This window comes from Dendrobates tinctorius, unplaced genomic scaffold (genome assembly GCF_039654945.1).
Source record: "Dendrobates tinctorius isolate UK_male_01 unplaced genomic scaffold, ASM3965494v1 ptg000037l, whole genome shotgun sequence".
Lineage (NCBI taxonomy): Eukaryota > Metazoa > Chordata > Amphibia > Anura > Dendrobatidae > Dendrobates > Dendrobates tinctorius.
This window is the reverse complement of record NW_027361705.1, coordinates 15,215,174-15,503,531: the sequence shown is the minus strand read 5'-3', so window position 1 is coordinate 15,503,531 and position 288,358 is coordinate 15,215,174.

Genomic DNA, 288,358 nt, shown 5'->3' with positions numbered 1-288,358 from the left:
ATTTACCCCCCAGGATGAAGCTAACGCAAAACGCGCATTGGGGATCTACAACGCCACTCAGGTCATATGCTGCACTTATTTACTCATTTTGGTTGGTTTTTAGGGAAAATGGGAGTAGCGGCATCAGTAGTAAAAAGATATAAAGTTAAAAACAATAAAAAAAATAAAAAATCGTATTTTTCTCACCTTCCGGCGTCCCACGCAGCGTCTCCAATCCTCGCGATGCTCCCGGCAAGTCTCATTCCCAGCAATGCCTTGCGACAATGACCTTTGATGACGTAGCGGTCTCGCGATACCGTAGTGGTCTTGTGAGACCGCTACGTCATCAAAGGTGTCATTGTTGCAAGGCATCGCTGAGAATGGGAGCATCGCTGAGGCCTGGGGACGCGGCGAGGGACGCCGGAAGGTGAGAATAACACCATTTTTTATTTTAATTTTTACAGGGATATGGTACCCAAAGCCTGGAGTAGAATCTCCTCTCCTCCAGACCTTGGGTAACATCCGCACATTTTCCGCTTACTTTGCACATGGTGGGCATAGCCACATGCGGAAAGTAAGCGAAACAATGCATTCCTATGTGTGCGGAATTCCCGCGATTCCATACACAGAATGAGCATGCTGCGTATTTTTTCGCGATGCGATTTTGCCACGGAAAAATACACAGCATTAGCACAGTATGTGCGGAATGCCATTGAATACAATGGCTTGCTTATTTTATGCATTTTCGCAGTGCTTACGCCGCGTTTTCACAGTGAAAAAACGTGGCAAAAACGCATGAAATACGTGGGAATTCCGGATGCACATAGCCTTAATGTAGAATCTAAACAGTTACAAACAAAAGTAACAAAAATGTCCATATACTGTATTATTATTATTATTTGTTATTATACAGTAATTTATTATATGGCGTTTTACATGTGAAAAGGGGTATGCATAATGAAAACAAATACAATAACTGTAACCCCTTCACGACCTGTGACACTGCATGTGTCATGAAAGTTGGTGCCAATTTGACCTGTGACGCATATGCTGTGTCACAGAATGATCGCCCTCCTGCGGGCCGGGTGACCTTCCATTGACCCTGGTCACCCGACCCGCAGGTACAGGGAGACCTATACTTGACCCCGGGGGGGTGGCTTAGCCCCCCGTGTCTACGATCACTACTGGTGACCTTCTTGTCACCCTCCTCAGATCTGATTGGAGCTAGCGTCCATGTGACGCTAGCCCTCCAATCAGATGTGGAGGGGGCAGCGTAAAACAATGTCTGCCACGCTCCTCAGCTTCATCCCATCCGTGGAAGCGAAGGAGCGAGGTGCCTGACCGCTGACCTGCCCTACAGAGACCGCGATCACAGCCGCCGCCTGCCGCCACTGCCACTGCCAGCACCTCTGCTGCTGCTGAGGACAGGTACTCCCCCCTCCTGTCCTCCACTCCCCCCAACCTCTGCTCCCTTCCCCCTGCCCCCCCGATCACCACCTGCTCCGGTGATCACCCCCTGCCCCCCTAATCACCTGCTGCTGCATTTGCTCCCCTCCTCCTGCTGGTTCTATTTGCTCCCCTCCTGCCCCCCCTGCGCCTGACAGCTCCATTTGCTCTCCTCCTCCCCAGGTGATCACCCCCCCAGTGATCACCCCCTGATCACCCCCTGCCCCCCTAATCACCTGCTGCTTCTGTCTGCATCTGCTGCTGGTCCTCTGCTCCCCTCCTGCCCCCAACCATGCCTGACAGCCCCATCCTCCCCTGGTGATCACCCCCTAGTGATCATCCCAATCATCCCCAGCCCCCATGATCACCCCCTGTCCCGCTGATCACCCCCTGATCACCCCCGATCACCTGCTGCTGCTGCCGGCTCCATCTACAGCTTGTCCTCTGCTCCCCTCCTGCCCTCCCATGCCTGAAAGCCCCATCCTCCCCTTGTGATCACACCCACAGTGATCACCCCAATCACCCTGTGCCTCACTGATCACCCCATGCCCCCCTGATCACCCCGTGCCCCCCTGATCACCTGCTGCTGAAGGCTCCATCTGTAGCTGGTCCTCTGCTCCCCTTCTGCCCCCCCACGACTGACAGCCCCATCCTCCCCTAGTGATCACCACCCAGTGATCACCCCATGCCCCCCTGATCACCCCGTGCCCCCCTGATCACCCCCTGATCACCTGCTGCTGCTGGCTCCATCTGTAGCTGGTCCTTTGCTCCCCTTCTGCTCCCCCCACGACAAGCCCTATCCTCTCCTGGTGATCACCCCCCCAGTGATCACCCCAATCACCCCATGCCCCCTGATCACCTGCTGCTGCCAGCTCCATCTGTAGCTGGTCCTCTCCCCCCTTTCTCCCCCCCGTGCCTTACAGCCCCATCCTCCTCTGGTGATCACCCCCCTAGTGATCACCCCAATCACCCCATGCCCCCTTTATCACCCCATGCCTCCTGATCACCCCCTGATCACCTGCTGCTGCCAGCTCTATCTGTAGCTGGTCCTCTGCTCCCCTACTGCCCCTATGTGCCTGACAGTCCCATCCTCCTCTGGTGATTGCCCCCTAGTGCCCCCTAGTGATCACCCCAATCACCCCCTGCCCCCCTTATCACCCCCTGCCATGCTGATCATCCCCTGATCACCTGTTGCTGCTGTCGGCTCCATCTCCACCTGCTGCTACATCTCCTCAGCCCCTTCCTGCCCACCATGCCTGACAGCTCCCCTCGTGCCTGACAGCCCCCCATGCCTGACAGCCTCCTCCTGCAGTAGAAAGTTTCACCAAACACTCGCACATACACTCGCACATGATTTTTTTACACGCACACACCACACGCCCAATTTCTCGCCCATCCCAGTCATCCCAATCACAAAGGGTCTACTCAGTTGAGGAGGCTTATGACATTATTGTCTCTGAAACTGATAGTGAAGGAGAGGACCCCACCTTTCTCTATTCCTCCCACTCTTCCAGCGACACAGACTTGCCGCCACCGAGATGTCGCAGGACGAGAAATCATCCGGAGCCCAGGGAAGAAGGGTCTGAAGCCTTAGAGGAAAAGTCGGAGGCCTTGGAGGAAGTTCCACAGTCAAGTGTGAGTTTCCCCCAACCTAGTGCTAGTCACGTCCAACCTAGCACTAGTGCCCCCTCCTGGACCACCGTCCCTGAAAATTTTGCTCCACGAATTCCTTTTTTCATTCCCCAATCAGGAATCCAGTTTGAGACTGCCAATTTCAAGGAAATAGACTTTTTCAAAGTCTATTTCTCTGAGTCAATCGTCAGTCTCATGGTAGAACAAACAAACTTGTACGCCCTGCAATTTTTTGCCCAAAACCCAAATTCATGATTTTCTGCTCGGTGTCCCATTGACTCTGTAGAAATTATGAAATATTGGGGACTGGTTCTTCATATGGGGATTGTGAAGAAACTGGAAATTCACCAATACTGGAGTACTGATATTTTATATCAAACTCCAGTATTTGGCATGGTTATGATGCAGAAACCTTTTGAGGCGAATCATAAATTTCTCCATTTCAGGGACAACAATAACAGCATTCCCCGCAATGACCCGAATTTTGATAGACTGTTCAAAATTCGGCCGGTCATTGAACACTTCAGCAACAAGTTTGCTGAAGTGTACATTCCCGAAAGGGAAATTTGTGTGGATGAATCCCTCATCCACTTCAAAGGGAGGCTTCAGTTCCATTAGTACCTGCCCAGCAAAAGGGCGAGGTACGGGATAAAACTCTACAAGCTGTGTGAGAGTACCTCAGGGTACACTCACAGCTTTAGGGTTTACCAAGGAAAGGACAGTAGGATCCAGCCCCCAGAATGTTCACCTGCTCTGGTGGTGAGTGGGAAAATAGTGTGTGATTTGGTCCACCCTCTGCTTGATAAAGGTTACCATCTATACGTTGATAACTTTTATACAAGCATCACACTATTGCAATCCCTCTTTGCCAGAGCTACTGTCACTTGCGGTACCGTGCACAGAAGCCAGAGGAGTCTCCCTTTGTCGCTAATTGAGCTTGGCTCTCCCAAAGGGTGAGAGCCGAGCCCAATGTTGCGGCAACATGCTTGTGGTCAAGCTCAAAGACAAAAGAGGTGTCTTTTTCTTTACAACAATCCATGGTCACAGCACCACAGCCACCACCATTCGAGGTACTGGAGCGCCCTGGGCGCGCGCGGCGGCATGAGGGCGCAAGAGTGCACGCGCGGTGCAGGGCCGTGGAGTACTCTGTAACGGGCCCATCGACTTCAACGGGGGACAGTGTCACGGCGGCGGTGACCCGGTCCGTGGCCCTGGGGCGTCCATTAAATAAAATGATGAAAGGGGAATGGGAAAAGTTGTCGGTGATGTTGTAAAAATGAAGGTAAAGTTTATAGATGGTTAAATACGTGATGCCACCTGTGGTTTTCTGGTCAGAGGCGACCAGTGCTGTTCCCCTGAGACTGTTGATGTGGCGCAGCTGAGGTTAAAATAGCTCACCACAGGTAGAGCAATAGTCCCAGGGCAAAGATGTTAGATTCTTAGTCAAAATGGCTGTGAACGTTGGGGTGCAGAGAAATGAGAGGAGGACACAGAGAGGTGCAGTTTCTTTACCTTTTACTGGTAATTGGCTGCAATCCGGAGTACCACATACAGGTGATGGAATGAGTCTTGCTCGCCTGGAGGCATTCATGGGATCAACCTTGCCAGGTGGTGATTTTGGATCTTCCTTCTGTGCTTTGTGTTTATAACTAAGCTGCGACCCTCAATTTTGTGATGATTTCACTAAACTGTACGGCTGTCAGCATGAGCCTATTCCACGGGTACCATCCTCTTCACCGTCGGCCCGGGCTCCTTATCCACTGCCGTGCCCTCAGGTGTTCAATGTCGCACAGGAATTAACAATCCCCTGTACTTTCAGATTCAGCAGTCAGGACATACAGCTCCTGACCACCAAGGACTCTGACGTCCCTTTTCTCTCCAATAGCGCTTCGCTCTAGGATCTGCTATAAGCAGTTTTTAGCCTCCCCATCTCTGCTCATGTCTGTTCCCTCTTCACAGATCAGCTTCCCCTCACCAGCTCCTCACTGATCAGCTCCCTGTCTTGAACTGACTGGATCTTCCAGAAAGATCTTCTTACCTCACGTTCAACTGACTTGTCATTTCCTCACAGCTCACAGCTGCTCTCGTTTCCATGACAACCCCCTCAGCTCATTTCTAGCTGACTCACCAACCCCCTCTGCTGGCCAGAATTTATAAGGCTGCTACCTTTTCTGACCTGCAGCAGGAATTGTGATTTAATCTATGTTACCTGGCATGGGGGTCCCCTTCTGCCTCCAAGCATTACTTCACCTCATAGAGGGAGGCAATGCCACTGTGACAACTGGACTCTGGGGTGTCACATTCCCCCCCAGTTAAGTTCAATACTCCTGGACTGAAGAAACATAACAAGAATTGTTAACAACAACAATTAATGAAACTCTACAAAGTCTTAAAAATGTAAAAATTATCAAAAACCAGACAAGAAAAAGAAACAAATAAAAAACAAATCTGAACTGAGAAAAGTAAGTTAATGTGTATGCACAATGTAAGTGCATATTAACACATGACCATTAACCAGAGAAAACAAAAAGCAAAAAACACAAATATCCTGAACTAAAAGTAAAAAATATACTGCAAATAATGCATAAAGGTAATAATAATAATAATAAGGGTATTTAGTAAACATAATTTTGATCAAAATAATGAACAAGCCATCCCGCCACGTCACGGCAACCCTTGTGGGACAGTCCCTACTCTAGTATTTAAAACCTTTTCACTTGCCAAGTGGCGTGAATGTGAATAAGGGTCGAGCGGCTGAACCACTTGTAACAGCTTAGGCCAGACTGGATGGCTTTCCCAGCTCAGAAAGAGGGCGGTCACACCCATATATGCACTGAATGCACAATGAAATGAATAAAAAACAAATCTGAACTGAGAAAAGTAAGTTAATGTGTATGCACAATGTAAGTGCATATTAACACATGACCATTAACCAGAGAAAACAAAAAGCAAAAAACACAAATATCCTGAACTAAAAGTAAAAAATATACTGCAAATAATGCATAAAGGTAATAATAATAATAATAAGGGTATTTAGTAAACATAATTTTGATCAAAATAATGAACAAGCCATCCCGCCACGTCACGGCAACCCTTGTGGGACAGTCCCTACTCTAGTATTTAAAACCTTTTCACTTGCCAAGTGGCGTGAATGTGAATAAGGGTCGAGCGGCTGAACCACTTGTAACAGCTTAGGCCAGACTGGATGGCTTTCCCAGCTCAGAAAGAGGGCGGTCACACCCATATATGCACTGAATGCACAATGAAATGAATAAAAAACAAATCTGAACTGAGAAAAGTAAGTTAATGTGTATGCACAATGTAAGTGCATATTAACACATGACCATTAACCAGAGAAAACAAAAAGCAAAAAACACAAATATCCTGAACTAAAAGTAAAAAATATACTGCAAATAATGCATAAAGGTAATAATAATAATAATAAGGGTATTTAGTAAACATAATTTTGATCAAAATAATGAACAAGCCATCCCGCCACGTCACGGCAACCCTTGTGGGACAGTCCCTACTCTAGTATTTAAAACCTTTTCACTTGCCAAGTGGCGTGAATGTGAATAAGGGTCGAGCGGCTGAACCACTTGTAACAGCTTAGGCCAGACTGGATGGCTTTCCCAGCTCAGAAAGAGGGCGGTCACACCCATATATGCACTGAATGCACAATGAAATGAATAAAAAACAAATCTGAACTGAGAAAAGTAAGTTAATGTGTATGCACAATGTAAGTGCATATTAACACATGACCATTAACCAGAGAAAACAAAAAGCAAAAAACACAAATATCCTGAACTAAAAGTAAAAAATATACTGCAAATAATGCATAAAGGTAATAATAATAATAATAAGGGTATTTAGTAAACATAATTTTGATCAAAATAATGAACAAGCCATCCCGCCACGTCACGGCAACCCTTGTGGGACAGTCCCTACTCTAGTATTTAAAACCTTTTCACTTGCCAAGTGGCGTGAATGTGAATAAGGGTCGAGCGGCTGAACCACTTGTAACAGCTTAGGCCAGACTGGATGGCTTTCCCAGCTCAGAAAGAGGGCGGTCACACCCATATATGCACTGAATGCACAATGAAATGAATAAAAAACAAATCTGAACTGAGAAAAGTAAGTTAATGTGTATGCACAATGTAAGTGCATATTAACACATGACCATTAACCAGAGAAAACAAAAAGCAAAAAACACAAATATCCTGAACTAAAAGTAAAAAATATACTGCAAATAATGCATAAAGGTAATAATAATAATAATAAGGGTATTTAGTAAACATAATTTTGATCAAAATAATGAACAAGCCATCCCGCCACGTCACGGCAACCCTTGTGGGACAGTCCCTACTCTAGTATTTAAAACCTTTTCACTTGCCAAGTGGCGTGAATGTGAATAAGGGTCGAGCGGCTGAACCACTTGTAACAGCTTAGGCCAGACTGGATGGCTTTCCCAGCTCAGAAAGAGGGCGGTCACACCCATATATGCACTGAATGCACAATGAAATGAATAAAAAACAAATCTGAACTGAGAAAAGTAAGTTAATGTGTATGCACAATGTAAGTGCATATTAACACATGACCATTAACCAGAGAAAACAAAAAGCAAAAAACACAAATATCCTGAACTAAAAGTAAAAAATATACTGCAAATAATGCATAAAGGTAATAATAATAATAATAATAAGGGTATTTAGTAAACATAATTTTGATCAAAATAATGAACAAGCCATCCCGCCACGTCACGGCAACCCTTGTGGGACAGTCCCTACTCTAGTATTTAAAACCTTTTCACTTGCCAAGTGGCGTGAATGTGAATAAGGGTCGAGCGGCTGAACCACTTGTAACAGCTTAGGCCAGACTGGATGGCTTTCCCAGCTCAGAAAGAGGGCGGTCACACCCATATATGCACTGAATGCACAATGAAATGAATAAAAAACAAATCTGAACTGAGAAAAGTAAGTTAATGTGTATGCACAATGTAAGTGCATATTAACACATGACCATTAACCAGAGAAAACAAAAAGCAAAAAACACAAATATCCTGAACTAAAAGTAAAAAATATACTGCAAATAATGCATAAAGGTAATAATAATAATAATAAGGGTATTTAGTAAACATAATTTTGATCAAAATAATGAACAAGCCATCCCGCCACGTCACGGCAACCCTTGTGGGACAGTCCCTACTCTAGTATTTAAAACCTTTTCACTTGCCAAGTGGCGTGAATGTGAATAAGGGTCGAGCGGCTGAACCACTTGTAACAGCTTAGGCCAGACTGGATGGCTTTCCCAGCTCAGAAAGAGGGCGGTCACACCCATATATGCACTGAATGCACAATGAAATGAATAAAAAACAAATCTGAACTGAGAAAAGTAAGTTAATGTGTATGCACAATGTAAGTGCATATTAACACATGACCATTAACCAGAGAAAACAAAAAGCAAAAAACACAAATATCCTGAACTAAAAGTAAAAAATATACTGCAAATAATGCATAAAGGTAATAATAATAATAATAAGGGTATTTAGTAAACATAATTTTGATCAAAATAATGAACAAGCCATCCCGCCACGTCACGGCAACCCTTGTGGGACAGTCCCTACTCTAGTATTTAAAACCTTTTCACTTGCCAAGTGGCGTGAATGTGAATAAGGGTCGAGCGGCTGAACCACTTGTAACAGCTTAGGCCAGACTGGATGGCTTTCCCAGCTCAGAAAGAGGGCGGTCACACCCATATATGCACTGAATGCACAATGAAATGAATAAAAAACAAATCTGAACTGAGAAAAGTAAGTTAATGTGTATGCACAATGTAAGTGCATATTAACACATGACCATTAACCAGAGAAAACAAAAAGCAAAAAACACAAATATCCTGAACTAAAAGTAAAAAATATACTGCAAATAATGCATAAAGGTAATAATAATAATAATAAGGGTATTTAGTAAACATAATTTTGATCAAAATAATGAACAAGCCATCCCGCCACGTCACGGCAACCCTTGTGGGACAGTCCCTACTCTAGTATTTAAAACCTTTTCACTTGCCAAGTGGCGTGAATGTGAATAAGGGTCGAGCGGCTGAACCACTTGTAACAGCTTAGGCCAGACTGGATGGCTTTCCCAGCTCAGAAAGAGGGCGGTCACACCCATATATGCACTGAATGCACAATGAAATGAATAAAAAACAAATCTGAACTGAGAAAAGTAAGTTAATGTGTATGCACAATGTAAGTGCATATTAACACATGACCATTAACCAGAGAAAACAAAAAGCAAAAAACACAAATATCCTGAACTAAAAGTAAAAAATATACTGCAAATAATGCATAAAGGTAATAATAATAATAATAAGGGTATTTAGTAAACATAATTTTGATCAAAATAATGAACAAGCCATCCCGCCACGTCACGGCAACCCTTGTGGGACAGTCCCTACTCTAGTATTTAAAACCTTTTCACTTGCCAAGTGGCGTGAATGTGAATAAGGGTCGAGCGGCTGAACCACTTGTAACAGCTTAGGCCAGACTGGATGGCTTTCCCAGCTCAGAAAGAGGGCGGTCACACCCATATATGCACTGAATGCACAATGAAATGAATAAAAAACAAATCTGAACTGAGAAAAGTAAGTTAATGTGTATGCACAATGTAAGTGCATATTAACACATGACCATTAACCAGAGAAAACAAAAAGCAAAAAACACAAATATCCTGAACTAAAAGTAAAAAATATACTGCAAATAATGCATAAAGGTAATAATAATAATAATAAGGGTATTTAGTAAACATAATTTTGATCAAAATAATGAACAAGCCATCCCGCCACGTCACGGCAACCCTTGTGGGACAGTCCCTACTCTAGTATTTAAAACCTTTTCACTTGCCAAGTGGCGTGAATGTGAATAAGGGTCGAGCGGCTGAACCACTTGTAACAGCTTAGGCCAGACTGGATGGCTTTCCCAGCTCAGAAAGAGGGCGGTCACACCCATATATGCACTGAATGCACAATGAAATGAATAAAAAACAAATCTGAACTGAGAAAAGTAAGTTAATGTGTATGCACAATGTAAGTGCATATTAACACATGACCATTAACCAGAGAAAACAAAAAGCAAAAAACACAAATATCCTGAACTAAAAGTAAAAAATATACTGCAAATAATGCATAAAGGTAATAATAATAATAATAAGGGTATTTAGTAAACATAATTTTGATCAAAATAATGAACAAGCCATCCCGCCACGTCACGGCAACCCTTGTGGGACAGTCCCTACTCTAGTATTTAAAACCTTTTCACTTGCCAAGTGGCGTGAATGTGAATAAGGGTCGAGCGGCTGAACCACTTGTAACAGCTTAGGCCAGACTGGATGGCTTTCCCAGCTCAGAAAGAGGGCGGTCACACCCATATATGCACTGAATGCACAATGAAATGAATAAAAAACAAATCTGAACTGAGAAAAGTAAGTTAATGTGTATGCACAATGTAAGTGCATATTAACACATGACCATTAACCAGAGAAAACAAAAAGCAAAAAACACAAATATCCTGAACTAAAAGTAAAAAATATACTGCAAATAATGCATAAAGGTAATAATAATAATAATAAGGGTATTTAGTAAACATAATTTTGATCAAAATAATGAACAAGCCATCCCGCCACGTCACGGCAACCCTTGTGGGACAGTATATTTTTTACTTTTAGTTCAGGATATTTGTGTTTTTTGCTTTTTGTTTTCTCTGGTTAATGGTCATGTGTTAATATGCACTTACATTGTGCATACACATTAACTTACTTTTCTCAGTTCAGATTTGTTTTTTATTCATTTCATTGTGCATTCAGTGCATATATGGGTGTGACCGCCCTCTTTCTGAGCTGGGAAAGCCATCCAGTCTGGCCTAAGCTGTTACAAGTGGTTCAGCCGCTCGACCCTTATTCACATTCACGCCACTTGGCAAGTGAAAAGGTTTTAAATACTAGAGTAGGGACTGTCCCACAAGGGTTGCCGTGACGTGGCGGGATGGCTTGTTCATTATTTTGATCAAAATTATGTTTACTAAATACCCTTATTATTATTATTATTACCTTTATGCATTATTTGCAGTATATTTTTTACTTTTAGTTCAGGATATTTGTGTTTTTTGCTTTTTGTTTTCTCTGGTTAATGGTCATGTGTTAATATGCACTTACATTGTGCATACACATTAACTTACTTTTCTCAGTTCAGATTTGTTTTTTATTCATTTCATTGTGCATTCAGTGCATATATGGGTGTGACCGCCCTCTTTCTGAGCTGGGAAAGCCATCCAGTCTGGCCTAAGCTGTTACAAGTGGTTCAGCCGCTCGACCCTTATTCACATTCACGCCACTTGGCAAGTGAAAAGGTTTTAAATACTAGAGTAGGGACTGTCCCACAAGGGTTGCCGTGACGTGGCGGGATGGCTTGTTCATTATTTTGATCAAAATTATGTTTACTAAATACCCTTATTATTATTATTATTACCTTTATGCATTATTTGCAGTATATTTTTTACTTTTAGTTCAGGATATTTGTGTTTTTTGCTTTTTGTTTTCTCTGGTTAATGGTCATGTGTTAATATGCACTTACATTGTGCATACACATTAACTTACTTTTCTCAGTTCAGATTTGTTTTTTATTCATTTCATTGTGCATTCAGTGCATATATGGGTGTGACCGCCCTCTTTCTGAGCTGGGAAAGCCATCCAGTCTGGCCTAAGCTGTTACAAGTGGTTCAGCCGCTCGACCCTTATTCACATTCACGCCACTTGGCAAGTGAAAAGGTTTTAAATACTAGAGTAGGGACTGTCCCACAAGGGTTGCCGTGACGTGGCGGGATGGCTTGTTCATTATTTTGATCAAAATTATGTTTACTAAATACCCTTATTATTATTATTATTACCTTTATGCATTATTTGCAGTATATTTTTTACTTTTAGTTCAGGATATTTGTGTTTTTTGCTTTTTGTTTTCTCTGGTTAATGGTCATGTGTTAATATGCACTTACATTGTGCATACACATTAACTTACTTTTCTCAGTTCAGATTTGTTTTTTATTCATTTCATTGTGCATTCAGTGCATATATGGGTGTGACCGCCCTCTTTCTGAGCTGGGAAAGCCATCCAGTCTGGCCTAAGCTGTTACAAGTGGTTCAGCCGCTCGACCCTTATTCACATTCACGCCACTTGGCAAGTGAAAAGGTTTTAAATACTAGAGTAGGGACTGTCCCACAAGGGTTGCCGTGACGTGGCGGGATGGCTTGTTCATTATTTTGATCAAAATTATGTTTACTAAATACCCTTATTATTATTATTATTACCTTTATGCATTATTTGCAGTATATTTTTTACTTTTAGTTCAGGATATTTGTGTTTTTTGCTTTTTGTTTTCTCTGGTTAATGGTCATGTGTTAATATGCACTTACATTGTGCATACACATTAACTTACTTTTCTCAGTTCAGATTTGTTTTTTATTCATTTCATTGTGCATTCAGTGCATATATGGGTGTGACCGCCCTCTTTCTGAGCTGGGAAAGCCATCCAGTCTGGCCTAAGCTGTTACAAGTGGTTCAGCCGCTCGACCCTTATTCACATTCACGCCACTTGGCAAGTGAAAAGGTTTTAAATACTAGAGTAGGGACTGTCCCACAAGGGTTGCCGTGACGTGGCGGGATGGCTTGTTCATTATTTTGATCAAAATTATGTTTACTAAATACCCTTATTATTATTATTATTACCTTTATGCATTATTTGCAGTATATTTTTTACTTTTAGTTCAGGATATTTGTGTTTTTTGCTTTTTGTTTTCTCTGGTTAATGGTCATGTGTTAATATGCACTTACATTGTGCATACACATTAACTTACTTTTCTCAGTTCAGATTTGTTTTTTATTCATTTCATTGTGCATTCAGTGCATATATGGGTGTGACCGCCCTCTTTCTGAGCTGGGAAAGCCATCCAGTCTGGCCTAAGCTGTTACAAGTGGTTCAGCCGCTCGACCCTTATTCACATTCACGCCACTTGGCAAGTGAAAAGGTTTTAAATACTAGAGTAGGGACTGTCCCACAAGGGTTGCCGTGACGTGGCGGGATGGCTTGTTCATTATTTTGATCAAAATTATGTTTACTAAATACCCTTATTATTATTATTATTACCTTTATGCATTATTTGCAGTATATTTTTTACTTTTAGTTCAGGATATTTGTGTTTTTTGCTTTTTGTTTTCTCTGGTTAATGGTCATGTGTTAATATGCACTTACATTGTGCATACACATTAACTTACTTTTCTCAGTTCAGATTTGTTTTTTATTCATTTCATTGTGCATTCAGTGCATATATGGGTGTGACCGCCCTCTTTCTGAGCTGGGAAAGCCATCCAGTCTGGCCTAAGCTGTTACAAGTGGTTCAGCCGCTCGACCCTTATTCACATTCACGCCACTTGGCAAGTGAAAAGGTTTTAAATACTAGAGTAGGGACTGTCCCACAAGGGTTGCCGTGACGTGGCGGGATGGCTTGTTCATTATTTTGATCAAAATTATGTTTACTAAATACCCTTATTATTATTATTATTACCTTTATGCATTATTTGCAGTATATTTTTTACTTTTAGTTCAGGATATTTGTGTTTTTTGCTTTTTGTTTTCTCTGGTTAATGGTCATGTGTTAATATGCACTTACATTGTGCATACACATTAACTTACTTTTCTCAGTTCAGATTTGTTTTTTATTCATTTCATTGTGCATTCAGTGCATATATGGGTGTGACCGCCCTCTTTCTGAGCTGGGAAAGCCATCCAGTCTGGCCTAAGCTGTTACAAGTGGTTCAGCCGCTCGACCCTTATTCACATTCACGCCACTTGGCAAGTGAAAAGGTTTTAAATACTAGAGTAGGGACTGTCCCACAAGGGTTGCCGTGACGTGGCGGGATGGCTTGTTCATTATTTTGATCAAAATTATGTTTACTAAATACCCTTATTATTATTATTATTACCTTTATGCATTATTTGCAGTATATTTTTTACTTTTAGTTCAGGATATTTGTGTTTTTTGCTTTTTGTTTTCTCTGGTTAATGGTCATGTGTTAATATGCACTTACATTGTGCATACACATTAACTTACTTTTCTCAGTTCAGATTTGTTTTTTATTCATTTCATTGTGCATTCAGTGCATATATGGGTGTGACCGCCCTCTTTCTGAGCTGGGAAAGCCATCCAGTCTGGCCTAAGCTGTTACAAGTGGTTCAGCCGCTCGACCCTTATTCACATTCACGCCACTTGGCAAGTGAAAAGGTTTTAAATACTAGAGTAGGGACTGTCCCACAAGGGTTGCCGTGACGTGGCGGGATGGCTTGTTCATTATTTTGATCAAAATTATGTTTACTAAATACCCTTATTATTATTATTATTACCTTTATGCATTATTTGCAGTATATTTTTTACTTTTAGTTCAGGATATTTGTGTTTTTTGCTTTTTGTTTTCTCTGGTTAATGGTCATGTGTTAATATGCACTTACATTGTGCATACACATTAACTTACTTTTCTCAGTTCAGATTTGTTTTTTATTCATTTCATTGTGCATTCAGTGCATATATGGGTGTGACCGCCCTCTTTCTGAGCTGGGAAAGCCATCCAGTCTGGCCTAAGCTGTTACAAGTGGTTCAGCCGCTCGACCCTTATTCACATTCACGCCACTTGGCAAGTGAAAAGGTTTTAAATACTAGAGTAGGGACTGTCCCACAAGGGTTGCCGTGACGTGGCGGGATGGCTTGTTCATTATTTTGATCAAAATTATGTTTACTAAATACCCTTATTATTATTATTATTACCTTTATGCATTATTTGCAGTATATTTTTTACTTTTAGTTCAGGATATTTGTGTTTTTTGCTTTTTGTTTTCTCTGGTTAATGGTCATGTGTTAATATGCACTTACATTGTGCATACACATTAACTTACTTTTCTCAGTTCAGATTTGTTTTTTATTCATTTCATTGTGCATTCAGTGCATATATGGGTGTGACCGCCCTCTTTCTGAGCTGGGAAAGCCATCCAGTCTGGCCTAAGCTGTTACAAGTGGTTCAGCCGCTCGACCCTTATTCACATTCACGCCACTTGGCAAGTGAAAAGGTTTTAAATACTAGAGTAGGGACTGTCCCACAAGGGTTGCCGTGACGTGGCGGGATGGCTTGTTCATTATTTTGATCAAAATTATGTTTACTAAATACCCTTATTATTATTATTATTACCTTTATGCATTATTTGCAGTATATTTTTTACTTTTAGTTCAGGATATTTGTGTTTTTTGCTTTTTGTTTTCTCTGGTTAATGGTCATGTGTTAATATGCACTTACATTGTGCATACACATTAACTTACTTTTCTCAGTTCAGATTTGTTTTTTATTCATTTCATTGTGCATTCAGTGCATATATGGGTGTGACCGCCCTCTTTCTGAGCTGGGAAAGCCATCCAGTCTGGCCTAAGCTGTTACAAGTGGTTCAGCCGCTCGACCCTTATTCACATTCACGCCACTTGGCAAGTGAAAAGGTTTTAAATACTAGAGTAGGGACTGTCCCACAAGGGTTGCCGTGACGTGGCGGGATGGCTTGTTCATTATTTTGATCAAAATTATGTTTACTAAATACCCTTATTATTATTATTATTACCTTTATGCATTATTTGCAGTATATTTTTTACTTTTAGTTCAGGATATTTGTGTTTTTTGCTTTTTGTTTTCTCTGGTTAATGGTCATGTGTTAATATGCACTTACATTGTGCATACACATTAACTTACTTTTCTCAGTTCAGATTTGTTTTTTATTCATTTCATTGTGCATTCAGTGCATATATGGGTGTGACCGCCCTCTTTCTGAGCTGGGAAAGCCATCCAGTCTGGCCTAAGCTGTTACAAGTGGTTCAGCCGCTCGACCCTTATTCACATTCACGCCACTTGGCAAGTGAAAAGGTTTTAAATACTAGAGTAGGGACTGTCCCACAAGGGTTGCCGTGACGTGGCGGGATGGCTTGTTCATTATTTTGATCAAAATTATGTTTACTAAATACCCTTATTATTATTATTATTACCTTTATGCATTATTTGCAGTATATTTTTTACTTTTAGTTCAGGATATTTGTGTTTTTTGCTTTTTGTTTTCTCTGGTTAATGGTCATGTGTTAATATGCACTTACATTGTGCATACACATTAACTTACTTTTCTCAGTTCAGATTTGTTTTTTATTCATTTCATTGTGCATTCAGTGCATATATGGGTGTGACCGCCCTCTTTCTGAGCTGGGAAAGCCATCCAGTCTGGCCTAAGCTGTTACAAGTGGTTCAGCCGCTCGACCCTTATTCACATTCACGCCACTTGGCAAGTGAAAAGGTTTTAAATACTAGAGTAGGGACTGTCCCACAAGGGTTGCCGTGACGTGGCGGGATGGCTTGTTCATTATTTTGATCAAAATTATGTTTACTAAATACCCTTATTATTATTATTATTACCTTTATGCATTATTTGCAGTATATTTTTTACTTTTAGTTCAGGATATTTGTGTTTTTTGCTTTTTGTTTTCTCTGGTTAATGGTCATGTGTTAATATGCACTTACATTGTGCATACACATTAACTTACTTTTCTCAGTTCAGATTTGTTTTTTATTCATTTCATTGTGCATTCAGTGCATATATGGGTGTGACCGCCCTCTTTCTGAGCTGGGAAAGCCATCCAGTCTGGCCTAAGCTGTTACAAGTGGTTCAGCCGCTCGACCCTTATTCACATTCACGCCACTTGGCAAGTGAAAAGGTTTTAAATACTAGAGTAGGGACTGTCCCACAAGGGTTGCCGTGACGTGGCGGGATGGCTTGTTCATTATTTTGATCAAAATTATGTTTACTAAATACCCTTATTATTATTATTATTACCTTTATGCATTATTTGCAGTATATTTTTTACTTTTAGTTCAGGATATTTGTGTTTTTTGCTTTTTGTTTTCTCTGGTTAATGGTCATGTGTTAATATGCACTTACATTGTGCATACACATTAACTTACTTTTCTCAGTTCAGATTTGTTTTTTATTCATTTCATTGTGCATTCAGTGCATATATGGGTGTGACCGCCCTCTTTCTGAGCTGGGAAAGCCATCCAGTCTGGCCTAAGCTGTTACAAGTGGTTCAGCCGCTCGACCCTTATTCACATTCACGCCACTTGGCAAGTGAAAAGGTTTTAAATACTAGAGTAGGGACTGTCCCACAAGGGTTGCCGTGACGTGGCGGGATGGCTTGTTCATTATTTTGATCAAAATTATGTTTACTAAATACCCTTATTATTATTATTATTACCTTTATGCATTATTTGCAGTATATTTTTTACTTTTAGTTCAGGATATTTGTGTTTTTTGCTTTTTGTTTTCTCTGGTTAATGGTCATGTGTTAATATGCACTTACATTGTGCATACACATTAACTTACTTTTCTCAGTTCAGATTTGTTTTTTATTCATTTCATTGTGCATTCAGTGCATATATGGGTGTGACCGCCCTCTTTCTGAGCTGGGAAAGCCATCCAGTCTGGCCTAAGCTGTTACAAGTGGTTCAGCCGCTCGACCCTTATTCACATTCACGCCACTTGGCAAGTGAAAAGGTTTTAAATACTAGAGTAGGGACTGTCCCACAAGGGTTGCCGTGACGTGGCGGGATGGCTTGTTCATTATTTTGATCAAAATTATGTTTACTAAATACCCTTATTATTATTATTATTACCTTTATGCATTATTTGCAGTATATTTTTTACTTTTAGTTCAGGATATTTGTGTTTTTTGCTTTTTGTTTTCTCTGGTTAATGGTCATGTGTTAATATGCACTTACATTGTGCATACACATTAACTTACTTTTCTCAGTTCAGATTTGTTTTTTATTCATTTCATTGTGCATTCAGTGCATATATGGGTGTGACCGCCCTCTTTCTGAGCTGGGAAAGCCATCCAGTCTGGCCTAAGCTGTTACAAGTGGTTCAGCCGCTCGACCCTTATTCACATTCACGCCACTTGGCAAGTGAAAAGGTTTTAAATACTAGAGTAGGGACTGTCCCACAAGGGTTGCCGTGACGTGGCGGGATGGCTTGTTCATTATTTTGATCAAAATTATGTTTACTAAATACCCTTATTATTATTATTATTACCTTTATGCATTATTTGCAGTATATTTTTTACTTTTAGTTCAGGATATTTGTGTTTTTTGCTTTTTGTTTTCTCTGGTTAATGGTCATGTGTTAATATGCACTTACATTGTGCATACACATTAACTTACTTTTCTCAGTTCAGATTTGTTTTTTATTCATTTCATTGTGCATTCAGTGCATATATGGGTGTGACCGCCCTCTTTCTGAGCTGGGAAAGCCATCCAGTCTGGCCTAAGCTGTTACAAGTGGTTCAGCCGCTCGACCCTTATTCACATTCACGCCACTTGGCAAGTGAAAAGGTTTTAAATACTAGAGTAGGGACTGTCCCACAAGGGTTGCCGTGACGTGGCGGGATGGCTTGTTCATTATTTTGATCAAAATTATGTTTACTAAATACCCTTATTATTATTATTATTACCTTTATGCATTATTTGCAGTATATTTTTTACTTTTAGTTCAGGATATTTGTGTTTTTTGCTTTTTGTTTTCTCTGGTTAATGGTCATGTGTTAATATGCACTTACATTGTGCATACACATTAACTTACTTTTCTCAGTTCAGATTTGTTTTTTATTCATTTCATTGTGCATTCAGTGCATATATGGGTGTGACCGCCCTCTTTCTGAGCTGGGAAAGCCATCCAGTCTGGCCTAAGCTGTTACAAGTGGTTCAGCCGCTCGACCCTTATTCACATTCACGCCACTTGGCAAGTGAAAAGGTTTTAAATACTAGAGTAGGGACTGTCCCACAAGGGTTGCCGTGACGTGGCGGGATGGCTTGTTCATTATTTTGATCAAAATTATGTTTACTAAATACCCTTATTATTATTATTATTACCTTTATGCATTATTTGCAGTATATTTTTTACTTTTAGTTCAGGATATTTGTGTTTTTTGCTTTTTGTTTTCTCTGGTTAATGGTCATGTGTTAATATGCACTTACATTGTGCATACACATTAACTTACTTTTCTCAGTTCAGATTTGTTTTTTATTCATTTCATTGTGCATTCAGTGCATATATGGGTGTGACCGCCCTCTTTCTGAGCTGGGAAAGCCATCCAGTCTGGCCTAAGCTGTTACAAGTGGTTCAGCCGCTCGACCCTTATTCACATTCACGCCACTTGGCAAGTGAAAAGGTTTTAAATACTAGAGTAGGGACTGTCCCACAAGGGTTGCCGTGACGTGGCGGGATGGCTTGTTCATTATTTTGATCAAAATTATGTTTACTAAATACCCTTATTATTATTATTATTACCTTTATGCATTATTTGCAGTATATTTTTTACTTTTAGTTCAGGATATTTGTGTTTTTTGCTTTTTGTTTTCTCTGGTTAATGGTCATGTGTTAATATGCACTTACATTGTGCATACACATTAACTTACTTTTCTCAGTTCAGATTTGTTTTTTATTCATTTCATTGTGCATTCAGTGCATATATGGGTGTGACCGCCCTCTTTCTGAGCTGGGAAAGCCATCCAGTCTGGCCTAAGCTGTTACAAGTGGTTCAGCCGCTCGACCCTTATTCACATTCACGCCACTTGGCAAGTGAAAAGGTTTTAAATACTAGAGTAGGGACTGTCCCACAAGGGTTGCCGTGACGTGGCGGGATGGCTTGTTCATTATTTTGATCAAAATTATGTTTACTAAATACCCTTATTATTATTATTATTACCTTTATGCATTATTTGCAGTATATTTTTTACTTTTAGTTCAGGATATTTGTGTTTTTTGCTTTTTGTTTTCTCTGGTTAATGGTCATGTGTTAATATGCACTTACATTGTGCATACACATTAACTTACTTTTCTCAGTTCAGATTTGTTTTTTATTCATTTCATTGTGCATTCAGTGCATATATGGGTGTGACCGCCCTCTTTCTGAGCTGGGAAAGCCATCCAGTCTGGCCTAAGCTGTTACAAGTGGTTCAGCCGCTCGACCCTTATTCACATTCACGCCACTTGGCAAGTGAAAAGGTTTTAAATACTAGAGTAGGGACTGTCCCACAAGGGTTGCCGTGACGTGGCGGGATGGCTTGTTCATTATTTTGATCAAAATTATGTTTACTAAATACCCTTATTATTATTATTATTACCTTTATGCATTATTTGCAGTATATTTTTTACTTTTAGTTCAGGATATTTGTGTTTTTTGCTTTTTGTTTTCTCTGGTTAATGGTCATGTGTTAATATGCACTTACATTGTGCATACACATTAACTTACTTTTCTCAGTTCAGATTTGTTTTTTATTCATTTCATTGTGCATTCAGTGCATATATGGGTGTGACCGCCCTCTTTCTGAGCTGGGAAAGCCATCCAGTCTGGCCTAAGCTGTTACAAGTGGTTCAGCCGCTCGACCCTTATTCACATTCACGCCACTTGGCAAGTGAAAAGGTTTTAAATACTAGAGTAGGGACTGTCCCACAAGGGTTGCCGTGACGTGGCGGGATGGCTTGTTCATTATTTTGATCAAAATTATGTTTACTAAATACCCTTATTATTATTATTATTACCTTTATGCATTATTTGCAGTATATTTTTTACTTTTAGTTCAGGATATTTGTGTTTTTTGCTTTTTGTTTTCTCAAGAAAAAGAAACAGTAGCACAGTTACTGCAGCGACCAGTCCTTACGCTGCTGTCCAGGAATTGTCTTTGTGCTTGTACCTGGAGTTTAGTTGGTGGGAACCGCCTTAACCCTCTTTGTGTCATCCCTGGGCGTGACTACAGGGCATTCTGTAGATGGGCCTGTTTTTCAGACACGCCGGCGGCTTATTTTCAAGGCCTATTTGGAGTAACCATTTACAAATACAGGTCTGACCACACTAAAGGGGGTTTTACACATAGTGATATCGCTAACAATATCGCTAAAGCATCACCAATTTGGTGACGCTGCAGTGATATCGCTAGCGATATCGCTATGTGTGATACTTACCTCCGACCGGCTCCCCCGCTGTCCATCGCTGATCGCGCGAGATCACGCAGCTCCATTTCTCATCGGGCGCTTCCTGATGGGCCTCCTGCTGGCGCTGACGAGCGACGCGTGGACACGGACGGGAGGACGTCAGGATCGCCGCGTCTGACAAGGTAAGTATCATCCGCTGTATCGCTGCTGCATCGCTGTGAGATCTTCCTGAGTGGAAGCTCACTAGCGATCATTTAGCGATGAACCAGCGATCCTGACCGGGTCATATCGCTGGTCGGGATCACTGGTGCATCGCTAAATGTAAGGGGGCCTATAGTCCTGTGGCCCAATTGTCCTTTAACTGGTTATTGCGAATACTTAAAAAGGTTCATACAGTGAGTCTCTGTAGGCTCTCATGCTTAACAATTACAACTATATATTCTTATTACTTTATTTACATTATGTAATCTCTGTAACGGGCAGGGATCTGACCTCTTGTACTACGAGTGGATCTACGCAGTATAGGTATTTCTGATGACCTGACCTGTTCTCTGATGTCTACTGTTGGTGCATTATTCACTACGCTATAAGTAGACTTGTGTAAGATAGGTATTTTAGAATGCCTTCTCTCTACTCCTAGACTCACCATGAGATTGTCAGATTCGCTGTTAGCAGGGGACAGATTTCCACATTCCACTGCAGATGTGGTATCTGTTACTGGAGCCATTTCACTTAGAGTCTCTACTTCATCTGGTGCAGTAGGTTGATGAAAAGTTAGAACTGGTACTACTATTGCCTGATTTACTTGTGTCCACGTCCGAGGAAATTCTCCAAGTATAGTTTGAATCTTTTATTCCACCTCTACTATGGGTTGTGGAGCATCTTGGACTTCTTTCTTGTCCTTCAATTGAACAGGGCACATCTTTAGATGATCTCTTGAGACAGCTTCTAAGGTTTCTCCTCCATCTTTGCTGATGATACATACTTTGGTGTTATTAAAGTCTGAAGGTATTACGGTGTATGGCTCTGCCTCCCATTGGTCATCTAGTTTGTGAACACGTCTCTTTCTTTTGAGTACTTGTTCTGGTGCCAAGGGAACTGCAGGCGAGTGTTGATTGTAATTTCTTTCCTGCCTCTGTCTTGCTTGGGACAAACTTTTCTCCACCCATTCTTGCACTTTGCGGTATTGTTGCTGCCGCTCTGTATCCCGGTCTGCATCTGGTGATGTTGTCTCTGCTGTTAAGACTCCCATGTCTAAATCAATGGGTAACTTGCCAGGTCTTGCTCTCATCAAGTAGGCCGGAGTGCAATTTGTAGAGTTTACCGGTATGATTATATAGATCTATCAGATCTGGCAACTTCTCTGGCCACTGGTTTCGTTCTTCCAGAGGTAAGGTCTTCAATAAGTCAATTACCACCTGGTTCATCTTTTGACACGTGCCATTTGTCTGTGGATGGTATGGCATTGTTCTGATTTTCTTGCAACCGTACATGTTACAGAACTCCTGGAACACTTTTGCATCAAAGGCTGGACCTTGATCAGTGAGCACTTTTCCAGGGTATCCGTGTGGTCAACAAAAGTGCTGCTGAAATGCCTTGGCTGCTGTCTTCGCTGTTTGGTCTTTAAAAGGCACAACTACCAAGAACCTTGAGTAATGGTCTACGATGGTTAAAGCATTGGTGTAGCCATTCCTACTTGGAGTTAACTTCACATAATCCAAGGCTACCAGTTCAAGCGGCTGTTTTGTGATGATCGGCTGTAATGGGGCTCGCTGGCTGTTACAGTCTTTTCTGTGCAGGTTGCATGGGCCACATTCTCGGCACCACTTCTCAATGGAACTCCTCATGCCAAACGAGTAGAATCTTTCACGAAGTAGGACCTCCAACTTCTTCCAACCGAAGTGTCCTGCTCCATTGTGGTATGCCTCCAAGACCATTGGCACATCCCTCTTCGGGACTACCACCTGCCATACCAGTTCATGTGTGCACGAGTTGATGTTACCCCGACAAAGTTTACCCTCGTAGATGAACAGCTTGCCTCTTTCCTTCCATAGCTGCTGTGCTTCCTGTGGGTCATCTGGACCAGGGTGTGCATCAGCTTGTGCCAGCCACTCCTTTTCTAGGCGAACAGCTGGGTAACTATCATGTGTCTCTGCCCACTCATGATGGGGTAATGAATTCAATGTTACCTCTTGTACGACAAAGCGCTTATTCCTCACTCCTTAAGAGCTCAGGGCTGCAATTGGGCGGTGGAAGGCTGGTAACTCGATTTCTTCGAGTTCTTTTGGATCTTCTCCCCTGTCTGGTGAATTGGGCATCGTGGACAATGCATCCACGTTAGCGTTCTTATGTCCTGCTCTGTACTTGATGGTGAACTCGTAGTTGGACAGCCGGGCCATCCATCGCTGCTCAAGTGCCCCGAGCTTTGCCATTTCAAGGTGGGTTAACAAATTATTGTCCGTGTAGATGGTGAACTTGGCTGAAGCCAAGTAGTGCTTGAAGCGCTCTGTTACCACCCAGACTATGGCGAGGAACTCCAGCTTAAAGGAACTGTAGTTGTCGGGGTTCCTCTCAGTGGGATGAAGCTTCCTGCTGGCGTAGGCACTCTCTCTCTGCCTTTCTGCACTTGTGACAGCACTGCTCCCAATCCCATGTTGCTGGCGTCAGTGTAAAGTACAAATGGTTGGTCATAGTCAGGGTAGGCCAGGACCTCATCTCCCATGAGGGCTAATTTCAACTTGATGAAGGACTCTTCTATCCTTTTGTCCCACTCAAATGGAAGATTTTTGTTCTTGGTATTCTTGGATTGGCCCACTAGAAGATCTTGCAGCGGTGCTGCTATCTTGATAAATCTTCGGTAGTAGCCTACTAACCGAAGAACTTGCCTCACTTCATGGATAGTGCTGGGTCTTTGCCAGTCCCGGATAATGGTGACTTTGTCAGGATAGGGTGCCACACCTTCTGCGCTCACCACATGGCCTAGGTACTGCACCTTAGGTTTCAAAAGTTGACACTTGAACGGTTTTATTTTCAGGCCACAGCTTGACAGGGCTTCGAATACCTCGGCCAGGTGCTTCAAATGGTCTTCGTAGGTTTTGGAGAAGACGATGATGTCGTCAAGGTACAGCAGAACGGTTTCAAAGTTTTTATGTCCAAGGCAGCATTCCATTAACTGCTGAAATGTTCCTGGCACATTACTGAGCCCGAACGGCATGTAGTTAAACTCGCAGACACCCATTGGTGTTGTAAATGCTGTCTTCTCTTTGTCTGCCTCTGCCACAGGAACCTGCCAATACCCACTGGTGAGATCTAAGGTAGAGAAATAATTAGCAGTTCTCAGTGCGGCTAGTGATTCCTCAATTCTAGGCAATGGGTAAGCGTCTTTATGTGTAATGCTGTTAATCCGCCTGTAGTCTACACACATCCTCATAGTACCATCTTTCTTCTTAACAAGGACTAATGGAGCTGCCCAGGGGCTACAACTATCTCCGCTTACCCCTGCCTCCTTCATGTCCTGTAACATACTCTTGGCACATTGGTAGTGTGCTGGGGGTACTGTTATGATTGGGTCACCGAGGAAGAGAGCAAGACCAAGATAAGCCACAGAAAATCAGAGAGGTTGGTAACTAAGCGGAGGGCAGACCCCTGATCCTATCCACACAACTAGCAGTAGCCGTGGAGTGTACATACTGTACAATGATCCTAGATGCCTCGACACAGCCGGAGAACTAAATAAGCCTAAATCAAGAAAGGGGAAATCTAAACTGCCCCAGAGCAGACCCCAAGGGAATAGATGGCCCCCAAACATATATTGTCGGTGAGACAAGATGAAAACACAAACGCAGGTAGGGAAATAGGCTGAGCAAGAGAAGGGGCCCACACTAACTAGACAGGACAGGAAAGGAAAGACACTGTCTGCAATCACGCAAAAAACCCTTGCAAAAAATGTCCAACACGTCTGATAAAAAAATTCTGAAGTCACTCGACTTTGCCCACTATATCAGCACTCTGGCATATTCTGAAAACAGAGCAAAAAGAGGCCAATCTAATAAGGGACAAAAACAATCTGGTACAAGTAGTAACATAGGGATGGAAAATCAGCACAGCCCCAGTCGGAGCTGGCTGACCACACAAAACTGAAATAGACAAAACCAGATCAAATGTGAACAATAGCAAAAGAACACTTAGCTGAGCATGCAGGGACTAAGACCTCAGGAGGCAGGAAAAATCACCAGCAGGGATAGAGGGAGTTGGCTGTCTTAAATCCAGTCAGAGACTCCAGATCTTCAATCGTCCTCCTCATTATCAGGTGGCAGGCCTCTGTTAATTAGATCAGCTCCATTACCTCCTGTAACCACCAGAGGGAGCCCGGAAAGAGAACTCGCGACCCCTCTGTCAATATAACCAGCTCCACTACCTTCACTAGTAACGAGAAGTAGGCCAGAAAGCAAATTCACAAAAGTACCCCCCCTTGAGGAGGGGTCACGGAACGCTCATCCATGCCACCAGGCCGATCAGGATGGGCCCGGTGAAAAGCACGAACCAATCTATCGGCATGAATGTCAGAAGCAAAGACCCAAGAATTATCCTCCTGGCCATAACCCTTCCATTTGACCCAGTACTGGAGTCTCTGTCTAGCCAAACGAGAATCCAATATTTTCTCTACCTCATATTCCACATTGCCTTTAACCAATACAGGGTCAGGAGGCGCCGCCATAGGAACTACTGGCTCCACAAACCTCTTCAACAGAGATTTAAGAAACACGTTATGGATCTTAAACGTAACTGAAAGCCAATCGAAAAGAAACAGGATTAAGAATCTCCAAAATCTTATAAGGTCCAATGAATCTTGGCTTGAACTTTGGAGACGCAACCTTCATGGGAATATTCTTTGACGACAACCAAACCATATCACCCACTTTAAACCGGGAACCAATGGTCCTATGCCAGTTGGAAAACCGTTGGGCTTTTTCCTGAGAGAGGAACAACTTATCCACCACTTGGTCCCAAATCTGCTGCATTCTCTCTACCACAGTGTCCACACTTGGGCAGGTCGAAGATTCCACTTGCCCTGAAGAAAATCGAGGATGAAAAATCGAGGATGAGTTACAGAAAAAGGGCGACATCAAAGTGGCAGAACTAGCTCTATTGTTTAGCGCAAATTCGGCCAAGGGCAAAAATGAGACCCAGTCATCCTGATCAGCAGATATAAAACATCTCAAATAGGATTCAAGCGTTTGGCTGATTCAAGATAAATCAAATTCTTGTGGTCGGTGAGGATCACAACTTGATGTCTAGCTCCCTCCAACCAATGTCTCCACTCTACAAATGCCCATTTCATGGCCAACAATTCCCGATTCCCAACATCATAGTTACGTTCAGATGGGGAAAATTTTCGAGAAAAGAAGGCACAATGATTCATTTTAGAAGTCACCGGATCTTTTTGGGACAAAACGGCTCCTGCACCAATCTCAGAAGCATCTACCTCCACCTGAAATGGGAGTGAGACATCAGGTTGCTGTAGGACCGGAGCAGAAATGAATCTCCGCTTAAGCTCCTGAAATGCCGAGACTGCCTCACCACATCAGCGCCCTTTTTGGTCAGATCAGTCTGTGGTTTGACAATACCAGCAAAATTACTTATAAATTTATGATAGAAATAAGCAAAACCCAAAAACTTCAGGAGAGCCTTCAAAGAAGTGGGCTGAACCCAATCATAAATGGCCTGTACCTTGGCCGGGTCCTTTTCAATAGCCGACGGGGACAAAATAAATCCCAAAAATGAAATCATCTGTACACCAAAGAGGCGCTTTGATCCCTTAACATACAGGGAATTTTCCTCAAAATCCAGAACACAGTCCGGACATGCTCCACAGGAGAATCCCAATCACTGGAAAAGATCAAAATATCATCCAGATAAATGATCAAAAACGTATCCACAAAGTCCCGGAAAATATCGTTCATAAAAGATTGGAAGACAGAAGGGGCATTAGTGAGCCCAAAAGGCATCACCAGGTACTCAAAATGTCCCTCCGGAGTATTAAACGCCGTCTTCCATTCATCCCCGTGCTTGATGCGAATAAGATTATACGCCCCCCTGTGGTCAAGCTTGGTAAACCAGCAGGCACTTTTAACTCTGGAAAATAAATCAGAAATCAGGGGTAACGGGTACTGATATTTAACAGTGATTTTGTTAAGAGAACGATAGTCAATACAAGGCCTTAATGAACCATCTTTCTTGGTCACAAAAAAAAACAGCACCTAAGGGTGAAAAGGATGGTCTAATTTGACTCTTCTCCAACGACTCCTTGATATAAGATCGCATAGCATCATGTTCGGGTACCGAAAAGTTGAAAAGTCGACCCTTGGGAAATTTACACCCGGGCATAAACTCAATTGCACAGTCATAACTCCTATGAGGAGGCAAAGACGCAGACTTACTCTCACTAAATACATCAGAAAAATCAGCCAAATAATCAGGAATATCATGAAACTGGGGAGAGGTGGAGAAAACAGGAGTGTCACTAAGAACACACTGACAACCCCAACTCACCACAGACACAGATTTCCAATCCAAAACAGGATTATGAGTTTGCAACCAGGGAAAACCCAGAACAATAGTATCATGCAAATTGTGCAACATCAAAACTTTACAATTTTCTTGGTGGTCCGGGGCGACCCGCATTATCACCTGGGTCCAAAACTGGGGTTTATTCTCCAGCAAAGGAGTAGCATCAATATCCCTCAAAGGGATAGGAGTCCGCAGGGATATCATGGGAAAACCACAACGTTTAGCAAAGTCTAAATCCATCAGATTTAAAGCTGCTCCTGAATCTACAAAAGCCTTAGCAGAAAATGTAGACAAGGAGCACATCAGAGTAATTGCCAAAAGGAACTTAGGTTGTACACTGCCCAAAGCAAATGTGTGCGCAAAACGTTTTCCCGTTTAGGGCAGACAGAAATAGTATGAGAGGCATCTGCACAGAAAAAACACAGCTTAGTACTCCTTCTAAACTCCTGATGTTGCGCCCTAGACAAAACTCTATCACATTGCATCACGTCAGGTTGGTGTGTGGTGTGGTATAGTGTACGTCAGGTTGGTGTGTGTGTGTTGTAGTGTATGTCAGGTTGTTGTGTGTGATGTGTACTACACCACACACACCAAACTGACGTACACTACACCACACCACACACCAACCTGACATTCACTACACCACACACACCAACCTGACGTAGTGTATGTCAGGTTGGTGTGTGGTGTAGTGTACATCAGGTTGTATACTACACCATGCACACCAACCTGACGTACACTACACCACACGCCAACCTGACGTACACTACACCACACACACACCAACCTGACGTAGTGTGTCAGGTTGGTGTGTGGGGCGTAGTGTATGTCAGGTTGGCGTGTGTGTGTGGTGTATACTACACCACACACAGCAACCTAACGTACACTACACTACACCATATGCCAACCTGACATACACTACACCAAACACACCAACCTGAGGTAGTGTCAGGTTGGTGTGTGTGGCCTAGTGTACATCAGGTTGGTGAGTGAGTGTGTGGTGTATACTACACCACAAAAACCAACCTGACGTACACTACACTACAAAACACACCAACCTGACATACACTACACCACACACACCAACCTGGCGTAGTGCGTCAGGTTGGTGTGTGTGGCGTAGTGAACGTCAGGTTGGTGTGTGTGTGTGCGTGGTGTATACTACACCATACACACCAACCTGACGTACACTACACTACACCACATGCCAACCTGACATACACTATGCCACACACACCAACCTGACATAGTGTGTCAGGTTGGTGTGTGTGGCATAGTATACATCAGGTTGGTGTGTGTGGCGTAGTGTAATCAGGTTGGTGTGTGTGGTGTAGTGTACGTCAGGTTGGTGTGTGTGGTGTAGTGTACGTCAGGTCTGTGTGTGTATGGTGTATACTACACCACACACACGAAATTGATGTACACTACACCACACACCAACCTGACATACACTACACCACACACATGAACCTGACGTAGTGTCAGGTTCGTGTGTGTGGCGTAGTGTGCGTCAGGTTGGTGTGTGGTGTAATATAGTGTATATCAGGTTATTGTCGTGTCTGTGTGGTGTATACTACACCACACACCAACCTGACATAAACTACATACTTTGCATAAGCAACAAGGCCAGTGTCAGACTGGAACACCTTGGGCCCACCAGAGAAAGTCATTCTTGGGGCACACTATGTAGCTACATAGAAATAAATACTAGACCACCAATTGTGCGGTAAAACACGCTAATATCCGGGTATAATATAAGGTAGTACAAATCTTAATTATGTAGCAGGGGTTGGGGTAGCCTCCCTCATAGAATATAAAGCAGCCCCCTCATATAGTATAATGCAGCCTCCTCATAGAATATAATGTAGCCCCCTCATAGAATATAATGCAGCCATCTCATAGAATATACTGTAGCCCTCCATACAATATAATGCTGCCCCCTCATAGGGTACAATGCTTCCCCCCTCATAAGGTATAATGCACCCCCTCATAGGGTATAATGCTGCCCCCCTCAAAGGGTATAATGCACCCCCTCATAGGGTACAATGCTGCCCACCTCATAAGGTATAATGCACCCCCTCATAGGGTATAATGCTGCCCCCCTCAAAGGGTATAATGCACCCCCTCATAGGGTATAATGCTGCCCCCCTCAAAGGGTATAATGCACCCCCTCATAGGGTATAATGCACCCCCTCATAGGGTATAATGCACCCCTCATAGGGTATGATGCTGCCCCCCCTCAAAGGGTATAATGCACCCCCTCATAGGGTAAAATGCACCCCCTCAGGATATAATGCTGCCCCCCTCAAAGGGTATAATGCACCTCCTCATAGGGTATAATGCACCCCTCATAGGGTATAACACTGCCCCCTCATAGGGTATAATGCTGTCCCCCCTCAAAGGGTACAATGCTGCCCCCCCTCATAGGGTATAATGCTATATATATAGGTAGATATAGAGATAGAGAGATAGATATACAGTACAGACCAAAAGTTTGGACACACCTTCTCATTCAAAGAGTTTGGGGTGAGCTGTACCGCAGAGTGAAGGCCAAGGGGCAAACAAGTGCTAAGCATCTCTGGGAACTCCTTCAAGACTGTTGGAAAACCATTTACGGTGACTACCTCTTGAATCTCATCAAGAGAATGCCAAGAGTGTGCAAAGCAGTAATCAAAGCAAAAGGTGGCTACTTTGAAGAACCTAGAATATAAGACATATTTTCAGTTGTTTCACACTTTTTTTCTTAATAATATAATTCCACATGTGTTAATTCATAGTTTTGATGCCTTCAGAGTGAATCTACAATTTTCATAGTCATGAAAATAAAGAATACTCTTTGAATGAGAAGGTGTGTCCAAACTTTTGGTCTGTACTGTAGATAGATAGATAGATATAGATAGGTATAGAGATAGATAGATATGGGATAGATAGATAAATAGATAGATACGGGGTAGATACTAGATAGATAGATAGATAGATAGATAGATAGACAGATAGATAGATAGATATGGGATAGATTGATAGATAGATATAGAGATAGATAGATATAGATAGATAGACAGACAGATAGAGAGATAGATACGGGATAGATAGATAGATAGATAGATAGATATGGGATAGGTTGATAGATATAGAGATAGATAGATAGATAGATATAGATAGACAGACAGATGGACAGATAGATAGATAGAGAGATAGATAGATAGATAGAGATGATTTGTACATTTTAGTGCCAATCTTTTACATTCTTGGGGTAACACCAAAAAGCGGCTTAAAATGATGCCTAAATGTGGCCCCTGAGTCCCGTATTCTACTTATGGCTGGATCATGCACTTGCTAACAATGGTGCGGATCAGTCTGGGCCGTAAGTGACTCACGCGTCAGCATGGGGTGGTGAGTCACATAGGGACCCCACATCCCGACCACCTCAGCAAGAAGAGAACGCGGCCGCCGTCACCTAGCAACGGCTCAAGTCGGCATTCGGGCCCCGGACCCTCCCACGTGACGCCAGCGGGTGAGCAGCACTCCGGGCAGAAGGCACTGAGAGGTGAGCAGGCAGGTCCGGGGCACAAGACCATGGCACACACTGTCCCTCTCAATGGCCCCTCTCCCCGGGGGTTCAGGCTGGTGGGAGGCAAGGACTTCAGCACTCTGCTCACCATCTACCGGGTAAGTGCGCAGCTGTAGGAGCTGGAAACGTACACGTAGAGGCTGTAGATGCCCAGCTGGCAGGGATCATTGTGCCATCATGCCTTGCTCATCATCCTCCCTGGCATGGGCTCTTGGTCAGTTGAGGGCGGCAATGAATATTCATTTCTCTTTATAGCAGTGGGGACAGGGGCTCCTGCCTCCTGTCAACTGCTGCTGCTCCACTGGCACAGGGCCCCCATAGCAGCTGCGCGGGGTGCCGCTACTAGTGACACATCACTGGCTGGGGACCCCTGGAACAGTGGGGGCCCTAGGCAACTGCTGGCCCTTTATGCCAGCAGGTGCCATGGCCCACCGGATGCCATTGTAAAAACTGCACGCCTGTATGCGCTCAAAACCACATTCAAGAAGGTTATTAACCCTTCAGGCGCTTCACAGGAATTTTTGAAATGTTTAAAAAAAGAACATTTAACTTTTTTTCACAAAAAAATTATTTCAGATCCAATTTGTTTTATTTTACCTTGGTAAATTAAAATTTCCTTGTGTAACAGGGGAAATTGGATCCCAAAAGTTGTTGTACAATTTGTCCTGAGTATACTGATACCTCATATGTACATAAACCACTGTTTGGGCGCATGGCAGAGCTCGGAAGGGAAAGAGCGCCGTTTGACTTTTCAATACAAAATTGGCTGGAATTAAGATCAGAAAGCAGGTTGTATTTGGAGAGTCCCTGATGTGCCTAAACAGTGGAAACCCCCCAATTCTAACTCCAACCCTAACCCCAACACACTCCTAATCCCAATCCTAACCATAACTCTAACCACAAACCTAACCCTAACACATCCCTAAACCTTATCCCAACCCTAACCCTAATCCCAACCCTAACCATAATCATAACTTTAGCCCCAACCCTTACCCTAACCTCACCCTTGGAAAATGGAAATAAATAAATTTTTTTAATTTATTATTTTTCTCTAACTAATGGGGTGATAAAGGGGGGTTTGATTTACTATTTATAGTGTGCTTTTATAGCAGGTTTTTATGTTTGGCAGCTGTCACACAATAAAAGCCGCTTTTTATTGCAAAAAATAGTTTTTGCATCACCATATTTTGGGAGCTAAAATTTTTCATATTTTGGCCCACAGAGTCATGTAAGGTCTTGTTTTTTGTGGGATGAGTTGACGTTTTGATTGGTACCATTTTCAGTCACATGACATTTTTTCATCACTTTGTATTCCGATTTTTTGGGGGGGCATTTATACCATTCTGTGTGTGGTCAATACTCAAGGAGGAGATCCCAAAAGGGAAACAAACACCAGATTCCCGCGCTGCTATATTTCAACCATCAAATAGAGGAAATCCAGTAGATTGTAGAAATTGGTTCCAATATCAGTGCTTTATTTATGGCACATACAGAGACTCTTCAGCCCTGCTCTACGAGTATGTAGCATAAGCGATCAAATGATCACAGCTTCTAGCCTCCCATGGAGACTATTGAAGCAAGAAAAAAGAAAAAAAGAAATGTTTTTAAAAATATTTAAAAAAATTAAAAATATATAAAAGTTTAAATCACCCCCCCACTTGCCCCATTCAACATAAAGCAATTAAAAGAAAAAATATACAAATTTATTATCGTTGAGTTCAAAATCACTCAATCAATGTATAAAAAGAATTAATCTGTTCAGTAAACGGCATAGTGAGAAAAAAATCAAAACGCCAGAATTACATTTTTGCAAATGCAATAACAGGTGATCAAAAGATCATATCTATACCAAAATGGTATCGATAAAAACGTCAGCTCTGCGCAAAAAAATAAGCCCTAACTGGCCCCAGATCCCGAAAAATGGAGATGCTACGGGTCTCGGAAAATGGCAACTTTTCTATTTTTTTTATAAACTTTAGATTTTTTTTCCACTACTTAAAAAAGAACATAGACATGTTTGGTATCTGAGAACTTGTAATGACCTGGAGAATCATAATAGCATGTCAGTTTCAGCATTTTGTGAACATGGTAAAAAAAAATTCAAAAAACCAATTGTGGAATTGCACTTATTTTGCAATTTCAACATACTTTGATTTTTTTTCCCCATTTTCCAGTACACAATATGGTAAAATCAATGGTGCCTTTCGAAGTACAACTCATCCCTAACATGGCCATACTGATAGAAAAATAACAAAGTTATGGCTCTGGGAAGACGGGGAGAAAAAATGGAAACGCAAAACCGGAAATACCCTTGTCTTTAGGGGGTTAATAAAAGTTTAAATTTTGGTTTACTTAAATTAATATTATTTTGTTTTTTAACGCCTTTTAAAATTTTTCCTTATGTACAAGTACACTGCTTATGCATTATAAATCAGGATAATGTCATTTTGCTTTGTTGCTCAGGCTTCGCCATTTTTCATGGCAGCTATGTCATATCTCATACTTATACATCATACCATGTACAGTGGAGTTTTCCATCTCCAGAGTCACTGGGTAAATTTCTCTGTTCTGTAGAGAGTACGCTCTTATGGTCAACAACGTGCGCTCTCTCCTGTAGAATATAAACTAATATGATCTGCAGGCTCATCTCTCTTTTTCCCTCGACTGTAAAATGTAATCTCTTATGGTCGGTGGGGTTCTTTCTTTCACTCACTCTCTCTAAACTCTCTCTTCTCTCACCATGTGAAGTTTTCAAGCAATTACAAGCTTTTCAATATTAAGATTCATGCAAATTTATTTGTCGCACATAAAAATTTTGGGGGGAAGTTCAGCAAAATCAGTGAATTTGAATTTCTAAAGATCCATTCATCCCTAGTCAAGATCCCCTGCTGTCAGCTCCCTTTTTCAATGGCCAATCAATGACATCCAAGGCTTGCTAAATCGAGAGAAGTCTGGAGATGCTGCCAGTCATATTAGCACATTTTGTCTGTCCAAAGAGGCTTCGTAAAGTAGCAAGAGCAAAATGCAACTTTGACACTTTCATGTTGAAAATCAGCTTCTGGGACCCTTAGCACCAATAACCATACCACTAGTTCCACCACCAAATCAATGTAATGTTGAGTATAAGGAAGTAAGACTAGAGGGGTCAATGTATCATACATTATGCCACTAATCATCATAAACTTGAGATCAGGATTTGTGTCACGTTCCCTCACATCTTCATGGTGTTAACTAAGTGGTCTACAAACAAATCACTGGCTATCATTGCCTCCAAGTCTAAAGGTACTGTCACACTTAGCGATGCACCAGCGATCCCGACCAGCGATATGACGCGGTCAGGATCGCTGGTGCATTGCTAAGTGGTCGCTAGTGAGCTGCCACACAGGCAGATCTCACTAGCGACATCGTTGGGGATGGGGGTCGCTACTTACCTGTCACACCAGGCGATCCTGCGTCCTCCCGCCCGGCTCCACGCGTCGCTCGTCGTCAGACTCGTCACAGCAGGAAGCGCCGCAGGAAGCTGACGACGAGAAGCAGTCCTGGACGTTCTCACGCGATCAGCGATAACCAGCGGGGGAGTGGGTTGTAGGTAAGTATCACACACAGCGATATCGCTAGCAATATCGCTATAAAGTCACAAGTTATAGCGATATTGCTAGCGATATCTCTTAGTGTGACATGCCCTTAAAGAGTAACTCATTGTTGGTAGGATAGACTTCCATTGGCATTTTGCTTTGCACTATGATAGCCTTCGAGAGCAGTGTCATGAGGTCAATGAAAAAGCTTTCATGTTGGAAAGTCACACTGGTTCTAGTAGGAGAATTTAATTGGAATAAAGTAAGACATATGGAAAAGATACTGATGCATTTCAGACATTTATGACTAAGAACCTAAATTAGACTAGAAATGTGCATTGGACTTTTTATTAGATTTTTATCATGCTCCATTACTTAAATATTCCATATCTTTGTGACACCTATGTGATATATGACTCAACACTAACCTGTTGGCTTCAAATAATCTGACCATTCTTGTATTGTATAATGTATCCACTATTTTATATATTCATTTTCTTTTATTTGTGAATTTTATTTGTGTAGCCTTCAGCACACTATTCCTTCCTATAATACTTTAAATAGACACAATACTAGATTTTTCATTTGTGCACTTTACTAGATTAACTACCTGCCTGTCCGGATGAAACAGAACTAATGACAGTCGATTGGAAGTCTAATTCTGTTTTAAGTGTGCTATATGAGCTGTTCACTTCTCCATGCCAAAGTCCACATTTTCCACTGAGCGATCACAAGCCATAAAGCCCCAGGCTGCCCATAACAAACTGTTCTACAGAACTGAAGAAGCATCTGCCCCCATTGAGCGCTGAAAAGCATCAGCACCATTTGTTCTTCCGAGAGACTGTGACTGCTCTGTTGTCCTCATTACAGGTTGTGCTTAATGAAGGAGTACAAAGGTATGTGTAGTTATACATTTGTTTTCTGGAGTGCCTTGACTTTGAGAAGAAATAAGTCCTTCTATTGCGTTCTTGCCACCTGCTGTCTACAGCAGTTTAAATGCCTTTTTATTATAACTAATTCTATGAGTACGGATGGCTGCATTTAATTGGCTTATACAGGGTCAGCGTGCCTCCTGCACAGCTGCTTCAGAGGGCAAAGCCCAACCAGAGTGCAGTAAAGAGAAAACAATAGCTTGGGCAGTAGAGTTAAACTAGGGGAAATGGGACAGTAGAAAGTAGTTTACACACATTTTTTCCTCACTGAGGGAGTGTGAGGGACATAACTATACAGAAAGCATAGGCAATCCTCTGTGTATTAATCCTGATGTCATCCTTATGTGTCAATATTCTCTATCCTTTTGGAACAAACCATGAGCTAGGTTGCATAGAAAGAAAAGTTTTTGATAACGTGCATATAGAGATGGGGGAACCCGAACAGTAAAGTTTGGGGTACGTACCGAACGCCTAGTGTTTGGGCACGGACGTCGAACATCATGTTACTGTTCGGTTTCGGCAGTCTGAACATCAGATATTTCCCACATTGTCATCTGCATGACAGCGTGAGAAACATCTGCGCCTCTGATCGGCGGTAAGACCAGTCAGATCTCTGCGGTTCCCACATTGTCAGATGACAGCATGAGCCAGCAGCTGTAACCAAAGGTAAAAAGTTTACCTCCAGTCACAGGCATCGTCTGATGGGACTACTACTCCCATCAGCCTATACCTGCTGTTACTAATAACAGTGAGAGCAAGTGCCCGCTGATGGGAATATTCATCAGCCGGTGCCTGTGCTATAAATAAATAAATTAAAAAAAAATGACTTGGGATCTATTCTATTTTTGATAGTGAGTGCAAGCAAAACTGACAGCTACAGGCGGCAACCCTCATCTGTCAGTTTTATCATGGCCGGTTATCAAGAATAAAGAGGTTTACGATGTTTATTTTTAATAATTAAAATAAAGAATTAGAAAAACTGCTGGGGTTCCCCCTATTTTTGACAACCAGCCAAGAGCTAAAGGTGAGGGTATTCTCAGACTGGTAAGGAGCTAAGGATATTACACCCCCCAGCCTAAAAATAGCAGCCTGAAGCCACCCTAGAAAAGATGGCACTTTGCCCAGCTCTTTCAACTTGCCCTGGTTGTGGGGTTGATTTCAGGTGTTTTATGGCCGCTGAGATGAAGAGCACAGGTTACTAATGCAGAGGCATCTATAAGACGCCTGCATTACTAGCCCCATAGTTAGATTGTAAAAAAGGCAAAGCCAGAATAAAATCCTTTAATCTAAATAACGACACAAACACCTTTATTTGAAGTAAAAATGAAAAGTACAGTTCAAACCAAAATAGCGTGTGACCCCTCTATTCTTGATAGCCAGTCATGATAAAGCTGACAGCTGGGGGTTGCAGCCCACAGCTGTCATTTATGTTTACAATGTTAATCAAAAATAAAGGAGACCCCCAAGTCATTTTTTTTGTATTTATTTATAGCACAGGCATCGGATGATGAATACTCCCATCAGCGGTGCCTGCTCTCCCTGTTATCAGCAGCAGCAGACGTAGGAGCATGGGAGTATTATTCTCTCATCAGCTGATATCTGTGATATTCACTAATACAGCAAAAGGCTAATGGGGATAACTTAAGGAACAGGGACAAGTAAAGCCTACAATACAATAAAATATAACTTATCACTCAGGCAGTTACGGTTGAACTTCTGTCTGTGACTGGTGCTGCCTAGATTGCGTCGCAGTGGGGGTCTGTCACTATCCTGAGGTAAATGATGTAGTATCTTTTGACGCTGGTGGTGTCTTCTCGTGGTCCTGATGATGGCGGTGAATCCTCGGGATCCTGATACGGGTCTTGGATCCAGCAGATGAGGTATTGAAGAGGGATACGTCCTTATCCTCAGCGGTGAGTGTCTCAACACTATGGAGATTTGCAGCACTGCCCAAATACAGCTTACAATGGGCAGCCCGGTTCCCTGTGCCGAATCAACACATGCCTAAGTCCCGTTTACACACCTTGTCTCTCAAAGTCAGTACTGTCAGCAAGGGTGGCTGTGGCAGCATTGTCGGCTTTGTCAGCGGTCTCAGTGAGCGCAGTAATGTCGGCTGAGACAGTGGTGTCTGAGCGGTACTCAGTCGACGGTCTCCTGTCAAAGCAATCTGCCGTCCCAGGCTCTGCTCTGCCCAGATGCCTCTCAGCTGATTTTACCTCACAGTTGTCCTGTGCCCCCGAAGTTCCCGCCCAAACTGTAGGGTCACTTGCGCGCTGCAGCTCTGTCCGCTTAGCCACGGTCTGGAGTCTCAAGCTTTCTACCCCGCAATATAGGTGTCAGCCCCGACGGTTCCAGACCCTTCACGGAGGACACATGCCTAGTTAGTTCCTTCCCCTTACAACCTGATGATGTATGCATTTAAAAGGGGCTTTCTAGATTTAATTTTTTCCACTCTTACTCCAGCCAATAAGAGAAAATCCATGCTATACATGTGTTTATGTGATCACACAATGGTTGTGAGGTGACTTTAGCCTGTTTACTGTTTTACTAATATGCTGCAGTAATGCATTTAATGTGAATCATAAGAAATTGTAGTTCTTGAAAATTGATAAATGGTAAAAGTAGGCACATCTCTAATAAACTGAAGTCCGATAACCCCTGGCCCATGTTTTTTTCCAGAGCCTTTCTTAATTCTATTTGCTTTACAAAGCCGACACAAGTGGTCAAAATTGTTGGTACAATTGCAGTGATTGCCTCAAAAGGTTGTGCAACAAAATATTAAATTAAGGGTACCATCATTTCTGTCCAGGCCTATTTCATGAGTTTTATTTTTTAGAAAATTCTGTGGAAGCATGGTTGAAAATCAGTGTCTGACTTTCATTTGTTCATTTTCATCAATTTTTTATTCATTATTACTTTTGTCAGATTCAAGTTATTTCTGTCACCATTGTGGGTTTTTCTGTCATTAAACGAGCGGTACCAACAATTTTCACCACGTTTGTATGCTTGTAGGTATTTCTATTATGCAATGCAATTGAGGTTTCCAGTTCAGTTATAAAAAAAAGTGTTATAAAATGTTTGTGTACAGCGGGGATTATCCATGAAAAAGACTGAGTACTAATTGATTATGGCTAGAGTTGAGCGAAACGGGTCGAAAAAATTCAAAAGTCGCCGACTTTCGCCAAAGTTGGTTTTCATGAAACGAAAACCGACTTTAGTGTGAGGTCGGCTACGAGGTCGGCGATCATCGCACCAAAGTCGCGTTTCAAAAGATGCTTTTGCGCCCTTTTCCAGCCAATCAGGAAGAACGGACACTGTGGGCAATGTGATGACATAGGCAGCGGTTACCACCATGTTTGTGAAGGGCATGCAAGTGATTAGCTTACTTTGTGGGGCGTCACAGGGGGTATAAAAAGGCGTGCACGCCGACCGCCATGTTACTTATCCTGATCTCAGAATAGACAGAGCTGCTGCTGATTCTGTAGGGAGAGCGTTAGGCAGGGAAGAAGATACCAAAAACTACTTCTGCTGCTAGCGATTTTGCCTGTACAACACACCAGTTACTGTGCAGTGCAAGGGGAGGCTATATTTCGGTGCATCAGCTCTGTTGGTTATTAGGCTGCCTTTTAAGGCTCCCTGATAGCTGCATTGCTGTTTTCACACTGCTGAGCAAACTGCTTTTTTCAAAGCAATCCAAATTTTATTGTTTTGTCCTGGTGAGTTACTGAGCGTTCATTTATTTCACACACCTTACAGCGGTGTACGCTCCTCACACAGTACCATGTACCGGCTGTTATCATGGCCAAATTGAAGCTATCTACGTGTGTGACTCTGTAAGGAACAGTCGAGGAGTTTGTCCGTTTTTACAGACCTACACCTTATAGTTTTGTCCATTTTTCAAACAGTTTAGTATATTTGCTGTTTGATTACATTCAAAACTAGAGAGAGATAGCGTGTGTCAGTCCGTATACAAAAACACGGAGCTTGACAATTTTACATACACCGTACAGCGGTGTATGCGGACGCTCCTCTCTCAGTACCGTGTAAAGGCTGTTATCACGGCCAAATTGAAGCTATCTACGTGTGTGACTCTGTAAGGAAAAGTTGAGGAGTTTGTCCGTTCTTACAGACCTACACTCTAGGGAGATTCCAATTCTGCCCAATTCTATATACACCTTACAGTTAGTCATACATTAGGCAATTTCTGCCTGTCACATTGCGGTGTAATCTGTCCTGGGCCTGAGACAATAGTTCAGCGGCCAAATTGAAGCTATCTGTATGTGACTCTGTAAGAAAAAGCCGAGGAGTTTGTCTGTTCTTAGAGACCTGCACTCTAGGGAGATTCCAATTCTGCCCAATTCTATATACACCTTGTAGTTAGTCATACACTAGGCAATTTCTGCCTGTCACATTGCGGTGTAATCTGTCCTGGGCCAGAGACAATAGTTCAGCATCCTCCAATCTACATTGAGATTCAAATTCTCACCAATACTATATACAGCTTTTGCCTTCTCATACACCAGACAATTTCTGCCTGTCACATTGCGGTGTAATCTATACTGGGCCTGAGACAATAGTTCAGCGTCCTCCAATCTACATTGAGATTCAAATTCTCACCAATACTATATACAGCTTTTGCCTTCTCATACACCAGCCAATTTCTGCCTGTCACATTGTGGTGTAATCTATACTGGGCCTGAGACAAGAGTTCAGTGTCCTCCACTCTACAGTGAGATTAAAAAATTCTCACCAATACTCTATACACTTCTGCCTTCTCATACACCATCCAATTTCTGCTTGTCACATAGCGGTGTAATCTATACTGGGCCTGAGACAATAATTCAGCATCCTCCAATCTACATTGAGATTCAAATTCTCACCAGTACTCTATACAGCTTTTGCCTTCTCATACACCAGCCAATTTCTGCCTGTCACATTGCGGTGTAATCTATACTGGGCCTGAGACAGTAGTTCAGCGTCCTCCAATCTACATTGAGATTCAAATTCTCACCAATACTCTATACAGCTTTTGCCTTCTCATACACCAGCCAATTTCTGCCTGTCACATAGCGGTGTAATCTATACTGGGCCTGAGACAATAGTTCAGCGTCCTCCAATTTACATTGAGATTCAAATTCTCACCAATACTCTATACAGCTTTTGCCTTCTCATACACCAGACAATTTCTGCCTGTCACATTGCGGTGTAATCTATACTGGGCCTGAGACAATAGTTCAGCATCCTCCAATCTACAGTGAGATTCAAATTCTCACCAATACTCTATACAGCTTCTGCCTTCTCATACACCATCCAATTTCCGCCTGTCACATAGTGGTGTAATCTATACTGGGCCTGAGACAATAGTTCAGCGTCCTCCAATCTACATTGAGATTCAAATTCTCACCAATACTCTATACAGCTTTTGCCTTCTCATACACCAGCCAATTTCTGTCTGTCACATAGCGGTGTAATCTATACTGGGCCTGAGACAATAGTTCAGCATCCTCCAATCTACAGTGAGATTCAAATTCTCACCAATACTCTATAGACACTTTACCTTGTTTTACAGTACCATATAGATGTTGTTATTTTGGGTAGCTTTTTCAAAAAAATGAAGAAGTATGGTGGAAGAGGCCGTGGAAGTGGGCGGGGGTTGCCAGCTGGTCCTGATGGTGGTGTTGGTGGTGGTGCTTCTGCTGGTTGTGGCAAAAGCACAATAGCACCTAAGGCAGGAGGTGGTGAGCCGCCGTCATTGTCTGGCTCCACAAGGCCTCGTAGGCTCCCTTCTCTGGGAGTAGGTAAGCCGGTTTTAAAGCCGGAGCTTCAGGAACAAGTTTTGGCTTACATTGCTGACACAGCCTCCAGCTCTATCGCCTCCTCTTCTGAAGTTTCAAAAAATAAAAGCACTGCGTCGTCAGTGGAGGCTCCTGGTTAGGAATAACACCTTTCCTTGTGTCCTTCACCACTACCAAAAGTGAAGGATGCGGCAGGCCACACTACAGATTACTCCATGGAGCTCTTTTCTCATACCACGCCTGGGTTATCAAGTCAAATCGTGAATTCCCCAGTCCAAGATGAATCTGACATGGAGTGCACTGATGCACAGCCACTGCTAGATTTATCTGCTGGTACATTCACTCAGAGCACTGCATTGTCCTCGCAGTGTACTGAGCCAGAATCTGACCCTGATGAAACTCAGCTGACCCTTCCCGCATACTATACCACCATACACGGTGACACAGAGGAAGGTGCACATGACATTGAAGAGGAGGTGATAGATGACCCAGTTGTTGACCCAGATTAGCATCCATTGGGGGAAGAGGGTGCCACTGCCAATAGCTCAGAAGAGGAGGAGGAGCATCCGCAACAGGCATCGACATTGCAACAACTGTTATCTGGCAGGTGCAGAGCAGTCCAAAAACGGGTTACAAAAAGCAAAAGAGTTGCAGGACAGCTTGGCCAGACGGTCAAAATAGCACAGCGTGCAAGGCCTCAAAATGTCTTTCATAGTAGGAAGAGTGCAGTGTGGCACTTTTTTGAACAAAATCCTAATGATCAGGCAAAGGTTAAGAAGTGCGCAAAGACCTTTAGCCGAGGGAAAAATCAAAGAAATTTGAAAACAAGTTGCATGCTTAGACATTTAAACACCATGCACTTGCAAGCATGGACGGACTACCAAACCTCATGTACCACATCTGCAACTGCTCCCAAAGAAGGTAGTCAGCAACGCTACATTGTTTCCCCCACTCTAAACCCACCGTTTAGCACATCGCCAGCAGCAAATGTTGAATGCGCCATTTGTTTACATAGAGACGGTGTCTCTCAGTGATTTACCCGGAAGTATTTAGTCATGTGATGTTTCTTACCTTGTGGCTTCCGGGTTACATTGACGGCGCATGTGCTATTGAGCTCCCTTCTTACAATTGATTTTGCTATAAATACACTTTGCGCACACACTGATTAATTAACCCCCCTGACGAAGGAGATCTATTTTCCGAAACGCGCGTCAGGGCGCGTTCTAGGACACTCCACATAGCGCATACAGGCTTACAGGTATTATTCATCACATGGCACGTTGTTTTTTTGTGTGATTAGTTTACACTATTTTAGTGTGTATTAATGCTTGCACAGTTGCACTACAGCACTTTGAGCACATGTTTTACACATAGTCATGGTTAATTAATTATGTACACATTATGATTAATTACCTGGTTTATTAATTAAGCCTCATGTTATGGATTGGTATTTTCTGTTTCCATACATATATTGCTAATATGGTTGCGTATTTCTTTTTATGCACTTTTATGTTGTGCCACAATTTTAATAAAGGCATTTTTTATTGAGTATTGTGTTCCTGGAACTTTTTCATTATAAACATAAATAATTTCATTTTGTATGGACACAGACACATTTTTTAAATTTAAATTTTATTGGTTTTCCCTGCGGGATTTTTTCTATCCATCTTGGAGTTAATTTGGTTCTACATTTCTCACCTTTGTCCAATCACGTCTAATCCATACTGGGCCTGAGACCGTCTGAGCCTGCCTCCTGATCTATAGACATAGGTTTTTAATGTGTAAACTATGCTACATATATACGTGTTATCTGGTGAAACTGTACCCTTTATCAACTTTCTACAATGCTGTCGAATCCATACTGGGCCTGAGAACGGCTGCCGAGCTGCTAAGCAAGCTGCAGCACCTGTGGTTTGGACACGTAATTTTTTCATTTTGTCAGGAATGCCGGTTAGGCCTAATTCCCTAATTGCGGTTGACCTGCACTTACTGGGAAATCATCGTTCTCGGGGAATAATTGGAATCCCAGATCCCCATCACTAACGGTGTTCAGCGGGTTATCAGCATCTGTAAGTGACAAAAGCTGGTCCTTTCAGTGTAGCGTGCATGCAGCCCCGGACATGTAAGGGCATGATATACCTGTTATTGCTCGATCTCGCGTGCCAGAGCCTCGTGTATCCCTCTAGTAAGCTTGACGCGTACTGCGGGGGCATGCCGGAGTCTCAGTCATTAACGGAATATAGCTGAGAAATCGCTAGCACAACTACAAACTGACATACCACACCATACACAGAAACGACAAAGCTTGCAATCTGTCCATCTTTTCTGTAGCTTGTATGGTTGTGGTTTCCCAGGTGGAGTCCAATTAAGCCGCAGGCTCCACTCCTGGTGGTGCCCTTTTGGACATTCCTTTAAGGTTCAGCTTTGCAATCATACAGCCCCCGGAAACCAAACACTTTGCCTTCATGGACGCAGTTTGGAGGTTCATGGGAATAACGTCGCCCCATCGCCAGTTGCCATAATTTATTGGTGGGCAGTCCGACGGTATATGATCGTGTTCGATTTCAGAATTTTTCTTTTTGGTTTGTATTTTACATTTTTATTCCAGCCTTTCTTGACTTCATAAGGGCATGACAAGCCTATATCTGTGTCTCCTCCACCTCCTCCTTTTACTCCTCCACCTCTTTTCTAAATGTAGTTGCCCTTTTTCATATGTTATTTTTGTCTTCTGAGCATTTTGTCTGCTTTGGGACATCTTTAAAGGTGTTTTGTAATTGTTTTCTATGTATTTGTATGTGTTTGTGTTTGCCTGCCATTGTTTTGAATAGGGATCGACGGTGTTCTTCGAACGTTCGACGAACATTCAACGAACTTGCCTCCTGTGTGACGAACCAAAACACTAGCGGGGTGGCTCAACACTACTCCTGATATATTGAAGTACATTGTTAATGTTTAAACTATGCTATATATACCTGGTATCTGGTGATCCTGTACCCTTTCTGCCAGGAAGTCCTCCTCCAACCAACACTCTAAGTGTATCATTGACACCAGGAACATTGTCCCACATGTGTGATTATTTCTTGTGGATCTTCTTGTTATATTGTGGTGTGATCCATCCTGAGCGTGTGAGTGTCTATGGGTTACTCCTGCAATTTAAATGTACATTTAAAAATTACCCCAACACTGTATATAGCTCTGCGCTTGGGATACATTACCCATTTACTGCTTGTTATATTCTGGTCTAATTCAAACTGACCAAGTGAGAGTTATTTTCTGACTGTGGAAATAAATACTGAAATTGACAACAATGACACCTACACGGTGTACAGCTGTACTCTTGAGATCCATTACCGTTTTACAGCTTTTTAGATTGTGTTGTAATCCAATACTGAGCCTGAGAGTGTCTGTGTGTGCCTCCTCAAATATCTACGGAGATTTAGAATGTTTAAACTATACTATACATACCTGCTATCTGATGATACTGTACACTTTGTCTAATTTTTATATTCTTGTCTAATCCATACTGAGCATGTGAGCGTCTCTGTGTGACTGATGGAATATATAGGGAGATTGACAATTATCCTTTGAGTGAATAGAGCTGTACGCTTCTGATACAGTGCCATATATCTGATGTTATTTTGGGTCTATTTTCTGCAAAATTTTGAAGTTTGGTGGAAGAGGCCGCAGACATGGGCGTGGGGGGGCCAGCTGGTGCTGATGGTGGTGGTGCATCTGCTGGTAGTGGCAAAAGCACAATAGCAGCTAAGGCAGGAGGTTTTGAGCCTGCGTCATGGTCTGGCTTTGGAACGCCTGGAAAGCTACCTTTTCTGGGAGTAGGTTAACCGCTTTTAAAGCCGGAGCATGAGGAACTGGTTTTGGCTTACATTGCCGAAACAGACTCCAGCAAATACGCCCTCCTCTTCTGAAGTTTCAAAAAATGCAAGCACTGAGTCGTCAAGTGCTGGCTCCTGGTCAGGAAGAACCCCTTTCCTTGTGTCCTTCACCCCCACCAAAAATGAATGATGCAGCAGGCCACACTTCACATTAGTCCATGTAGCTCTTTCTATCATACCATGCCTGGGTTATCAAGTCAAATCGTGAATTCCCCAGTCCAAGATGAATCAGACATGGAGTGTGGGTGGCCAGCCAGGGCAGTGGGGTTAGTTGGTACCAGGCCGGTGTCTCACAGGGAAGTGTCACGGTGGTGGTGACCCGTTCCGTGGCCCTGGGCGTACATGCAAAGGGGTGAATTACGTTTATAGGTGAATGATACGTGACGCCACCTGTCGTTTCTGATTAGATTGACCAGCGTTGCAGTGTCGCTTCTCTGGGACAGATATTGTAGTGCAGCTAAGATGTAAAATCCCTGCACAGGTAGGGCCATAGTCACAGGGCAGATGAAAGAGTTGGTAGATGGTGTGCAGTGCAGGATGTAGCAGAGCCGTGCGCCAGGCGCAGGAGAAAGATGACAGACACAGTCATGCAGTTCCTTTACCTGTACTTGGTAAGTGCCGTCCAGGACCCAGAATACAGATGGAGAAGGAGTTGGTCAGCCTGGAAGCCAATTTGGAATTCTCTCTCTGCAGATAGGTAGTGTGGCCTCCGTTCTAGCGCTTATCTGAGGTATTCGCAGTGCTGAGTTCAATGAAGTTCTCCCTGTTGACTCTCTTTTGGAACTTTCTCGTATGGCAGGCAGCCGTAGCCTTTTCCTTCTGGCTCCCACACGTCAATGCTGGGGCCTCCGAGCCTTAGTTGGGTAAAGAGCATTTACAACTGCTACTTCCTCCGGTTTCGGCTGCAGGAACGTCAGTGTCCCTACAAACTCGGAGACCAGAATCCGGACCATGCGCTCCAGCTAGGAGTGAGCCTTAACTCTGCTCATCCTCCAGCTCCCCTTCTAACATCCACACACTTCCCCTTCCCTGCACAGAGTGCCCTAACTTACCACCTCCCGACCACAGAGAGCAGCTCCTCAGCAGTCAGGTTCAGAGGTCTCCCTGCTGGCCTGGAGTGGGAAATGTGTTGTGTGTTGGTTGAACTGCTAGAGAGATCCTTCGTTGCTCCCAAGCATGACATCACACTCCCTTGGGGGAAGGTAATGCCACTGTGGCGACCGTACTCTTGGGGACGCCACAAGTGCACTGATGCCCAGCCACTGCTAGATGATTCTGCTGGTACATTGACCCAGACCACTACATTCCCCTCACACTCTACACAGCCAGAATGTGACCCTGAGGAAACTCAGGTTCCCCTTCCCGCATACTATACCACCTTACAAGGTGACAAAGCGGAAGGTGCAGATGAAAGTGCAGGTGCCTTGAGCAGGTGGGGGGCATATTCATGGGCGATGGCACTGGCACAGGGCCCCTCATAGTACGCAAAAGTGTCTCTGCCGGTGGGAGGGCCCACCTGCCGTCAGACACACCGCCACACACCGCCGTACTTAGAGGGGCCCTGTGCCAGAGCCGTCGCCAACGAGTGGGCCCCCCCTGCTTGCTCCAGATCACAGCACTTGCAATGATGAAATACTTACCTCTCCCTGCTCCACCGCCATGATGTCTTCCACATGTCCTGATAGTGATATTCTGATCAGAGAGCGCAATGACATCACATCTGTACGCCCTATGCCTAAACAGCCAAGTGCAGTGAGATGGAAGATGGGGACGACGAGGAGTCCAGACTAGTACAGGGATTCCCTAGTGAGGAGACTTATTTAATTGTTTTCAATGTTGGGACAGCAATTTTTGGGGAGCACTATACTCTGGAGAATGATATATGGGGCCCACCATGCACTTGAGCATTCCAAAGGTGGACATCAGACACTGGAGCAGCATTTACAGGGCCCATTATACACAGGAGCATTAGAAATGGGGCCCATTATATATGTAGCATTATTTGGGCCCATAAGACAGTGGAGCTTCATCCATTGGGACCAACATATACTGTAGCATTATGTGGAGCTCATCATATACTGTTTCAAACATTATATAGGACCAATAATTCTGTATGGAGAAATATATGGGCCTCATTACTCTGTATGGCGCACTATGCGGTGCCCATAATACTGTATGGAGTTATATACTGTTCGTTTTTGGAGCTACTGGAGAATTTAAATTCGATATCAGTCATGAGATGTAAAAAGTGAAGTATTTTTCATTGTACTTTACCGCTATTTCTCTACCGTATCGAAGCATCATGAGTTGTGGTATGTGTTAAAGGGGCGCTCTTTGGCCCAGGGCACATGAAAACCTGGAGCCAGCCCTACCCCTCCACAACTTTAGCCAAATAACCCCCAGTTTTCAGTGCGTAACTATTATTATGAAGTAAATTAAGGTTGACAAGCTTCAGTAATAAAAATTGATGTTTTTGCCATTCAAATGGGCACTGTAGGTGTGTTTAATGTCCTCCACTCCCTGACGACTTTGCTTCCCCATTGACTTGCATTGGGTTTCATGTTTCAGTTGGCCTTCGACTTTTCACGATAATCGGCCGATTTCGTTCGACCCGACTTTTGAGAAAGTCGGGTTTCATGAAACCCGACTCGACCCGAAAAAAGGCAAAGTCGCTCATCTCTAATTATGGCATTTAAACAGTTATGGCTGTTCATTTTTTGTGACCTTCACTATTTGAACTGCCTTACTGTTATCCTCGTTGATTTTCCTGTAACATTGTGGACAAGTTATCTTAACTAGTGTTGAGCATTCCGATACTGCAAATATCGGGTATCGGCCGATATTCGCTGTATCGGAATTCTGATACCGAGTACCGATATTCTTTCAATATCAGATACCGGAATCGGAAGTTCCCATAATGCAATGAGCCACTGTTGTTGTGATTGGCTGCTGAAATGATGTCATCATGATGCACGGTCTGTGCGCATCATGATGCGTGGTCAGTGCGGGCCTGCTGGAGGTCTGTGCCAGCTGTCGGGGGTCTGTACGGGCCTGCCGGGGGTCTGTGCTGACTGCCGGCGGTCTGTACGGACCTGCCGGGGGTCTGTGTGTGTGTGCAGGCATCGTCCGATGGGACTACAAGTCCCATCGGGCGATGCCTACTACAATGACAGTGATTGACACAATAGCCAATGATGGGACAGTAATAGCCCCATCATCCGGCTAATGTGTTGAATATAAAAAAAAATAAATAAAAAAACATACATTCTACATACATACTACATACATACAACAACAAACTGCATACATACTTCATATATACTACATTCACACAACATGCATACTACATACATACTACATATATACTGCATTCATACAGCATACTACATACATGCTACACACATACTACATACAGTCATATGTAAAAGTTTGGGCACCCCTATTAATGTTAACCTTTTTTCTTTATAACAATTTTGGTTTTTGCAACAGCTATTTCAGTTTCATATATCTAATAACTGATGGACTCAGTTATATTTCTGGATTCAAATGAGGTTTATTGTACTAACAGAAAATGTGCAATCTGCATTTAAACAAAATTTGACCGGTGCAAAAGTATTGGCACCCTTATCATTTTCTTGATTTGAACACTCCTAACTACTTTTTACTGACTTCCTGAAGCACTAAATTGGTTTTGTAACCTCATTGAGCTTTGAACTTCATAGCCAGGTGTATCAAATCATGAGAAAAGGTATTTAAAGTGGCCATTTGCAAGTAGTTCTCCTATTTGATTCTCCTATGAAGAGTGGCATCATGGGCTCCTCAAAACAACTCTCAAATGATCTGAAAACAAAGATTATTCAACATAGCTTTTCAGGGGAAGGATACAAAAAATTGTCTCAGAGATTTAACCTGTCAGTTTCCACTGTGAGGAACATAGTAAGGAAATGGAAGAACACAGGTACAGTTCTTGTTAAGCCCAGAAGTTGCAGGCCAAGAAAAATATCAGAAAGGCAGAGAAGAATGGTGAGAACAGTCAAGGACAATCCACAGACCACCTCCAAAGACCTGCAGCATCATCTTGCTGCAGATGGTGTCACTGTGCATCGGTCAACAATACAGCGCATGCATAATGCTTTTTTGTATGACCAAACAACTCAATCTTTGTTTCATCAGTCCACAGGACATTCTTCCAAAATGTAACTGGCTTGTCCAAATGTGCTTTTGCAGACCTCAGGCGACTCTGTTTGTGGCGTGCTTGCAGAAACGGCTTCTTTCGCATCACTCTCCCATACAGCTTCTCCTTGTGCAAAGTGCACTGTATTGTTGACCGATGCACAGTGACACCATCTGCAGCAAGATGATGCTGCAGGTCTTTGGAGATGGTCTGTGGATTGTCCTTGACTGTTCTCACCATTCTTCTTCTCTGCCTTTCTGATATTTTTCTTGGCCTGCCACTTCTGGGCTTAACAAGAACTGTACCTGTGTTCTTCCATTTCCTTACTATGTTCCTCACAGTGGAAACTGACAGGTTAAATCTCTGAGACAACTTTTTGTATCATTCCCGTGAAAAGCTATGTTGAATAATCTTTGTTTTCAGATCATTTGAGAGTTGTTTTGAGGAGCCCATGATGCCACTCTTCATAGGAGAATCAAATAGGAGAACTACTTGCAAGTGGCCACTTTAAATACCTTTTCTCATGATTTGATACACCTGGCTATGAAGTTCAAAGCTCAATGAGGTTACAAAACCAATTTAGTGCTTCAGGAAGTCAGTAAAAAGTAGTTAGAAGTGTTCAAATCAAGAAAATGATAAGGGTGCCCATACTTTTGCACCGGTCAAATTTTGTTTAAATGCAGATTGCACATTTTCTGTTTGTACAATAAACCTCATTTGAATCCAGAAATATAACTGAGTCCATCAGTTATTAGATATATGAAACTGAAATACCTGTTGCAAAAACCAAAATTGTTATAAAGAAAAAAGGTTAACATTAATAGGGGTGCCCAAACTTTTACATATGACTGTATATACTACATTCATACAGTATACATACATACTACATACATACTACATTCATACAACATACATACATACTACAAACATACTACATATAAACTACATTCATACAACATACATACATACTACATACATACTACATATATACTACATTCATACAACATACATGCATACTACATACATACTACATATATACTACATTCATACAACATACATGCATACTACATACATACTACATATATACAACATTCATACAACATACATACATGCTACATACTACATACATACTTCATATATACTACATTCATACAACATACATACATACTACATATATACTACATTCATACAACATATACACTCACTGGCCACTTTATTAGGTACACCATGCTAGTAAGGGGTTGGACCCCCTTTTGCCTTCAGAACTGCCTCAATTCTTCATGGCAGAGATTCAACAAGGTGCTGGAAGCATTCCTCAGAGATTTTGGACCATATTGACATGATGGCATCACACAGTTGGCGCAGATTTGTCGGCTGCACATCCCTGATGCGAATCTCCCGTTCCACCACATCCCAAAGATGCTCTATTGGATTGAGATCTGGTGACTGAGGAGGCCATTTGAGTACAGTAAACTCATTGTCATGTTCAAGAAACCAATCTGAGATGATTCGAGCTTTATGACATGGCGCATTATCCTGCTGAAAGTAGCCATCAGATGTTGGGTACATTGTGGTCATAAAGGGATGGACATGGTCAGCAACAATACTCAGGTAGGCTGTGGCGTTGCAACGATGCTCAATTGGTACCAAGGGGCCCAAAGAGTGCCCAGAAAAAATTCCCCACACCATGACACCACCACCACCAGCCTGAACCGTTGATACAAGGCAGGATGGATCCATGCTTTCATGTTGTTTACGCCAAATTCTGACCCTACCATCCGAATGTCGCAGCAGAAATCGAGACTCATCAGACCAGGCAACGTTTTTCCAATCTTCTACTGTCCAATTTCGATGAGCTTGTGCAAATTGTAGCCTCAGTTTCCTGTTCTTAGCTGAGAGGAGTGGTACCCAGTGTGGTCTTCTGCTGCTGTAGCCCATCTGCCTCAAAGTTCGACGCACTGTGCGTTCAGAGATGCTCTTCTGCCTACCTTGGTTGTAACGGGTGGCAATTTGAGTCACTGTTGCCTTTCTATCAGCTCGAACCAGTCTGCCCATTCTCCTCTGACCTCTGGCATCAACATGGCATTTCCGGCCACAGAACTGCCGCTCACTGGTTTTTTTTTCTTTTTCGGACCATTCTCTGTAAACCCTAGAGATGGTTGTGCGTGAAAATCCCAGTAGATCAGCAGTTTCTGAAATTCTCAGACCAGCCCTTCTGGCACCAACAATCATGCCACGTTCAAAGGCACTCAAATCACCTTTCTTCCCCATACTGATGCTCGGTTTGAACTGCAGGAGATTGTCTTGACCATGTCTACATGCCTAAATGCACTGAGTTGCCGCCATGTGATTGGCTGATTAGAAATTAAGTCTTAACACACAGTTGGACAGGTGTACCTAATAAACTAGCCAGTGAGTGTATACATACTACATACATACTACATATATACAACATTCTTACAACATACATGCATACTACATACATACTACATACATACTACATTCATACAGCATACATACATACTACATACATACTACATATACTGTATACAACATTCATACAATATACATACATACTACATACATACTTAATATATACTACATACATACTCCATACATACTACATATATATACTACAGTCATACAACATACATACATACTACATTCATACTACATATATACTACATTCATACTACATACATACAACATACATAAAACATGCTACAGATATACTACATACATACTACATACATACTACATACAATATATTCATACATTCATACAATACATACATATAGACATACAATACATATAACATAGAGTACATACTCACCATTACTTGTCACTTTGATCCCCGAAGCCAGTGTCATCTATGAAAAATATGAAAAAAACAAACCACCAAATACTCCATGTTCCGCAGAAATCCACGAGTGAGTGTCCCACGAAGATCTCCCGTGGAGAACAGCAGCATCAGCTGATGCGACCGTTCTCTAGGGGCTCCAGGAATCCAATGACGGGAGGTAGGTATTCTTCCACACGGTATTCCTCCGCCACTGTAAAAAAAAATAGTCACTAGTCTCACTTTATGGCAAAAGCTGCGTGGGAACTTTCTCACACAGCAATGCCAAAAGTGAGACTAGGGGCTATTTTTTTTTACAGTGGCGGAGGAATACAGTGCAGAAGGATACCTACCTCCCGTCATTAGATTCCAGGAGCCCCTAGAGAACGGTCACATCAGCTGATGCTGCTGTTCTCCACAGGAGATCGTCATGGGACACTCACTCGAGGATTTCTGCGGAACAGGGAGTATTTGGTGGTTTGTTTTTTTCATATTTTTCATAGATGACACTGGCTTTGGGGATCAAAGTGACAAGTAATGATGAGTATGTACTCTATGTTATATGTACTGTATGTCTATATGTATGTATTGTATGAATGTATGAATGTATTGTATGTAGTATGTAGTATGTATGTAGTATGTATGTAGTATATCTGTAGCATGTTTTATGTATGTTGTATGTGTTTATGTATGTATGTTGTATGAATGTAGTATATATGTAGTATGTATGTTGTATAAATGTAGTATATATGTAATATGTATGTAGTATATATTAAGTATGTATGTAGTATGTAGTATATATGTATGTTGTATGAATGTTGTATATATGTAGTATGTATGTCTGTTATATGAATGTTGTATATATGTAGTATGTATGTAGTATGTATGCTGTATGAATGTAGTATATATGTAGTATGTATGTAGTATGTATGTATGTTGTATGAATGTTGTATATATGTAGTATGTATGTAGTATGTATGTATGCTGTATGAATGTAGTATGTAGTTATGTATGTTGTATGAATGTTGTATATATGTATGTATGCAGTAAGTAGTATGTATGTATGCTGTATGAATGTAGTATGTATGTAGTATGTATGTATGTTGTATGAATGTAGTATGTAGTTATGTATGTTGTATGAATGTTGTATATATGTATGTATGCAGTAAGTAGTATGTACTGTATGTATGCTGTATGAATGTAGTATGTATGTAGTATGTATGTATGCTGTATGAATGTTGTATATATGTAGTATGTATGTACGCTGTATGAATGTAGTATGTATGCTGTATGTAGTATGTATGTATGTTGTATGAATCTTGTATGTATGTAGTATGTATGTATGTAGTATGAATGTTGTATATATGTAGTATGTATGTAGTATGTATGTATGCTGTATGTATGTAGTATGTATGTAGTATGTATGTATGTTGTATGAATGTTGTATGTATGTATATGTATGTAGTATATAGTATGTATGTATATATGTTGTATGTATGTAGTATGTATGTAGTATGTATGTAGTACGTAGTATGTATGCTATATGAATGTAGTATATATGAAGTATGTATGTAGTATGTATGTTGCATGAATGTTGTATGTAATTTTTTTTGTTTTTTTTTTACATTCAACACATTAGCCGGATGATGGGACTACTACTGTGCCATCATTGCCTAATGTGTCAATCACTGTCATTGTAGCAGGCATCGCCCGATGGGACTTGTAGTCCCATCGGATGATGCCTGCACACACACACAGACCCCCGGCAGCCGACACAGACCCCTGGCAGGCTCGTACAGACCCCCGGCAGCCGGCACAGACCCCGTTAGGCCCTTACAGACCGCCGGCAGCCGGCACAGACCCCGTTAGGCCCGTACAGACCCCTGAGAGGCCCGCACAGAGCCCGCCCGCACACACAGACACGCGCAGTGTCCGCCCACGCACCGCACACACTATTCCCCCCTCCCGAACTGGATGTACAAGGAAAGAAAGGGGTCTTTTTAAATCCGATATTTCTGTCCCATTGATTTGAATGGGACTTCCGGTATCGGAATCGGCGATACCCGATACTTTTTGTGTATCGGGCCGATCCAATCCGATCCAATATTTCTGGATATCGGATGGTATCGCTCAACACTAATCTTAACATATTTTTCTCACACAGTGTTGATATTGTTGTATTCTAGTTCTTGAAAGTTTTAATAGAAAAGTAAATGGGTAGTATAAAATACAAAACTTTCATAGGGAGCAGAAAAGTACATAAAATAGTATTGTTCATAGTGATTAATCAATTCAGACTCTACTTTTTGCAAAGCCATAATAGTCTTAGTGTTATGGAGGCAGGACACCCAAAATGCATGTATTGGATTGACATTGTCTGATGGCTACCTACAGCTGTCACTGAGGCATGTTCTGTCACGTTAAATGTAATTGGGAAAATCATCAAGATCCGCATCTGGCAGCTAAATTTTTACCGTTGCCAACCAATGATGTGCCAAATGTGCTCAAAAAGAGACAAGTACGGAAGCACTGTAGGCCATGGTATCATGCTTAGGTCACTCACAATAGCATGAGCAACAAGAGTTATTTCAGATGATAAATCCATCTGTTCAGATTATTTATATATACAAAATATATTTCTCTGGACCAATTCCATGTTCTAACACTGCAAACCATGAGAATGTCTGAAACCATGTTGTTACATGAATTGTGCAATTTAAATTAATGATACCAGTTGATCGGAGAAATAATTTAGGGTCTCAGACAAAATCTATGATAAAAAAGACCATAGTACATTACTAAATTGACCTCTTGCTTACATATTTGGGCAAAGTTACATACATGATACAACTGCATTAAAGTAGTTTTCCTACTTTACTTTAACGAGAATGAGACAAGGACCTCTCCTATACCTCCAATATGCTCCAATTGGCATAATTGTGGGTATATGGTGAGTGTGGCAGCTGGAAATCAGTCAGCAATACTTTTCTTTTGATCTGAGGCTTTGCTTGTACTTACCTAAGAACTATAGTAGCGCAGATCTTTAGAAATTTGAATTTGCCTGCTTTGCTGAATTTTGCACCAAAATTTAATTTGCAGTAAAAAAATTTGTGCAAATCTCAATTGGAAAGCTTGTGAAAGCTGACTATAATAGCTTACATTCTATAGGAAAAAGAAAGAGAGAGATGATCCAACTAACAAGAGCTTACATAGGGAGGAGAAAGAGAGAGAGAAGACTCTAATGATCATAAGAGCTTATGTGACACCCCAGAGTCTGGTTGTCACAGTGACATTGCCTCCCTCTAAGGCTAGTTTCACACTAGCGTATTTTCCATGCAGCACACGGCGCCACAAAGCCCCGCCCCCTGCCGGCTCCCTGCCCGCCCCATCCGGTCATCGCCACCTACTATCGCACACAGTCGCATGCGATCTGCGCACCCTATCTTTAGCATAGGGTGCGCAGACCGTGCGCTAGTAGGATTTTAGTGTGCGCTGTACACTTTTGAAGGTGTGCCCGTGTGCGCCGAACGCACCATGTTGCATTTTGGCATGCTCGGCGCACCTTGAAAAGTGCGCAGTGCACGCTAAAATCCTACTAGCGCACGGCCAGCGCATGGTCTGCGCACCCTATGCTGAAGATAGGGTGCGTAGATCGCATGCGACCGTGTGCGATAGTAGGTGGCGATGACCGGATGGGGCGGGCAGGGAGCCGGCAGGGGGCCGGCAGGGGGCGGGGCTTAGCGGCGCCTTGCGCTGCATGGAAAATACGCTAGTGTGAAACTAGCCTAAGAGGTGAAGTCATGCTTGGAGGCAGAAAAGGGACCCCCATGCCAGGTAACATAGATTAAATCACAATTCCTGCTGCAGATCAGAAAAGGGAGCTGCCTTATATATTCTGGCCAGCAGAGCAGGTTGGTGAGTCAGCTAGAGATGAGCTGAGGGGGTTGTCATGGAAACGAGAGCAGCTATGAGCTGTGAGGAAAATGACAAGACAGTAAAATGTGAGGTAAAAAGATCTTTCTGGAATATCCAGTCGGTTCAAGACAGATAGGCTCTGGGGAAGCTAAAAACTGTGTATAGCAACCCCCAGAACGAAGCGCTATTAGAGAGAAAGGGACGCCAGAGTCCTTGGTGGTCAGGAGCTGTATGTCCTGATCGCTGAATCTGAAAGTACAGGGGATTGTTAATTCCTGTGCGACATTGAACACCTGAGGGCACGGCAGCGGATAAGAAGCCCGGGGCTGACGGTGAAAAGGACGGTACCCGTGGAATAGGCTCAAGCTGAAAGCCGTACAGGTTAGTGAAATCATCACGCAATTGAGCGTCGCAGCATAGTTATAAACAACGGAGACCCACACACAAAGCGCAGAAGGAAGGTCCTAAACCTCGACCTGGCAAGGTGGATCCCCTGAATGCCTCCAGGCGAGCCGGACTCATCCCATCATCTGTATGTGGTACTCCGGATTGCAACCAATTGCCAGTAAAAGGTAAAGAAACTGCACCTCTCTGTGTCCTCTCATTTCTCTGCACCCCAACGATCACAGCCATTTTGACTATTAATCTAACATCTTTGCTCTGGGACTATTGCTCTACCTGTGGACAGCTATTTTCACCTCTGCTGTGACACACCAACAGTCTCAGGGGAACAACACCGCAGCGCTGGTCACCTCTGACCAGAATACCACAGGTGGCATCACGTATTTAATCATCTACAAACTTTATCTTCATTTTTACCAGATCACCAACAACTTTTTCCCTTCCCCTTTCATCATTTTTATTTAATGGACACCCCAGGGCCACGGACCGGGTTGCCGCCGTGACACAGTCCCCCGTTGAAGTCGACGGGTTCAGTGCCAAGTACTCCACGGTCCTGCACACAGCACGCGCACTCTCTCACGCCCTCACGCTGCGTGCACTCGGGCGCTCTAACTGGCATCACGAACAGGATTTAGCGAGCCAAGCAAAGCTGGGTAAAGGAGCCTGGCAAAGCTGGGTACTGTGCGCCATAGACATTAAATTGAGGGCTAAAGACTTTACTGAGCTTTCAAATAACCGCCAAAACTGCATCACACAGTGCATGCGAGCAGAGAGGGACGTGCCAGTGAAGCTGAAACTGCGCTCTATTGTGAGCAAGTGAAAAACAGGAAGAAAAATGCCCAACTCGGGTAAAGATTCAGCGGCGGTCGCAGCCGCAGCCTCCATAATGCCGCTTTCAATGCCATATATACCAGGAGCAGCCTTGTTACCTCAGTACTCAGAGGTAGAGTTGAGCGAAACGGGTCGAAAAATTTCAAAAGTTGCCGACTTTTGGCAAAGTCGGGTTTCATGAAACGAAACCCGACCCTAGGATGAGGTCGGCCATGAGGTCGGCGACTTAAGCGCCAAAGTCACGTTTCAAAAGTTTGTTTTGCGCTCTTTTTCAGCCAATCAGGATCCACGGACACTGTGGGCAACGTGATGACATAGGCAGGGGTCACCACCATCTTTCAGAAGGGCATGCAAGTGATTGGCTTGCTTTGGTGGGCGTCACAGGGGGTATAAAAGGGCGTGCACGCTGACCGCCATGTTACTCATGCTGATCTCAGAATAGGGAGAGCTGCTGCTGCTGCTGATTCTGTAGGGAGAGCATTAGGCAGGGAAGAAGACACCAAAAACTGCTTCTGCTGCTAGCGATTTTGCCTGTACAACACACCAGTCACTGTGTGTGCAGTGCAAGTGGAGGCTATATTTTGCTGGATCAGCGGTGTTGGTTGTTAGGCTGCCTTCTAAGGCTTCCTGACGGCTGCATTGCTGTTTACCCACTGCTCTGCAAACTGCTTTTTTAAAAGCAATCCCAATTTTTTTTTTTTGTCCTGGTGAGGTACTGAGCGTGCATTTTTTCACACCATACAGCGGTGCACACTCCTCACACAGTACCGTGTAACGGCTGTTATCACAGCCACAGTGAAGCTATCTGTGTGTCACTCTGTAAGAATAAGTCGAGGACATGTTCCGTTCTTACAGACCTGCACCTTCTAGTTTTGTCTAGTTTTCAAACAGTTAAATATATTTGCTGTTTGATCACATTCAAAACTATAGAGAGACAGCGTGTGTCAGACCGTATACTTAAAAAACACAGAGCTTGACAATTTTACGTACACCGTACAGCCGTGTACGTGCACGCTCCTCTTTCAGTACCGTGTAACGGCTGTTATCACGGCCACAGTGAAGCTATCTGTGTGTCACTCTGTAAGAATAAGTCGAGGACATGTTCCGTTCTTACAGATCTGCACCTTCTAGTTTTGTCTAGTTTTCAAACAGTTAAATATATTTGCTGTTTGATCACATTCAAAACAATAGAGAGACAGCGTGTGTCAGTCCGTATCCTTAAAAAACACGGAGATTGACAATTTTACGTACACCGGACAGCCGTGTACGTGCACGCTCCTCTCTCAGTACCGTGTAACGGCTGTTATCACGGCCACAGTGAAGCTATCTGTGTGTCGCTCTGTAAGGATAAGTCGAGGACTTGTTCCGTTCTTACAGACCTACACTCTAGGGAGATTCCTATTCTGCCCAATTCTATATACACCTTGTAGTTTAACATACACTAGCCAATTTCTGCCTTTGACATAGTGCTGTGATATTCAGTGGGTGGGCCTCACACAATCCAAAAGTGTCCAGTGTCCACAAGTGTGTGCAGAAATTCAAAATCTCCATTATCCTCTAGTGACATTTTTCACACCTGCGACATCGAGCCTGTCACATAGCGCTGTGATATTCAGTGGGCCTCACACAATCCAAAAGTGTCCAGTGTCCACAAGTGTGTGCAGAAATTCAAAATGTCCGTTATCCTCTAGTGACATTTTTCACACCTGCGACATCGAGCCTGTCACATAGCGCTGTGATATTCAGTGGGCCTCACACAATCCAAAAGTGTCCAGTGTCCATAAGTGTGTGCAGAAATTCAAAATCTCCGTTATCCTCTAGTGACATTTTTCACACCTGCGACATCGAGCCTGTCACACAGCGCTGTGATATTCAGTGGGCCTCACACAATCCAAAAGTGTCCAGTGTCCACAAGTGTGTGCAGAAATTCAAAATCTCCGTTATCCTCTAGTGACATTTTTCACACCTGCGACATCGAGCCTGTCACATAGCGCTGTGATATTCAGTGGGCCTCACACAATCCAAAAGTGTCCAGTGTCCACAATTGTGTGCAGAAATTCAAAATCTCCGTTATCCTCTAGTGACATTTTTCACACCTGCGACATTGAGCCTGTCACATAGCGCTGTGATATTCAGTGGGCCTCACACAATCCAAAAGTGTCCAGTGTCCACAAGTGTGTGCAGAAATTCAAAATCTCCGTTATCCTCTAGTGACATTTTTCACAACTGCGACATCGAGCCTGTCACATAGCGCTGTGATATTCAGTGGGCCTCACACAATCCAAAAGTGTCCAGTGTCCACAAGTGTGTGCAGAAATTCAAAATGTCCGTTATCCTCTAGTGACATTTTTCACACCTGCGACATCGAGCCTGTCACATAGCGCTGTGATATTCAGTGGGCCTCACACAATCCAAAAGTGTCCAGTGTCCATAAGTGTGTGCAGAAATTCAAAATCTCCGTTATCCTCTAGTGACATTTTTCACACCTGCGACATCGAGCCTGTCACACAGCGCTGTGATATTCAGTGGGCCTCACACAATCCAAAAGTGTCCAGTGTCCACAAGTGTGTGCAGAAATTCAAAATCTCCGTTATCCTCTAGTGACATTTTTCACAACTGCGACATCGAGCCTGTCACATAGCGCTGTGATATTCAGTGGGCCTCACACAATCCAAAAGTGTCCAGTGTCCACAATTGTGTGCAGAAATTCAAAATCTCCGTTATCCTCTAGTGACATTTTTCACACCTGCGACATTGAGCCTGTCACATAGCGCTGTGATATTCAGTGGGCCTCACACAATCCAAAAGTGTCCAGTGTCCACAAGTGTGTGCAGAAATTCAAAATCTCCGTTATCCTCTAGTGACATTTTTCACAACTGCGACATCGAGCCTGTCACATAGCGCTGTGATATTCAGTGGGCCTCACACAATCCAAAAGTGTCCAGTGTCCACAAGTGTGTGCAGAAATTCAAAATCTCCGTTATCCTCTAGTGACATTTTTCACACCTGCGACATCCAGCCTGTCACATAGCGCTGTGATATTCAGTGGGCCTCACACAATCCAAAAGTGTCCAGTGTCCACAAGTGTGTGCAGAAATTCAAAATCTCCCCTGTCCTATAGACACCTTGTACCTTGTTTTACATTACTATATAGTTTGTTGGATTTTGTCTACATTTCTACCAAAAATGAGGAAGGCTGGTGGAAGAGGCCGTGGAATTGGGCGGGGGTTGGCAGCTGGTAATGATGGTTTTGGTGGTGGATCTGATGGTAGTGGCAAAAGCAAAATAGGACCGAATGCAGGAGGTGTTGAGCCTGCGTCATCGTCTGGCTCCACAAGGCCTCGAAGGCTTAGTTTTCTAGGAGTTGGCAAACCGCTTTTAAAGCCAGAGCTTCAGGAAAAAGTTTTGTCTTACATTGCTGACTCAGCCTCCAGCTCTATCGCCTCCTCTTCTGAAGTTGTAAAAAATAAAAGCACTGAGTCGTCATTGGAGGCTCATGTTCATGAACCACACCTTTCCTTGTGTCCTTCACCCCAACCAAGATTGAAGGATGACGCAGGCCATACTACTGATTACTCCATGGAGCTGTTTTCACATACCATGCCTGGATTATCAAGTGAAATGGTGAATTACCCAGGCCAAGATGAATCTGAAATGGAGTGCACTGATGCACAGCCACTGATAGATGATTCTGTTGGTACATTCACTCAGAGCACTACATTGTCCTCGCAGTGTACAGAGCCAGATTCTGACCCTGATAAGACTCAGGTGCCCCTTCCCGCACACTATACCACCATACACGGTGACACAGAGGAAGGTGCACATGACATTGAAGAGGAGGTGATGGATAACCCAGTTGTTGACCCAGATTGGCATCCATTGGGGAAGAGGGTGCTGCTTCTAATAGCACAGATGAGGAGGAGGAGCAACCACAGCAGACATCGACATCGCAACAGCTGTTATCTGGCAGGCCCGGAGCACTCCAAAGACAGGTTCCAAAAATCAAAAGAGTTGCTGGACAGCTTGTCCAGAGGGTCAAAATATCATAGCGTGCTAGGCCGCAAAATGTCTGCCAAAGTAGGAAGAGTGCAGTGTGGCACTTTTTTGAACAAAATCCTCATGATCAGGCCAAGGTTATCTGTAAGAAGTGCGCAAAGACCTTTAGCCGAGGGAAAAATCTGAAAAATTTGAATACCAGTTGCATGCTTAGACATTTAACCAGCATGCACTTGCAAGCGTGGACACAACACCAAACCTCAAGTACCACATGTGCAACTGATCACAAAGAAGGTAGTCAGCAACGCTACATTGTTTCCCCCACTGTAAGCCCACCGGTTAGCACAGCAGCAAATGTTGAGGTGTCGTTGCAAGGCCACAGCAGTCAGGGAATCCCACTGTTATATCAACGAAAGACTGAATCTAGGCCATCAGAAAGAACACCAACTCCATCACCATCATCAACCCTCTCTCAGTCCGCCCTGTCCACCGCTACTTCCACCATATGCAGCTCTCAAGTCCAGCTCACCCTCCCAGACACTATGAGTAGGTCAAGAAAGTACTCAGTCTCTCATCCGCGTACACTGGGTTTGAACGCCCACATTGCCGACCTAATCTCGTTTGAGATGATGCCCTATCGGTTGGTGGAAAGCAAAGCTTTCCGCGAACTCATGGCCTATGCAGTACCACGCTATGACCTACCCAGTCGCCACTTCTTCTCTCGCAAAGCCATCCCAGCCCTCCACCATCATGTGAAAGATCGCATTGTCCAAGCACTCAAGCAGTCAGTGAGTGGAAAGGTGCACCTCACAACTGATGCATGGTCCAGTCGGCATGGCCAGGGCCGTTACGTGTCCATCACTGCGCACTGGGTTAATGTGGTGGATGCAGGGTCCACAGGGGACAGCGGTGGTGGGACAGTGCTGCCTAGCCCACTGTATAGGAAACAGTTGGCTGTAGGCGTTCGACCCTCCTCCTCCTCCTCCAGAAGCGAAAGCTCGTCCACAGAGCGCAGTCGTACGAGCACTCCATCTGCAGCTGCCACTGTTGCAGACGAGGTGTCCCCCTACCGAGCAGCTAATGGAAAGCGTCAGCAGGCTGTGTTGCAGATGATGTGTTTGGGCGACAGACACACTGCTGAGGTGCTGGCCGAGTACTTTCAGCGACAAACTGAGTCATGGCTGGGCAGTGTTCATCTTGAGGCAGGCAAGGTAGTTAGTGATAACGGCCATAATTTTGTGGCAACCATTGCCCTTTCAAAACTCAGACACATACCTTGCTTGGCTCACACCTTGAACCTGGTGGTGCAGTGCTTCCTCAACAATTATCCGGAGTTAACAGCCCTGCTCCAGAAGGTGCGAAGACTGTGTACGCACATCCGTCGGTCGCCTGTACACTCCATTCGTATGGAGAAGCTGCAGCGATTGCTCCACCTTCCCAACCACCGCCTCATTATCGACATTGCAACAAGGTGGAACGCCACCCTGCACATGGTTGAGCGGCTGTGCGAGCAGAGGCAGGCCATAATGCATTTGTGGGAGGATACACGGTCAGGCACTTTGAGAGCAGACATGGAGTTGACAGGTGTGCAGTGGTCGAAGCTGAAAGACCTCTGTAAAGTCCTTCATTGTTTTGAGGAATGCACACGGCTGGCAAGCGCAGACGACGCCATCCTAAGCATGAGCATCCCACTTATGCGTCTGCTCATGCAAACTTTGACGCACCTTAAGGAGCTGGCGTCTGCAGCCAATGTTGACGAGGAGGAAGAGGTGGAGGGAATCCTTGATGACATTCAGCCATTGTCTGCTCAGGGACCTCTCCTGGACGAGGTGGAGGAAGAAGAGGAGGAGGAGGATGATGATGGGGATGATTACTTAGGGTAGGAGGATGCATCTCGTGGGGCAAGTGAAAATGTTGGTGTGGCAATGTCTGGTACAGGGTTTGTGCGTGACTGGAGGGATGTGGATTTGCCAGAAAGTGCTTCTCCACCCAGCACTCGCAGGGCATCATTGACACCGGGAACATTGGCCCACATATCAGATTATGCCTTGCAGATCCTAAAAAGGGACCCACGCATTGCCAAAATGATGAACGATGACGACTACTGGTTGGCCAGCATCCTGGATCCACGCTATAAAGGCAAATTACAAAACATCATGCCACAGGAGAACCTTGACCTAATATTGGCTACTAAACAAGCAACTCTGGTTAACCGGTTGGTTGAGGCATTCCCAGCACACAGCAGCGGTGATGGTTCTCACACGAGCCGTACGGGCCAGGGGCAGCTTGGCAGAGGTGTTCGTGGTGCACACAGCAGAAGTGGCGTTGGAGACAGGGGTTTCATGACAATGTTGTGGACTGATTTTTCACGGACCGCTCACACAACTGTTAATACAGCATCGATGGAAAGAGACAGGAGACAGCAGTTGTCAACTATGGTTAACAACTACTTTTCCTCCCATATCGATGTTCTCCCGCACAGGTCATTCCCCTTTGACTATTGGGCCGCTAAACTGGACACCTGGCCTGAATTGGCACAATATGCCTTACAGGAGCTCGCTTGCCCAGCTGCAAGTGTGCTATCGGAAAGAGTCTTCAGTGCAGCTGGATCAATCCTGATAGAAAAAAGGACCCGTCTGTCAACCCAAAATGTGGATGATCTAACCTTCATTAAAATGAACCATGCATGGGTTTCCAAGGATTTTGTCCCACCTTCCCTTGATGACACATAGGTTGCCAGAAAAATGGCTTGCTTTGGTCCTCCTCCTATTCCGCGAACTTGACCTATTTCGCCTTTTGCAGCAGCTGAATGACCCACATCTGCATATGCCACTTTGTAAACCTCCCTAAGTGGGCGGACCCCCCCATGGCCGGAGTCATCACCTTGCGCACAAAACCGTGCGAGTGCCATTGCCCTGGACAGGTGGGTAGGCCGACTCTTGGGCGCGGGCACTGGCATAGGGTCCCTCATAGTGCAATCAAGTGTCTCTGACAGTGGTGGTGCACACCCGCCGTCAGACACACCGCCGTACTATGAGGGGCCCAGTGCAAGTACCGACACCCACGAGTGTGCCCCCCTAGCTTGGGCAGGGCCCCAGCATTTGCAATGTTTACCTCTCCCTGCTCCTCCGCTGTGTAGTCTGGGCTGTCAAATCCTTCACTGGGACTGCCACTACAAATTGATTGAACTGAAAGATGATGGTTAAGATGTAGCTATGCCCTGTCCTGCTGGCCGGGCTCTAGCTCCAGATGATCAGTGGCTTCCATTTCTTATGGACGTCGACTCACAATTACATGCAGTGGTGGTTTATCATCAGCTTTCACAGTTTTCCTACTCACAAACGTGTGACATTCCGGCGCACATTTCAAAATGTGCCCTCTCATGCCAATCAAAAAGAATCGCCTACGGCCTGTGGCTTCTGTCTTTTGCACTCCAAAGTTACGTGACAGATCATGATAGCCAGTGAGCACCATGTTTACATCGCTCCCTGTGATAAAAATTTGATTGAGATGAGTAACAGTGATGGAATCAACGGAAGTGCGATACAGCAAGACTTTATTCACAAAAAAATGTTTTCACTGTCTCAACACACAAATGAATTGAGGGTCAGCATCGCCTATGAGAATTGTGATGGAAGTTTTTCCCGTGAATAATAATTCCTAGATTTCTGCAATCAATAGCCTTTATGTCACTAATTGTATGCATCTCATTTCCTATTGCGGAGAGGCTGGACTGTATTACTGAGACAGAAATATATATGAAGATTTAAAAATAACACCAAAAGTATATAGTTGTGTACGCCTCAAATGCATTTCCTTTTTTCCACTTTTTAGATTGCTGTGTAATCCATACTGCGAACACGGAGATTTTACATGTTTAAACTATGCTATATATACCTGCTATCCAGTGATAAAGTACCCTTTCTCAACTTTGTACAATCTGGTCAAATCCATACTGGACCTGAGAACATCTGAGTCTGCCTCCTGATCTATAGACATATATTTTTAATGTGTAAACTAGGCTACATATATACATGTTATCCGGTGAAACTGTACCCTTTATCAACTTTCTACAATGTTGTTGAATCCATACTGGGCCTGAGAACGGCTGCCGAGCTGTTAAGCAAGCTACAGCACCTGTGGTTTGGACACGTAATTTTTTCAGGAATGACGGTTAAGCCTAACTCCGGAATTGCGGTTGACCTGAACTTACTGGGAAATCATCGTTCACGGGGAATAATCTGAATCCCAGATCCCCATCACTAACGGAGTTCAGCAGGTTACCTGCACCTGTAAGCGACAAAAGCTGGTCCTTTCAGTGTAGCGTGCATGCAGCCCCGGACATGTACTGGAATGCTCGACCTGTTATTGCTAGATCCCACGTGCCACAGCCTCACGTATCCCTCTAGTAAGCTTGACGCGTACCGTGGGGCCATGCCGGAGTCTCGGTCGTTAACGGAATAAAGCTGAGAAATCGCTAGCACAACTACAAACGGACATACCACACCACACACAGAATCGACAAAGCTTGCAATCTGTCCATCTTTTCTGTAGCTTGTATGGTAGTGGTTTCCCAGGTGCAGTCCAATTAAGCCACAGGCTCCACTCCTGGTGGTGCCCTTTTGGACATTCCTTTAAGGTTCAGCTTTGCAATCATACTGCCCTCGCAAACCAAACACTTTGCCTTCAGGGACGCTGTTTGGAGGTTCGTGGGAATAACGCCGCCCGATCAGCAGTCGGCATATGGGTCGCCCTCCCAGGGCTGTGGGGTATTCGGTACCTGGCCGGTGTCAGTGATATGTGTCACAGCAGCGGTGACCCAGACGGTGGCCCTGGGCGCCCATGTAAATGGCGTGGTATAATGGTAAAGAGTTTATATAGTTTGACGCCACCTGTGGGGAATCCCTAGCAAGGAGACTTATGTAATTGTTTTCAATGTTGGGACAGCAATTTTTGGGAAGCACTATACTCTGGTGAATGATATATGGGGCCAACCATACACTGGAGCATTCCAAAGGTGGACATCAGACACTGGAGCAGCATTTACAGGGCCCATTTTACACTAGAGCATTAGAAATGGGGCCCATTATACTGTATATGGAGCATTATTTGGGACCATAAGACAGTGGAGCTTCATCCATTGGGACCAACATATACTGTAGCATTATGTGGAGCTCATCAGATACGGTTTGAAACATTATATGGGAATAATGATTCCGTATGGAGAAATATATGGGCCTCATTACTCTGTATAGCGCACTAAGCGCTGGCCATAATACTGTATGGAGTTATATACTGTCCGTTTTTGGAGGTATTGGAAAATTTAAAATGGATATCAGTCATGAGATGTAAGAAGTGAAGTATTTTTCATTGTACTATACTGCTATTTCTCTGCCGTATCGGAGCATCATGAGTTGTGGTATGTGTTAAAGGGGCGCTCTTTGGCCCTGGGCCCACGAAAACCTGGAGCCAGCCCCCCCCCCACAACTGTAGCCAAATAACCCCCATTTTTCAGTGTGTAACTAGTATTATGAAGTTAATTAAGGTTGACAAGTTTCAGTAACAAGAATTTATGCTTTTGGCATTCAAATGGGCACTGTTGGTGTGTTTCCTGTCCTCTTCTCACTGCCGACTTTAATTCTCCATTCACTTACATTGGGTTTCGTGTTTCGGGACGACCCCGACTTTTCCCTATAGTCGGCCGATTTTGCTCGACCCGACTTTTGGAAAAGTCGGGTTTCATGAAACGAAACTCGACCCTAAAAAAACAAAAGTCGCTCAACACTACTCAGAGGAGTTGCACACCCTGAGCAATTTTAAAGAAAGACTATGTAGTTTGTTCAAAGTGTACCCCCTGTCTGAAAGCCAAAAAGTCAGTATCCTCATTGGCCAGTTAACTGGTACGGCCCAGAGGGAAGTAAAGCCCTGGCCGGACGCTGATAAAGGGACTGTCCAACAAATCTTGGCCAGACTGAAGAACACTTTTGATACCCGCACTGCAACAGAGATAAAAATGAGATTCTTTGGGTGCAAACAGAGAGTGCAGGACAGTATACGGGACTATGCCCTTAATCTTCAGGAGGCACTACGGACCGCAAAGCAGGTTGACCCTGAGAGCGTGCAAGATGAAGATAGATTACTAACAGAGCAGTTCACAGACGGACTCCAGTCTAACAAACAAAGGACACAGCTGCGCATCATGGCCCTACAAATCCTGAATTGGACTTTGCACACTTTAAGGATAGAGCCATATGGGTGCTACGTGAACTGAATCCTAGCAGCACAGAGCCCTCTAAGCATCCTGCAATTACATACCAGCAGGAGACAGCATCCTTTCCAAAGACCTCTATTGAGACTGACAAGCTGGCCCGAGATGATGATTCTACTGCAGACTTATGTCTCCAAGTCAAGGAACTAACCAAAAGTGTGACTACACTCACAAAAACTGTGCAGTCCCTGCAAGTGACTCCAAAGAAGAAGATCCAGCTGGCCTCCAGTCCAGAAGACATCCTGTGGCGATAGCAGAAGAAGATCCCACCGACCAGAGGGACAGACAGTGATCGTTGCGACAAGGACGGAGAGACCATCTGTCGCCGCTGCAACAAGGCGGGACACCTAGCAAGATTCTGTCATTTAAACAAGCAACCCCTGGGGTAAAGGGCAAACCTTCAGTAATAAGATGACCAGGCCCACCAAATTGGCGAGACAAGTACGTAGGAGGACGACCGGTCTTGCCTGTCGTGATTGACGGTTTCCCGATGAACGCTTTACTGGACACCGGCTCCGAGGTGACAACAATGCCATATGTTCTTTTTAAGCAGTACTAGGCAGATTCAGACATTACTCATAGCCCAGATAAAGACCTTGCCATTTTTGCCAGCAGTGGACAGCCCTTGCCTCAGATGGGATATAAAGAGGTGACCATCAAGATTGGCCGAGTAGAATTACAATCGCAAGGTTTGATTATAGTTGATATTGACAAACTAGAATGCCATCCTATGATCACTTTAGGCACTAATGTAATTGAAAATTGTCTTGGAGATATTATTGCTTTGTTACATCAGGTAGCCGAGACCGCCAGCTCCAGTCAGCAACGGGTCCTGCAAAAGGAGATCAGAGCCCTGATGCAGAGACATGCAATAATCCTAAGGGGTCAAGATTACCAAGCCCGGGTAGAACTCATGTACTCTGATAGTAGGCCCACTATCTTGTCAGCCAGAGGGGTAGTTGATGTCCGCAAGGGGAGAGTACCGATACGCATCTTAAATTGTGGGGAGAGAGAGGTCCGGTTACCCAGGTATGCCACCCTTGCTAAATTGTTCACCGTCAGTAACAATGCAATGGAGATACTAGAACCCTTGCTTCTGTCTGACAAGGTGGAAGAGAATGGCTCTGAAGGGCAGCAGGAGGATTGGTGTCAGCAGCTACACATAGGCACTGACTCCACCCCTTCGCACCAAAAGCATGGGGCTTACCAGGTGGCTAAAGAATTTGAATGGGTTTTCAGCAAGCATCCTCTAGACTTTAGGCAGGCAAAAGGGGTCCAACCTCATACCTCCACCGGAGATCATCCACCCATTAAAGAGAGGCACCGGCCTGTACCCCCAGCACACTATCAATGTGTCAAGAGTATGTTACGGGAGATGAAGGAGGCTGGAGTAATCAGAGATAGTTGTCTTAGAGGCATACCATAATGGAGCAGGACACTTCAGTTGGAAGAAGTTGGAGGTCCTACTTCGTGAAAGATTCTACTGGGTTGGCATGAGGAGTTCCATTGAGAAGTGGTGCCGAGAATGTGGCCCATGCAACCTGCACAGAAAAGACCAAAGCAGCCAGCGAGCCCCATTACAGCCGATCATCACAAAACAGCCGCTTGAATTGGTAGCCTTGGATTACGTGAAGTTAACTTCGAGTAGGAATGGCTAGACCTATGCTTTGACCATCGTGGACCATTACTCAAGGTTCTTGGTAGTTGTGCCTGTTAAAGACCAAACAGCGAAGACAGCAGCCAAGGCATTTCAGCAACACTTTTGTCGACCGCACGGATACCCTGAACAAGTGCTCACCGACCAAGGTCCAGCCTTTGAGGCAGAAGTGTTCCAGGAGTCCTGTAACATGTACGGTTGCAAGAAAATCAGAACGAAGCCGTACCATCCACAGACAAATGGCATGTGTGAGAAGTAGAGTTGAGCGATACCTTCCGATATCGGGAAATATCGGATCGGATTGGATCGGACCGATACCCCAAAAAAGTATCGGTATCGCCGATTCCGATACCGGAAGCCCCATGCAAGTCAATGGGACAGAAATATCGGAATTAAAAAAAACCCTGTCTTTCCTTGTAGGTTAATTCTACATGAAGAAACACAACTAAGAATAATGTAGAATGTATTGGGGGAGGTGGAGGAAACATTAAAGGCATAGAGGTTCATCATCCTCAGCAGCATCTTTTTCATCAACTTCTGCTTCACCTTATTCATCTTCTTCTTCTTCTTCGCCTTCTTCCTATTATTCTTTTTTTTTACATTCTTCATCTTCTTCCTATTATTCTTTTTTTGTACATTCTTCATATTCTTCTTATTCATCTTCTTCATCATATTTTTATTTGTGACAAGCATTCCTGTAGTTGTTATCTATAAAAGTTTGAAGATTACACCTTCCGTTCTGTCTGTCACAAAAGATTTACAACAGGATTTGTCCGCGTTCAGTTTGGCCTGCAGTAGCAGGCATTTTCAAGGGGCACCACGAGGAGGAACGGACTCACCCCCATACACTGCTTAGTCTTCTTCTGCTCAGAATTTAGATAATATCTTTTGCTCTGATTTTTAGTCTTATGCTTAATGTTCTTCTGTTTTTGGTCCTTCTGCTTTTTGTTCTTCTGCTTCTTGGTCTTCTCTTCTGTCTCTTGTTGTTCTGCATCTTGGTGGTTGTCTTCATGTTCTTTGTCCTCTTGGTCATCTTCTTCAGGGTCATCTTTTTGGTCTTCTGCGGTGTAGTCTTCAGGGTCGTAGTCTTCAGGTTCGTCGTCAGGGAGATCCATAGTGAGAACCAAAAACCATTTCCACAGGCTGGAACTTGGAAAAGTAGCAGAGGGTACAAGAAGCCTGAGGAACTGCCGAGAACCAGCAGATGGTACTGGAACCCGGATGGGCAGCAGAAGGAACAAGAGCCAATGGCACAACCGTGGACCAGCTGACGGTGCTGGAACATGGTTACTAAGCAAGAGGTACCTGTGCTACAAAGCACTACCAAGGACCAGCAGATGATGCTGGAACTCGGATAACAAGAAGGAGGCACCTAGGCCAAAGGCACTGCCGAGAACCAGCTGACGGTGCTGGAACCCAGATGGGTAGCAGAATCTACCCATCAAAAACAAAGTTGCAAGGCCGCGAGCCAGCCGCAGTTACCGAAACCCACAGTCCTACAGTGGGTGCTTGTCCTATTGGCACTATGGAACCAGCCTTTATTACCAGAACCCGCAGCCAACATAGAAAGCACCGAGATTGCAGGCACCATAGACTCGGCTAACCCAACCGCAACACGACAGGACAACGTATTGTTGGAAAAGTGACGTTGACACTACCCGGAGACAGCAGGCGTGCTGGAACCAGGCTGGGCAGGAGGGAGTACCCGTGCCAAAGACACTGACGAGAACCTGCTGACGGTGCTGGAACCCGGATGGGTAGCAGAAGCTACAAGAGTCAATGGAACTACCGAGAACCAGCTGACGGTGCTGGAACCCAGATGAGTAGCAGAAGCTACAAGAGTCAATGGAACTACCAAGAACCAGCTGACGGTGCTGAAACCCGGAGTGGCAGCAGAAGGAACAAGAGCCAATGGCACAACCGTGGACCAGCTGACAGTGCTGGAACACGGTTTCTAAGCAGGAGGTACCTGTGCTACAAAGCACTACCAAGGACCAGCAGACGTTGCTGGAACTCGGATACCGAGAAGGAGGCACCTAGGCCAAAGGCACTGCCGAGAACCAGCTGACGGTGTTGGAACCCGGATGGGTAGCAGAAGGTACCCATGAAAAGCAAAGTTGCCATGCCACAAGCTGGCTGCAGTTACCGAATCCCACAGTCCTACAGGGGGGCTTGTCCTATTGGCACTACGGATTCAGCCTTTATTTTCAGATCCCGTAGCCCACATAGTAAGCACCTAAACAGCAGGCACCATAGCCTCGGCTAACCCGACCGCAACACGACAGGACAACGGATTATTGGCAAAGTGACATTGACATTACCCGGAAACAGCAGGCGTGCTGGAACCAGGCTGGGCAGGAGGGAGTACCCGTGCCAAAGACACTTCAGAGCAGCAACTGGCGATGTTGGAGCCCAGGGTCAAGCATGGAGCAGGCTGAGGCCTAATTGCAGCAAATGTTATATCGGTTGTAGACTACTACTGATTTTAACAGTGCCCCAATTAGGCCTCTGGCTCCACTGCCTCTAGTATTTCCCCAGGCCTCCAACACCGCCAGTTGATGCTCAGAAGTGGCGTCTGCACAATCAAAACTTGTTCATGTGTAACTGGCGCTCAGTAACATCAGTTGATCCCCTGATGTGTGTCCGGCAATGTCTCCTGCTCTGTGCACATTCCCACAACTAGTAATGGGAATGTGGACAGAGCAGGAGACATTGCCGGACACACATCAGGGGATCAACTGACGTTACTGAGCCCCAGTAACACAGGAACAAGTGTTGATTGTGCAGACGCCACATCTGAGCAGCAACTGGCTGTGTTGGACGCCTGGGGAAATACTAGAGACAGTGGAGCCAGAGGCCTAATTGGAGCACGGTTAAAAATCAGTAGTAGTGTGATTTTGGAGGGAGCATGAGATATTGCCGTCCACACAGCAGGGGAACAGCTGACGTTACTGAACCCCACTAACACAGGAGCTAGTGTTTTTCTCTGTGAAGACGGCACTTCTGAACACCAACTGGCATTGTTGGAGCCCTGGATCAAGCATGGAGCAGGCTGAGGATTGATGTTTTTTGAATGTGGAGGCAGCAGGAGACATTGCCGTCCACACAGCAGGGGAACAGCTGACGTTAATGAACCCCACTAATACAGGAGCTAGTGTTTTTCTCTGTGAAGATGACACTTCTGAACAGCAACTGGCATTGTTGGAGCCCAGGATCAAGCATGGAGCAGGCTGAGGCCTGATGTTTTTTGAATGTGGAGGCAGCAGGAGACATTGCCGTCCACACAGCAGGGGAACAGCTGACGTTACTGAACCCCACTAACACAGGAGCTAGTGTTTTTCACTGTGAAGACGGCACTTCTGAACACCAACTGGCATTGTTGGAGCCCTGGATCAAGCATGGAGCAGGCTGAGGATTGATGTTTTTTGAATGTGGAGGCAGCAGGAGACATTGCCGTCCACACAGCAGGGGAACAGCTGACGTTAATGAACCCCACTAATACAGGAGCTAGTGTTTTTCTCTGTGAAGATGACACTTCTGAACAGCAACTGGCATTGTTGGAGCCCAGGATCAAGCATGGAGCAGGCTGAGGCCTGATGTTTTTTGAATGTGGAGGCAGCAGGAGACATTGCCGTCCACACAGCAGGGGAACAGCTGACGTTACTGAACCCCACTAACACAGGAGCTAGTGTTTTTCTCTGTGAAGACGGCACTTCTGAACAGCAACTGGCGTTGTTGGAGCCCAGGATCAAGCATCGAGCAGGCTGAGGCCTGATGTTTTTGGAATGTGGAGGCAGCAGGAGACATTGCCGTCCACACAGCAGGGGAACAGCTGACGTTACTGAACCCCACTAACACAGGAGCTAGTGTTTTTCTCTGTGAAGACAGCACTTCTGAACACCAACTGGCGTTGGAGCCCAGGATAAAGCATGGAGCAGGCTGAGGCCTGATGTTTTTTGAATGTGGAGGCAGCAGGAGACATTGCCGTCCACACAGCAGGGGAACAGCTGACATTACTGAACCCCACTAACACAGGAGCTAGTGTTTTTCTCTGTGAAGACGGCACTTCTGAAAACCAATTGGCGTTGTTGGAGCCCAGGATCAAGCATGGAGCAGGCTGAGGCCTGATGTTTTTTGAATGTGGAGGCATCAGGAGACATTGCCGTCCACACAGCAGGGGAACTGCTGACGTTATTGAACCCCACTAACACAGGAGCTAGTGTTTTTCTCTGTGAAGACGGCACTTCGGAACACCAACTGGCGATGTTGGAACCCTTGAACAATCAGGGTGTAGGCTGAGGCCTACTAGGAGCAAGTTTAATATCTGAGGGAGTGTGATTTTGGAGGCAGCAAGAGATATTGCCGTACACACAGCAGGGGATAAGCTGATGTTACTGAACCCCACTTACACAGGAACGATTGTGTTTTTCTGTGCATACAGCACTTCTGAGCAACAACTGGCTGTCTTGGATGCCAGGAACAATCATGCAGTAGTCTGAGGCCTATTTGCATCAAGTTTAATATCGGTTGTAGACTACTACTGATTGTCAATGTGTTCCAATTAGGCCTCTGTCTCCACTTTGTTTCTAGTATTTACCATGGCCTCCAACACCGCCAGTTGATGCACAGAGTTGCCGTCTGCACAATCAACACTTGTTCCTGTGTTACTGAGATTCGGTAATGTCAGCTGATCCCCTGATGAGTGTCCGGCAATGTCTCCTGCTCTGTCCACATTCCCTCTACTAGTTATGGGAATGTGGACAGAGCAGGAGACATTGCCGGACACACATCGGGGGATCAGCTGACGTTACTGAACACCTGTAACACAGGAACAAGTGTTGATTGTGCAGACAGCACTTCTGAGCAGCAACTGGCGGTGTTGGAGGCCAGGGGAAATACTAGAGACAGAGTGGAGCCTGATGTCAAATTGGAGAATGCTGACATTACTGAACCCCATTTACACAGGAACGATTGTGTTTTTCTGTGCATACTGCACTTCTGAGCAACAACTGGCGGTGTTGGAGCCCAGAAACAATCAGGGTGTAGGCTGAGGCCTACACCAAGCAAGTTTAATATCTGTGGGAGTGTGATTTTGGAGGCAGCAGGAGATATTGCCGTGTACACAGCAGGGGATCAGCTGACGTTACTGAACCCCACTTACACAGGAACGATTGTGTTTTTCTGTGCATACAGCACTTCTGAGCAACAACTGGCGGTGTTGGAGCCCAGAAACAATCAGGGTGTAGGCTGAGGCCTACACCAAGCAAGTTTAATATCTGTGGGAGTGTGATTTTGGAGGCAGCAGGAGATATTGCCGTGTACACAGCAGGGGATCAGCTGACGTTACTGAACCCCACTTACACAGGAACGATTGTGTTTTTCTGTGTATACAGCACTTTTGAGCATCAACTGGCGGTGTTGGAGGCCAGGGGAAATACTAGAGACAGAGTGGAGCCTGATGTCAAATCGGAGAATGTTTTAAATCAGTAGTAGTGTGATTTTGGAGGCAGCATGAGACTTTGCCGTACACACAGCAGGGGATCAGCTGATGTTACTGAACCCCACTTACACAGGAACGATTGTGTTTTTCTGTGCATACAGCACTTCTGAGCAACAACTGGCGGTGTTGGAGCCCAGGAACAATCAGGGTGTAGGCTGAGGCCTACTAGGAGCAAGTTTAATATCTGAGGGAGTGTGATTTTGGAGGCAGCAGGAGATATTGCCGTATACACAGCAGGGGATCAGCTGACATTACTGAACCCCATTTACACAGGAACGATTGTGTTTTTCTGTGCATACTGCACTTCTGAGCAACAACTGGCGGTGTTGGAGCCCAGAAACAATCAGGGTGTAGGCTGAGGCCTACACCAAGCAAGTTTAATATCTGTGGGAGTGTGATTTTGGAGGCAGCAGGAGATATTGCCGTGTACACAGCAGGGGATCAGCTGACGTTACTGAACCCCACTTACACAGGAACGATTGTGTTTTTCTGTGCATACAGCACTTTTGAGCATCAACTGGCGGTGTTGGAGCCCAGGAACAATCAGGGTGTAGGCTGAGGCCTAGTAGGAGCAAGTTTAAAATTGAGTGAGTGTGATTTTGGAGGCAGCAGGAGATATTGCCGTGCACACAGCAGGGGAACAGCTGACGTTACTGAACCCCACTTACACAGGAACGAGTGTTTTGTTCTGTGCATAAAGCACTGCTGAGCAACAACTGGCAGTGTTGGAGCCCAGGGATTACAGTTCAGGTGGTAGAAACATGAACACAACAGGAGACCTGGATACTTTTGCCAGCAAATTATTTATTCTGGAAGAGGACTGGCAAATTCCAGGGAGATCCAGGCCTTGTTCATTTTCAGAAAAGTAAGCCGGTCAACATTATCAGAGGATAGTCGCGTGTGACGGTCTGTTAGTACACCACCTGCGGAACTAAAGACGCGTTCCGATAATACACTGGCAGCAGGGCAAGCCAGCACCTCCAATGCCTAATGGCTAAGCTCTGGCCATGTATCCAGCTTAGAGACACAAAACTTGAAGGGGGAAGACCCATCTGGGAGTACACTGACAGGGCAAGACATGTAGTCTGTCACTATCTGACAGAAACGTTGCCTCCTGCTGACTGGAGCCGTCAGTGATGGTGTAGCCATTTTTGGCGGGCACACAAAACTTTGCCACATTTGGGCCATACTGGTCTTGCCTTGTGCTGCAGCGCTGCCTCAGCTCCCTCTTTGTGCAGACCTTCCTCCACTGCCTCAACGCACAGAGCTGCTTTGAAAAGCACTAGCAGCACTGCTCTCGGGTGGAATGGAGAACATGATGGACTGCACCAGTGTGTCTTGGTACTCCCGCATTTTACGCTCCCGGTTCAACGGTGTTATGAGACTTTGTAAGTTGTCCCGGTAGCGAGGATCTATGAGGGTGTACACCCTAATCAGCTGTGTGGAGAATGTGGCCAATGCGGCGGTCGTTTCTCAGGCACTGCAGCATGAAATCAACCATGTGCTGAAGACTCCCAACTGGCCAAGAAACGCTGTCCCCTGCTAGAGGCGTCATCTCTGCCTGCTCTGTTTCACCCCACCCTCGCTGTACATACTGACTACTAGAGCCTTGTGTACCTCCCTCCTCTGGAGAGATGTCTTCCTCCTCCATTGACTCCTCCTCATCCTCCTCACAAAGTGTCCCCTGCCTAGGCCTTTGTGAGGAACCACGTTGCGCAGACTGTCCAGAAGCGGATTGCATTTGTGACTCCATCCTCCACCTCTTCCAAAACCTCATCCCTTAGTGCTTCCAGTGATTTTTGAAGCAGGCAGATAAGGGGGACAGTCATGCTGACTAGTGCATCATCTGCACTCGCCATCCAAGTGGAATCATCGAAGGCACGCAAAACTTGGCAGATGTCTTTCATAGTGGCCCACTCTGTGGTACTGAAGTGTGACCGGCGCACTGTGCGACTTGTTTGCGCCTGATGCAGCTGGTACTCCATTACTGCTGCCTGCTGCTCACACAACCGCTCCAACATATGTAACGTTGAATTCCACCTGGTGGGGAGGTCACATATGATGCGATGTTCCGGAAGGCGGAATCGGCGTTGCAGAGCTGCAATGCGCGATCTTGCCATGCTGGAATGCCGCAAGTGAGCGCACTCTATGCGGACCTTGTGCAGCAGTGCATGAAGATCCGGATAGTCCCTCAGAAAGCTCTGCACGACCAAGTTGAGCACATGTGCCAGACAAGGTATGTGAGTGACGTTGCCTAGGCCCAGAGCTGCCACCAGATTTCGGCCATTGTCACACACTACCAAGTCTGGCTGGAGATTCGCTGGCACAAACCACACGTCACTCTTCTGCTTGATGGCATTCCAGAGCTCCTGCACTGTGTGGCTTCGATTCCCCAAAGAAAATAATTTCAGTACGGCCTGTTGAAGTTTGTCCACAGCTGTGCTCATATTGGTCGTAACAGGCTCCTGCTGCGCTGATTCTGAGGAACTTGAGTATGAGGAGGAGTCAATGTGTACAGACTGGCTTCCTGCAATCCTTGGAGTTGGCAGAACATGTGCAGCGCCACTCTCCAGATCTGTACCCGGCTCCACAACATTGACCCAATGGGCAGTGAGAGAAACGTATCGTCCCTGTCCATGGTTACTGGTCCACGCATCGGTGGTCAGGTGAACCTTGCTACTGACGGCATTTAGTAGCGCATGTTTTATTTTTCCCTCCACATGCTTTTGCAGGGCAGGGTCGGCTTGCCTGCTGAAATAAAAGCGGCTGGGCACATTGTATTGTGGGACTGCCAATGCCATGAAGTGTCGGAAATAGAGTTGAGCGATACCAGCCGATACTTGAAAATATCGGATCGGAATGGATCGGCCGATCTTAAAAAAAAGTATCGGTATCGCCGATTCCGATACCGGGAACCAATGCAAGTCAATGGGGCCAAAATATTGGAATGAAAAAAAACCCTTTCTTTCCTTGTAGGTTAATTCTACATGAAGAAAAACAACTAAGAATAATGTAGAATGTATTGTGGGAGGTGGAGGAGACATTAAAGCCATAGAGGTTTAGCCCAATCAAATGGAATAGCAGGAATTAAACTTTTTTTTTTAAGACGTTGCAGAAATGACGTGGAAGTGCAATAAGGACTGCGCTTGCTTCTGGTAGAGTAAAGGGTTCTTTATTCAGCCAACGCGTTTACTGAGCCTGCTGGCTCACTTCATCAGGGCAGGCTCAGGAAACGCGTTGGCTGAATAAAGAACCCTTTACTCTACCAGAAGCAAGCGCAGTCCTTATTGCACTTCCACGTCATTTCTGCAATTCTGTCCTAGGACCCTGTGCAGACTTGCTGCTGCTTCTTAACCGTTCATGGGTGTTGTGACTTCCTCACAACCCCAATAGGTGAGCACCTTCCTTACTGTTCCACAATTTTAATTGTTTTATACGGATTTCACACAGTGGATGCGCCCTGTATCTCTCCTTTTATTTTTAAAGACGTTAGGAGTTACAAAGATATTGACTATGTTAGCCTCATTTATATTTTGCCAGACATGTATGTCTTCTTCTTCTTTCTTCTTTCTTCTTCTTTCTTATTCTTCTTCCTTTTTTTACCTTCTTCTTCTTCTTCTTATTCCTTTTTTTACATTCTTCTTCTTCCTTTTTTTACATTCTTCTACTTCCTTTTTTTACATTCTTCTTCTTATTCCTTTTTTTACATTCTTCTTCTTCTTCCTTTTTTTAAATTCTTCTACTTCCTTTTTTTACATTCTTCTTCTTCTTCCTTTTCTTACATTCTTCATATTCTTCTTATTCAACAATTATTATTCTACATATTCAACTTCTTCATCTTCTTCCTATTCTTCTTCATCATATTCTTGTTTGTGTCAGGCATTCCTGTAGTTGTTATCTAGAAAAGTTAGAAGTTTACACCTTCCATTCTGCCTGTCACAAAAGATTTACAACAGGATTTGTCCGCGTTCAGTTTGGCCTGCAGCAGCAGGCCTTTTCCAGGGGCACCACGAGGAGGAACGGACTCACCCCCATACACTGCTTAGTCTTCTTTTGCTTATAAATAAGATAATATCATTTGCTCAGGGTATTAGTCTTATGCTTAATGTTCTTCTGCTTTGTTTTTTTATGCTTCTTTGTCTTCTCTCTCTTGTTGTTCTGCATCTTGGTGGTTGTATTCCTGTTCTTTGTCCTCTTGAACCAGCTGACGGTACTGGCACCCGGAGGGGCAGCAGAAGGAACAAGAGCCAATGGCACTACCGAGGACCAGCTGACGGTGCTGGAACCCGGTTACTAAGCAGGAGGTACCTGTGCTACAAAGCACTACCAAGGACCAGCAGACGTTGCCGGAACTCGGATACCGAGATGGAGGCACCTAGGCCAAAGGCTCTGATGAGAACCAGCTGACGGTGCTGGAACCCGGAGGGGTAGCAGAAGCTACAAGAGCAAATGGAAATAGCGAGGACCAGCTGACAGTGCTGGCACCCGGAGGGGCAGCAGAAGGAATAAGAGCCAATGGCACAACCGAGGACCAGCTGACGGTGCTGGAACCCGGTTACTAAGCAGGAGGTACCTGTGCTACAAAGCACTACCAAGGACCAGCAGACGTTGCCGGAACTCGGATACCGAGATGGAGGCACCTAGGCCAAAGGCTCTGACGAGAACCAGCTGACGGTGCTGGAACCCGGAGGGGTAGCAGAAGCTGCAAGAGCAAATGGAAATAGCGAGGACCAGCTGACAGTGCTGGCACCCGGAGGGGCAGCAGAAGGAATAAGAGGCAATGGCACAACCGAGGACCAGCTGACGGTGCTGGAACCCGGTTACTAAGCAGGAGGTACCTGTGCTACAAAGCAGTACCAAGGACCAACAGACGTTGCCGGAACTCGGATACCGAGATGGAGGCACCTAGGCCAAAGGCTCTGACGAGATCCAGCTGACGGTGCTGGAACTCGGAGGGGTAGCAGAAGCTGCAAGAGCAAATGGAAATAGCGAGGACCAGCTGACAGTGCTGGCACCCGGAGGGGCAGCAGAAGGAATAAGAGCCAATGGCACAACCGAGGACCAGCTGACGATGCTGGAACCCGGTTACTAAGCAGGAGGTACCTGTGCTACAAAGCACTACCAAGGACCAGCAGACGTTGCCGGAACTCGGATACCGAGATGGAGGCACCTAGGCCAAAGGCTCTGACGAGAACCAGCTGACGGTGTTGGAACCCGGAGGGGTAGCAGAAGCTGCAAGAGCAAAAGGAAATAGCGAGGACCAGCTGACAGTGCTGGCACCCGGAGGGGCAGCAGAAGGAATAAGAGCCAATGGCACAACTGAGGACCAGCTGACGGTGCTGGAACCCGGTTACTAAGCAGGAGGTACCTGTGCTACAAAGCACTACCAAGGACCAGCAGACGTTGCCGGAACTCGGATACCGAGATGGAGGCACCTAGGCCAAAGGCTCTGACGAGAACCAGCTGACGGTGCTGGAACCCGGAGGGGTAGCAGAAGTTACCCCTGAAAAGCAAAGTTGGCATGCCGCAAGCTGGCCGCAGTTACCGAATCACACAGTCCTACAGGGGGTGCTTGTCCTACTGGCACTACGCAACAAGCCTTTCTTACCAGAACCCGCAGTCCACATAGGAAGCACCTAAACTGCTGGCACCCTAGCCTCGGCTAACCCAACCGCAACACGACATGGCAACTTGGGGTGGCAAACTGACATTGACACTTCCCGTAAACAGCAGGCAGGGCTGGAACCAAGCTGGGCAGGAGGGAGTACCCATGCCAAAGTCAGTTATGAGCAGCAACTGGCGATGTTGGAGCCCAGGGACAAGCACTTAGCAGGCTGAGACCTGATGTGCTGTCAATTGGGAGGCAGCAGGGCAGGACAGATTGCCATCAAAACAGCAGGGGAACAGCTGACGTTACTGAACCCCACAAACACAGGAGCTAGTGTTTTACTCTGTGAAGACGGCACTTCCGAGCAACAACTGGCTGTGTTGAAGCCCAAGGACAAGCACGGAGCAGGCTGAGGCTGCATTGAAGAAATTTTAAGATCGGTTGTAGACTTCTACTAATTTTAACCAAGCTCCACTTAGGCCTGTGGCTTCACTGATTTTCGTATTTCCCCTGTCCTCCAACCCCGCCAGTTACAGCTCCGAAGTGGCGTCTGCACAATCCACACTTGTTCCTGTGTTCCAGGTGTTCAGTCCGGTCAGTTAATCCCCTGATGTGTGTCCGGCAATGTCGCCTGCTCTGTCCACATTATGGGAATGTGGACAGAGCAGGCGACATTGCCGGACACACATCAGGGGATTAACTGACCGGACTGAACACCTGGAACACAGGAACAAGTGTGGATTGTGCAGACGCCACTTCGGAGCTGTAACTGGCAGGGTTGGAGGACAGAGGAATACGAGAGACAGTGGAGCCACAGGCCTAATTGGAGCACGGTTAAAAATCAGTAGTGGTACGACTGTGTAGGCAGCAGGAGACTTTGCCATCCACACAGCAGGGGATCAGCTGACGTTACTGAACCCCACTGAGACACGGGAGCAAGTGTCTCTTTCCGTGTTTACGGCACTTCCGAGCTACAGCTGGCTGTGTTGAAGCCCAGGAAATAGGAGGGTGTAGGCAGAGGCCTACTGTCTTTGGAATGTGGTGACAGCAGGAGAGACTGCCATCCACACAGCAGGGGATCAGCTGATGTTACTGAACCCCACTGAGACACGGGAGCAAGTATCTCTTTCCGTGTGGACGGCACTTCCGAGCTACAACTGGCTGTGTTGAAGCCCAGGAAATAGGAGGGTGTAGGCAGAGGCCTACTGTCTTTGGAATGTGGAGACAGCAGGAGAGACTGCCATCCACACAGCAGGGGATCAGCTGACGTTACTGAACCCCACTGAGACACGGGAGCAAGTGTCTCTTTCCGTGTGGACGGCACTTCCGAGCTACAACTGGCTGTGTTGAAGCCCAGGAAATAGGAGGGTGTAGGCAGAGGCCTACTGTCTTTGGAATGCGGAGACAGCAGGAGAGACTGCCATCCACACAGCAGGGGAACAGCTGATGTTACTGAACCCCACTGAGACACGGGAGCAAGTGTCTCTTTCCGTGTGGACAGCACTTCCGAGCTACAACTGGCTGTGTTGAAGCCCAGGGACAAGCACGGAGCAGGCTGAGGCTGCATTGAAGAAATTTTAAGATCGGTTGTAGACTTCTACTAATTTTAACCGTGCTCCACTTAGGCCTGTGGCTTCACTGATTTTCGTATTTCCCCTGTCCTCCAACCCCGCCAGTTACAGCTCCGAAGTGGCGTCTGCACAATCCACACTTGTTCCTGTGTTCCAGGTGTTCAGTCCGGTCAGTTATGGGAATGTGGACAGAGCAGGCGACATTGCCGGACACACATCAGGGGATTAACTGACCGGACTGAACACCTGGAACACAGGAACAAGTGTGGATTGTGCAGACGCCACTTCGGAGCTGTAACTGGCGGGGTTGGAGGACAGGGGAAATACGAAAATCAGTGAAGCCACAGGCCTAAGTGGAGCACGTTTAAAAATCAGTAGTAGTAGGACTGTGTAGGCAGCAGGAGACTTGCCATCTCCACAGCAGGGGAACAGCTGGCAGTGCTGAACCCCACTAACACTCGAACAAATGTGTTTGGCTCTGTGGAGACGACACTTCTGAACACCAACTGACGCTGTTGGAGCCCAGGATTAGGCGTGGAGCAGGCTGGGGCCTACTGGATTTTGGCAGGTGAAGGCAGCAGGAGACTTGCCATCTCCACAGCAGGGGAACAGCTGGCAGTGCTGAACCCCACTAACACTTGAACGAATGTGTTTGGCTCTGTGGAGATGACACTTCTGAACACCAACTGACGCTGTTGGAGCCCAGGATCAGGCGTGGAGCAGGCTGGGGCCTACTGGATTTGGGCTGGTGTAGGCAGCAGGAGACTTGCCATCTCCACAGCAGGGGAACAGCTGGCAGTGCTGAACCCCACTAACACTTGAACGAATGTGTTTGGCTCTGTGGAGACGACACTTCTGAACACCAACTGACGCTGTTGGAGCCCAGGATTACGCATGCCGCATGCAGAGGCCAATGGGCAGCGGTTTTTATGGAGGTTGTTGACTACTACTGATTCTAACCATGCTCCACTTAGGCCTCTGGCTCCACTGTCTCTACTATTTACCCTGGCCTCCAACCCCGCCAGCTACATCTCTGAAGTGGCGTCAGCACAATCTACACTTGTTCCTGTGTTACTGGTGCTCAGTCCCGTCAGTTGATCCCCTGATGTTTGTCCGGCAAGTTCGCCAGCTCTGTCCTCATTCCCACTACTGGTTATGGGAATGTGGACAGAGCAGGAGACCTTGCCGGACACACATCAGGGGATAAACTGATGGGACTGAGCCACAGGAACACAGGAACAAGTGTAGATTGTGCTGACGCCACTTCAGAGTTGTAGATGGCGGGGTTGGAGGCCAGGGGAAATAGTAGAGACAGTGGAGCCAGAGACCTAAGTTGGGCACGGTTAAAAATCAGTAGTGGTTTGAATGTTGATGGAGCTGGTGACTTTGCCGTCCACACAGCAGGGGATCAGCTGGCGTTACTGAACCCCACTAACACAGGAGCTAGTGTGTTTCTCTGTGCAGACGACACATCTGAGCGACAACTGGCTGTGTTGAAGCACAGGGATTATAGTTCAGGTGGTAGAAAAATGAATACACCAGCAGACCTGGATACAGTTGCCAACCACTAATTTAGTCTGTAAGAGGAATGGCAAAGTCTTTGGAGATCCAGGCCTTGTTCATTTTCAGAAAAGTCAGCCGGTCAACATTATCGGAAGATAGTCGCGTGCGACGGTCTGTTAGTACACCACCTGCGGCACTAAAGACGCGTTCCGATAATACACTGGCAGCAGGGCAAGCCAGCACCTCCAATGCATAATGGCTAAGCTCTGGCCATGTATCCAGCTTAGAGACCCAAAACTTGAAGGGGGAAGAGCCATCTGGGAGTACAGCGACAGGGCAAGACATGTAGTCTGACACCATCTGACGGAAGCGTTGCCTCCTGCTGACTCGAGGCGTCGCTGATGGTGTAGACAATTGTGGTGGACACACAAAACTTTGCCAGATTTGGGCCATAGTGGTCTTGCCTTGTGCTGCGGCGCTGCCTCTGCTCCCTCTTTGTGCAGAGTTTCCTCCACTGCCTCGACGCACAGAGCTGCTTTGTAAAGCACTAGCAACAATGCTGTCGGGTGGAATGGAAAACATTATGGACTGCACCAGTGACTCTTCGTACTCCCGCAGTTTACGCTCCCGGTTCAACGTTGGTATGAGCCTTTGTACGCTGTCCCGGTAGCGAGGATCTATGGGGGTGTACACCCAATAATCAGCCGAGACGAGAATGTGGGCGATGCGGCGGTCGTTTCTCAGGCACTGCAGCATGAAATCAACCATGTGCTGCAGACTCCCAACTGCCAAAGAACCGCTGTCCCCTGTTTGAGGCGTGACCTCGGCCTGCTCTGCATCACCCCACCCTCGCTGTACATACTGAGTAGAGGTTTGTGTACCTCCCTCCTCTGGAGAGATGTCTTCCTCCTCCATCGACTCCTCCTCATCCTCCTCACAAAGTGTCCCCTGCCTAGGCCTTTGTGAGGAAACACGTAGCGCAGACTGTCCAGAAGCAGATGGCATTTGGGACTCCTCATCCTTCACCTCTTCCGAAACCTCATCCCTTAGTGCTTGCAGTGTTTGTTGAAGCAGGCAGATAAGGGGGACAGTCATGCTGACTAGTGCATCATCTGCACTCGCCATCCGCGTGGATTCATCGAAGGCATGCAAAACGAGGCAGATGTCCTTCATAGAGGCCCACTCAATGGTGCTGAAGTGTGAACGGCGCACAGTGCGACTTGTTTGCGCCTGATGCAGCTGGTACTCCATGACTGCTGCCTGCTGCTCACACAACCGCTCCAACATATGTAACGTTGAATTCCACCGGGTGGGTAGGTCACATATGATGCGATGTTCCGGAAGGCCAAATCGTCGCTGCAGAGCAGCGAGGCGCGATCTTGCCGTGCTGGAACGCCGCAAGTGAGCGCACTCTATGCGGACCTTGTGCAACAGTGCATCAAGATCCGGATAGTCCCTCAGAAAGCTCTGCACGACCAAGTTAAGCACATGTGCCAGACATGGGATGTGTGTGAGGTTGCCTAGGCCAAGAGCTGCCACCAGATTTCGGCCATTGACACACACTACCAAGCCCGGCTGGAGATTCGCTGGCCCAAACCACACATCGCTCTCCAGCTTGATAGCATTCCAGAGCTCCTGCGCTGTGTGGCTTCGATTCCCCAAAGAAATTAATTTGAGTACAGCCTGTTGACGTTTGGCCACGGCTGTGCTCATATCGGTCGTAACAGGCTCTTGCTCTGCTGTTTCTGAGGAACTTGAGTAGGAGGAGGAGTCTATGTGTACAGACTGGAGTCCTGCAATCCGTGGCGAGGGAAGAACACGTACAGCGCCACTCTCCAGATCTGTACCCGGCTCCACAACATTGACCCAGTGGGCAGTGAGGGAAAGGTATCGTCCCTGTCCATGGTTACTGGTCCACGCATCGGTGGTCAGGTGGACCTTGCTACTAACGGCGTTTAGTAGCGCATGTTTTATTTTGCCCTCAACATGTTTCTGCAGGGCAGGGACGGCTCGCCTGCTGAAATAAAAGCGGCTGGGCACGTTGTATTGGGGGACTGCCAATGCCATTAAGTCCCGGAAGGTGTCAGTGTCCACCAGCCTGAATGACAGCATTTCAACTGCCAGAAGTTTGGCAATGCCAGCATTCAGAGACTGTGCTCGGGGATGGTTTGCCGAGTAAGGGCGCCTTTTATCCCATGCCTGTGCTACCGATGGCTGTGATGGATGGGAACGTGCTGCTATGGGTGGAATCTGACAGGGTCTCCGGACAACAGTGGCAGAGGTTCTTCCTTGGCGATCCTGTGAGGAAGCCGAACCAGCAGTGTGTGAGCTGGAGGAAGAGGCCCCAACACGAACTGAAGAGGTGGTAGGTGGTGCTGTACGTTGGCCTACGTCTTCAGGGTGTCTCTGCAACTCCAACTCGTGCTTGGTGCGCACATGTTTCCACATATTTGTGGTATTGAGGTTGCTGACATTTCTCCCTCTTTTGACTATCTGATGACACAGCTTGCATTTGACAAAGCAAATGTCATCTGCAACTGTGTCAAAAAAGGACCACGCACTGCAACTCTTGGGAGCGCCTGTTTTGCCTTTGGAATGAGGAATGCTCCTAACAGGTGCCGAAGTGGAGGGTACAGGCAACCAAGTCTTCCCCCTCCCTCTGCCTCCTGTTTTGGCCGGTAGGGGAATCTCTTCCTCCGAGCTGCTCCCACCACCTTCCTGTTCCTCACGCCATGATGGGTCAAGGACCTCATCATCTTCCCTCCCCTCTTCAAACAGCTGCTTCTCCGGGGTTGTCTCGCCAGCACCGTACGCACCAGCAAGTGGCAACTGAGTCTCGTCATCATCTGATGCGTACTGAGGTGTGCTGACCATAGGCACTGGCCCACTCGCCTCTTCAGATTCAGAGGGACAAAGAAGTTGCGCATCACTGCATACTCCCTCTTCTTCACATTCAGGAATGCTGCTTGGCTGGACCCCTCTTTCCAAGCCAACAGATTCCGAGAACAGAAGTAGAGACTGTGATGGCTCCTGTCCATGTCTTTCTGACGGCCTGGGCACTTTGGCAGGTGGTGAAGAGACAGATGGTTGCTCTTCGGTGCTCTGGCCCTGAGAGGATGTGGAAGTAATTGAAGTCGATGCGTTAGCTGCCATCCATCCGACAACGGCTTCAATTTGTTCCTCCCGCAGCAGTGGGGTACGTTGAGGTCCTACAAAGCTGCGCATAAAGGACTGTTGCCTGCTAAAACTGGGGGATGCTGATCCACTGGTGCCCGCAGCAGGACCAGAATCCCCACGTCCTACCTGCAGAATCCCCACGTCCTCTCCCTGCAGAATGCCCACGTCCTCTCCCTGCTGAAACTCCACGCCCACGCCCACGCCCACGCGCCTTACTCCCTGCCTTCTTCATCTTGCCAGACTGCTTAAGATAGGCAGAAAAGTACAAAGGGGGGCCTTAGTGTGCTTATTCCTGAACAGCTGGTTACAGGTACAAGAAACACTAATTTTATGAAGTGTGTGTGTGTGGACTACACTTTAATAGGAGCTGATGTGGCCTACACAAGTTCCAAATGTAGTTTTTGGTGAACTTTTTTTGTGGTTTCTTTGTTGGAAACAAACTCAAAGTATGTGAACAAAGAATTGAAACTGATAGTATCACCAACTTTTTGGAGCTATTACAATGCAGGCAGGCAACCTACAATGCAAAAGATGAGGCTCCAAAAAAATTGGGTAATACTAATCTGGCTGCGCCGGCAGGGCACAAGCCAGAAAAAAAGGCTCCTCTATCTACTCCTATATAGTGTTTGCAACCAACCAATGTTGATGGATACGGATGGATGCACACTAATAGGAGAAGAAAAAATGAGCTGCACTCAAAGACAAATATGTGTGAGGCAGTGACGCACGTTGAGCGTCCTACAACCAGACGTAGCTGCAGGACACTCTACTCTGCGTGAGCTGCACTCACACACAGTCAGAGACCTCTCAGACAGCCGTGAACAGTGCAGCTAAGTGGGCACTGGCACTGACAGGCTGCAGAAAGGCTCCGCTGTGTACTCCTATATAGTGTTTGCAACCACCGTAGATGGAGACGGATGGATGCACACTAATAGAAGAAAAAATGAGCTGCAATAAAAGAAAAATGTGTGAGGCAGTGACACGCTGAGCGTCCTACAACCAGACGTAGCTGCAGGACACACTACTCAGCGTGAGCTGCACTCACACACAGTCAGAGACCTCTCAGACAGCCGTGAACAGTGCAGCAAAGTGGACACTAGCACTGAAAGGCTGCAGAAAGGCTCCGCTGTCTACTACTAGTGTTTGCAACCAACGTATATGGATACGGATGGAAGCACACTAGATTGAAATTATGTAAAAAATGCAGCTCAAAAATTAAAAGATGTATGAGGCAGCAGTGATCACATTGGGTGGCCTACAGCCTGACGTGGCTGCAGGACCCACTCCACAGCGTGAGCTGCACTCACACAGCCCTTGCAGACAGCTGTGAACACTGCTGCTAGGGCAAAGAAGGCTACAGTGGTGGTTTATGTAGCCTGGGTAAAGCACTAGAAGTTTGGTGGAATCGCTTTTTCTAACTGTCCCTCACAGTCTTCTACAGCAGCCTGTCCCTAACTGAATTCACAGCAGAGTGAACCAGAAATGGCGGCTGCGGTGGCTTTTATAGTGCATCATGACATCATTTCGGCAGCCAATCACAGCCATGCCAATAGTTAACATGCCTACATGCCTAACAGGATGTGCCCACACTTCGGAGGATTCCCATTGGCTTAATCAAAGCAAGCAGGCTCATAGCATGATGGGAACTTCCGATTCCGATTCCGGAATCCGATATGACAAAAGTATCGGAAGTCAGTATCGGAATTCCGATACCGCTAATATTGGCCGATACCCGATACTTGCGGTATCGGAATGCTCAACACTAGTCGGAAAGTGTCAGTCTCCACCAGCCTGAATGACAGCATTTCAAGTGTCAGTAGTTTGGCAATGCCAGCATTCAGAGCCTGTGCTCGGGGATGGTTTGCCGAGTATGGCCGCCTTTTCTCCCATGCCTGTGCTACCGTTGGCTGTAGAGTGGCCTGGGAGTGTGAGGATGACTGGGAATGTGGTGCTGTGGGTGGAATGGCACTGGGTCTCTGGACAACAGTGTTAGAGGTTCTTCCATGGCGATCCTGTGAGGAAGCCGCACCAGCTGTGGGTGAGCTGGAGGAAGAGGCACCAATATGAGCTGAAGAGGTGGTAGGTGGTGCTGTAGGTTGGCCTATGTCTTCAGTGTGTCTCTGTAACTCCAACACGTGCTTGGCCCGCATATGTTTCCACATATTTGTGGTATTGAGGTTGCTGGCACTTTTCCCTCTTTTGACTTTCTGATGACTCAGCTTGCATTTGACTAAGCAAATGTCATCTGCAACTGTGTCAAAAAAGGACCACGCACTGCAAGTCCTGGGAGCGCCTGTTTTGTGTTTTGGAAGAGGAGTGCTCCTAATGAGTGCCGAAGTGGAGGCTACAGGCAACCAAGTCTGCCCCCTCCCTCTTTCTCCACTTTTGGCCGTTCGGGGAATCTTTTCCTCAGAGCTGCTCCCACCACCTTCCTGTTCCTCACGCCATGATGGGTCAAGGACCTCATCATCTACACTCCCCTCTGCAAACACCTGCTTCTCCTGGGTAGTCTCGCCAGCACCGTACGCACTAGAAAGTGGCACCTGAGTCTCATCATCTGATGCGTACTGAAGTGTACTGCTCATAGGCACTGGCCCACCCGCCTTTTCAGATTCAGAGGGACAAACCAGTTGCACATCACTGCATACTCCCTCTTCTTCACATTCTAGAATGCTGCTTGGCTGGCCCCCTCTTCCAAGCCAACAGATTCAGAGAACAGAAGTAGAGAATGAGATGGCTCCTGTCCAGGGCTCTCTGACTGCCTGGCAATTTGGCAGGTGGTAAAGAGACAGATGGTTGCTCTTCAGTGCTCTGGCCCTGAGAGGATGTGGAAGTCATTGACGTGGATGCGTTCGCTGCCATCCATCTGACAACGGCTTCAATTTGTTCATCCCGCAGCAGTGGGGTACGGCGAGGTCCTACAAAGCTGCGCATAAAGGACTGTTGCCTGGTAAAACTGGGGGATGCTGGGTCACTTATGCCCGCAGCAGGCACAGAATCCTCACGTCCTCTCCCTGCTGCAACTCCACACCCACGACCACGTGCCTTACTCCCTGCCTTCTTCATCTTGGTAGACTGATAAAGATAGGCAGAAAAGTAAAAGGGGGGCTTAGTGTGCTTATTCCTGAACAGCTGCTAACAGGTATAAGATACACTAATTTTATAAAGCGTGTGGACTACACTTTAATATAAGCTACTGTGGCCTACAAAACTGTAAAGTGGAGTGTTTGGTGAACTTTTTTCCAAAAAAAAAATTAGGATGTGACAGATGTCAAAGGGATAGTATCACAAACTTTTTGGAGCTATTGCAATGCAGGAAGCAAACCTACAATGCAATAGATGAGGCTCCAAAAAATAGGGTAATACTAATCTGGCATGCAGGGCACAAGCCAGCAAAAAGGCTCCTCTATCTACTCCTATATAGTGTTTGTAACCAACCAATGTAGATGGATACGGATGGAAGCACACTAATATAGGAGAAAAATATCAGGAAAAATGAGCTGCAAAAAATCAAAAAAAGACAACCTATGAGGCATTGATGCACGCTGAGAGTACTACAACCAGACGTGGCTGCAGAACACACTACAACGTGAGCTGCACTCACACACAGAGACCTCTCAGACAGCCAAGAACAGTGCAGATAACTTGGCACTAGCACTGAAAGGCTGCAGAGAGGCTCCGCTGTCTACTAATAGTGTTTGCAACCAACGTATATGGATACAAATGGAAGCACACTATATAGAATTTCTGAAAAATAAGCAGCAATAAAAGAAAAATATGTATGAGGCAGTGACGCACGCTGGGCGGCCTACAACCAGACGTGGCTGAAGGACACACTCCACAGCCCTTGCAGACAGCTGTGAACAGCGCTGCTAGGCAAAAGAAAGCTACAGTGGTGGATTATGTAGCCTGGGTAAAGCACAAGATTATTTTGACAATCCCTATCTCTAACTGTCCCTCACAGTCTTCAACAGCAGCCTGTCCCTAACTGAATTCACAGCAGAGTGAACCAGAAATGGCGGCTGCAGCAGCTTTTATAGTGCATCATGACATCATTTCAGCAGCCAATCACAGCCATGCCATTAGTTAACATGCCTACATGCCTAACAGGATGTGCCCACACTTCTGAAGGTTCCCATTGGCTGAATCAAAGAAAACTGGCTCATAGAATTATGGGAACTTCCGATTCTGGTATCCGATATGCTAAAAGTATCGGAACTCAGTATCGGAATTCCGATACCGCTAATATCGGCCGATACCCGATATTTGCGGTATCGGAATGCTCAACTCTAGTGAGAAGATGAACCAGGTGGTAATTGACTTACTGAAGACCTTAACTCTGGAAGAACGAAACCAGTGGCCAGAGAAGTTGCCAGATCTGGTAGATCTATATAATCATATACCGGTAAATTCTACAAATTGCACTCCGACCTACTTGATGAGAGCAAGACCTGGCAAGTTACCCATTGATTTAGACATGGGAGTCTTAACACCTGAGACAATATCACCAGATGCAGACTGGGATACAGAGCGGCAGCAACAATACCGCAAAGTGCAAGAATGTGTGGAGAAAAGTTTGTCCCAAGTAAGACAGAGGCAGCAAAGAAATTACAACCAACACGCCCCTGCAGTTCCCTTGACACCAGGAGAACAAGTACTAAATAGAAAGAGATGTGTTCACAAACTAGATGACCAGTGGGAGGCAGAGCCATACACCGTAATACCTTCAGACTTTAATAACACCAAAGTATGTATCATCAGCAAAGATGGAGCAGAAACCTTAGAAGCAGTCTCAAGAGTTCATCTAAAGATGTGCCCTGATCAATTGAAGGACAAGAAAGAAGTCCAAGACACTCCACAACCCATAGTAGAGGTGGAAGAAAAGATTCAAACTATACTTGGAGAATTTCCTCGGATGTGGACACAAGTAAATCAGGCAATAGTAGTACCAGTCCTAACCTTTCATCTGCCTACTGCACCAGATGAAGAAGAGACTCTAAATAAAATGGCTCCAGTAACAGATGCCACATCTGCAGAGGAATGCGGAAATCTGTCCCTTGCTAACAGCGAATCTGACAATTTCATGTTGAGTCTAGAAGTAGAGAGAAGGCAGTCTAGAATATCTATCTTACACAAGTCTACTTATTGAGTAGTGACTACTGCACCAACAGTAGACACCAGAGAACAGGTCAGATCATCAGAAATACCTATACTGCGTAGATCCACTCGTAGTACAAGAGGTCAGATCCCTGCCCGTTACAGAGATTACGTAATGTAAATAAAGTAATAAGGATGTATAATAGTAATCGTTAAGCATGAGAGCCTACAGAGACTTACTGTATGAACCTTTTTTAAAGTATTCGCAATAACCCGTTAAAGGACAATAGGGTCACAGGACTATGTGTGGTCAGAACTGTATTTGTAAATAGTTACTCCATAAAGGCCTTGGAAATAAGCCGCCGGCATGGCCGAAAAACAGGCCCATCCACAGAGTGCCCTGTAGCCACGCCCAGGGACGACACACAAAGTGGGTTAAGGCAGTTCCCACCAACTAAACTCCAGGTACAAGCACAAAGACAATTCCTGGATAGCAGTTTAAGGACTGGTCGCTGCAGTAACTGTGCTACTGTTTCTTATTCTTGTCTGGTTTTTTTCTTATTCTTGTCTGGTTTTTGATAATTTTTACATTTTTAAGACTTTGTAGACTTGCATTAATTGTTGTTGTTAACAATTCTTGTTATATTTTCCTCAGTCCAGGAGTACTGAACTTAACTGGGGGGGAATGTGACACCCCAGAGTCCGGTTGTCACAGTGACATTACCTCCCTCTAATGGGTAAAGTCATGCTTGGAGTTAGAAAAGGGACCCCCATGCCAGGCAGCATAGATTTAATTTCCTGCTGCAGGTCAGGAAAGGGAGATGCCTTATAAATTCTGGCCAGCAGAGGGGGTTCGTGAGTCAGCTAGAAGTCAGCTGAGGGAGTTGTCATGGAAACTAAGCAGCTGTGAGGAAAAATGACAGTTAAACATGAGAACGTGAGGAAAAGAGATCTTTCTGGAAGATCCAGTCAGATGAAGACAGGGAGCTGATCTGAGAGGAGCTCGATAGGCAGAGCTAATCTGTGAAGAGGGAAAGGACAAGAGCAGAGACTAAGAGACTCTAGGGAAGCTAAAATACTGCGTATAGCAGACCCCTGAGTGAAGCGCTAATAAAGAGAAAAGGGACATCAGAGTCCTAGGCTGACAGGAACTGTACACCCTGACAGCCGAATCTGAAAGTACAGGGGATTGTAAATTCCTGTACACATTAATCACCTGAGGGCACAGCAGCGGATAAGGAGTCCGGTGCCGACGGTGAAAAGAACGGTACCCGTGGAATAAGCTCATGCTGACAGCCGTACAGGTTAGTGAAACCATCATGAATAGAGGGTCGCAGCATAGTTATATACAGCGGAGACCCACACACAAAGCGCAGAAGGATGGTCCTAAACCCCCACCTGGCAAGGTGGATCCCCTGAATGCCTCCAGGCAAGCCGGACTCATCCTGTATGTGGTACTCCGGATTGCAACCAATTGCCAGTAAAAGGTAAAGAAACTGCACCTCTCTGTGTCCTCTCATTTCTCTGCACCCCAACGTTCACAGCCATTTTGACTATTAATCTAACATCTTTGCTCTGGGACTATTGCTCTACCTGTGGACAGCTATTTTCACCTCTGCTGCGACACAACAACAGTCTCAGGGGAACAACACCGCAGCGCTGGTCACCTCTGACCAGAATACCACAGGTGGCGTCACGTATTTAATCATCTACAAACTTTATCTTCATTTTTACCACATCACCAACAACTTTTCCCCTTCCCCTTTCATCATTTTTATTTAATGGATGACCCAGGGCCATGGACCGGGTCACCGCCGCCGTGACACCGTCATCCGTTGAAGTCGACGGGCCCAGTACCGACTACCCCTCGGCCCTGCACACAGCGCACGCGCTCTCTCACGCCCTCACGCCGCGCGTACTCGGGGGCTCCACTTACACGCTATAGGAAAAAGAAAGGAACCCATTGACCATAAGAGTTTACACTCTACAGGAGAGAGAGTACCCTGCTGATCATAAGAGCCTACATTCTACAGGAAAGAGAGTGAACCCTACTGATCATAAGAGCTTACACTCTACAGAAGAGGGAGGCTCCCACTGATCATAAGAGCTTACACTCTACAGGAGAGAGATGATAGGTTTCCCCGAGCATGCTCAGGTGGCCTCTGAGTATTTTGGCGTGCTCGGGGGTTTAGTTTCTGTCAACGCAGCTGCATGATTTATGGCTGCTGGACAGGCTGAATATATGTGAGGAATGCCTGTTTGTTAGGGAATTCCCATGTGTATTCAGGCTGTCCAGCAGTCATAAATCAAACAGCTGAGGCAATGAAAACTAAATCTCCGAGCAAGCCAAAATATTCGGAGGACACCCGAGCAACGAGTATAGCTTACACTGTTCTGGAGAGAGGAGATTCAGCTGACCATAAGACCTTACATTCTATAGGAGAGAGTGGGAGGACCCCACTGACCATATGAGCTTACACTCTACAGATAAAAGAGTGTACCTTACTGACCATGAAAGCTTACATTCTACAGAAAGGAGAGTGGACCCCTCTGACGATAAGAGCTTACACTCTACAGGAGAGAGAGAATCACACTGATAATAAGAGCTTACTCTCTACAGGAAAGAGAGGAACCCACTGATCATAACACCTTTCACTCTACAGGAGAGAAGACTCCACTGATCATAAAAGCTTACCCTTTTCGGGAGAGAGAGAAGATTCCGCTGTCCATAAAACCTTACACTCTACAGGAGAGAGAGGACCCCACTGACCATAAGATCTTACATTCTACCGGAAAGAGAGTGGACCCCACTGATCATAAGAGCTTACACTGTTATGGATTGAGAGAAGATTCCGTTGACCATAAGACCTTACACACTATAGGAGAGAGTGAGTGAGAGGACCCTGCTGACCTTACTCTCTACCGAGGAGAGAAACTTAACCAGTGATTCTGGATATGAAAAGCGACTAAGCTGTACAAACTGTGCTCTGCTGGGATCCACTGATTTCTGATGGCTAGGGATGAGCGAGTACTGAAGTATTCGGACTCGCTATACTCGCACCAAGTATACCTTAATACTCGGGTATTTGGTACGAATAGAGAGTGCAATGATAGTCAATGCAAAATGTGAGTAATGCATGCTGTTGCACAGAGCTAGTATCTCTGCTAGCAGTGGTGTCTGAGGGTGTTGTTGCCATCAAATAATCGACAACGGCCTTCTTGAAAATGTTATGAGTGGCGGAAGGCACTAAAAAAAAATAAAGTGCCTTCACCACTCGGGGTCCACCGTGCGGCAGATGGCAATACCGCTGCTAAGGGAGGCAGTGCACTACAGCGGTAGTGTGCACAGGGTTCTAAATCACCCAAGTGCAAAAGAGGCAGTCTCTGTTATGGGACACAGAGCTGCACAGAAAAATAATAAAGAAAAGGTAACGCTGAGCCTGTTAAACGCACAGGAACACAGTGGCACACGTACGGTGGCTGAGCACAGGAGTAGTTAAAGTTGCACTACAACCAAACGGACTTACCGTGAATGAGCGTGTGCATGGCGTCGCAACTGCGAACGCCACAGAAGTCTGCAACCGCAATAACGAAAGCGCGATGCAGGACGCTTTGCTGCTGAGATGGCTGAAGCTTGAGCGTGCTGGCGCTAGCGCTGCTACTGGCTGACCCAATCACTCACACACTCGTAATAACCGAGGGAAGGGGTTTCATAATAAGTCATCCACCAGACCAAGCATCCATCAACAAGCCAGAAAATACTAGCGCATGGCATAACGGCCATGCGCACTTTTTATAGTGACCGGGACCTTCCGGAAATCTCCAGAGAACTGAGCTGAACCAATGGAATCAGGAGCAGGACCTGAGCACCTGACTCCTGAACTCCAATGGGAGCTCATTCCAGGAGCATGCTCACAAGCTGGCAGAAAGGACTTAGCCTCTGGAGATGAATGTGAGAATCTGGATCTCTGCATTAGTATGGCAGGACATAGATTCCTAACATTACCCCCTCTCCTAAGGCCCCCTCCTCCCCGAGCCCTGGTAGGAGTTACAGTAACCCGAGACACCTGGAAGGCATCGGAGGAACCAAGGTCACCAGGTTTCAAGAGGGACACTTGGGAGATAGTAGGAGCGGGAGTGACAGAGGCACGCTGCCGCGTGTCGGCACATGTCGCCACCCTCTGTCTAGGAGGGTTAGACTGAGCACACAAGGTGCAAGTCTGAATAAATCTCTTTATGTCCCGAGCTCTATGGGGCCACCAATACGCACCAGCCAACAGTTTTGAGACCTGCATATAGCCCCGATGGTGGTGCGTGTTAGGCGCATGTGCCCAGGCGAGCCCCTGAGCCCTAAGATGAGGAGGAACAAAGGTCTCGATAACCGGTTCAGACTCCAACCTTTGCAGGGAGCCGGCTTCCGGAGAAACCGCACAGACATGATGACAACCGCAGATGGACTCCTGGTCGGAGTCTGAATTAAGGTTGGTACGAGATATCTCCATGGGCTCAGGAGGTAGAACCTCTGGCTCCGCCAGCTCAAGGGGTTCAAAACGGATTTGCGCTTGGAGTGCGCCCGCTCCATACCGTGCTCCGAAAAACGGAGGTCAATCTGTGAGGAGACAGAGATTAGCTCCTCTAAGCTGGTGGGGATCTCTCTAGTAGAGAGAGCATCCTTCACATGCTCCGCTAGACCTCGCCAAAAAATGGGGATTAGGGCCTTGTCGGACCATTCCAACTCGGATGCCAGTGTCCGAAAACGGACGGCATACTGGCTAACCGAGAGTGACCCCTGAGTAAGGGCGAGTAGCTGCAGGGACGTATCATGCGTGACCCGAGGACCGAGAAAAACTTGCCTGATGGCAGTCAGCAAGTTAGCCGCGGACCGAATCTCGGGGTCACCACGCTCCCACAGAGGCGTAGCCCATTCCAGCGCCTTGCCCGACAGTAGGGAGATGACAAAAGCCACCTTAGCCCGCTCCGTAGGGAATTGCGCAGCCAGCAGCTCTAGGTGTATCGAGCACTGACTGATAAAACACCTACAGGAGGCGCCATCCCCAGCATATTTATCGGGCAACGGGAGGCGGGTAACTGTCGGCGCAAGGGCGGACATGGACATACGCCCTACCGCGTCCGTAAGTACCTGGATGGCAGCATCTGTAGCCTGCGCAGCTGCGAGAGACCTCTCAAGGGTAGCAAGACGAGCCTCGAGCTGACGCACAAGCTGTAACAGCTGCTGCTGATCCGCCATCTCTAGCCAGACCCAGGCACTAGTATTATGTTATGAGTGGCGGAAGGCACTAAAAAAAATAATTAAAGTGCCTTCGCCACTCGGGGTCCACCATGCGGCAGATGGCAAAACCGCTGCTAAGGGAGGCAGTGCACTACAGCGGTAGTGTGCACAGGGTTCTAAATCACCCAAGTGCAAAAGAGGCAGTCTCTGTTATGGGACACAGAGCTGCACAGAAAAATAATAAAGAAAAGGTAACGCTGAGCCTGTTAAACGCACATTAACACAGCGGCACACGTGCGGTAGCTGAGCACACGAGTAGTTAAAGTTGCACTACAACCAAACGGACGTACCGTGAATGAGCGTGTGCACGGCGTCGCAACTGCGAACGCCACAGAAGTCTGCAACCGCAATAACGCAAGCGCGATGCAGGACGCTTTGCTGCTGAGATGGCTGAAGCTTGAGCGCGCTGGCGCTAGCGCTGCTACTGGCTGACCCAATCACTCACACACTCGTAATAACCGAGGGAAGGGGTTTCATAATAAGTCATCCACCAGACCAAGCATCCATCAACAAGCCAGAAAATACTAGCGCATGGCATAACGGCCATGCACACTTTTTATAGTGACCGGGACCTTCCGGAAATCTCCAGAGAACTGAGCTGAACCAATGAAATCAGGAGCAGGACCTGAGCACCTGACTCCTGAACTCCAATGGGAGCTCATTCCAGGAGCATGCTCACAAGCTGGCAGAAAGGACTTAGCCTCTGGAGATGAATGTGAGAATCTGGATCTCTGCATTAGTATGGCAGGACACAGATTCCTAACAGAAAGATTCCATTGAGAAACCCCTTGATGACTGCAACAGTAGCGAAGAAAATTTGTCGTTGTACCGTGGGTCTAGAAAGGTGGCCAACCAGTATAGGTTGCTACTGAAAATGTGGATTACGCGAGGGTCGTGGCACAGAAAGTCAGATATGAAGTGTGCCATGTGTGCCAAGCTGCAAAGAGGCAAATGTTCTATGACCAGTGAAGGAGGAACAATACCCATTCTCTCCTCACACTGACTCTCCTCCTCCACCTCCTCCTCTTCAGCCCACCCATGCTGGACAGACATGAAGCTGGGGTTGGGATTCCCCTCTGTAGCATGAGGTGTCCCTTCGGTACTACTGAAAATGAAGTCCTCTCCCTCCTCATTTCAGCATCATCTTCATCCCCCAATGTTACCTGATGATATTGGCTGGGCTGGGTAGGATCACCCATTGTGAAATCTTGCTCCTTACCCAGCTGCTGGGCATGCAAAGATTCCGTTTTTTGATTCTGCAGCAATTTTTTTTAGCAAACATAGCATAGGGATGGTAACGCTGATATTAGCCTGATCACCGCTCACAAGCTTGGTGCAGTACTCAAAGTTATCAAGCACCTCAAAAATATCAGCGATTCACACCCACTCGACAGTTGTTATGTGTCTTGGCTGAGTCTCAGTGTGATGGGCATGTTTAAGCTGGTATTCAGAAAGTGCCCTCTGCTGCTCACTTACCCTTACCCTTGTCTGTTGTAAGATGGACCTTCCTGGTTACGGCGTTGGTGAGAGCATGGTTTAGATTGTTTAATGCTAGTTTCACACTAGCGTTCGTGGGCGCAGCACAGGGCCGCCTTTAAGCCCCGCCACTGGCCACGCCCCTCCAGTCAGTTCCTCCTCTGATCGCATGAGGCTGCATGCGATCAGCGTATCCTTTATTTAGCGTTGGATACGCTGATTGTGCGCTGACCATGCACTGGTCTGATTTTACTGGCGCTGCGCCCTTTTGGTGCTGCACCCAGAGCACAAAAATGCAACACAGCGCATTTTTGTGCTCTGGGTGCAGCACCAAAAGGGCGCAGTGCCAGCAAAATCAGACCAGCGCATGGTCAGCGCACGATCAGCGTATCCAACGCTAAATATAGGATCCGCTGATCGCATGCAGCCTCATACGATCAGAGGAGGAACTGACCAGAGGGGGCATGGCTGGGGCGGGGCTTAGCGGCGGCCCTGTGCTGCACCCACGAACGCTTGTGTGAAACTAGCCTAAGTCATGCTGGTGTAACGCGTGGGCGGCACACCGGGAAAAATAGTGTCGGCTGGAAACCAAGTATCGTGGGGCAGCCACAGCCAAAAGATCACGGAAAGACTGTGTCCCAACAAGCCTAAACGGCAACATCTCCATGGCTAGCAACTTGGCAATATGCGCGTTCAGTATTTGCGCTTGTGGGTGCGTGGCTTGGTGTTTACGCATCCTTTCATACATCTGGGGCACGGACAATTGAGCGCTACCCTGGGACAAACAAGTGGATGAGCTTGTTGTGGCCTGTGTCTGTGCAACCATAGCTTGTGAGCAAGAGGTATGATGATCACCTGCTTCCTGCCCAGCAGATTGGAAAGGACGTATCACAGGCGACATAGCAGTGGTTTGACCCACAGTCGCCGGCACTGATTTGGTACCCTGCTGTTCAGCCCACTGACTAGGATGCTTGGCTGCCATGTGTTTCCGCATACTGGTGGTGCTTTGGTTGCCTTTGCCCTGCCCTCTACTCAGCTTCCTATGGCAGAAGCTACAGATGACAACATTTGGTTCAGAAGAACTATTGGAAAAAATGTCCAGACAGCGGCTGAACGCACCCTTGCCTTGACTTGGGGCACAGAGGGATTGCTCTTGGCAACAGTTGACACACTTAGCACTCTGCTCAAACCAGTAGCCCTTGGTGCCTTTGTTGGTGCAAAGTATCCACCTTCATCCTCTGTGCTGCTGTGCTGGCTATGCGTGCCAACGGTCCAGGTCGAATCAGTGGTCTCATCATTGACCACCTCGTCGTCCATGTCATCCTCCTTCCGTATTGATATTGGCGACTTGTCAGATGGCAACTGTGTGTCATCACCATCAGCCTCCACCTCTTCACCCAGTATATCACGTGGATGAAAGTGGCTTTCTTCTGGCCGTGGGGTTTCAATTATTTGGGCATCATGAACAGACGATACCTTTTCATGTTACTCTTCAATGTCGTGCGGTGAGAGGCCAGAGGCAATGCAAGGAAATGGATCAAACAGATCCTCGGAGTGACCAAGGTTGGGGTCAAATGTTTCCTGTGACTCCTGACCGGGTGATGAACTAGGAACAGGTTGAGAATAGGATAACCCAGCGTTATCTGTATGGACAGTAGACTGTTTTGCCATGGACGATTGGGTGCTGCTAGAACATTTCGTTGAGGCCTTATCAGCCATCCAAGACAGTATCTGCTCTTGTTCTTCTGGCTTCCAGGCCCGTTCATGTTCCAGACCGGGAAATTTCGCCAGGAAGCTAGATGTATCAACCTTCTTCGATCTCCCAGACTCTGTGCCTTGTTGGGCACCAACGACCCCACGTCCACGTCCCTGTCCTTTCACAACAGCCTTTTTAGGAATTTTGGATTTTTCTGCCATAGTTGCAGATGTTCAGATGCAGATATTGGGGAAAAAGGAGCATTTAGTGCTTTGTGGAAGGTAGCACTACAGCCTAGTACTGCTTTGTGTTTTACAAAGAGCACCGCAACAGCACAAAAAAACTGCCCTGAGGTTTAAGGTGAGATTACGCACCCCAGACACCACACAAGACAGTGGTGCTGGCTGCGTGTCAGTTGTGCAGTACCGTGCGTGCATACTATTCACTGTGAGCACAGCACCGCAACAGCACAAAAAACTGTCTTAAGGTTTAAGGCAAGAATACGCACCCCAGACACCACACAAGACAGCGGTGCTGGCTGCGTGTCAGTTGTGCAGTACCATGCGTGCTATTCGCTATTCGCTGTGAACACAGCACCGCAACAGCTCAAAAAAGCTGCCCTGAGGTTTAACCCCTTTCTGACATCAGACGTACTATCCCGTCCATGGGACCCGGGACCCCATGCCCATGGACGGGATAGTACATCTAGCGCAATCAGCGGCGCCCACGTGGTGAGCGCCGCTGATCGCGGCCGGGTGTCAGCTGATTATCACGGACCGCCCCCGACACGTTAACCCCTTGCACACCACGATCAAACGTGATCGCGGTGTACCGGGGGTTAAAGGGAAGCATCGGCAGGGAGGGGGCTCCCTCCGTGCTTCCCTGAGCCCCCCACAGCAGCGCAATGTGCAGTGATGTGTGATGTGACAGATCAGCGATCTGTCACAGGACAGTGATGTCCCACCTGGGACTATGTAATAAAGTTAAAAAAAAGTGTTAAAATAATTTAAAAAAAATCGCCAAATAAATTAGAAAAAAAAAATATTCCCCCAATAAATCCATTTTTTGGAAATAAAGCAAAAAAAAACAATAAAAGTACACATATTAGGTATCGCCGCTTCCGTAACGACCTGCTCTATAAAACTGTCCCATTAGTTAACCCCTTTGGAGAACCCCTTAAAAAATAAAAATAAAAAACGAAGCAAAAAATAATGATTTATTATCATACCGCCAAACATAAAGTGCAATAACGCGCGATTAAAAAGACGCATGTAAATATTCATGGTACTGCTGAAAACGTCATCTTGTCCCGCAAAAAACGAGCTGCCATACAGCATCATCAGTGAAAAAATAAAAAAGTTACAGCTCGCAGAATAAAGCGATGCAAAAATAATTATTTTTTATATAAAATAGTTTTCATTGCATAAAACCGACAAAACATAAAAAAAGACCTAAATGAGGTATCGCTGTAACCGTACTGACCCGAAGAATAAAACCAATTTATGAATTTTACCGCACGCGGAATGGTGTAAACGCACCCCCCCAAAAGAAATTCATGAAACGCTGGTTTTCGTTCATTCTGCGTCCCAAAAATCGGAATAAAAAGCGATCAAATAATGTCATGTGCCCGAAAATGGTACAAGTAAAAACGTCAACTCGTCCCGCAAAAAATAAGACCTCACATGACTCAGTGGGTCAAAATACGGAAAAATTATAGCTCTCAATATGTTGTGATGCAAAAACTATTCTTACAATAAAAAGCGTCTTTTAGCGTATGACAGCTGCCAAACATAAAAACCCACTATAAATAGTAAATCAAACCCCCCGTTATCACCCCCTTAGTTAGGGAAAAATAATAAAATCAAAGGAAAATGTATTTATTTCCATTTTCCCATTAGGGTTAGGGTTAGAGCTAGGGTTAGGGCCAGGGCTAGGGTTAGGGTTAGGGCTAGGGCTAGGGCTAGGGTTAGGGCTAGGGCTAGTGCTAGGGTTAGGGCTAGGGTTAGGGCTGAGATTAGGGTTCGGGGTGTGTTGGGGTTCGGGTTGGAGTTAGAATTGGGGGTTTCCACTGTTTGGGCACATCAGGTGCTCTCCTAAGGCAACATGGCGTCTGATCTCAATTCCAGCCATTTCTGAGTTGAAAAAGTCAAATGGTGCTCCTTTCCTTCCAAGCTCTGCCATGCACCCAAACAGTGTTTTACCCCCACATATAGGGTATCAGCCTACTCAGGACAAATTGCAAAACAACTTTTGGGGTCCAATTTCTCCTGTTACCCTTAGGAAAATAAAAAATTGGGGGCAAAAATATAATTTTTGTGGAAAAAAATGATTTTTTTATTTTCACGCCCAGGCGTTATAAACTTCTGTGAAGCACTTGTGGGTTCAAAGTGCTCACCACACATCTAGATAAGTTCCGTGGGGGGTCTAGTGTCCAAAATGGGGACACTTGTGGGGAGTTTCAATAGTTTAGGTACATCAGGGGCTCTCCAAACGCACATGACACCCGCAGACCATTCCATCAAAGTCTGCATTCCAAACCGTCACTACTTCCCTTCCGAGCCCCGACGTGTGTCCATACACTTGTTTTCTCCCACATATGGGGTGTCAGCGTACTCAGGACAAATTGGACAGCAACTTTGGGGGTTCAATTTCTCCTGGTACCCTTGGGAAAATAAAAAAATTGGGGACTAATTGATCATGTTTGTGGAAAAAATACAATTTTTTTATTTTCATGCCCGGGCATTATAAACTTCTGTGAAGCCCTTGGGGGTTCAAAGTGCTCACCACACATCTATATAAGTTCTGTGGGGGGTCTAGTATCCAAAATGGGGTCATTTGTGGGGAGTTTCAATAGCTTAGGTACATCAGGGGCTCTCCAAACGCACATGACACCTGCAGACCATTCCATCAAAGTCTGCATTCCAAAACATCACTACTTCCCTTCCGAGCCCCGACATGTGCCCATACAATAGTTTTCTCCCACATATGGGGTATCAGCGTACTCAGAACAAATTGGACAACAACTTTTGCGGTCCAATTTCTCCTGGTACCCTTGGGAAAATAAAAAAAATTGGTGACTAAAAGATAATGATTGTGGAAAAAATGCAAATTTTTTATTTTCACGCCCGGGCGTCATAAACTTCTGTGAAGCCCTTGGGGGTTCAAAGTTCTCACCACACATCTAGATAAGTTCCTTGGGGGGTCTAGCTTCCAAAATGGTGTCATTTGTGGGGGTTTCCATTGTTTTGGTACATCAGGGGTTTTCCAATCGCGACATGGTGTCCGATCTCAATTCCAGCCAAAAACGTCAAATGGCGCTGCTTCCCTTCCGAGCTCTGCCATGCGCCCAAATAGTGGTTTACCCCCACATGTGGGTATCAGCATACTCAGGACAAATTGCACAATAACTTTTAGGGTCATGTTACCCATGGGAAAATAAAAATTGGGGGTGAAAAGATCATATTTGTGGAAAAAATATGATTTTTTAATTGTACCGCTGTACGTTATAAACTTCTGTAAAGCCCTTGTGGGTTCAAAGTTCTCAACACATATCTAGATAAGTTCCTTAGGGGGTTTAGTTTCCAAAATGGTGTCATTTGTGGGGGGTTTCCACTGTTTTGGTACATCAGGGGTTTTCCAATCGCGACATGGTGTCCAATCTCAATTCCAGCCAAAAACGTCAAATGGCGCTGCTTCCCTTCCAAGCTCTGCCATGCGCCCAAATAGTGGTTTACCCCCACATGTGGGGTATCAGCGTACTCAGGACAAATTGCACAATAACTTTTGCTGTCCAATTTCTCCTGTTACCCTTGGTAAAATAAAAAAAATTGAGCCTGAAGTATTTTTTTTGTGAAAAAAAGTTAGATGTTCATTTTTTTTAAATATTCAAAAATTTCCTGTGATGCCCCTAAAGGGTTAATAAACTTCTTGAATGTGGTTTTGAGCACCTGAAGGGGTGCAGTTTTTAGAATGGTGTCACTTTTAGGTATTTTCTATCACATAGACCCCTCAAAGTGGCTTCAAATGTGATGTTGTCCGTAAAAATAAAAAGGTGTTGCAAAAATGAGAAATCGCTGGTCAATTTTTAACCCTTATAACTTCCTAACAAAAAAAAATTATGGTTCCAAAATTGTGCTGATGTAAAGCAAACATGTGGGAAATGTTAATTGTCAAGTTTTTTGTGTGCCGTATCTCTGTGATTTAAGGGCATAAAAATTCAAAGTTGGAAAATTGCAAAATGTTCACAATTTTTGCCAAATTTTCATCTTTTTCACAAAAAAACGCAAGTTATTTGAATGAAATTTTACCACTGTCATGAAGTACAATATGTCATGAGAAAACATTGTCAGAATCACCGGGATCCATGGAAGCGTTCCAGAGTTATGACCTCATAAAGGGACAGTGGTCAGAATTGTAAAAATTGGCCCGGTCATGAACGTGCAAACCACCCTTGGGGGTGAAGGGGTTAATGCAAGAATACGCAACCCAGACACCACACAAGACAGTGGTGCTGGCTGCGTGTCAGTTGTGCAGTACCGTGCGTGCGTACTATTCACTGTGAACACAGCACCGCAACAGCACAAACTGCCCTGAGTTTTAAGGCAAAAATACGCACCCAAGACACCACACAAGACCGCGGTGCTGGCTGCCTGTCAGTTATGCAGTACCGTGCGTGCATCCTATTCGCTGTGAACACAGCATCGCAACAGCACAAAAAAAACTGCCCTGAGGTTTAAGGCAAGAAAACACACCCCAGACACCACACAAGACAGCGGTGCTGGTTGCATGTCAGTTGTGCAGTACCGTGCGTGCGTAGTATTCGCTGTGAACACAGCACCGCAACAGCACAAAAAATGGCCCTGCAGGGGTAAAACTGACCCCAAAAAAAGCTAGGAAAATGGTCACTACTCAGTCCCTGACCTTATACTTTCAGCTCTGAAAAGAGCTTTTGGGTTTCACAGAGGATTTCTGGATGATTTGCACCAAAAAACACAACTCTCCCAAGCAGCTGCTCACACTTTTACTTCACTAGCTGTGTTCTGCAATGCAATGTGCAGAAAATGGTGGCGGCAGGGCTTAGTGCCAGGCTATGATGAGTCATATCCTAAGATGACGCTGGGCGGCCAGCCAATTACAGTAATGGTGCCCACAACCAAGACGGGTGCGACATTACTGTGTTTGGCAACTGCTGGGTGGGAGAACCGAATAGTGCGAGGCGAGTAGTGAAATGCTCGCTATGTACCGATTACCGTGAGTACCGCATTACTCGCCAAGTACCGAATACCCACGAATATGCTCGCTCATCCCTACTGATGGCCCAATTGCTGACCACTAGTAATGGGCGGGCACCAGGATGTTCGAGATCCGGCAGGTTCGGCCAAACAGTGACAAAAAGTTTGGGTTCGGGTACCAGAACAGTACACGGACTGTTATGAATGGGTCACCGAGGAGAAAAAAGCAAAGCAAGCTAAGTCACAGAAAACCAGAGAGGTTGGTAACTAGAAAGATTGCTGATCCCTGATCTTACCACACAAACATTCCAACTCGAATGCCAGTGTCCGAAAACGGACGGCATACTGGCTAACCGAGAGTGACCCCTGAGTAAGGGCGAGTAGCTGCAGGGACGTATCATGCGTGACCCGAGGACCGAGAAAAACTTGCCTGATGGCAGTCAGCAAGTTAGCCGCGGACCGAATCTCGGGGTCACCACGCTCCCACAGAGGCGTAGCCCATTCCAGCGCCTTGCCCGACAGTAGGGAGATGACAAAAGCCACCTTAGCCCGCTCCGTAGGGAATTGCGCAGCCAGCAGCTCTAGGTGTATCGAGCACTGACTGATAAAACACCTACAGGAGGCGCCATCCCCAGCATATTTATCGGGCAACGGGAGGCGGGTAACTGTCGGCGCAAGGGCGGACATGGACATACGCCCTACCGCGTCCGTAAGTACCTGGATGGCAGCATCTGTAGCCTGCGCAGCTGCGAGAGACCTCTCAAGGGTAGCAAGACGAGCCTCGAGCTGACGCACAAGCTGTAACAGCTGCTGCTGATCCGCCATCTCTAGCCAGACCCAGGCACTAGTATTATGTTATCAGTGGCGGAAGGCACTAAAAAAAATAATTAAAGTGCCTTCGCCACTCGGGGTCCACCATGCGGCAGATGGCAAAACCGCTGCTAAGGGAGGCAGTGCACTACAGCGGTAGTGTGCACAGGGTTCTAAATCACCCAAGTGCAAAAGAGGCAGTCTCTGTTATGGGACACAGAGCTGCACAGAAAAATAATAAAGAAAAGGTAACGCTGAGCCTGTTAAACGCACATTAACACAGCGGCACACGTACGGTAGCTGAGCACACGAGTAGTTAAAGTTGCACTACAACCAAACGGACGTACCGTGAATGAGCGTGTGCACGGCGTCGCAACTGCGAACGCCACAGAAGTCTGCAACCGCAACAACGCAAGCGCGATGCAGGACGCTTTGCTGCTGAGATGGCTGAAGCTTGAGCGTGCTGGCGCTAGCGCTGCTACTGGCTGACCCAATCACTCACACACTCGTAATAACCGAGGGAAGGGGTTTCATAATAAGTCATCCACCAGACCAAGCATCCATCAACAAGCCAGAAAATACTAGCGCATGGCATAACGGCCATGCACACTTTTTATAGTGACCGGGACCTTCCGGAAATCTCCAGAGAACTGAGCTGAACCAATGAAATCAGGAGCAGGACCTGAGCACCTGACTCCTGAACTCCAATGGGAGCTCATTCCAGGAGCATGCTCACAAGCTGGCAGAAAGGACTTAGCCTCTGGAGATGAATGTGAGAATCTGGATCTCTGCATTAGTATGGCAGGACACAGATTCCTAACAGAAAGATTCCATTGAGAAACCCCTTGATGACTGCAACAGTAGCGAAGAAAATTTGTCGTTGTACCGTGGGTCTAGAAAGGTGGCCAACCAGTATAGGTTGCTACTGAAAATGTGGATTACGCGAGGGTCGTGGCACAGAAAGTCAGATATGAAGTGTGCCATGTGTGCCAAGCTGCAAAGAGGCAAATGTTCTATGACCAGTGAAGGAGGAACAATACCCATTCTCTCCTCACACTGACTCTCCTCCTCCACCTCCTCCTCTTCAGCCCACCCATGCTGGACAGACATGAAGCTGGGGTTGGGATTCCCCTCTGTAGCATGAGGTGTCCCTTCGGTACTACTGAAAATGAAGTCCTCTCCCTCCTCATTTCAGCATCATCTTCATCCCCCAATGTTACCTGATGATATTGGCTGGGCTGGGTAGGATCACCCATTGTGAAATCTTGCTCCTTACCCAGCTGCTGGGCATGCAAAGATTCCGTTTTTTGATTCTGCAGCAATTTTTTTTAGCAAACATAGCATAGGGATGGTAACGCTGATATTAGCCTGATCACCGCTCACAAGCTTGGTGCAGTACTCAAAGTTATCAAGCACCTCAAAAATATCAGCGATTCACACCCACTCGACAGTTGTTATGTGTCTTGGCTGAGTCTCAGTGTGATGGGCATGTTTAAGCTGGTATTCAGAAAGTGCCCTCTGCTGCTCACTTACCCTTACCCTTGTCTGTTGTAAGATGGACCTTCCTGGTTACGGCGTTGGTGAGAGCATGGTTTAGATTGTTTAATGCTAGTTTCACACTAGCGTTCGTGGGCGCAGCACAGGGCCGCCTTTAAGCCCCGCCACTGGCCACGCCCCTCCAGTCAGTTCCTCCTCTGATCGCATGAGGCTGCATGCGATCAGCGTATCCTTTATTTAGCGTTGGATACGCTGATTGTGCGCTGACCATGCACTGGTCTGATTTTACTGGCGCTGCGCCCTTTTGGTGCTGCACCCAGAGCACAAAAATGCAACACAGCGCGTTTTTGTGCTCTGGGTGCAGCACCAAAAGGGCGCAGTGCCAGCAAAATCAGACCAGCGCATGGTCAGCGCACGATCAGCGTATCCAACGCTAAATATAGGATCCGCTGATCGCATGCAGCCTCATGCGATCAGAGGAGGAACTGACCAGAGGGGGCATGGCTGGGGCGGGGCTTAGCGGCGGCCCTGTGCTGCACCCACGAACGCTTGTGTGAAACTAGCCTAAGTCATGCTGGTGTAACGCGTGGGCGGCACACCGGGAAAAATAGTGTCGGCTGGAAACCAAGTATCGTGGGGCAGCCACAGCCAAAAGATCACGGAAAGACTGTGTCCCAACAAGCCTAAATGGCAACATCTCCATGGCTAGCAACTTGGCAATATGCGCGTTCAGTATTTGCGCTTGTGGGTGCGTGGCTTGGTGTTTACGCATCCTTTCATACATCTGGGGCACGGACAATTGAGCGCTACCCTGGGACAAACAAGTGGATGAGCTTGTTGTGGCCTGTGTCTGTGCAACCATAGCTTGTGAGCAAGAGGTATGATGATCACCTGCTTCCTGCCCAGCAGATTGGAAAGGACGTATCACAGGCGACATAGCAGTGGTTTGACCCACAGTCGCCGGCACTGATTTGGTACCCTGCTGTTCAGCCCACTGACTAGGATGCTTGGCTGCCATGTGTTTCCGCATACTGGTGGTGCTTTGGTTGCCTTTGCCCTGCCCTCTACTCAGCTTCCTATGGCAGAAGCTACAGATGACAACATTTGGTTCAGAAGAACTATTGGAAAAAATGTCCAGACAGCGGCTGAACGCACCCTTGCCTTGACTTGGGGCACAGAGGGATTGCTCTTGGCAACAGTTGACACACTTAGCACTCTGCTCAAACCAGTAGCCCTTGGTGCCTTTGTTGGTGCAAAGTATCCACCTTCATCCTCTGTGCTGCTGTGCTGGCTATGCGTGCCAACGGTCCAGGTCGGATCAGTGGTCTCATCATTGACCACCTCGTCGTCCATGTCATCCTCCTTCCGTATTGATATTGGCGACTTGTCAGATGGCAACTGTGTGTCATCACCATCAGCCTCCACCTCTTCACCCAGTATATCACGTGGATGAAAGTGGCTTTCTTCTGGCCGTGGGGTTTCAATTATTTGGGCATCATGAACAGACGATACCTTTTCATGTTACTCTTCAATGTCGTGCGGTGAGAGGCCAGAGGCAATGCAAGGAAATGGATCAAACAGATCCTCGGAGTGACCAAGGTTGGGGTCAAATGTTTCCTGTGACTCCTGACCGGGTGATGAACTAGGAACAGGTTGAGAATAGGATAACCCAGCGTTATCTGTATGGACAGTAGACTGTTTTGCCATGGACGATTGGGTGCTGCTAGAACATTTCGTTGAGGCCTTATCAGCCATCCAAGACAGTATCTGCTCTTGTTCTTCTGGCTTCCAGGCAAGTTCATGTTCCAGACCGGGAAATTTCGCCAGGAAGCTAGATGTATCAACCTTCTTCGATCTCCCAGACTCTGTGCCTTGTTGGGCACCAACGACCCCACGTCCACGTCCCTGTCCTTTCACAACAGCCTTTTTAGGAATTTTGGATTTTTCTGCCATAGTTGCAGATGTTCAGATGCAGATATTGGGGAAAAAGGAGCATTTAGTGCTTTGTGGAAGGTAGCACTACAGCCTAGTACTGCTTTGTGTTTTACAAAGAGCACCGCAACAGCACAAAAAAACTGCCCTGAGGTTTAAGGTGAGATTACGCACCCCAGACACCACACAAGACAGTGGTGCTGGCTGCGTGTCAGTTGTGCAGTACCGTGCGTGCATACTATTCACTGTGAGCACAGCACCGCAACAGCACAAAAAACTGTCTTAAGGTTTAAGGCAAGAATACGCACCCCAGACACCACACAAGACAGCGGTGCTGGCTGCGTGTCAGTTGTGCAGTACCATGCGTGCTATTCGCTATTCGCTGTGAACACAGCACCGCAACAGCTCAAAAAAGCTGCCCTGAGGTTTAACCCCTTTCTGACATCAGACGTACTATCCCGTCCATGGGACCCGGGACCCCATGCCCATGGACGGGATAGTACATCTAGCGCAATCAGCGGCGCCCACGTGGTGAGCGCCGCTGATCGCGGCCGGGTGTCAGCTGATTATCACGGACCGCCCCCGACACGTTAACCCCTTGCACACCACGATCAAACGTGATCGCGGTGTACCGGGGGTTAAAGGGAAGCATCGGCAGGGAGGGGGCTCCCTCCGTGCTTCCCTGAGCCCCCCACAGCAGCGCAATGTGCAGTGATGTGTGATGTGACAGATCAGCGATCTGTCACAGGACAGTGATGTCCCACCTGGGACTATGTAATAAAGTTAAAAAAAAGTGTTAAAATAATTTAAAAAAAATCGCCAAATAAATTAGAAAAAAAAAATATTCCCCCAATAAATCCATTTTTTGGAAATAAAGCAAAAAAAAACAATAAAAGTACACATATTAGGTATCGCCGCTTCCGTAACGACCTGCTCTATAAAACTGTCCCATTAGTTAACCCCTTTGGAGAACCCCTTAAAAAATAAAAATAAAAAACGAAGCAAAAAATAATGATTTATTATCATACCGCCAAACATAAAGTGCAATAACGCGCGATTAAAAAGACGCATGTAAATATTCATGGTACTGCTGAAAACGTCATCTTGTCCCGCAAAAAACGAGCTGCAATACAGCATCATCAGTGAAAAAATAAAAAAGTTACAGCTCGCAGAATAAAGCGATGCAAAAATAATTATTTTTTATATAAAATAGTTTTCATTGCATAAAACCGACAAAACATAAAAAAAGACCTAAATGAGGTATCGCTGTAACCGTACTGACCCGAAGAATAAAACCAATTTATGAATTTTACCGCACGCGGAATGGTGTAAACGCACCCCCCCAAAAGAAATTCATGAAACGCTGGTTTTCGTTCATTCTGCGTCCCAAAAATCGGAATAAAAAGCGATCAAATAATGTCATGTGCCCGAAAATGGTACGAGTAAAAACGTCAACTCGTCCCACAAAAAATAAGACCTCAGATGACTCAGTGGGTCAAAATACGGAAAAATTATAGCTCTCAATATGTTGTGATGCAAAAACTATTCTTACAATAAAAAGCGTCTTTTAGCGTATGACAGCTGCCAAACATAAAAACCCACTATAAATAGTAAATCAAACCCCCCGTTATCACCCCCTTAGTTAGGGAAAAATATTAAAATCAAAGGAAAATGTATTTATTTCCATTTTCCCATTAGGGTTAGGGTTAGAGCTAGGGTTAGGGCCAGGGCTAGGGTTAGGGTTAGGGCTAGGGCTAGGGTTAGGGCTAGGGCTAGTGCTAGGGTTAGGGCTAGGGTTAGGGCTGAGATTAGGGTTCGGGGTGTGTTGGGGTTCGGGTTGGAGTTAGAATTGGGGGTTTCCACTGTTTGGGCACATCAGGTGCTCTCCCAAGGCAACATGGCGTCTGATCTCAATTCCAGCCATTTCTGAGTTGAAAAAGTCAAATGGTGCTCCTTTCCTTCCAAGCTCTGTCATGCACCCAAACAGTGTTTTACCCCCACATATAGGGTATCAGCCTACTCAGGACAAATTGCAAAACAACTTTTGGGGTCCAATTTCTCCTGTTACCCTTAGGAAAATAAAAAATTGGGGGCAAAAATATAATTTTTGTGGAAAAAAATGATTTTTTTATTTTCACGCCCGGGCGTTATAAACTTCTGTGAAGCACTTGTGGGTTCAAAGTGCTCACCACACATCTAGATAAGTTCCGTGGGGGGTCTAGTGTCCAAAATGGGGACACTTGTGGGGAGTTTCAATAGTTTAGGTACATCAGGGGCTCTCCAAATGCACATGACACCCGCAGACCATTCCATCAAAGTCTGCATTCCAAACCGTCACTACTTCCCTTCCGAGCCCCGACGTGTGTCCATACACTTGTTTTCTCCCACATATGGGGTGTCAGCGTACTCAGGACAAATTGGACAGCAACTTTGGGGGTTCAATTTCTCCTGGTACCCTTGGGAAAATAAAAAAATTGGGGACTAATTGATCATGTTTGTGGAAAAAATACAATTTTTTTATTTTCATGCCCGGGCATTATAAACTTCTGTGAAGCCCTTGGGGGTTCAAAGTGCTCACCACACATCTATATAAGTTCTGTGGGGGGTCTAGTGTCCAAAATGGGGTCATTTGTGGGGAGTTTCAATAGCTTAGGTACATCAGGGGCTCTCCAAACGCACATGACACCTGCAGACCATTCCATCAAAGTCTGCATTCCAAAACATCACTACTTCCCTTCCGAGCCCCGACATGTGCCCATACAATAGTTTTCTCCCACATATGGGGTATCAGCGTACTCAGAACAAATTGGACAACAACTTTTGCGGTCCAATTTCTCCTGGTACCCTTGGGAAAATAAAAAAAATTGGTGACTAAAAGATAATGATTGTGGAAAAAATGCAAATTTTTTATTTTCACGCCCGGGCGTCATAAACTTCTGTGAAGCCCTTGGGGGTTCAAAGTTCTCACCACACATCTAGATAAGTTCCTTGGGGGGTCTAGCTTCCAAAATGGTGTCATTTGTGGGGGTTTCCATTGTTTTGGTACATCAGGGGTTTTCCAATCGCGACATGGTGTCCGATCTCAATTCCAGCCAAAAACGTCAAATGGCGCTGCTTCCCTTCCGAGCTCTGCCATGCGCCCAAATAGTGGTTTACCCCCACATGTTGGTATCAGCATACTCAGGACAAATTGCACAATAACTTTTAGGGTCATGATACCCATGAGAAAATAAAAATTGGGGGTGAAAAGATCATATTTGTGGAAAAAATATGATTTTTTAATTGTACCGCTGTACGTTATAAACTTCTGTAAAGCCCTTGTGAGTTCAAAGTTCTCAACACATATCTAGATAAGTTCCTTAGGGGGTTTAGTTTCCAAAATGGTGTCATTTGTGGGGGGTTTCCACTGTTTTGGTACATCAGGGGTTTTCCAATCGCGACATGGTGTCCAATCTCAATTCCAGCCAAAAACGTCAAATGGCGTTGCTTCCCTTCCGAGCTCTGCCATGCGCCCAAATAGTGGTTTACCCCCACATGTGGGGTATCAGCGTACTCAGGACAAATTGCACAATAACTTTTGCTGTCCAATTTCTCCTGTTACCCTTGGTAAAATAAAAAAAATTGAGCCTGAAGTATTTTTTTTGTGAAAAAAAGTTAGATGTTCATTTTTTTAAAATATTCAAAAATTTCCTGTGATGCCCCTAAAGGGTTAATAAACTTCTTGAATGTGGTTTTGAGCACCTGAAGGGGTGCAGTTTTTAGAATGGTGTCACTTTTGGGTATTTTCTATCACATAGACCCCTCAAAGTGGCTTCAAATGTGATGTTGTCCGTAAAAATAAAAAGGTGTTGCAAAAATGAGAAATCGCTGGTCAATTTTTAACCCTTATAACTTCCTAACAAAAAAAAATTATGGTTCCAAAATTGTGCTGATGTAAAGTAAACATGTGGGAAATGTTAATTGTCAAGTTTTTTGTGTGCCGTATCTCTGTGATTTAAGGGCATAAAAATTCAAAGTTGGAAAATTGCAAAATGTTCACAATTTTTGCCAAATTTTCATCTTTTTCACAAAAAAACGCAAGTTATTTGAATGAAATTTTACCACTGTCATGAAGTACAATATGTCATGAGAAAACATTGTCAGAATCACCGGGATCCATGGAAGCGTTCCAGAGTTATGACCTCATAAAGGGACAGTGGTCAGAATTGTAAAAATTGTCCCGGTCATGAACGTGCAAACCACCCTTGGGGGTGAAGGGGTTAATGCAAGAATACGCAACCCAGACACCACACAAGACAGTGGTGCTGGCTGCGTGTCAGTTGTGCAGTACCGTGCGTGCGTACTATTCACTGTGAACACAGCACCGCAACAGCACAAACTGCCCTGAGTTTTAAGGCAAAAATACGCACCCAAGACACCACACAAGACCGCGGTGCTGGCTGCCTGTCAGTTATGCAGTACCGTGCGTGCATCCTATTCGCTGTGAACACAGCATCGCAACAGCACAAAAAAAACTGCCCTGAGGTTTAAGGCAAGAAAACACACCCCAGACACCACACAAGACAGCGGTGCTGGTTGCATGTCAGTTGTGCAGTACCGTGCGTGCGTAGTATTCGCTGTGAACACAGCACCGCAACAGCACAAAAAATGGCCCTGCAGGGGTAAAACTGACCCCAAAAAAAGCTAGGAAAATGGTCACTACTCAGTCCCTGACCTTATACTTTCAGCTCTGAAAAGAGCTTTTGGGTTTCACAGAGGATTTCTGGATGATTTGCACCAAAAAACACAACTCTCCCAAGCAGCTGCTCACACTTTTACTTCACTAGCTGTGTTCTGCAATGCAATGTGCAGAAAATGGTGGCGGCAGGGCTTAGTGCCAGGCTATGATGAGTCATATCCTAAGATGACGCTGGGCGGCCAGCCAATTACAGTAATGGTGCCCACAACCAAGACGGGTGCGACATTACTGTGTTTGGCAACTGCTGGGTGGGAGAACCGAATAGTGCGAGGCGAGTAGTGAAATGCTCGCTATGTACCGATTACCGTGAGTACCGCATTACTCGCCAAGTACCGAATACCCACGAATATGCTCGCTCATCCCTACTGATGGCCCAATTGCTGACCACTAGTAATGGGCGGGCACCAGGATGTTCGAGATCCGGCAGGTTCGGCCAAACAGTGACAAAAAGTTTGGGTTCGGGTACCAGAACAGTACACGGACTGTTATGAATGGGTCACCGAGGAGAAAAAAGCAAAGCAAGCTAAGTCACAGAAAACCAGAGAGGTTGGTAACTAGAAAGATTGCTGATCCCTGATCTTACCACACAACATTCCAACTCGGATGCCAGTGTCCGAAAACGGACGGCATACTGGCTAACCGAGAGTGACCCCTGAGTAAGGGCGAGTAGCTGCAGGGACGTATCATGCGTGACCCGAGGACCGAGAAAAACTTGCCTGATGGCAGTCAGCAAGTTAGCCGCGGACCGAATCTCGGGGTCACCACGCTCCCACAGAGGCGTAGCCCATTCCAGCGCCTTGCCCGACAGTAGGGAGATGACAAAAGCCACCTTAGCCCGCTCCGTAGGGAATTGCGCAGCCAGCAGCTCTAGGTGTATCGAGCACTGACTGATAAAACACCTACAGGAGGCGCCATCCCCAGCATATTTATCGGGCAACGGGAGGCGGGTAACTGTCGGCGCAAGGGCGGACATGGACATACGCCCTACCGCGTCCGTAAGTACCTGGATGGCAGCATCTGTAGCCTGCGCAGCTGCGAGAGACCTCTCAAGGGTAGCAAGACGAGCCTCGAGCTGACGCACAAGCTGTAACAGCTGCTGCTGATCCGCCATCTCTAGCCAGACCCAGGCACTAGTATTATGTTATCAGTGGCGGAAGGCACTAAAAAAAATAATTAAAGTGCCTTCGCCACTCGGGGTCCACCATGCGGCAGATGGCAAAACCGCTGCTAAGGGAGGCAGTGCACTACAGCGGTAGTGTGCACAGGGTTCTAAATCACCCAAGTGCAAAAGAGGCAGTCTCTGTTATGGGACACAGAGCTGCACAGAAAAATAATAAAGAAAAGGTAACGCTGAGCCTGTTAAACGCACATTAACACAGCGGCACACGTACGGTAGCTGAGCACACGAGTAGTTAAAGTTGCACTACAACCAAACGGACGTACCGTGAATGAGCGTGTGCACGGCGTCGCAACTGCGAACGCCACAGAAGTCTGCAACCGCAATAACGCAAGCGCGATGCAGGACGCTTTGCTGCTGAGATGGCTGAAGCTTGAGCGCGCTGGCGCTAGCGCTGCTACTGGCTGACCCAATCACTCACACACTCGTAATAACCGAGGGAAGGGGTTTCATAATAAGTCATCCACCAGACCAAGCATCCATCAACAAGCCAGAAAATACTAGCGCATGGCATAACGGCCATGCACACTTTTTATAGTGACCGGGACCTTCCGGAAATCTCCAGAGAACTGAGCTGAACCAATGAAATCAGGAGCAGGACCTGAGCACCTGACTCCTGAACTCCAATGGGAGCTCATTCCAGGAGCATGCTCACAAGCTGGCAGAAAGGACTTAGCCTCTGGAGATGAATGTGAGAATCTGGATCTCTGCATTAGTATGGCAGGACACAGATTCCTAACAGAAAGATTCCATTGAGAAACCCCTTGATGACTGCAACAGTAGCGAAGAAAATTTGTCGTTGTACCGTGGGTCTAGAAAGGTGGCCAACCAGTATAGGTTGCTACTGAAAATGTGGATTACGCGAGGGTCGTGGCACAGAAAGTCAGATATGAAGTGTGCCATGTGTGCCAAGCTGCAAAGAGGCAAATGTTCTATGACCAGTGAAGGAGGAACAATACCCATTCTCTCCTCACACTGACTCTCCTCCTCCACCTCCTCCTCTTCAGCCCACCCATGCTGGACAGACATGAAGCTGGGGTTGGGATTCCCCTCTGTAGCATGAGGTGTCCCTTCGGTACTACTGAAAATGAAGTCCTCTCCCTCCTCATTTCAGCATCATCTTCATCCCCCAATGTTACCTGATGATATTGGCTGGGCTGGGTAGGATCACCCATTGTGAAATCTTGCTCCTTACCCAGCTGCTGGGCATGCAAAGATTCCGTTTTTTGATTCTGCAGCAATTTTTTTTAGCAAACATAGCATAGGGATGGTAACGCTGATATTAGCCTGATCACCGCTCACAAGCTTGGTGCAGTACTCAAAGTTATCAAGCACCTCAAAAATATCAGCGATTCACACCCACTCGACAGTTGTTATGTGTCTTGGCTGAGTCTCAGTGTGATGGGCATGTTTAAGCTGGTATTCAGAAAGTGCCCTCTGCTGCTCACTTACCCTTACCCTTGTCTGTTGTAAGATGGACCTTCCTGGTTACGGCATTGGTGAGAGCATGGTTTAGATTGTTTAATGCTAGTTTCACACTAGCGTTCGTGGGCGCAGCACAGGGCCGCCTTTAAGCCCCGCCACTGGCCACGCCCCTCCAGTCAGTTCCTCCTCTGATCGCATGAGGCTGCATGCGATCAGCGTATCCTTTATTTAGCGTTGGATACGCTGATTGTGCGCTGACCATGCACTGGTCTGATTTTACTGGCGCTGCGCCCTTTTGGCGCTGCACCCAGAGCACAAAAATGCAACACAGCGCGTTTTTGTGCTCTGGGTGCAGCACCAAAAGGGCGCAGTGCCAGCAAAATCAGACCAGCGCATGGTCAGCGCACGATCAGCGTATCCAACGCTAAATATAGGATCCGCTGATCGCATGCAGCCTCATGCGATCAGAGGAGGAACTGACCAGAGGGGGCATGGCTGGGGCGGGGCTTAGCGGCGGCCCTGTGCTGCACCCATGAACGCTTGTGTGAAACTAGCCTAAGTCATGCTGGTGTAACGCGTGGGCGGCACACTGGGAAAAATAGTGTCGGCTGGAAACCAAGTATCGTGGGGCAGCCACAGCCAAAAGATCACGGAAAGACTGTGTCCCAACAAGCCTAAACGGCAACATCTCCATGGCTAGCAACTTGGCAATATGCGCGTTCAGTATTTGCGCTTGTGGGTGCGTGGCTTGGTGTTTACGCATCCTTTCATACATCTGGGGCACGGACAATTGAGCGCTACCCTGGGACAAACAAGTGGATGAGCTTGTTGTGGCCTGTGTCTGTGCAACCATAGCTTGTGAGCAAGAGGTATGATGATCACCTGCTTCCTGCCCAGCAGATTGGAAAGGACGTATCACAGGCGACATAGCAGTGGTTTGACCCACAGTCGCCGGCACTGATTTGGTACCCTGCTGTTCAGCCCACTGACTAGGATGCTTGGCTGCCATGTGTTTCCGCATACTGGTGGTGCTTTGGTTGCCTTTGCCCTGCCCTCTACTCAGCTTCCTATGGCAGAAGCTACAGATGACAACATTTGGTTCAGAAGAACTATTGGAAAAAATGTCCAGACAGCGGCTGAACGCACCCTTGCCTTGACTTGGGGCACAGAGGGATTGCTCTTGGCAACAGTTGACACACTTAGCACTCTGCTCAAACCAGTAGCCCTTGGTGCCTTTGTTGGTGCAAAGTATCCACCTTCATCCTCTGTGCTGCTGTGCTGGCTATGCGTGCCAACGGTCCAGGTCGGATCAGTGGTCTCATCATTGACCACCTCGTCGTCCATGTCATCCTCCTTCCGTATTGATATTGGCGACTTGTCAGATGGCAACTGTGTGTCATCACCATCAGCCTCCACCTCTTCACCCAGTATATCACGTGGATGAAAGTGGCTTTCTTCTGGCCGTGGGGTTTCAATTATTTGGGCATCATGAACAGACGATACCTTTTCATGTTACTCTTCAATGTCGTGCGGTGAGAGGCCAGAGGCAATGCAAGGAAATGGATCAAACAGATCCTCGGAGTGACCAAGGTTGGGGTCAAATGTTTCCTGTGACTCCTGACCGGGTGATGAACTAGGAACAGGTTGAGAATAGGATAACCCAGCGTTATCTGTATGGACAGTAGACTGTTTTGCCATGGACGATTGGGTGCTGCTAGAACATTTCGTTGAGGCCTTATCAGCCATCCAAGACAGTATCTGCTCTTGTTCTTCTGGCTTCCAGGCCCGTTCATGTTCCAGACCGGGAAATTTCGCCAGGAAGCTAGATGTATCAACCTTCTTCGATCTCCCAGACTCTGTGCCTTGTTGGGCACCAACGACCCCACGTCCACGTCCCTGTCCTTTCACAACAGCCTTTTTAGGAATTTTGGATTTTTCTGCCATAGTTGCAGATGTTCAGATGCAGATATTGGGGAAAAAGGAGCATTTAGTGCTTTGTGGAAGGTAGCACTACAGCCTAGTACTGCTTTGTGTTTTACAAACAGCACCGCAACAGCACAAAAAAACTGCCCTGAGGTTTAAGGTGAGATTACGCACCCCAGACACCACACAAGACAGTGGTGCTGGCTGCGTGTCAGTTGTGCAGTACCGTGCGTGCATACTATTCACTGTGAGCACAGCACCGCAACAGCACAAAAAACTGTCTTAAGGTTTAAGGCAAGAATACGCACCCCAGACACCACACAAGACAGCGGTGCTGGCTGCGTGTCAGTTGTGCAGTACCATGCGTGCTATTCGCTATTCGCTGTGAACACAGCACCGCAACAGCTCAAAAAAGCTGCCCTGAGGTTTAACCCCTTTCTGACATCAGACATACTATCCCATCCATGGGACCCGGGACCCCATGCCCATGGACGGGATAGTACATCTAGCGCAATCAGCGGCGCCCACGTGGTGAGCGCCGCTGATCGCGGCCGGGTGTCAGCTGATTATCACGGACCGCCCCCGACACGTTAACCCCTTGCACACCACGATCAAACGTGATCGCGGTGTACCGGGGGTTAAAGGGAAGCATCGGCAGGGAGGGGGCTCCCTCCGTGCTTCCCTGAGCCCCCCACAGCAGCGCAATGTGCAGTGATGTGTGATGTGACAGATCAGCGATCTGTCACAGGACAGTGATATCCCACCTGGGACTATGTAATAAAGTTAAAAAAAAGTGTTAAAATAATTTAAAAAAAATCGCCAAATAAATTAGAAAAAAAAAAATATTCCCCCAATAAATCCATTTTTTGGAAATAAAGCAAAAAAAAACAATAAAAGTACACATATTAGGTATCGCCGCTTCCGTAACGACCTGCTCTATAAAACTGTCCCATTAGTTAACCCCTTTGGAGAACCCCTTAAAAAATAAAAATAAAAAACGAAGCAAAAAATAATGATTTATTATCATACTGCCAAACATAAAGTGCAATAACGCGCGATTAAAAAGACGCATGTAAATATTCATGGTACTGCTGAAAACGTCACCTTGTCCCGCAAAAAACGAGCTGCCATACAGCATCATCAGTGAAAAAATAAAAAAGTTACAGCTCGCAGAATAAAGCGATGCAAAAATAATTATTTTTTATATAAAATAGTTTTCATTGCATAAAAACGACAAAACATAAAAAAAGACCTAAATGAGGTATCGCTGTAACCGTACTGACCCGAAGAATAAAACCAATTTATGAATTTTACCGCACGCGGAATGGTGTAAACGCACCCCCCCAAAAGAAATTCATGAAACGCTGGTTTTCGTTCATTCTGCGTCCCAAAAATCGGAATAAAAAGCGATCAAATAATGTCATGTGCCCGAAAATGGGACGAGTAAAAACGTCAACTCGTCCCGCAAAAAATAAGACCTCACATGACTCAGTGGGTCAAAATACGGAAAAATTATAGCTCTCAATATGTTGTGATGCAAAAACTATTCTTACAATAAAAAGCGTCTTTTAGCGTATGACAGCTGCCAAACATAAAAACCCACTATAAATAGTAAATCAAACCCCCCGTTATCACCCCCTTAGTTAGGGAAAAATAATAAAATCAAAGGAAAATGTATTTATTTCCATTTTCCCATTAGGGTTAGGGTTAGAGCTAGGGTTAGGGCCAGGGCTAGGGTTAGGGTTAGGGCTAGGGCTAGGGCTAGGGTTAGGGCTAGGGCTAGTGCTAGGGTTAGGGCTAGGGTTAGGGCTGAGATTAGGGTTCGGGGTGTGTTGGGGTTCGGGTTGGAGTTAGAATTGGGGGTTTCCACTGTTTGGGCACATCAGGTGCTCTCCCAAGGCAACATGGCGTCTGATCTCAATTCCAGCCATTTCTGAGTTGAAAAAGTCAAATGGTGCTCCTTTCCTTCCAAGCTCTGCCATGCACCCAAACAGTGTTTTACCCCCACATATAGGGTATCAGCCTACTCAGGACAAATTGCAAAACAACTTTTGGGGTCCAATTTCTCCTGTTACCCTTAGGAAAATAAAAAATTGGGGGCAAAAATATAATGTTTGTGGAAAAAAATGATTTTTTTATTTTCACGCCCGGGCGTTATAAACTTCTGTGAAGCACTTGTGGGTTCAAAGTGCTCACCACACATCTAGATAAGTTCCGTGGGGGGTCTAGTGTCCAAAATGGGGACACTTGTGGGGAGTTTCAATAGTTTAGGTACATCAGGGGCTCTCCAAACGCACATGACACCCGCAGACCATTCCATCAAAGTCTGCATTCCAAACCGTCACTACTTCCCTTCCGAGCCCCGACGTGTGTCCATACACTTGTTTTCTCCCACATATGGGGTGTCAGCGTACTCAGGACAAATTGGACAGCAACTTTGGGGGTTCAATTTCTCCTGGTACCCTTGGGAAAATAAAAAAAATGGGGACTAATTGATCATGTTTGTGGAAAAAATACAATTTTTTTATTTTCATGCCCGGGCATTATAAACTTCTGTGAAGCCCTTGGGGGTTCAAAGTGCTCACCACACATCTATATAAGTTCTGTGGGGGGTCTAGTGTCCAAAATGGGGTCATTTGTGGGGAGTTTCAATAGCTTAGGTACATCAGGGGCTCTCCAAACGCACATGACACCTGCAGACCATTCCATCAAAGTCTGCATTCCAAAACATCACTACTTCCCTTCCGAGCCCCGACATGTGCCCATACAATAGTTTTCTCCCACATATGGGGTATCAGCGTACTCAGAACAAATTGGACAACAACTTTTGCGGTCCAATTTCTCCTGGTACCCTTGGGAAAATAAAAAAAATTGGTGACTAAAAGATAATGATTGTGGAAAAAATGCAAATTTTTTATTTTCACGCCCGGGCGTCATAAACTTCTGTGAAGCCCTTGGGGGTTCAAAGTTCTCACCACACATCTAGATAAGTTCCTTGGGGGGTCTAGCTTCCAAAATGGTGTCATTTGTGGGGGTTTCCATTGTTTTGGTACATCAGGGGTTTTCCAATCGCGACATGGTGTCCGATCTCAATTCCAGCCAAAAACGTCAAATGGCGCTGCTTCCCTTCCGAGCTCTGCCATGCGCCCAAATAGTGGTTTACCCCCACATGTGGGTATCAGCATACTCAGGACAAATTGCACAATAACTTTTAGGGTCATGTTACCCATGGGAAAATAAAAATTGGGGGTGAAAAGATCATATTTGTGGAAAAAATATGATTTTTTAATTGTACCGCTGTACGTTATAAACTTCTGTAAAGCCCTTGTGGGTTCAAAGTTCTCAACACATATCTAGATAAGTTCCTTAGGGGGTTTAGTTTCCAAAATGGTGTCATTTGTGGGGGGTTTCCACTGTTTTGGTACATCAGGGGTTTTCCAATCGCGACATGGTGTCCAATCTCAATTCCAGCCAAAAACGTCAAATGGCGCTGCTTCCCTTCCGAGCTCTGCCATGCGCCCAAATAGTGGTTTACCCCCACATGTGGGGTATCAGCGTACTCAGGACAAATTGCACAATAACTTTTGCTGTCCAATTTCTCCTGTTACCCTTGGTAAAATAAAAAAAATTGAGCCTGAAGTATTTTTTTTGTGAAAAAAAGTTAGATGTTCATTTTTTTTAAATATTCAAAAATTTCCTGTGATGCCCCTAAAGGGTTAATAAACTTCTTGAATGTGGTTTTGAGCACCTGAAGGGGTGCAGTTTTTAGAATGGTGTCACTTTTGGGTATTTTCTATCACATAGACCCCTCAAAGTGGCTTCAAATGTGATGTTGTCCGTAAAAATAAAAAGGTGTTGCAAAAATGAGAAATCGCTGGTCAATTTTTAACCCTTATAACTTCCTAACAAAAAAAAATTATGGTTCCAAAATTGTGCTGATTTAAAGTAAACATGTGGGAAATGTTAATTGTCAAGTTTTTTGTGTGCCGTATCTCTGTGATTTAAGGGCATAAAAATTCAAAGTTGGAAAATTGCAAAATGTTCACAATTTTTGCCAAATTTTCATCTTTTTCACAAAAAAACGCAAGTTATTTGAATGAAATTTTACCACTGTCATGAAGTACAATATGTCATGAGAAAACATTGTCAGAATCACCGGGATCCATGGAAGCGTTCCAGAGTTATGACCTCATAATGGGACAGTGGTCAGAATTGTAAAAATTGGCCCGGTCATGAACGTGCAAACCACCCTTGGGGGTGAAGGGGTTAATGCAAGAATACGCAACCCAGACACCACACAAGACAGTGGTGCTGGCTGCGTGTCAGTTGTGCAGTACCGTGCGTGCGTACTATTCACTGTGAACACAGCACCGCAACAGCACAAACTGCCCTGAGTTTTAAGGCAAAAATACGCACCCAAGACACCACACAAGACCGCGGTGCTGGCTGCCTGTCAGTTGTGCAGTACCATGCGTGCATCCTATTCGCTGTGAACACAGCATCGCAACACCACAAAAAAAACTGCCCTGAGGTTTAAGGCAAGAAAACATACCCCAGACACCACACAAGACAGCGGTGCTGGTTGCATGTCAGTTGTGCAGTACCGTGCGTGCGTAGTATTCGCTGTGAACACAGCACCGCAACAGCACAAAAAAATGGCCCTGCAGGGGTAAAACTGACCCCAAAAAAAGCTAGGAAAATGGTCACTACTCAGTCCCTGACCTTATACTTTCAGCTCTGAAAAGAGCTTTTGGGTTTCACAGAGGATTTCTGGATGATTTGCACCAAAAAACACAACTCTCCCAAGCAGCTGCTCACACTTTTACTTCACTAGCTGTGTTCTGCAATGCAATGTGCAGAAAATGGTGGCGGCATGGCTTAGTGCCAGGCTATGATGAGTCATATCCTAAGATGACGCTGGGCGGCCAGCCAATTACAGTAATGGTGCCCACAACCAAGACGGGTGCGACATTACTGTGTTTTGCAACTGCTGGGTGGGAGAACCGAATAGTGCGAGGCGAGTAGTGAAATGCTCGCTATGTACCGATTACCGTGAGTACCGCATTACTCGCCAAGTACCGAATACCCACGAATATGCTCGCTCATCCCTACTGATGGCCCAATTGCTGACCACTAGTAATGGGCGGGCACCAGGATGTTCGAGATCCGGCAGGTTCGGCCAAACAGTGACAAAAAGTTTGGGTTCGGGTACCAGAACAGTACACGGACTGTTATGAATGGGTCACCGAGGAGAAAAAAGCAAAGCAAGCTAAGTCACAGAAAACCAGAGAGGTTGGTAACTAGAAAGATTGCTGATCCCTGATCTTACCACACAACATTCCAACTCGGATGCCAGTGTCCGAAAACGGACGGCATACTGGCTAACCGAGAGTGACCCCTGAGTAAGGGCGAGTAGCTGCAGGGACGTATCATGCGTGACCCGAGGACCGAGAAAAACTTGCCTGATGGCAGTCAGCAAGTTAGCCGCGGACCGAATCTCGGGGTCACCACGCTCCCACAGAGGCGTAGCCCATTCCAGCGCCTTGCCCGACAGTAGGGAGATGACAAAAGCCACCTTAGCCCGCTCCGTAGGGAATTGCGCAGCCAGCAGCTCTAGGTGTATCGAGCACTGACTGATAAAACACCTACAGGAGGCGCCATCCCCAGCATATTTATCGGGCAACGGGAGGCGGGTAACTGTCGGCGCAAGGGCGGACATGGACATACGCCCTACCGCGTCCGTAAGTACCTGGATGGCAGCATCTGTAGCCTGCGCAGCTGCGAGAGACCTCTCAAGGGTAGCAAGACAAGCCTCGAGCTGATGCACAAGCTGTAACAGCTGCTGCTGATCCGCCATCTCTAGCCAGACCCAGGCACTAGTATTATGTTATGAGTGGCGGAAGGCACTAAAAAAAATAATTAAAGTGCCTTCGCCACTCGGGGTCCACCATGCGGCAGATGGCAAAACCGCTGCTAAAGGAGGCAGTGCACTACAGCGGTAGTGTGCACAGGGTTCTAAATCACCCAAGTGCAAAAGAGGCAGTCTCTGTTATGGGACACAGAGCTGCACAGAAAAATAATAAAGAAAAGGTAACACTGAGCCTGTTAAACGCACATTAACACAGCGGCACACGTACGGTAGCTGAGCACACGAGTAGTTAAAGTTGCACTACAACCAAACGGACGTACCGTGAATGAGCGTGTGCACGGCGTCGCAACTGCGAACGCCACAGAAGTCTGCAACCGCAATAACGCAAGCGCGATGCAGGACGCTTTGCTGCTGAGATGGCTGAAGCTTGAGCGCGCTGGCGCTAGCGCTGCTACTGGCTGACCCAATCACTCACACACTCGTAATAACCGAGGGAAGGGGTTTCATAATAAGTCATCCACCAGACCAAGCATCCATCAACAAGCCAGAAAATACTAGCGCATGGCATAACGGCCATGCACACTTTTTATAGTGACCGGGACCTTCCGGAAATCTCCAGAGAACTGAGCTGAACCAATGAAGTCAGGAGCAGGACCTGAGCACCTGACTCCTGAACTCCAATGGGAGCTCATTCCAGGAGCATGCTCACAAGCTGGCAGAAAGGACTTAGCCTCTGGAGATGAATGTGAGAATCTGGATCTCTGCATTAGTATGGCAGGACACAGATTCCTAACAGAAAGATTCCATTGAGAAACCCCTTGATGACTGCAACAGTAGCGAAGAAAATTTGTCGTTGTACCGTGGGTCTAGAAAGGTGGCCAACCAGTATAGGTTGCTACTGAAAATGTGGATTACGCGAGGGTCGTGGCACAGAAAGTCAGATATGAAGTGTGCCATGTGTGCCAAGCTGCAAAGAGGCAAATGTTCTATGACCAGTGAAGGAGGAACAATACCCATTCTCTCCTCACACTGACTCTCCTCCTCCACCTCCTCCTCTTCAGCCCACCCATGCTGGACAGACATGAAGCTGGGGTTGGGATTCCCCTCTGTAGCATGAGGTGTCCCTTCGGTACTACTGAAAATGAAGTCCTCTCCCTCCTCATTTCAGCATCATCTTCATCCCCCAATGTTACCTGATGATATTGGCTGGGCTGGGTAGGATCACCCATTGTGAAATCTTGCTCCTTACCCAGCTGCTGGGCATGCAAAGATTCCGTTTTTTGATTCTGCAGCAATTTTTTTTAGCAAACATAGCATAGGGATGGTAACGCTGATATTAGCCTGATCACCGCTCACAAGCTTGGTGCAGTACTCAAAGTTATCAAGCACCTCAAAAATATCAGCGATTCACACCCACTCGACAGTTGTTATGTGTCTTGGCTGAGTCTCAGTGTGATGGGCATGTTTAAGCTGGTATTCAGAAAGTGCCCTCTGCTGCTCACTTACCCTTACCCTTGTCTGTTGTAAGATGGACCTTCCTGGTTACGGCGTTGGTGAGAGCATGGTTTAGATTGTTTAATGCTAGTTTCACACTAGCGTTCGTGGGCGCAGCACAGGGCCGCCTTTAAGCCCCGCCACTGGCCACGCCCCTCCAGTCAGTTCCTCCTCTGATCGCATGAGGCTGCATGCGATCAGCGTATCCTTTATTTAGCGTTGGATACGCTGATTGTGCGCTGACCATGCACTGGTCTGATTTTACTGGCGCTGCGCCCTTTTGGCGCTGCACCCAGAGCACAAAAATGCAACACAGCGCGTTTTTGTGCTCTGGGTGCAGCACCAAAAGGGCGCAGTGCCAGCAAAATCAGACCAGCGCATGGTCAGCGCACGATCAGTGTATCCATCGCTAAATATAGGATCCGCTGATCGCATGCAGCCTCATGCAATCAGAGGAGGAACTGACCAGAGGGGGCATGGCTGGGGCGGGGCTTAGCGGCGGCCCTGTGCTGCACCCACGAACGCTTGTGTGAAACTAGCCTAAGTCATGCTGGTGTAACGCGTGGGCGGCACACCGGGAAAAATAGTGTCGGCTGGAAACCAAGTATCGTGGGGCAGCCACAGCCAAAAGATCACGGAAAGACTGTGTCCCAACAAGCCTAAACGGCAACATCTCCATGGCTAGCAACTTGGCAATATGCGCGTTCAGTATTTGCGCTTGTGGGTGCGTGGCTTGGTGTTTACGTATCCTTTCATACATCTGGGGCACGGACAATTGAGCGCTACCCTGGGACAAACAAGTGGATGAGCTTGTTGTGGCCTGTGTCTGTGCAACCATAGCTTGTGAGCAAGAGGTATGATGATCACCTGCTTCCTGCCCAGCAAATTGGAAAGGACGTATCACAGGCGACATAGCAGTGGTTTGACCCAAAGTCGCCGGCACTGATTTGGTACCCTGCTGTTCAGCCCACTGACTAGGATGCTTGGCTGCCATGTGTTTCCGCATACTGGTGGTGCTTTGGTTGCCTTTGCCCTGCCCTCTACTCAGCTTCCTATGGCAGAAGCTACAGATGACAACATTTGGTTCAGAAGAACTATTGGAAAAAATGTCCAGACAGCGGCTGAACGCACCCTTGCCTTGACTTGGGGCACAGAGGGATTGCTCTTGGCAACAGTTGACACACTTAGCACTCTGCTCAAACCAGTAGCCCTTGGTGCCTTTGTTGGTGCAAAGTATCCACCTTCATCCTCTGTGCTGCTGTGCTGGCTATGCGTGCCAACGGTCCAGGTCGGATCAGTGGTCTCATCATTGACCACCTCGTCGTCCATGTCATCCTCCTTCCGTATTGATATTGGCGACTTGTCAGATGGCAACTGTGTGTCATCACCATCAGCCTCCACCTCTTCACCCAGTATATCACGTGGATGAAAGTGGCTTTCTTCTGGCCGTGGGGTTTCAATTATTTGGGCATCATGAACAGACGATACCTTTTCATGTTACTCTTCAATGTCGTGCGGTGAGAGGCCAGAGGCAATGCAAGGAAATGGATCAAACAGATCCTCGGAGTGACCAAGGTTGGGGTCAAATGTTTCCTGTGACTCCTGACCGGGTGATGAACTAGGAACAGGTTGAGAATACGATAACCCAGCGTTATCTGTATGGACAGTAGACTGTTTTGCCATGGACGATTGGGTGCTGCTAGAACATTTCGTTGAGGCCTTATCAGCCATCCAAGACAGTATCTGCTCTTGTTCTTCTGGCTTCCAGGCCCATTCATGTTCCAGACCGGGAAATTTCGCCAGGAAGCTAGATGTATCGACCTTCTTCGATCTCCCAGACTCTGTGCCTTGTTGGGCACCAACGACCCCACGTCCACGTCCCTGTCCTTTCACAACAGCCTTTTTAGGAATTTTGGATTTTTCTGCCATAGTTGCAGATGTTCAGATGCAGATATTGGGGAAAAAGGAGCATTTAGTGCTTTGTGGAAGGTAGCACTACAGCCTAGTACTGCTTTGTGTTTTACAAACAGCACCGCAACAGCACAAAAAAACTGCCCTGAGGTTTAAGGTGAGATTACGCACCCCAGACACCACACAAGACAGTGGTGCTGGCTGCGTGTCAGTTGTGCAGTACCGTGCGTGCATACTATTCACTGTGAGCACAGCACCGCAACAGCACAAAAAACTGTCTTAAGGTTTAAGGCAAGAATACGCACCCCAGACACCACACAAGACAGCGGTGCTGGCTGCGTGTCAGTTGTGCAGTACCATGCGTGCTATTCGCTATTCGCTGTGAACACAGCACCGCAACAGCTCAAAAAAGCTGCCCTGAGGTTTAACCCCTTTCTGACATCAGACGTACTATCCCGTCCATGGGACCCGGGACCCCATGCCCATGGACGGGATAGTACATCTAGCGCAATCAGCGGCGCCCACGTGGTGAGCGCCGCTGATCGCGGCCGGGTGTCAGCTGATTATCACGGACCGCCCCCGACACGTTAACCCCTTGCACACCACGATCAAACGTGATCGCGGTGTACCGGGGGTTAAAGGGAAGCATCGGCAGGGAGGGGGCTCCCTCCGTGCTTCCCTGAGCCCCCCACAGCAGCGCAATGTGCAGTGATGTGTGATGTGACAGATCAGCGATCTGTCACAGGACAGTGATGTCCCACCTGGGACTATGTAATAAAGTTAAAAAAAAAGTGTTAAAATAATTTTAAAAAAATCGCCAAATAAATTAGAAAAAAAAAATATTCCCCCAATAAATCAATTTTTTGGAAATAAAGCAAAAAAAAACAATAAAAGTACACATATTAGGTATCGCCGCTTCCGTAACGACCTGCTCTATAAAACTGTCCCATTAGTTAACCCCTTTGGAGAACCCCTTAAAAAATAAAAATAAAAAACGAAGCAAAAAATAATGATTTATTATCATACCGCCAAACATAAAGTGCAATAACGCGCGATTAAAAAGACGCATGTAAATATTCATGGTAATGCTGAAAACGTCATCTTGTCCCGCAAAAAACGAGCTGCCATACAGCATCATCAGTGAAAAAATAAAAAAGTTACAGCTCGCAGAATAAAGCGATGCAAAAATAATTATTTTTTATATAAAATAGTTTTCATTGCATAAAACCGACAAAACATAAAAAAAGACCTAAGTGAGGTATCGCTGTAACCGTACTGACCCGAAGAATAAAACCAATTTATGAATTTTACCGCACGCGGAATGGTGTAAACGCACCCCCCCCAAAAGAAATTCATGAAACGCTGGTTTTCGTTCATTCTGCGTCCCAAAAATCGGAATAAAAAGCTATCAAATAATGTCATGTGCCCGAAAATGGTACGAGTAAAAACGTCAACTCGTCCCGCAAAAAATAAGACCTCACATGACTCAGTGAGTCAAAATACGGAAAAATTATAGCTCTCAATATGTTGTGATGCAAAAACTATTCTTACAATAAAAAGCGTCTTTTAGCGTATGACAGCTGCCAAACATAAAAACCCACTATAAATAGTAAATCAAACCCCCCGTTATCACCCCCTTAGTTAGGGAAAAATAATAAAATCAAAGGAAAATGTATTTATTTCCATTTTCCCATTAGGGTTAGGGTTAGAGCTAGGGTTAGGGCCAGGGCTAGGGTTAGGGTTAGGGCTAGGGCTAGGGCTAGGGTTAGGGCTAGGGCTAGTGCTAGGGTTAGGGCTAGGGTTAGGGCTGAGATTAGGGTTCGGGGTGTGTTGGGGTTCGGGTTGGAGTTAGAATTGGGGGTTTCCACTGTTTGGGCACATCAGGTGCTCTCCAAAGGCAACATGGCGTCTGATCTCAATTCCAGCCATTTCTGAGTTGAAAAAGTCAAATGGTGCTCCTTTCCTTCCAAGCTCTGCCATGCACCCAAACAGTGTTTTACCCCCACATATAGGGTATCAGCCTACTCAGGACAAATTGCAAAACAACTTTTGGGGTCCAATTTCTCCTGTTACCCTTAGGAAAATAAAAAATTGGGGGCAAAAATATAATTTTTGTGGAAAAAAATGATTTTTTTATTTTCACGCCCGGGCGTTATAAACTTCTGTGAAGCACTTGTGGGTTCAAAGTGCTCACCACACATCTAGATAAGTTCCGTGGGGGGTCTAGTGTCCAAAATGGGGACACTTGTGGGGAGTTTCAATAGTTTAGGTACATCAGGGGCTCTCCAAACGCACATGACACCCGCAGACCATTCCATCAAAGTCTGCATTCCAAACCGTCACTACTTCCCTTCCGAGCCCCGATGTGTGTCCATACACTTGTTTTCTCCCACATATGGGGTGTCAGCGTACTCAGGACAAATTGGACAGCAACTTTGGGGGTTCAATTTCTCCTGGTACCCTTGGGAAAATAAAAAAATTGGGGACTAATTGATCATGTTTGTGGAAAAAATACAATTTTTTTATTTTCATGCCCGGGCATTATAAACTTCTGTGAAGCCCTTGGGGGTTCAAAGTGCTCACCACACATCTATATAAGTTCTGTGGGGGGTCTAGTGTCCAAAATGGGGTCATTTGTGGGGAGTTTCAATAGCTTAGGTACATCAGGGGCTCTCCAAACGCACATGACACCTGCAGACCATTCCATCAAAGTCTGAATTCCAAAACATCACTACTTCCCTTCCGAGCCCCGACATGTGCCCATACAATAGTTTTCTCCCACATATGGGGTATCAGCGTACTCAGAACAAATTGGACAACAACTTTTGCGGTCGAATTTCTCCTGGTACCCTTGGGAAAATAAAAAAAATTGGTGACTAAAAGATAATGATTGTGGAAAAAATGCAAATTTTTTATTTTCACGCCCGGGCGTCATAAACTTCTGTGAAGCCCTTGGGGGTTCAAAGTTCTCACCACACATCTAGATAAGTTCCTTGGGGGGTCTAGCTTCCAAAATGGTGTCATTTGTGGGGGTTTCCATTGTTTTGGTACATCAGGGGTTTTCCAATCGCGACATGGTGTCCGATCTCAATTCCAGCCAAAAACGTCAAATGGCGCTGCTTCCCTTCCGAGCTCTGCCATGCGCCCAAATAGTGGTTTACCCCCACATGTGGGTATCAGCATACTCAGGACAAATTGTACAATAACTTTTAGGGTCATGTTACCCATGGGAAAATAAAAATTGGGGGTGAAAAGATCATATTTGTGGAAAAAATATGATTTTTTAATTGTACCGCTGTACGTTATAAACTTCTGTAAAGCCCTTGTGGGTTCAAAGTTCTCAACACATATCTAGATAAGTTCCTTAGGGGGTTTAGTTTCCAAAATGGTGTCATTTGTGGGGGGTTTCCACTGTTTTGGTACATCAGGGGTTTTCCAATCGCGACATGGTGTCCAATCTCAATTCCAGCCAAAAACGTCAAATGGCGCTGCTTCCCTTCCGAGCTCTGCCATGCTCCCAAATAGTGGTTTACCCCCACATGTGGGGTATCAGCGTACTCAGGACAAATTGCACAATAACTTTTGCCATCCAATTTCTCCTGTTACCCTTGGTAAAATAAAAAAAATTGAGCCTGAAGTATTTTTTTTGTGAAAAAAAGTTAGATGTTCATTTTTTTTAAATATTCAAAAATTTCCTGTGATGCCCCTAAAGGGTTAATAAACTTCTTGAATGTGGTTTTGAGCACCTGAAGGGGTGCAGTTTTTAGAATGGTGTCACTTTTGGGTATTTTCTATCACATAGACCCCTCAAAGTGGCTTCAAATGTGATGTTGTCCGTAAAAATAAAAAGGTGTTGCAAAAATGAGAAATCGCTGGTCAATTTTTAACCCTTATAACTTCCTAACAAAAAAAAATTATGGTTCCAAAATTGTGCTGATGTAAAGTAAACATGTGGGAAATGTTAATTGTCAAGTTTTTTGTGTGCCGTATCTCTGTGATTTAAGGGCATAAAAATTCAAAGTTGGAAAATTGCAAAATGTTCACAATTTTTGCCAAATTTTCATCTTTTTCACAAAAAAACGCAAGTTATTTGAAAGAAATTTTACCACTGTCATGAAGTACAATATGTCATGAGAAAACATTGTCAGAATCACCGGGATCCATGGAAGCGTTCCAGAGTTATGACCTCATAAAGGGACAGTGGTCAGAATTGTAAAAATTGGCCCGGTCATGAACGTGCAAACCACCCTTGGGGGTGAAGGGGTTAAGGCAAGAATACGCAACCCAGACACCACACAAGACCGGGAAATTTCGCCAGGAAGCTAGATGTATCAACCTTCTTCGATCTCCCAGACTCTGTGCCTTGTTGGGCACCAACGACCCCACGTCCACGTCCCTGTCCTTTCACAACAGCCTTTTTAGGAATTTTGGATTTTTCTGCCATAGTTGCAGATGTTCAGATGCAGATATTGGGGAAAAAGGAGCATTTAGTGCTTTGTGGAAGGTAGCACTACAGCCTAGTACTGCTTTGTGTTTTACAAACAGCACCGCAACAGCACAAAAAAACTGCCCTGAGGTTTAAGGTGAGATTACGCACCCCAGACACCACACAAGACAGTGGTGCTGGCTGCGTGTCAGTTGTGCAGTACCGTGCGTGAGTACTATTCACTGTGAACACAGCACCGCAACAGCACAAACTGCCCTGAGTTTTAAGGCAAAAATACGCACCCAAGACACCACACAAGACCGCGGTGCTGGCTGCCTGTCAGTTATGCAGTACCGTGCGTGCATCCTATTCGCTGTGAACACAGCATCGCAACAGCACAAAAAAAACTGCCCTGAGGTTTAAGGCAAGAAAACACACCCCAGACACCACACAAGACAGCGGTGCTGGTTGCATGTCAGTTGTGCAGTACCGTGCGTGCGTAGTATTCGCTGTGAACACAGCACCGCAACAGCACAAAAAATGGCCCTGCAGGGGTAAAACTGACCCCAAAAAAAGCTAGGAAAATGGTCACTACTCAGTCCCTGACCTTATACTTTCAGCTCTGAAAAGAGCTTTTGGGTTTCACAGAGGATTTCTGGATGATTTGCACCAAAAAACACAACTCTCCCAAGCAGCTGCTCACACTTTTACTTCACTAGCTGTGTTCTGCAATGCAATGTGCAGAAAATGGTGGCGGCATGGCTTAGTGCCAGGCTATGATGAGTCATATCCTAAGATGACGCTGGGCGGCCAGCCAATTACAGTAATGGTGCCCACAACCAAGACGGGTGCGACATTACTGTGTTTGGCAACTGCTGAGTGGGAGAACCGAATAGTGCGAGGCGAGTAGTGAAATGCTCGCTATGTACCGATTACCGTGAGTATCGCATTACTCGCCAAGTACCGAATACCCACGAATATGCTCGCTCATCCCTACTGATGGCCCAATTGCTGACCACTAGTAATGGGCGGGCACCAGGATGTTCGAGATCCGGCAGGTTCGGCCAAACAGTGACAAAAAGTTTGGGTTTGGGTACCAGAACAGTACACGGACTGTTATGAATGGGTCACCGAGGAGAAAAAAGCAAAGCAAGCTAAGTCACAGAAAACCAGAGAGGTTGGTAACTAGAAAGATTGCTGATCCCTGATCTTACCACACAACTAGCAGTAGCCGTGGAGCGTGCCTACGATGTTCCTAGACGCCTCGTCACGGCCGGAGGACTAAATAAGCCTAAAGCAAGAAAAGGGAAAACTAACTGCCCCAGAGCAGACCCCAAAGGAATAGATAACCCCCACACATGTATTGACAGTGAAACAAGATGAAGGCACAAACACAGGCAGGAAAATAGGCTGAGCAAATGATGGGGCCCAAACTAACTAGACAGGAAAGGAAAGGAGAGACACTGTCTGCAACCTGCAAAAAACCCTACAAAAATCATGTCCAACACTTCTGATAGCAAAATTAACCCTGAAGTCACTAGACTTCTCCCACTATATCAGCACTCTGAAATATTCTGAGACAGAGCAAAAAGAGACCGAACTAGTAAGGGACAAAAAGCCAATTGGCAAAATACTGATAAATAAGAGTGGAAATTCAGCACAGCCCCCAGCAGGGGCTGGCTGACCACACCAAAAAACTGAATAGACCAACAAAATCAAGTGTGAACATTAGCAGAAAAACTTAGCTTTAGATGACTGGAACAGAGCTGAAAACCAAGAGCTGACAAGCCAGAAGGAATCACCAGAAACTGAATAGGGCGTTGGCTGTCTTAAATCCATTCTGAGACTCCTGAGATCCTATCGTCATCATCATTCTCAGGTGGCAGATCTCCACAGATTAAATCAGCCTCTCTACCTCCTGTTACCACCAGAGGGAGTCTGGAAGGAGAACTCACAACTGGTGAACCAAAGAATGAACTCACAACAGTACCCCTCCTTGACGAGGGGTCACCGAACCCTCATCCACGCCACCAGGCCGATCAGGATGGGCCCGGTGAAAAGCACGAACCAATCTATTGGCATGAATATTGGAGACAGAGACCCAAGAATTATCCTCCTGGCCATAACCCTTCCATTTGACTGGAGTCTCCGTCTAACCAAACGAGAATCCAATATTTTCTCTACCTCATATTCCACATTGCCTTCAACCAACACAGGGTCAGGAGGTGCTGCCATAGGAACCACTGGCTCAACAAACCTCTTCAACAGAGATTTGTGAAATACGTTATGGATCTTGAACGTAACTGGAGGAGCTAATCGAAACAAAACAGGATTAAGAATTTTCAAAATCTTATAAGGACCGATAAATCTTGGCTTAAATTTAGGAGATGCGACCTTCATAGGAATATTCTTAGACGACAACCAAACCATATCACCCACTTTAAACCGGGGACCAATGGTCCTATGCCGGTTGGAAAATCGCTGGGCCTTTTCCTGAGAGAGTGACAACTTATTCACCACTTGGTCCCATATCTCCTGCATTCTCTTAACCACAGTGTCCACACCTGGGCAGGACGAAGATTCCACTTGCCCTGAAGAGAATTGAGGATGAAACCCAAAATTACAGAAAAAGGGTGACATCAAAGTGGCAGAACTAGCTCTGTTGTTCAGTGCGAATTCGGCCAAGGTCAAAAATGAGACCCAATCATCCTGATCAGCAGATATAAAACATCTCAAATAAGACTCCAAGGTCTGGTTTGTTCTCTCAGTCTGTCCATTGGTCTGGGGACGAAGCGCGGAGGAGAAGGATAACTGAATTCCCAGATTGGAACAAAAGGCTTTCCAGAATCTGGAAACAAACTGGACTCCTCTGTCGGACACAATGTTCTCAGGAATCCCATGTAACCGAACCACCTGTTGTAAAAACAAGGGCACCAAGTCAGCGGAAGATGGCAACTTTGGGAGTGGTACAAGATGGACCATCTTCGAAAATCTATCACAAATCACCCAGATAACAGTCATTCTCTGAGAGACAGGAAGATCAGAAATAAAATCCATCGAGATATGGGTCCATGGCCTCTTGTGCACCAGCAAGGGCATCAGCAACCCACTAGAACGAGAACAGGGTTTTTGACCGAGAACAAGTCCCACAGGACTGTACAAAATTCCTGACGTCGCGAGATAAGGCAGGCCACCAAAAGGACCGACTCACCAAATCTCTAGTACCAAAAATACCTGGATGACCAGCCAATGCGGAGCAATGAATTTCAGACATCACTCTCTTTCTCCACTAGTCAGGAACATACAATTTTCCCATAGGGCAACGCTCAGGTTTATCCTCCTGAAATTTCTCCAGGGCGGTCTCAAATCAGGCGAAATGGCAGAAATAACTACCCCCTCATCTAGGATAGTAGTAGGCTTGGTCACATTAAGAGAATCAGCAAAGAAACTCTTAGAAAGGGCGTCTGCCTTAACATTCTTAGTGCCCGGAAGAAAAGAGACCACAAAATTAAAACGCATGAAAAACAAGGCCCATCTAGCCTGTCTAGGATTCAAGCGTTTGGCCGACTCCAGATAAATCAAATTCTTGTGATCGGGGAGGACCACAACTTGATGTCTAGCTCCCTCCAACCAATGTCTCCACTCCTCAAATGCCCACTTCATGGCCAACAATTCCCGATTCCCCATGTCATAGTTGCGTTCAGATGGGGAGAACTTTCGAGAAAAGAAGGCACAGGGATTCATCTTAGAAGTCACAGGGTCTTTTTGGGACAAAACAGCTCCTGCACTAATCTCAGAAGCATCTACCTCCACCTGAAATGGACGTGAGACATCAGGTTGCCATAAAACTGGAGCTGAAGTAAATCTCTGCTTAAGCTCCTTAAATGCTGAGACAGCCTCAGGAGACCAATTCAGCACATCAGCGCCCTTCTTGGTCAGATCAGTCAGTGGTTTGACAATACCAGAAAAATTACCTATAAATTTGGCAGATCTCCAAAGATCAAATCAGCCTCTCTACCTCCTGTTACCACCAGAGGGAGTCTGGAAGGAGAACTCACAACTGGTGAACCAGAGAATGAACTCACAACAACGGACCTAAACCCGAACCCGGACCCCATTCACTTGAAGGAGGGGCCCGAACATCCAGTATTTGCTGCACTGTGATGTGCATGACAGTGCAGCAAACACCACTTCTTATCAGCTGGGAAATCCTCCCCGCTGGTCAGAGAGCCACGGTTCCCACGCTGTCAAAAGACAGCGGGAACGCTCAGCTGTGATCGGAGGTATAAACTTTACCCTCGGTCACTGGTGTCAGCTGATGGGACAACAGCTCCCATCATCTGACACCTGCTACTGCTTATTATGCCGGGGTCAGACTTGCGAGAAACTCGGACGAGTCTCGCACGTCAAAACCCGGCACTGCTGCAGGCTCTCGGATGGGAGCGTTCAGCTGCATAGAAATACATGCAGCTAAGCGCTCTGATCTGAGTGCCCACAGCAGTGCCAGATATTGACCTGCGAGACTCCTCACAGTTTTTCGCAAGTCTGACTCCGGCTATGCAGTGAGAGCAGGAGTGGCAGATGGGAGTTTTCATTAGCCGCTCCTGTGCTGTAAACTAATAAATTTAAAAAAGCGTGGCTTCCCCTGTATTTTTGTTAACCAGACAGACAAAACTCACAGCTGGGGGCTGCAACCCTCAGCCGTCAGCTTCAGCAATGCTAGTTAGCACGATTAGAGGGGTCCCCATGCTGTTTTTTTAATTATTTAAATAAATAATTTAAAAATTTGCTTAGGCTCCCCCCATTTTTGACAACCAACCTTGCTAAAGCAGACAGCTGGGGGTTGGTATTCTCAGGCTGGTAAGCGGCCATGGATATTGGCCCACCCAGCAAAAATATAGCAGCCTGCAGCTGCCCAGAAAAGGCACAACTATTAGATGCGCCAATTCTGGTGCTTTACCCGGCTCTTCCCAATTGTTCTGTAACGGTGGCAAGTGGGGTAATATTTGTGGGGTTGATGTCAAGTGCATCTCACTAAATTAGAATATCATCAAAAAGTTAATTTAAAGGGAATCTGTCTCCCCAATTTTGGCCTATAAGCCGCGGCCACAGTCATCAGGGGCTTATCTACAGCATTCTGTAATGCTGTAGATAAGTCCCCGATGTAACCTGAAAGAGAAGAAAAACAAGTTAGATTATACTCACCGGGGGGGGGGGCGGGGGCGGGTGCGGTGGGTGTCACGGTCCAGTCCGGCGCCTCCCATCTTCTAGAGATGACGTCCTCCTTCTTACTTCTGCCGCGGCTCCTGCACAGGCATACTTTCTCTGCCCTGTTGAGGGCAGAGTAAAGTACTGCAGTGGGCAGGCGCCCGGACCTCTCTGACCTTTCCTGGCACCTGCGCACTGCAGTACTTTACTCTGCCCTCAACAGGGCAGAGAAAGTATGCCTGTGCAGGAGCCGCGGCAGAAGTAAGAAGGAGGACGTCATCGCATGAAGATGGGAAAACCTGGACTGGACCGTGACACCCACCGCACCCGCCCCCGCCCCCCCCCCGGTGAGTATAATCTAACTTGTTTTTCTTATCTTTCTGGTTATATCGGGGGCTTATCTACAGCATTACAGCTCATAGGCCGAAAATGGGGTGACAGATTCCCTTTAACTCAGTTATTCAATACAAAAAGTGAAACTCATATATTATATAGAGTCACTAGCTGAAGAGCCCGGTGTTGCCTGGGCATAGTAACCAACTGTGGTTAGTTATAACAAATTATAATGATTATATTGCACATAAAAACATTTCACATCATATATTCAACACTACAGATTTGCAACACAAATTAACTAAACAATTACCCAAGTATTGATAGTATTTTATTTTCAACTCATTCAAGAGCCTTTTGATAAACAACATGTGTATCTGTGTATCTAACCCTATCCTGTGTGATACTGACTGCTGAGCTGTGTATCTAAACCTATTGTGTGTTACTGACTGCTCAGCCGTTTATCTAATCCTATCCTGTGTGATACCGTCTGCTGAGCTGTGTATCTAATCCTATCCTGTGTGATACTGTCTGCTGAGCTGTGTATCTAATCATATCCTGTGTGATACTGACTGCTGAGCCGTGTATCTAATCCTATCCTGTGTGATACTGTGTGCTGAGCCGTGTATCTAATCCTATCCTGTGTGATACTTTCTGAAGAGCTGTGTATCTAATCCTATTGTGTGTTACTGACTGCTCAGCCATGTATCTAATCCTCTCCTGTGTGATACTGACCGCTGAGCCATGTATCTAACCCTATCCTGTGTGATACTGACTGCTGAGCTGTGTATCTAATCCTATCCTGTGTGATACTGACTGCTGAGCAGTGTATCTAATCCTATCCTGTGTGATACCGCCTGCTGAGCCATGTATCTAACCCTATCCTGTGTGATACTGACTGCTGAGCCATGTATCTAATCTTATCCTGTGTGATACTGCCTGCTGAGCAGTGTATCTAATCCTATCCTGTGTGATACTGTCTGCTGAGCCGTGTATCTAATCCTATCATGTGTGTTACTGACTGCTGAGATGTGTATCTAATCCTATCCTGTGTGATACCGCCTGCTGAGCCATGTATCTAACCCTATCGTGTGATACTGACTGCTGAGCCGTGTACCTAATTCTATCATGTTTGTTACTGACTGCTCAGCCGTGTATCTAATCCTATCCTGTGTGTTACTGACTGCTCAGCCGTGTATCTTATCCTATCCTGTGTGATACTGACTGCTGAGCTGTGCACCTAATCCTCTCCTGTGTGATACTTTATAAAGAGCTGTGTATCTAATCCTATCGTGTGTTACTGACTGCTCAGCAGTATATCTAATCCTCTCCTGTGTGATACTGACCGCTGAGCCATGTATCTAATCCTATCCTGTGTGATAATGTCTGCTGAGCTGTGTATCTAACCCTATCCTGTGTGATACTGTCTGCTGAACTGTATATCTAACCCTATCCTGTGTGATACTGAGTGCTGAGCAGTGTATCTAATCCTATCCTGTGTGATACCACCTGCTGAGCCATGTATCTAACCCTATCCTGTGTGATACTGACTGCTGAGCCATGTATCTAATCCTATCCTGTGTGATACTGACTGCTGAGCAGTGTATCTAATCCTATCCTGTGTGATACCGCCTGCTGAGCCATGTATCTAACCCTATCCTGTGTGATACTGACTGCTGAGCCGTGTATCTAATCCTATCCTGTGTGATACTGACTGCTGAGCTGTGCACCTAATCCTCTCCTGTGTGATACTTTCTGAAGAGCTGTGTATCTAATCCTATTGTGTGCTACTGACTGCTCAGCCGTGTATCTAATCCTCTCCTGTGTGATACTGACCGCTGAGCCATGTATCTAACCCTATCCTATGTGATACTGACTGCTGAGCCATGTATCTAATCCTATCCTGTGTAATACTGACTGCTGAGCCATGTATCTAATCCTATCCTGTGTGATACTGACTGCTGAGCAGTGTATCTAATCCTATCCTTTGTGATGCCGCCTGCTCAGCCATGTATCTAACCCTATCCTGTGTGATACTGACTGCTGAGCCATGTATCTAATCCTATCCTGTGTGATACTGACTGCTGAGCCGTGTACCTAATTCTATCATGTGTGTTACTGACTGCTCAGCCGTGTATCTAATCCTATCCTGTGTGATACTGACTGCTGAGCCGTGTATCTAACCCTATCCTGTGTGATACTGACTGCTGAGCCATGTACCTAATCCTATCCTGTGTGATACTGACTGCTGAGCTGTGTATCTAATCCTATCCTGTGTGATACTGACTGCTGAACCGTGTACCTAATCCTATCCTGTGTGATACTGACTGCTGAGCCGTGTATCTATTTCTATCCTGTGTGATAATGACTGCTGATCTGTGTATCTAATACTATCCTGTGTGATACTGACTGCTCAGCCGTGTATCTAATCCTATCCTGTGTGATACTGACTGCTGAGCCATGTACCTTATCCTGGGGCCATGTCATTATTTTTCCTTCTTTTAGACCTTTACTGGGCAGCCACGCTGTGGAGTACTTGGATGCATGTGATGGAGCATTGTCCTGCATGAAAATCATGTTTTTCTTGAATGATACCGACTTCTTCCTGTACCACTGCTTGAAGAAGGTGTCTTCCAGAAACTGGCAGTAGGTCTGGAAGTTGAGCTTCACTCCATCCTCCACCCGAAAAGGTCCCACAAGTTCATCTTTGATGATACCAGCCCATACCAGTATAGAATGTGTATGGGCTGGTATCATCAATATAGAATGTAAAAAAAAAAAAAAAAAAACGGTGTTATTCTCACCCTCCGACGTCCCGCGCATCCGTTCCCAGTAATCCTTTGCGAAAATGCCCGCGATGACGTCAGTTCTCGCGGGATCGCGACGTCTCGCGGTCATTCGCGATGACGTCGCGCGAATGACCGCGAGATTTCGCGATCCCGCGAGAACGGACGTCATCGCGAGCATTTTCGCAAAGGACTACTGGGACCGGAGCGTGAAGAGAGGCGGGAAGGCTGCGCGGGACGTCGGAGGGTGAGAATAGCAATATTTTTTATTTTAAATTCTATTTTTTACAGGGATATGGTACCCAAAGCCCGGAGGACAGTCTCCTCTCCTCCGGACCGTGGGTACCATCCGCAAATGTTCTGCTTACTTTCCGCATGTTGTGCACAGCCACTTGTGGGAAGTAAGCGGAACAATGCATTCCTATGGGTGCAGGATCGCCGCGATTCCGCAAATTAATGAGCATGCTGCGGTTTTTACCGCAAAGCGATTCCGCCGCGGTAAAAACCGCAGCATTAGCACAGCATTGCGGAATCCCATAGGAATGCATGGGATGCTTATTTTTCGCGTTTTCGCAGCAAAATCGCGCGGTTAAAACCGCCGCGGAAACGCGAAAAAAATGCAACGTGTGAACTCAGCCTAAGGCTTGTCAGGAGACCTTAGACCCACACTTATGCAAAACCCTACAATTAGCAAAGCTAAGCGTATTGCTCTGAGATTGGCGCCTATCATTCCTTCCCTTATTAACCCAAACCAGGCTGGTTTTGTGCAAGGGCGGACTGCAGCTGACAGCAATAGCAAAGTAATTGATTTGATAGATGTAATAAATAGAAGGGGAACACCAGCGGTAGTAGTGGCCTTAGACGCTGAGAAGGCATTCAACCGAGTGAGATGGTCGTTTGTCTTCTTGGTTCTGGAGCGTATGGGGTTTGGGGGTTGGGTGCTGACTGCTATTAAAGCTCTGTATTTTGCTCCGTCGGCCAGGATTTTTTTGAATGATACCATGTCAGAGACATTCCCCATTACAAATGGCACTAGGCAGGGGTGTCCTCTCTCCTCCCTAAAGTCCATTTTAGCTTTAGAACCACTTGCCCAAGCAATCAGACAAAGTCCAGATATCTGGGGCATAGAGGTGGGGAAACAATCTCATTGCATCACGTTGTATGCTGATGATGTGATATTGACGTTAGCACGCCCCCTGGAGTCTTTGCCGGCAGCTCTAGATATTATTGAAAAATTTGGCCTCCTATCTTACTACAAAATTAATGAGAATAAATCTCAAATTCTACCCCTTAACATACCATTACCGCAATTGAAACGCCTTAAGGCCATTATGAGGATGGACTGGCAGATGGAGCAAATTTCATACCTGGGAACGTTGGTCTCATCCTCCACTAATTTGTACAAAGCCAATTACCTCCCCCTACTAGCAGATATTGAGAATGAGATGAGCAGACTCCAGAAATTTGAAGTCTCCTGGATGGGTCGTATTGCACTGTTTAAGATGTTATTACTGCCCAAAATGTTATATTTATTTTGCACGGTGCCGATATCACCTTCGAAGGTGTTTTTTCAATGTTCTCATAAGCTTCTGAACGTCTTCATCTGGGGAGGAAAGGAGCCTCGGTTGTCGAGACATTTGTTGCAATGCGCAAAGCCAGTGGGGGGGGTGGGACTCCCTAATGTGAACGATTACTATATAGCAACTCAACTCAGCCGGTTGAAGAACTGGTGGAATCGCGAACCCCAAGTAGGTGGTCCCAAATAGAGGCACATTTTGCACCCTCACATGATCTCAGGGCGGTGCTATGGGCAGCTCTGGTTGACCCACGGAACCTGGGGGCCCTCCTTCCACTGACTACTCACTCCACCACTCCCATGCCCATATACCCATAGTCCCGTGCCCATATACATATCCGCCATCCCATAGTCCCGTGCCCATATACCCATCAAAGATATCCTCTATCCCATAGTCCAGTGCCCATATGCCCATCACACATCCTCCATCCCATAGTCCCGTGCCCATATACATATCCGCCATCCCATAGTCCCGTGCCCATATACCCGTCATACATATCCTCTATCCCATAGTCCTGTGCCCATATACCCGTCATACATATCCTCCATCCCATAGTCCCATTCCCATATACCCATCATACATATCCTCCATCCCACAGTCCGGTGCCCATATACTCATCACACATCCTCCATTCCGTAGTCAACCATTATGACATCATAATGAGCGGCGGCAGGGCTTGCGACCTTTGATGACACCAGCTTCGCCATGGCAACCATTGTGACATCAAAATGAGGGGTGGGGCTTGATACGCACACACTGCTTCCCCAGTATGCAAATAGGGGCATTGTGACATCATAATGAGGGGCGGGGCTTGACGCGCACACACTTTTTCCCCCAGTATGTAGATAGGGGCAAAATTGTTTGGTGAATTGGAACGCGCAGGGTTAAAATTTCGCCTCACAACATAGCTTAGGACGCTCTCGGGGTCCAGACGTGTGACTGTGCCAAATTTTGTGGCTGTAGCTGCGACGGTGCGGATGCCTATCCCGGACATACAAACATACACACACACACATACATACACACATACATACACACTTTGAGCTATATATATTAGATAGTGATATTATTAGGACCCTCTCATCTTCCTCATCCCTAGATATGGGCTTGAGACCCCTTTATGATTCCTTGGGACATAAGAGCAGATTTGTAAAATCTTTACCCTTCATATCTTGGGAAAAAGACCTCGGTAAAGCCATACCTGACAAGGACTGGTTAAGAGCTATTAAATTGGCAGGACGGATGCTTAGATGTGCGTCCCACTTTGAATCACACTTGAAGCTGATACTCCGCTGGTATTTTACTCCCGTGAAGCTCCATTCCATGTTTCCCAACACCTCACACCTATGTTGGCGAAACTGTAATCAGGTGGGGTCCTTATATCATATATTTTGGAATTCTCAACTTACAACTTCTTTGCGGGGTCACGCCTTTAGACTTATTTCACTTGTAGTGGGACAGATCATCCAGCCGTCTCCCGAGGTTTCACTCCTCCTCTTAAACATACATGCATTCCCCCGGTGCTCTAGAGTGGTAACGGCTCATATTGTGTTAGCGACAAGACTCCTATTAGCTAAACAGTGGAAAAAAGATGTTTTTCCTAAGAAAGAGGCCATAGCTCAAGCAGTTAATACCTCGTTTATTTTTGAAAAAATGCTAGCCCACAAAAATAACGCCTTACAGAAGTTCACCAGGGATTGGCAGGCTTGGGAAGCCACACAGTTAGTGAGTCACAGTTGAACCAGTCAAATAAAGGTTGGGGGAGGGCCCTGGGTGGGAGAGGGTTAAGACCGTAGCTCTTTGTTTATACTGCAATGGTTGCATAATTACACATTTATGTTACTGTGTTGTACATTTGTGATAATGTTGTATTATAGTATTTTCAATAAAAACAAATTAAAAAAAAAAAAGTGCCAACTTAGAAAACCTGTCCACCACAACCCAAATTACAGTATTACCATGGGAAGATGGAAGATTGGTGATGAAGTCCATGGACAAGTATGTCCATGGCCTTCCTGGGACTGGCAAAGGCACCAATTCCCTGTCCGGCCTTTAACTAGAGCTTTTAGAACGGGCACAAATCCCACATGCTGCGACATATTTTTTGGTATCTGAAGCCATTAAATGCCACCAAAAGACCCTTGCCACTGCTTTTCTTGTGGCGGTTATACCAGGATGTGCACTCAACTTTGAATCATGGAACTCCTGCAGGAGTTTGTTGCACAAATGCTGCGGGACAAACAACTTGTCTACAGGTTTGGAGCTTGGAGCCACAGATTGAGCCCAGACAATCTCTCGCTCCAATTCCGACAACACCTCGGAAACCACGAGACTGGGTTGAAGAATGGGGGATGGCGGATTGGGGGTGGATAACGGCTCAAAACTACGTGATAAGGCGTAGGCCTTTACATTCTTAGACCCTGGCCGAAAGGTAATCAAAAACTGAAATCTGGAAAAAAAAAGTGACCAGCGGGCTTGCCTGGGAGTCAGTCTTTTAGCCGATTTGATGTGCTCTAAATTTTTATGGTCAGTGATGACCGTGATAGGGTGAGCTGCCCCCTCCAAAAAGTGCCTCCATTCTTCGAACGCCAATTTAACAGCCAGAAGCTCTCTGTTGCCTACGTCATAATTTTTCTCCGCCGGAGAAAATTTTTTAGAAAAATAGGCACAATAGGCTTGAGATTCGTCAGAGAAGCTGGTCCTTGTGACAAAACTGCCCCCACCCCCACCTCAGAAGCATCCACCTCGACCACAAATGGTTTGGAAGGATCTGGTTGGACCAGGATAGGAGCAGATGAGAAACAGTTTTTTTAGCGTTAAAAAGGATTGTTTAGCTAATGAGGACCAGTTTCTGACATCCGCTCCTTTACAAGTGAGGTCTGTGAGCGGCTTAGTTACCTGTGAAAAACCCTTAATAAACTTGCGGTAATACATTAATTCGCGAATCCCAAGAAGCGCTGGAGTCCCCTAAGGTCCCGGGGCTGGACCCACTTCACAATAGCTTGAACTTTCTTGGGATCCATGCGAAACCCCAGAGGTGAAATTATCAGACCAAGAAATGACAATTCCTGAACAAAAAAGGAACATTTCTCGGGTTTGACAAACAATTGGTTTTCTCTGAGCCGCTGCAGCACTGTTTTAACATGCAACAAATGGGAAACTCTGTCAACAGAATACATCATTCTGGATATCATCTAGGTATACCACTACAAAATGACCAATGAGATCAGAAAACACCACATTGATAAAATTTTGAAACACTGCAGGTGCCTTGGTGAGCCCAAGCGGCATTACTAAATTCTCAAACAACCCCTCAGAAGTAAGGAAAGCCGCTTTCCACTTGTCCCCCTCTCGTATTCTTATTAGGTTGTAAGCCCCCTCAGATCCAGTTTAGAAAACCATTTGGAGCCAGAGAGCTGGTAACAGAGGTCAGGAATCAACGGTAGGAGATATGTGTTCCTGACAGTAATTTTATTTAGTTCTCGAAAGTTAAGGAAGGGACGTAGGCCGCCATCTTTTTTCTTAACAAAGAAAAATCCCGCTGCTACCGGGGAAACTGAGGGTCTTACGTGCCCCTTACGGAGACTTTCAGAAATGTACTGTTTCATAGCTAGTCGCTCTGGGCCTGACAGATTGAACAGGCGAGCTTTGGGCAATTTGGCACCAGGAATCAGATGGATGGCACAATCAAATGGCCTATGAGGGGGTAACGCCTCAGCCTTGCTCTCAGAAAACACGTCCTCAAAGTCTCTCAGGTACTCCGGAATACCCTCCAGACTAGTAGAAGACACAGAGACAGGTTTAGCGATTTTCACACAACAAATTGATTTATGGTAACAGTCAGTACACTTGGACCCCACTTAATAATCTCCACAGAGTTCCAGTCAATCACTGGGTTATGGCGCTGAAGCCATGGCATGCCCAGCACCAGCTCTGAAGGCAATTTGTCCATGACAAAACATTCAATTTCCTCCACGTGGGAAGAGCCAATTTTCAACGTAAATTTTTCAGAAATAGAAATTATCCCAGTTCGGGTAAGAGGAGATGAATCAATAGCCACGACTTTAAGTGGTATAGGAAGCCTGACTGTCCCTATCTGGAATTGGGAAACAACATCAGAGTTGACCAGGTTGAGAGATGAGCCACTGTCCACCAGTGCTGTAGAAAAAAAATGGACATTGTCTACCAATGGTTCAACCCTTAGAAACACTTTAGAACATGAGGAAGAAAGTACCTGATGGTCTGAGTAGCCTCTTCGACTACAACCCAGACCTAGCCGTTTCCCATCGCTTTGGAGGATGATGGGCACGAGGGGCAGTCCTTTATCCAGTGACCAGATTACCCACAGTAAAAACAGAGCCGCTTCTCCCGACGGCGTTTCCTCTCCTTCTTCATGACCGAAGTGGTGCCAATCTCCATGCATTCAGGAGCGACACCGGTCTCTTTGCTGCCGGAGAATAGGGATGTCTCGGAATGCATGACACCCCTAGCCTGCAGCCTGCGGTCCATACGCACGGCCTGAGTAATGGCATCCTCCAAGGTGTCAGGTGGAGAATGGAGGGCCAGTGCATCTTGGAGGCGTTCAGACAGGCCTCTGCGGAATAAGCCCCGAAGGGCGGCATCATCCCATGAGACCTCCGCAGCCCAGCATTGGAACTCCGCACAAAACCACTCAGCTGAGCGTTTGCCCTGACTCACACTCATGACCATATCTTCAGCCACACGTACTCTGTCAGGCTCATCATATATGTGTCCCAGGGCATCAAAGAAGGCATCCACTGTCATTCTCTCAGGGGCACTGGGAGGCAGAGAGTGCCCAAGCTTGGGGGGCACCCCACAGCAGAGAGATAACAACCACCACCCTTTGGAAATCATTCCCAGAGGAACAGGGCCTAAAAGAAAAAAAAAGCTTACATCCCTCCATGAAGGACCTAAACTCCTTTTTATCCCCTGAAAAGGGGTCAGGCAATTTGACCGGAGACTCAGGGGATACCACGGATATGTCCCTATTCCTGGGATCAGGAGACCCTGCCGCCATGGACCCCTGCACGATGTCCACCAACTGCTGTTGTGTACGGGCCATAGTGCATTGTTCCACATTGAGTTTTTGGAATATTTGGGTTAACTGTTTGACCTGATCAGTCAAAGCCTGCAGGGGATCCATAGTGCTAATTTGCCCAGAAAATATGCACAACTTTCCCCAATCCTAATAAAAGTGCGGTCACTTATAATATCAGGATCCTGTCAGCGCCGGCGGACTGCCGTGGCTGAACAGGGTAACTCACCCAGACTACGGGAGGACCCGGGGTCTGATACTGCAGGGAAAGTTCAGACAACAGGACCTGTGACACTGAAAGTAGTTAGCAGTACAAGGACCTATGATCATGTGACCACAGGGGGCGTGGCTTAGCGTCCTGCTGCAGGAGAGGGCTGTAGGTTTCTATTACAGGAATCCTGGAGTAAAGGCTAGGGAAACTCAGGTCAGACAAACGGGGGTCATACACGGAGAGGGCGGTACGGTACCAGAGGGACAAGCAGAGAATAGTCAAAGTGTAAGCAATGAATCATACACAGAGATAGCAACGCAGTACAAGGGGGTAGTCAGAGAGTAGTCAGGTCCAAGGCAAAAGAGTCATACACGGAGATAGCAGAGCAGTACAAAAGGGACAGGCAGAACTCGTAACAGGGACAGAGCTGGATCAAAACCAAGCAAGCATAAAGTATCACAGTCACAAAGCACACTAGGGTCACACACTCGGCCAAGGGTCTGAGTATAAGCGACAAGGAGAGCGCCCACAATGTGGCTAAAAAAAGCCTCCCAGAATCTCAGAGTGAGGCTGTCCAAAGTGTTCTATTTCTGTTAATGTTGATGATTATGGCTTACAGCCAATGAAAACTCAAAAGTCATTATCTCAGTAAAATAGAATAATTAACAAACACCTGCAAAGACTTCCTAAGCATTTATAAAAGTCCCTTAGTCTGTTTCAGCAGGCTCCACCATCATGGGGAAGACTGCTGACTTGACGGATGTCCAGATGGCAGTCATTGACACACTCCACAAGAAGGGGTAAGTCACAAAAGGTCATTGCTAAAGAAGCTGGCTGTTTACAGAGTGCTGTATCTAAGCATATTAATGGAAAGTTGAGTGGAAGGGAAATGTGAGTAGAAAAAGGTGCACAAGCAACCGGAATAACCGCAGCCTTGAAAGGATTGTTAAGAAAAGGTCATTCAAAAATTTGGAGGAGATTCACAATTAGTGGACTGCTGCTGGAGTCATTGCTTCAAGAGCCACCACACACAGACATATCCAGGACATGGGCTACAAGTGTCACATTCCTTGTTTCAAGCCACTCATGACCAATAGACAATGCCAGAAGCATCTTACCTGGGCCAAGGAGAAAAAGAACTGTACTGTTGCTCAGTGGTCCAAGGTGTTGTTTTCAGATGAAAGGAAATGTTACATTTTATTTGGAAATCAAGGTCCGAGAGTCTGGAGGAAGAGTGGAGAGGCCACAATCCAAGTTGCTTGAGGTCTAGTGTGAAGTTTCCACAATCAGTGATGGTTTGGGGAGCCATTTCAAAAAGAGACACGGTACTCAGTGAGCGAGAGGGAGGTGCGCAAGTCGGGTATCCAACCAACTGTACAAAATATCAAAAAACTTGTCACTCAAAAACGAAGGCAATGTCACAGTTTCTTTATTGTTATCGCATCCAATTCAACACATTCCTTTTGAACCTTTTAGATGCGATAACAATAAAGGGAACTGTGAAATTGCCTTCATTTTTGAGTGCCAAGTTTTTCGATATTTTGTACAGTTGGTTTGGGGAGCCATGTCATCTGCTATTGTAGGTCCACTCTGTTTTATCAAGACCAAAGTCAGCACAGCTGTCTACCAGGAAATTTTAGAGCACTTCATGCTTCCCTCTGCCGACAAGCTTCTTGGAGATGGAAATTTCATTATCCAGCAGGACATGGCATTTGTCCACACTGCCAAAAGTACCAATACCTGGTTTTGTCATGATCTGCTGAGTTTGTGTGATCAGGTAGTTCAGAGGTTAATCTGTGTGTAATGACTTTACATAGTATATGAGTTTCACGTTTTGCATTGAAGAACTGAAATAAATTCACTTTTTGATAATATTCTAATTTTGTCAGAAGCACCTGTATATATGTATCATATTGTGATATTTTTGTTATAATTTTATTTTTATTCATTCATTAGTATATTAAGCTAAAATTAAACTTATTTTCCTTTTTTGTTTCTGAAGACCAGTAATATGTGAACCCTTTTTATATAGAGTCTATAAAACATTTTCTTCATGAAGTCACTTTCCCTCCATGACACACTCTTATAATAAATCTTCTTTGTGCTAATGTAGGTGGAAGTAGTTTAAATAAATGTAGCTGTTTTGAACGTGTAGCTTCATTCGCAAGATAAATTGCTGGCTGTTATTTTGCTACAGTGTATAAACTCACCTTGCGAGTCTTCTTCACATCAACTAGTGAAATTGCTACATAGTTTCTCATACAAAATAACTTCTACCAGTCTACCAGTTTTACTAACTGTCTTTTATTTCCATGTTAAAAAAGTATGTGTTTTTTCATTAGCATTTTTGACCTTATAATATCTTATTATATTGTCTATGATTAAATTCTTACTGTACTTACATTTTTTGCAGCCTTATTAACCCCTTTCCGACATGTGGCAGGACAGTACGCCTATGTCAGACTCTGACAACTGCATTTAACTCACGCTTACAAGAAGCACGTCACTAATCCTGCCCATCAGTGACATAATCGCGTGTCACCGGGGGATCAGTGTGAGGAGACTGCAGGCACGTAGGATGCAGTAACGGACCGCACACCGACCAATGGTGATAGGGGTTTATTTTATAACAGAAAACTCCACGCAGGGAGAAAATGGAGGGATGATATTCTCTAATACAGGGAATGACTATTGGGTAGAGATGAGTGACTTTTCCTTTTTACGGGTCGAGTCGGGTTTCATGAAACCCGACTTTCTAAAAAGTCGGGTCGAACGAAATCGGCCGACTATAGGGAAAAGTCGTGGTCCGACTGAAACACGAAACCCAATGCAAGTCAATGGGGAAGCAAAGTCGGCAGGGAGTGGAGGACAGTAAACACACCTACAGTGCCCATTTCAATGCCAACTACATCAATTCTTATTACTTAAGCTTGGCAACCTTAATTTACTTTATAATAATAATTACGCATTGAAAACTGGGGGTTATTTGGCTAAAGTTGTGGAGGTGTAGGGCTGGCACCAGGATTTCGTGTGCCCTGGGCCAAAGAGTGTCAGTGCACCCTTTTAACACATACCACAATTCATAATGCTCCAATACGGCACAGAAATATAGGTATAATACAATGAAAAATACTTCACTGCTTACATGACATGACTGATATCTATTTTAAATTCTACAATAGCTCAAAAAACTGACAGTATATTACTCCATACAGTATTATGGCCACCACCTAGTGTGCCATACAGAATAATGAGCCCCATATATTTCTCCATACAGAATAATTGGTCCATATAATGTTCCATACAGTATATGATGAGCTCCACATAATGCTCCAGTATATGTTGGTCCCCATGGACGATGCTCCAGTGTGTTATGGGCCCAAATAATGCTCCATATATAATGGGCCCCATTTCTAATGCTGCAGTGTATAATGGGCCCCATAAATGCTGCTCCAGTGTCTGATGTCCCCCATTTGGAATGCTCCAGTATATGATGGGCCAAATGGATGATGCTCCAGTGTGTGATGGGCCCCATATATCATTCTCCAGTGAATATTGCTCCCCAAAAAATGCTCCCAACATTTAAAAAAATTAAATACCTCTCCTCGCTGGGCACTGCTCTACTCTGTACTCCTCAGCATTGCCATTTTAAATCTCTCTGCACTCGTACTGTTTCCGTAGAGGGCATACAGACGTGATGTCAATGCGCTCTGTAACCTGAATGTCACTGTCAGGAAAGGCGGAAGACGTCATGGCAGTGGAGCAGGGAGAGGTAAGTATTGCAAGTGCTGTGGCCCTGAGCAAGCATGTTGGGCCCACTCGTGGGTGACGGCACTGGCACAGGGCCCCTCATAGTTCAATGGTATGTCTGACTGCGAGTGGGCCCTCCCACCGGCAGAGACACTTTTGCATACTATGAGGGGCCCTGTGCCACTGCCATCGTCCACGGGTAGGACCCCCCACCTGCTCAGGGAACCGACACTTTCATCTGCACCTTCCTCTGTGTCACCGTGTATGGTGGAATAGTATGCGGGAAGGGGCACCTGAGTTTCATCACTGTCACATTCTGGCTCTGTAGAGTGCGAGGGGAATGTAGTGCTGTGGGTCAATGTACCAGCAGAATCATCTAGCAGTGGCTGTGCCTCAGTGCACTCCATCTCCAATTCATGTTGGACTGGGGAATTCAGATTTTCACTTGATAACACAGGCATAGCCTGTGAAAAGAGCTCCATGGAGTAATCTGAAGTGTAGGCTGCCGCATCCTTCACTTTTAGTGGGGGTGAAGGAGACAAGGAAAGGGGTGGTTCCTGACCAGAAGACTGCACTGAAGACTCAGTGCTTGCATTTTTTTAAAACTTCAGAAGAGGAGGCGATAGAGCTGGAGACTTTCGGCAATGTAAGGCAAAACCAGTTCCTGATGCTCCGGCTTTAAAAGCAGTTTACCTACTCCCAGAAATGGGAGCCTTAAAGGCCTTCTTGTGCCAGCTGATGACGCAGGCTCAACACCTCCTGCCTTAGCTGCTATTGTGCTTTTGGCAGTACCAGCAGATGCACCACCACCACTATCAGTACCAGCTGGCCCCCCCACACCACATCCGCAGCCTCTTCCACCATACGTAATAATTTTTGTGAAAATGAACTAAAAATACCTGCAGATATATGGTACTGTTTCAGAAGCGGACAGCTCTATACAGTCTAGGGATAATTGTAAATCTCTGTATATATTTCAGGAGTCAGACACAGAAGGTCACAGGCTCAGTATGGATTAGACAATAGTATAAAAATTTGCAAAAGGGTACAGTATCACTAGATGCAAGGTATATGTAGTATAGTTTAAACATACTGAATCTCTGTATATATTTCAGGAGGCAAACACAGACGCTCTCAGGCCCACTATGGATCCGACAACACTATTGAAAGTTGAGAAAGGGTACTATGGTGCCCCTGAGGGTACGGTCGCCACAGAGGTACTGCACCTCATCCAAAGGTGTGTTGTCCCACCCTCAGGTAAGGAGGGATCACCACTCAGGACTCCTAACCCTGCACTCAACACACACACGTTAGACAGTGATTTCTGGGTGTACCCATCGGTAGGATGGCCTCATCCCAGACTGACTAGGAAAGGGTGTTGGGGGTTAGTGTGGAAGGTAGGTACAGTGGGAGGAGCTTAGGTGGTGGAGTGATTGTGGGCATCCAATCAAAGAGAGCAAGCTGACAGTTGATGGGTGAAGCTAGTCTGAGGTAAATGGATCTTTCTAGAGAGTTGTCAGTCAGTGACAGGACAGAGTAAGAGTAGGATTGCTGTGAGAGGGCTGAGGGTCAGAGAAGCTCCTAGACTGGAAGGAAGGGGTCCTTGGGGCACAGGAAGTGCAATAAGCCACCTGTGAAGCCCATTTCTAGAGAAGGAAGGACCAGGCCTCGTTGGGGAAGGTGGCTCATGAAGGTAGTGGAGAAATACAGGGCACAGCTAGAAAGACGGAGGCTGAGGTAACTTTAAGTGCCTCAGTCGCAGCCGCATTCAATACTCAAAAAGGCAGCAGTTGGAATAAAGGACCCCAGAGCATGACCCACGTCGCCCGGTGTGATCTGTGGCTGCCGGCTTGGGACACTGTTTGCGAAGCCCCACAGCAGGAAGGAAGGGAGAGATCAGCGCAGAGACACGGCCTAGAAAGGATACACAAGGTGTTCCTGATCTACCTTTGAGTTTGCCGGGCCCCTCCCTCAGATGACACAGTACCAATCGGGTCATCTTGTGCACAAAACTTTTGAGGAAAAACTCAGAAACTGCACCCAACTGTGTCCTTGGTGGCTTTTACAACTCGCCTGCTACACACGCTACACTCACCATCAACGGCTCACAAACACCATCTCAACTGCCCTGGGATATAGCTCTGCCTGGGGAGAGCTTCATCACCTTGTCTGCTTTAACACCGGCACAGAGGATTTGCATTGCAGCGTCGGCTACCATAGCCGAGTACCACGGGTGGCGTCACGTCCCCCTTTTCCAAATTAATTATCATACCATCTTCCCCCTCATCAGAACTGTCATCTTCTTTATTGGACACCCAGGGCCATAGACTGGGTCCCAATCACCACCGTGACATACTTCCCCCTTAAAAGAGCCTGAAAGGCCCGGTATTGAGTAACCCCCGGCCCTGTGTGGCATTTCATTTTAACACCAGATAACAGGGTTATATTGTATAGTTTCAACATTATAGATCTATGTATATATTTGAGGAGGCAGACACAGACGCTGTCATGGCCAGTATGAATTCGACAACAAACTAAAAAGTAGAAAAAGGGTACAGTATAACCAGATCCAAGGTATATATAGTATAGTTTCAACTTTCAAAATCTCTGTATTTATTTTAGGAGGCAGACAGAGACGCTCTGATGCCCAGTATGGATAACACAACAATATAAAAAGCAGTAAAAGGGGAATGGATCCCAAGCGTACTGCTGTATACAGTGTTGGGGTCATTTGGCGATCTATATATATATATATATATATTTCAAGAGTAACACACAGCCTCTCACAGTCTCGGTATGGATCGCACCTTAATATTAAAAGAAGATCCGCAAGAAATAATCACACATGTGTGCCAATGTTCCAGGTGTCAATGATGCACTTTCAGTGGAGGGTGGAGGATGAATTTCGGGCACAAAGGGTACTGGATCAACAGATACAAGGTATATATAGTCTACTTAAAATACAAAAACATTTCCGTATGTATTTCAGGAGGAAGACACATATGCTCACACGCTCAGTATGGATTTGACAATAATGTGACTAGTTGAAAAAGGGTACAGTATGACCAGATACAAGGTATATATAGTATAGTTTAAACATTCTAAATCTCCATAAACATTTCATGAGGCAGACACAGACACTCTCAGTCCCAGTATGCATTAGCTGAGAATATAAAAAGTATAAAAAGGTTACTGTATCACCAGATACAAGGTACATATAGTATTGTTTAAACTTTATAAATCTCCTTATTTTTTTCAGGAGGCAGACACAGACGCTCTCAGGGTCAGTATGGATTACACAATATAAAAAGCAGTAAAAGGGTAATGGATCAGAAGCGTACAGCTGCATACAGTGTTGGGGTAATTGTAAATCTCAGTAGATATTTCCAGAGTCAGAAACAGACTCTCACTGGCCCAGTATGGATTAGACCACTATATAAAAAGCAGTAAATTGGTAAGGTATCACAAACGTACAGCTGTATACAGTGTTGGGTTAATCTTAAATCTACAAATATATTTCTGGAGTTACAGACACACATTCACAGGCTCAGTATGGATTACACAAGAATATAAAAACTTGAAAAAGGGTAATGTTTTACAATCGGTCAGCTGCATACAGCGTTGGTGTCATTTTAAATCTCCTTATATCTTACCAGAGTAAGACACAAACTCTCACAGGCTCAGTATGGGTTACACCCGAATATAAAAATGAGAAAAAGGGAAATGTATTCGAAATGTACACCAGTATACAGTGTTGGAGTACTTTGAAATCTTCATTTATATTTCAGTGTCCGTCTGCCAGTCCAGACTCTCCGCTAGAGGAAGGTAGATGGATAAAAGTACAGACATAAAGTCGAGTGATTTTAGATGTTTTTGAATTTGTAATCACGGGAAAACCTCCTGGGAGAATTCGCAGAGGCGATGCTGACCCTCAATAACTTTAACTGTGGATACAGCTAAAACGCAAATTAGTGAAGAAAGGATTGCTGTGTCGCAGTTGCGTCGATCCCATCACCGCAACTTGTCTCCATCAAATTGTGATCACAGGGAGAGCTGTAGACATGGTCCTTACTGCCTATCATGATCTGTCTGGTCACTTTGGAGTGCAAAACACACAAGCCACAGGCCATAGGGGATTCTATTGGATTGCCATGACAGGACACATTGAAAAATGGTGGCAGGAATGTCACACGTCTGTGACTATGAAAAATGTGAAAGGTGATCATAAAGCACCATTGCATCCGATTGGGAGTTGACGTCCATTACAAATGGTAGCCATTGGTAATCTGAAGGTAGAGGCCAGCAGGACAGGACATAGCTACATCTTAACCATCATCGATCAGTACACCAAATTTGTAGTGGCCATCCCTGTGACGGATTTAACTGGCCAGACTACACAGCAGTGGAGCAGGGAGAGGTAAGTATTGCAAGCGCTGTGTCCCTGAGCAAGAAGGGGGGACCCACTCATGGGCACCGGTACTAGCACAGGGCCCCTCATAGTACGCCAGTGTGTCTGATGGCGAGTTGGCCCCTCCACCGCTAGAGACACTTTATTGTACTATGAGAGGCCCTGAGCCAGTGCTGTCGCCCAAGGGTTGGTCCACACACCTGTTCAGGGCAACAGCACTTGCCCGGGTGCAGCAGGTGTTGATCCCGGGCCTGGGGTGGGGGGGCAGCCAATTTGGGGTGGTTTAAAAAATAACATGTTGATGTGTAGGCTGGACTTTCAGCTGCTGCAAATGGAGGAATTGGAGAAGTCAGAGGAAGAGGAGGACAAAAGCGAGCCTAATTTGTGGCAACCTATGTGTTGTCAGGGGAGGGTGGGACAAAATCTTTTGAAACCCATACATGGTTCATTTTAATGAAGGTTAGATCATCAACATTTTGGGTCGACAGACGGGACCTTTTCTCTGTCAGGATTGATCCAGCAGCACTGAATACTCTTTCAGATAGCACACTACCAGCAGGGCAAGCAAGCTCCTGTAAGGCATATTGTGCCAATTCAGGTCATGTGTCCAGTTTTGAGGCCCAATAATCAAAGGGGAATGACCTGTGAGGGAGAACCTCGATATGGGAGGAGAAGAAGTTTGTAACCATAGTTGACAACTGCTGTCTCCTGTCACTTGCAATCGATTCTGTATTAGCTGTCGTGTGCGCGGGACTTGAGAAATCAGACCACAACATGGTCAGGAAACCCCTGTCTCCAATGCTACTTCGGCTGTGTGCACCACGAACACCTCTTCCATGTTGCCCCCTACGGCTCGTGGGAGAACCAGCTCCGCTGCTGTGTGCTGGGAATGCCTCAAACAACCTGTTTACCAGAGTTGCTTGTTTGTTAGCCAATATTAGCTCTATGTTCTCCTGTGGCATGATGTTGTGTAATTTGCCTTTATAGCGTGGATCGAGGATGCTGGCCAACCAGTAGTCATCATTCCTCATCATTTTGGCAATGCGGGGGTCCCTTTTTAGGATCCGCAAGGCATAATCAGACATGTGGACCAATGTTCCAGGTGTCAATGCTGCACTGCCAGTAGTGGTGGGTGGAGGAGCACTTTCTGGCAAATCCACATCCCTCCCGTCACGCACAAACCCTGTACCTGACCTTGGCATGCCCACATGTTCTCTTGCCCCCTGAAAAGCATCCTCCTCCCCAAAATAATCATCCACCTCATCCTCCTCCTCATCTTCCTCTTCTTCCTCCACCTCATCCACACCAGTTCCCTGACCAGACAATGGCTGACTGTCATCAAGGCTTCCCTCCTCCTCCTCCTGTTGCTCCTCAGCTGCAGACGCTTGATCCTTGATGTGCCTCAAAGTTTGCATAAGCAGACGCATAAATGATATGCTCATGCTTATGATGGCGTCGTCTGCACTTACCAGTTGTGTGCATTCCTCAAAACACAGAAGAACTTTACAGAGGTCTTTCAGCTTTGACCACTGTATACCCAACAATTCCATGTCTGCCCTCAAACTGCCTGCCTGTGTATCCTCCCACAAATGCATTACAGCCTGCCTCTGTTTGCACAGCCTCTCAACCATGTGCATAGTGGAGTTCCATCTTGTAGCAACATCTATGATTAGAGGGTGCTTGGGGAGGTTGAGTGATCACTGCGGCTTCTGCATATGACTGGAGTGGACGTTTGAGCGATGGATGTGTGAGCGCAGTCTTCGCACCTTATGGAGCAGGGCTGTTAACTCTGGGTAATAATTTAGGAAGCACTGCATCGCCAGGTTCAAGGTGTGAGCCAGGCAAGGCATGTGTGTGAGTTTTGAAAGGGCTATGGCTGCCACAAAATTCCGCCCATTATCACTGACTACCTTGCCTGGCTCAAGATGTAGACTGCCCAGCCATGACTCAGTTTGTCGATGCAAGTACTCGGCCAGTACCTCCGCGGTGTGTCTACTGTCGCCCAAACACATAATTTTTAAAACAGCCTGCTGCCGCTTACCACTAGCTGTTTGATAGTGGGACACCTCGTGTGCAACACTGACAGATGTGGATGGAGTGCTCGTGTGACTGCTCTCTGTCGTCGAGCTTTCGCTTCTGGAGGAGGAGGGTCGAACGCCTACAGCCAACTGTTTCCTATACCGTGGGCTAAGCAGCACTGTTCCACTGTCGCTGTCCCCTGTGGAGCCTGCATCCACCACATTAACCCAGTGCGCAGTGATGGACACGTAACCGTCCTGGCCATGCCTACTGGTCCATGCATCTGTTGTGAGGTGCACCTTTCCACCCACTGATTGTTTTAGTGCATGGACAATGCGGTCTTTCACATGCTGGTGGAGGGCAGGGATGACTTTTCGAGAAAAGAAGTGCCGACTGGGAAGGTCACAGCGTGGGACAGCGTAGGCCATGAGCTCGCGGAAAGCTTCGCTTTCTACCAAACGGAATGGCATCATCTCTGAGATCAGTTTAGCAATGTAGGTGTTCGAAGCCAGTGTACACGGATGAGAGGATGAGTACTTTCTTGTCCTACTCAGAGTGTCCTACCAGCAGATTCGTCTAGCAGTGGCTGTGCATCAGTGCATTCCATGTCAGATTCATCTTGGACTGGGGAATTCACGATTTGACTTGATAACCCAGGAATGGTATGTGAAAAGAGCTCCATGGAGTAATCTAAAGTGTGTGCTGCAGCATCCTTCACTTTCGGTGGGGGTGAAGTACACAACGAAAGGTGTTGTTCCTGACCAGAGGCCTGCATGGATGACTCTGTGCTTGCAGTTTTTGTAACTTCAGAAGAGGAGGCAATAGAGCTGGAGGCTGTTTCAGCAATGTAAGCCAAAACGTGTTTCTGATGCTCCGGCTTTAAAAGCGGTTTACCTACTCCCAGAAAAGGGAACCTTAAAGGCCTTCTTGTGCCAGACGGTGACGCAGGCTCAACACCTCCTGCCTTAGCTGCTATTGTGCTTTTGCCAGAACCAGCCGATGCACCACCACCACCACCTTCAGTACCAGCTGCGCCACCCCGCCCACATCCGTGGCCTCTTCCACCAGACTTCCTCATGTTTGGGAAAATGTACCAAAAATACCAGCAGAGAAATGGTACAGTATGAGTAGCGTTCAGCTGTGTAAGGTGTATGTAACAAGTGAAATCTCCATATATATTTTGTGAGTCACAGACACTCACCCAGTATGTATTTCACCATAATCCAACAAGCAGATATACGGTACTGTATCAGAGGTGTACAGCTGCATACATTGTTGGTGAAACTGTCAATCTCCGTATATGTATTTACGGAATGTCGCACACACACGCTGACTCTGTGTAGATGTGACCGTATTAAGAACACCAGATATCCAATACTGTTTAACAATCGGACTGCTCAATACGGTGTATAAAGAAATGGAAATGCCCGTATATGTATTTATGGAGTGTCACACACACACGCTGACTCTGTGTAGATGTGACATTAATAAGAACACCAGATATCCGATACTGTTTGACAATCGAACTGCTAAATATGGTGTATAAAGAAATGGAAATGTCCGTATATGTATTTATGGAGTGTCACACACACACGCTGACTATGTGTAGATGTGACAGTAAAAAGAACACCAGATGTCCGATACTGTTTGACAATCGGACTGCTCAATACGGTGTATAAAGAAATGGAAATGTCTGTATATGTATTTATGGAGTGTCACACACACACGCTGACTCTGTGTAGATGTGACAGTAATAAGAACACCAGATATCCGATACTGTTTGGCAATCGGACTGCTCAATATGGTGTATAAAGAAATGGAAATGTCCGTACAGTATATGTGTTTATGGAGTGTCACACACACGCTGACTCTGTGTAGATGTGAAAGTAATAAGAACATCAGATATCCGATACTGTTTGACAATTGGACTGCTCAATACGGTGTATAAAGAAATTGAAATGTCCGTATATGTATTTACAGAGTCTCACAGACACACACGCTGACTCTGTGTAGATGTGACAGTAATACGAACACCAGATATCTGATACTGTTTGACAATTGGACTGCTCAATACGGTGTATAAAGAAATGATAATGTCCGTATATGTATTTATGGAGTGTCACTCACACACACGCTGACTGTGTAGATGTGACAGTAATAAGAACACCAGATATCCAATACTGTTTGACAATCGGACTGCTCAATATGGTGTATAAAGAAATGGAAATGGCCGTATATGTATTTATGGAGTGTCACACACACACGCTGACTCTGTGTAGATGTGACAGTAATAAGAACACCAGATATCCGATACTGTTTGATAAGCGGACAGCTCTATACGGTGTATGTATGGAAAAATGTTAATCTCCGTGTATTTTTTGACGGAGTCACACACATATAGCATGTATTTGTCCGTGATACCAGCCGGTACACGGTAGTGTGTGAGGAGCGTACACCTCTATACGGTGTGTGAAAAAATGTACGCTCAGCATCTACTGTGCACAAAAAGAGGAATAAAACGATTTTTGCTTTTAAAAAAGCAGTCTGCACAGCAGTGTGCAAACAGCAATGCAGCTATCAGGTACCCTTATAAGGCCGCCTAATAACCAACAGAGCTGCTGCACAAAAAAGTGTGAAAAATGAAGGATTGATAACTGTGCAGAAAAAAGGAATAAAAATATTTTTGCTTTTTAAAAAAACACTCTGCACAGCAGTGTGCAAACAGCAATGTAACTATCAGGGAGCCTTATAAGGCAGCCTAATAACCAACAGAGCTGCTGCACACAAATATATCCTCCCCTGTCACTGCACACTACACAGTTGTGTTTTAGAGTGACATTCGCTATCAGCACAAGCAATTTTTTTTTCTTTTTCCCTGCCTAAACACTCTCCCTATTGAGAACGATCAGCAGCAACCTCTCCCTATGCTAAGATGGGCAGAAGTAAGATGGCGGTCGGTGGTCACGGCCTTCTATAGGTACTGTGACGCCACACAAAGCCAGCCAATCACTTGCATGCCCTTCTCTAACATGGTGGGGGCCGCTGCCAATGTAATCGCGTTACCCACAGTGTGCGTCCTTCATGATTGGCTGAAAATAGGCGCTGGAAGGATTGTGGGAAACACGACTTTGGCGCTCAAGTTGGTGACCTCATGGCCGACCTCACACTATGGTCGGGTTTCGATCGGCGAAAACTGACTTTAGCAAAAGTCGGCGGATTCTGAATTTGGCCGACCCGTTTTGCTCAACTCCACTATTGGGGATAACTTAATGCACAAGAATAAGTAAGGCAGACAGTTCAATTAAATACTACTTATCCCTCAGGTGTCAGTCACGGTTAAACTCCTGACCGTGACTGGAGCCGCCTAGGATGCGTCGCAGTGGAGGTCTGACAGTCCTGAGGAAGTTGGCATAATATAGCCTGATGTTGGCGGTGTCCTCTCATGATCCTGATGATGGAGGCGACTTCTCGGAATCCTGATGCAGGTCTTGGGTCCAGAAGATGAAGAGATGAAGAAGGAAATGTCTCTTTCCTCAGCGGTGAGTGTCCCAACACTATGGAGATTTGCAGCACTGCCCAAACACAGTTTACAACATGCAGCCCGGTTCACTGTGTAGACTCAACATACACCTAAGTCTAGTTCATAGACCTTGTCTCTCACGGTCAGTGCTGTTGGCGGGGGCGGCTGTGGCAGAGTTGTCAGCCGTGTCAGCGGTCTCAGTGAGGGCAGAGATGTCAGCGGGGACAGCATTGTCTCAGCAGCACTCAGTCGGTAGTCTCCTGTCAATGTGCTGTGCCGTCCCAGGCTCTTCTCTACTCTGCCCAGTCTCTTCTCAGCTGATTATACCTCACAGGTCTCTAACGCACTCGACGTTTCCGCCAAACTGTTAGAATCTTCACACGTGAACCTTCTCTCAGCTTGGCCATGCCCCCTTTGCTCGAGTACAGGGAGCCATCTCACGCTTGAAGCTTTTCCCCCTGTGACTTATGTGACTGCCCCAATGGTTCAGGACTCATCATGGAGGAGACATGCCTAAATATTTCCCTCCCTTAACATCTGCATGATATCCAGAGGTCTCCAGCACACCTCTTATGGTTGTCTTTGCCAGATTGCTATGAGCCCCACCCCGTGGTCGGAACTCATAGCAAGTGAGCATTTCTGCTACACACAGATGATCTGATCATCGCCTGTGTGTAGCAGAGGCGATCAAAGTATTGCAGCATCTAGTCTCCCATGGAGACTATTGAAACAAGTGAAAAATAAAAAAATATTTTTAAAAATATAAAAAAATAAAAGTTCTAATTCACCTTCCCCCTTTCAAAATAAAACAACAAAAAAAATCTAACATACACATATTTGGTATTGCCACATTCAGAATCGCCCGATCTATCAATATAAAAAAAGTAACCTGATTACTAAATGGTGTAACTAGAAAAAAGGATCGAAAGGCCGGAATTACATTTTATTGGCCGCCACTACATTGCAATAAAATGTAGGATGATCAAAAGATTGTAGCTACAACAAAATGGCATCAATAAAAATGTCAACTTGGTACACAAAAAATAAGCCTTCACTCAGTCCCAGATCATGAAAAATGGAGACGCTACAGGTCTCGAAAAATTGTGACTTTTTTTAAAGAAATTTTGGATTTTTTTTACCACTTAAATAAAAAAGAACATAGACATGTTTGGTGTCTGTGAACCTCTAATGACCTGGAGAATCATAATGGCAGGTCCGTTTTATCATTTAGCGAACATGATAAAAAAAAGACAAAACAAAACAAAAACCTGTGAATTGCACTTTTATTGGTAATTTCACCGCATTTGGAATTTTTTTTACCTTTTTCCAACACACGATATGTTTAAACCAATGGTGTCCTTCAAAAGTACAACTTGTCCCACAAAAAGCAAGCCCTCACATGGCCATATTGACAGAAAAATAAAAAAAGTATCGCTCTGGGAAGAAGGGGAGCAAAAAGACAGAAATTCAATAACTGAAACACCCCTGGTTGTTAGAGGTTAAATTTTACATTCATGTACTAGATACCTTTGTTCCAACTATATAGTCATCTCCCATCAGTTCCTGGATCATTTTGCCACTTGGCTTCCACATTTTCTCTCCTGTGACATCCCTACCCTCATCATGGGAGATTTCAACATCCCCATTGCTCTTCCCCTCTCACCATCTGCTACTCACCTTTTATCTCTAACCTCCTCATTTGGCCTTTCGCAGCTTACTAATTCTCCAACGCATGAAGACGGAAACTCCCTCGACTTGGTCTTCTCTCGGCTTTGTGCAGTGGATGATTTTGCAAACTCCACTCTCCCGCTCTCTGACCACAATCTTCTTTCATTCTCTATAAAGAACTGCCAGGTTGCTCAGGTCACCCCCACTGTCCAGACTTATAGAAACATACAGGCCATTAACACCCAGAAACTTATGAAGAACTTGCAGTCTTCATTGGCCCCTATCTCCTCCCTCTCATGTCCTGATTCTGCATTGAAGCATTACAATGAAACACTTCAAAGTGCCCTGGATGAATTTGCACCCCCTATAAATAGAACACCACAACGCAGGTGGCGACAACCCTGGCACACGGCGCAAACACGTTTCCTGCAGCGGTGCTCCAGGTGCGCCGAACGTCTGTGGAGAAAATCCAATCTACATGAAGATTTCATCCATTTTAAGTTTATGCTTAGAACATACAACACTGCCCTTCACCTCTCCAAACAAACCTATTTCAACACCCTCATCACCTCACTGTCAAATAACCCGAAACGTCTCTTTGACACTTTTCATTCTCTACTCAATCCAAGAGTACAGGCCCCAACCACAGAGCTCAGAGCTGACGATCTGGCCAATTACTTCAAAGAAAAAATTGACCAGATTCGACAGGAAATTATCTCCCAATCACCTCATACCACGCACTGTCCTCCCTCCCCCACTGCATCTAGCTCACTCTCTGAGTTTGAACCAGTCACAGAAGAAGAAGTAAGCAGGCTCCTTGCATCTTCTCGCCCAACTACTTGCACCAGTGACCCATTTCCGTCACATCTCCTCCAGTCCCTTTCCCCTGCTCTCACCCCTCACCTAACTAAAATATTTAACCTCTCTCTCTCTTCTGGTATTTTTCCCTCCTCATTTAAGCATGCCATCATACATCCACTACTTAAAAAACCATCCCTCGACCAAAACTGTGCCGCTAACTATAGACCTGTCTCTAATCTTCCCTTCATCTCTAAACTCCTGGAACGCCTGGTCCACTCCCGTCTTATCCGCTATCTCTCAGAAAACTCTGTTCTCGACCCTCTCCAATCCGGTTTCCGCTCTTTACACTCCACTGAAACTGCCCTCACTAAAGTCTCTAATGATCTGCTAACAGCTAAATCTAATGGTCACTACTCCATGCTAATTCTCTTGGATCTCTCTGCAGCATTCGACACTGTGGATCATCAGCTCCTCCTCACTATGCTCCGTTCCATTGGCCTCAAGGACACCGTTCTCTCCTGGTTCTCCTCCTATCTCTCTGACCGTTCCTTTACTGTATCTTTTGCCGGTTCCTCCTCCTCTCACCTTCCCCTTACTGTTGGGGTCCCCCAAGGATCGGTTTTAGGCCCCCTCCTCTTCTCCTTGTACACTGCCCCTATTGGTCAAACAATCAGTAGATTTGGTTTCCAGTACCATCTCTATGCTGATGACACCCAATTATACGCTTCTTCTCCTGACATCACGCCAGCCTTTCTAGAAAACACCGGCGATTGTCTAAATGCTGTGTCTAATATCATGTCCTCACTATATCTGAAACTGAACCTGTCAAAGACTGAACTCCTTGTGTTTCCTCCCTCTACTAATGTACCTATACCCAACATTGCTATTTCTGTGGGTGGCTCCACTATTATTCCCCAGCAACAGGCCCACTGTCTTAGGGTCATACTTGATTCCGAGCTTTCCTTTGCCCCCCACATTCGATCACTGGCTCGCTCTTGTCATCTGCACCTCAAAAACATTTCTAGAATTCGACCTTTTCTTACTTTTGACTCTGCAAAAACTCTTACTGTTTCTCTTATTCATTCTCGTCTCGACTATTGTAACTCTCTTCTAATCGGTCTCCCTCTTACCAAACTCTCCCCTCTCCAATCTGTCTTGAATGCTGCAGCCAGGATCATATTCCTCACCAATCGTTACACCGATGCCTCTACCTTGTGCCAGTCATTACACTGGCTACCCATCCACTCCAGAATTCAGTATAAACTTATTACCCTCACCCACAAAGCCCTCCATGGCTCAGCACCACCCTACATCTCCTCCCTTGTTTCAGTATACCACCCTACCCGTGCCCTCCATTCTGCTGATGACCTGAGGTTAGTATCCTCAATAGTCAGAACCTCCCACTCCCGTCTCCAAGACTTTACACGTGCCGCGCCAATTCTTTGGAATGCACTTCCCAGGTTAATACGATTAGTCCCCAATCCCCACAATTTTAAGCGTGCCCTGAAAACACATTTATTCAGACTAGCCTATCGCCTCAACACATTAACCTAATCTATCCCTGTGTGGCACAGCCAAAAGTTTTACCATAACCAGATTTCCCGCATCATGTTCCCACATGCTTTATGCATCCATTAGCCCTCTGTGTCCGTACTGTCACACACCTAATATTATGGCTGGTCCATACAATCAGGGCAACTGTTAACACCCACCTTTCTACCTCTTTCCTCATAGACTGTAAGCTTGCGAGCAGGGCCCTCATTCCTCTTGGTATTTGTTATTATCTACTGTATGTGATTATTGTTATGCTGTAATGTCTATTGTCTGTACAAATCCCCTCTGAAATGTAAAGTGCTGCGGAATATGTCGGCGCTATAAAAATAAAATTTATTATTATTATTTATTTTTACCTGTACTTACGTTAGGCTCCTGCCGCTGCATAGCAGGAATCCTGAGCTTTGCCTTGGCAGTCTCCCATTCCTCTCTGGCTGTAGTGGAGCCTGCTCAGCAGACTCATCGATCCCAGTGCTCTGCTCACATCAGCATTGTGGGTTTGGTTGCTGCTGCCACCTCTGGTCCAGCTATAGCAATTCATGCTGGTCAGCAGCGTACGACTCCAGGGACTAAGTCCCCCTTTGGTCCACTGAGCATGCCCGTGGGACGATCTCTCATTGGAGATCGGAAGTCACATGTTCAGGTCCTTCTCCAGCTTGGATTGGACCATCAGTAAGGTCCCGGAAGGACGCTGCTATAAAAGGTTTGCATGGCCGCCCCGCCATGCGCTATGATAGACATTAGTTCTTATGTTTATAGTGGTGTGTGTGATGATGGATGTATAAGACAGGTGAATGACATTAAGAAACCCCTTCCCTATGATACGCGTGGTAGTAGGGTTTAGAGGTTAGAGTCAGCACCTAGTACTGGCACTGCCTAGCACTGCAGTGCATTCAGCTCTCTCATCCGTCAGCGCCAGTGGGCGCTAGTCAGCACAGGCATCACAGTACACGCTCAGAGCGGTAAGCTAATGCTTGCTGCACCCTGTGACGCTTAGCAGGGCACAGCGCTCGTGAGGGAAATTTCCCTGGCTTCGCAGTAGCGGTTCCAGGCACTAGCGGGTCTAGAGGGGCACGCTTCTCGTGTCTCAGAAGCAATTGACCTCATGCTAGCGCTCCTCTAGCTGTAGCCTGTGAGGTTTAACAGGCTTCGGCATAGGTTTCTGTGGACTCTGTGCAGTAACAGAGCCTATTTCCCATCACACCGGCTCAGTGGTTACCCGCCGGTGTCAAGCGAGCACTTTACTACTCGCCGTCCGTTATTGTATAGCAGCAGTATACCATCTCTGCACGGTGGACCCCGGATTGTGATCGCACCTTTTCATAATTTATATTTGGTGCGATCCACAAGCCCTAACAACTTATTAGTGAATAAGGATGATTTAAAAAATATGCACTGCAACATTTTGGTTCATTTAGACAGATGTTTGGCTGTGGGTAGAGATGAGCGACTTTGCCTTTTTTTCGGGTCGAGTTGGGTTTCATAAAACCCGACTTTCGCAAAAGTCGGGTCGAACAAAATCGGCCGATTATCGTGAAAAGTCGAAGGCCGACTGAAACACGAAGCCCAATGCAAGTCAATGGGGAAGAAAAGTCGGCAGTGATTGGAGGACAGGAAACACACCTACAGTGCCCATTTTAATGCCAAAAGCATCAATTCTTATTACTTAAGCTTGTCAACCTTAATTTACTTTATAATAATAGTTAGGCATTGAAAACTGGGGGTTATTTGGCTAAAGTTGTGGGGGGAGGGCTGGCTCCAGATTTTCGTGGGCCCAGGGCCAAAGAGTGTCAATGGGCTCCTTTAACACATGCCACAACTCATGATCCTCTGATACAGCAGAGAAATAGCAGTATAGTACAATGAAAAATACTTCACTTCTTACATCACATGACTGATATCCATTTTAAATTCTCCAATAGCTCCAAAAATGGACAGTATATTACTCCATACAGTATTATGGCCACCGCATAGTGCGCTATACAGAGTAGTGAGGCCCATATATTTCTCCATACAGAATCATTGGTCCCATATAATGTTCAATACAGTATATGATGAGCTCCACATAATGCTACATTATATGTTGGTCCCCATGGATGAAGCTCCACTGTCTTATGGGCCCAAATAATGCTCCATATATAATGGGTCCCATTTCTAATGTTCCAGTGTATAATGGGCCCTGTAAATGCTGCTCCAGTGTCTAATGTCCACCTTTGGAATGCTCCAGTGTATGGTGTGCCCCATATATAATTCTCCAGAGTATAGTGCTCTCCAAAAATAGCTGTCCCAACATTGAAAACAATTGTCTCCTCGCTAGGGAATCCCTGTACTAGTCTGGACTCCTCGTCGTCCCCATCTTCCATCTCTGTGCACTTGGACTGTTTAGGCAGAGGGTGTACAGACGTAATGTCATCACGCTCTGTAACCTGAATGTCACTGTCAGACACTGTCGGAAGACGTCACGGCGGTGGAGCAGGGAGAGGTAAGTATTTCAAGTTTGCTAGTGCTGTGATCCTGAGCAAGCAGGGGGGCCCCACTCGTTGGCGACGGCACTGGCACAGGGCCGCTCATAGTACGGCGGTGTATCTGACGGCGGGTGGGCCCGGGCCCTCCCTCCCACCGGCAGGGCCCTCCCTCCCACCGGCAGAGACACTTTTGTGTACTATGAGTGGCCCTGTGCCTGTGCCGTCACCCATGAGTATGCCCCCCCACCTGCTCAAGAAACCTGCACTTTCATCTGCATCTTCCTATTTGTCACCGTGTTAGGGTGTATAGTATGTGGGAAGGGGAACTTGAGTTTCATCAGGGTCAGATTCTGGCTGTGTAGAGTGCGAGGGGAATGTAGTGGTCTGGGTCAATGTACCAGCAGAATCATCTAGCAGTGGCTGGGCATCAGTGCACTTGTGGCGCCCCCAGGAGTACAGTCGCCACAGTGGCATTACCTTCCTCCTAGGGAGTGTGATGTCATGCTTGGGAGCAATGAAGGATCTCTCCAGCAGTTAAACCAACACACAACACAGTTCCCACTCCAGGCCAGCAGGGAGAGCTCTGAACCTGACAGAAATGGAGCTGCTATCTGTGGTCGGGAGGAGGGAAGTTAGGGCAGTCTGTGAAGGGAAGGGGAAGTGTGTGGATGTGAGAAGGGAAGCTGGAGGATGAGCAGAGTTAAGGCTCACTCCTAGCTGAAGCGCATGGTCCGGATTCCGGTCTCCGAGTTTGTAGGGACACTGACGGTCCTGCAGCCGAAACCGGAGGAAGTAGCAGCTGTAAATGCTCTGTACCCAACTAAGGCTCGGAGGCCCCAGCAGTGACTTATGTGAGCCAGAAGGAAAAGGCTACAGCTGCCTGCCATACGAGAAAGTTTCAAAAGAGAGTCAACAGGGGGAACTTCAGTGAACTCAGTACTGCGAGTACCTCAGATAAGCGCTAGAACGGAGGCCACACTACCTATCTGCAGAGACAGAATTCCTAATTTGCTTTCAGACTGACCAACTCCTTCTCCATCTGTACTCTGGATCCTGTACGGCACTTACCAAGTACAGGTAAAGGAACTGCATGACTGTGTCTGTCATCTTTCTCCTGCGCCTGGCGCACGGCTCTGCTGCATCCTGCACTGCACACTATCTACCAACTCTTTCATCTGCCCTGCGACTACGGCCCTACCTGTGCACGGCTTCTACATCTTAGCTGCACCACAACATCTGTCCCAGAGAAGCGACACTGCAGCGCTGGTCCATCTGATCAGAAACCACAGGTGGCGTCACGTATCATTCACCTACAAACGTTATTCACCCCTTTGCATGGACGCCAAGGCCCACGGACCAGGTCACCACCACCGTGACACATCCCTGTGAGACACCGGCCCAGTACCGATTAACCCCACTGCCCTGGCTGGCCACCCACACTCGATGTCAGATTCTTCTTGGACTCGGGAATTCACGATTTTACTTGATAACCCAGGCATTGTTTGTGGGAAAGAGCTACATGGACTAATGTGAAGTGTGGCCTGCTGCATCATTCACTTTTGGTGGGGGTGAAGGACACAAGGCAAGGGGTTCTTCCTGACCAGGAGCCAGCACTTAACGACTCAGTGCTTGCATTTTTTGAAAGTTCAGAAGAGGAGGGCATATTTGCTGGAGTCTGTTTCGGCAATGTAAGCCAAAATCAGTTCCTGATGCTCCGGCTTTTAAAGCGGTTAACCTACTCCCAGAAAAGGTAGCCTTCTAGGCGTTCCGGAGCCAGACCATGATGCAGGCTCAACACCTCCTGCCTTAGCTGCTATTGTGCTTTTGCCACTACCAGCAGATGCACCACAACCATCAGTACCAGCTGCCCCCCCCCACGCCCACGTCTGCGTCCTCTTCCACCATACTTCCAAATTTTGGAGAAAATGTACCGAAAATAACATCAGATATATGGTTCTGTATCAGAAGCGTACAGCTCTATACAGTCAAAGGTTAATTGTCAATCTCCCTATATATTTCATGAGTCACACAGAGACGCTCACAGGCTCAGTATGGATTAGACAAGAATATAAAAAGTAGAAAAAGGGTACAGTATCATCAGATACCAGGTATATATAGTATAGTTTAAACATTCTAAATCTCCATGTATATATATCAGGAGGCAGACCCAGACGGTCTCAGACCCAGTATGGATTCGACAAAATTGTAGAAAGTTGATAAAGGATACAGTATCACCGGATAACAGGTATATATAGCATAGTTTACACATTAAAAATATATGTCTATATATCAAGAGTCAGACTCAGATGGTCTCAGGCCCACTATGGATTCGACAAGAATGAAGAAAGTTGAGAAAGGGTACAGTATCACCGGATAACAGGTATATATGTAGCATAGTTTACATATTAAAAATCTATGTCCATATATCAGGATGCAGACTCAGACGGTCTCAGGCCCAGTATGGATTTGACAAGATTGTAGAAAGTTGAGAAAGGGTATAGTATCACTGGATACCAGGTATACATAGCATTGTTTAAACATTAAACATCTCCGTGTATATTTCCGGAGTCCGACAAAGACACTCACAGCCTCAGTATGGATTAGACAAGAATATAAAAAGTAGAAAAAGGGTAATGCATTCGAAGCGTACACCAGTATACACTGTTGGGGTATTTTTTAATCTTCATATATATTTCAGTCTCAGTAAGACAGTCCAGACTCTCCGCAAGAGGAAACGAGATGGATACAAGTACAGACGGAAAGTCGAGTGGTTGCAGAAATTTTGGTATTACTAATCACGGGAAAAAGTCCCAGGAGAATTCTCAGAGGTGATGCTGACCCTCAATTACTTTGTCTGTGGAGACAGCAAAAACAGTTCTTTGTGAAGAAAGGGTTGCTGTTTCACAGTGCCATGGATCCCATCACCGTTACTCATCTACATCAAATTGTGATCACAGGGAGAGATGTAGAAATTGTCCTCACTGCCTATCATGATCTGTCAGGTAACTTTGAAGTGCAAAAGACAGAAGCCACAGGCCGTAGGCAATTCTATTGGATTGGCATGAGAGGACACATTTAAAAATGTGGGCAGGAATGTCACACGTCTGTGAGAAGGAAAACCGTGAAAGCTGATGATAAACCACCACTGCATCTCATTGTGAGTTGACGTCCATAACAAATGGAAGCCATTGATCATCTGCAGATAGAGCCCAGCAGGACAGGGCATAGGTACGTCTTAACCATCATCTATCAGTTCACCAAATTAGTAGTGGCAGTCCCAGTGAAGGATTTAACAGCCCAGACGACACAGTGGTGGAGCAGGGAGAGGTAAGTATTGCAAGTGCTGGGGCCCTGAGCAAGCAGGGGGGGCCCACTCGTGGGCGGCGATACTGTCACAGAGCCCCTCATAGTACGTCGGTGTGTTTGATGGTGGGGGTGCACCCCCGCCGTCAGAGACACTTGATTGTACTATGAGGGACCCTGTGCCAGTGCCGTCACCCAAGAGTGGGCCCACCCAACTGTTCAGGGCAATGGCACTCGCACGGGTGCGTGCGCCAGGTGGTGTCCCCGGCCCTGAGGGGAGGCAGCCCAGTTAGGGAGGTTGAAAAAATGGCATATGCTGATGTTGGACATTCAGCAGCTGCAAATGGAGGAATTGGAGAAGTCCGAGGAAGAGGAGGACAAACGCGAGCCATTTTTCTGGCAACCTACGTGTCGGCAGATGAAGGTGGGACAAAATCCTTTGAAACCAATGCTTGGTTCATTTTAATTAAGGTTAGATCATCAACATTTTGGGTCGACAGACGGGTCCTTTTTACTGTCAGGATTGATCCAGCAGCACTGAAGACTCTTTCGGAGAGCACACTAGCAGCAGGGCAAGCGAGCTCCGGTAAAGCCCAAAAGTCAAAGGGGAATGACGTGTGAGGGAGAACAATGATATGGGAGGAGAAGTAGTTGGTAACCATAGTTGACAACTGCTGTCTCCTGTCACTTTCAATCGATGCAGTATTACCAGTCGTGTGAGCGGTACTTGAAAAATCAGTCCACAACATGGTCATGAAGCCCCTGTGTCCAAAGCCACTTCGGCTGTGTGCACCACGAACACCTCTTCCATGTTGCCCCCTACAGCTCGTGGGAGAACCATCACTGCCGCTGTGTGCTGGGAATGCCTCAATCAAACGGTTTACCAGAGTTGCTTGTTTGTTAGCCAATATTAGCTCTAGGTTCTCCTGTGGCATGATGTTTTGGAATTTGCCTTTATAGCGTGGATCCAGGATGCTGGCCAACCAGTAGTCATCATCGTTCATCATTTTGGCAATGCGGGGGGGTCCCTTTTTAGGATCTGCAAGGCATAATCACTCATGTGGGCCAATGTTCCAGGTGTAAATGATGCACTGCGAGTGCTGGGTGGAGGAGCACTTTCTGGCAAATCAACATCCCTCCAGTCGCGCACAAATCCTGTACCTGACCTTGCCACGCCAACATTTTCTCTTGCCCCCTGTGAAGCATCCTCTTCCCTTAAATAATTATCCCCATCATCCTCCTTCTCCTCTTCCTCCACCTCAACCAGGAGAGTTCCCTGAGCAGACAATGGCTGACTGTCATCAAGGCTTCCTTCCTCCTCTTCCTCCTTGGCTGCAGACGCCTGCTCCTTAATGTGCGTCAAAGTTTGCATGAGCAGACGCATAAGTGGGATGCTCATGCTTATGATGGCGTCGTCTGCGCTTACCAGCCGTGTGCATTCCTCAAAACACTGAAGGACTTTACGGAGGTCTTTCAGCTTCGACCACTGCACACCAGAATACTCCATGTCTGCCCTTAACTGCCTGCCCGTGTATCGTCCCACAAATGCATTGCAGCCTGCCTCTGTTCGCACAGCCTCTGAACCATGTGCAGGGTGGAGTTCCACCTTGTTGCAACGTCGATAATTAGGCGGTGTTTGGGAAGGTGGAGCAATCGCTGCAGCTTCTTCATACGACTGGAGTGTACGGGCGACCGGCGGATGTGCGAGCACAGTCTTCGCACCTTATGGAGCAGGGCTGTTAACTCCGGATAATGATTGAGGAAGAACTGCACCACCAGGTTCAAGGTGTGAGCCAGGCAAGGTATGTGTCTGAGTTTTGAAAGGGCTATGGCTGCCACAAAATTCCAGCTGTTATCACTAACTACCTTGCCTGCCTCAAGATGTAGACTGCCCAGCCATGACTCAGTTTGTCGCTGCAAGTACTCGGCCAGTACCTCCGCGGTGTGTCTGTTGTCGCCCAAACACATCATCTTCAACACAGCCTGCTGACACTTACCACTAGCTGTTCGATAGTGGGACACCTCGTGTGTAACACTTGCAGCTGCGGATGGAGTGCTCGTGCGACTGCGCTCTGTGGACGAGCTTTCACTTCTGGAGGAGGAGGAGGGTCGAATGCCTACAGCCAACTGTTTCCTATACCGTGGGTTAGGCAGCACTGTTCCACCGCCGCTGTCCCCTGTGGACCCTGCATCCACCACATTAACCCAGTGCGCAGTGATGGACACGAAATGGCCCTGGCCATGCCTACTGGACCATGCATCTGTTGAGAGGTGCACCTTTCCACTCACTGATTGCTTGAGTGCATGGACAATGCGGTCTTTCACATGCAGGTGGAGGGCTGGGATGGCTTTTCGAGAAAAGAAGTGCCGACTGGGTAGGTCACAGCGTGGTACTGCGTAGGCCATGAGCCGGCGGAAAGCTTCACTTTCAACCAACCGGTAAGGCACTATCTCTAACGAGATTAGTTTGGCAATGTGGGCGTTCAAACACTGTGTACGCGGATGAGAGGATGAGTACTTTCTTGTCCTACTGAGAGTCTCTGGTAGGGTGAGCTGGACTTGAGAGCTGCATATGGTGGAATTAGCGGTGGACATGGCGGACTGAGAGAGGGTTGGTGATGGTGATGGTGTTGGTGGTCTTGCTGATGGCCTAGATTCAGTCTTTCGTAGCAATAACATTGTGATTCCCTGACTGCTTTGGCCTTGCGATGACACCTCAACATTTGCTGCTGGTGGTGTGCTAACCGGTGGGCTTACAGTGGGGGAAGCGATGTTGCGTTGAGGACTACCTTCATTCGGAGCAGGTGCACATGTGGTACGTCAGGTTTGGTAGTCAATCCACGCTTGCAAGTGCATGGTGGTTAAATGTCTAAGCATGCAACTGGTATTCATATTTCTCAGATTTTTCCCTCGGCTAAAGGTCTTTGCGCACTTCTTACAGATAACCTTTGCCTGATCATTAGGATTTTGTTCAAAAAAGTGCCACACTGCACTCTTCCTACTATGGAAGACATTTTGAGGCCTTGCATGCTGTGCTAATTTGACCGTCTGGCCCAGCTGTCCTGCAACTCTTTGGGTTTTTGCAAACCATTTTTGGACTGCTACGGACCTGCCAAATAACAGCTGTTGCAATGTCGATGCCTGCTGCGGATCCTCCTCCTCCTCTTCTGAGCAATTGGCAGCAGCACCCTCTTCCCGCAATGGATGCTAATCTTGGTCAACAACTGAGTCATCCATCACCTCTTCTTCAATTTCAATTACTCTGTGTAACCGTGTAAGGTGGTATAGTATGCGGGAAGGAGCACCTGAGTTTCATCAGGGTCAGATTCTGGCTCAGTACACTGCGAAGACAATGTAGTGCTCAGAGTGAATGTACCAGCAGAAAAATCTAGCAGTGGCTGTGCATCAGTGCACTCCATGTTCGATTCATCTTGGACTGAGGAATTCACGATTTGACTTGATAACCCAGGCATGGTATGTGAAAAGAGCTCCATGGAGTAATCTGTAGTGTGGCCTGCCGCATCCTTCACTTTTGGTAGGGGTGAAGGACACAAGGAAAGGTGTTGTTCCTGACCAGGAGCCTCCACTGATGACTCAGTGCTTTTATTTTTTGAAACATCAGAAGAGGAGACGATAGAGCTGGAGGCTGTGTCAGCAATGTAAGCCAAAACTTGTTCCTGAAGTTCCGGCTTTAAAATCGGTTTACCTACTCCCAGAAAAGGGAGCCTTCGAGGCCTTGTGGAGCCAGACGATGACGCAGGCTCAACACCTCCTGCCTTAGGTGCTATTGTGCTTTGCCACTACCAGCAGATGCACCAACACCCCCACCACCATCAGTACCAGCTGGCAACCCCCGCCCACTTCCACGGCCTCTTCCACTATACATCCTCTTTTTTGGAAAAATGTACCCAAAATACCACCACCTATATGGTACTGTAAAACAAGGTACAAGGTGTATATAGTATTGGGGAGAATTTGAATCTCCTTAGAGATTTTAGAAGACTACACTATTATCTCAGGCCCACTATAGATTACACCTCAATTGAACAGGCTGAAATAGGCAGGTGTATGACCATGCAAAATGTGTGTGTATATAGTATTGGGGAGAATTGGAGGCTCCCTAGAGATTTTAGGAGGCTGAACTATTATCTCAGGCCCACTATAGATTACACCTCAATTGAACAGGCTGAAATAGGCAGGTGTATGACCATGCAAAATGTGTGTGTATATAGTATTGTGGAGAATTTGAGGCTCCCTAGAGATTTTAGGAGGCTGAACTATTATCTCAGGCCCACTATAGATTACACCTCAATTGAACTGGCTGAAATAGGCAGGTGTATGACCATGCACAAGGTGTGTATATAGTATTGGGGAGAATTGGAGGCTCCCTAGAGATTTTAGGAGGCTGAACTAATATCTCAGGCCCACTATAGATTACACTTCAATTGAACAGGCTGAAATAGGCAGGTGTATGATCATGCACAAGGTGTGTATATAGTATTGGGGAGAATTGGAAGCTCCCTAGAGATTTTAGGAGGCTGACAATGATGCTCTCAGTCCAAGTATGGACGCAGGCAACCTAATAAGCAGGACTGCTGCACACAAAAGTGTGGAAAAATGCACATTTGGAAACTGTGCAGAAAAGAGGAAGAAAAGTATTTTTGCTTTTAAAAAAGCAGTTTGCACAGCAGTGTGCAAACAGCAATGCAGCTATCAGGGAGCCTTATAAGGCAGCCTAATAACCAACAGAGCTGATGCACAAAAATAGAGCTTCCCCTGTCACTGCACACAAACTGTTGTGTTGTACAGTGGAAATCGCTACCAGCAGAAGCAGTTTTTTTGTTCTTCTTCACTGCCTAACGCTCTCCCTTATTCAGAATCAGCAGTTGCAACCTGTCCCTAATGCTAATATCATGAATCCAAAGGGTGTTTGTAGCTATATTCCGCGCTGCCGCTTTAGACAAATTCCAGGAGAGTGCTGTATGATTGCAGTGGTTTTATTCTACGCGTTTCAGGGGTCTCATGCCCCCTTCATCAGGAAATACCACAAATACATACAGGTATCACAGACATAAATAGGTTTGAAAGGATGCTGGATTTCAAAAAAATGAGTGCCAACAAGTCAGATGATGCAGTGTCAAAGTTCAATGACACCACATGATTAACATTTAACCTAAGATATATTACAAAAGAATACGTATTTTAAAAGATTTTTTGATTAAATTTTCGTTTACAAAACAGATAATAAAGTCAAATTTACGATTTAAACAAAAAAAAAAAAAAAAGGGGAAGGGGAAAGTTTATTCCTGTTTAGAGGTGGATACCTTACAAGTGGACTATCGTATGGAAACAGCAAACCGCTTTTTTTTCATTGAAAGCATTGCAATCTTTATACAAAAAGGGGAAAAAAATAAAAACATAATTTTAATTCTTTACCAATAAAAAATATATAATTTTAGTTAAATTCTAAAAAATTAAATATAAAGTTATTTTTTAGTATAGAGGAAATGGGTTTAAAAAATAATAAAGGATGCTAAAAGCAGCAACACACGAGAAGCTGCACAGCAGTCAGCGCTGCTCAGAATGAGAACGCAGACAGCATGGATTCATTACTTCACTAATACAAAGATCATGGGCAAATTTTAGATTTAACATGAAGCACTTAAAAAAGGGGGTTAATATCAGATGCAGCAACACACAGGACGCTGTGCAGGAGCCAACTACTGCTCAAAGTAAAAATGCAGGATAAAGCTGCAGAGTGAATGGGTGGCTTCATTAATAGATAAGATCGCAGGCAGCTTTTGTGTTCAACATGTGACACATAAGTCTTTTCATTGTGAAGGAGTGGCAGTAACATTCTTGCACTGTTCACTAATCTCTATGGCTAGGCAATTTATGCATGGGAGCTGGGTTAAAGGAGAAATGAGATACTATTATCAGCTGGGGTCATTCTTTCATGTCAGACTAGTAGAATTAGTAGCGCTTACCCGGGCTTAATTAAAGAAGAAAAAAAAAAAAAAAAAAAAAACTCTTCAAAAAAATTTCTTTTTTTTTTTTTTTTTTTTTTCCTTTTCCTCAAAAAATGCATCTAACAGAGATAATGTTTAAGACAGAGGTATGAAAGTGATTGCTCCCAAGGGCAAAAGGAGCTAAACCTGATAGGAAGCTATACAGGATTTTCATATATATAACACTCTTTTAGAGTTAACGCACAAGTAATATTTAAATAAATACATAAATAATTTTTTTCATTAGACCAAGGAGGCACAGTATTGTAAAATTAATTATAAATATAAATATAAAATTGCAATTAGGTATTGCATTAAGAACAAACAAATCTGTAAAAAATATATAAAAACCACAAGGCGGGGACTGCATAACTAGGTTAACATTATCAACAAGGGAAACTGACACAAATAGTGCATATCAAATTTTAAATTTAAATAGAACAAAGAGAAATTATCGCAAAGAACTCAGAAGCCATCTATACACATGAAAGGTTTTTTTTTTTTTTTTCTTTTTTTCCTTTTTCTCTGATTACAGAGCATGTGAATATGGGTGTGAACAAAAATTCCACTGTCTAGGTAAAAACGTCAGTTATTTCATTTAAACCCTGTGGTTTCAGACTCCCTAATTTGTAGATCCAATAGGCTTCCTTTCTATTTAATTTTGTAGATCTGTTCGGTGCACATTTAGGTATATGATCGATAGGGCTAATTTTTAATAATTTCGAATTCTTATCATGTACCAAAGCGTAATGTCTGGACAGCCCATGAGTAAGCAGGCCTTTTTTAATATTATGCCGATGGGAGTTCAATCTGAGGTGTAGGGGTTGTGTGGTCCTCCCTACATATTGTTTACCACAGGGACATTCAATGACATAAATAACAAAGTCAGAGTTACAATTTAGAACAAAAGGGATCATAAATTTCTCTTTAGTAGAAAATGAAATTATATAATTAGCTTTATGATTTATATTAGAACAGCATAAGCAGTTCCTCGTGCCACATTTAAAGATTCCTTTAGTTGAATTCAGGGTGTAATTAATGGGGCTAGCATGAGCTCTCAGGCGGCTAGGGGATATTAGATCCTTGATTGTGGGGGCTCTACGGAATGTAACCCCGGGATTCCTAGGAAGGATATTGTTCAGAATGGGATCGTTCAGTAATATATGCCAATTCTTATGAAAAATTCTACGGATTTCATTATGTTCAATGGAGAATTGCGTTATAAAATTCATTGAAAAGTTCTTATCAGTAATGACTTGCTCTTTAAGGGGGTTTTACACTAAGCAATATCGCTAGCAATATCGCTAAAACGTCACTGGTTTTGTGACGTTATAGCGATATTGCTAGCGATATCGCTATGTGTGATACTTACCAGCGACCGGCTCCCCCGCTGTCCATCGCTGATCGCGCGAGAATGTCCGGCTCCATTTCTCGTCGGGCGCTTCCTGCTGGGCTTCCTGCTGTGATGACGAGCGACGCGTGGAGGCGGGCGGGAGGACGCAGGATCGCTGTGTGTGAATGGTAAGTATCGTGCGCTGCGTCGCTGCTGCATCGCTGTGAGATCTTTCTGTATGAAAGCTCACTAGCGATCGTTTAGCGATGCACCAGCGATCCTGACCGGGTCGGATCGCTGGTTGGATCGCTGGTGCATCGCTAAATGTAAAAGGGCCTTTAGGCTCCAGCAATGCTCTCTGATTTACTTTGAGAGAGTTTTTAAAGGCATTCTTAATTAAGTGTGAAGGGTATTTTTGGGCAAAAAATCTTTTCTTTAAAATATTGGACTGATCTTTAAAGTCAGTATCCAATGAGCAGTTTTTTCTAATCCGGTGAAATTGATTGTTAGGAATGTTATTCAACCATTTGTTGTAGTGCCCACTATTAAAATGAATGTAGCCATTGGTGTCTACTTTTTTAAAAACGTTTTGCTACATATTCTGTCTTCTTTAATAAAAAGGTTAATATCTAAAAAATTAATTAAAAGACTGCTGTAAGCTGCTGTAAAAGAAAGATCCCAGTCATTACAATTTATTGTCTGAATAAAAGTTTCAACATTGTTAGTGGAGTTGTCCCAGATAAAAAATAAATCATCAATGAATCTTTTATAAAAAATAATATTTTTGCTCCAGTTTTCATTCAAAATAAAAGAATTTTCAAAAATCCCCATGAAAAGGTTAGCGAAAGTAGGTGCTACCTTTGAGCCCATTGCGGTCCCCTTAACTTGTTGATAAAATATTTTTTCAAAGGTAAAAAAATTATTTTTCAATATAAAATCAATACCTTTTAAAATAAAATCCTTTTGAGCCAAAGAAAGTCTAATGTCAGATTTTAAAAAATGATGGAAACAATTCACACCTACATCATGTGGAATATTAGAATAAAGTGCAGTCACATCCATAGTAATGAAAACATATTGTGGTTTCCAAGTGATTTCTTGGAGTAGATACAATAAATGAGTTGAGTCTCTGAGGTGACTTTTTAATTCAAATACATGCGGTAACATAATCCTATCAATGTAATGAGCTAGATTAGAGGTTAGAGAGTTAATACCCGCAATTATCGGTCTGCCAGGAGGATTGCAAAGACCTTTATGTACTTTAGGTAAGTGATAAAAAAAAGGAATGCTTGGGTTTTTAATGCTTAAAAACTTTTTTTCTTTATAATTGAAAATATTCTGGGAAAGACCCTTGATGATTAAAGCATTATAGGCTGTAATAGATTTAGAATAATCGCTAAATGAGCTTTTAATATAGTAGCTAGTATCAGATAAAATTAAATAAAATAAAAATAAAAAGAAATCACTTGGAAACCACAATATGTTTTCATTACTATGGATGTGACTGCACTTTATTCTAATATTCCACATGATGTAGGTGTGAATTGTTTTCATCATTTTTTAAAATCTGACATTAGACTTTCTTTGGCTCAAAAGGATTTTATTTTAAAAGGTATTGATTTTATATTGAAAAATAATTTTTTTACCTTTGAAAAAATATTTTATCAACAAGTTAAGGGGACCGCAATGGGCTCAAAGGTAGCACCTACTTTCGCTAACCTTTTCATGGGGATTTTTGAAAATTCTTTTATTTTGAATGAAAACTGGAGCAAAAATATTATTTTTTATAAAAGATTCATTGATGATTTATTTTTTATCTGGGACAACTCCACTAACAATGTTGAAACTTTTATTCAGACAATAAATTGTAATGACTGGGATCTTTCTTTTACAGCAGCTTACAGCAGTCTTTTAATTAATTTTTTAGATATTAACCTTTTTATTAAAGAAGACAGAATATGTAGCAAAACGTTTTTTAAAAAAGTAGACACCAATGGCTACATTCATTTTAATAGTGGGCACTGCAACAAATGGTTGAATAACATTCCTAACAATCAATTTCACCGGATTAGAAAAAACTGCTCATTGGATACGGACTTTAAAGATCAGTCCAATATTTTAAAGAAAATATTTTTTGCCCAAAAATACCCTTCACACTTAATTAAGAATGCCTTTAAAAACTCTCTCAAAGTAAATCAGAGAGCATTGCTGGAGCCTAAAGAGCAAGTAATTACTGATAAGAACTTTTCAATGAATTTTATAACGCAATTCTCCATTGAACATAATGAAATCCGTAGAATTTTTCATAAGAATTGGTATATATTACTGAACGATCCCATTCTGAACAATATCCTTCCTAGGAATCCCGGGGTTACATTCCGTAGAGCCCCCACAATCAAGGATCTAATAGCCCCTAGCCGCCTGAGAGCTCATGCTAGCCCCATTAACGGTTACACCCTGAATTCAACTAAAGGAATCTTTAAATGTGGCACGAGGAACTGCTTATGCTGTTCTAATATAAATCATAAAGCTAATTATATAATTTCATTTTCTACTAAAGAGAAATTTATGATCCCTTTTGTTCTAAATTGTAACTCTGACTTTGTTATTTATGTCATTGAATGTCCCTGTGGTAAGCAATATGTAGGGAGGACCACACAACCCCTACACCTCAGATTGAACTCCCATCGGCATAATATTAAAAAAGGCCTGCTTACTCATGGGCTGTCCAGACATTACGCTTTGGTACATGATAAGAATTCGAAATTATTAAAAATTAGCCCTATCGATCATATACCTAAATGTGCACCGAACAGATCTATGAAACTAAATAGAAAGGAAGCCTATTGGATCTACAAATTAGGGAGTCTGAAACCACAGGGTTTAAATGAAATAACTGAGGTTTTTACCTAGACAGTGGAATTTTTGTTCACACCCATATTCACATGCTCTGTAATCAGAGAAAAAGGAAAAAAAAAAAAAAAAACTTTCATGTGTATAGATGGCTTCTGAGTTCTTTGCGATAATTTCTCTTTGTTCTATTTAAATTTAACATTTTATATGCACTATTTGTGTCAGTTTCCCTTGTTGATAATGTTAACCTAGTTATGCAGTCCCCGCCTTGTGGTTTTTATATAATTTTTATAGATTTGTTTGTTCTTAATGCAATACCTAATTGCAATTTTATATTTATATTTATAATTAATTTTACAATACTGTGCCTCCTTGGTCTAATGAAAAAAATTATTTATGTATTTATTTAAATATTACTTGTGCGTTAACTCTAAAAGAGTGTTATATATATGAAAATCCTGTATAGCTTCCTATCAGGTTTAGCTCCTTTTGCCCTTGGGAGCAATCACTTTCATACCTCTGTCTTAAACATTATCTCTGTTAGATGCATTTTTTGAGGAAAAGGAAAAAAAAAAAAAAAAGAAATTTTTTTGAAGAGTTTTTTTTTTTTTTTTTTTCTTCTTTAATTAAGCCCGGGTAAGCGCTACTAATTCTACTAGTCTGACATGAAAGAATGACCCCAGCTGATAATAGTATCTCATTTCTCCTTTAACCCAGCTCCCATGCATAAATTGCCTAGCCATAGAGATTAGTGAACAGTGCAAGAATGTTACTGCCACTCCTTCACAATGAAAAGACTTATGTGTCACATGTTGAACACAAAAGCTGCCTGTGATCTTATCTATTAATGAAGCCACCCATTCACTCTGCCACTTTATCCTGCGTTTTTTCTTTGAGCAGTAGTTGGCTCCTGCACAGCATCCTGTGTGTTGCTGCATCTGATATTAGCCCCCTTTTTTTATGTGCTTCATGTTAAATCTAAAATTTGACCATGATCTTTGTATTAGTGAAGTAATGAATCCATGCTGTCTGCGTTCTCATTCTGAGCAGCGCTGACTGCTGTGCAGCTTCTCGTGTGTTGCTGCTTTTAGCATCCTTTATTATTTTTTAAACCCATTTCCTCTATACTAAAAAATAACTTTATATTTAATTTTTTAGAATTTAACTAAAATTATATATTTTTTATTGGTAAAGAATTAAAATTATGTTTTTATTTTTTTTCCCCTTTTTGTATAAAGATTGCAATGCTTTCAATGAAAAAAAGCGGTTTGCTGTTTCCATACGATAGTCCACTTGTAAGGTATCCACCTCTAAACAGGAATAAACTTTCCCCTTCCCCTTTTTTTTTTTTTTTTTGTTTAAATCGTAAATTTGACTTTATTATCTGTTTTGTAAACGAAAATTTAATCAAAAAATCTTTTAAAATACGTATTCTTTTGTAATATATCTTAGGTTAAATGTTAATCATGTGGTGTCATTGAACTTTGACACTGCATCATCTGACTTGTTGGCACTCATTTTTTTGAAATCCAGCATCCTTTCAAACCTATTTATGTCTGTGATACCTGTATGTATTTGTGGTAGTTCCTGATGAAGGGGGCATGAGACCCCTGAAATGCGTAGAATAAAACCACTGCAATCATACAGCACTCTCCTGGAATTTGTCTAAAGCGGCAGCGCGGAATATAGCTACAAACTCCCTTTGGATTCATGATTTCTTTGGTCGCTGAAGACCTGTGGATCTGCAGCAGCCGCTACCTACACGCTCTTATCTCATCCTAACCAGGTGAGCATATTTCATGATATACTGTCTCTTGTAACGTGGATAAGACCCTATTGCGCTTTTTTGTCTCCCCCTTTTTTAATGCTAATATCGGCAGAAGTAAGATGGCCGTCGGCGTGCACGCCCTTTTATAGCCTCTGTGACACCACACAAAGCCAGCCAATCACTTGCATGCCTTTCCCAAAGATGGTGGTGACCGATGCCCATGTCATCGCGTTGCCCACAGTGTGCGTCCTCCATCATTGGCCGAAAAAGGGCGCTGGAAGCATCATTTGAAACGTGACTTTTTCGCTCTGGTCGTCGACCTCGTGGCCGACCTCACGCTATGGTCGGGTTTTGTTTCATGAAACCCGACTTCAGTGAAAGTCGGCGACTTATGAATTTGACCGACCCGTTTCGCTCAACTCTAGCTGCGGGTATAAAGAAAAAAATCCATGGTTATCAAAAAGACATCCACGAATGCTGAATTAAACATTTAACCCTTTTTATTTAAGAAATCCAGTTCATGTATCCAACTTAAGTCCTTCCTTTTCAGCAATCCTAATCTATCACTCTCCCTCCCACTCCTGAATATCGGCACATTATCAATAACCCTGATCCATATTAATGTGCCAGGTGCAAGCATAGTACAGCTCTACTCTTATTGGATGACATATCTAGCCTTCCAGGGCTATGTTCCAATTGGCTCTCAGTCAATCAGACAATGTGAATGCCTGGATATGATTGAATGAGGTTAATATGCCCCCTTCCTTCCCCACTCTGTGTTGTGGATTCTTTCATTTAACCTTTTAAGCCCCAAGGGTGGTTTGCACGTTAATGACCGGGCCATTTTTTACAATTCTGACCACTGTCCCTTTATGAGGTCATAACTCTGGAACGCTTCAACGGATCTAGGCGATTCTGAGATTGTTTTCTCGTGACATATTGTACTTCATGTTAGTGGTAAAATTTCATTCATATAACTTGCGTTTAATTGTGAAAAAAACAGAAATATGGAAAAAATTTTGAAAATATTGCAATTTTCAAACTTTGAATTTTTATGCCCTTAAAATAGAGAAATATGTGACACAAAGTAATTACTAAATAACATTTCCCATATGTCTACTTTACATCAGCACAATTTTGGAAACAAAATTTTTTTTTATTAGGAAGTTATAAGGGTTAAAAGTTGACCAGCGATTTCTCATTATTAAAACAAAATTTACAAAACCATTTTTTTAGGGACCACCTCACATTCAAAGTCAGTTTGAGGGGTCTATATGGCAGAAAATACCCAAAAGTGACACCATTCTAAAAACTGCACCCCTCAATCTACTCAAAACTACATTCAAGAAGATTATTAACCCTTCAGGTGTTTCACAGGAGCAGAAGCAACGTGGAAGGAAAAAATTAGCATTTAACTTTTTAGTCACAAAAATGATATTTTAGCAACATTTTTTTTATTTTCCCAAGGGTAACAGGAGAAATTGGACCTCAAAAGTTGTTGTACAATTTGTCCTGAGTACGCTGGTACCCCATATGTGGGGAGGAATCACTGTTTTAGCGCATGGCATGGCTCAGAAGGGAAGGAGTGTCGTTTGACTTTTTCAACCTAAAATTGGCTGAAATTGAGATTGGACGCCATGTTGGTTTGCAGAGCCTATGATGTGCCTAAACAGTGGAAACCCCCCACAAGTGATCACATTTTGGAAACTAGACCCCCTAAGGATCTCATCTAGATGTGTGGTGAGCACTTTGAACCCCCAAGGGCCTCACAGAAGTTTATAACGCCCGGGTGTAAAAATATAAAATCATATTTTTTCCACAAACAAGATCGTTTAGTCCCCAATTTGGTATTTTCCCAAGGGTATCAGGAGAAATTGGACCCCAAACGGAGTTGTCCAATTTGTCCTGAGTGCGCTAATACCCCATATGTGGGGGAGAAACACTGTTTGGGCACACAGCAGGGCTCGGAAGGGAAAGAGCGCCGTTTGACGTTTTCAACCTAAAATTGGCTGAAATTGAAATCAGACGCCATGTTCAATTTGGAGAGCCCATGATACGCCTAAACAGTGGAAACCCCCACAAGTGACCCCATTTTGGAAACTAGACCCCCTAAGGAACTCATCTAGATGTGTGGTGAGCACTTTGAACCCCCAAGGGCTTCACAGAAGTTTATAACGCCCGGGCATAAAAATAAAAAATCATATTTTTTCCACAAACATGATGGTTTAGTCACCAATTTGTTATTTTCCCAAGGGTATCAGGAGAAATTGAACCCCAAAAGTTGTTGTCCAATTTGTCCTGAGTGCGCTGATACCCCATATGTGGGGGAAAAACACTGTTTGGGCACACGGCAGGGCTCGGAAGGGAAAGAGCGCCGTTTGACATTTTCAACCTAAGATTGGCTGAAATTGAAATCGGACGCCATGTTCCGTTTGGAGAGCCCATGATATGCCTAAACAGTGGAAACCCCCCACAAGTGACCCCATTTTGGAAACTAGACCCCCTAAGGAACTTATCTAGATGTGTGGTGAGCACTTTGAACCCCCAAGTGTTTCGCTAAAGCTTATAATGCCCAGGCGTGAAAAAAAAATATTAAATTTTTTTTCCACAAAAATGATCTCTTAGTCCCCAATTTGTCACTTTCCCAAGAGTATCAGGAGAAATTGGACCCAAAAGTTGTTGTCCAATTTGTCCTGAGTGCGCTATTACCCCATATGTGGGGGAGAAACACTGTTTGGGCATACGGCAAGGCTCGAAAGGGAAGTAATGACGTTTTGGAATGCAGACTTTGATGGAATTGTCTGCAGGCGTCATGTTCCGTTTGCAGAGCCCCTGATGTACCTAAACAGTGGAAACCCCCACAAGTGACCCCATTTTGGAAACTAGACCCCCTAAGGAACTTATCTAGATGTGTGGTGAGAACTTTAAACCCCCCAAGTGTTTCGCTAAAGCTTATAATGCCCGGGCGTGAAAAAAAAATATTATTATTATTATTATTATTTATTGTTATAGCGCCATTTATTCCATGGCGCTTTACATGTGAGGGGGGTATACATAAAAACAAGTACAATAATCTTAAACAATACAAGTCATAACTGGTACAGGAGGAGAGAGGACCCTGCCCGCGAGGGCTCACAATCTTCAAGGGATGGGTGATAATACAGTAGGCGAGGGTAGAGCTGGTCGTGCAGCGGTTTGGTCGATCGGTGGTTACTGCAGGTTATAGGCTTGTCGGAAGAGGTGGGTCTTCAGGCTCTTTTTGAAGGTTTCGATGGTAGGTGAGAGTCTGATATGTTGTGGTAGAGAGTTCCAGAGTAGGGGTGATGCACGAGAGAAATCTTGTATGCGATTGTGGGAAGAGGAGATAAGAGGGGAGTAGAGAAGGAGATCTTGTGAGGATCGGAGGTTGCGTGCAGGAAAGTACCGGGAGACGAGGTCACAGATGTATGAAGGAGACAAGTTGTGGATGGCTTTGTATGTCATGGTTAGGGTTTTGTAATGGAGTCTCTGGGCAATTGGGAGCCAGTGAAGGGATTGACAGAGGGGAGAAGCTGGGGAATAGCGGGGGGACAGGTGGATTAGTCGGGCAGCAGAGTTTAGAATAGATTGGAGGGGTGCGAGAGTGTTTGAGGGGAGGCCGCAGAGCATGAGGTTGCAGTAGTCAAGGCGAGAGATGATGAGGGCATGGACTAGGGTTTTTGCAGATTCTTGGGTGAGGAATGAACGGATGCGTGAAATATTTTTGAGTTGAAGTCGGCAGGAAGTGGAAAGGGTTTGAATATGTGGTTTGAAGGAGAGATCAGCATCAAGGATTACTCCGAGGCAGCGAGCTTGTGGGACTGGGGAGAGTGGGCAGTCATTTACTGTAATTGATAGGTTCGTAGGGGGGGTCACGTGAGATGGGGGAAAGATGATGAATTCTGTTTTGTCCATGTTGAGTTTCAGATATCTAGTGGAGAAGAAGGATGAAATAGTGGACAGACATTGAGGGATTCTGGTTAGTAGGGAGGTGATATCTGGTCCAGAGATGTAGATCTGTGTGTCATCAGCATAAAGATGATACTGAAAGCCATGAGATTCTATGAGCTGTCCCAGGCCAAAGGTGTAAATAGAGAACAGCAGGGGCCCTAGGACTGAACCTTGTGGGACTCCGACAGATAGGGGGCGAGGTGAGGAGGTGGTGTGTGAGTGGGAGACGCTGAATGTCCGGTCTGTTAGGTATGATGAGATCCAGGAGAGGGCCAAGTCTGTGATGCCGAGGGATGAGAGGGTCTGTAATAATAGGGAATGGTCCACTGTGTCAAAGGCAGCCGACAGGTCCAGGAGGAGGAGGACAGAGTAGTGTCGCTTGCTCTTGGCAGTTGGCAGTTGGCATATTATTTTTTTTTCCACAAAAATGATCTCTTAGTCCCCAATTTGTTATTTTCCCAAGAGTATCAGGAGAAATTGGACCCCAAAAGTTGTTGTCCAATTTGTCCTGAGTGCGCTATTACCCCATATGTGGGGGAGAAACACTGTTTGGGCACACGGCAGGGCTCGAAAGGGAAGTAATGACGTTTTGGAATGCAGACTTTGATGGAATGGTCTGCGGGCGTCATGTTCCGTTTGCAGAGCCCCTGATGTACCTAAACAGTGGAAACCCCCCACAAGTGGCCCCATTTTGGAAACTAGACCCCCGAAGGAACTTATCTAGATGTGTGGTGAGAACTTTAAACCCCCCAAGTGTTTCGCTAAAGCTTATAATGCCCGGGCGTGAAAAAAATATATAATTTTTTTTTCCACAAAAATGATCTCTTAGTCCCCAATTTGTTATTTTCCCAAGGGTATCAGGAGAAATTGGACCCCAAAAGTTGTTGTCCAATTTGTCCTGAGTGCGCTAATACCCCATATGTGGGGGAGAAACACTGTTTGGGCACACGGCAGGGCTCGAAAGGGAAGTAATGACGTTTTGGAATGCAGACTTTGATGGAATGGTCTGCGGGCGTCATGTTCCGTTTGCAGAGCCCCTGATGTACCTAAACAGTGGAAACCCCCTACAAGTGACCCCATTTTGGAAACTATCGGAGAGATCAACGCCCCCCATGTTTTTGTTGTACCCCACTACACAGGTCGGTTTTCTGACCTGTGTGGAGGTACCCCGAACAGTGCAGAGGGTGCTGCCATCACCGTGTATGGTGGTCAAGAGATGGACATAACTCTTGTCCTTGTACTTGACCACCAGCAGGTGGTCGCTACATTGGGCTCTGCTCTCACCTTTTCTGAGCATCTGCCCAAGTAGCGTCTTCGGAAGGCCTCTCTGATTTTTGCGGACAGTACGGCAGGCTGCGGTACCTCGCACAGAGAGGGATTTGTAGAGTGGGATGCTGGTATAAAAGTTATCAGTGTAGAGGTGATAACCTTTATCCAGCAGTGGGTGAATCAAATCCCACACTATTTTCCCACTCACTCCCAGGACAGGGGGACTCTCAGGGGGTTCAATCCTGGTGTCCTTTCCTTCATAGACTCTAAACCTGTGAGTGTACCCTGAGGTACTCTCACAAAGTTTGTAGAGTTTGATTCCATACCTGGCCCTCTTACTGGGCATGTATTGATGGAATCCGAGCCTTCCCTTGAAATGGACCAAGGACTCATCCACGCTGATGTTCCTTTGAGGCACGTACACTTCAGCAAACTTTTTGTTGAAGTGTTCGATGACCGGCTGAACTTTGAACAGACGGTCAAAGTTGGGGTCATCTCGTGCGGGACACAGTGCATTATCGGTATAATGAAGAAACTTGTGGATGGCCTCAAAACGCGTCCGGACCATGACCATTCGGAACAATGGAGTGTTGTATAAAATATCAACACTCCAATATTGCCAAATTTCCGGCTTCTTCAGTATCCCCATGTGGAGGACCAGGCCCCAAAACTGCCTCATTTCAACTGCGTCCACAGGAGACCAGTTGGAATATGTTGAAATCGAGTTTTCCGCCAAAAATTGACGAGCGTACAAATTAGTTTGCTCCACCATGAAGTTAACAAAATCCTCAGAGAAAAAGACTTTGAAAAAGTCTATTTTTGTGGGGCCGGTGGTGTCAAACTTGATTTCTGATTCTGCCACAAAATCAGGAATCAGTGGCTCGTACTTTTCAGGGGGCGAAGTCCATACAGGGTCTACTGAATCAGCTTCGGGCATGGTGGCGCTGCCTCATCTTCTGTCCTGGAGCGTCTGCGTGGCAGTTCCGCAGGACCCGAGGAGGAAGATGAGGCGGGGGAAGAGGAAGAGGATGAAGAATCCGAAAAATAAAGAAAAGTCGGATCGTCATCCTCGCTATCAGTGTCGGAGGCAAGGTAAGAATATGCCTCCTCCATTGAATAGTGCTGTTGGGACGAACGCGATGGGCGGGACATTTTTTGTGAAAGTGGTGCTTGGGTATACTTTATTTACAACTATGTGTAGGTGTGGGGGAGCTAGTGATTGGCGCACACTATCCTGTAAAGAAAAAGCTAAAAGAAAAAAGGAAATGGGGAGAAAAATACCTGTGAAAAGAAAAGTCTAAAACAACAGGCCCTAGCTCTGATAAGTGAACGGTGTCACTTATCAAAGTTCAGTGGCGGCTGCTGGGTGTGCGTACAGGTGTGGTGCAAGGGGGGGGTGAAAAAAAGGAAATCAGCAGGCACAAGCTCTGATAAGTGAACTATGTCACTTATCACAGTTTGGCGGCTGTGCGATTCGAATAAGGAGTTGGCGCTAAGGGGGCTGCTAAATGTGCGCACAGAGGCGGCGCAAAGGGGGATGGAGGGGGTAAAAAGTGGGGGAAGGGGGGATGAAGAGAGATCGGACAGGGATCAGGGATTAGCACTTACATTTGTAGTTAGGTGGCGCAAAGAGGGGGTGAAAAAAAGGAAATCAGCAGGCACAAGCTATGATAAGTGAACTATGTCACTTATCACAGTTTGGCGGCTGTGGGATGCGAATACGGAGTGGCGCAAAGGGGGCTGCTAAATGTTGGCACAGAGACGACGCAAAGGGGGATTGAGGAGGTAAAAAGAGGGGGAAGGGGGAAGGGGGAAGGGTGGGGATGAAGAGAGATCAGACAGGGATTAGCACTTATGCTTGTAGTCAGGTGGCGCAAAGAGGGGGTGAAAAAAAAAGGAAATCAGCAAGCACAAGCTATGATAAGTGAACTATGTCAACTTATCAAAGTTTGGCGGCTGTAGGATGCGAATATGGAGCTGGCGCAAAGGTGGCTTAGAGACAAAAAGCAAGCACGAGTGTTGATTGGTGAACTACGTCACCAATCAACGCTCGGCGGCTGCTAAATGTGCGCACGGAGGTGGCGCAATGGGGGGGTGGAGGGGGGTAAAAAGAGGGGGTAGGGGGAAGGGGGATTGGGGGGATGAAGCTAGATTGGGGGGATGAAGCTAGATTGGGGGGTGAAGCTAGATTGGGCAGGGATCGGGGATCAGGCAATACTTACAGTTGTAGGGTTTTCTTTCTTCTTTCTTTAGCAGGTATTGTGATGCTACAAGCTGCTGTGGCACCACAATACTCAGCACACCAGGAGATCCAGACATATGACCGCTCTCTAGGGAATCCTCAGCTAGTGTGAGGACCCCCTGCAGAGCTGTCATACAGGTTTAACCCCATCTCTTGTCTGAATCTCTCTCCTGCGCTCCTAAGACCGTTTTCCATTTCCTCATTGCTCCCATCCTCCATAGGAGGTTCTTGACTGGAGCTGCGGTGGCGATCCGACATACTGTCCACCCCTCGGTTGCTTCCTAAGCGTTCCTTTATGACCGCTTATCACTGACTCTTCAATAGCATAATCGGCCTTATTTGCTCTACTAAGAGAAAGTATGGTGGTGTGACCCTTACCTAAGAGTTAAACAATTTTAAAAAAGTTATACAAGTATAAATATCATATAGAACTTATAAAAAAATCCATTTCAAAACTCTTCTTGCAGTTGAAACCGGCAATGATAATTTCCTTTTGTTGGTCAAGAACGCATGGTTCATTATATTTACAGTACAGATATCAGAGCTATGTCTCTTCTGTGTGCCCATCATCTGATAGCGATTAGAATTTGCTGGAATATTAGGGATTCCAGTTACGTAACAGTAAGCAAAAAAAGGAAGAGATACAAATGAATGACCATAATACAGTTTTATTCACGAGAGCATATATAATTAAGGCTTTGGTCTGCGCTCATACATATGGTCATGGGCGAAAGTGTTGGCACCCTTTTTGACAGGGTGATCAATAAGTGAAATAGGCTGCCACGAAAGGTGGTGAGTAGAGTTGAGCGAAACGGGTCGAAAAAATTCAAAAGTCACCGACTTTTGGCAAAGTCGGGTTTCATGAAACGAAACCCGACCCTAGGATGAGGTCGGCCACGAGGTCGGCGACTTACGCGCCAAAGTCGCGTTTCAAAAGTTTGTTTTGCGCTCTTTTTCAGCCAATCAGGATCCACGGACACTGAGGGCAACGTGATGACCTAGGCACGGGTCACCACCATCTTTCAGAAGGGCATGCAAGTGATTGGCTTGCTTTGGTGGGCATCACAGGGGGTATAAAAGGGCGTGCACGCCGACCGCCATCTTACTTCTGCCGATCTTAGTATAGGGAGAGGTTGCTGCTGATTCTGTAGGGAGAGCGTTAGGCAGGGAAGAAGACAAAAAAACTGCTTCTGCTGCTAGCGATTTGGCCTGCACAACACACAAGTCACTGTGTGTGCAGTGCAAGGGGAGGCTATATTGTGGTGTATCAGTGGTGTTGGTTGTTGGGCTGCCTTTTAAGGCTTCCTGACACGCTGGCATTGCTGTTTACCCACTGCTCCGCAAACTGCTTTTTTAAAAGCAATCCAATCTCCCTTATCCTCTAGTCACTTTTGTCACAGCTGTGCCATCGAGCGTGTCACATAGCGCTCAGATATCAGTGGGCCTCACACAATCCACAAGTGTCCAGTGTCCAAAAGTGTATGCAGAGATTCAAAATCTCCATTATCCTCTCGTCACTTTGGTCACAGGCAGCTGTGCCATCGAGCGTGTCACATAGCGCTCAGATATCAGTGGGCCTCACACAATCCACAAGTGTCCAGTGTCCAAAAGTGTACGCAGAGATTCAAAATCTCCATTATCCTCTCGTCACTTTGGTCACAGGCAGCTGTGCCATCGAGCGTGTCACATAGCGCTCAGATATCAGTGGGCCTCACACAATCCACAAGTGTCCAGTGTCCAAAAGTGTACGCAGAGATTCAAAATCTCCATTATCCTCTCGTCACTTTGGTCACAGGCAGCTGTGCCATCGAGCGTGTCACATAGCGCTCAGATATCAGTGGGCCTCACACAATCTACAAGTGTCCAGTGTCCAAAAGTGTACGCAGAGATTCAAAATCTCCATTATCCTCTCGTCACTTTGGTCACAGGCAGCTGTGCCATCGAGCGTGTCACATAGCGCTCAGATATCAGTGGGCCTCACACAATCCACAAGTGTCCAGTGTCCAAAAGTGTACGCAGAGATTCAAAATCTCCATTATCCTCTCGTCACTTTGGTCACAGGCAGCTGTGCCATCGAGCGTGTCACATAGCGCTCAGATATCAGTGGGCCTCACACAATCCACAAGTGTCCAGTGTCCAAAAGTGTACGCAGAGATTCAAAATCTCCATTATCCTCTCGTCACTTTGGTCACAGGCAGCTGTGCCATCGAGCGTGTCACATAGCGCTCAGTGGGCCTCACACAATCCACAAGTGTCCAGTGTCCAAAAGTGTACGCAGAGATTCAAAATCTCCATTATCCTCTCGTCACTTTGGTCACAGGCAGCTGTGCCATCGAGCGTGTCACATAGCGCTCAGATATCAGTGGGCCTCACACAATCCACAAGTGTCCAGTGTCCAAAAGTGTACGCAGAGATTCAAAATCTCCATTATCCTCTCGTCACTTTGGTCACAGGCAGCTGTGCCATCGAGCGTGTCACATAGCGCTCAGATATCAGTGGGCCTCACACAATCTACAAGTGTCCAGTGTCCAAAAGTGTACGCAGAGATTCAAAATCTCCATTATCCTCTCGTCACTTTGGTCACAGGCAGCTGTGCCATCGAGCGTGTCACATAGCGCTCAGATATCAGTGGGCCTCACACAATCCACAAGTGTCCAGTGTCCAAAAGTGTACGCAGAGATTCAAAATCTCCATTATCCTCTCGTCACTTTGGTCACAGGCAGCTGTGCCATCGAGCGTGTCACATAGCGCTCAGATATCAGTGGGCCTCACACAATCCACAAGTGTCCAGTGTCCAAAAGTGTACGCAGAGATTCAAAATCTCCATTATCCTCTCGTCACTTTGGTCACAGGCAGCTGTGCCATCGAGCGTGTCACATAGCGCTCAGTGGGCCTCACACAATCCACAAGTGTCCAGTGTCCAAAAGTGTACGCAGAGATTCAAAATCTCCATTATCCTCTCGTCACTTTGGTCACAGGCAGCTGTGCCATCGAGCGTGTCACATAGCGCTCAGATATCAGTGGGCCTCACACAATCTACAAGTGTCCAGTGTCCAAAAGTGTACGCAGAGATTCAAAATCTCCATTATCCTCTCGTCACTTTGGTCACAGGCAGCTGTGCCATCGAGCGTGTCACATAGCGCTCAGATATCAGTGGGCCTCACACAATCTACAAGTGTCCAGTGTCCAAAAGTGTACGCAGAGATTCAAAATCTCCATTATCCTCTCGTCACTTTGGTCACAGGCAGCTGTGCCATCGAGCGTGTCACATAGCGCTCAGATATCAGTGGGCCTCACACAATCCAAAAGTGTCCACTGTCCACAAGTGTGTGCAGAAATTCTAAATCTCCCCTGTCCTATAGACACCTTGTACCTTGTTTTACATTACTATATAGTTTGTTGGATTTTGTCTACATTTCTACCAAAAATGAGGAAGGCTGGTGGAAGAGGCCGTGGAATTGGGCGGGGGTTGGCAGCTGGTAATGATGGTGTTGGTGGTGGATCTGATGGTAGTGGCAAGAGCAAAATAGGACCGAATGCAGGAGGTGCTGACCCTGCATCATCGTCTGGCTACATAAGGCCTCGAACGCTTAGTTTTCTAGGAGTTGGCAAACCGCTTTTAAAGGCAGAGCATCAGGAAAAAGTTTTGTCTTACATAGCTGACTCAGCCTCCAGCTCTATCGCCTCCTCTTCTTCAGTTGTAAAAAGTAAAAGCACTGAGTCGTCATTGGAGGCTCATGTTCATGAACCACACCTTTCCTTGTGTCCTTCACCCCAACCAAGATTGAAGGATGACGCAGGCCATACTACTGATTACTCCATGGAGCTGTTTTCACATACCATGCCTGGATTATCAAGTCAAATGGTGAATTACCCAGGCCAAGATGAATCTGACATGGAGTGCACTGATGCACAGCCGCTGATGGATGATTCTGCTGGTACATTCACTCAGAGCACTACATTGTCCTCGCAGTGTACAGAGCCAGATTTTGACCCTGATGAGACTCAGGTGCCCCTTCCCGCACACTATACCACCATACACAGTGACACAGAGAAAGGTGCACATGACATAGAAGAGGAGGTGATGGATGACCCAGTTGTTGACCCAGATTGGCATCCATTGGGGGAAGAGGGTGTTGCTTCCAATAGCTCAGATGAGGAGCATCCACAGCAGACATCGACATCGCAACAGCTGTTATCTGGCAGGCCCGGAGCACTCCAAAGACAGGTTCCAAACATCAAAAGAGTTGCTGGACAGCTTGTCCAGAGGGTCAAAAGATCACAGCGTGCTAGGCCGCAAAATGTCTGCCAAAGTAGGAAGAGTGCAGTGTGGCACTTTTTTGAACAAAATCCTCATGATCAGGCCAAGGTTATCTGTAAGAAGTGCGCAAAGACCTTTAGCCGAGGGAAAAATCTGAAAAATTTGAATACCAGTTGCATGCTTAGACATTTAACCATCATGCACTTGCAAGCGTGGACACAACACTAAACCTCAAGTGCCACATGTGCAACTGATCACAACGAAGGTAGTCAGCAACGCTACATTGTTTCCCCCACTGTAAGCCCACCGGTTAGCACAGCAGCAAATGTTGAGGTGTCGTTGCAAGGCCACAGCAGTCAGGGAATCCCACTGTTATATCAACGAAAGACTGATTCTAGGCCATCAGAAAGAACACCAACTCCATCACCATCATCAACCCTCTCTCAGTCCGCCCTGTCCACCGCTACTTCCACCATAAGCAGCTCTCAAGTCCAGCTCACCCTCCCAGACACTATGAGTAGGTCAAGAAAGTACTCAGTCTCTCATCCGCGTACACTGGGTTTGAACGCCCACATTGCCAAACTAATCTCGTTTGAGATGATGCCCTTTCGGTTGGTGGAAAGCACAGCTTTCCGCGAACTCATGGCCTATGCAGTACCACGCTATGACCTACCCAGTCGCCACTTCTTCTCTCGCAAAGCCATCTCAGCCCTCCACCATCATGTGAAAGACCGCATTGTCCATGCACTCAAGCAGTCAGTGAGTGGAAAGGTGCACCTCACAACTGATGCATGGTCCAGTCGGCATGGCCAGGGCCGTTACGTGTCCATCACTGCGCACTGGGTTAATGTGGTGGATGCAGGGTCCACAGGGGACAGCGGTGGTGGGACAGTGCTGCCTAGCCCATGGTATAGGAAACAGTTGGCTGTAGGCGTTCGACCCTCCTCCTCCTCCTCCTCCAGAAGCGAAAGCTCGTCCACAGAGCGCAGTCGTACGAGCACTCCATCTGCAGCTGCCACTGTTGCACACGATGTGTCCCCCTATCGAGCAGCTAGTGGAAAGCGTCAGCAGGCTGTGTTGCAGATGATGTGTTTGGGCGACAGACACACCGCCGAGGTGCTGGCCGAGTACTTGAAGCGACAAACTGAGTCATGGCTGGGCAGTGTACATCTTGAGGCAGGCAAGGTAGTTAGTGATAACGGCCGTAATTTTGTGGCAGCCATAGCCCTTTCAAAACTCAGCCACATACCTTGCTTGGCTCACACCTTGAACCTGGTGGTGCAGTGCTTCCTCAAAAATTATCCGGAGTTAACAGCCCTGCTCCAGAAGGTGCGAAGACTGTGCGCGCACATCCGCCGGTCGCCTGTACACTCCGTTCGTATGCAGAAGCTGCAGTGATTGCTCCACCTTCCCAACCACCGCCTCATGATCGACATTGCAACAAGGTGGAACTCCACCCTGCACATGGTGGAGCGGCTGTGCGAGCAGAGGCAGGCCATAATGCATTTGTGGGAGGATACACGGCCAGGCACTTTGAGAGCAGACATGGAGTTGACAGGCGTGCAGTGGTCGAAGCTGAAAGACCTTTGTAAAGTCCTTCAGTGTTTTGAGGAATGCACACGGCTGGTAAGCGCAGACGACGCCATCCTAAGCATGAGCATCCCACTTATGCGTCTGCTCATGCAAACTTTGACGCACCTTAAGGAGCAGGCGTCTGCAGCCAATGTTGATGAGGAGGAAGAGGAGGAGGGAATCCTTGATGACATTCAGCCATTGTCTGCTCAGGGACCTCTCCTGGACGAGGTGGAGGAAGAAGAGGAGGAGGAGGAGGAGGATGATGGGGATGATTACTTAGGGGAGGAGGATGCATCTCGCGGGGCAAGTGAAAATGTTGGCGTGGCAAGGTCTGGTACAGGGTTTGTGCGTGACTGGAGGGTTGTGGATTTGCCAGAAAGTGCTCCTCCACCCAGCACTCGCAGTGCATCATTGACACCGGGAACATTGGCCCACATGTCAGACTATGCCTTGCGGATCCTAAAAAGGGACCCCCGCATTGCCAAAATGATGAACGATGACGACTACTGGTTGGCCAGCATCCTGGATCCACACTATAAAGGCAAATTACAAAACATCATGCCACAGGAGAACCTTGACCTAATATTGGCTAATAAACAAGCAACTCTGGTAAATCGGTTGCTTGAGGCATTCCCAGCACACAGCAGCGGTGATGGTTCTCACACGAGCCGTACGGGCCGGGGGCAGCTTGGCAGAGGTGTTCGTGGTGCACACAGCAGAAGTGGCGTTGGAGACAGGGGTTTCATGACAATGTTGTGGACTGATTTTTCAAATACCGCTCACACAATTGGTAATACTGCATCAATGGAAACTGACAGGAGACAGCAGTTGTCAACTATGGTTACAAACTACTTTTCCTCCCATATCGATGTTCTCCCACACAGGTCATTCCCCTTTGACTATTGGGCCGCTAAACTGGACACCTATCCTGAATTGGCCCAATATGCCTTACAGGAGCTCGCTTGCCCAGCTGCAAGTGTGCTATCGGAAAGAGTCTTCAGTGCAGCTGGATCAATCCTGACAGAAAAAAGGACCCGTCTGTCAACCCAAAATGTGGATGATCTAACCTTCATTAAAATGAACCACGCATGGGTTTCCAAGGATTTTGTCCCACCTTCCCCTGATGACACATAGGGTGACAGAAAAATGGCTTGCTTTGGTCCACCTCTTCCTGGTACTTCACCTATTTCGCCTTTTGCATCAGCTGAATGTCCAACATCAACATATGCCACTTTCTAAAACTCCCTAACTGTGCTGCCTCCCCCCCCATGGCCGGGGTAACCACCTAGCGCACGACACCGTGCGAGTGCCGTTGCCCTGGACAGGTGGGTAGGCCGACTCTTGGGCGCGGGCACTGGCACAGGGTCCCTCATAGTGCAATCAAGTGTCTCTGACGGTGGTGGTGCACACCCGCCGTCAGACACACCGCTGTACTATGAGGGGCCCAGTGCCAGTACCGACGCCCACGAGTGGGCCCCCCTTGCTTGGGCAGGGCCCCAGCATTTGCAATCTTTACCTCTCCCTGCTCCTCCGCTGTGTAATCTGGGCCGTCAAATCCATACTGTGCCTGACACCGCCTGAGCCTGCCTCCTGAGACATATATTTTGAATGTGTACGCTATCCATACATGTTATCCAGGGATACGGTACCCTTTCTAACCTTTGTGCAATGACGTGCAATCCATACTGGGCCTAACACCGTCTGAGCCTGCCTCATGCTGTATAGACATATATTTTGAATGTGTACGCTATCCATACATGTTATCCAGGGATACGGTACCCTTTCTAACCTTTGTGCAATGACGTGCAATCCATACTGGGCCTAACACCGTCTGAGCCTGCCTCATGCTGTATAGACATATATTTTGAATGTGTACGCTATCCATACATGTTATCCAGGGATACGGTACCCTTTCTAACCTTTGTGCAATCACGTGCAATCCATACTGGGCCTAACACCGTCTGAGCCTGCCTCATGCTGTATAGACATATATTTTGAATGTGTACGCTATCCATACATGTTATCCGGGGATACGGTACCCTTTCTAACCTTTGTGCAATCACGTGCAATCCATACTGGGCCTAACACCGTCTGAGCCTGCCTCATGCTGTATAGACATATATTTTGAATGTGTACGCTATCCATACATGTTATCCAGGGGTACGGTACCCTTTCTAACCTTTGTGCAATGACGTGCAATCCATACTGGGCCTAACACCGTCTGAGCCTGCCTCATGCTGTATAGACATATATTTTGAATGTGTACGCTATCCATACATGTTATCCGGGGATACGGTACCCTTTCTAACCTTTGAGCAATCACGTGCAATTCATACTGGGCCTAACACCGTCTGAGCCTGCCTCATGCTGTATAGACATATATTTTGAATGTGTACGCTATCCATACATGTTATCCGGGGATACGGTACCCTTTCTAACCTTTGTGCAATGACGTGCAATCCATACTGGGCCTAACACCGTCTGAGCCTGCCTCATGCTGTATAGACATATATTTTGAATGTGTACGCTATCCATACATGTTATCCAGGGATACGGTACCCTTTCTAACCTTTGTGCAATGACGTGCAATCCATACTGGGCCTAACACCGTCTGAGCCTGCCTCATGCTGTATAGACATATATTTTGAATGTGTACGCTATCCATACATGTTATCCGGGGATACGGTACCCTTTCTAACCTTTGTGCAATCACGTGCAATCCATACTGGGCCTAACACAGTCTGAGCCTGCCTCATGCTGTATAGACATATATTTTGAATGTGTACGCTATCCATACATGTTATCCGGGGATACGGTACCCTTTCTAACCTTTGTGCAATGACGTGCAATCCATACTGGGCGTAACACCGTCTGAGCCTGCCTCATGCTGTATAGACATATATTTTGAATGTGTACGCTATCCATACATGTTATCCAGGGATACGGTACCCTTTCTAACCTTTGTGCAATCACGTGCAATCCATACTGGGCGTGAGAACGGCTGGCGAGCTGTTAAGCAAGCTACAGCACCTGTCCAGACAAGTACAGGGATTCCCTAGCGAGGAGACTTATTTGTTTTCAATGTTGGGACAGCAATTTTTGGGGAGCACTATACTCTGGAGAATGATAGATGGGGCCCACCATACACTGGAACATTCCAAAGGTGGACATCAGACACTGGAGCAGCATTTACAGGGCCCATTATACACTAGAGCATTAGAAATGGGGCCCATTATGTTTGGAGCATTATTTGGGCCCATAAGACAGTGGAGCTTCATCCATGGGGACCAACATATACTGTAGCATTATGTGGAGCTCCTCATATACTGTTTCAAACATTATATGGGACCAATGATTCTGTATGGAGAAATAGATGGGCCTCGTCATGAGATGTAAAAAGTGAGGTATTTTTCATTGTACTATACCGCTATTTATCTGCCGTATCGGAGCATGATGAGTTGTGGTATGTGTTAAAGGGGCGCTCTTTCGCCCAGGGCACATGAAAACCTGCAGCCAGCCCTCCCCCCCCACAACTTTAGCCAAATAACACCCATTTTTCAGTGCGTAACTTATATTATGAAGTTAATTAAGGTTGACAAGCTTAAGTAAGAAGAATTGATGCTTTTGGCATTCAAATGGGCACTGTTGGTGTGTTTCCTGTCCTCCTCTCACTGCCGACTTTTATTCCCCATTGACTTACATTGGGTTTCGTGTTTCGGGACGACCCCGACTTTTCCCTATAATCGGACGATCTTGCTCGACCCGACTTTTGGAAAAGTCGGGTTTCACGAAACGAAACGCGACCCTAAAAAACCAAAAGTCGCTCAACTCTAGTGGTGAGTTCTCCTTCGATGGAAGTCTTCAAACAGAGGCTGGACAGACATCTGTCTGAGATGGTTTAGTGCAGGGTTCCCCAACACCAATCCTCAAGGCCCGCCAACAGGTCATGTTTTCAGGATTTCCTTAGTATTGCCCAGGTGATAATTGTATCACCTGTACAATACAAGGGAAATCCTGAAAACATGACCTGTTGGTGGGCCTTGAGGACTGGAGTTGGGGAACCCTGGTTTAGTGAATCCTGCTTTTAGCAGGGGTGGGACCAGATGGCCCAGGAGGTCCCTTCCAACTCTACCATTCAATGATGCCTTTAAATTGTTCCAGAAAATGAAGTATTTCTCCCAGAAAATGATTGCAAGCACACATGAAATAAACATGTGTACAACAAAACGTGTAATTGCGATAATTTTCTGGAAGAAATACTTAATTTTCTGGAACAATTTCAAGGGTGCCAACATTTTTGGCCATGACTGTATCTAAGTGATGAATTCTATAGTACAACAACAAATACTACAGCTATGAATGGCAAAAGCATTGACAATATAGATCATATTCAAGCTATATCCATAAAATGGTGATATTATGTATTGAAAATACTGCAGGATATATTATATAACGATTAATAACCTTATGTAAATGATGAATTCCCCTCTATTAGAGACGTTTGTGCTTCGTACGGGGACCGATGAATTAGAATCGAGACAGAGTAATGACATTGTATTCCTTTGACTTTTGCCAGAGTTGTTGAGAGGAGAGAGATCTGCATGAAATTCCCCAATGTCACACTTCACAGCTAAATTTAGTGATGCCAGCTGGAAACAGCTTCTTAAAGTGCAGTCATTTTAATATCTTAGCGCTCACTTTGATCGGGTAAGTGAAATCTCCTCCATGTATGTATTTATAAGCTCATCCTCTCAAACCGCCATAAAAAACACCTTAAATAAACATTTTAGAACCCAACGTGTTTACTGGAATTTTCTTATTATAAACTGATGTCGGATTACTGATATTATATTTCATATTTCTTAACAACCTGCCAGTTTTATCAGCTGCTTCCAAATTGTAAGCTTTACATACCTGAGGTTATCAGCAGAACATTTCCTTTTCCTTTTTTTTCACCTGCCATGAATAATTCATTAGATTTACTTTCTTACTTTAGACATGGAAAGTGTGTGTCTTACAGAAAGCTTGGCATTATTAAGAATGGCAACATTTTCACTGGATCAGAAGCCACAGCTTAACAAGGCTGCTAGAAGCTGATAATATAGAAGGGGCACAATAGAGACTGGATTAAAGATGGATCACATTAGAAGAAGGGTCAGATGGAAGCGGAAAGAACTTCCGCCACTAGTTTGCCGGTAGACCTCCGGAAAAATGTCACTTGATCTTATTTTTATTTTTTTTTATATTTTGAAAAGTTTCATAATTTCAAGAAAGTTCAAAAGGCATTTAAAATAACAAAAAATATATATGTTTTTATAAAAATATAAAAGCTATTCAGTATTCATAATGACATGAAATACATAAAAAGAAAGCATCATTGACAATATTACATGAACGAAGAGAGTATTTGAGTACACTAGTTTGAAAAAACACTATGGTTGATTTAATTAAAGGGAACTCCTCCTTCAATTACCCAGAGCTTTCATCTAGATCTGTGCTTGGCATGTCTTGATCAAGGATGTGGTGGAGTAAAGCTGGAGTCACACATAGCGACTTACCAGCGATCCCGACAACGATATCAACGTGTCAGGATCACTGGTAAGTCGCTATGTGATCGCTGGTGAGCTGTCACACAGACAGCTTCACCAGCGATCAGCACGCCGACGCCGAGGTGAGGAGCCAGCCCGGGAGCAGAGGACAAGTGTGTCTGCTGTTCCAGTCCTCCACCAGCAGAGGGCGCGCTTGCATCTCCGACCTCTCCTGGCGGCGTCCTGCTGCCTCCTGGTCTCCAGTGTGCGGCGGCGGCAGGTACACACTCCGCAGGCTCCTGGTCCCCAGCGTGAGGCGGCGGCACCTGTAACTCTCTGGTAACTAAAGTACACGTCGAGTATCCAAGGGACGCGCATCCCTTGGATACCCGATGTGTACGTTAGTTACCAGCTGATCGCTGGTCTCCCGCCTGTCACACGCAGCGATGCGTGAGGGCCAGCGGGAGATCAACAACGAAAAAAATGTCCAGAGGTTTCTTGCTGGTGAGATCGTTGTTGTGTCACAAAACTTGTGACTCAGCAGCGATCTTGCTAGCGAGATCGCTATGTGTGATGGGGCCCTAAGATGCATCAAAGATGCTTGTTGTGAAAGTCTGCAGTCACTCTGTGTGACTGCAGACTTGAAAGTCCTTTTTGCTTGCACATTGCATGCTGTCAAGATTATCCAGTGCCAATGCCAAGACTGTATCACATTCGTGGCCTCACTCGATTCACTTGTATTCAGGCCAAGCACTTCTATTTGGCATGAGACCACATATGCAGATTGCGTGCTTGTGGTCATTTGATCGAGTGGTCTTGGTAGCGACACCACAGAATCTTGACAGGTTACAGTGTGTGTGCTATAATGAATCAAAAGTCTGTAATCATACAGATTGCCTGCAGATTTTCATCTCGAGACGAGATATGAATTTAGTGTATCTTTCAGCTTCTGTTCACCACAAGAAAAAAGGGACTGAAGGACAAATCTGTCATAATTTACACATCTTTGTGCTGAAAATAATAATAGTTGAAGGAGGAGGATTTTTGCCTGCACACCAACCGGGTAAAATATGAAAATGTTTATTTAGCCATGTTTAAGCCATTTTAAAAGAAGGAATTTAAAAACACCTGATGCGTTTCTGGCGCGATTGTTGTGCCCTAAACCTTAATGACTAAGGGAGCAACAATCGTGCCAGAAAGGCGCCAGGTGTTTTTAAATTCCTTCTTTTAAAATTGCTTAAACTTGACTAAATAAAGGGTTTTTTATTGTACCTCCTTGGTGCGCCAGCAAAAATCTTCTTCCTTCATCTATCACGGCTGCGCTCACCAGTGGGCACAGTACTCACCTGTGGATTCATTGATTCCAGCGTCAGTCGGACATGATCACTACTACGTGGAAGCTCCCTGATCCTCTCTCTTAATAAAAATAATCACTTTTATTTATATAGCACTAACACATTCTACAGCATTTTACAATTAAAGGGAACCTGTCACCCCCCAGGCATTTTTAAGTAAAAGAGCAACCTTGTGCAGCACTAATGCTGCAATCAGTCAAAGTGGCTCTGTTACTTAGCTTCCGTTCCACCGCAGAAATAATGTTTTATAAAATTGTTCCAAAATACCTGAAATTTGACAGGGGGGCAGGTCTTTCCCCCTCTGACAGACGCCTCACATCCATCACTCATTTCGTATTTGGCGCCACCTCCTCAGTTTTCTTATGAAATGCAGCGCCTGCGCTGTACTATATCTTCTTGGGCATGCGCAGTCAGCTAAGTAACAGAGCCACCTTGACAGAATGCAGCATTAGTGCTGCACAAGGTGGCTCTTTTACTTAAAAACACCTGGGGGGGTGATAGGTTCCCTTTAAGCGGCGGCATGTACAAACAATAAAAATACAATACAATGTAACATATTTCAACAGTTATAGGAGGAGTTAGCGCTCTGCTGACAAGCTTACAATCTATTAGGAAATAGGGGGACAAAAAAGGTAGAAAATGCTGCTATGTACGGGCCAGCAAACATTTTTGTAATAAGGGTTTTCATATTTAGCTGCATGATCAGGACCTTAACCAGTTTATGTCTAAGGCTGGATTCGCATTTGTGGTTGTGTCCGCAGCGTTTATGCAGCATTCATTCGCATGTGTCGTGTTTTACTATCTTTAACGTTGTGGACGCAGGTATATGCATTCGTATGCTTTCAGCCGCGTTTCACTATGCATGCGTCAATTTGTGTTTTGCACCGGGGCGCAGCGAATGCAACATGTTGCAATTTTGAAGGCGGCAATTTGCCCCCGCCATGCGCATGCGGCCACTTGTGGAAGGAATGCGTCGATACAATGTATTACTGTCTATGAGGGCCCTCTTTCCTCTTGGTATTTGTTATAATCTACTGTATGTGATTATTGTTATGCTGTAATGTCTATTGTCTGTATAAATCCCCTCTGAAATGTAAAGTGCTGCGGAATATGTCGGCGCTATAGAAATAAAATTTATTATTATTATTATTATTATTATGAGAATGTATGCTAACGCTAGTACATGCATTCGCTAGTGTTTCCATACGCATGTGTTTTTCCTGATTAAACCTGTCTAGACACTGGTTAGCCACCCCCAGGCCTGGATTGGTAGTATGCCCAACCGGGCATTTTCCCGCTGGGCCGCTGTCATGTGGGCCACGGGCAGCAGCGCCCACTCATCTGGCCGCTTGCCAGCTGATGCGGCCACTGGCCTGGCTGTTGTTCCTGCCGCCGGCCCTCTGCGCTCACTGCAGGGAGATAAGCAGCCATGCATCCCATCCTCGCTCTAGCTTGAGACCCCCCCCGCAGCCACTCACAGCATTGCTTCCCTGCTCTCTTCTCTGTACACAGGACCTGTGATGAACGTACCAGACCCCAGATGTCCAGACCCCTGATCATGCGACCCCTGACTCCGCCCCGCCTGTGACCTCATTACAGGTCCTGTGCACACAGCCCTGCCTCTTGGTGTCTGCTGGACTCTGCTGTGCTGGTTGTCATGGTGCTGGATGAGGTAAGTATGTGTGGGGTCAGGAGGGGTTTACAGGGTAGATGTAGCGAAGCTGTGTGTACGAGGTTTATGGAGCAGAGCCGTGTGTGTACGAGGTGTACGGAGCGGAGCCGTGTGTGTACGAGGTGTACGGAGCGGAGCCGTGTGTGTACGAGGTGTACGGAGCGAAGCCGTGTGTGTACGAGGTGTACGGAGCGGAGCTGTGTGTGTACGAGGTGTACGGAGCGGAGCCGCATGTGTACGAGGTGTACAGAGCAGAGCTGGATGTGTACGAGGTGTACGGCGAGGAGCCGTGTGTGTACAAGGTGTACGGAGAGGAGCCGTGTGTGTATAAAGTGTACAGAATGGAGCCGCGTGTACGAGGTGTACGGAGTGGAGCCGTGTGAGTACGGGGTGTACGGAGAGGAGCCACGTGTGTACGGGGTGTACGGAGAGGAGCCGCTTGTGTGCGAGGTGTACAGAGCAGAGCTGGATGTGTATGAGGTGTACGGAGAAGAGCCGTGTGTATACGAGGTGTACAGAATGGAGCCGCGTGTACGAGGTGTACGGAGAGGAGCCGCGTGTGTACGAGGTGTACGGAGAGGAGCTGCATGTGTACGAGGTGTACGGAGCGGAGCCTTCTGTGTATGGAGAGGAGCCGCGCGTGTATGAGGTGTACGGAGAGGAGCCGTGTGTGTATGAGGTGTACAGAACGGAGCCGCTTGTACGAGGTGTACGGAGAAGAGCAGTGTGTGTACGAGGTGTTCAGACCAGAGCCGCGTGTACGAGGTGTACGGAGAGGAGCCGTGTGTGTACGAGGTGAACAGAACGGAGCCGCGTGTACGAGGTGTACGGAGAGGAGCCGCGCGTGTACGAGGTGTATGGAGAGGAGCCGCGCGTGTACGGGGTGTACGTTGAGGAGCCGCGCACGTACGAGGTGTACGGACCGGAGCCGTGTGTGTACTTGGTGTACGGGGCGGAGCTACGTGTGTATGGGGTATACGGAGCGGAACCGTGGGTGTACGGAGTGGAGCCATATGTGTACGGGATGTATGGAGCGGAGCCAAGTGTGTACAGAGCATACAAAGCGAGCTTTTCCCACAGACACAGGAGTACACAGCAGAGCCCCGAGGAGCATTTTAAAACTCACACATGATGTTCCACTGGAAGTGATGTACTGGAAGCTGACCGGAAATTAGATAATTTCATGAGGAGATTGTGACGGAACCTGGAATGCTTCAGTTCCATCACCATGTCCTCCTCCGACAGCGCAGACAGCAGGATCGCCTTGGAATCGGGGATGCCGGTCATGTGAGCGGATCATGATATGACCTGCATCGGGAGGATCAGGTGGGCACTACAATGGGAGCCGGGCTGCTATAGTAGCTTTATAGAATCTTTCTTTATTTCTTTCTCTCTTTTTCTTTCTTTCTCTGTTCTTTCTTTCTCTTTCTCTGTTCTGTCTTTCCCTCATTTTCTTTCTCTCTCTCTGTTCTTTCTTTCTCTCTCTAATCTTTATTTTTTCTATCTCTCTCTGTTCTTTCTTTCTTTCCTTTACTTATTTCTCTCTCTGTTCTTTCTCTGTCTCTCTCTGTTCTTTCTTTCCCCTTTCTTCTCTCTCTGTTTTTTCTTTCTCTCTCGCTCTACTTTTTTTCTCTCTCTGTTCTTTTTTCTCTCTCTGTTCTTTTTTCTCTCTCTCTCTGCTTTCTCTCTTCCTTAGTGCCAGTCAGTGTGCCCATAATGCCAGCCACTGTGCCCTCAGTACCAGTCAGTGTGATCAGCAGTGCTAAATGGGTGCGGTTGGGAGTGGACATGGGTGTGACTAGTTGCGAAATGGATGTGGCCGGGGCGTGGCCTAAAATTTGCAGCTGTGTGCGCAACATGCCGCTGTCTTTCTCCCTCTTTCCCTTCTTCAAAAGTTGGGAGGTATGATAGGGGCGGCTGTGACCAGGGGTTCTGGTTGCCCAATGGATAGTAGTTCTGCCAGGAATTCTGTCACTGTGCGTACAAAAGAGGACAGAGCTTTGGGAGGAGTACTGTACCTAAAAGCAATAAATAGGACTGAGCTGAAAAACTGGGCATAGCTGTGACTATATGTTATAAAGTTGTGTTAATCTCCTCTCACTTCTTGTAACCTACAAGTGTACAAAGATGTTATATAGTCACCATGTGACTAGTGGGCCTGTGTAACTTCAAATGCCAGGGCTGAATTTTAGTCCCAGTCTGGCCCTGGCCACCCCCCATGCCTAGATAGATAAAAAGAGGAGCAGGGAAGTCATTGTCTATTACTCTCAAGACACTGGAGACAGCAAGACTAAAGATTAGAGACAACAAGACTTTAATTCCAGGCAAATGTTAGTATACAACCTAATGTCTGTGTGTCGTTTGTAACTTTACTCCCTGCAGTCTGTAATGTTCTGTCTCTTTCTTGCAGCATTCTTCAGCTTGGCCTCTAGCCCTGAGCAAACAGGAGAGGATTCTGAAGTACCTTTGCAACTATCATTGGTAAGTATCACTGTACATATATGCCAAAATCATGTTTTTTCTTTTACACTTCATCAAGTGGCCAGGAACCGGAGCAGGAGCAAAGGGAGGCACAAGGACCAGTGGGCAGACGGCGAGTAAGTTTTTTTTTTTTTTCTTGGAGTGTTGCTAGTTTTTCTGTCTTTTTTTTTTTTTGGGGGGGGGTTCCTTGTTTTATCTTGACAACAGTAATGTTTTCATTTCATTTCTAGGTTCCACAACGGGAGGAGGACTACATTGATAATGACATCCTCATCTCCCTCGTTGAGGAGAGAGTCACCCTGTGGGACACCTGGCATCGAGACCACTCGGACATGGTGGTGCTTTGGCGGCAGTGGAATGAGGTGGCCAAAGAGCTGATGGATGACTGAGACAACGCTAAGCCAAGAGCCAGAAAGGACTTTCGTAAGTACTGCAATGTTGTCTGATGCGGCAGTGAACCTGTAAAGGCCGGGATCACACAACCGTGTGTGATGCGATAAACTCCTGTGAGTTTCCTGCATCACACACATGGCTGTGTGATCACGGCATAAAGTGCATTGTTTAACCCTTTGTTATCCCCCTTCACAGTGACCAAAGTCAGAACCAGGTGGCGTTCAATGAAGGATCGCTTCAATAAGGATATCAGACAGAAGAACCAGGCTCCCAGTGGCTGTGGTGGTGGTGCAGCAAGGCTCAGGAAGTACAAGTATCACCGTATGCTGGTTTTCCTGAGGCCCGTCCTTGCTCAGAGAAGTAAGTATTTTTGTGTTGTATTCCATTGTGTTGTGTTCCCTAATCTGATTTTTTCTATTCAACATTAGATGGAGCTTGTACAATTTATTTTTTTGTGGTACTAATGTTTGGCTTTTCTTTACACAGCACCTGGAGCAGCACCCTGGAACCTGGTTTGTCCTCTGGAGTGGTCCTTCAATGAACAGCCTCGGAGCAGTCCCAGCCATCCACCAGCGAAGCAGCAAGTAGGCCGGGATCACAAGCTGAAGAACAGGCAGCTGGCCCATCAGGTCTTTCCCTGTCCCAGGCCTCCTCTGCCTCTTTTTTTTAATGTTGGGTCTTCCCGACAGTGGCAGGAGGCCTTGGACAGGAAAGTCAGTTTCTACACTTGAGCTCGGTTTTCAAGAATGGCATGAAGTCGATGGTAGATAGACTGGAAAGTGTTTGGAGCCATGTTGACACACTTTTCTAGTCTGCCAAACAGCGACTTGACCGTCTGGAATCTGACATACAGAGACCAGCACATCATTTTTTTACGGTCATTGAATGGAGCATGGCGGAAAACCTTACGCCTGAACTTCAGCTGAATGTGATGCAGGCCTGCAATGCTGCATACGTTCAGGCTATGCAGCATACTCGGTTGTACCCGCTGGCACCGCTATTTTACCACTGTGCCACCAGTTACCCGCTTCACAGCTCTACTGAGTTCTGCAGCATACCCCTGTATGGCCACCACCATGCCCAGTCCTGCTGCAATCCACTACAGCACCTCCACCATGCCTAGTGCAGCTGAGAGCCACTCCACCATCACGCCTAGTCATGCTCCTGCGTGGATTCCTACCGCCACCATCACCCAGAGTCCTGATCCTGCCCAGCCATCCACTGCCACAAGCATGCAGGTTCCAGCTACATCTAGGCCGTCCACCAGCTCACACATACCGTGTCCTGCTTCCTGCACCGCCACCACGCCTTCTCTTCCCACCACTCCAAGGAGAAGAAGGACAAGCAGCCACCGAACACATTGGAAACAGAAAAAAAGAAAAGGGAACAGAGGCAGGAAAGGACAGTGGCGCTCCCTCCACCACCCTCACCTCCCAATGTGCCTGTTATGTCCAATTTGTCCCTCCCTTCTAATATGTCTCTTCCGTCTCATGTTTCAACTCCTAATGTGTCCATCTCCATCCTTGATCACCCAGACCCCACACATCTATTAGCCCCTTCCCCTGGAACCCCTTCAGCATCCACCCCAAGCCAATCCTCCCATCTGCACACCCTCCTGGTCCGCAACATTTCCCCCTCAGAATGTAAAAAAAATATTTTTGTAAATAAAAATTTTTCTTGTTTGCCCCATACCACTGTTTGTTCTTTGTCTCTTGCGTCGCCGGCAAGATACACAATGCGCCATTAACACACAAATCGCCGTATATACACTCTGGTTTTTTTCCACCTCATAGCTCCATGAAAGACATTTTTTTGGGTATTGTCTCTGTCATGGAAAAGCTATGAGGTGGAAAAAAACAAACAGACCTTATACTCCTCACCTCAAAAAAAGGTAGGGAAAAGAAATGGTCAGGGTTCTGCAATACTCACTGTCCAGATGTTAGTACTATTACAGTCAGGATGCCGTATTTTTTGGCATCCTGATTGCAGTAGTTCGGACACATGGGCTGGTGAGTAAAGATATTATGTACATTTCCTCCATCTTCTCTTCAGTGTGCATTAATCTATTGAACTATAGATTAATGAAAACTGAAGAGCTGATAGAGGTAATGAGAACCAACCAAAGCACTGAAACATACAACAGGTGAAGTGTAAAGCATGGGAACAGAACAGGTGAAGTGTAAAGCATGGGAACAGAACAGGTGAAGTGTAAAGCATGGGAATAGAACAGGTGAAGTGTAAAGCAAGGGAACATAAACAAAGTAAATAGCTGTTGGACAATTTTTTTTAATGTAACATAAAACATTTAAAATACAGGTAAACATTCAAAAGTTCATAACATTACATACAAAATAAACATGAAACCATTGCATCTTGCCAAGCCACATGTGCAACCTCAGAAACAAAGTAGTCCGCGAATGTATCCCTCATTTCGGCAACTTCCCTTGTCCTCAGAGGGTGATGCTGGCAATCTGGCAATGGGTTGGCAACTGGTTCGTCTAGTTCAAATGATGGTTGCTCTTTAGCAATTATGTAATTGTGGAGAACCACACACGCCGTAACCACCTTATCGACTGTTTTAATTTTAAGATTAATAGCTGTGCCTAGAATGCGCCATTTTGAGACAAAAATACCAAAGGCACACTCTACAGTGCTGCGGGCCCTGGTCAGTCGGTAATTAAAAATCCTTTTTGTGTGGTTCAAGTCCCGACTGGAAAGTGGCTTGAGTAGGTTTCCACAGATCTGAAAGGCCTCATCCCCAACCACAACAAATGGCATTGGCGGGCCTTGATTGTTGGGAAGAGGTCGTGGGAGGAGGAAATTAAAAGAATTGGTATACAAGCGTTGGCCCATGTCCGAGTTTTTAAAGGTTTGGGAGTTATTTCCATGGCCAAAAAAAACAATGTTGACGGCAATGAAACTACAGTCTGCAGCTGCTATGGCCATGAGCACTATAGAGAAGTATTTTTTGTAGTTAAAGTACTCTGATCCACTTCGAGCCGGTTTTGTTATCCTAATATGTTTCCCATCCACTGCTCCCACACAGTTGGGGAAACTACAAATTTCCAGAATTTTTCAGCATTTTCCAACCAGATTTCCGTGTTGGGTAGGGGGATAAATTAATGATGAAGCATGTCCCACAAAGCCCAGCAAGTGTCCGCAACAATCCCAGAAAGGGTGGAAAGGCCTATCTGAAACTGGAAATGGAGCAATGATAGACTCTCTCCGGTAGCCAGGAATCTGCCAAACAGAGAAATAATTTTTTTTTATGAATAATAATATTAATGACAAGGGTTTTTGCCCCCCCAAAAAAGAGACATTGCAGAACAATACTAATTATGACAGGCGTGCATTTATTTTTAAATATTACATACCTTAGCTTCACCAGCAGACATTCCTCAGCTGGAATACGTCAACGGAGCTGGGTGTCCTGTCTGCTGATGGCTCCTTGTACATGAACCAGCAATTCCTGGAAGCTCTCTTGAGACATCCTCGTGTAGTCAAAATATGTGTCCGGGTTTTCACGGAGTTCCATGAATAAGTAGTGGTAGGCTCCAAGGCTTTCTCGGACTACATGAACGGGGTGTTGCCAAAAGCGCAGACGCCGTCTTCTTCTCCTTCTTTCTCTTTCCCTTTCTTGCAAACAAGCAAAGGCAAGAGCCAATTCGATATCCAAATCCTGTTTAAACAAGAAACTCTCCTTGGAAACATCCATCTTGATGCAGGGATACAGCCTCAAAATCTGCTGTTTTCAGCTCTACAAGTGTCTATATAACAAAATCACATGACACACGGCAATTGGGCGAGGCTTTTGTCGCAGAATATCTCCTGGAAAAAATTTTCCAAATGGGAAGCATGCGCATAAAATGCAAAAGCATGCAAAAACGCATACAAGCGCATAAAAATGCTGCGTTTATTTGATGTCTTGTGGAAGATGATGCGGCTAAAAACCGCTACATTTTTAAGGCATTTGCATGTGTTTTTGCATGCGTTCATGGTTGCGGACAATACGCTGCGGACTCAACCGCAAATGTGAACCTAGCCTAAGAGAAGCTTCTGTGTGCTGTTGGGTGCATGGAGGATATGGAGACAGATGAATCGGAAGAAGGAGGGAAGAGGGGGGAGTTAGGTTAGTGAATTGAGGTGATGTTCTTGTCTGAAACGTGTTTTTAAAGCACATATAAAAACATGGATGCTAGATATCAGTCGGATTGTTTGAGGTAATGCATTCCATTAGACTGGCGCAGCGCGAGAGAAGTATTCGAGATGTAAGTATGAGGTTCAGATTATAGAGGATGTTAGTCTTAGATCAGTTGCATAACATAGTGCATTGTTTGGTTGACAGACAGAAATGAGGGAGGAGATAATGTATATGGCTCTAAGCTCCATCTGGTTTTTGAAAAGTTGAAAAAGTGACAAAAATAGCATCATTTTTGTGCAGCTACAAGTTGAAAAAAATGTTATACTGTTCAACATTTTTATGCCATAAATCTAAAGAAAACTGAACTGTTGAATTTGGGTCAGAGTGTCTCTTGGGAACCTAGCTTATCTGATCACTAGAATGACAAGCTAATAGGGGAACCATGCAATGATTTATTTTCCTCATGGTATTGTTGCAGGGAAGTTTGAGAACTGTTTATCTCACAGATTGTGACTGATTATTTGGGGGCTCCAGCAGTGGAGATATTTTTCATCAGTTCCTTTGGCATTCCTATTGGCTCCATGTGATATCTAATTTCCCCTTTGCTCAATGTAAAAGGAAACACAGCATCATAAGATAGTTTAAAATATTCAGGATGTCTATTCACCAGAAACACATTAGGCTTTGATCATTAATGATTTTTGCCATGCATAAAATCTCGAAATTTGCATGGTAACTCCTTCTTAGCATGTGATGTACCATTACATCTTTTGTAGGTCCCAATCTTTGATACAAACTGAGAAACTTAGTTTGCATCTTTCATGGCAGGTAATGGCTGTATTTGTTTTTATGGCAGCTAGGGGACTGATGAAGGCTCATGTAACTGCCATGATGGAACTCCTATTAAGATCATCCTGAAATTAGCATTCTTTATTAATTGACACTAATTGATTCTAGTGGGAAACTTTTTAAGCAACAAAGATAATGCCATCTAACCTGGGATAATTGTAGAGCCAGAACTATAAATTAAGCTTTATCAGTTGAATGAAAAAGACTTCAATGTGACTGGGCACAATGCGATAGTGTCACGACTTCCGGCTCTGCCTTCTCCCCTGCGCGCTCTGGCAGGCGCGCTCCTGCTTCTCGGCGCGCTCCCGCACCTGGTCTCTGGCTCCCTCGGCATCTGGCACTCAGCGCGCAGCCTCCTGGGTAGTCTGAAGCGCTGGCACCGCCCCCAAGATGGCGGCGCCCACCGCTATTTATGTTCAGCGTCTCCTCAGGTAAGACGCCTGGTTATTGCATGCGGTGACGCCTGTCTTGTGCGGCATTCACTGTGTTCTCAGGTCCCTTCTCTTCTCCTCTGTCTGCGCTGCCCGTACTACCCCTGTGCTCTCCATCCTGTCCTCTGTTCTCCGCCGCTACACTTTGCTCCCCGTGCTTCCTGGGTCTTCCTGCCTCGCTACTCTATCTGTGCCGCCTGCTCCCCCTCTCCTCACCCACCTGCCGTGTGTCTTCCCTTTAAATCTGTGTACTTCATTATACCTCTTTCATTTGCAGTTCCCAGTCCTGGTCTTCCCTCCTGGCTCTCCAGTCCTGTGTATCGTTAGGCCTCCGTGTGTCTCAGTGCTCTAGCCATCCGGTACCCCTGTGCCGCCTCTCCGGTATACTACCCCTGTCGCCCCTTTGGTTCCGGCTGTCGCGGTCCTACCTCCTGGGGGCCTGGCCCTAACGCTCCCTGTATAGGGGGTGGTCTTCACCTGGGCACTCGCCCTCGGGGGCTCTGGAGCCGTGACCCAGAGGGTCCACTCTCGGGTACGTCTGTCTTTCCCCTTTGTGCGCTAGTAACATTGCAACAGATAGGAGATAAAAAAAATGCTTGCCCTTTGCTACTCCCACTCATGTATCAAATGTGGTGCAGACACTAGAAAGCATGTATAACCCTACTTACGAACAATACCAAGAGATACAGAAACCACAAAGTAACATGCCAACAACTATGAAATATACCCTTATGTACTACATAATTGTTTTATTAAGGCAAAACTTCATTCCAAATTAATTATTTATTTATTTTTTTTAAACAGAAGGCCATGTGTACAGATTTATATTTTTAAAATGTTTTGAAAACCATGTATTATTTCCTTTACACTTCGCAAAAACTTGCTACTATATGTTGGTGTAAAAAGTTCCAATAAAATATTTTTACATTTGTGAGTGTAACATGACAAAATGGATCATTAGGAATCAATTCATACATCAAGCATTTCTAGAATCCGAGCTTTTCTTACCTTTGACTTGGCAAAAAACATTACTAACGCTCTTATTCATTTTCGCCTGGACTACTACAACTCTACTAACCGGTCTTCCTCTTACTAAACTCTCCCCTCTCCAATCCATCCGGAATGCAGCACCCAGGATCATATTCTTTTCCAACTGCTACACTGATGCCTCTACCCTGTACTGGCGTCTCTGAACTGGTTACCCATCTGGTCCAGAGTTCAATATAAAAGCCCAAAAGAAATAGGAAGATTATGCAGCTAGGTAATTAAAATAGTGAGTTTTATTAAGTCTTCATTATGAACAATGAAAAATTAGGGAGGATAATGATAGAGACCCCACAAATCCAGGGAACAGAGAAAAATGTGGTAAAGAGTATGTGCATAAAGGGTCTAGTGCAGGGTTCCCCAACTCCAGTCCTCAAGGCCCACCAACAGATCATGTTTTCAGGATTTCCTTTGTATTGCACAGGTGATGTAATTATCACCTGAGCAATACTAAGGAAATCCAGAAAACATGATCTGTTGGTGGGCCTTGAGGACTGGAGTTGGTGAACCCTGGTCTAGTGGATATACATGTAAGTCATAAAATACAAACCGGGTGTGAAGGATGAGGGAGACTCCATTTTGGATTACAGGTTCAGGAGTCAGGACATCTCACTCCACTCCGGAAATATGCCCCCCACCCTTGGGATTTCACAAGATCATTGCTTTTCTTTAAATAACTCCAAGAACAAGCCCTTTGAAGCTCGGTGACTAGCAATTAGTACAAGGGTGTGAGTTCTAGTGCAGCTACAGCCAAACTGGATTCCTTTGTCTTACTCAAACACATGAAGACATCGTAGCACTACAGGTCACCGCAAGGCTCTCAGGTATTAAATCTGGAAAATGACCTATAATAACAGGATGCAATATCTCTGAGCATAGCCAAGCACATTCTTGGAACCGGAATTCCTTTCACCAGAAGCCCGTGCCTGACAGCCACCTGTAGCACTCTGCGTTACGGAGTTATGAAGTGTAGCTACCAGGGATTACATACGGTAGGCATATATGGTCTTCCTGCACAGATAAAATCCAGCGGAACCCAGTGGCGGTGCAGCCGACCCATTTGGAGCTATGGCCGTAAAGTTATGGGCCATTCACGATTCTGCCTGGAAAATCATACTCTTAGAGATGGGAGGAGAAAGGCTGCACAAGCCCAGAGGTGGGCATAGAGTGTGGGAGGGAACAGCGTAGGAAATAAGAGAAAGCTCCTCATTTTGAGGTTAGTTTTCTACTGGCAGGAGTATCCGCTATCTGACGTGGCCAAGGGGCCTCCCTGTGGTTGCATGCTACATAACAAGGTAATTGCAACGTATCTATACCCTATCCTTGTACTACACTCTTGACTGTATACCTGTATATATTTATTCTTGTATATATATATATATCTGTATTTTCTAGTGCGTTTTTAGGCGATTAAATATAAAATTTATCTTGGGCTGCTCTTTTATCTCGATACACGAATACCCACGTCCACACGCTTCGTTGGTTATTAAAAGCTACCCTAGTAGGTTTCTGACCTGATATAAGTCTGCTGTTAGATGGGGCTTTTTTTGAACAAGGGACTGGTGGCAGCAAATGGTACTGTGCTAGTGAGGAGCCCTGACAGTGATGGCTGGGAGCTTTATATATATATATATATATATATATATATATATATATATATCCCCAGCCTGGACTCGTGATGTATATCCCCTCTCATTGGGAGCACCTCAATAACTCATACCTATAAGGGAAGCCTTTCCGGTGACTATTTGCCCTTGGTGCAGTTCCCTGACTGACCTGGGGCAAGTGGTGGTGCCAGAGAGCCGATCCCTGTTGGGTCCTTGTCTTATAGGAAGGTCAGAACCAAATGTGATTGGATAGAATTAAAATCACAGCATGGTGAAGGGCGGAGTGCTCAGCCAGAAAGCTAGCATACAAATTACAGAAAACTGACGGAACATCTAGAACTAGTCTGAACAGGTGCATTACGCTATTCACACTTCTTGTATTTCACATTGATATGCCTTAAAGCAATTGAGTGCAACCATTTCCTCATTTTGATATGTAAGCTGTTGTTTGGTATGCACCTATTCAGACTAGTTCTTGATGTGCTGTCAGATTTTCGGTTATTTGTATTCTAGCTTTCTGACTGAGCACTCCGCCCTTCACCATGCTGTGATTTTAATTCCATCCAATCACATTTGGTTCGACCTTCCTATAAATATAGGCTTTACCATGTTATTAGCCAGAGATAAGTGTTAACATTAGGCAGTTGGGTCAGGGACCCATTCAATGAGATCACCTTGATGTTGGGAAATGGGCTCACATTTTTTTGACCAAATTTTGTGCTAAGTATCTCATGTCTTTTTCCTAAATTTCAAAATCCATTACGCTATTCACACTTCATGTGTTTCACATTGACGTGCCTTAATGCAGTTGAAAGCAACCATTTCCTCATTTCGATGTGTAAGCTGTTTTTGGTATGCACCTGTTCAGACTGGTTCTAGATGTGCCGACAGTTTTCTGTAATTTATATTCTTATGTGCTATTCCTTTTTTGAAGGTCAGATCTATAAAGGGTGAAAGATAAGATTTTGAAGGCCAGGAGAAAGGTGCAGCACTCTTGGTCAGTTTCTGGATCATCACACATAAAATGAGGACACCTGAGGAAGACTGAGTACATCCGAAACGCCTTGTATTTTTGATACATTTGCATCATTCTTGGTGAATGATCTATTTTTTGCCTTTGGGTGCTGGTCACCTAGATTCTCTCCTCCTGATTACATGTTAGCATTAGTTAAAGTATTATCATCTTATGTGGCATTCCCTTTCCAAGGTCAGATGTGTAAAGTGTAGGAGATAACATAAAAAGAAATAGATGTAGGCTTTCCAATGAGCTGATTTTGGAAAATATTGAGAGATGGTTTGTTCCCTTAGGTGGGCAGTCAATAATGTTCTTGGAGAAAGATGACCGGCTAATTGTGAGAAGAGATAATTCAAACATGGAGGTGAAATTAAATGTTACTGTTATGACTTTGTGCAATTTTTAAAATTAATCTGTACTTTTTTAATATCTTAAATGCAAAATGTCTGTAGATAGGCAGAACATGGATTCACAATTCATGTAGCCCTAAATCATTTCTAAACAAATACATGCCCCCTTCTTAGGGGAGGTGAAGGGGTAATAGTTCCATTTAGTGTTTAGAAAATTCTGTAATATCATTTTGCAGATCATTGCTTCTTTCAAAACTTTATATTATTATCGAAACTCTTTCAAAACAGAAATGAAGGATCTCTTCCTCGATAAAACCCATTTTGTATAAGCATGACAGCTTTTCTCATAAAATATTAAATACTTATACAAATAATGAAACAATATATGTTATGCATTCTGCTTATCCAATAGATTTACCCTTAATAGAAAGCTACATCCCATTTTGGATTTAATTCTCGAAAGCAAATACATTGTGAAATATTGCCGAGCGTGCGTGGTAGACACAAAGTGATTTGTACTACACGGTACACTTATGAATTGTCTCAGTGGAAATGACTGGGCATGCTTTGTAATCTCCATGCAGAGAATTTGGCTCCAATAAAATGAAAACAGGAAAGCCAAAACCATTCAGTTAATTAGAAAATAAGGTCAAGAGGTTAATTTGACACACTCCAAAAGAGCTAGTAGATGCAACTGACTGGCCAAAAATTCACTATGACTTAAATATGACCAGAGGATATTATATTAACTACTAGGAAATGTTTCACCGATAATATTTTTTCCCAACTCTGATTTAATTTCCTGGATAGATGTCTAGTTCTTTATTCTGCAGAAAAAATGTATTGTTTGAAAGGGATGTACAAGATTAGAAAATGATGGCTGCTTTCTTACAGGAATATCAGTCTCTGGAAGTAAATGGAATATGATACGAAAAAATTCACAACTTTTAGACTGGTGTGGCACTGTTTTTGGAGGTTAGTTAGCCATGTTTTTAAAAAATTGAACAATTCCTGTAGGTGTCATGGCAAGAAAAAAATGGGGTGTATTCCTGTTGTTACTTAGTTTTATTGTAAAATTTCAGTATGTTACTAATAAGTAGAGATGATGGGATCTGACGAGATTTCAATTCTCCAAATCATGTAGATTTTGCCGGGAAATTCAATTTACAGTAAAATTATTCTCCAAGAATTGAATATCCCTTATTATGCGCTGGGATCAGGAGAGACCCCAAAGCATAATAAACACAAGATGTGTCACATAAGAGGTGGGGGAATACAGGGCAGCATCAACATGGTGACAGCTTATTAAGTGGGATCAACTCCAAATGTCCAGGGCAAAATGGACAGGGAACTCCAGAAGCTAATTAGATTGACCAGACAGAGCGCTGTGGTACCGGAGGCAATCGTACGACCCTGCGATATTCCTGGAGGCATAAGGGACAGCACAGGGAAAGGAAGGGTTCAGACAGCCCCCTCATACCCTCTCCTGCTCCAACCTGCTAACACTCTCTCTGCTCCTCCTCACTGCCGGCAATATCTCTCCAAATTCTGGTCCTCCTCACCACATTTCCACAGTAATTTCTACCTCCCATCCACACTCTATCACAACTTTCCATAGCCTCTCCAACCTTAAACCCATTCGCCCGGCACCAGCTTCCCCAGTCCCACTAACAGGAGCTCTGTGGAATGCTTGCTCTGTCTGAAACAAGCTTTCCTTCATCAATGATCTTTTTATTACTAACAAACTTTCCTTTCTCACCATCACCGAATCCTGGCTCACCCCCTCTGACACAGCCTCTCCTGCTGCACTCTCATATGGTGGATTCCACCTTTCCCACACCCCCTGCCCCAGCAGCAAGCCTGGTGGAGGATTTTGCTTTCGCCTGTCAGATAACTGCTCCTTCACCCCAATCCCACTGCCACACTCTGTTACCCTCCCTTAATTTGAGGTGCACTCTGTGCGCATCTACTCCCCCTCCAACCTCCAACTAGCTGTCATTTACCACCCCCCAGGGCCTGCCACCACCTTCTTTGACCACTTCACCACCTGGCTACTTCATTTTCTTTCCACTGACATCCCCACTATCACTTTGGGCGACTACAACATCCCCATTGACACTTAGCTCTCAGCTGCCACTAAACTTCTATCCCTCACTTCCTCCTTTGGCCTCACTCAATGGTCTTCAGCAGCCACTCACAAAGATGGCCACACACTAGACCTCATTTTCACCTGCTTGTGCTCCCTGTCTAGCTTCTCTAACTCACCTCTTCCTCTTTCTGACCACAACCTACTTACATTCCCTTTCTTTTCCTCCCCAGGTCTACAATCCCCACCCCACAAACTTGCACACCCTTGCAGAAATCTTCACACCTCGATCTACACTCACTGTCTGAATCCCTCCTCCCTCTTACAGACATAAGTTCCTTACACAATGCAGATGCCGATGCCGCTCTATATAACACCACAATAGCTGTAGCTTTGGAATCAGTTGCCCCTCTCACACATTCCAAAGCTCGCAAAATCAATAGACAGCCCTGGCACACCAGCCTGACAAAAGAATTGAAGCGAGCTTCCAGGGCTGCTGAGCGGAGATGGAAAAGATCCCACTCCAATGAGGACTTCATTGCATTCAAACAGTCTCTCACTACTTTCAAGGCCACACTCGCTGCAGCAAAACAAACCTACTTCTCATCTCTCATATCCTCCCTGTCTCACAACCCTAAACAGTTATTCAACACCTTCAATTTCTCTCCTCCGCCCCCCAGTACTTACTCCCTCCCCACTCATCTCATCTCAGCTGAAGACTTTGCCTCATTTTTCAAGGAGAAGATTGATAACATCAGACACAGTTTTGGTCGACAACCCCCAGAGCCCTTCCTCCTAACTGCCCTGCCCTCCTCCTACAAAACCAACTTGTCCACCATTACAGAAGATCGACTCTCCACTCTACTCTTAAGATCACATCTCACTACCTGTGCGCTTGACCCTATCCCATCCCACTTCATCCCAAACCTCACCACAGTCTTCATCCCAACCCTAACCCATCTCTTCAACCTATTACTGTCACGTCGGGGTCCGCCGCCGCCTCTACTCAGAAGCCCATGTCTCGCCGCTCGGTGCCGGCCTCCTCCTCCTTGCTCCCATCCTCCCGGTGCGTGGCTGTCCTGCGCAGGCACCCTAGGCCGCGGGCGTGCGCTCTGCAGGTTTCTTAACCCTGCAGCACCCGCCCAGAGGCTCTGGCCGCCCAATCAGCCAGCTGCGTATGGTAAATCAGGTGTCTCCAAGATGGTGGAGACACCAGATTATCGTGTGCCGTTCCTTGCAGTATTCTGGCCGAGTTGTAGGGGGCTTCTCTACAACTTCCTTTTGCTCCCCGTACTCCTCACTCAGTTCTGTATTCCGTACTCCATCCTGTTCTCTGTTCTCCGTCCTGTACTCCGTGCTTAGTCCTGCACTCCGTACTCCATCCTGTACTCCTCACGCAGTCCTGTACTCTGTACTCCATACTCCGTCCTGTACTCCTCCCTCAGTCCTTTACTCCGTACTCCATCCTGTACTCCTCACGCAGTCCTGTAATCCGTCCTGTACTCATCACTTAGTCCTGTAATCCGTACTCTGTCCTGTACTCCTCACGCAGTCCTGTATTCCATACTCCGTCCTGTGCTCCTCACCCAGTCCTGTACTCCGTACTCCGTCCTGTACTCCGTTCTCCGTCCTGTACTTCGTGCTCAGTCCTGTACTCTGTGCTCAGTCCTGTACTCCGTGCTCAGTCCTGTACTCCGTACTCTGTCCTGTACTCTGTCCTCAGTCCTGTACTCTGCCCTGTGTTCCTGACCCGTCCTGTATCTCCAGTTCATCTTGTGCTCTGGTTCCGTCAGTTGCTCTCTGGACCCTTGAGCTGCCCCTCTTGGTTCTAGCTGTCGCGGTATCTGTCTTCCGAGGGTCTTCCCCTAACGGTCCCTGTATAGGGGTCAGCTCCACCTGGCGAGCTCGTCCTCGGGAGCTCCAGTTCCGCGATCCAGAGGGTACACTCTCGGACGTTGCCTCCCTTGGTCATCACAGTATAATCAGGCCATAGACCCCAGCCACGCAGAAAGAATTGCTCATTTTACGGGAGAACCATACTAGAGTAATGTCCTTCATGAAATCCATGGACACCCGGCTTTCCACCTTACAAACTGCTGACCCAGGGAACGCCCCGTTGCTAGCTGGGCTCCAGAAGGAGCTCGCACAGCAGCGCGATGCCCAGTCCCACATTCTGAGTTACATGGCTTCCGTAGATGACCGACTTCTGTCTCTTCAGTTCTCCGCTGCCGCATTGGCTCTACCTCGGGACCCCGTATCTCACCCGCCTCCACGCTTAGGGAAGCCTCCCAGGTATAGCGGCGATCCCAAGTTATGTCGGGGGTTTTTAAATCAGTGCCGGTTGCACTTTGAGCTCCTGCCTCAGCAATACCCCTCTGATCGAGCCAAAGTAGCATTTATTGTGCCCCATCTTGAGGGGGAGGCCTTAGCTTGGGTAAATCCCCTGTGGGAGAGAGATGACCCGGTGGTATCTAGCATACAGAACTTTCTGGATACTTTCCGCAGGGTATTTGATGACCCTGGCCGCGTGGCTTCTCCCACTAAGGCTCTTTTCAACCTCCGTCAGGGATCTCTCACCATAGGACAGTATGCCATCCGCTTCCAGACACTACCCTCTGAGCTAGGGTGGAATAATGAGGCTTTGGTTACGGCCTTTTGGAGGGGACTCTCGGGAAAAATAAAAGATGAGCTTGCCGGTCGAGACACTCCAACCACCCTGGAGGATCTCATATCTCTAGCCACCCTTATAGATTTACGGTTTCAAGAATGCTTCCAAGAGTCAGTTAGGTAGAGGAGACCCTTTAGGCTTTATCAAGCGCCCATTCCCCACTCCCCGGCGTCTCCTAGTAATTCCGCTCCTGAGGCCATGCAGGTGGACCGAGTAAAGTTGTCCGAGCAACGTCGCAGGGAGAGAAGGACGCAGGGGCTATGCCTTTACTGCGGCGGGGCAATCATTTTGTGCGTAATTGCCCATAGAGCCCGGGAAACGCCTCCACCTAGGCCAGGTAAGAGAGGCCTCCCTAGGTGATAATGATTCTTCTCTGGCCCTTACCATTTCGGCTCTAATTGTTTTAGGTCGGGAGCGTAGATCTGTGGACATGGGTGCGGCTAGTAACTTCATCCGGCTCAAGGAAGTGGACCAGTTCTGGATTCTGGTGGTTACTCTAGAAAATCCACGCACAATCGCCTCTGTGAATGGCAAACCGCTACCTGAACCCATCACCATGGTCACTGTCGAGGTGGAGTTACAAGTTGGAGCTCTTCACCGGGAAAAGATAGCCTTTAACGTCCTGCCTAAATTGTCCCACGCTGTGCTCCTCGGCCTACCATGGCTACGCTTACATGAGCCCATTCTGGACTGGCACTCTGGGGAGATCCTACGCTGGGGACACTCCTGCCACGAACATTGTTTGTTGTCGGTACCTCGTCCTGGATCACTGCACACTCTTACCGATCTTCCTGGGCTTCCCACGGCTTATCATTTGTATGCCGATGTCTTCAGCAAGAAAGAGGCAGAGATCCTGCCACTGCATTGGTCCTATGATTGCCCAATCGAGTTGATTCCGGGAGCTACGCCGCCCAGGAGGAGAACATCCACTGTCTCCAGCAGAGACCTCGGCCATGTCTGAGTACATCCGGGTAAACTTGGCCCGGGGTTTTATTCGGAAGTCATCTTCTCCTGCTGGAGCAGGGTTTTTCTTTGTCTGGAAGAAAGATGGATCCCTTCGGCCATGTATTGACTACTGAGGCTTGAACAGTATCACTGTCAAAAATAGGTATCCTCTCCTGCTAATCACTGAACTCTTTGACCATTTGAGAGGGGTCCGGATCTTTACCAAGTTGGATCTGCGGGGAGCCTATAACTTGATCTGAATCCGTGCCAGGGATGAGTGGAAGACAGCCTTCAATACTCGAGACGGCCATTACGAGTATTTGGTCATGCCTTTTGGTCTCTGCAATGCCCCGACGGTATTCCAGGAGTTCGTTAATGAGATCCTCAGAGACCTGCTGTACTCATGTGTCGTCGTATATCTAGATGACATCCTCGTCTTTTCATCTGGCTTATCCTCCCATAGGAAGAGTGTTCGGCTGGTCCTGCAACGCCTACGGGAAAACCAACTCTATGCTAAATTAGAGAAATGCCTGTTTGAGCAAACTTCATTGGACTTCTTAAGGTATATTATCACAGACTCCGGGGTGAAGATGGACCCCGAGAAATTATCTGCGGTACTCAAATGGCCATGTCCGGTCGGAGTAAAAGCCATCCAACGGTTCCTGGGTTTTGCAAATTATTACAGGCAGTTTGTCCCTCACTTCTCTTCGGTGACCAAGCCCCTCTCCGCTATGACACGAAAAGGGACAAAAGCAAATGTCTGGCCTTCAGAGGCTGAAGAGGCCTTTCTTGCCTTGAAACGGTCCTTTGCTACAGCCCTGATTTTACACCGGTCCATAGTTAGTAGGCCCTTCATCCTAGAGGTGGATGCGTCATCCACTGGAGCAGGGGTGGTCCTTTCCCAGCGGACATCTTCTGGCCACTTGGTGCCTTGTGGGTTCTTCTCTAAATCAAGAATAGTGAATAGTCAGAATGCAACTATTCAATTGGAGATCGGGAATTACTGGCCATTAAGATGGCTCGGAGAGTGGCGGTATCTTCTGGAGGGGGCGGGTCATCCATTCATAATCTTCACGGACCACAAGAATTTGGCGTATCTTCAGTCTGCACAAAGGCTCAACTCCAGGCAAGCCAGGTGGTCGCTGTATTTTTCCCGCTTTGACTTCAAACTCCATTTTCGGCCTGGGGATAGGAATACCAAGGCTGACACCCTATCCAGGTCCTTGCAATCACCTGAGACTGAGGAGGTTCCTTCATATATCATTGAGCCTGCCAAAGTTATCACCGTGGCACCCGTGACGCTCTCCCCCATTCCGCCAGGCAAGATCATCGTCCCACAGAATAAGAGGTCGGAAGTGCTAGACTGGGGGCACTCCTCCAAGATTGCGGGTCACGTCGGGGTAAAGAAAACCCTCAGCCTCATCTCACGCTACTATTGGTGGCCTTCTCTTCATCAAGACGTGACAGATTTCATAACCTCCTGCACGACTTGTGCTCAGAACAAAGTACCAAGGAGTCTGCCGCTTGGCCTGCTTCACCATCTGCCTCCCCCTGAGGCCCCTTGGCGACAGAATGGTATGGACTTCATTACTGATTTACCTCACTCTTCCGGGTGTACTACTATCCTAGTAGTGGTCGATCGCTTCTCCAAGATGGCCCATTTTATCCCGTTGCCCGGATTACCTATGGCACCTGAGTTGGCCAAGGTCTTCATCCACCAGATCTTCAGACTTCATGGACTCCCTCAATGAATTGTCTCTGATCGAGGGGTCCAGTTTACCTCCCGATTCTGGAGAGCACTCAACAAACTCATGGGTATATCTCTGGATTTCTCCTCCGCCTATCATCCTCAGTCCAATGGGCAAGTGGAATAGAACAATCAGGTATTGGCAGCCAACCCGCATCACTTTTCTAATGCCCATCAAGACAACTGGGTGTCCCTCCTGCCATGGGCAGAGTTCGCCCATAACAATCACCCTAATGAGTCCACCACTAAAACGCCATTCTTTGTGGTTTCCGGCCAGAACCCTGGTGTTCCGCTACCTCTCTCCACGCCTTCTGGTGTTCCCACAGCAGATGCCCTCTCTTCTGAGTTTTCTCAGGTCTGGAGGGAGACCAGAGAGGCACTTGAAAAATCCAGTATCCGAACTAAGAGACATGCAGACAAGGGACACAGGGACCTTGCGCCATACCAACCTGGCGACAAAGTCTGGCTTTCAACCAAGCATATCCGCCTGAAGATGCCTTCATACAAACTGGGTTCCCGGTACATCGGTCCGTTTGAGGTTCTTGGATGCATTAACAACGTGCCTTATAAATTGAGGTGGCCGGCTTAACTCCGAGTCCCTAATGCCTTCCATGTCTCGCTCCTTAAACTTGTTGTTCTTAATCGGTATTGCCCTGTACCACCTCCTTCCCCTCAGCCAGTAGGGGCCGATAACATCTTTGAAGTAAGAGATATTCTAGCCATGAAAAGAGTTCAGGGGCGAACCTTCTTCCTTATCGATTGGAAGGGTTTTGGTCCTGAGGAGAGGTTCTGGGTACCTAGAGAGAATGTTAATGCTCCACTTATTTTAAGGAGGTTTTTGCCCAATCTCAGGAGGGGGAGACGCAAAGGAGGGGGCACTGTCACGTCGGCGGCAGTGACCGCCGCCGTTCCAGCAGTGACTGGGTCCACCTCCGCCTCTACTCACCAGCCCATGTCTCGCCGCGCGGTGCCCGCCTCCTCCTCCTTGCTCTTGTCCTCCCGGCGCGTGGCTGTCCTGTGCAAGCGCCCTAGGCCGCGGGTGCGTGCTCTGCAGGTTTCTCAACCCTGCAGCACCCGCCCAGAGGCCCTGGCCGCCGAATCAGCCAGCTGTGTATGGTATATCAGGCTTCTCCAAGATGGTGGAGACGTCTGATTATCGTGTGCCATTCCTTGCGGTATTCTGGCCGAGTTGTAGGGGGCTTCTCTACAACTTCCTTTTGTTCCCTGTACTCCTCACTCAGTTCTGAATTCCGTACTCCGTCCTGTACTCCGTTCTCCGTCCTGTACTCCGTGCTCAGTCCTGCACTCCGTGCTCCGTCCTGTACTCTCGCAGTCCTGTACTCCTCACTCAGTCCTGTACTCCATACTCCGTCCTGTACTCCTCACTCAGTCCTGTACTCCTCACGCAGTCCTGTACTCCTCACGCAGTCCTGTATTCTGTACTCCATCCTGCACTCCTCACCCAGCCCTGTACTCCGTACTCCGTCCTGTACTCCGTTCTCCGTCCAGTATGCCGTGCTCAGTCCTGTACTCCGTGCTCAGTCCTGTACTCCGTACTCTGTCCTGTACTCCGTCCTCAGTCCTGTACTCTGCCCTGTGTTCCTGACCCATCCTGTATCTCCGGTTCATCTTGTGCTCTGGTTCCGCCAGTTGCTCTCTGGTCCCTTGACCCGCCCCTCTTGGTTCTAGCTGTCGCAGTATCTGTCTTCCGAGGGTCTGCCCCTAACGGTCCCTGTATAGGGGTCAGCTCCACCTGGCACGCTCGCCCTCGGGAGCTCCAGTTCCGCGATCCAGAGGGTCCAATCTCGGAAGTTGCCTCCCTTGGTCGTCACAATTACTAACAACTGGTGTTTTCCCCTCAAGCTTTAAACATGCCTCAATCACACCTATCCTCAAAAAGACCTCTCTAGACCCATCCTCTGCAGCTAGTTAATGCCCTATATCACTATATCCCTATGCCTCAAAACTACTGGAACAACACGTCCATCTTGAACTGTCCTCCCACCTATCTTCTTGCTCCTTCCTTGACCACTTACAATCTGGATTCCGGCCACGCCACTGCACTGAAACTGCCCTAACTAAGGTCACCAATGACCTATTAACCGCCAAGGCCAAGCGACACTACTCTGTCCTCCTCCTCCTGGACCTCTCCTCTGCCTTTGACACAGTGGACCTTTACCTATTACTACAGACCCTCTCATCTCTTGGTATCACAGACTTGGCCCTAACTTGGATAGCATCATACCTAACAGACCGGACATTCAATGTCTCCCACTCACACCCCACCTCCTCACCGCGCCCCCTATCCATTGAAGTCCTGCATGGTTCAGTCCTAGCGCCCCTGCTCTTCTCCATTTACACCTTCAGCCTCGGACAGCACACAGAATATCACGGCTTTCAGTATCACCTCTATGCTGATGACACACAGATCTACATCTCTGGACCAGATATCACCTTCCTACTAAACAGAATCCCTCAATGTCTGTCTGCTATTTCATCCTTCTTCTCCGCTAGATTTCTAAAACTTAATATGGACAAAACAGAATTAATCATCTTTCCCCCATCTCGTGCGACCCCACCAACGGACCTACACATTAAAGTAAACGGCTGCCCACTCTCTCCAGTCCCAAAAGCTCGCTGCCTCAGGGTTTTCCTTGACACTGATCTCTTTTTTAAATCACATATCCAAGCCCTTTCCACTTCCTGCCATCTTCAGCTGCAAAAACCCTAGTCCATGCCCTCATCATCTTCCCCCTTGACTACTGCAACCTCCTGCTCTGTGGCCTCCTCTCTAACACTCTTGCACCCCTCCAATCAATTCTAAACTCTGCTGCCCAACTAATCCACCTGTCCCCCCGCTATTCCCCGGCCTCTCGCCTCTGTCAATCCCTGCACTGGCTTCCCATTACCCAAAGACTCCAGTTCAAAACCCTAACCATGACATATAAAGCCATCCACAACCTGAGTCCTCCATACATCTGTGACCTTGCCTCCTGGCACTTACCTGCACGCAACTTCCGATCCTCACAAGATCTCCTTCTCTACTTGCCTCTTATCTCCTCTTTCCACAATCACATACAAGATGTCTCCTGCGCATCCCCCTACTCTGGAACGCTCTACCACAACATATCAGACTCTCGCCTACCATGGAAACCTTCAAAACGAACTTGAAGACCTACCTCTTACAAAAGCCTACAACCTGCAGTAAACATCGATCCACTAAACCGCTGCACGATCAGCTCTACCCTCGCCTACTGTATCCTCACCCATCCCTTGTAGATTGTGAGCCCTCGTGGGCAGGGTCCTCTCTCATCTTGTACCAGTCGTGACTTGTATTGTTTAAGATTACTGTACTTGTATTTATTAGGTATACCCCTTCTCACATGTAAAGCACCATGGAATAAATGGCGCTATAATAATAATAATAATAATAATGTGTGAAGGATCCTGTGTTGTACCTGTGACTAATTTGGACGAGCTGAGAAAAGAACTGAGTAAAGTTGTTTGTTTAAAACTGGATCTGGTCTATGCCTGTCTTTGCATGGTATTTGGGAGAGGAGATCCCCAACAGACCGGAGAGGAGTCTGCTGTGCAAGTAAGTGAACCATCAAGTGCACAATAGGGACAATGTATTTATGTGACGGAGGGCCAGGGTGTGCCAGGACTGCCACCCTCAGCCACGACTACCCCCCTGATCCATGTTACACTAGCACATGTTCTGACATCATAATGTTGTTGTTACCTTACCACGTGCATGCACAGAGACTTCTTGGTTCTAGTCACTGCTAGAAGTCGTGGCCTGGTGTAAAAATTGCCAAGGTTTCAGAAGAGAATGGAATTAAGAAAAATCAATAAGGACCATACATGAGAGAATGAGCAGCTGACTGGTGAGGTGAGTATTGTTCTTTTTTTGTCTGTATGATTTAGAACCTGCTTGCACTTGCCTCTGAAGCAGGTCAGATCGTTGGATCTAGACAGCCTGAGTTATCCTGAGCTTTTCAGAAACAGGAGAGGCAAAGCTGTCTCTACTAGCAACAAGGAAACAGGGAGGCAGAAGAGCCATCAATCCTGGATATTAATCATAAGAAAGCCACTTTTATAGACACAGTTGCACATGGTATTAGTTTAAACAGAAGATATTTACCTTTCTTTCCTTCACAGAGGCACAAGATTGATGGTTACAAATCTCATATAGAGCACAAAAGCATGGTGACTGTGCTTTACTATAGGTGGCGCTATTGCTTGCATGTTCCAGAGCACAATGTAAACAATCTTTAGAATACAACAATAGTTTCCTTTCTCACATCACATGGTTTCGCAAGTACCTCAGGGCAATGTTGATGTCTCAAAGACCTACAGATTTTTAACATCCATCCCTTATAACTCATTATAGTTACAGGGAATCTATCACAATATTTTTTTCCACCTAATCTGAGAAAAGCATAATATAGAGAAAGAAATTCATATTCCAGTGACGTGTCAATAACTGGGCTAGTCAGTATTGCTTGCTTTTGCTTTTTTTTTAGATCACTGATTTATCAGAAGAAGAATATCAATAGATGACTAGTAAATAGTGATGAGAGAGTATACTCATTGCTCGGGTTTTCCCGAGCATGCTCGGGTGTCCTCCCAGTATTTTAGTGTGCTCAGAGATTTAGTTTGTGTCGAAGCATCTGCATGATTTGCGGCTGCTAGACAGTCTGAATACATGTTGGGATTTCCTAACAAACAGGCATTCCTCACGTATTCAGCCTGTCCAGCAGCCTCAAATCATAGAGCTGCATTGACACAAACTAAAATGTGGCACCCCTGAAGGTCCAGTCGCCCTCATCCAGAGGTAGGGTATCCCACTCTCAGGGAAGGAGGGAGCAATACCCAGGACTCTAACACTCGCACCCAACACACACCAGTTCAGTCAGGGCATCTGGGTGTACCCTTAGGGAGGATGGCCTCATCCCAGGCTGGCTAGGAAAGGGTGTTGGAAAATGAGTGGAGAAGATAGAGAAGGGGTGGAGCTCAAGGGAGTGACAGTTGGTTGGAGGAGTTAGTGCTGAGGTAAGATGATTGTTCTAGAAAGAGTCAGTCAGTCAAAGGGGAGTGAAAGAAGAATCATAGAATCATAGAATCATAGAATCGTAGAGTTGGAAGGGACCTCCTGGGCCATCTGGTCCAACCCCCTGCTCAAAGCAGGATTCGCTAAATCATCCCAGTCAGATGTCTGTCCAGCCTCTGTTTGAAGACTTCCATTGAAGGAGAACTCACCACTTCTCGTGGCAGCCTGTTCCACTCATTGATCACTCTAACTGTCAAAAAGTTTTTTCTAATATCTAATCTGTGTCTCCTCCCATTCAGTTTCATCCCATTGCTTCTAGTCTTTCCTTGTGCAAATGAGAATAAAGTTGATCCTTCTACAATGTGACAGCCCTTTAGATATTTGTAGACAGCTATTAAGTCTCCTCTCAGTCTTCTCTTTTGCAAACTAAACATTCCCAAATCCTGCAACCTTTCCTCATAAGACAGGGTTTGCAGACCGGTCACCATTCTGGTCGCTCTTTTCTGAACTTGCTCCAGTTTGTTGATGTCTTTTTTAAAATGTGGTGCCCAAAACTGGACACAATATTCCAGATGAGGTCTGACCAAAGAGGAGTAGAGGGAAATAATGACTTCACGTGATCTAGACTGTATGCTTCTGTTAATACATCCTAGAATTGCATTTGCCTTTTTTGCTGCTGCATCACACTGTTGACTCATATTCAGTCTGTGATCTATTAGTATACCCAAGTCTTTTTCACATGTGCTGTCACTTAGCCCTATTCCTCCCATTCTATATATGTTTTTTCCATTTTTATTGCCCAGATGTAGTACTTTGCATTTCTCCCTGTTAAAAACCATTCTGTTAGTTGCTGCCCACTTCTCCAGTTTATTTAAATCTTTTTGAATCCTCTCTCTCTCTTCTCTAGTATTAGCTATCCCTCCTAGCTTTGTGTCATCAGCAAATTTAATCAGTTTACCCTCAATTCCTTCATCTAAATCGTTGATAAAGATGTTGAACAATACAGGGCCCAGGACAGAGCCCTGTGGTACCCCACTTGCGACATTCTTCCAACTGGATGTGCAGCCATTTACGACCACTCTTTGGGTCCGATCACTAAGCCAGTTATGAATCCACCTAACAGTTGCCTTGTCCATTCCATACTTAATCATTTTTTCAATAAGGATTGTATGAGAGACTTTGTCAAATGCTTTGCTGAAGTCAAGATATACTATATCTACAGCATTTCCTTGATCCACCCAATCAGTGATACCGTCATAGAAGGAAATTAAGTTAGTCTGACATGACTTATTAGTTACAGTTAGGAGTGAGGGCTGACAGTGTCTGAGGAGACGGAAAAGGAGAAGGACTGCAGTAGGAAGAGCTAGAGAGAGAGTTGTGAGGGGAGCCTGAAGGAAGCTCCTGGGAGGACAGAAGGGGTCCTTGGGGCACGGGAAGTGCAGAAGCCACCCGCATCCAGAAGTGGAGGGACCAGGTTGCAGTGGGGGAACCGGCCCCTAAGACTAGTGAAGGACTACAAGACTCAGCTAGCAAGCCAGAGGCTGGGGTAACTGTATGTACCTCAGCCACAACCACATTCATTCACCAAAAAGGCAGCCATATAGAAGCAAGAGGATGTCGCCCGACAAGGTCCGTGGCTGCCGGCTTGGGGACATTGTTTGTGAAGGTGTCAAGCAGAAGAATTGGAAACCAGTGTAGTGAGATGGCTAGGAGGGAAACACACAGAAAGGAGTCCTGGAAAGGTGTATCCCAGCCTAACTGGGAGTTTGCTGGACCCCTCTCCTGGAGGACACGGCACTAAGCAGGCATCTGTGCACAGGAGAACTGTGAGTAAAATATTGGAAACTGCACTCTGCTGTGTCATCTGAGACAATCACATCTCACCTGCCCTGCACCGCACTCACCACCATAGCCACCACCATTACTTATAACTTCCTAACTGCCCTAGGACATAGCTCTACCGGTGGAGAGCTTAACCATCTTTGCTGCTCTAACACCATCCCTGTGGATCTGAATTGCAGCTTCGTCAACCCTTGCCGAATACCACGGGTGGCGTCACGACTGGCACACAACTGAACTTTATTAGTAGAGCAAATAATCTTGCAACCGACAGGAAAAGGGCATCACACAATCTTCTGAACAACTATCCTGTCAGTCTGTGATTGGTCCATATTAGGTCCACTCCATATATTGGCTCTTGGTGTATCCACTTCACATTCCAATGATTCCTTCCAGGGCGTTTTTCCAAGATATAGGCGCCATCTTGTCATATCACATCTGAACTACCTTATGTAAGGTTAATAATTGATTTCATTAGCTATTCTCTCACTCACATGTGTAGAGTGGCTATTGCTACATATTGCATTAAAATAGCGAAGTAATGACAATGTTTGAAGAACAAAGTTAAGTACCAATTTTGGTTGCAATATTTCAACACATTCTTGCGAGTGTACATAATCATCTTAAGCAGATATTTTCTATGTGTTTACAAAACCAAGTTTAATTAAGTGTCTAACTGTCTAAGAATAAAGGAAGTACGAAGCAAGTGAGCCATGTGCAATAATTTCATTTTTTTCTCTTTTTTTTCTGTCGCCTTGGAAACAGACTTCCTAAAAAACAAGTGCTGTAATATGATCACAATGTCCAGAGCATTGCTATGTCTTAAAACAATATGAGCACAAGTAAACCACAAAATATAAATAGAGAAATACAAATTATTCTCCAGGGCACTCATTTCCCACCAATGAATACATTCCTTCCAGTGTTAACCACCACGCTGTATAAAACAAATAAAACTTACAGACAGATGTGCTTGGTAACCACGTAGGCAGTTTTGCTTCCAGCTATGTAGAGAATATGTGCTAAACATCATGTCATTAGTTTACATTGACAACTTAAATATTATGAATATGGAGACAGAATAAAAAAGAAGCGGGAAGTAAGATATAATATGTATCATTGCAAAAGATATTGTGAGTCTTATGTCATAAGTGTAGCTATCGTTAACTGCTACTAATTTTTACTATAATGCACAATGCCTATATTTTGGCCTTATCACCAGTGTTGGACTGAGGTGCCAAGGGTCCACCAGTAGCCAACTCCAGGGTACCTCTGTTCAGCTTCATGCAGTGTCACATTATCTTCAATAACAATGAACTCCCGCCTCGACTACTGCAACCTCCTACTCTCTGGCCTCCCCTCTAGCACTCTGGCTCCGCTCCAGTCCATCCTACACTCTGCTGCCCGACTAATCCACCTGTCTCCCCGCTATTCCCCAGCCTCCCCCCTATGCCAGGCCCTTCACTGGCTTCCTATTGCCCAGAGTCTCCAATTCAAAACCCTAACCATGACATACAAAGCCATCCAAAACCTGTCTCCTCCATACATCTGTGACATGGTCTCTAGGTACCTAACTGCACGCAACCTTCGATCATCTCAAGATCTCCTTCTCTACTCCCCCCTTATCTCTTATTCCCCCAACCGCATACAAGACTTCTCCCGTGCTTCCCCCATACTCTGGAACTCTCTGCCGCAACACATCAGACTCTCACCATCAACGGAAACCTTCAAGAAGAACCTGAAGACCCACCTGTTACGACAAGCCTACAGTCTGCAATGATCCTCGGTCTACTGAACCACCGCATGACCTGCTCTACCCTCTCCTACTGTATCCTCACCCATCCCTGTAGACTGTGAGCCCTCGCGGGTGGGTTCCTCTCTCCTTCCGTACTTGTGTATCCCTTGTCTTACACATGTTTATTATACTTGTCTATATTTCCCCTTTTCACATGTAACGCGCCATGGAATAAATGGCGCTATATAATTGCATAATAATAATAATAATAATAATAAACTGAGTAGATTGTTAAATTAATAAGATGTTGCCTTTGTCTGTTCGCAGTGGTTCATGTATATTGTGCCAAGTACTGCTCATATAAGAGGGTGGTGGCCCACCAGAGGATTCTCCTGTTCTCCTGTGGGCCAGTCTGAGCCTGCTTACCATATCCGTGATTTCATATCTAAAGAGTAGTGATTGGTTGTATATAGTTGGTCCGGAGAGAGATAGCTGGAGTGCTACTTCTGTTGTGTGCCTTAGTCAAGAAAAAGAATTATTACATGGAATTCACAATGTGTGGACAAAAACATTTTATTACTATACTAGTGGTAATATATATCAATATAAACATTGTTTTTGTCAGCACATTCTGAATTCCATGTAATAATTGCACTGGGTTACCAAGGTTTTGTCCCTCGGACAATTTTGTGTATTCCTGATAGATTTTTTCATGCTGATTTCAGAAATGACTTTAGATATTTCCTATCACGTAAGGTTTTTCAGAAATTATACGAAACATTATAAAATTCTGTCATAATTATAAAATCTCATATATGAACTTTTTCTGAAACAGTAGATACTGAATTTTCCACTGAAATAACATAAATCGCTGATCTACACATGCGCAAGTGGAACGCCCCGCAGGGCCTTAGGCTACTCGGTACCGGGCCTTTCAGGCTCTTTTAAGGGGGGAAAGTGTCACGATGGTGATGGTGACCCGGTCCGTGGCCCTGGGTGTCCAATAAAGAAGATGGAAGTTTAAATGAGGGGAAAGATGGTGCGATAATTAATTGGGAAAAGGGGAATCGTGACGCCACCCGTGGTACTCGGCTAGGGTAGCTGACGCTGCTATGCAGATCCTTTGGGACGGTGTTAAAGCAGCCAAGATGGTGAAGCTCTCCACGGGCAGAGTTGTGTCCCAGGGCAGTTGAGCTGGTACTTGTGAGCCGGTGTCGGTGGTGGTGTATGCAGTGTATGGCAGGCGAGTTGTAAATGACTCCAAGGACACACTTAGGTGCAGTTTCTGGATTTTTACTCACAAGTCTTATGCACAAGATGACCCGCTTGTTACTGTGTCCTCCGAGGGAGGGGTCCAGCAAACTCCCAGGTAGATCAGGAACACCTGTTCAAGACTCCTCCTTGTGTCTCCTCTCTAGGCCGTGTCTCTGCGCTGATCTCTCCTGTTGTGAGTTCATTTTCCGGTCCACCAGTTGTGAGTTTTCCTTCCAGGCTCCCTCTGGTGGTAACTGGAGGTAGTGAGGCTGATTTAATCAGTAGTGATCTGCTACCTGATAATGAGGATGATGATGATTGGACCTCAGGAATCTCAGACTGGATTTAAGACAGCGGGCGCCCTAGTCTGGTGCTGGTGATTCCTTCTGGCTTGTCAGGTCTTTGTTTTAAGCTCTGTTCCAGTCATCTAAAGCTAAGTTTTTCTGCTAATGTTCACACTTGATTTTGTTGGTCTATTCAGTTTTTTGTGTGGTCAGCCATTTCCACTCTTATCTATCTGTATTTGCCAATTTGCTTTTTGTCCCTTATTAGATTGGCCTCTTTTTGCTCTGTCTCAGAATATTTCAGAGTGCTGATATAGTGGGAGAAGTCTAGTGACTTCAGGGTTAATTTTGCTATCAGAAGTGTTGGACTTTATTTTTGTAGGGTTTTTTGCAGATTGCAGACAGTGTCTTTCCTTTCCTATCCTTTCTAGTTAGTTTGGGCCCCATTGTTTGCTCAGCCTATTTTCCTGCCTGTGTTTGTGCTTTCATCTTGTTCCACCGTCAATACATGTGTGGGGGCTGTCTTTCCTTTGGGGTCTGCTCTGGGGCAGTTAGTTTTCCCCTTTTCTTGCTTCAGGCTTATTTAGTCCTCCGGCTGTGATGAAGCATCTAGGACCATCGTAGGTACGCTCCACGGCTGCTGCTAGTTGTGTGGTTAGGATCAGGGATCTGCAATCTGCATAGTTACCAACCTCTCTGGCTTTCTGTGACTTAGGTTGTTTTGTTTTTTTCTCCTCGGTGACCCATTCATTACAGAATCACCAGCCATACCGCAGATTCTAGGGTACTCTCTCTATTCCAACCAATTCTGCATTGAAAAAGTCAAACGGTACTCCTTCCCTTCTGAGCTCTGCCGTGCGCCCAAACAGTGGTTTACCCCCACATATGGGGTATCAACGTACTCTGGACAAATCGCACAACAACTGTGGGGGTATGATTTCTCCTGTTACCCTTGTAAAAATATAAATTTGGGGGCAAAAATATCATTTTTGTGGAAAAAAATGATTTTTTATTTTCACGACTCTACGTTATAAACTTCTGTGAAGCACTTGAAGGTTCAAAGTGCTCACCACACATCTAGAAAAGTTTGTTAATGGGTCTAGTTTCCAAAATGGGATCACTTGTTGGGGTTTTCCACTGTTTAGGAACATCAGGGGCCCTCCGAACTCAATATGGCATCCGATCTCAATTCCAGCCAATTCTGCATTGAAAAAGTCAAACGGCGCTCCCTCCCTTGCGAGCTCTGCTGTGCACTGAAAAAGTGGTTTACCCCCACATTTTGGGTATCAGCGTATTCAGGAGAAATTGCACAACAAATGTTGTGGTTTATTTTCTCTTTTAACACTTGTGTAAATAAAAAAAAATTGGTTCTGAACTAAATTTTTTGCAAAAAAAAGTTAAATGTTAATTTTTTCCTTCCACATTGCTTTAGTTCCTGTGAAGCACGTAAAAGGTTAATAAACTTCTTGAATGTGGTTTTGAGCACCTTGAGGGGTCTAGTTCTAATCACTTTTGGTTATTTTCTGTCATGTGCCCCCCTCAAAATGACTTTAAATATGATGTGGTCCCTAAAAAAAATGGTTTTGTAAATTTTGTTGTGAAAATGAGAAATCACGTCAAATTTTAACCCTTATAACTTCCTAACAAAAAAAATTTGTTTCCAAAATTGTGCTCATGTAAAGTAGACATGTGGGAAATGTTATTTATTAAGAAATTTGTGTGATACATCTCTCTGATTTAAAGGCATAAAAATTAAAAGTTTTAAAATTGCAAAATTTTCAAAATTTTCGCCATATTTCCGCTTTTTTCATAAATAAACACAAGACATATCGAAGAAATTTTACCACTACCATGAAGTACAATATGTCATAAAAAACACTCTCAGAATCAGCGAGATCCAGTAAAGCGTTCCAGAGTTATAACCTCATAAAGTGACAGTTTTACATTTAAAAGTTTTGATCACCCATAGTTCAGTGACCCAATTGTCTCTGTAAACTTTTAAGAAACATTAATAAAGACACCTAACCAAGTGAACTTTTGCAAAAAAAATCAAGAAATATTAATAAACATACCTAACTAGGTAAACTTTGCAACTATATACATTCACAGTCGTACCAGTTTTGATTCTTTTAGGTATGCTTTTCAGGGTAGCACCTGGTACCTGCCACTACCCTGCCAGGTTATTCGTATACACAGGCTACTCCAGGGGCCACAAAGATTTCATGACCAACTCTCTTATAAACAGTTATGTCATGTCCAGCAATAGGGGTTTGGGTTGCCTGAGACCGGGTGTTCTTCTTTACCCCTGGTTCCATTGACCCAGGCCTGGTTTCTTTTTCAGCAGGATTAGTAACTCTGTTTTTCTTTATGTTTAGGGCATACCAGCCTCATCTTCCCAAGTGGTGGGTGTAAGCGACTTCATCCCCGGGGTATAGATCCCTGTCCGGGTGTCCCCTGGGCAAATGGGCTTCCTCATCCCGCCAGGGTACAAATACATAATTCAGTATTTCTGGTTCATGAATAAAGCCCCAGCCCAGCTGTAAATTAAATTCTATCACCTGGCCTTGGTGCAGGGACCCACGGTTCACTCCCGGATTTGCTGCTTAGCCCTTTTGTCCCGCTCTTCATGGTCTCGTTGTCGGGCTGCACACTGCTCTTCCTGCTCTGCCTGAGCGCATTCCTGCTGGGCCTGGTAATTTTCCCAGCTTATGACCTCAATCTGGGATTCTTCTAAGGGGGCATCCTCGGGGAACCTGATTAAGTTGTCCCCCGGGTTTTCCATCTGAAAACCAGCTTCTTTGCCTGCACAGTTGGGGAGGTGTTCACGGGCTGCAGTGTACCACTGGGCTGTTCCCCTGTTACCGCTGCCCGATCCCAGGCAACATTGTAATGGGCCCAAATGGGCGTGGCGGCTGTGGGGACAGGTAGGGGACCCAGCAGGGTGTCATTAGACCCGTCATTTGGGTCAGGTGCAACCTCCAGACTTGATTCTTGGACCGACTCCGACTTCCTCTCCTCCACCACTGTCAGAGTCAGGTCCTGGAGCTGCTGTTTTAGCTCATCCTCTCCTGGGCCTTCACCTGTGTCCCCCTCCAAGTAGCATTCTGCTATTGTCGGCTTATGTGCCACCGCCATTACTGCTGCTCTTCTTCTACTCTTTTTTTTTCTGTTTCGTTTAGTCACTTCCCGGGGCGGGACTTTCTCTCTCCCCCATGCTCCTCACTACATGGCTAGGGGTGGGCCGTCCCTGCTGACGGACACCTCTTTACTCCTGGATCACGCAAGCAGTGGGTGGGCATCTCTCTCTCCTCAATCTCTCTCTGGCCACCACCACCGTTCTTCTCACAGCACAGTGCGCGCACACCTTGTCACCATATTTTGGCTGTTTCTCCCTCGGCGCTGTCTGTGACGCAGTATCAACCAAGTGCTAGTAACGGTCACACAGTTTACAATGGCGCAGTTACGGCGATCATTCAGCAGTCTAGGGACTTTTTGTCATGTAACATAAGTAACTCTCTATTAATGCAATAAATCTCTATTTACACTGCATAACTATACTTCTGGTACACCATGCATATGCATAAAACCTTTTGACATTCAATATATTACAGCAATATATTACAGTTTTCTGGCACTCACTATGTTGCAGTCTCTGGCACACAGTACTCAGCTTTGCTAGGCTCTAGGTACCCAACTTTGCCGAGCTCCAAGTACCCAGCATTGCTGAGCTCGATGATCCTGTTCATTGTGATACCAAAATGGAATGCCCCCCAGGGCCGGGGGAACTCGGTACCGGGCCTTTCAGGCTCTTTGAATGGGGAAGTGTGCCACGGTGGTGCTAGTGACCCGGTCCGTGGCCCTGGGCATCCAGATGTAGATGATGCAAGTGCAGATGAAGGGGAAGATGGTAGGATAGTTGTAGGGAAAAAGGGGAATTGTGACGCCACCCGTGGCTTCCCAGCTGAGTCCTGTAGTCCTCCACTAGCTTTAGGGGCCGGCTCCCTCACTCTGGCCTGGTTCTTCCCTTCCAGGATGCGGGCCCCACGGGTGGCCAGTCGCACTACCCGTGCCCCTAGGACCCCTTCTTCCCAGTCCAGGAGCGTGGTTAAGATGTTTCTCTCTTTTCCACACACAGTCCTCTACAGCAATTCTGCTCTCTCTCTGGTCCTGTCACCAACTGACTCGATCTTCCAGAAAGATCCTTTACCTCAGGCTTAACTCCTCCCACCAACTGTCATCTCCTTGTCACTAATTGGCTGCACTCCTTGTCACCCCATCTCCTTAGCTCCTCCCACTCTACCTACCTTTCCCACTTGACACCCTTTCTTGGCCAGTCTGGTGTGTATTAGGTGCAAGTGATAGGAGTCCTGGGTGGTGTTCCCTCCTTACCTGAGGGTGGGATACCACACCTCTGGATGAGGTGCAGTACCTCTGTGGCGACCGGACCCTCAGGGGTGCCACATAAGCACATGAACAAAAATTATATAGGACACCAAAAATACAGATACACCAGAGAGACCAAAAACTATGTGGTTATGTCTACAAGGACATCTTAAATGGACACTCCTGAATATCATACTGTACCAACAAGAAAAAAAGGGAGTACTACATCCAATATCACTTAAAAAATAGAAATTTATTGAACACTTAATAAATACACTGTGACATTTACATAAAAAACTATATAAAGATAGGATCAGGTAGTATAGGCTGCCAATGTCCTGACACTTACAACAACATTATACGTAAAGTGCTAAGTGTTCATAGATACAGGGGAATTATACTGGGGATCAGTAATTAGTAAGAATCATAAGTAGGTGCGCACTCTACCTAAAATCCAAATCACCAAGCGCAAAAAGTGCTTACCCATATTGTATCAGGTCAGGGCATGTGCAGTGCCGTCACTGATGCACGTTTCGCTTCTTTTTCAAGGTGCATTACCTCCGCCTATCATTTCATCGCGGGAGCCGCTGTAGGGCACTGACATCACCCGATGTCAGTGTTCTACACCAGAGATCGTTGTGGGACCCTCGTTATTAATTGGACTACGGTGGAAAGCTAAGTATATGTTGGTTTATTATTTTAATTTTATTACAGGTGATCAAGGGCTTCGGGGAATTACGTGATTGTTAAGTATGTACTCTGTTATGTGTTGTATGTTATATGTATGTTCTGTATGTTATATGTTGTATGTTCTGTATGTTTTTTTTCACAGTCAACACATTAGCCGGATGATGGGACTACTACTGTCCCATCATTGACTAATGTGTCAATCACTGTCAGTGTAGCAGGCATAGCCCGATGGGACTTATAGTCCCATCGGACGATGCCTGCATACACATACACACACAGCCCCGCAGACCCTCCCCGCACAGCCCGATGACCCCTGCACAGCCCCAGCAGACCCCGCAAGACCTCATACAGTCCCGACAACACCGGGCAACCCTTTGTGCAGCCCGATGACCCCTGCACAGCCCCAGAAGACCCCCGCAAGACCCCGTACAGTCCCAGCAACACCCAGCAACTCCCCGCACAGCCCAATGACACCTGCACAGCCCCGGCAGACCCCCGCAAGACCCCGTACAGTCTTGGCAACCCCCACACAGCCCCGCAACCCCCCCCACACATACATAGGCCCACACATGCACAGTCACCGCCCACACACCATACACCCACACTGTCACCACCCACACTCCGTCCACACTCTTCCCCCCTCCCGTTCTGCAGCATTTCATCCGCAGCAAAACCACAGATCTTTTCTAGACCTGCGGTTTTGCTACGGATCAATGCAAGTCAATAGGTGCAGAAACACTGCAGATCCACACAAAGATTTGACATGCACAGCATTTTTCAATTTACATAGGATAACATGGTACTATACAAAACAGGAGATTCTGCTGCGCACCCGCAGCCCCAAATCCGCTGGATCCACAGTAGAATCCGCAACGTGTGCACACACCCTTAATGTGGTTTTCACGGAAGAGAAAAGCTTTGATTCTACAGTTAAAAAAGTAACTGCAGTGTTTTTAAATACATTTTTTTTAGGAACCAAATATGTCTATTTGCTAATTTGTGATGCTTATTATTATTTTTTAAGTGCATTGAAAATGACATTGGAATTGTGTTTCTTTTTTTGTGATTTTATAGGAGGAAAAAACAGTTTATTTTTTTATCCCTCTAGAATACAGGAACAAAGAAATACACTGCTATGTACAAGTGTATCTCTATGTATCTGTATAATCTGCCCCTGGGTTTAGGTTCTGCAATGTAGATTCAAGTATGCAAAATTCTCCCATACTTGTCAGTGCAGGTTGACTGGGGAGACCAAATACAAAAATTTCAAAATCTCTTGGAATTTCTATTACTTTGGACCTGGGGGGGGGTCATACCAAGCCAGCATGGTGTTACCAATGGTGCATGAGAATAATTCACTGGCCGAACTGCTTTATCACTATGTTTGAAAAAGCTTAGACAGTTTGCAATTCACATGACAACCACTTGATGGCCATAAATACACACATGTAGCATGCACATATCTCACATGTGATGATAAAGAAAAAGAACAACATTAATTGAAGCCTATGCACACCCAATGTAATAGAAATAATGCAAAGTATGTTTGTCAGTTTAATTTTTTATTTCCTCTCAGGGTCCTCTGATTTTTCAAAAGCCTCCATATACAGACAGTTGAGGGCCAAAAGTTCTGTCTTTCCCAATTACCCTAAACACAGATAAAATAATGCTCCTATTTTCTTTGTAAGAGAGGTGACAGAAAGATCTCACTTTTTTACCGCTAGTGGCTGCTGTTCTTCACTTTGAAACATTATGCTGCATTTACACATCTTATAATTAGAAGCTGTTATTTTGCACCTCACCTTGCCCTTAAAGAGTACCCGTCCTTTAAATTTCCATTTAATAAATTAATAATACATGTGAAAATAAGCATCTCTGTAATATATCTTATCAGAGAAATCTGCTTCTTTCTCCTCCATGACTGATAATTCTTTATCAAAATTCCTAATTATTGGGAAAAATCTGTATTCATTGATGACAGATTGTTACATTACTGAGATAGGAGATGGCAGTACCTACTGATAATTTTTTATGTTGAGGAGGAGGTAGGAGCTAGATACAGAGCTCCTCCCACCTTGCTTTCCTATCTACATACAATCTTATCAATGGCAACTGTCATCCTTTATCTCAGTAATTTAAAAATGTCTTATCACCCAATACATATTTTTCCAATGATTTGAGAATTTTGAAAGTGAATGATCAGAGCAGAAAGAAACAAATTTCTCAACAAGATATATTTCAAAGTTGCTTATTTTCAAAAATACTATTGATCTGCGCAATAAAAATCTATATGATGGTTACTCTTTAGCTAATATTGCCAATTTTGTTCCTATGGAAGCCTTCTTGTTTCATCTTTGGGCCTACTTTTGAGAGTGTGGAACTCTAAGGTATTGCTTGAGGATTATGTCTAGTCTTCCATCGATCTTCTTTCTCCAGCTTCTGCAACCTATATTTCCTAGACTGTTCCTACTGATTGCAAAATGTACTCCTTTCATTTAAAATGACTACCCTCAAGTATATTGCCTTTGATGTTCTGTGTCTTGGTCAGGTTGGACATCCTTTGGCAGTCGTTCTGAGAGAACAATAAGTCTGGTCATTTCAAATCTAACAAGCTGGATCCTTGTCTCCCCCAGTACCATCTGTTTAGGTAGAGTCAGGAGGTGCCCATACACATTGAACTATCAGACACTCTCACCAGTATTGGCAGGTTTGATCAACTTTAATTACTTGTATGGGGAGCATAAAGGGGTTTCCACCCCTGAAGAAATTTGATATCCTCATTCTTCGCCACTTATTCAGTGTTTAATTAAGATATGTGACTTAGGGCCCCGTTACAAATAACGATGTCCCAGCGATCCCACCAACGATCCGACATGGATGGGATAGTTGGGACATCGTTAGGCTGATCGCTGGTGAGCTGTCACATAGACAGCCCCTCCAGCGATCAGGACCAGCGAGCAAGCTGGTTTCCAATGTAAACAGTGGGTATCCAAGAGCCGCGCGACTCTTAGATACCCGATGTTTACATTGGAAACCAGCGTCGCTGATCGCTGGTCTCTCGCTGCCACACGCAGTGATGCCTGATGGGCAGCGGGAGACCAACAATCAAAAAACGTCCCAGGACGATGGAGCATGATCAGCGATACCCGGCAGGGGGGCCGGTCGCTGATCCCCGTCACACACAGCGATATCGCTGGTGAGATCGCTGTGGCGTCACAAAATCAGCGATCTCGCTGGCGATATCGCTGTGTGTGACATGGCCTTTATAATCTAGCTGGCAACCAACCTCAATGGGAACTGGCAAGCAGAGCTAAATCTTATTGACTTGTGCTTCACATACTGCTAAGATTTGGCAAGATGCAGGGCTTGTGGACAATTTCCTCAAAGATGGTAAACCCCTTAACAATTTTTCTTGGCATAAAATATAATCACAGTAGACAAAATCAAACCATAACTAGTGATGAGCGAGTATGCTCATTGCTCGGGTTTTCGCGAGCATGCTTGGGTGATCTCCAAGTGTTTGGAAGTGCTCGGAGACTTAGTTTCTGTTGCAGCAGCTGCATGATTTGCGGCTACTTGACAGCCTGAATACATTGTTAGGAATTACCTAACAAACAGGCAACCGCCACATGTATTCAGTCTGTCGAGTAGCCGCAAATCATGCAGCTGTGATGACAGAAACTAAATCTCTGAGCACTTCCAAATACTCAGAGATCACCAAGCATGCTCGGGAAAAGCCGAGCAATGAGCATACTTGCTCATCACTAACCATAACACTCTCCTATTATGATGTTATCACAGAGCATGGCAGCCCGGTTAAAATGAGTTTTGAAAGTCCTTATAGATTTAACATTATCTGTTTTAGGCAACGTTCTCGCAATGAGTTTTTGATGAGTTTTTTTACTCTGCATATTTTTAAAATAATGCAAGTAACCTATTTTACTTAATGAGTGCAGAAATGATGCAACAAATCTGAAACATCAAAAATTCACCAAAATATCCTTGTGGGAAAGTATCCTTAGTATTTTACCATCTAGATGCACTTTGCTTCTTTCCACAACTGAACATAGGAATATACTTAATTATTTTAAATTTTCCTTAGCAAGCATTTTTGTCCACGAGCTGCACCTGATATTCCAGTCCATTTATATTCAAATGAACAGGTCTGATCTTCAATATCTGACATGCTATGGATGCATGGTAATCCCAATACTATCAAGCATTTTTCTCCATTTTGCTTTCATGTTTTACTCTCCCTCTAGTATTTATCTAGTATTTAACATCTGAGATCCCTTTTAAATGTTTGGTCAGGCATTCCTTTAAATACAGCTCGCATCTTAATCTAATTATTTAATTTTATGGCATGCCTTTGGCTCCTCTGCAGTGTCAGTGATTTCATTATCACAGCTTTTTCATTACGAAGTTCAATTAATGGGCATTTTTTCTGTTGATGTCAATATATCGCTACTGAGCATGTAATCCTTCTTTTTTCTGTTCACATGCTTATTTAAGCAGCTGAGACCTTTAACCCCTTCACTACCAAGGGTGGTTTGCACGTTAACTCCTGGGCCAATTTTTACAATTCTGACCACTGTACCTTTATGAGGTCATAACTCTGGAACTCTTTCATGGATCTCGGTGATTCTGACATTGTTTTCTCGTGACATATTGAACTTCATGGTAGTGGTAAAATTGCATTCAAATAACTTGCGTTTATTTGTGAAAAAAACGGAAATTTGGCGAAAATTTTGAAAATTTCGCAATTTTCCAACTTTGAATTTTTATGCCCTTAAATCACAGCGATACGGCAACAAAAAACTTAATACATAACATTTCCCACATGTTTACTTTACATCAGCACAATTTTGGAACCAAAATTTTTTTTTGTTAGGAAGTTATAAGGGTTAAAAATTGACCAGCGATTTCTCATTTTTGCAACACCATTTTATTTTTAGGGACCACTTCACATTTGAAGCCACTTTGAGGGGTCTATATGATAGAAAATACCCAAAAGTGACAACATTCTAAAAACTGCACCCCTTAAGGTGCTTAAAACCACATTCAAGAAGTTTATTAACCCTTTAGGTGCGTCACAGGAATTTTTTGAATATTAAAAAAAAAATGAACATTTAACTTTTTTTCACAAAAAAAATACTTCAGGTTCAATTTTCTTTATTTTACCAAGGGTAACAGGAGAAATTGGACTGCAAAAGTTATTGTGCAATTTGTCCTGAGTACGCTGATACCTGATATGTGGGGGGGAACCACTGTTTCGGCGCATGGCAGACCTCAGTAGGGAAGGAGCGCTGTTTGACTTTTTCAATGCAAAATTGGCTGGAATTCAGATCGGACGCCATGTCGCGTTTAGAGAGCCCCTGATGTACCTAAACAGTGGAAACCCCCCAAGTGACCCCATTTTGGAAACTAGACCCCCAAGGAACTTATCTAGATATGTGGTGAGAACTTTGAACCCACAAGGGCTTCACAGAAGTTTATAACGTACAGCGGTACAATGAAAAAATCATATTTTTTCCACAAAAATGATCTTTTCACCCCCAATTTTTATTTTTCCAAGGGTAACAGGACCCTAAATGTTATTGTGCAATTTGTCCTGAGTACGCTGATACCCCATATGTGGGTGTAAATGACTATTTGGGCGCATAGCAGAGCTCGGAAGGGAAGCAGCGCCATTTGACGTTTTTGGCTAGAATTGAGATCGGACACCATGTCGCGATTGGAAAACCCCTGATGTACCAAAACAGTGGAAACCCCCCACAAATGACATCATTTTGGAATCTAGACCCCCCAAGGAACTTATCTAGATGTGTGGTGAGAACTTTGAACCCACAAGGGCTTCACAGAAGTTTATAACGTACAGCAGTACAATTAAAAAATCATATTTTTTCCACAAAAATGATCTTTTCACCCTCAATTCTTATTTTTCCAAAAGTAACAGGACCCTAAAAGTTATTGTGCAATTTGTCCTGAGTACGCTGATACCCCACATGTGGGTGTAAACCACTATTTGGGCGCATGGCAGAGCTCGGAAGGGAAGCAGCGCCATTTGACGTTTTTGGCTGGAATTGAGATCGGACACCATGTCGCGTTAGGAAAGCCCCTGATGTACCAAAACAGTAGAAACCCCCCACAAATGACACCATTTTGGAAACTAGACCCCCCAAGGAACTTATATAGATGTGTGGTGAGCACTTTGAACCCCCCAGTGCTTCACTGAAGTTTATAACGTCCGGGCGTGAAAATAAAAAAATCGTATTTTTTCCACAAACATGATCTTTTAGTCCCCATTATTTTATTTTCCCAAGGGTAACAGAAGAAATTGGACCACAAAAGTTGTTGTCCAATTTGTCCTGAGTACGCTGATACCTCATATGTGGGAGAAAACTACTGTATGGGCACACGTCGGGGCTCGGAAGGGAAGTAGTGACGTTTTGGAATGCAGACTTTGATGGATTGGTCTGCGGGTGTCATGTGCGTTTAGAGAGCCCCTGATGTACCTAAACAGTGGAAACCCCCCACAAGTGACCCCATTTTGGAAACTAGACCCCCCACGGAGCTTATCTAGATGTGTGGAGAGCACTTTGAACCCCCAAGTGCTTCACAGAAGTTTATAACGCCTGGGCGTGAAAATAAAAAAAAACATTTTTTTCCGCAAAATTATATTTTTGCCCCCAATTTTTTATTTTCCTAAGGGTAACAGGAGAAATTGGACCCCAAAAGTTGTTTTGTAATTTGTCCTGAGTAGGCTGATACCCTACATGTGGGGGTAAAACACTCTTTGGGCACATGGCAGAGCTTGGAAGGGAAGGAGCACCATTTGCTTTTTCAACGCAGAATTGGCTGGAATTGAGATCAGACGCCATGTTGCCTTTGGAGAGCACCTGATGTGCCCAAACAGTGGAAACCCCCAATTATAACTCCAACCCTAACCTCAACACACCTCTAACCCTAATCTGAGCCCTAGCCCTAACCCTAGCCCTAACCCTAGCCCTAACCCTAACCCTAGCCCTAACCCTAACCCTACCCTAACCCTAACCCTAGCGGGAAAATGGAAATAAATACATTTTCTTTTAGTTTTATTATTTTTCCCTAACTAAGGGGGTGATAACGGGGGGTTTGATTTACGATTTATGGCGGTTTTTATGTTTGGCGGCTGTCGCACGCTAAAAGACGCTTTTTATTGTAAAAATAGTTTTTGCATCACCACATATTGTGAGCTATAATTTTTCCGTATTTTGACCCACCGAGTCATGTGAGGTCTTATTTTTTGCGGGACGAGTTGACGTTTTTATTGGTACCATTTTCGGGCACGTGACATTTTTTGATCGCTTTTTATTCCGATTTTTGGGGCGCAGAATGAACAAAAACCAGCGTTTCATGAATTTCTTTTGGGGGGGTGCGTTTACACCGTTCCGCGTGTGGTAAAATTGATAACGCGTTTTTATTCTTCGGGTCAGTACGGTTACAGCGATACCTCATTTAGGTCGTTTTTTTATGTTTTGTCGGTTTTTTGCAATGAAAACAATTTTATATAAAAAATAATTATTTTTGTATCGCTTTATTCTGCGAGCTATAACTTTTTTATTTTTTTGCGGATGATGCTGTATGGCAGCTCGTTTTTTGCGGGACAAGATGACGTTTTCAGCGGTACCATGCATATTTATATGCGTCTTTTTGAACGCGCGTTATTGCACTTTTTGTTCGGTGGTATGATAATAAATCATTATTTTTTGCTTCGTTTTTTATTTTTATTTTTTAAGGGGTTCGCTAAAGGGGTTAACTAATGGGACAGTTTTATAGGGCAGGTCATTACGGACGCGGCGATACCAAATATGTGTACTTTTATTGTTTTTGTTTTTTTTTATTTTGAAAAAATGGATTTATTGGGGAATATTTTTTTTTACTAATTTATTTAGCGATTTTTTTTAAATTATTTTTAACACTTTTTTTTTTTTTTTTTTACTTTATTACCTTGTCCCAGGTGGGACATCACTGTCCTGTGACAGATCGCTGATCTGTCACATCACAGATCAGCGATCTGACACAGGCACTGCTGAAGGCTTCCTCATGCCTGCACTTTGCAGGCACTGAGGAAGCCAGCTTCCTCAGGCCCCCGAAGACCCCCCTCGCCATCTTGGATTCGGGGGCCTGGAGGAAAGGAGCCCCCCACAGCAGCGCTGCACATTGCGCTGCCGTGGGGGGCTCAGGGAAGCACGGAGGGAGCCCCCTCCCTGCCGATGCTTCCCTTTAACCCCCGGTACACCGCGATCGCGTTTGATCGCGGTGTGCAAGGGGTTAACGTGTCGGGGGCGGTCCGTGACCGCCCCTGACACATTGTGCCGGGTGTCAGCTATGATAATTAGCTGACACTCGGCCGCGATCAGCGGCGCTCACCACGTGGGCGCCGCTGATCGCGATGACGTAATATTCCGTCCATGGTAATTAGGTCCATGGTCACATGGACGGAATATTACGTCAATTGTAGGTAAGGGGTTAATTACACAACAGAAAAAAGTATCCTATCTCCTCATCTACTGAACAGTTTATATGGAATATATACTCAGATTGATGGTTCATCTGATTTACTTATACTATGTTGACAATTGTGTACTGTAACATTTGGCTGGCCTTACACATTGTGGCCTCATCTTACATACCCAACCAGGTAGTGTGACACCCCAGAGTCCGTTTGTCACAGTGACATTGCCTCCCTCTATGAGGTGAAGTCATGCTTGGAGGCAGAAAGGGGACCCCCATGTCAGGTAGCATAGCTTAAATCACAATTCCTGCTGTAGGTCAGAAAAGGGAGCTGCCTTATAAATTCTGGCCAGCAGAGGGGGTTGGTGAGTCAGCTAGAAATGAGCTGAGGGAGTTGTCATGGAAACAATAGCAGATGTGAGCTGTGAGGAAAAATGACAGGACAGTAAAACGTGAGGTAAAAAGATCTTTCTAGAAGATCCAGTCAGTTCAAGACAGGGAGCTGATCGGAGAGGAGCTCAATAGGCAGAGCTGATCCGTGAAGAGGGAAAGGACACGGGCAGAGACAAAGAGGCTCTGGGGAAGCTAAAAATCTGCATATAGCAGACCCCAGAGCGAAGCTCTAATAGAAAATGGACGTCAGAGTCCTTGGTGTCAGGAGCTGTATGTCCTGATCGCCGAATCTGAAAGTACGGGGGATCGTAAATTCCTGTGCGACATTGAACACCTTAGGGCATGGCAGCAGATAAGGAGCCCGGGGCAGACAGTGAAGAGAACGGTACCCGTAGAATAGGCTCATGCTAACAGTCATACAGGTTAGTGAAACCATCATGAATAGAGGGTCACAGCTTAGTTATATTCAGTGGAGACCCACACACAAAGCGCAGAAGGAAGGTCCTAACCCCCACCTGGCAAGGTGGATCCCCTGAATGCCTCCAGGCGAGCCGGACTCATCCCATCATCTGTATGTGGTACTCCGGATTGCAACCAGTTACCAGTAAAAGGTAAAGAAATTGCACCTCTCTGTGTCCTCTCATTTTCTGAACCCCGACGTTCACAGCCATTTTGACTATTAATCTAACATCTTTGCTCTCGGACTATTGCTCTACCTGTGGAGAGCTATTTTCACCTCAGCTGCGCCACATCAATAGTCTCAGGGGAGCAACACCGCAGCGCTGGTCACCTCTGACCAGAATACCACAGGTGGCGTCACGTATTAACCATCTATAAACTTTGTCTTCATTTTTTACCACACTTCAACAACAAACAACTTTTCCCCCTTCCCCTTTTCATCATTTTTATTTAATGGACGCCCCAGGGCCACAGACTGGGTCGCCGCTGCCATGACACTGTCCCCCGTTCAAGTCGACGGGCCCGGTACCGAGTACCCCACGGTCCTGCCCGGCATGTGCGCGCTCTCGCGCGCCCTCACGCCGCCGCGTGCACCCCGGGCGCTCCAACTGGCATCACAAACAGGATTTAGCGAGCTTAGCAAAGCTGGGTAAAGGAGCCTGGCAAAGCTGGGTACTGTGTGCCATAGGCTTTATTAAATTGAGTGCTAAAGATTTGACTGAGCTTTCAAGTAACCGCCAAAACTGAGTCACACAGTGCGTGCGAGCAGAGAGGAGCGTGCCAGTGAAGGTGGAGCTGTGCTCTACTGTGAGCAAGTGAAAAACAGGAAGAAAAATGCCCAACTCGGGTGAAGATTCAGTGGCGGTCGCAGCCGCAGCCTCCATAATGCCACTATCAATGCCATATATACCAGGAGCAGCCTGGTTACCTCAGTACTCAGGGGAGTCGTACACCCTGAGCGATTTTAAAGAAAGACTATGTAGTTTGTTCAAAGTTTACCCCCTGTCAGAAAGCCAAAAAGTCAGTATCCTCATTGGCCAGTTAACTGGTGCGGCTCAGAGGGAAGTAAAGCCCCCTGGCCAGACACTGATAAAGGGACTGTCCAACAAATCTTGGCCAGACTGAAGAACACTTTTGATACCCGCACTGCAACAGAGATAAAAATGAGATTCTTTGGGTGCAAACAGAGAGTGCAGGACAGTATATGGGACTATGCCCTTAATCTTCAGGAGGCACTATGGGCTGTAAAGCAGGTTGACCCTGAGAGCGGGCAAGATGAAGATAGATTACTCACAGAGCAGTTCATAGAGGGACTCCTGTCTAACAACCAAAGGACACAGCTGTGCATAGTGACCATACAAAATCCTTGATTGGACTTTGCACACTTTAAGGATAGAGCCATACGGGTGCTTCGTGAACCGAATCGTAGCAGCACAGAGCCCTCTAAGCATCCTGCAATTACATACCAGCAGGAGACAGCATCCTTTCCAAAGACCTCTATTGAGACTGATAAGCCATCCCAAGATGATGATTCTGCTGCAGACTTACGTCTCCAAGTCAAGGAACTAACCAAAAGTGTGGCTACACTCACAAAAACTGTGCAGTCTCTGCAAGTGACTCCAAAGAAGAACATCCAGCTGGCCTCCAGTCCCAAAAACATCCCATGGCGACAGCAGAAGAGGATCCCACCGACCAGAGGGAGAGACTGCGATCGTTACGATGAGGACGGACAGCCCATCTGTCGCTGCTGCAAGAAGGCGGGACACCTAGCAAGATCCTGTCATTTAAACAAGCAACCCCTGGGGCAAAGGGTCAACCCCCAGCAGTAAGACGACCAGGCCCACCAAATTGGCGAGACAAGTACGTAGGAGGGCGATCAGTCCTGCCTGTCATGATTGACGGCTTTCTGATGAAAGCTTTACTGGACACCGGCTCCCAGGTGACAACAATGTCATATGTTCTTTTTAAGCAGTACTGGGCTGATTCAGACATTACTCATAGCCCAGATAAAGATCTTGGCATTTTTGCCAGCAATGGTCAGCCCTTGCCTCAGATGGGATATAAAGAGGTGACCATTAAGATTGGCCGAGTAGAATTGCAATCGCAAGGTTTGACTATAGTAGATAATGACAAATGAGATTGCCATCCTATGATCACTTTAGGCACTAATGTAATTGAAAATTGTCTTGGAGAAATTATTGCTTTGTTACAACAGGTAGCCGAGACCACCAGCTCCAGTCAGCAACGGATTCTGCAAATGGAGATCAAAGCCCTGATGCAGAGACAACAGGTAGAGCTGTCTGGTGGAGAAGTCGGCAGTGTCAGAGTAACATAGTAACATAGTTATTAAGGTTGAAGGGAGACTTTAAGTCCATCTAGTTCAACCCATATCCTATCCTAACTTGCCCTAACATGTTGATCCAGAGGAAGGCAAAAAAACCCCATGTGGCAAACAGTAAGCTTCACATTGGGGAAAAAAATTCCTTCCCGACTCCACATACGGCAATCAGACTAGCTCCCTGGATCAACGCAATATTAAGGAAACTAGTGTATATACCCTGTAATATTATACTTTTCAAGAAAGGCATCCAGTCCCTTCTTAAATTTTAGTAGGGAATCACTCATTACAACATCATATGGCAGAGAGTTCCATAGTCTCACTGCTCTTACAGTAAAGAATCCGTGTCTGTGAGTATGCTTAAACCTTCTTTCCTCCAGACGTAGAGGATGCCCTCTTGTCCCCGTCACAGGTCTAAGAGTAAAAGATCATTAGAAAGCTCTTGGTATTGTCCCCGCATATATTTATACATTGTAATAAGATCACCCCTAAGCCTTCGATTCTCCAAACTAAATAACCCCAAGTGTAATAACCTGTCTTGGTATTGCAGACCCCCTAGTTCCCTAATAACCTTGGTCGCTCTTCTCTGCACCCGCTCCAGTTCAGCTATGTCTTTCTTATACACCGGAGACCAGAACTGTACACAGTATTCTAAGTGTGGTCGCACTAGTGACTTATATAGAGGTAAAATTATGTTCTCCTCATGAGCATCTATGCCTCTTTTAATGCATCCCATTATTTTATTTGCCTTTGCAGCAGCTGCCTGACACTGGCCGCTAAATGTGAGTTTGTCGTCCACCCATACACCCAGGTCTTTTTCAGTGACTGTTTTGCCCAGTGTTTTACAATTAAGCACATAATTATATATCTTGTTCGTTCTACCCAAGTGCATGACCTTACATTTATCCCCATTAAAGCTCATTTGCCATTTATCAGCCCAAGCTTCTAGTTTACATAAATCCTCCTGTAATATAAAATTGTCCTCCTCTGTATTGACTACCCTGCAGAGTTTAGTGTGATCTGCAAATATTGAAATTCTACTCTCTATGCCCCCTACAATGTCATTAATAAATATGTTAAAAAGAAGCGGGCCCAAAACTGACCCCTGTGGTACCCCACTGCTAACCGTGACCCAGTCTGAGTGTGCTCCATTAATAACCACCCTTTGTTTCCTATCCCTGAGCCAGCTCTTAACCCACCTACACATATTTTCCCCTATCCCCATTGTTCTCATTTTATGTATCAACCTTTTGTGTGGCACAGTATCAAAAGCTTTTGAAAAGTCCATGTACACCACGTCCACTGCATTCCCTTGGTCCAGTCCTGAACTTACCTCTTCATAAAAGCTTATCAGATTAGTCTGACAGGAATGGTCCCTTGTAAACCCATGTTGATATTGGGTCATGAGGTTATTCTTCTCCAGATACTCCAGTATAGTATCTCTTAGAAAACCCTCCAGGATTTTACCCACAGTTGAGGTTAAACTTACTGGCCTATAATTTCCAAGTTCAGTTTTTGTCCCCTTTTTGAATATTGGCACCACATTTGCTATACGCCAGTCCTGTGGTACAGACCCTATTATTATGGAATCTTTAAAGATTAAAAATAATGGTCTATCTATGACTGTGCTTAATTCCTGCAGTACTCGGGGGTGTATCCCATCCGGGCCCGGGGATTTGTCAATTTTAGTGATTTTTAGACGCCGCCGTACTTCCTGCTGGGTTAAGCAGGTGACATTTAACGGAAAATTTTTATCCCTGATCATGTTATCCGTCATGGGATTTTCTTGTGTAAAAACTGTTGAAAAAAAGTCATTTAGCATATTGGCTTTTTCCTCATCCTCATCCACCATTTCACCCAGTGATCCTTTCCCCATTGCAGTACCTCCCAGAAATGAAATGTTAATTTGGTGTCGGGTAGCAATAGGCCTCATGGGTCAAGATTACCAAGCCCTGGTAGAACCCATTTACTCTGATAGTAGGCCCACTATCCTGACAGCCCAAGGGGTAGTTGATGTCCGCAAGGGGAGAGTACCAATATGCATTTTAAATTGTGGGGAGAGAGAGGTCCATTTACCCCGGTATGCCATCCTTGCTAAACTGTTCACTGTCAGCAACAATGCAATAGAAGCACTAGAACCCTTGCTTCCATCTGACAAGGTGGAAGAGAATGGCTCTGAAGGGCAGCAGGAGGATTGGTGTCAGCAGCTACACGCAGGCACTGACTTCACCTCTTCGCACCAAAAATTTGGGGCTTACCGAGAGGCTCGACACCGTGCGAGTGCCGTTGCCCTGGACAGGTGGGTAGGCCGACTCTTGGGCGCGGGCACTGGCACAGGGTCCTTCATAGTGCAATCAAGTGTCTCTGACGGTGGTGGTGCACACCCGCCGTCAGACACACCGCCGTACTATGAGGGGCCCAGTGCCAGTACCGACGCCCACGAGTGGGACCCCCTTGCTTGGGCAGGGCGCCAGCATTTGCAATCTTTACCTCTCCCTCCTCCTCCGCTGTGTAATCTGGGCCGTCAAATCCATTCTGTGCCTGACACCATCTGAGCCTGCCTCCTGATGTATAGACATATATTTTGAATGTGTACGCTATCCATACATGTTATCCGGGGAAACGGTACCCTTTCTAACCTTTGTGCAATCACGTGCAATCCATACTGGGCCTAACACCATCTGAGCCTGCCTCCTGAGACATATATTTTGAATGTGTTCGCTATCCATACATGTTATCTGGGGATACGGTACCCTTTCTAACCTTTGTGCAATCACGTGCAATCCATACTGTGCCTGACACCATCTGAGCCTGCCTCCTGATGTATAGACATATATTTTGAATGTGTACGCTATCCATACATGTTATCTGGGGATACGGTACCCTTTCTAACCTTTGTGCAATCACGTGCAATCCATACTGGGCCTAACACCGTCTGAGCCTGCCTCCTGAGACATATATTTTGAATGTGTACGCTATCCATACATGTTATCCGGGGAAACGGTACCCTTTCTAACCTTTGTGCAATCACGTGCAATCCATACTGGGCCTAACACCGTCTGAGCCTGCCTCCTGAGACATATATTTTGAATGTGTACGCTATCCATACATGTTATCCGGGGATACGGTACACTTTCTAACCTTTGTGCAATCACGTGCAATCCATACTGTGCCTGACACCGTCTGAGCCTGCCTCCTGATGTATAGACATATATTTTGAATGTGTACGCTATCCATACATGTTATCTGGGGATACGGTACCCTTTCTAACCTTTGTGCAATCACGTGCAATCCATACTGGGCCTAACACCGTCTGAGCCTGCCTCCTGAGACATATATTTTGAATGTGTACGCTATCCATACATGTTATCCGGGGAAACGGTACCCTTTCTAACCTTTGTGCAATCACGTGCAATCCATACTGGGCCTAACACCGTCTGAGCCTGCCTCCTGATGTATAGACATATATTTTGAATGTGTACGCTATCCATACATGTTATCTGGGGATACGGTACCCTTTCTAACCTTTGTGCAATCACGTGCAATCCATACTGGGCCTTACACCGTCTGAGCCTGCCTCCTGAGACATATATTTTGAATGTGTACGCTATCCATACATGTTATCCGGGGAAACGGTACCCTTTCTAACCTTTGTGCAATCACGTGCAATCCATACTGGGATTAAAACCGTCTGAGCCTGCCTCCTGAGACATATATTTTGAATGTGTACGCTATCCATACATGTTATCTGGGGATACGGTACCCTTTCTAACCTTTGTGCCATCACGTGCAATCCATACTGGGCCTAACACCATCGGAGCCTGCCTCCTGAGACATATATTTTGAATATGTACGCTATCCATACATGTTATCTGGGGATACGGTACCCTTTCTAACCTTTGTGCAATCACGTGCAATCCATACTGGGCCTAACACCATCTGAGCCTGCCTCCTGAGACATATATTTTGAATGTGTACGCTATCCATACATGTTATCCGGGGATACGGTACCCTTTCTAACCTTTGTGCAATCACGTGCAATCCATACTGGGCCTAACACCGACTGAGCCTGCCTCCTGATGTATAGCCATATATTTTGAATGTGTACGCTATCCATACATGTTATCTGGGGATACGGTACCCTTTCTAACCTTTGAGCAATCACGTGCAATCCATACTGGGCCTAACACCGTCTGAGCCTGCCTCCTGAGACATATATTTTGAATGTGTACGCTATCCATACATGTTATCCGGGGAAACGGTACCCTTTCTAACCTTTGTGCAATCACGTGCAATCCATACTGGGCCTAACACCGTCTGAGCCTGCCTCCTGATGTATAGACATATATTTTGAATGTGTACGCTATCCATACATGTTATCTGGGGATACGGTACCCTTTCTAACCTTTGTGCAATCACGTGCAATCCATACTGGGCCTAACACCATCTGAGCCTGCCTCCTGAGACATATATTTTGAATGTGTACGCTATCCATACATGTTATCCGGGGAAACGGTACCCTTTCTAACCTTTGTGCAATCACGTGCAATCCATACTGGGCCTAACACCGTCTGAGCCTGCCTCCTGATGTATAGACATATATTGTGAATGTGTACGCTATCCATACATGTTATCTGGGGATACGGTACCCTTTCAAACCTTTGTGCAATCACGTGCAATCCATACTGGGCCTAACACCGTCTGAGCCTGCCTCCTGAGACATATATTTTGAATGTGTACGCTATCCATACATGTTATCCGGGGAAACGGTACCCTTTCTAACCTTTGTGCAATCACGTGCAATCCATACTGGGCCTAACACCGTCTGAGCCTGCCTCCTGAGACATATATTTTGAATGTGTACGCTATCCATACATGTTATCTGGGGATACGGTATCCTTTCTAACCTTTGTGCAATCACGTGCAATCCATACTGGGCCTAACACCGTCTGAGCCTGCCTCCTGATGTATAGACATATATTTTGAATGTGTACGCTATCCATACATGTTATTTGGGGATACGGTACCCTTTCTAACCTTTGTGCAATCACGTGCAATCCATACTGGGCCTAACACCGTCTGAGCCTGCCTCCTGAGACATATATTTTGAATGTGTACGCTATCCATACATGTTATCCGGGGAAACGGTACCCTTTCTAACCTTTGTGCAATCACGTGCAATCCATACTGGGCCTAACACCGTCTGAGCCTGCCTCCTGATGTATAGACATATATTTTGAATGTGTACGCTATCCATACATGTTATCTGGGGATACGGTACCCTTTCTAACCTTTGTGCAATCACGTGCAATCCATACTGGGCCTAACACCGTCTGAGCCTGCCTCCTGAGACATATATTTTGAATGTGTATGCTATCCATACATGTTATCCTGGGAAACGGTACCCTTTCTAACCTTTGTGCAATCACGTGCAATCCATACTGGGCCTAACACCGTCTGAGCCTGCCTCCTGAGACATATATTTTGAATGTGTACGCTATCCATACATGTTATCTGGGGATACGGTACCCTTTCTAACCTTTGTGCAATCACGTGCAATCCATACTGGGCCTAACACCGTCTGAGCCTGCCTCCTGATGTATAGACATATATTTTGAATGTGTACGCTATCCATACATGTTATCTGGGGATACGGTACCCTTTCTAACCTTTGTGCAATCACGTGCAATCCATACTGGGCCTAACACCGTCTGAGCCTGCCTCCTGAGACATATATTTTGAATGTGTATGCTATCCATACATGTTATCCGGGGAAACGGTACCCTTTCTAACCTTTGTGCAATCACGTGCAATCCATACTGGGCCTAACACCGTCTGAGCCTGCCTCCTGATGTATAGACATATATTTTGAATGTGTACGCTATCCATACATGTTATCTGGGGATACGGTACCCTTTCTAACCTTTGTGCAATCATGTGCAATCCATACTGGGCCTAACACCGTCTGAGCCTGCCTCCTGAGACATATATTTTGAATGTGTACGCTATCCATATATGTTATCCGGGGATACGGTACCCTTTCTAACCTTTGTGCAATCACGTGCAATCCATACTGGGCCTAACACCGTCTGAGCCTGCCTCCTGAGACATATATTTTGAATGTGTACGCTATCCATACATGTTATCCGGGGATACGGTACCCTTTCTAACCTTTGTGCAATCACGTGCAATCCATACTGGGCCTAACACCGTCTGAGCCTGCCTCCTGAGACATATATTTTGAATGTGTACGCTATCCATACATGTTATCCGTCGATACGGTACCCTTTCTAACCTTTGTGCAATCACGTGCAATCCATACTGGGCCTAACACCGTCCGCGCCTGCCTCCTGAGACATATATTTTGAATGTGTACGCTATCCATACATGTTATCTGGGGATCTTAAAAAGGAGAAAACGGAGTAACGGATACAAATATATGCAAAAGTATAAATTTTATTAGTACTCACATCAAGTGCTGACAAGTATACAAGTTGACTAAAATAGGGGGGATAAGCCCCAATGATACAACAATCAGGACAGACAAGGACAGGGTAAACAAAATGATACCAGTGCTCAAAATCTACATGGCACAACGTTCAGTCAGCCCATGGGCATTGCACATAACAGACATGTGTCTAATGGTAAAAGATAGTCAAATATGGCATACTCAATTAAATGTGTATTGTACATAGTTGTACATGTCTAGAGCGCCCTTGATAAAGCGCCTGTGGCGGGCGCGAAACGTACGTCGGGTGTCGTTGCATGGGCCTTCACCTCCTCTGCTCCCCGGTAAGCAGCCTGCCTTTACTTGTTTCCACACTTCGGTCATTTGGACCGCTGGGCGGGTCGTCTCCCGGGTTCTCTCTGGCACAATTGCGCAGTTTTGATATGCTGATACATATGTTATTTACTATGTAAGAATCCTTCCACATGTCATTGATTCATTTATGTTCAGTGTCCATTGGACTTGCACATTGACCCCTCTGGATGGTTTTTTTTTTTTTTGGCGCTCTAGACATGTACAACTATGTACAATACACATTTAATTGAGTATGCCATATTTGACTATCTTTTACCATTAGACACATGTCTGTTATGTGCAATGCCCATGGGCTGACTGAACGTTGTGCCATGTAGATTTTGAGCACTGGTATCATTTTGTTTACCCTGTCCTTGTCTGTCCTGATTGTTGTATCATTGGGGCTTATCCCCCCTATTTTAGTCAACTTGTATACTTGTCAGCACTTGATGTGAGTACTAATAAAATTTATACTTTTGCATATATTTTGTATCCGTTACTCCGTTTTCTCCTTTTTAAGATTAGCATATGGAGTGGTAATCCATGCACAAGGCGTTTTTGGACCATGGTCACCGCCTTGTCTCGTTCTCTGATACTGGGCATTATCATATATGTATGTTATCTGGGGATACAGTACCCTTTCTAACCTTTGTGCAATCACGTGCAATCCATACTGGGCCTAACACCGTCTGAGCCTGCCTCCTGATGTATAGACATATATTTTGAATGTGTACGCTATCCATACATGTTATCTGGTGATACGGTACCCTTTCTAACCTTTGTGCAATCACGTGCAATCCATACTGGGCCTAACACCGTCTGAGCCTGCCTCCTGAGACATATATTTTGAATGTGTACGCTATCCATACATGTTATCCGGGGAAACGGTGCCCTTTCTAACCTTTGTGCAATCACGTGCAATCCATACTGGGCCTAACACCGTCTGAGCCTGCCTCCTGAGACATATATTTTGAATGTGTACGCTATCCATACATGTTATCTGGGGATACGGTACCCTTTCTCACCTTTGTGCAATCACGTGTAATCCATACTGGGCGTGAGAACGGCTGGCGAACTGTTAAGCAAGCTACAGCACCTGTGGTTTGCACACGTAAGTTTTTCATTTTTTCAGGAATGACTGGTAGGCCTTATTCCGGAACTGCGGTTGACCTGCACTTACTGGGAAATCATTGTTCGCGGGTAATGATTGTAATCAGTGATCACCATCACTAACGTTGTTCAGCGGGTTATCTGCACCTGTAAGCGACAAACGCTGGCCTTTTCAGTGTAGCGCACATGCAGCCACGGACATGTAAGGGCATGACACACCAGTTATTGGCCAATCTCATGTGCCAGAGACTCACGTGTCCCTCTAGTAAGCCAGACTCGGACCGCGGGGCATGACGGAGTCTCGTTCGTTAACGGAATTAAGCTTGCAATGTGTGCATCTGTTCTGTAGCTTGCATGGTTGAGGTTTCCCAGGTGGAGTCGAATTAAACCGTAGGCTCCACTCCTGGTGGTGCCCTTCTGGACATTCCTTTAAGGTTCAGCTTTGCAACCATACTGCCCACGTAAAACAAACACTTTGCCTTCATGAACGCTGTTTGGAGGGTCATGACTCGTGGGAATAACGCCGCCCAATCAGTTAACCTGCTAGAGAGATCCTTCGTTGCTCCCAAGCATGACATCACACTCCCTAGGAAGAAGGTAATGCCACTGTGGCGACCGTACTCCTGGGGGCGACACAAGTGCACTGATGCCCAGCCACTGCTCGATGAATCTGCTGGTACATTGACCCAGACCACTACATTACCCTCGCACGCTACCCGGCCTGAATCTGACCCTGATGAAACTCAGGTTACCCTTCCCATATACAGTTCCATCTTACACGGTGACAAAGAGGAAGCTGCAGTTGAAAGTGCAGGTTCGGCCCACCCGCCATCAGACACACCACCGTACTATCAGGGGCCCTGTGCCAGTGCCGTCGCCAACGAGTGGGCCCCCCCTGCTTGCCCAGGATCACAGCACTTGCAAAGTTGAAATACTGTGCAGTGAGATGGAAGATGGGGACGAAGAGGAGTCTAGACTATTACAGGGATTCCCTAGCGAGGAGACTTATTTGATTGTTTTCAATGTTGGGACAGCAATTTTTGGGGAGCACTATACTCTGTAGAATGATAGATGGGGCCCACCATACACTGGAACATTCCAAAGGTGGACATCAGACACTGGAGGAGCATTTACAGGGCCCATTATACACTAGAGCAGTAGAAATGGGGCCCATTATGTTTGGAGCATTATTTGGGCCCATAAGACAGTGGAGTTTCATCCATGGGGACCAACATATACTGTAGCATTATGTGGAGCTCATCATATACTGTTTCAAACATTATATGGGACCAATGATTCTGTATGGAGAAATAGATGGGCCTCGTCATGAGATGTAAAAAGTGAAGTATTTTTCATTGTACTATACCGCTATTTCTCTGCCGTATCGGAGCATGATGAGTTGTGGCATGTGTTAAAGGGGCGCTCTTTCGCCCAGGGCACATGAAAACCAGCAGCCAGCCCTCCCCCCCCACAACATTAGCCAAATAACCCCCATTTTTCAGTGCGTAACTTGTATTATGAAGTTAATTAAGGTTGACAAGCTTAAGTAAGAAGAATTGATGCTTTTGGCATTCAAATGGGCACTGTAGGTGTGTTTCCTGTCCTCCTCTCACTGCCGACTTTTATTCCCCATTGACTTACATTGGGTTTCGTGTTTCGGGACGACCCCGACTTTTCCCTATAATCGGACGATCTTGCTCGACCCGACTTTTGGAAAAGTCGGGTTTCACGAAACGAAACGCGACCCTAAAAAACCAAAAGTCGCTCAACTCTAATAATAAGGGTATTTAGTAAACATAATTTTGATCAAAATAATGTACAAGCCATCCCACCACGTCACGGCAACCCTTGTGGGACAGTCCCTACTCTAGTATTTAAAACCTTTTCACTTGCAAAGTGATGTGAATGTGAATAAGGATCTAGCGGCTGAACCACTAGTAACAGCTTAGGCCAGACTGGATGGCTTTCCCAGCTCAGAAAAAGGGCGGTCACACCCATATATGCACTGAATGCACAATGAAATGAATAAAAAAACAAATCTGAACTGAGAAAGTAAGTTAATGTGTATGCACAATGTAAGTGCATATTAACACATGACCATTAACCAGAGAAAACAAAAAGCAAAAAACACAAATATCCTGAACTAAAAAGTAAAAATATACTGCAAATAATGCATAAAGGTAGTAATAATAATAAGGGTATTTAGTAAACATAATTTTGATCAAAATAATGTACAAGCCATCCCGCCACGTCACGGCAACCCTTGTGGGTGTGGGACAGTCCCTACTCTAGTATTTAAAACCTTTTCACTTGCAAAGTGACGTGAATGTGAATAAGGATTGAGCGGGTGAACCACTAGTAACAGCTTAGGCCAGACTGGATGGCTTTCCCAGCTCAGAAAAAGGGCGGTCACACCCATATATGCACTGAATGCACAATGAAATGAATAAAAAAAACAAATCTGAACTGAGAAAGTAAGTTAATGTGTATGCACAATGTAAGTGCATATTAACACATGACCATTAACCAGAGAAAACAAAAAGCAAAAAACACAAATATCCTGAACTAAAAAGTAAAAATATACTGCAAATAATGCATAAAGGTAGTAATAATAATAAGGGTATTTAGTAAACATAATTTTGATCAAAATAATGTACAAGCCATCCCGCCACGTCACGGCAACCCTTGTGGGACAGTCCCTACTCTAGTATTTAAAACCTTTTCACTTGCAAAGTGACGTGAATGTGAATAAGGATCGAGCGGCTGAACCACTAGTAACAGCTTAGGCCAGACTGGATGGCTTTCCCAGCTCAGAAAAAGGGCGGTCACACCCATATATGCACTGAATGCACAATGAAATGAATAAAAAAACAAATCTGAACTGAGAAAGTAAGTTAATGTGTATGCACAATGTAAGTGCATATTAACACATGACCATTAACCAGAGAAAACAAAAAGCAAAAAACACAAATATCCTGAACTAAAAAGTAAAAATATACTGCAAATAATGCATAAAGGTAGTAATAATAATAAGGGTATTTAGTAAACATAATTTTGATCAAAATAATGTACAAGCCATCCCGCCACGTCACGGCAACCCTTGTGGGACAGTCCCTACTCTAGTATTTAAAACCTTTTCACTTGCAAAGTGACGTGAATGTGAATAAGGATCGAGCGGCTGAACCACTAGTAACAGCTTAGGCCAGACTGGATGGCTTTCCCAGCTCAGAAAAAGGGCGGTCACACCCATATATGCACTGAATGCACAATGAAATGAATAAAAAAACAAATCTGAACTGAGAAAGTAAGTTAATGTGTATGCACAATGTAAGTGCATATTAACACATGACCATTAACCAGAGAAAACAAAAAGCAAAAAACACAAATATCACAACACAAAGGTTTTAAATACTAGAGTAGGGACTGTCCCACAAGGGTTGCCGTGACGTGGCGGGATGGCTTGTACATTATTTTGATCAAAATTATGTTTACTAAATACCCTTATTATTATTACTACCTTTGTGCATTATTTGCAGTATATTTTTACTTTTTAGTTCAGGATATTTGTGTTTTTTGCTTTTTGTTTTCTCTGGTTAATGGTCATGTGTTAATATGCACTTACATTGTGCATACACATTAACTTACTTTCTCAGTTCAGATTTGTTTTTTTATTCATTTCATTGTGCATTCAGTGCATATATGGGTGTGACCGCCCTTTTTCTGAGCTGGGAAAGCCAACCAGTCTGGCCTAAGCTGTTACTAGTGGTTCAGCCGCTCGATCCTTATTCACATTCACGTCACTTTGCAAGTGAAAAGGTTTTAAATACTAGAGTAGGGACTGTCCCACAAGGGTTGCTGTGACGTGGCGGGATGGCTTGTACATTATTTTGATCAAAATTATGTTTACTAAATACCCTTATTATTATTACTACCTTTATGCATTATTTGCAGTATATTTTTACTTTTTAGTTCAGGATATTTGTGTTTTTTGCTTTTTGTTTTCTCTGGTTAATGGTCATGTGTTAATATGCACTTACATTGTGCATACACATTAACTTACTTTCTCAGTTCAGATTTGTTTTTTTATTCATTTCATTGTGCATTCAGTGCATATATGGGTGTGACCGCCCTTTTTCTGAGCTGGGATAGCCATCCAGTCTGGCCTAAGCTGTTACTAGTGGTTCAGCCGCTCGATCCTTATTCACATTCACGTCACTTTGCAAGTGAAAAGGTTTTAAATACTAGAGTAGGGACTGTCCCACAAGGGTTGCCGTGACGTGGCGGGATGGCTTGTACATTATTTTGATCAAAATTATGTTTACTAAATACCCTTATTATTATTACTACCTTTATGCATTATTTGCAGTATATTTTTACTTTTTAGTTCAGGATATTTGTGTTTTTTGCTTTTTGTTTTCTCTGGTTAATGGTCAGGTGTTAATATGCACTTACATTGTGCATACACATTAACTTACTTTCTCAGTTCAGATTTGTTTTTTTTTGTTTTTTTGTTTGTTTCTTTTTCTTGTCTAGTTTCTGATAATTTTTACATTTTTAAGACTTTGTTGATTTTCATTATTTGTTGTTGTTAACAATTCTTGTTATGTTTTCTTCAGTCCAGGAGTACTGAACTTAACTGGGGGGAATGTGACACCCCAGAGTCCAGTTGTCACAGTGACATTGCCTCCCTCTAAGAGGTGAAGTCACGCTTGGAGGCTCAAAGGGGACCCCCATGTCAGGTAACATAGATTAAATAAAAATTCCTGCTGCAGGTTAGAAATGGGAGCTGCCTTATAAATTCTGGCCAGCAGAGGGGGTTGGTGAGTCAGCTAGAAATGAGCTGAGGGAGTTGTCATGGAAACGAGAGCAGCTGTGAGCTGTGAGAAAAAATGACAAGGCTGTTAAACATGAGGTAAAAAGATCTTTCTGGAAAATCCAGTCAGTTCAAGACAGGGAGCTGATCGGAGAGGAGCTCAATAGGCAGAGCTTATCCGTGAAGAGGGAAAGGACATGGGCAGAGACGGAGAGGCTCTGGGGAAGCTAAAAATCTGCATATAGCAGACCCCAGAGCGAAGCGCTAATAAAGAGAAAAGGGACATCAGAGTTCTTGGCGTCAGGAGTTGCATGTCCTGATTGCCAAATCTGAAAGTACAGGGGATTGTAAATTCCTGTGCGACATTGAACACCTGAGTGCACGGCAGCGGATAAAAAGCCCGGGGCCGACGGTGAAGAGAATGGTACCCGTGGAATAGGCAAACGCTGACAGCTGTACAGATTAGTGAAACCATCACGAATAGAGGGTCACAGCTTAGTTATATACAGTGGAGACCCACACACAAAGCGCAGAAAGGAAGGTCCTAACCCCCACCTGGCAAGGTGGATCCCCTGAATGCCTCCAGGCGAGCCGGACTCATTCCATCACCTGTATGTGATACTCCGGATTGCAACCAGTTACCAGTAAAAGGTAAAGAAATTGCACCTCTCTGTGTCCTCTCATTTCTCTCACCCTGACGTTCACAGCCATTTTGACTATTAATCTAACATCTTTGCTCTGGGACTATTGCTCTACCTGTGGAGAGCTATTTTCACCTCAGCTACGCCACATCAATAGTCTCAGGGGAACAACACCGCAGCGCTGGTCACCTCTGACCAGAATACCACAGGTGGCGCCACGTATTTAACCATCTATAAACGTTATCTTCATTTTTTACCACACTTCAACAACAAACAACTTTTCCCCCTTCCCCTTTCATCGTTTTTATTTAATGAACGCCCCAGGGCCACGGACCGGGTCGCCGCCGCCGTGACACCATCCTCCATTGAAGTCAACGGGCCCGATACCGAGTACCCACGGTCCTGCATGGTGCGTGCGCGCTCTTGTGCGCCTTCAAGCTGCTGCACGCGCGCCCCGACGCTCGAGTAGCGGTGCAAGTGGTCAGGTACACAGGAGTATTTAATCTATCCAGCAAAGCAATTAATTTCCATTACTTCTCTCACACACAGTAAAGCCAGCTGCAGAAGGTTGTACATGTTGAAGTCTAGGGAGGCGGAAATGCTAAGCCATTTAGTGAGCACCATGGACCAGAAGCAAATGTGCAATAGAGCGGGTCTTGATGCAGAACGCATACTACAGCAAGGACCAGGAAAGCAGAATATAAAGGATTGTAGACAAGCAAGCAAAGCAAGTAGCACAGATGAAGCAGGGCCATAAGTGCGGATACATGTGGGAAGAGTAGCAGAATGGGTGGAATGAAAAAAACCACATATTTGTTGATTTTCCCATTTACCACTCAAAATCCAAATAATAAAACTCAGATAATTAGCTATATGTCCACCCAATAGCGCAAAAAAAGCCTATAGCCAATATAAACCTTCATAAGACTTCATTGATGGAAAAATTACAAAAAGAATCTGAGCTTTGGAATATGGGAAAACAAAAAATAATGTTTTAATGTTTCCAGTAAAAAAGAAAAATATATGAAGAATTTCTATTTAAACAGCAAAGCAAACCTTTAGAATAAACATAATATAATGTGTAAAACTCATGCAAGAAATAATAATGGCAGAATTGCTGTCTTTTTCTATTTTCACAACAAAATGGGTAATGGTTATTTAAGAAATTAAATGTCCCCTTAAAATGGTGGCAATAAAAGCTACAAATTGTCTCTTAAAAAATAGCAAAGCAGCCATTATTTAACTTTGCCAACAATAATATAAAAATAATGACTCCTAGGATAGTCAATGTAAATGAAAATGCAAACTGCTCCACACTGAGGATCCCGGTTTTTAAGGCATTAAAAGGGGTTATTTAGATGTTACTCTCAGTAGGGGCATTCTGCCAGTCAATAAATCAGATTATTGTTTTTGCAGTTTATAGTGGCATTATTTGTTTGTATAATATGAGAGCATAATATGTTTGACTGCAAATACCGTATTTTGCAGATAATAAGACGCACTGGAACATAAGACTCACCCCAAATTTTGGTGAGGAAAATTGTAAAAAAAATTTTTTATAAAATGGTGGTACATCTTATAGTTTGCTTTTACGGTTGCTTATCAGGCAGAATGAGAGACCCAGGTGCCAGAGCTGCTGCTACAGGAAGCTGACGGCAGTGGCAGGAGTGGGGTGATGCTGCAGGCCCTGGACTGAGAGGATGGGTTGTTCAGCAGTGCGAGGCTACATGAGTTCCAGAGTTTAAGAAAATGTCAGGAATCCCGCACTTCCCATCCTTTTCACTGCAATGGACTTCAGCAAAATGGCCCCCAGAGGTGACGCATGCGCAGATTTAGGTCTTGGGAGCTAAATATCCATTCTCTTTACTCATTCCCCATTAATGAAATTCAGGGTATTTCCCTGGTAGTAGAAATGTGGCAGATGTCAGCTTTCAGCAGAATTATAAGCACTCAGGCATTGTGGGTGAATGATCTGTTGGGCTATAGAAATCATCTGCATCAACACAATGTAGAGAATCACAGGAAATAAACTGTTGTAAACCACCACTTAGGCCTCTTTCACACTTCAGTTTTTTAGCATCAGTTCAAATCCGCCAAAAAGTCAGAGAAGCGGATCAGTTCTGAACTGATGAGAATGGATGGCACAGGATCCGTTTTGAGATGGATCCTGAAAATGAGGAAATATAAAGGAACTGCTGGCCGGGAAGGAGAGAGAGAGAGAGAGAGATGATTTTGTCCAGCACCCAGAAAGAATTTCGGGTTAAATCAGTGTCTGGAGGATCCGCCACAGAAAAAAACGTTCCAAGCTCCGTTTTGAAATCTTTGAGGATGGTGATGGACAGCAACTTTTGGCGGATCCTCACAAAAAACAGATGCAACGGACAGCAATCCGTCACAATCCGCCATTAATGCAAGTCAATGGGGAAAAAAACGGATCCTCAAAAGAAAATTGAGGATCCGTTTTTTTCAAAACCTGGCGGATTGTGACTGATTGTAAAAAACAGAAGTGTGAAAGAGGCCTTAGAGGTTATGCAATATAGTCTTAAATACAGCAGCATCTGCAGTCTACTATCCATAGACTTTCCACAACATAAGCCTGCTGCTGTTGTGCAATCTAACAAGAAATAGGTGGGTAGAGTTTGATTAAGTTTGTATAGAGGAATACATCAATATGGGAGGTAAAGGTAAATTTAGGAAGAGGTTAAATTTAGTCATCATTATTAGGAAATACTGTCACCAAAAGGGGACATGTTTCTTGGCTTGTGAAGGAGTGGAGATGCAAGCAGTGATGATGGCTGCCAAACAAAGATTAGCAGCTGACAGATTGTGATACAAGAAAACAAAAAGTCTATCAATGGGAAGTGACTAAATAATGTAACTAAAATCCCTGAGGCTCTTGCACAGAGATGTAATATTTGAAAGGTTATTATTAGGATGGTGAACTGTGTCGTTATTATGGTCTTTTGAATAATGCTACACAAAGTCATTCACTATGTGGTTTCTAGCGTCAGAGGGAGAATTAAATTTAATTTGCTATCCTGTCCATACATTTCATTTGTAGAATTTATTGTCTATTTTGCTACAATAGCCGATAAGATGCAATAGATTTAAATATACAGGGGAATAATTTTACATTTAAAATATGGCTTCAGCCTGTAAAGTGATTTATATTAACTATTGGCTTTTATAGTAGTTTCATTTTATCATCAAAGATCACAGTCTGAGATTGTCAAAAATTGAGATACTAAGTGTCTTTAATTATTGCCGACACGGAGATATTTTTGTCTTCCATCATTTTGCAGTCTTGAGCCATTATTGTAGGTAAATTTACGCCAACTCTAAGTGTACCGTCACATTTAGCGATGCACCAGCGACCCTGACAACGATACGACCCGGTCAGGATCGCTGGTGCATCGCTAAATGGTCGCTAGTGAGCTGCCACACAGGCAGATCTCACCAGCGACATAGCAGCGGTCGGTGGTCGTTACTTACCTGTCAGACTCGGCGATGACAACGTCCTCCCGCCCGCGTCCACATGTCGCTTGTCGGCACCAACAGGAAGCCCAGCAGGAAGCGGCCAACAAGAGACGGCCCAGGACGTTCTCGCATGATCAGCGATAGACAGCAGGGGAGCGGGTCAGAGGTAAGTATCACACATAGCGATATCGCTAGCTATATCGCTGCTGCGTCACAAAATCAGTGACGCTTTAGCGATATCGCTAGTGATCTCGCTTAGTGTGACTGGGCCTTAAAACATCCTATGATAGGCAAATTTAAGCCTTTCATTTGATTTATACTTTCTTATCATCTATGTTTTCGATATAAATAGATTACTTTGAGTAACTCTGGTCCATGGTCCAGGTTGGGAGTTTCTGGCACAATACTGAAGCTGTGGGAATTTTTTAACCCTTTGAGATGCCATGTTCAGCTTATAATTAGCCAGATGGTGACATTTCACCTGTATTCCACATGGTGCCAGATGATATCACACCAGGCCAGTGAATCAAATACTGTCCTTGTCCATGGCCAGAGAGCACTGCGCTGAACCGTGGACCGGGGTTGTATGAAGTGATCCACTTATCTCTATATATCAATGGTTTCAACCTTACAAGCTCCACTAAATAGTGAGCTGGATGAAAAGATGATCTCACCATATGAAAATTATGCATGAGGGACAACATTTTCACGATCAGCACATTGCTCGTTCAGCCAGCAATTATTCTTCCCAATTATTATTATTAATAATAATACTCCTGCCATGCAATTTTTAATGGGGAGAAGGGAATAGGTTGCTTCTGATCACTTCTAATAGCAACATAACTTCCCCAATTAAACAAAAGAAAAGAGAGGAAACATAACATAAATGGTCTTGAAAACTTTAGGAACTCACTAATATACAAAAGTTTCAAAGTATAGACCTAAAAATCCAAACATATGGAAAACTAAGCCTGTTAGATGACGTTTATTGAGTTTTCGTCCTTCCCTTACTTTTCTTGTCCTTACAGGAGCCAACTAGTAGAGCATGCAGAGAGATGCAATAAATATCACATCTACTAAACTACTGAATTAAAGTTAATATAATTCGGGAGCCATGCACCTTGACATTTAATGGAGTTGTGGAAGATGAAAATCAGACAGACAGTTCTTAAAATTGTGTCCTATGCTTTCTCATAGGAACTCAGTGGAATCTACTGAGCAGAACTGAACTATAATTACTGCTACTATAGGAGCATGAATTTATTACTGAGATGAATGTGACCCTGCGTAATATCCAAATGTCATTGTGTTTATATGTTACACTGTAACCACAAATGAAAATCAGGTATGAATTATTTATATATTCTTCAATGTCTTTCTATATTTTTCTTTTGAAATAAAGTTTCCTTGCTATGGTCCAGCTTAGGTTATTTCTGAATTACTTGGTGTCTGACTTCTTCATTTAAAATAGTCAGCAAAAACAAGTTTACAGTAATAATAGAAATGGGGTGCTTAGTGAGAAAGCAAGCTGTGGAGAAAACTTTTCATTTGTCAAGCTGTTAAATGAAAGTTGTCTCAATGCTATGGAGACTATTTGAGTGGAAAGTTATATTCTTTTCCATACTGTGTTTTTGGGGTGGTGACCATATTGCTTTTAGGGCCATTGCTGTCCCTAAGATGTTGCCGAATTAAACACTCCTCAGGCACAGTGTTACTGACCATATTATGTAGTTATTGGCAGCATGGGAGATGTATTAACAGCAACAAATGGCTAAAAAAATAATCAGCATTTTCTTCAAAATCAGCAAAATTTGGCCAGAGTTTGGTAACTGATCGAGTTTCCACTAAGGATACGGAAACCATCCACAACATCCAGACACAATGGCTTGTGTCATTGGCTGCTGAAGTCACATATCCCTCTCCATATGAAAAACGGACATGTGGCTTTGGTGCTATTTTGTGAGCATAACAGCGTAGTGGGGCTGCTGCTGCTGCTGCTACTGCAAGTGGTCAGATTGTTAGCCAAGTGGTTTATTCCCAATTAGTTTAGATAGATAGTTTCCTATATTAAATCAACCTTTCGTCATTTAAATATGGAGGGCTAATTCTGTGGTTCAGCCACAAGTCAAAACTTTAGCATACAAATCCATAGAGCTGCTGATTCTGTGGTGCTGCGACCAGTCTCCACTTCAGTGTAAAAATCCATAGTGCTGCTGATTCTGTGGTACAGCGACTAGTCGCCACTTCAGTGTATAAATCCATAGTACTGCTGATTCTGTGGTACAGCGACTAGTCTCCACTTCAGTGTATAAATCCATAGTGCTGCTGATTCTGTGGTGCTGCGACCAGTCGCCACTTCAGTGTATAAATCCATAGTGCTGCTGATTCTGTGGTACAGCGACTAGTCGCCACTTCAGTGTATAAATCCATACTGCTTCTGATTCTGTGGTACAGCGAATAGTCGCCACTTCAGTGTATAAATCCATAATGCTGCTGATTCTGTGGTACAGCGACTAGTCGCCACTTCAGTGTATAAATCCATAGTGCTGCTGATTCTGTGGTGCAGCGACTAGTCGCCACTTCAGTGTATAAATCCATAGTGCTGCTGATTCTGTGGTACAGCGACCAGTCGCCACTTCAGTGTATAAATCCATAGTGCTGCTGATTCTGTGGTACAGCGACCAGTTGCCACTTCAGTGTATAAATCCATAGTGCTGCTGATTCTGTGGTACAGCGACTAGTCGCCACTTCAGTGTATAAATCCATAGTGCTTCTGATTCTGTGGTACAGCGACTAGTCGCCACTTCAGTGTATAAATCCATAGTGCTGCTGATTCTGTGGTACAGCGACTAGTCGCCACTTCAGTGTATAAATCCATAGTGCTTCTGATTCTGTGGTACAGCGAATAGTCGCCACTTCAGTGTATAAATCCATAATGCTGCTGATTCTGTGGTACAGCGACTAGTCGCCACTTCAGTGTATAAATCCATAGTGCTGCTGATTCTGTGGTGCAGCGACTAGTCGCCACTTCAGTGTATAAATCCATAGTGCTGCTGATTCTGTGGTGCAGCGACCAGTCGCCACTTCAGTGTATAAATCCATAGTGCTGCTGATTCTGTGGTACAGCGACCAGTTGCCACTTCAGTGTATAAATCCATAGTGCTGCTGATTCTGTGGTACAGCGACTAGTCGCCACTTCAGTGTATAAATCCATAGTGCTTCTGATTCTGTGGTACAGCGACTAGTCGCCACTTCAGTGTATAAATCCATAGTACTGCTGATTCTGTGGTACAGCGACTAGTCGCCACTTCAGTGTATAAATCCATAGTACTGCTGATTCTGTGGTACAGCGACCAGTCGAAACTTCAGTGTATAAATCCATAGTACTGCTGATTCTGTGGTACAGCGACTAGTCGCCACTTCAGTGTATAAATCCATAGTACTGCTGATTCTGTGGTACAGCGACCAGTCGAAACTTCAGTGTATAAATCCATAGTACTGCTGATTCTGTGGTACAGCGACTAGTCGCCACTTCAGTGTATAAATCCATAGTGCTGCTGATTCTTTGGTACAGCGACTAGTCGCCACTTCAGTTTAAAAATCTTAGTGCTGCTGATTCTGTGGTACAGCGACCAGTCGCCACTTCAGTGTAAAAATCTTAGTGCTGTTGATTCTGTGGTACAGCGACCAGTCGCCACTTCAGTGTATAAATCCATAGTACTGCTGATTCTGTGGTACAGCGACTAGTCGCCACTTCAGTGTATAAATCCATAGTGCTTCTGATTCTGTGGTACAGCGACTAGTCGCCACTTCAGTGTATAAATCCATAGTACTGCTGATTCTGTGGTACAGCGACTAGTCGCCACTTCAGTGTATAAATCCATAGTACTGCTGATTCTGTGGTACAGCGACCAGTCGAAACTTCAGTGTATAAATCCATAGTACTGCTGATTCTGTGGTACAGCGACTAGTCGCCACTTCAGTGTATAAATCCATAGTACTGCTGATTCTGTGGTACAGCGACCAGTCGAAACTTCAGTGTATAAATCCATAGTGCTGCTGATTCTGTGGTACAGCGACTAGTCGCCACTTCAGTGTATAAATCCATAGTGCTGCTGATTCTTTGGTACAGCGACTAGTCGCCACTTCAGTTTAAAAATCTTAGTGCTGCTGATTCTGTGGTACAGCGACCAGTCGCCACTTCAGTGTAAAAATCTTAGTGCTGTTGATTCTGTGGTACAGCGACCAGTCGCCACTTCAGTGTATAAATCCATAGTACTGCTGATTCTGTGGTACAGCGACTAGTCGCCACTTCAGTGTATAAATCCATAGTACTGCTGATTCTGTGGTACAGCGACTAGTCGCCACTTCAGTGTATAAATCCATAGTGCTGCTGATTCTGTGGTACAGCGAATAGTCGCCTCTTCAGTGTATAAATCCATAGTACTGCTGATTCTGTGGTACAGCGACCAGTCGCCACTTCAGTGTATAAGTCCATAGTACTGCTGATTCTGTGGTACAGCGACCAGTCGAAACTTCAGTGTATAAATCCATAGTACTGCTGATTCTGTGGTACAGCGACTAGTCGCCACTTCAGTGTATAAATCCATAGTACTGCTGATTCTGTGGTACAGCGACTAGTCGCCACTTCAGTGTATAAATCCATAGTGCTGCTGATTCTGTGGTACAGCGACTAGTCGCCACTTCAGTGAATAAATCCATAGTGCTGTTGATTATGTGGTACAGCGACTAGTCGCCACTTCAGTGTATAAATCCATAGTACTGCTGATTCTGTGGTACAGCGACTAGTCGCCACTTCAGTGTATAAATCCATAGTGCTGCTGATTCTTTGGTACAGCGACTAGTCGCCACTTCAGTTTAAAAATCTTAGTGCTGCTGATTCTGTGGTACAGCGACCAGTCGCCACTTCAGTGTAAAAATCTTAGTGCTGTTGATTCTGTGGTACAGCGACCAGTCGCCACTTCAGTGTATAAATCCATAGTGCTGCTGATTCTGTGGTACAGCGACCAGTCGCCACTTCAGTGTATAAATCCATAGTGCTGCTGATTCTGTGGTGCTGTGACCAGTCGCCACTTCAGTGTATAAATCCATAGTGCTGCTGATTCTGTGGTACAGCGACCAGTCGCCACTTCAGTGTATAAATCCATAGTACTGCTGATTCTGTGGTACAGCGACTAGTCGCCACTTCAGTGTATAAATCCATAGTGCTGCTAATTCTATGGTAAAGCGACCAGTCGCCACTTCAGTGTATAAATCCATAGTGCTGCTGATTCTGTGGTACAGCGACCAGTCACCACTTCAGTGTATAAGTCCATAGTACTGCTGATTCTGTGGTACAGCGACCAGTCGCCACTTCAGTGTATAAATCCATAGTGCTGCTGATTCTTTGGTACAGCGACCAGTCGCCACTTCAGTGTATAAATCCATAGTGCTGCTGATTCTGTGGTACAGCGACCAGTCGCCACTTCAGTGTATAAATCCATAGTGCTGCTGATTCTGTGGTACAGCGACCAGTCGCCACTTCAGTGTATAAGTCCATAGTACTGCTGATTCTGTGGTACAGCGACCAGTCGCCACTTCAGTGTATAAATCCATAGTACTGCTGATTCTGTGGCACAGCGACTAGTCGCCACTTCAGTGTATAAATCCATAGTGCTGCTGATTCTGTGGTAAAGCGACCAGTCGCCACTTCAGTGTATAAATCCATAGTACTGCTGATTCTGTGGTACAGCGACTAGTCACCACTTCAGTGTATAAATCCATAGTGCTGCTGATTCGGTGGTACAGCGACTAGTCGCCACTTCAGTGTATAAATCCATACTACTGCTGATTCTGTGGTACAGCGACTAGTCGCCACCTCAGTGTATAAATCCATAGTGATGCTGATTCTGTGGTACAGCGACTAGTCGCCACTTCAGTGTATAAATCCATAGTACTGCTGATTCCGTGGTACAGCGACCAGTCGAAACTTCAGTGTATAAATCCATAGTACTGCTGTTTCTGTGGTACAGCGACTAGTCGAAACTTCAGTGTATAAATCCATAGTACTGCTGATTCTGTGGTACAGCGACTAGTCGCCACTTCAGTGTATAAATCCATAGTGCTGCTGATTCTGTGGTACAGCGACTAGTCGCCACTTCAGTGAATAAATCCATAGTGCTGTTGATTATGTGGTACAGCGACTAGTCGCCACTTCAGTGTATAAATCCATAGTACTGCTGATTCTGTGGTACAGCGACTAGTCGCCACTTCAGTGTATAAATCCATAGTGCTGCTGATTCTTTGGTACAGCGACTAGTCGCCACTTCAGTTTAAAAATCTTAGTGCTGCTGATTCTGTGGTACAGCGACCAGTCGCCACTTCAGTGTAAAAATCTTAGTGCTGTTGATTCTGTGGTACAGCGACCAGTCGCCACTTCAGTGTATAAATCCATAGTGCTGCTGATTCTGTGGTACAGCGACCAGTCGCCACTTCAGTGTATAAATCCATAGTGCTGCTGATTCTGTGGTGCTGCGACCAGTCGCCACTTCAGTGTATAAATCCATAGTGCTGCTGATTCTGTGGTACAGCGACCAGTCGCCACTTCAGTGTATAAATCCATAGTACTGCTGATTCTGTGGTACAGCGACTAGTCGCCACTTCAGTGTATAAATCCATAGTGCTGCTGATTCTGTGGTACAGCGACTAGTCGCCACTTCAGTGTATAAATCCATAGTGCTGCTGATTCTGTGGTAAAGCGACCAGTCGCCACTTCAGTGTATAAATCCATAGTACTGCTGATTCTGTGGTACAGCGACTAGTCGCCACTTCAGTGTATAAATCCATAGTGCTGCTGATTCGGTGGTACGGCGACTAGTCGCCACTTCAGTGTATAAATCCATACTACTGCTGATTCTGTGGTACAGCGACTAGTCGCCACCTCAGTGTATAAATCCATAGTGCTGCTGATTCTGTGGTACAGCGACTAGTCGCCACTTCAGTGTATAAATCCATAGTACTGCTGATTCTGTGGTACAGCGACTAGTCGCCACTTCAGTGTATAAATCCATAGTGCTGCTGATTCGGTGGTACAGCGACTAGTCGCCACTTCAGTGTATAAATCCATACTACTGCTGATTCTGTGGTACAGCGACTAGTCGCCACCTCAGTGTATAAATCCATAGTACTGCTGATTCTGTGGTACAGCGACTAGTCGCCACTTCAGTGTATAAATCCATAGTGCTGCTGATTCTGTGGTAAAGCGACCAGTCGCCACTTCAGTGTATAAATCCATAGTACTGCTGATTCTGTGGTACAGCGACTAGTCGCCACTTCAGTGTATAAATCCATAGTGCTGCTGATTCGGTGGTACAGCGACTAGTCGCCACTTCAGTGTATAAATCCATAGTGCTGCTGATTCTGTGGTACAGCGACTAGTCGCCACTTCAGTGTATAAATCCATAGTATACTAATTCTGTGGTCCACCAAATAAATACTGATTGTTCATTTAGTGTCATGCAACTGACAGGTCTGGGCCTATAGTTGTAAGAGTGCTGGTTAAAAGAGGGGAAGAGAACATCCAACATGAGTCGGAAAAAGCGATTTCTTGGTATAATGTATAGGGGGAAAAAGCTTGGGTTTTCGACATGAACGTTGTGTAGGCGGTAATGTTACTGAAAGCTCTACTGAAAAAACAGTGGCTCATCCTATCCAAAGACAACTGACAACTTCTGTTAATGGACAGGCTACTTGACTCCCTTTCTTTGGCAGGTGCACAGCTTTACGCCTTGTAGATAATTCTTTGAAATGTGGGGACTTCAAGTTGGATCTCCATCTGTTGGGTTGCCTGTAGTGGACGGAGCCTCAGAGCACAAGGCCTATGCCTGTCACTTATCCACCTCTTACTGATCAATTTGTAAACTAGATTTGCTGTGCCAGGCCATGTCCCATCCATCCATGTTGCGCCATTGTACAATTTCAACTGTCAATTGATGCCACTTTTCATGGTGTCTGACCCTAATTTTTTAAAATGTTTTGATTCCAAGTTGGGTCTTCTTCTTGTGTGTTGCCTTAATTTGACATGGCTCCCAGCACAGCAGGCTTACACTGGTTCCATCCCCACCTCTTAATTTCAACTTAATTTCAAATTTGTAAATGCTGGCCCAGACCATGTCTCATGCATGCCCCATACCTGACTGCTGCACCATTATAAAATTTCTATTGTGGGTCAATTGATGACACTTTTCCAGGTGTCTGCTCCTAATTTTTGGAAATGTTTGGACTCCAAGTTGGGTCTCCTTCCTGTGTTTTGCCTGAATTTAGCAGGACACTCAGAGCACCAGGCCTACATCTATCACTCATCCACCTGTTACTGACCAATGTTTAAGCTACAAAAGTTGGTCCAAGCCCTGTCCTAGATCCTGTCCCATGAATCCATGCTGCACAATTGTACTGTGACGACTCCTGGAGTGGACTCTCTGGGTCGTGGCACCAACTCTTCCAGGGCGAACTGACCTAGTGAGGACCGTACATGAAGTGTCAGGGGCAAGCCCAAGAGGGTAAGGTACCACGACTGCTGGCACCAGGTGGCCGGCTCACAGGAGACACGAGTGAGAGTGTATAGCAACAGGGAATGTACAAAACGTGGACACAGGAACACGCAGGGTACAGGACGGTACAGGGCAAGTGTACGGAAGCACGGAGAGTACCAGACAATACAAGGCATGTACACAGGAGTGCGCTAGATACAGGATAGTGCGGGTACACGAGGGCACGTATGGCATGCACAGATAAGCATGCCCCAATGCGAGCAAAGCAGGGCACGTGCAAATGAGCACGACAGAGTACAGAGTTAGACAGAGCACAGAGCAGAGGCAAAGCATATGCAATGATGCACAGTATAGCACAGAGCAGAGTGAATGAACGGAGCACAAGGCAGAGTTCAGGAACAGAGCACAAGGCAGAGTACAGGAACAGAGTGCAAGGCAGAGGACCCAAATACAGCGCACAGCCAGGCAAGGACCAAGAAAACCAAGCCAGGAAGCACAACAATAATCAGGCACTTCCCATAGGAAGAAGTAGCCTGATATAGCACATGAGCACTTGTCCTCTCTATGGTTCTGGAGGACCTGACCCAGAAGTCCAAGACTGGAGACAGACCTGAGAAGAGCGCAGGTGCGCACCAAGAACACTGCGCAGCCATGGAACTAGGTACAAGAGGTACGCATGCGCACCCGACGGGACCCCCGCAGCGGCCGCTGCATCGGAAGAGGTGACGTTGGACCCGAGGTCCCACCCCCAGGTGAGAGTAGCGTGACAGACGGCATGACATATACTCTTTGTACTTTGGATCAATTGGTGCCACTTTTCCTTGGATCTGTTCCTAATTTACACTGTTTTGACAGCTTTTGGAGCCCCCCCTGAAGGTGTTGTCTGTGCGTTTGGTTTTGCCTCCCTTTGAATTCAAATTGGGTTCAGATAAGTTTGGCGAACATTGGGGAGTTCACCGATTCAAGCCAAACTGAACCTTAAAAGCGGACCCTCTCCCATCCTCTCGCAGATTGTTTTTATTCAGTGTTCTCCTATGTTTAATTAGCCATATGGCTTTCGTATGTCAGGGTCTTATATCCATTAAGGATTAATACAATGTCTTCTTTTTGCACTTTACCAATATAAAACTGCATACTATTTTATCTGTAGCCTATGAGTCTTATCATAATCTGTAGGTCTGTCTGACCACGTACAGTTATTGCACTATGCACTTTATACGATCCTTTAATGGGATTGATTGTAATGCAGTATTTTGTAATTTTTGGATTAGTGCACTCTATATGTTCAATTAATGAATCTTTATTATGCTATTTGAATATCCTGTATTTAATGAATCCTGACTGAAGATCTATATAGACTTATATACCAACCCTCTTGAACGTGGCACTTAGGTGTCACCACCCCTTTGATTTTTTTTTACTTGGCATTTTTACCTTATATTTCTTGCTATCTATGTATTTCTTATAATTATATGTATAAATAAAATTTGATCTTATTTTTTATTATTACTCTGATGTCCATTTTTTCTTTGGTTATTCTGAACCTTAAAAGGTTCGCTCATCTCTAGTCACAAGGCTATGCTAAATCTATCATAGCATGGCACTCCATGGACCCAATTTACTTAAAATTGGGTTTGTTGGGTTCGAATGAGGTGTTTATCTTTTTCAAAGATTTTTTTTCAATTATTCCCAGATTCTGCAAATGTGAAGCCCCTAATGGAGCCATTTATGCAAATGTGAACACATTAAATGGAGAATCACAAAACTGCAGAAAAACAGTAAGATGGGCACAATAGTGAACAAAATTGTTTCAGTGTTTGAAAGTGTAAAACACATTTGTAACCAAAAAGACATGCATGGTTGAAGTTCTAATATTCTGTAGCCTATTGGAAATCAATTTTAGACAAAAGCTAACATATTTTTGTTGAACCTCTTATTTAATCTATCAGCCAGCACATGCTGCAGAAAATTTATTTTCCTGCCCCCTTCATGACAGCCTTCACGTTTCTGACTACTCATTTCAAGAGCATATTTTCCCTCTTCTAGAAAGGTTTACTTTCCAACATCTTGTTGTCCCTCCTAACCTACTAACAATAAAATTACTTAAATATGTAAGACATATATGTAAGAAAACCAGTAATTGAAGCTTGAGAGACATAATTTGCATATTCCTGGTGCATTCTGGAAAGAGTGAAGAGTTGCCACGAATCTGAGGACCTTTGGGTTTAGCTGGATCGAGCTGTTGGAAGGAAATCATCATAGCACGAACTGAAACTTGAAGGAGATAATTTGCATACTTTGGGTGCATTCTGTGAAGAGTCACAGCGAGTCTGAGCATTTTTGGGTGTAGCTGTATCAAGCTGTTCAAAGGAAATCATGAAACCAAATCTTTATGCCGATTCCACAGAAGTTTGTTTTGTTCAACATGGAGAAGAATGTTACCCATATGGTGTGATGCCATGTGTGCTATATGTTTACAGACTTGTCAGAGGAAAAGACAAATTTTACATGTGAGAAATGCAAGCTTGTCACTCTGTTAGAGGAAAAGTTGCAAGGTCTTCAGGAGTGAATGGCTACACTGAAGCGCCTCAAAGAAGATGAGGATTTCTTTGACAGAGCAGAAGAATCTCTTCAAAATGTTGCAAAGGAAGTGTCACAGGGTTACTGCAACAGAGAGAAGCCAAAAGACCACAGCATCTGATTGCTCCTGGGCTGAAAAGAAGCATTTCATCATTTTAAATGGTGTTCATTTCTTTTGGCAGAACAGGGGTTAATCGGCCATGTGGGAAACTCTGGGAGTCTGAGCTCTCAGTTAAGCTTGGTTAGCCACTCTTATCCCCTATATAATCTGGGTCTTGATTCAAACAAACACATGTCAGAGCTAGTTTATTCTGCATGGTTTGGAGTACAAGTGATTTTGGTGCTAATATGAGGTGTTTGGAGAAGTTATTTGTGATTGTTGCATGGGTTTGTAAGTGTGATAAATCCCTTCTCTTATTTTATTTTTTTTCCCATCCTCCACTCCCCAGTGCATTCCTCTGCTATATGTCAGTAAATATTTGTATGCCTGGTATATTCAGTTACACCTTGCTCATGGTGCCTTGTTCGTCGGGTTGGTGTACTGACATGCATGGCAGCTACCCTCTTCCCTGGGTGGGGGAAGGGCTGATTCAGGAGAAAAGGCAAGGGTGGTGGTCCTGGAAACTTAACCTTCATAAGCATCCCAGGGAATAAGGAAAGCTATGGTTACCCCTACTGTTAGCAACAGGGAAAGAGCCTCTGGTCATGGCAGAGTCATGACAAGAAGAACTTCTCAGTGTTCCTGAAAAAGCTAATGACAGAGTAGAAATAACCGTTCAGAATGTTCAAAGAGAGGCACCATTTAATGTATCTGCAGAAAGAAGGGAAATGGAAGCATGTGACCCAAAAAAGCAGGAGGATGAGGAAGCAGTCAGCACCCATACCCTCTGAAGAACCACTACCAGGTTCTCATGCAGGACAACGATGAAGATGTACATGAACAAAGTGCTTTGCCCAAAAAGAACACTCCAGTAAGAAATCAGAAGCCTCTTGAAGAGAGAAAAAGAAGCACTGTCTTGAAGAAGAAAAGGAGAAAGGAGAGTGGTGGTCGTGAGAGATTCCCTACTAAGAGGAACAGAAGCTGCTATCTGTTGACTGACATTACCTCAGCAAAAGTGTTCTGAATTCCAGGTGCCCAAATCAAAGTTTGATAGGGTATCAAGACTCTTTAGTGCTCTAGAAGACTACCCACGTCTACTAGTTCACATAGTAATAAATAACACAGCAAATAAGCACCTGAAGACTTTAGGCAGAGACTTTAAGACCTAGGCCGGAGAGTGAAGGAATTGGGAGTGCAGGTCATCTTCTTATCCATCCTCCTAGTGGATGGACATGAATATTGAACAGTATTCTACAGGTGAAAAACTGGCTATATCAATGGTGCCATGAGCAATGTTTTGGGTTTCATTACCATGCAGTGATTTACCTATATGATGAATTACTTGCTAGAAATGGGTTGCATCTTGCAAAAAGAGGAAAACACATATTTGGTTTACGTGGGACCCCATTCCGTTCTTTTTAATTATTTATTTAAATGATTTAAAAAAATGACGTGGGTTTCCCTGTATTTTTGATAACCAGTCAGGCAAAACTGACAGCTGTGAGCTGATACCCTCAACTGTCAGCTTTAGCAAGACTTTCTATCAAGAATAGATGTGTCCTCAAGTCAAATTGACAGCTGTGGACTAGTATTTTCAGGCTGGTAAGGGGCTGTGGATATTGCCCCTCCCCCAGTCTAAAAATAGCAGACCGCTTAGATGTGCCAATTCTGACACTTTGCCCAGCTCTCCCCACTTGCCCTGTGGTTGTGGCAAGTGGAGTTAATATTTGTGAGGTTGTTATCACCTTTGTATTGTCTGGTGATATCAAGCTCATGGCTTAGTAATGAATGATGGAGAGGCGTCTATAAGATGCCTATCCATTAGTGATCCTATAGAGATATTGTAAAAAAAAAAACACAACCAGAATAAAGTCCTTTATTTGAAATAAAAAATGCACTTTTCCTTTTTATTTAAAAATAAGAAACACAGTAATACTCATCTAACTCCCATTCTCTTGAAGACATTGTCTCCTGTTAAAAAATAGAAAATAATAAACAGCAAAATACTCAACTAACACCTACATTATTTCATTGAATCCATCTTCTCTTGTAAAAAAAAAAAAAAAAAAACAACCATATCCCTCACCTGTCCAGCATTCTGTCCCAAGCTGTAATCCAGGTCTGCGATAAATAGTTTTCAACCTAAACGGTGCCAAGATGCAACTGTCCAGACTGAAAATCACTGGAGAATGAGCTGCTGTAAGATTAGCATCACTCACTAGCAGTGAAATCATCAAAGTTACCGCAGGTCACTGAGGCTGTGTTCCCAATGAACTGCAATGACCTTAGTGAGATTATTGCTAGCACCATGAGAAAAAGTCTCACAGTGCAGCACTGAGCTCAGTGAGTGCACCTCAGTTCACTGTGTGAAATTCAAAAATACAGAGGATCCAATGCCATTTATATATTTATCTATAGCGCAGGCACCGGCTGATGAATAAACTCATAAGCAGCGCCTGCTTTTGCTGTTATCTCTGACAGCAGGCATTGGCTGATGGGAGTAGTAGTCCCATCAGCATACATCTGTGACTGGAGGTAATCTATTTACCTCTGGACAAAGCTGCAGGCTCTATCGTGCATCATTTTCGAGCATATATGCCTAAAAATTATGTACATCAGAGCAAACAGTGATTCCGTTTGCACCAACATAGTCAATGGCCCCGACGGTGAATACGCCTGAAACTCGTTGGGGGAGATTTGAGTGTGAAATGGCCCCCAGATGGTAAAATGTGAGATAGTGAAAACCAACTTCAGAAGGGAATCTATTTTAATCTTTGTGTTATGTCCTCTTTATTTGTTTGCATCACTGCCCTATTTCTGCAACCATATGTAAATTAGATTTTAAATAGCAAAAGTAAAAATTGGAAATATCTATTTAAATAAGTAATTTATCTAAAGTTGGGGCTTGACAATTTCTGTGCATCTCTATTTCATACAGCACAGATTTCTGCTGTCCTATGCTTAATCATGCATGATTGAAATTAAAAAAGAGAGTATTTGCACAGTTTCCCTCATTATCATAAACCAATGATTTCAGCATATTCTTCCACTCCATTACAGCATGACTAAGTAACAATCATTATCAATGTTCAGTAGGGATTTCATGATTGCTCTTTCTCATCTCTAAATGTAATATACAGCAAATGAAATATTCAAGAGTAGTAAAGGATGTGTCCAACATGTGATATTCTGGTGAAAAACAGTACTTATGTGCCCGATCTGCAGGTGGCTGGTGCATAGCCGTCAGTGATATTCGGAGAGTGTTTAGAGTATCTTGCTGCTAAAGCAACGTAGACGAGTGTTATAAAAAGGCAGAAATATCAAGAACAGCTGGCTAACAGAAGAGCGTTCTGTTTATTGCCTTACACCTAATTTCACTTATGGTAATTCATTGTGTTTGCTCAATGAGGCTGCTTTCGAGAATTGCAGAATGTACATTTCATATATGTACCTGTCATTTTCTGTGCTCCATTTACTATAATTAAATCCTAAAAAACCCCCTCACATTGTATAAGCACGTGATGGATGGTTATCTCAATAGCATATCTGTTTATTTTTGTCTAGAAGACAGCATAGTAGAGGTCATGTATCTCCCTGTGGATGGTGAATAACTTATAACCCTTATTTATAGGTGCACGTCCAGTTTGCAAAATCCATTTTTACTTAAATGGGGTTATCAACAAGATAACAAAGTTAAGGTCACACTCAAGAATTCCCCCAAGCACTCATTCTTATGCTTACTAGTGATGAGCGAGTAGACTCGTTACTCGAGATTTCCCGAGCATGCTCGTGTGATCGCCGAGTATTTGGATATGCTCGGAGATTTAGTTTCTGTCGCCGTAGCTGCATGATTTGCAGCTGCTGGGCAGCCTGAATACATGTGGGAATTCCCTAACAAACAGGCAATCCCCACATGTATTCAGGCTGTCGAGCAGCCTCAAATCATACAGCTAGGGCGACAGAAACAAAATCTCTGAGCACATACAAATACTCAGAGCATGCTCAGGAAATCTTGAGTAACGAGTATATTCGCTCATCACCAATGCTTACCTAATATGTCTACATCATTGCTGTTTTCTCACATCTTGATACACTGGAAATGACTGGAAATGCCCACTAAACCAATCACTGACCTGATCTGCCACAACTAATAATCTGCTGAGCAGACATTTCATCCATTATTAGTGTGTCAAGACAAAAAAGACAAGAAAGTAAGCATAGTGCAGGCATGCTAACTGTTTGGTCAGGGGCTGCAGGGATTTGGTGATGGTGAGAGTTGGAAAACCTCTTAAGAGCAAATGAACATCTAAAAAGATTGTATGCATCTGCATTTTCTGAAACTTAATTATTAAAAAGAATGCCATTTTATAATCCTTATAAGTTTATTTTGATGTAATAGATGCTATCCATTGTTCAAGACCATATTTATTAGAAGGAGAAGAGCATTTACAAAGATCAGATCTAGCAAGTTCAAGGATAACACTTAAGAATTATTTATTTAAAAAATACCAGTCAGATGGTTCACTTCTCCCATGGGGACAATGCAGTGTGTAGTGCCGATGTCTCTGACACTCTGCCTCCATTCAACGGCAGAGACACAGACTCACTCACCGCCGCGGTCCTGCACTTCCTCCATCCTCTCCTTCTGTTGATGTCCGGGACCCCCAGATCCTCAGGCACTGTGTTTAGGGCACTCGCGAGTGCTACCTTCTTCTTAAAGAGGCTGTGCGCCCCTTCCTAAAGTGTCCCCAGCCAATGGATGGGAGGCAATTGCTATTTAAAGCACCTCCACATGCGTGGAGGTGCCTGTGCATCATTGTAGTTTGTTTCTAACATGCTTGCTTGTTGTCAGATCTCAGTGCTCATATCCCAGGATACATGTCCTGTACATCAGCCATGCTGTGCCCACCAGTCCTTGCCTGTTTAAAGAGGTGGCGGGGAACCTCACATATGTCAGGAACACCGCACTACACTCGCTCACTGAGCCAGTGCGCATGTCCTGAGTACAAAAACCGTGCTCAAAGATACCTGTGGAGCAGGGTAGCAGCGGTGACAATGCGTGCTTCAAACAATCAGGACCTGAAGCATGTGACTGCTGGGGGCGTGGCCTAAGCTCCACAGAGCTAGGAGCTGCAGGGAAACTCCTAGAAAGGAAACTACGGGACAAGTTACAAAGGGGCATAGCCAGGGGCGGAAACCAGATCAAGCCGGGGTCAATGCACAAGATAGCAGGACAGTACCAAAGGGTTAGACAGAGCGGATATTCAGGACGTAGCAATAGATCAGAAAACCAGAACCGGCAATAGACGGTACAATAGGGGCAAACGGTAGCGGAGTAGCAATATCCAAGCCAGGAGGTCAGAACCAGAGAAGACAATAGTACCTAAAATGTGAGACGGAGTTCAGAGTGAGGGGACAGGTCGGGTCATACACGGGAATCAAACAAGCAATGCAGTACACGCACACCAGGGGGGTCAGTCAGATACACAGCCAGAATAAAAGTATAGCTGACAGAGAATGCTAGTCTGGAGTGAGTATAAATACCCTTCCCAGATCCAAAGAGAGGCCGGCAAAAGTTAACCCTGTGAGAACAGGACATTAACCATGTCCTAACCATGACAGTACCCCCCTCTTAATGGGGGGCCACTGGACCCCCAGGTTTCTCAGGGTATCTGGCATGAAAAGCCTGCACCTGTCGATCAGTGTGCACTGAACTGGCCGGAACCCACGACCGATCCTCAATGGAATATCCCTTCCAATGGATAAGGTACTGACGTCTCCGGCGCACCCACCGCGAATCAATGATGCGCCCTACCTCATACTCCAGTTGACCCTCTACCAACACTGGTGGAGCCACAGATGAGGGATCTTCTCTAACTGTCTCCACAGGTTTTAATAGGTACCTGTGGAAGACGTTAGAGATTTTGAAGGAGGTGGGCAACTGTAATCTGTATGCCACCGGGTTGATCACCTCTACAATCTTGTATGGGCCAATAAATTTGGGGCCCAACTTCATAGAGGGTATTTTAAGTTTGATGTTACGGGTGGACAACCAGACTTTTTCCCCCACTGTCAACGCAGGAACCACCCCCCTCCTCCTATCTGCAAAATGCTTGAACTTCTTCTGGGCTTTGGAGATGTTCCCCTGCACCTCCCTCCAGAGGGTTTTTAATTGTTGTACCATCCCCTCGGCACCAGGGCAATCCGAATCCATATGGGAAAATTCCCCAAACTGTGGAACAAACCCATAATTGACCTGAAAGGTAGACTTTCCGGTAGACTGATTAATCCGACAGTTGAATGCAAATTCTGCCATGGGTAATACCTCACACCAGTCTTCCTGTCTGGAGGAGGCCAATCATCTCAGAATCTGCTCCAATGACTGGTTGGTGCGCTCAGTTTGTCCGTTGGATTCCGGGTGATAGGCAGAGGAGAATGACAACATTACCCCCAACTTCATACAAAACGCTCTCCAAAACCTGGCCACAAATTGCTCACCCCTGTCCGACACCACGTTCACAGGCACTCCATGTGCTGTATAAACAAGCGGGCCAAGGTTTCAGCAGATGGTAATGCAGGTAATGGCACAAAGTGGGCTTGCGTAGAAAATCTATCAACCACTACCCAAACCACTGAGTTGCCCTTGGAAGGTGGAAGATTAGTGATAAAGTCCATGGACAGGTGTGTCCATGGTTTATCCAGAATTGGCAAAGGCACCAATTCCACGGCCGGCTGGACCTGAGAGCTTTTAGAGCGCACGCACACCCCACAAGTATTCACAAACCTTTTTATATCAGTACCCATAGAGGGCCACCAAAAACCCCTAGCTACTGCCCCCCCGGTTAGCTGCAATGCCAGGGTGTGCACTTAACACAGAATTATGAAATTCTTGAAGGAGTGTGGGATGGAATTGTTCGGGTACAAACAATTTACCTGGGGGTTATTCCTGGAAGCTTGTGCTTTCAGAATCTCTCTCTGAAACTCAGAGGAGATTTCGGCTACAACCACTCCCGGTTGAAGAATGGAGGAAGGAGGTTCTGGAGGGGACACAGAATCAAAACTTCAGGATAAGGCATCCGCCTTTACATTTTTAGACCCTGGTCGGAACGTGATGGTAAAATGAAATCGAGAAAAAAAGTGCCCACCGAGCCTGTCTGGGGTCAATCTCTTAGCAAACTCGATATAGGCCAGGATTTTATGATCAGTGATGACCGTAATGGGATGAGCGGCCCCCTCCAAAAATGCCTCCATTCTTCGAAGGCCAATTTAACTGCTAACAATTCCCTGTTACCGACACCATAGTTTCTCTCGGCCGAATAGAACTTCTTAGAGAAAAAGGCACAGGGTTTGAGGTTAGTCAGGGTAGAGGGGCCCTGTGACAATACTGCCCCCACCCCCACCTCCGAAGCGTCGACCTCGACGATAAAAGGTCTTGACGAATCGGGTTGTACCAACACAGGGGCTGTAGTAAAACACTTCTTTAATGCCAGGAAGGAATTTTTTGCGGCCACGGACCAATTTTTTACATCTGCCCCTTTAAGAGTGAGGTCCGTCAAGGGTTTCACCTCCTGCGAGAACCCTTTAATGAACTTCCTATAATAATTTGCGAATCCCAGAAATCGCTGCAACCCCTTCAGGTCATGAGGCTGCACCCAATCTGGCCTGAACCTTCCCTGGATCCATGCGGAATCCCTCCCCGGATACAATTACACCCAGAAAAGATAGTTCTTGCATAAAAAATGAGCACTTCTCCAGCTTAGCATACAAATGGTTCTCCCGGAGTCTCATAAGAACCGTACGCAGATGGTGCAAGTGTGACTGACTGTCCTCAGAGCAAATGAAGATGTCATCCAGGTAAATGACTATGTAACGTCCAATCAAGTCAGAAAAAACAACATTAATAAAGTTCTGAAAAACCGCAGGAGCGTTAGTGAGGCCGAACGGCATAACCAGGTTTTCAAACAGCCCCTCAGTTGTCAGGAACGCTGCTTTCCATTCGTCCCCCTCCCGGATCCTTATAAGGTTATAAGCCCCTCGTAGATCAAGCTTAGAAAACCATTTGGCCCCCGTGAGTTGATTGCATAGATCAGGAATCAACGGGAGAGGGTACGTGTTCTTAACAGTAATTTTGTTCAGTTCCTGAAAGTCGAGGCACTGTCGCAACCCACCATCTTTTTT